General features: G+C 39.6%; 10 protein-coding genes and 1 non-coding gene across 18 annotated transcripts; 6 read left to right on the top strand and 5 right to left on the bottom strand.

The window, feature by feature from the left end:
* Positions 1-11,918: 11,918 nt before the first annotated feature.
* OR1L6 (olfactory receptor family 1 subfamily L member 6) lies at positions 11,919-12,872 on the top strand. Its single transcript, XM_016211106.2, has one exon. The coding sequence runs from the start codon at positions 11,937-11,939 to the stop codon at positions 12,870-12,872; it is 936 nt and encodes a 311-aa protein (XP_016066592.2). The 5' UTR covers positions 11,919-11,936.
* Positions 12,873-19,025: 6,153 nt separating this feature from the next.
* On the top strand, positions 19,026-19,968 carry LOC107535562 (olfactory receptor 1J4-like). The gene is given in 2 exon segments (XM_016211068.2): positions 19,026-19,925; positions 19,927-19,968. Coding segments are annotated over 2 exon segments (942 nt in total).
* A 6,409-nt stretch (positions 19,969-26,377) lies between these two features.
* Positions 26,378-32,536, top strand: LOC107535563 (olfactory receptor 1G1-like). The gene is given in 3 exon segments (XM_087822563.1): positions 26,378-27,286; positions 27,289-27,369; positions 32,129-32,536. Coding segments are annotated over 3 exon segments (1,398 nt in total).
* LOC107535564 (olfactory receptor 1G1-like) lies at positions 32,533-36,295 on the top strand. The gene is given in 3 exon segments (XM_087822564.1): positions 32,533-32,616; positions 35,304-36,215; positions 36,218-36,295. Coding segments are annotated over 3 exon segments (1,074 nt in total).
* Positions 36,296-39,902: 3,607 nt separating this feature from the next.
* Positions 39,903-47,365, bottom strand: PDCL (phosducin like). Its single transcript, XM_016210936.2, has 4 exons — positions 47,206-47,365; positions 45,492-45,668; positions 43,800-43,981; positions 39,903-42,032 (listed from the first exon to the last, which is right to left on the bottom strand). Exons 2-4 carry the CDS (start codon positions 45,661-45,663, stop codon positions 41,481-41,483), a joined length of 906 nt encoding a protein of 301 aa, XP_016066422.2. The 5' UTR covers positions 45,664-45,668; positions 47,206-47,365; the 3' UTR covers positions 39,903-41,480.
* A 5,661-nt stretch (positions 47,366-53,026) lies between these two features.
* On the bottom strand, positions 53,027-93,352 carry RC3H2 (ring finger and CCCH-type domains 2). Of its 6 annotated transcripts, none has more exons than XM_016210938.2 (21): positions 93,168-93,352; positions 86,085-86,382; positions 83,824-83,941; positions 81,003-81,236; positions 76,628-76,803; positions 74,646-74,846; positions 74,060-74,192; positions 73,836-73,954; positions 71,992-72,104; positions 69,923-70,231; positions 65,167-65,381; positions 64,056-64,486; positions 63,319-63,489; positions 61,268-61,414; positions 60,776-60,989; positions 60,151-60,235; positions 59,798-59,843; positions 59,580-59,714; positions 59,215-59,322; positions 58,971-59,119; positions 53,027-58,378 (listed from the first exon to the last, which is right to left on the bottom strand). In XM_016210938.2, exons 2-21 carry the CDS (start codon positions 86,313-86,315, stop codon positions 58,180-58,182), a joined length of 3,534 nt encoding a protein of 1,177 aa, XP_016066424.1. In that variant the 5' UTR covers positions 86,316-86,382; positions 93,168-93,352; the 3' UTR covers positions 53,027-58,179. The 6 variants fall into 6 exon arrangements, with proteins under 6 accessions (XP_016066424.1, XP_016066423.1, XP_016066425.1 ...); XM_016210937.2 differs by having other exon boundaries at positions 59,798-59,879; XM_016210940.2 differs by having other exon boundaries at positions 58,262-58,378; positions 58,990-59,119; positions 59,798-59,879.
* Positions 74,268-74,378, bottom strand: LOC148091873 (small nucleolar RNA SNORD90). Its single transcript, XR_015715458.1, has one exon. It is a non-coding gene; the product is annotated as a small nucleolar RNA SNORD90 (small nucleolar RNA).
* A 1,669-nt stretch (positions 93,353-95,021) lies between the features above and the next one.
* ZBTB6 (zinc finger and BTB domain containing 6) lies at positions 95,022-100,549 on the bottom strand. Its single transcript, XM_016210945.2, has 2 exons — positions 100,496-100,549; positions 95,022-99,383 (listed from the first exon to the last, which is right to left on the bottom strand). The coding sequence occupies exon 2, from the start codon at positions 99,372-99,374 to the stop codon at positions 98,100-98,102; it is 1,275 nt and encodes a 424-aa protein (XP_016066431.1). The 5' UTR covers positions 99,375-99,383; positions 100,496-100,549; the 3' UTR covers positions 95,022-98,099.
* Positions 100,550-101,586: 1,037 nt separating this feature from the next.
* On the bottom strand, positions 101,587-112,953 carry ZBTB26 (zinc finger and BTB domain containing 26). Of its 3 annotated transcripts, none has more exons than XM_016210942.2 (2): positions 112,891-112,953; positions 101,587-105,946 (listed from the first exon to the last, which is right to left on the bottom strand). In XM_016210942.2, the coding sequence occupies exon 2, from the start codon at positions 105,934-105,936 to the stop codon at positions 104,611-104,613; it is 1,326 nt and encodes a 441-aa protein (XP_016066428.1). In that variant the 5' UTR covers positions 105,937-105,946; positions 112,891-112,953; the 3' UTR covers positions 101,587-104,610. The 3 variants fall into 3 exon arrangements, with proteins under 3 accessions (XP_016066428.1, XP_016066430.1, XP_016066429.1); XM_016210944.2 differs by having other exon boundaries at positions 112,895-112,945; XM_016210943.2 differs by lacking the exon at positions 112,891-112,953 and adding an exon at positions 110,804-112,794.
* Positions 112,954-120,566: 7,613 nt separating this feature from the next.
* Positions 120,567-238,865, top strand: RABGAP1 (RAB GTPase activating protein 1). The gene is made up of 26 exons (XM_016210947.2): positions 120,567-120,603; positions 133,714-133,913; positions 144,979-145,213; positions 146,122-146,326; positions 148,950-149,124; positions 150,113-150,270; positions 156,302-156,412; positions 157,228-157,294; positions 157,935-158,037; positions 159,052-159,221; positions 166,757-166,931; positions 170,858-170,951; positions 175,335-175,485; positions 202,478-202,591; positions 206,532-206,606; positions 209,649-209,774; positions 210,344-210,487; positions 211,409-211,450; positions 211,703-211,831; positions 224,016-224,108; positions 224,543-224,653; positions 232,460-232,564; positions 233,419-233,502; positions 234,077-234,148; positions 235,743-235,940; positions 237,241-238,865. Exons 2-26 carry the CDS (start codon positions 133,764-133,766, stop codon positions 237,361-237,363), a joined length of 3,210 nt encoding a protein of 1,069 aa, XP_016066433.1. The 5' UTR covers positions 120,567-120,603; positions 133,714-133,763; the 3' UTR covers positions 237,364-238,865.
* Positions 184,558-185,763, top strand: GPR21 (G protein-coupled receptor 21). Its single transcript, XM_087822898.1, has one exon. The coding sequence runs from the start codon at positions 184,681-184,683 to the stop codon at positions 185,728-185,730; it is 1,050 nt and encodes a 349-aa protein (XP_087679024.1). The 5' UTR covers positions 184,558-184,680; the 3' UTR covers positions 185,731-185,763.
* Positions 238,866-250,956: the final 12,091 nt, after the last annotated feature.

Raw genomic sequence — 250,956 nt, forward strand, 5'->3', positions numbered from 1 at the left:
AGCTCCCCAGAGGCTCATAAAGGAGGCTGAGACTGGACCTCATCCCTCTGAGGGAGCTTCTGCAGTGACAGTGGCTCAGAAACTTTTCTACCAGATGTCAAGAATGAGGTCTCCTTCGTTTTCCCCCTGGGCTAATCTCAAGGGGCCACATTTTGCTTTCATTATAGAAAGGGGAAAAAGGATGCCATAACTCAGAAGTTTTGCTTATCTCATCTGAGGCTAATCCTCCATGGGTAGCATTGGAGGGAACTACTGAGTAACCAATTTTAGAGGGAGGGGATTTTTTTTATTATTAACTCTATTGGGGTGACATTAGTTAGCAAGATTATATAGGTTCAAGTGTACATTTCTATGATACATGATCTGTGTAATGCATTGTGTATTTACCACCCAAAGTCAATTCATCTTCCATCACCATATATTTGACCCCCTTTACCCTTTACTACCCCTCACTCCCCTTCCCTCTGGTAACCACTACACTGTTGTCTGAGTCTACAAGTTTTTGTTCGTTTGTCTTGTTTGTTCATTTAGTGCTTTCAGTTTTATATCCCACATATGAGTGAAATCATTCAGTTCTTAACTTTTTCTGTAACTTGTTTCATTTAGCATGATATTCTCGAGGTCCATCCATGTTGTCGCAAATGGCAGTATTTCATCTTTTCTTATGGCTGAGTAGTAGTCCAGATTTTTAAACCAGTTCTACCCAGAGCCTTCTTCCTTGTATTCTTTGGATAACATTCTCCTTAAATCATACAAATCAACTCCCCATTCCTTTTGGTCTCCTAGTTCAAAACCTTTGTGATGGTGTCTACTTTATCTAAGAAGTGATTCTCAGCCTCCTCCACATATTTAGCATATAAGAAAACCCTGATGCCCAGGACCATGCCCCAGATGAATTAAATCAGAATCTCCGAGATGTGGCCTAGGTATAAGTAGTTAGTTTTAAAGCGCTCACATGATTTCAGTGAACAACCAAGGTTGAGACCACTGATCTCTTTATAGAGTACCCCAATTGGCTTAATGGTTTCTTACAAAACTAAACAAGTTTGAGGAGTACATTCCATTTGGCATGTGTCAGTTTGAGCTGTCCACAGGATATTCTGGGGAAACTACAGATGATGTGCTTACCTAGAGCTCAGGAAACAGCTCCTATTCTGATACCCTACTGTGCCTATCACCATAGGAACACACATAGTTCTCAAGATGCATCACAGCCCAAGCAACTAACTCTGCAGAGCTCAACAGGGTAGAGCAGAGGTGGGGAACCTTTTCTCCACCAAGGGCCATTGGATATTTATAACATCATTCTCAGGCCATACAAAATTATCAACTTAAAAATTAGCTATGAAAAAAGCTCCTAGATTTATTGAATTTCAAGTTCCATCTGCGGTTGCCTTGGCAGGGCCAGACCAAATGATTTTACGGGCCGTATACGGCCTGCAGGCCAGACGTTCCCCACCCCTGGGGTAGAGTAAGGAACAGGAATGGGCAACAAGGTGGATATTAACTAGCACCGGGTATGCAGGTCATCATCGCCATCATTAACATTTATTGAGTGATAACTATGTGCCAGGCAGGGCTGGTTACATAATTTTCAGGGTCCAATGCAAAATGAAAATTGAGGCACCTTGTTCAAAAACTATTAAGAATTTTAAGACAGAGACAGCAGAGCATTACACCAAGCACAGCAACCTTCTGAGCACAGGTACCATACTCATGAAGCTAGCCTTGTTGCCAGGCAATCTACTGCAAAATCAAAATCTTAACTAAGAAGATAATGAGGTCAGGATTATTATTATCCCTAATTATAAGTTATTTATAATTATCTATAAGTAAAGAGAATGCAAATTAAAACCACAATGAGATACCAGCATATACCTCTTATAATAGCCAAAGTCTAAACCACTGATAACTCCAAATGCTGACAAGGATGTGCGGCAACAGGAACTCCCATTCACTGCTGGCGGGAGTGCAAAATGGTACAGTTTGGCAGGTGCTTACAAAACTAACCCTATTCTTACCATATGAGCCAGCAATCACACTTTTGGTATTTAGCCAAAGGAGTTGAAAATTTATGTTCACACAAAAAGCTACACACTGAGGTTTAAAGCAGCTTTATTCATAATTGCCAAAACCTGGAAGAGGCCAAGATGTCTTTTAGTAGGTGAATAGATAGATAAGCTGTAGTACATCCAGACAATGGACTATTTATTATAAAGCACTAAAAAGAAATAAGCTATCAAATCATGAAAACACATGGAGGAAACTCAAATGCATATTACTAAATGAAATAAACCAATACAAAAAGGCCACATGTTATCTGATTCCAACTATAAGACATTCTAGAAAACGCAAAACTATAGAGACAGTAAACAGATCAGTGGTTGCCAGGCATTAGAAGGAAAGGAGGAATGAATAGGTTGGATCACAGAGGATTTTTAGGGCAGTGAAACTATTTTCTACAATACTATAATGGTGTCAAAATCTACACAAGGTACAATGCCAAGAATGAACCATAATGTGAACTATGGACTTTGAGTGATGATATGTCAATGTAGATTCATCACTTCCAACAATGTATCATCATGGTGGGGATGTTGATAATGAGGGAGGCCATACGTGTATAGGGGCAGCAGGTGTATGGGAAATCTGTTCTTTCTGATCCATTTTACTATGAACCTATAAAAGGGCTCTAAAAGTATAATCTTTATTTAAAGGAAAAAATAGAAGAAAAAAACTACCTAAAAGTTGTGATTGCTGTGCCATTTCTACATGAGGACAATGCCAGTTAGTAAAGCTAAATATCCTGCCCAAATTCACCCACTTAATAATTGGTGGAACTCGCATTCACAAACAAGTAGTCAGGTATAAGAAATTGAAGAAATAAATTATTTGAGAAAGGCAAATGAACAAACAAAATAACAAAGCAAAATGAGGTTAAGTATTGCAAAATCTCACACAGCTTGTAAGAGGCAGAGCCAGCATCCGAATGAGCCAGTACCTTAATCCCTTCCCCATAACACTACATCTGCAGCTAGACAGTCATACATAGAGCCTCAGATATGTCAGAAGTCATCACCTCACCTTCCAGGTTTGTACACATAAGTACACACAGACATGCACAAGAGCACATGCATGCACAGAGAGGACACGTGCACATGAACACACACAAGTGAATGAATACAGCTCCACCCCTGCTGCTTCATGGCCCTAATTCCCTTCCCAGGTATGGAGTTGCACCTCTGGAGCCCAGGTTCCCCACAGGCTCCTGGACACAGAGCTCGGTGAGGGCATCAGTAATGTTCTCCTCTCCTAGGGATCCGCAGACCAATGCCCCCTAGAAGACCAATGCCCCCAGGGCTCCAGCTTGCTGGGAAGACAGGCCCGTGGGTCTCCCTTTCCATCATCAATTCCCATGGTAGACAGGAAAACCATCACATTTCTGAAGCTAGATGAGCACTCCTAGCAGCCTCTGTCCTCAGAGTCAGAGCCTGGTGTTAACCCCCTAGCAGGCCCCAAGTTCAGGACCGTGAATCTCCTCTGTCAGCCCACAGGTAGGCAGGATGAGGGATTTGGGGATCATAGACTGCGAGGACAATATATTCATGTGATCTTCCTCCCTTTTCCTCATCTTATATTCTTCTCTCCTCCACCTCAAAAGTCAGGAAACAAGTGAACAAGAAAGTGAGAATAATGCAGGGGTTCAAAGCGCACACACTGAAGCTGGAGTCCACCCATCCAGCTGTATGGACTTAGGCAAGTCACTTCAATTTCTATGCCTCACTTTCATTACCTATAAAGTGGGGGGCTGTAAAGGCTAAATGACCTACTGTACGTAAAGTTCTTAGAGCAGTGTCTGGCATGTGTAAGCTCTATGAGCATACACAGGGAAGGGGCTGCAAGGAAGTGGGCATCTCCAACAGGAAACTTCTGGGTGAGGCGCTGCCAGCTCAGCAGAGGAACACAAGACACTGGTTTCCAGCATAAGACCTACTGTAAGCACCTCTGGTTGAACAAATGGAGACTAAAGGTATGCTGAGGAAACAGTTATTCACAAAAAATTCCAGTGGGCATATTTTAAATGTCCACTTCCTTGGCATCTAGAACAGCTAGGAAGAAAGAGGTAAATCTCTAATCTGATATAGTTGTAAAAACTAGACAGAAAGGAGAGATTTCAGAGAGCTAAAAAGGACCCAGCCTTAAAAGGGCCCTAAGTTGGTCAGTCATACCTGTTTGAATGCAAACAATGTAATATAAATATGGAAGGAACTCACTCCATATCTCACTTCAGAAGGAAGCCACACACATAACAACAAACACAAATATAAAGATATTTTTTAACCAAAATGGGATTATTCTCTGTGCACTGTTCTGCAACTTGCTTTTACCACTTAAAAAATATCATAGACAATTGTGTTATGGGGATAACATAGCTTAGCAATGAGTAGCTTCCACTCTGCCATCAGACTGCCTGAACTAAAATCCAGGCTCTACCACTTCCACTCTGTGGGATCTGGTGAGTTACTTAAACTTTGCTAAATTCTATTTCTTTCTCTGTAAAACAGGGATAATGACAGTGTCAATCTCATTATAAAAGACATGCAAAGCACTTAGTTCACTGTGTGGCATATATTAAGTGCCAATAAATGTTGGTTAACATTAGCTATTATTTCTTTAGAGATTGCATGATGCTGAATAACAAGAATGCACTATAAATTGTTTAATAATTCACCTATTTGTGGCTATTTAGCTTGTTTCCTCTGTGGGTTGTTTTGCTTATGTGTAGTGTTTGGTATTATAAGCAATGCTATAATAAAAATGTGTACACATCTCTGTGCTACACATATATGACTATTTTTAAAGGATAGATTTCTTCTGTAAGAGGGATTACTAGTTAAATAGATACAGATTTTCAATTCTGATGGAGACTACCAAAAGGTCTATACTGATTACCCTCTCATTACCAGTGTATGTGAGGGTCTTTTTCCCTTTAAATACTGTCCCAAATTTGTATTGATAATCTGGTGGGTGAAAATTATTTTTCAGTTAATTTATGCTTTCTGATTGCCAGTGAGGTTAAACATCTCATGTTTTCTTTGGTAAATGTACTGCAGATATTTTCTTTGATTCAATAGTTTATATTTCATCTTTGCTTATCTCTTTTGGTATAATTTTCATGTATTTTAGTACACTATTTTGTTTTTATTGCCTCTATATTTTATTTCTTTCTTAGAATGGCATCATTGAGATCATTAAAATATATGTGCCTTCATTTTTTGCTAAACCTTCCTATAGTTTGGAATTTTTACTTTTAGATTGTTCATTGATATGGGTTTTATTTTTATGTGTGGGTTAGATAGAAATCTAGACTTATTTTCCAAAGATCCAGCCAACTATCATATATATCACTTATTTAATAGTCCATCCTTCCTACACTCTCATGAAATAAATCTTTATTATATATTAAGTTCTATATACTTTATAAGATCTGTATATATGTATAAATACCGATATACAGAACTTATTTGTGTTGGTCCATTCATTTCTTTTTCTCTGTGTGTGTTTTTTATTGATTTTTATCATTTATGTGCTTTGATTTTAAGTTAGAAAAGTTCTCTGTTATTCTCATTTTTTTCAAAATTATCTTGTCTTTCTTTAGCCATTTATTCCTCTAGATGAATTTCAGATTGACCTCAAGTGACATTAAAAATTCCCTTGAGGTATCGTTTTACATTGCTTAGATGTCTACATGAAGGAGAAATGACGTGCAAGATACATAATTCAAATTGGCTAGTAACTTTTAAAATATGGTATTGTTTTACCAAAGCTGGATAAATTGGCATAAACTTGTATTACCTAGGATATAGCAAGTTTTTTGTTTATTTTGGAATCAATTCTGAGTTCTTGTGACTGTAAATAAAGTTAAGGTGAATGCTAAACAGGTTGTGAAGGGTGTTTTAAAGGACTAATCTAAAATATTCTGATCTAGTAAAATAATCAACACATAAAAAATTCCCTTGGGGTGTTATTACAGATGCATTGAATTTTATAATTTAAGAAAAACTGACTTTTTTCCAGATTTACTGAAATGTAATTGACATATAACACTGTATAAGTTAAGGTATACAATAAGATAATTTGATATACTTATATATTGAAAAAGGATGTCCACAGTAGGGTTAGTTAATACCTCCACCACCTTACATAATTTCTTTTACGTGAAGAGAGTGTAGATCTTAAGTAGAAATTGTGGTTACCAGGGGCTGAGGGGGGTGAGTGGAGGAAATTGGGAAATGTTGTTTTTGCGGCACAAACTTCTAACCAGTAGATAAATTAATCCTAGGTACACAGCACTAGTGCACAGCATAGTGATTATAGACAACACTGTACTTTAAACTTCAAAGTTCCAAGACTAGATCTAATTGTTCCCACCACCAAAAAAGAGATAATTATGTGATGTGATATATGTGTTAGTTAATACCACACTGGTAATCACACAACAATATATAAGTGTATCAAATCAGCATGATGTACTCCTTTAAACTTACACAATGTTATATATCAATTATATTTCAATAAAAATAAATATCTACTTTCTTAGCAAATTTCAAGTATGTAATACACTTTTTTAAAATTTCAAATGTATAAACTTAACTTCATTGGGGATTTTACTTTTTTCCTTTTTACTGGCTTTACTGGGATGACACTAGTTAACAAAATTATACAGGTTTCAGGTGCACACTTCTACAACACATCATCTGTACACTGTGTAATACAGTATTAACTTTATTTACCATGCTCTACATTAGATCCCCAGAACTTAATCATCTTATAACTAGAAGACTGTACCTTTTGTCCAGCATCTCCTCATTTCACTCACCTCACAGTCCCAGGCAACCACCATTCCACGATCTGTTTCTGGGAGTTTGTCTTTTTTAAATTCAGCCATGAGAAAGAAGGAAATCCTGCCATTTGTAGCAACATGGATGGATTTCAAGGGCATTACAAGTCAAATGCGCCAGAAAGAAAAAGACAACCACTGTATGGTATTACTTATATGTGTAATCTATAAATTGACATTCTTAAAAGAACTAGAAAAAGAAAAGCAAGAAAAGCCCCAAGGAAGTAGAGGGAAGGAAATAATAAAGATCAGAGCAGAAATTAATGACATAGAGACTAAAAAAAACTACAAAAAAAAATCAATGAAACCAAGAGCTGGTTCTTTGAAAAGGTAAATAAGATTGATGCACCTTTAGCCAGACTCACTAAGAAACAAAGAGAGAGGACCCAAATAAGTAAAATCAGAAATGAAAGAGGCGATATAACAACTGACCCAACAAAAATACAAAGAATTGTAAGAAAATATTATGAGCAACTATATGCCAACAAATTGGACAACATGGGGGAAATGGACAAATTCCTAGAAGCATACAACCTTCCAAAGCTGAATCAAGAAGAGGCAGAAAACCTGAATACGCCAATAACAACTAATGAAATTAAAGCAGTAATCAAAAAACTCCCAGCAAACAAAAGTCCTGGACCAGATGGATTTACAGGCGAATTTTACCAAACATCCAAAGAAGAATTAACACCTATCTATTCAAACTATTCCAGAAAATTCAAGAGGAGGGAAAATTCCCAAACTCTTTTTATGAGGCCAGCATCATCCTAATCCCAAAACCAGATACAGATGCTACAAAGAAGGAAAATTACAGGCCAATATCCCTGATGAACATAGATGCTAAAATCCTCACTAAAATACTAGCAAACCAGATCCAGCAATACATTAAGAAGATCATACATCATGACCAAGTGGGATTTATTCCGGGGATGCAAGGCTGGCACACAACATTCGCAAATCAATAAATGTGATACATCACATAAACAAAATGAAGGACAAAAATCATATGATCATATCAATAGACGCAGAAAAAGCATTCAACAAAATCCAGCACCCATTTCTGATAAAAATTCTCAGCAAGGTGGGAACAGAGGGATCATACCTCGACATAATAAAGGCCATATATGACAGACCTACAGCCAACATCATACTCAATGGGGAAAAACTAAAACCATTTCCATTAAAAACAGGAACAAGACAGAGATGTCCACTTTCATCACTCTTATTCAACATAGTACTGGAAGTCCTCGCCATAGCGATCAGACAGGAAGAAAACATAAAAGGTATCCAAATTGGAAAGGAGGAAGTAAAACTGTCATTATTTGCAGATCACATGATATTGTACGTAGAAAATCCTAAAGACTCCATCAAAGTACTACTAGATTTGATAAACGAATTTGGCAAGGTAGCCGGATACAAAATCAACATCCGGAAATCAATGGCATTCTTATACACCAACAATGAACTTTCAGAGAGAGAAACTAAAAAAGCAACACCATTTACCATTGCAACTAAAAAAATAAGATACCTAGGAATAAACTTAACCAAGGATGTAAAAGACCTGTACTTGGAAAACTACGTGACACTGAAAAAAAGAAACAGGAAGATTTAAACAAGTGGAAGAATATACCATGCTCATGGATTGGAAGAATTAATATCATTAAAATGTCCATACTACCCAAAGCAATTTATAAATTCAATGCAATTCCTATTAAAATACCAACAGCATATTTCACAGACCTAGAACAAACATTTCGAAAATTTATATGGAATCAAAAAAGACCCCGAATAGCTGCAGCCATCTTGAGAAAAAAGAACAGAGTGGGAGGGATCACATTACCGGACTTCAAACTGTATTACAAACCCACTGTAATCAAAACAGCCTGGTACTGGTAAAACAACAGGCATATAGATCAATGGAACAGAACAGAGACCCCAGAAATAGACCCACGCCATTATGGTCAGTTAATATTTAACAAAGGAGGCAAGAGTATCCAATGAAGTAAAGACAGTCTCTTCAATAAGTGGTGCTGGGCCTGGCCGGGCATGGCTCAGCGGTTGAGCGTCAACCTGGGATCCAGGCGATCGGGGTTCGATTCCCGGTCAGGGCACATGCCCAGGTTGTGGGCTTGATCAATGACTCTCTCATCATTGATGTTTCTATCTCTCTCTCCCTCTCCTTCTCTCTCTCTGAAATCAATAAAGATATATTTAAAAAATAATAATAATAAGTGGTGCTGGGAAAATTGGACAGATACATGCAAAAAATTAAATTAGACCACCAACTTTCACCATACACAAAAATAAACTCAAAATGGATAAAAGACTTAAATGTAAATCATGAAACCATAAAAATCCTAGAAGAAAACATAGGCAGTAAAGTCACAGACATCCCACGTATCATTTCACTGATACATCTCCTAGGGCAAGAGAAACAAAAGAAAAAATAAACATATGGGACTACATCAAACTAAAAAGCTTCTGTACAGCAAAAGAAAACAGCCTCAAAATACAAAGGAACCCCACGGTCTGGGAAAACATATTTGCCAAGGATGTATCTGATAAGGAGCTAATTTCCAAAGTGTACAAAGAACTCATATTACTCAGCAAGAGGAAGACAAACAACTCAATTAAGAAATGGGCAAAGGACTTAAATGGACACTTCTCCAAAGAGGACATAAGGAAGGCCAAGAGACACATGAGAAAATGCTCAATGTCGCTAATCATCAGAGAGATGCAAATTAAAACCACAATGAGATATCACTTCACACCTGTCAGAATGGCTACCATCAACAAATCAACAAACAACATGTGCTGTCGAGGGTGTGGAGAAAGGGGAACCCTAGTACACTGCTGGTGGGAAATGCAGACTGGTGCAACCACTATGGAAAACAGTATGGAGGTTCCTCAAAAAATCAGAAATGGAGCTGCCTTTTGACCCAGTGATTCCACTCCTAGGAATGTATCCTAAGAATCCTGAAACATTAATCAGAAAGAATATATGTACCCCGTTGTTCATAGCAGCACAGTTTACAATAGCCAAGATCTGGAAACAGCCCAAGTGCCCATCAGTAGATGAGTGGATAAAAAAGCTGTGGGACATTTACACCATGGAATACTACACAGATGTAAAGAAGAAGAATCTCGTCCCCTTTGGGACAGTATGGATGGACTTGGAGAATATTATGCTAAGTGAAATAAGCAAGGCAGCAAAAGACAAATATCACATGATCTCGCTTATACGTGGAATCTAAAGAACTTAATAAACTGATGAACAGAATAGATTCAATGACATGGAAGCATAGATGAGACTGACGAATGTCAGAGGGATGGAGGAGGGCAGGTGGGTGGAGGGGGAGAGAGTAACTAAAGAATTTATATGCATATATGCACAACCCAAGGACACCGACAATGGTGGGGAGAGGGACTGGGGAGAGGGATGGGACGGGGTGGAACAGGTCATTGGGAGAAAAAGGGACATCTGTAATATTTCAAACAAAAATAAAATTTAAAAAAAAATTTGACATTCTGTAATACTGAATCCTTTTTAGGAATAGAATATTTCCATTTATTCAGATCATACCTTTGTATTCTGTTACAGTTTCTTCAGATAGGTCATTCACATTTTTTTTTTTACTTTCCCTTTTAGGTTTATTCCTAAGTATTTTTTTAGACTTTCTAGCCATTGTTTATTGAAACTTTTTCTCCATACATTTTCCTAATATAAAAAAAGTATTAATATTTGTATATTTATGTTGTATCTGCCCACTTTGGTGAAATCTTCATATGTTTAAAGTCTTCAGATGTGTATTAACACTTTTCTAGATATATAAGTCACTTAAAAACAATGCCAATTTTGCCTGGCTGGTGTGGCTCAGCAGTTGAGCATCGACCCATGAACCTGGAGATTACGGTTCGATTCCCGGTCAGGGAACATGTCCGAGTTGTGGGCTCGATTCCCAGTGGGGGTTGTGTTGAAGACAGCCAATTAGTGATTCTCTCATCATTGATGTTTCTATCTGTCTCTCCCTCTCCCTTCCTCTCTAAATTCAATAAAAGAAAAGCAATAAATAATTAAATGACAATTTTATCTAATGTTTATGCCTCCTATTTCTTTAATTTTGCTTTTCATTGGCTTAGACTATCATCTGAGCAATGCAGCAGTTCAATAATGGTAACAGAGACCATCTTGACTTGTCTTTTCCATGATATTTGGTGGGAATCAGACCTTTACATTCAAAGTTTTATATTCTGGTAATTTTAAATGTTTAGAATAAGGACTTCATAGTTTTTAATCAGAAAAATTAATATACTTAAGTAATTAATCTCAGTAACATGGGCTATTTTCCTGGTAACATTCTTATTTTGAATGGCATTTTTGAACCAAAAACTTATCAGTTAAGTGGCCAGATTATATTAGCCAAACAGAAATATTTAAATATATATTAAGCAGATTTTTCTCTGAAGATTTAAAAATCCTCATCTGACTTCTGTGGATACCAAGGATCACTGATTAAATCTGATGTTCACTTTTGTCTTAGCCCAACTACCATGACCTCTGGGACTATCAGTAGAAGAGGATCCAAGTGAGAGGACCTCATTATTCACTCCTAATGAGAGGACCTCATTCACCCCTTCTCTGAAAGCAGCCTGATTAAAGGTGGGGCCCAGCAGCCTCTTCCTGTGGAAGAAAAAAAAAAGTGGACAATAAGTTGGTCAGGAAACAACCTAAGAAGAATCTTTAAAAAGAGAATTGAGAAAAACTCAGACAAATTAGGCTACACAGAAGGTCCTAAGAACACACGAGAAATCTTTAGTTTCTCATGTAGGAAGCAACTTGGAATTTTCAAACTTTTCCCCTGTGAGGTTTTACTCCCTGTTTCTTTGTAGTTTGTTGAAGTAAATAATCTCTAAAATCCTAACAGTAACAGTGGGCTTTTTTTATGGGCTGAGGGTTAGGGAAGACGCTGTCAATCTAATTGTCACTCACATCTCTTCCACTGCTTCTCCAACCCTATCCAGGAAGAAGAGAGACATGGAGATAAAGAACTACAGCAGCAGCTCCTCAGGCTTTATCCTTCTGGGCCTATCTTCCAACCCTCAACTGCAGACTCCCCTCTTTGCCATCTTCTTCACCATGTACCTTGTCACTGCAGTGGGAAATGTACTCATCATCCTGATCATCTACTCTGACTACCGGCTCCATACACCTATGTACTTTTTTCTCAGCAACCTATCCTTTATGGATATCTGCTTCACAACAGTCATTGTCCCCAAGATGCTGGTGAATTTACTATCAGAGACAAAGTCTATCTCCTACGTGGGCTGCCTGGTCCAGATGTACTTTTTCATGGCATTTGGGAACACCGACAGCTACCTGCTGGCCTCTATGGCCACAGACCGGCTGGTAGCCATCTGCAACCCCTTCCACTATGATGTGGTTATGAACCCACGGTGCTGCCTCCTCATGCTACTGGGTTCTTGCACCATTTCTCACCTGCACTCCCTGCTCCGTGTACTACTCATGTCCCGCCTGTCTTTCTGTGCCTCTCATGTTATTAAGCACTTTTTTTGTGATACCCAGCCTGTGCTAAAGCTATCTTGCTCTGACACTTCCTCCAGCGAGATTGTCGCCATGACCGAGACACTGGCAGTCATCGTGACCCCCTTCCTCTGCATTCTCTTCTCCTACCTGCGAATCATCATCACTGTACTCAGAATCCCCTCTGCAGCTGGGAAGTGGAAGGCCTTCTCTACCTGTGGCTCTCACCTCACAGTAGTAATCTTGTTCTATGGGAGTGTCATCTATATCTACTTTAGGCCCCTGTCCATGTACTCAGTGATGAAGGACCGGGTAGCCACGGTTATGTACACAGTAGTGACACCCATGCTGAACCCTTTTATCTACAGCCTTAGGAACAAAGATATGAAGATCGGTTTCAGGAAATTAAGGGACAAAATTCACTCATAGAACAAGCAACACAACAGAATGTCATAACTGGGAAGTGACCTAAGAGATGATAGGTTATCCTCCTTCTTATTTTTCACATGGCACTCATAGAGGTCATGACAGGTGGTATTGAATAGCAAGCAGTAAGAGCACTGACCTGGAAGCTAGAACACTTGGTGTCTATCAATGAACTTGACCAAATATATGTTTAATCCCAGACTCGGTACTGCTAGGAATCCATATTTCAGGAAAACAGTTTCTTCCACCACATACGACAAACCCACAACCAACATCATACTCAATGGACAAAAACTACCAGCATTCCCTTTAAGATCAGGAATAAGACAAGGATGTTCACCTTCACCATTTACTTTAAAATTCTTTTTTCTTTTTGATGCTCTGATTGGGTGTTTTCTTCCACCTTGTCTTCCAAATTGCTTATTCAATCCTCTTGCTTCATCCAACCTACTGTTCATTCCTTCCTGTATTCTTTATTTTAGATAGTACATTCTTCATTTCTGACTGGTCCTTTTTAATGTTGTCTATGTCTTTTTTTATACTGTTGAGCATCCTTATAATCATTACCTTGAACTCTATATCTGATAAATTGCTTGCCTCCATTTCATTTAGCCCTTCTGGAGAAATCTCTTCTTTCATTTGGGACCTGTTTCTTTGTGTCCCCATTTTGGTCCCTTTTGTGCTTGTTTCTATGTATTAGGTAGATCCGATATGCCTCCCAGTCTTGGTAGGGTGGCCTTATGTAGTAGGTTTCCTGTGGGACCCAGTGGCACAATCTCCCTGGTCACCTGAGCTGGGTGCTCTAGGTATGTCCATTGTGTATATTATGTGGTCCCTCCTGTTGTAACTGAGTCTTTTTTTTTTTTAAAAAAAACATATCTTTATTGATTTCAGAGAGAGAAAAGGAAGGGGAGAGAGAGAGATAGAAACATCAATGATGAGAGAGTCATTGATTGGCTGCCTAGCCTGCAACCAGGGCATGTGCCCAGACTGGGAATAGAACCCCGATCTCCTGGATCCTAGGTGGATGCTCAACCACTGAACCAGGCTATAACTGAGCTCTGATTGCTATTGGCCCATTTGTGCATGAGATCAACACTGAGGCTGGCTGACTGTGAGGCTCAACTACCAACACAGCACTCAAGCTGCTGTGCAGGCTGATCACACAAAGAGGAATTCGCCACTGCATGATTTGGTGTCTGCTGAGATCTCCCTGTGGATATGCTGCTTGTGAAGCTTATTGGATCCTGCTGTGTTGTTGTCTGAAGCTGGCCACAGGGTGTATTGGTTCTGGGCCTCTTCAGAGGGGCTCCAGCGCAGGCCTGTGTCAGATACTGCCCTGGGCAACCTATTTGAGCTATCAGAGGTCCACAGCTTTTGTCTCCTTCTGCTCAGCCTGGGTGCATATGGATAGCACCACGTTGTGCACCAAGGCCAGCTTTTACCAGCACCGGTTTGGGGCAGGTCAGTAAAAGTCTCAAAGCAGCCAGAGATCTGCTTCCACCTGCAGGCTGCCTATTAGGCTTAGTCACTGAAAGAGCCTGGGCTGCACTTTTCAGCAGGGCATAACCTCTACAGGATGTAACCTCCACAGGGTGGGGCTGGAGGCATTCCAGTGGGTGGGGCTATTACTTCCCCCAAGGTTGATGCTGCTTGGAAGGGAATGCTCTGCCTGAGAAAGATGGCTTCTGCAGTATACAGGAATGACTCAGCACAGGAATCCTGACAGTTGACCCTTCAGTTCTCTCCCCAGAGCCACCAACCCCAGACTCTCCTCACATGGCTCTAATTGCTCTGCCCTCCCTCTGCCAGAGCCCAGGGTGAGTGGCTGTGAAAGAAATTTTGTGCATTGGCCTTTTAAGAGGGTGCCTACATCACTATGCCATCTCTCCATGGAGGACAGGACCCCCACTGCTTCTCACAGCTAGATTCCTGGTTCTGTTGCTCTAGGCTTGAGAGCCTGGCTTGGGGTTTAGACCCCATACTTCTTAGGGGAAAACCTCCCACAGCTGAGATATCAGGAGCTTTAGCTGCTGCCCAGCCCTCTTGTGCCTCCACACTTCTTACCCTCTTGTGCCAGCCCTCTTGTGCCTAGGGCACTGTTGGTGGGAATGCAGACTGGTGCAGCCACTATCAAAAGCAGTATGGCAATACCGCAAAAAATTAAAAATGGAACTGCCTTATGATCCAGTGATTCCACTTCTGGGAATTCATCCAAAAAACCCTGAAATACTAATTCGAAAGAGTATGTGCACCCCTATGTTCATTGCAGCGTTATTTACAATAGCCACGATTTGGAAGCAGCCCAAGTGTCCATCAGTAGATGAGTGGATCAAGACACAGTGGTACATTTACATAATGGAATATTACTTAGCCGTAAAAAGAAGATTTTACCCTTTCACACATCATGGATGGACCCAGAGAGCACTATGCTAAGTGAAATAAGCCGGTCAGAGAAAGACAAGTGTCATATGATTTCACTCACATATAGAATCTAAAGAACAAAATGAACTAACAAGTGAAATAGAGACAGACTCATAGATAGAGACAGGGAGACAGCTGTCAGAGGGTGAGTGCTATGTTAGGAGGTGGAGGGATACAGAAAAAAAGAAGAGAAAAACTTGTAGCCATGGACAACAGTGCAATGATTAAGGGGGGAGAGAAAGCAATGGAGGGAGACAGAAAAAGTTTTTGGAGAGATAAATGTGATGGATGGAGAATTGACTTGGGGTGGTGAACACACAATATAGTGGTGTGGTTAACACACAATATAGTGTACAGATAATGTGCTGCAGAATTGTGCACCTGAAACCTGTGTAGTGTCACCCCAATAAACTCAACAAAAAAAATAATCACCAAAGGATGTTCAGTATAGTGGGCAAAATTTTAATGAGGAAAAAGTTGTGTTTATATAGTATCAACAGATCTACCGAAATTAGAATTACAAGGTTAAAATAGAAACTTTACAGTACAAAACCTGGAAGATCCTACCTTAGCCAACTAAAGGGTATGGCAAAGGTAGGTTTAGAGTTACTTGTATGAAAAAGAATACATAATAAATAATAATACAAAAATCAACTGTTTCCCATATTCACAACTATAAATCTACTTTTGCCCCACACTATATATGATATTTACAACTTTTCTGTATCTTTAAAATAATTACAAAATAAAAACATAAAAAATCTTTTGTCCCAGTTGGAATAATACCCAGGATAAAGGAGTCCAGGGCATTACTGGAATCAAGGGCACTGTCCCCTAGGACTCTAGTCCCTCCAACTTTTGGACACACAGGTCCCGAAAGGGCAGTCAGAAATTAGCCAGAAGCTTAGGGACTTTGTTTCAGTCTCTCACCAGTAATTGTTACCTTTGGCCTCATTTCTCTGGAGGTGGTTAAGGAAAATGAAAGTCTATAGAAGTGCCAAGACCACAAATATTTCTTCTATGTGTATGGATATTAGGCCTCCTGAAGAAAACCTGAAGAGATGGGCAACAGTCTACAGCAGAAGGTGTCTGAACTCATCAACGACCAACACAAGTGAGAGGAAATGGAAATCTGCACTTGGCAATGGATGTACCTGTATGCTGGTGGGTTCATGTATGAGACTCTATGTCCATGACTGTGGTGTGTGTGTGTGCATGTACTGTATGCTTGTGCACGTGCTGCTTGATAGCTGCATGCTCTGTGTGTGTGTGTATGTACTACATATCAGACTCACAGCCCTGTTTTAACATACGTAGACCAACTTATCAGCCTCCTGGCATGTGGTTAGGGACTCCTGATTCATGTCTGTGATCGTGTACACTGGCATCACAGCTGAGCACTGGCAGTGACATTGCTGTCTCTGCTGCAGAACAAGAAGATGCCCGACCTCACAGGAAACCAAGGTCAGGTCACAGAGGGCTAAGACCTCTGCTCAGCAGCCTGTGCTGGTGCATGTGTGAGCTGTGTCTGTGGGTGACACACTTGTGTGTGAGAGCAGAAAGGTGTGTAGTTTGGTTTTCTCTATGTGTATGTTACCATGTGTATGTCACCATGTGCCTGGGGTGTTGGTGCTGGTTTAATGACTGTGCCTGTGACTGAATAGGCTTAACTGCCCCATGCTGACTGCCTTCCCCAGGAAGGGGATGGACAGAAGGAAGGGAAGACTGCCTCTCAGGAACAGGAGGGTGTGTGCTGCTTGTTGTACTGAATGTGTGGCTGGGTGTGATGTGTGTTGTTGGTGTGTGTTTGTGAGATTTTTGAGTTGTGCGTGATCTTGTGTGTTTTCGGTGACGTGTGTGTATAGTGTTTGAGTTATGTATCTGTGGTGAGTTGAGTGTTTACCAAGTGTGTCTTGAGTCAGGTGTGTTGATGTGCATTGTGAGTGTGTTTGTGGGTGAGTGGTGCATCCTTGTGTGTTGTGTATGTCTTACTTTGTGTGTTACTTATGACTTGTATGTATGTATGAGTGTTTATGAGTTGAAGCACATATTGACTATCCTTTCCTCAGGATGGGAACATGGTCACAGGTGACTGGAATCCTCAAATCAGCAGTGTGTGTATGTGTGTGTGGGGGGGGGGGGGAGAACTTCATCCATGACTCAAGTCTTTCCTTAAGTGCTCTCCTTCTGGGTCACCATTAGACGAGATAACCAAATTCTAAGAAACTCCCTGTTTCTTGAAATGGCTCTGCTCTTATGTCCATGTACCTGAGTGTGACTGAGTGGCTCAGAATTTTGCAACCTCTTTTCTTTTCTTTTCTTTTAAACATCTCAGGCAAAAAACAACAACTCCAGGCATCATGCTGTGTGAAGTTACTGGACAGAATCACCATCAAATAGCAGTGAGGCCTTGGAAAAGTTACTTAAAGGCTTGGCCTCAGTTTTCACCTTAATAAAATGGAATCAATTACACTTGCCTTGTGAATCTTACAGAGGTACTCATTAGACAGTTATTGTCTGAGTAGGAGTTAATATATTTGAGAATTTTTTGTCTGTTGCAAAGTATATAAACATGAAGGAATGAATTATCTATTAAGAGGACTAAGAAAATTTTGGACAACTGGGTCCTCACAGCTCTAAAATTATATATTGTGCTTGACTCCCCTAAGCAATGAAAGGGAAGTTTCCATGTGAAATGCTTAAGAGCATGGGTTCTGATCACACAGACATATTAGACTGAACTCCATGAAGTGGCTAATACTTCGTGATTTTTAATTTATGGAAAATGATAATACATATGTATCAAGTTGTATACTTTACACATCACATATATCATACAGACATACAAAAACACGTGTGTGAGCCCTTCTGTCCCCCACTGTACTGTGTGAGCCTACACAATTTGTATCATATATGTTTCTACTTCTTAAGAGCTAAAATAGGTGTAAGAACAGAAATTCTTTGTGCAGCTGTGAAGAGGTTATAAAATCTAGGAATGTAAGGCTGATGTGTGGATTTAATTAGGAAACATAGGGCAAGTCCTCACCCCAGCACCCAAATGTTCACCAAAATGCTCAGCATTATTGTGAAAGATAGTTTGTGGACTATACTATTTAGGAGGTATTCTGGCATCAAGTGGCTTTAAGTGGCCAGCCATTTCTAGTGTCCCTGAGTTTAGAGCAATGGGACCTGGTAGGTTTACAGGAGGAACATGACGATGCTCCAACAACGCCAACTCAACACTGGAGTCTCACTTTCGGGCAGAAAGAACAGAGACCAGTTTTCAGGGCTCATCTTCTATTTCTGCCACAGGGAATTATTATGGTTTGGCTTTGGCCTGGTGTAGAAATTACTCCTCCAGGCTCATCAAGATGTAAACTAGTAGAAGTGGGAACCTTGCTTTTCCTGTTCACTGCTGCATCTCAGTCCTTAGTAGAGGTCCCAACACAGACTCCATGTTCAATAAATCATGGTGAATGAAACAGCAAAGCCCCTCTTGCTTTTGTGTGAAGATGTCCTGTTGGCTGCTTTAGGGGTGTGATGATTCCTGAAGCCAGACGGGGATGGAATGAAGATGTGTAAGTCTACAGGTATGAGGAATTAATAGGAGAGTAGTTAAGTATTCATGGTTTTCCCAGATAATTACAGTGTGCGATGTGATGGTCCTGGTCATCCTTTCTAGGTTCCTGAGACCTCCAAACCTTCTTTATCCCTCGCATACAGAAGAGCAGCATGAGGCCTGAGAACCAGAGCAGCGTGTCCGAGTTCCTCCTCCTGGGGCTCCCCATCCAGCCAGGGCAGCAGGACGTGTTCTTCACCCTGTTCCTGGGCATGTACCTGACCACGGTGCTGGGAAACCTGCTCATCATCCTGCTCATCAGGCTGGACTCTCACCTGCACACGCCCATGTACTTCTTCCTCAGCCACCTGGCCTTCTCTGACATTTCTCTCTCCTCTGTCACTGTCCCTAAGATGCTCAGAAACATGCAGACTCAGCAACAATCCATCTCCTATGTGGGATGCATTACTCAGCTGTATTTTTTCATACTATTTATTGGTCTTGACAATTACCTTCTGGCAGTGATGGCATATGACAGGTATGTGGCCATCTGTCACCCTCTGCACTACACCACCATCATGAGGAAGGGGCTATGTGTGCTGATGGTGGCTGGCTCCTGGATTCTCTCCTGTGTTCATGATGTGTTGCACACCCTCCTCCTGATCCAACTGTCCTTCTGTGCTGACAATACCATCACCCACTTCTTCTGTGACCTTGCTGCGCTCTTGAAGCTGAGCTGCTCTGACATCTCCGTTAATAAGCTGCTCATCTTCACTGAGGGAGGAGTGATTTTCTTCCTGCCTTTGGGCATTGTTTTGGGCTCATATATCCGCATAGGGGCCATCATCCTGAGGGTCCCCTCCAATAAGAGACTCTTTAAAGCCTTTTCTACCTGTGGCTCCCACCTCTTTGTGGTGTCTTTATACTACGGGACAGCTGCAGGTGTTTACTTTCTCTCCTCTTCCTGGGATTCCAAGGACACAACTGCTTCGGTCATGTATGCAGTAGTCACCCCCATGCTGAACCCCTTCATCTACAGCCTGAGGAACAGAGATATGAAACAGGCCCTAGAACTGTGTGTCCATAGGGTTAAGTTCTTTAAGCGGCAACCACTAAATCCTGTTGTTGCAGTCAGGAGCACGGTGAGATAATTCTCCTAAAGTTAAAGTACGGTCGGCAACTCCATTTAACTTTCACAGAATATGCGTTCTGTTGTCATATATGAGTGTTGTTACATGTGCTCTAGGTCATGTGCACTTTATACAAAACATGAAATTTACCATTTGAGGTATACAATTGAATTGTTAATAATTTTTATTCCTAATTGATATTTTTTGCTTGTTCTCCATCTCTTAGGCAATATATGCAAAATTTTATGCAAAACATGTTGCACTATTATAATTGTGGATTTGTCTCTTTCTCTTTCGAGATATGTCATTTTTTCCTTATGTATTTTTTTATTATATGTTACAGAAGAATCACTTTTTAGCATCATGATCTGCTTCTGGTGAACTTTCTTTTTTTTTTCCCACTGATTCTTTTATGCTATCTCTACTTGGATTCATGATGATTGTGCACAACTTCCCAACTCACAACTGATGACATGCTGGCAGACTGCAATCAGCCATAATAAGAATAATTACACTAGGAAAATTGGCATGTGCTACAGAGCGAGGATGTTAGAAAAAGAGAGTTCTTAAAAATGTATGTAATGGCATAACACTGCATTTATAATTTTAAAATATTTCTAGAAATGTGTCCTACCTATTCTACTTCTGATTTTAGTATAGATATTTTATAGCTATATGTATAGGTATAGATATGCAAACAGATATAGATGGAGATATTAATACTAGTACAGTATAGGTAGTCAAGATGCAGCTTTCTTGTGGATAGTGTTTCCATGGTATTTCTTTTCCATCACTTTAAATTTTCTTTTGCCCTTATATCTTTGAGGTATCAGTTGTTAACAGTGTAATGGCGGATTTTGCTCTTTCTATGTAGAGCAACAATTACTATACTTCTGGAGAATTTTATCTATTTACATCTAGTGTAATCATAATATATTTAAATTTATATTTTCCAGTTACTATGGTATTTATTTGACACATTTGTTTCACATTTATTCTCTTTTGTCTTCCTCCCTTTTGGTTAATTAAATATTGATTCTGTTATTCCATTCCCTTTCTATTAAATTATTTATCATACATTATAATTATTCTATATCTTTTGTATGCTGTAGGTAGATATTACATCTTACTTTTGCTTTAATTTTTAATTGTAGTGTAGCATACAAAACATGAAATTTACCATTTTCGCCATTTGAGGTATACAATGTTAGTGGCATTTAGGACACTCATCAACAATATCTCATTCAAGGAACACTAAAGAAAACACTACAAAACATCAATGTTATTGAGTATTTTGCAACTATGTAAAAATAAGGAGGATATTTCTGAGTCAATATGGAGAAATATCCAGATATATTGTTAAGTGGGGAAAAATCAATGTGTCAAAATGCATTTATACCATGCTACTTCCTATGTAAAATTGAAGGGTAGCCCTGGACAGAGTGGCTCAGTGATTACAGCATAGGCCTGCCGATCAAAGGGTTGCAGGTTCGATCCCCAGCCCAGATCGAGGCTCAGTAGCCAATCAATGTTTCTCTCTCTCTCTCTCTCTCAACCTCTTTCTCTCTCCCCCCACTCTCTTCCACTCTCTCTAAAAATCACTGGGAAAAATATCCTTGGGTGAGGATTAACAACAACAAAAATGAAAGGTAAATAAAATATACATATGTCTGCCCATTTGAGCAAAAAGAAACACAGAATAAATCAGAAACTAATACAACTGTTTACATAAAGAAGATGAGACAGAAGAGAGAGGGAGATGAGTAGAATTATTTGTGTAGTTCAGATTATGCTGTCTTTTGCCACTAAAACATAAATAAAAGAGGTGATTAAATAAGTCAAAATAGAAGAAAACAAATCCAATCAACCGAACTTTTTTTCAAATTAGCACCATAATTAGACCAAAGGGGAAAATACAACAAGTAAACTAAGTAATTCTTGAACCCAGAATTATGTCTAAATCTCTCACAATTTAAAAAAACAACGGGAGCCCGGCCGGGTGTGGCTCAGCGGATGAGCTTGGACCCAGGATCCAGGCAATTGGGGTTCGATTCCTGGTCAGGGCACAGCCCGGGTGGCGGGCTGGATCCCCAGTCAGGGGCGTGCAGGAGACGGCCAATCCATGACTCTCTCATCATGGATGTTTCTATCTCTCTATCCCTCTCCTTTCCTCTCTATGAAATCAATAAAGATATTTTTTTTAAAAAAAAAAGTAAAAAAAACACACAATGGGAAACAAAGTGTTAAGCTGTAGTTAGTGTGTCATTGACAGTGGTGTGAGTTCAAGATTCTGAAACAACGCACCATGTATCCAAAGATTCAGCAAATATGTGAACACTCAGGAAAAGGGAGTGACTCCTCAATCTCGGGAAAGGAGCTATGGACATCAGAAAGAATAGGCTGGAAAGAGCTCTGTGATGTCAAACTAGAACTGGAGATATCAATTTGAACTCATGGGTTTTAAAATGTATAAACAGATTGCAATTTGTATGTTACATATCAACATCTATACTGTTCCCATCCCCTATTCTTCCTGTCCCACTCCTGATCACCTCCTGTGGGTAAACATTCCTTTAATTTCTTAGTTGCTAGTTTTTCTTTCTTGTGTTTCTTTTATACATATTTCCCAGTTGGCTTCTCTGAGATCATTTAGAATCCTTGTAACCAATAAACACACCCAAAGCTACAAAATGAATAACGGTAATTGACTATAACAGAGAATAAGAGTCCATGAGTCCATAATTATATAAATAAACAAACAAATAATGAATGGGAAATAGCAGTAAGTCCCTTCCTATAGGAGAATACACCTAATAAACATACTAGAAATAACAGAATTAGAAGAAACACCATCTGGCCATCACATTTGCAATAATTTTATATAAAAATCACCAATAGTCTGGCCAGTGTGGCTCAGTGGTTGAGTGTCGACCTGTGCACCAAGAAGTCACTGGTTTGATCTCCTGTTGGGGCACATGCCCGGGTTTCGGGCTTGATCCCTAGTAGCAGGCATGCAGGAGGCAGCTGAACAATGTTTCTATCTCTCTCTCCCTTTCTCTCTCTCTGAAAATCAATAAACATTTTTTTAAATCACCAATAAATTTTTATAGAGAAGTCCCTATGACTTCAGCAGATTTTTATAGATGAGCCATATCTCTACCCTGTCAAGTCACAGGAAACAAGTTTGTTCACTTTTTCTACATACAGGACTGTAGGAATTTGAAGACAATGATTGTGTGGCCCACCTTACATGAAATCTGTTCAATTCATTTATTACTATTTCTTTAATGGGAAATAATAGATTTTCTTATTTTTGCAATTACAGTTTACTTTCAATATTATTTTTTTATTGGTTTCAGGTTTACAGCATATTCATTAGACTGGAAATACTGAGGGGAACACTATGTAAAGTATGTGACTGTCTAACTACTATGACAGGTTTTCCCTTTTTTTTTTTCAATTTTCTGATTTTTTTTTTTACTTGAAATAATTTTTTTTCAATTACAGTCAGCATATAATATTATATTAGTTTCAGGTGCACAACCCAGTGACTCGACATTACATAATGGATTAAATGATTATCCCAATAAATCTCATACCCATCTGATACCATACACGGGTTTTCTTTATGAGGACTGGAATCTGATTTAGAGAGTGTAGACTCCATAGCAGGTTAGGATGGGGGGTAGAGATGGAGCCCTTCCACACCCGTGCCCAGGAGAGGGTACCAAGGACAGTGCTCTCAGGATTTCCAGGCCTGAAACACAGATATTCCTCACACTGCTGGGACTCAGGAATCCAGGGCCCAGAGGGGACAGCTGGGAGTTGGACATTTGCCCCATCTTGTCTCTAACTAAGAGGTCTGGGATTGGGTCCCAGGAGACACTGCCTCTGAAAAGTCCACAGCTCTTCCTGGCTCCTGTGCCTGAGCACAGGTTTCTCCAGCCAGAGCCTTCAGTCTGAGCTGCTGTTACAGGGAAGGAAGGAAACTGAGGTTCCAGCAAGTGGTCTTGCAGAGAAGTAGGAAAGGAAAACCAAAGAGAGGAGGCAGAACCAACACCTGGTGATGGTGATGGCGATGGGATCTGAGGACGGTCAGAATTTCCAGGTAAGACCTGAAAGGAGTAGACACAGGAGATACTGATCTCTATACTGCTCTTGCTCTCTCACTCTCTCTCTCTCTCTCTCTCACACACACACACACACACACACAAAAACATCTCCTTTCTGATTTCTTCCTCCTTTCCTGCCCCTTCTTCACTCTCAGTCAAATACAACCTGGCTCTCTTAACCACCATGAGGAAGGCCTTAATTAATATTCATGAACTCCCTGAGAGTCCAGCCTGAAGTCAGTGTTGATCCACCATCCCTAAGCCCCGGACAATGGCCAATACATTAAAACTGTAACAACAGTGCTCAGGACCCCTGTGCTATGCATGGATAATTCACTCTCAGCCCACCTAATCATGAGTGGCTTTCAGAATTATTCTATACCACCACCCAAGAAAAGTCATAATCTCCACAGAAATCGATAGTTCAGCAAGCCCTATTCCAAGTTTTTAACTTGAGTCTCAGAATTATTTAAGGTAGATTTATTCAAGCTCACTTTCCAACTGAGATTCTGAGAAGCTAAATGATTTGATCAAGATGACACAGCTAGGGCTCACACCTGTGTCTGCACATATCAAAGTGGATGCTTTATCTTGGTACCACTAGGTCTGTGTACCAAGGATCCACCCAAGGATCATAATGATGATACTGATGACAATGACACTTGCAACTCTATATATGAAACTTCACGATTTTCAAAGCCCAATTTCCCACAGATGGTCACCAAGAAAGAGTCCAGTTTACCCAGGGCTAAGGGATGTTCAGTTTTAAAAGCAAGAAAGTCCTGGGCAAACAGAGGACTAGTTGGTCACTCCAGAAAGTACCCTCCTTTTGTTAATGCCATCAAGGAAAACAGTAATAGCAGGAAAAGCTTTTGATATAAGCCAGTCACTGTTCTAGTCTGTGGGATACTTAATCTAACTTAATCCTTGCAACAACGTTACGAATTAGGTATTGTTGTTATCACCTTCAAGCAGATGCAGAAACTGAGGCCAGAAACACTGAGCAAACTTGTTCAATGTTACAGCACACAGGAGGACTGGTGGCCAAATGAGGATTTGTCAGACCTAGAGGGAGGGAGTTCTATCACCACATCAAAGAGCATGACATTAGCACAGGCTCATATTGCCTGTATGTTCAACCTTCCACACCACCAAATGCACAAGATAAAACCTCTCTTTTTGGGTTTATATCATAGATCCTGAAAAAAACCTTTAACTGATTCCAACATTTTGATGCTTTCATCAGTCCTGTATGGTAGCTTTATGTCCACATCTTACAAATGAAGAAAATTAGGTACAGAGGAAATAATTTACTCAAAATATAAAAAGCAATGAGGGTTTAGAGGTGGGAGGCACGTTCTCTAAGTGTCTATTGCCTCAGGAAGCCCAAGTTCCATTTTATCTACTACTACTATCAATATTAATAAGTTATCACAATTTATTGAAGGTCTGCTCTGTGCTAGTGCTTTAAATATGTCATCTCCTTGATTATCTACAATAAGTATACAAAGTACGCACATAATTTATAGACTAGGAAACTGAAGCTCAGAGAGGATACGAGAATACTTAAGTTGCTGAGGATAACACAGCCAGAAAGGGTTTCTATCTATTCTACAGGACACCAAAGCTAACACTCCAAAGGACTGATGATGATGATGATGGGAACTTTCATTTGCAAAATGCCTTTGAGTTTATAAAGTAATTTTATCAGCATTAGTTCATTTCATGGGTCTTCAAAAGAAAAAGAGAGAAGATACTCCCATCATACTCAGAATACCTGAGTCTCAGCTATGACCTATCTATGCAATTAGTTATTCCTTTCTAACCTTACATACACACACACACAAGAGAGAGAAAGAGAGAGAGAGAAAAGGAGGGAGGGAACTGTGCTTAATAATTTTCTAATAAATATATATCCTCAGATATCTCATTCAAATTTTATAAGCCTATGAAATTGACAGCTTATCTATTAGAAATGGGGGAGGGAGATAGACTGACTAGGAAGTTTCTTCCCATCTAATCTCCAGTTCAACCGCATCCAGGTCTACAGGACAACGTGCTAAACAACTAAAATATAAAGGTCACACCCAACAAGACCTCCCACTATTATTGTCCATAGGCCTCACCTCTGTACATGTTTGCATGACTGCTGCCAAGAGACACCAGCGCATCTCTGTGACGTCTGAAAAGAATGCAGAAAACAAATGAAAGGCTTTGATTTATATAACTTTTTGGAATCTACGTATATTTAAGCAAGATTTTCCTCCAAATGTTTCACTTTAAATGAGAATTAGAAACCAAACCAGTGCCTCTGACTTCCTGCTCCTGGGCTTCTCTGAACACCCAGAGCAGCAGCCCCTCCTCTTTGGGCTCTTCCTGGCCATGTACCTCGTCACCCTGGTGGGGAACCTGCTCATCATCCTGGCCATAGCTTCTGACCAGCACCTCCACACCCCCATGTACTTCTTCCTGGCCAACCTGTCCTTCATCGACACCTGCTTCTCCTGCACCATTGTCCCCAAGGTGTTGGTGAACATCCACACCCAGCACCACACCATCTCCCATTCTGGGTGCCTCCTGCAGATGTACTGCTTCATGGCACTGGCCCTGCTGGATGGCTTCCTGCTGGCTGTGATGGCATATGACCGCTACGTGGCCATCTGTCTTCCTCTACACTACATCACAATCATGTGTCCCCAGCGCTGCCTGGGGCTGGTCACTGCATCCTGGCTCTGCTCCCACCTCCTGGCCTTCTCACTCACTCTCCTGATGTCTCAGCTCTCCTTCTGTGCCTCCCACTCCATCCCACACTTCTTCTGTGATCTCCTCCCACTCCTCAAATTGGCCTGTTCAGACACCCATATCTTTCAGGTCATGATGTTCACTGAAGCAGCCCTTTCAGGGGTGATCCCTCTCACCTGTGTCCTGGTCTCTTATGCCCACATCATCCACACCATCCTCAGGGTCCCCTCTGCTGGGGGGAAGCACAAAGTCTTCTCTACCTGTGGCTCTCACCTGTCAGTGGTCACTCTCTTCTATGGGACGCTCTTTCTGGTGTATTTCCAGCCCTCATCCTCCTACTCAGCAGACACTGGAATGGTGGCATCTGTGGTATACACAATGGTGACCCCCATGCTGAACCCCTTTATCTACAGCCTGAGGAACAGGGACATGAAGGGGGCTTTGTGGAGACTCTTGGGCTGGGGAAAATACTCTACTCAGCAAAGAGTCCTTCCCCAGACTGGAAACTCAGGCCCTCAGGGAGCACACCAAAGGCGAATGCTGCTTGTTTGAGGAATTTTAGGAAAGTCTGAAGCATAAGCCAAGACAGGCCATTCATTGGGAAAAGCCACTAGAAACAGTTTGAGTGGGCATACAAACTGGGTGAGGCAGGGTCTCAGGGAATCATCAGGGCTAGGCAAACAGTGTGAGCCAGGTTGATGAAGACTCACATATGGCTCTTTGCCTGCTGGCTCTGTGTGGGGATGGCTCAGAAAAGAAACAAAGGCCTCTGCCAGCACTTTTGTCTGGGGGAAAGCTGCCCCTCCAGCTCTTGCCCTGATGCCAAACAATTCAGTTTCTTCCCACATGTCCCTGATATCGTTTGAGCTACTATCCCAGCACTGGAGCTCAGAGGGATTGAGTCCGAGTAAATAAGTCCATTAGTAGGCCCTTTAAGAGGAACTGCCTGGGAATCCAGCAGCCCTACGTCTATCCTCAGCCTCAATTCCCTCTGAGTTTTTTTGTTTTGTTTTGTTTTGTGTTTTAAATGTATCTTTATTGATTTCAGAGAGAGGAAGGGAGAGGGGGAGGGGAGTGGGAGGGGGGAGGGGGAGGGGGAGGGGGAGGGGGAGGGGGAGGGGGAGGGGGAGGGGGAGGGGGAGGGAGAGGGAGAGGGAGAGGGAGAGGGAGAGGGAGAGGGAGAGGGAGAGGGAGAGGGAGAGGGAGAGGGAGAGGGAGAGGGAGAAAAACATCAACGATGAGAGAGTCATTGATCAAGCCCGCAACCCGGGCATGTGCCCTGACTGGGAATCGAACCCCGATTGCCTGGATCCTAGGTCGAAGCTCAACTGCTGGATTTTACAGCCCAGAGTCATGAGGACTTATCTTCCCAGTCCTGGAACCCTGGGCTGGGAGGCCTAGTGTAGGGCTGGGACTCTTCATTCCTCATGGCGGACCTCTGCAGCGGAGATATCCCTCCTGACTTTTATCTCCCATACATGGGTGTGGGACAAGTCCGTTCCTCTTCTTTACCCCTCCTACCAGTCTTGATGTGGCTTCTTCTTTAAACCCTTAGCTGTAGAACTTCCATTCAGCTAGATTTCAGGCAATCCTGAATGATGGTTGTTCTGTAGTTTAGTTGTAATTTTGATGTGGTTGTGGGAGGATTCAAGTACCGCATTTACCTACTGTGCCATCTTGACCAGAAACCAGTTCTTTATCTTAACTTTGTGATTTTTTTTATGTAAAAAAGTTTTTATTTTGTTTATTATCAAATTAAGACATTTTCCTCTTTACCTCCTTTGTTGAAGTTATAATTTTAAAATCCTTCCCTTTGCAGAATTTCTGCAAATAGCCAATTTGTTATTCTTATAGAATATAATATTTTTAATGTAATCATATATTATTTTAGGAGGAAATCATATAGTTAAAGTGGTTTTCTCTAACACATCCTCACTTTCTATAAGTGATTCCTCTCTGCTTTGTGTTATACCATTATTAACAAGTATAAATGCTGACTGCCTTTGAAGAGGGACTTAAAGAAGCATTCTGGGGTGCTGATCATGCTCTTTCATGATCTGAGTGCTGGTGATATGAGTGTGCTCATTCTGGGAAAATTCATTGCACTATACATGTATGGTTTGTACACTTTCTGTATGCTTCAATAACTATTTCTTCAATGAAATTTTTGCTCAATAAATATAAAAATACAAGAAGTTTGGAAATAAAGAATTGAAAAAGTATATACCATAAAAGTATTGGCATAGCTCTATTATTATCAAACAAATAGATTTTAAAGCAAAAAGCATTATTGCTGATATAAAGGTTCATAAGAATGAAATCTTTCCTCTCCAAGTGAGGAACAAAACAAAATACCAGCTACCCCACAACTATTTAACATTGTACTTGAGCTCACCTCCAGTGCAGTAGGGTGAGAAAAATAAATAAAAGATTTAAATTCTCTAGAGGAAGAAACAAAGCTGCATTTTATTCACAGATGATATTTTCATACAACTGTGATTCAAAAGAGTCTATAGATGAACCAAATTAATAATAAGCTGTCTTCTTGTAAAAAGCAAATTAAAAATAGACACCCCCACTTCACAACATACACAATAATCAATTCCAGATCAATTATAAAAAGCAAAATTATAAGGTTTTTAGAAGATAATGCTGGAAAATATCTTCCTGAACTCAGGGAATAAAGGATTTCTTAAATCAGACACAAATAAAGCAACAAGAAAAAAGGAAAATGATGAATTCAATTAATTAAAATAAAACATTTGTAATAATTTCTTGGGTAGTATATGTGTGTTTTGTGCAGTTTTCTGCATGTGTTATTTACTTAGCAAATAGCACTGTAAAAAGGAGTGAAAAGACAAACCACAAAGACAGAGAAAATATTTGTAATATATAAATAACAAAAGACTAGTATCTAGAACATTTAAATAGTTCTATATATAAATTAGAATATGACAGATAACTAAATGGAAAAAATGAACAAACATTTAAACAAGCAGTTTCAAAATTAGGAAATAAAAAGAAGAAATATTTAAAAGGTACTTTTTTTTTCTTTAATTGATTTCAGAGAGAGGAAGGGAGAAGGGGAGAGAGAGAGAAACATCAATAAGGGAGAATCATTGATCAGCTGCCTCCTGCACGCCCCCTACTGGCAATAGAGCCCAAAATCTGGGCATGTGCCCTGACCAGCAATCAAACCGTGACTTCCTGGTTCCTAGGTCGACGCTCAACCACTGAGTCACGCCGGCGGGGCTAAAAGGTACTCTATTAATCACTGAAAATAAACTCAAACCCTCAGGAGATGCCCCCCAATACACACACACCAAAATGCCTACAATGAAAAAGGTTGACACCACGAAGTATTACCAAGGATGTGGTGAAACCAGCAACCTCACATATTGCTGGTAAACATGCAATTTGGTAGTCTCTTTGGAAGTCAGTTTGACATTATATACTAAAATTTTAGATATGGACATCCTAGAACCCAGCAACTAAGTATGTACAAAACTGAAAAGAATGCACTTGTGTACCAAGAAATATATACAAGAATGATCATCATAACATTAATCCTAATAGCCAAGCAGCCAACTATTTCCTTAACAGACTGCATGAGTAGTAATATAGGGTGCTGTCATACAACGGAGCAACTCACAGCAATGGAAGTGAACAAACTACCACTAGGTACAGCTCTCCAGATGAATCTCCCTAAAATAAAATAGTGAAAAAAAAAGAGGATACAAAATAATACATAACGTATGAGTGCATTTACGCAAAGTTCAAAAACAGTCAACGCTAACATAAAATGTCAGAAAGAAGATCGGGATTAGTTTACTTGGAGAGAAAAGTAACGATGGGCAGGATACAAAAATGGAGCTTCTGCAGGGACGCCGGGAAGTGGTACGTAGGTGATCAGTTCCTAGTAATTCCTTTGGTGGCATATTTGAGTTCCGTGCAGTTTTCTGTATTTGTTTTACTTCACTATTTCATTTTTTTAAAAAAATACAACGAAATATTACCACATCCCACCAGAATATCTATCCGCGTTTCTATCACAGAGCTCTGACAAGAGAGAGATTTTTTAAGGGTTACAGTGAACTCAGCAGGAAAACATGATCCGACTTTACACGAGGCTATTAGTAGTCTACTTCAGTTGGACTTTGTGTGACTATTCGCTCATTCCGTTGTGGAAACACTGCGCATCTGATTACGGACTGCTCCCCCAGAAACCGCCGAGGTCTCGGCGCCAACGTACATATAACCCCAAATCCCAAAGCTCTGCAGGCTGAAATTCAGCGGGTAACAAGAGCTTATCGTGAGCGGCTGTGACCTCTATGAGACAACAGTGACGAAGAGTGCCCTTCGGCTACATGCACCCTGAGAGAATAATGCTGAGCGCAACCAGCAACTTAGGGCAACTTACAAAACAGTATAATTCCATTCAGACAAAAGACACACAGTGGGCCAACCCGACGACTACCGCATACAGTGGAGACACATACGGACGTCGGCTGGCAAACAGGCCGGGAACACGGCGGGCTGAGAGGCTGAGGGGAGCCAGGCCTCTCCAGACGGGCGGGTGGCAGGCTTAACAAGCAAGGGGACTTACCGCTCGTCCTGGCGCCACACGAAGAGTAGGTCTCGCACCCGCCGCCAGAACCTTCAAGTTCACGCAGACGCTTTAACGGGGTTCAGCGGTATGTACACACGCGTCTCAAGGCTGCGTCCTTGAAAATGGCGCCCGCCGTGGGAACCGAGGGGAGAACTTCCGGTCCTTGGGAACCGAGGGGAGAACTTCCGGTCTAAGGCCAGAGGCGGGAGTGAGGGGCCTCAATTGCCCGGATGCAGCTCTCGGGTCAGCCTGAGGTCACGTCCTCCCTACCACCACCCCGGACAGCGCAGACGTGGCAAAACCACCAACAAAAATAAGAAAGTTGTACGCAGTATTCACGGTGGTGATTTCCTCTAACGGCGGAGGAAAGGAGTAGGATTGAAAAGACGTGTCCGCGGGGCTTCTGAAGGGTTGCGCCATATATTGTTGAAGCCAAGCGGTCGGAGAGCGGGTATTACTTTTCTCATTCCTCTTTAAACAGCGCATATTTACGTTATTCACTCTTTCGTACGCGAGATACATTTGCGATGAAAATAAGTAAATAAATCCAGAGATCACCCCTTGGGCCTTAGATAGAGTCTACATATCATTCGTATGGCTGTGCTCTGGGGTCATAGACATGTGAGGGCAGTGATGGTGTGGCCTCCCATCTGTTTTATCTTTATTTTTTACTTATTTTCTAGGACATACTGTATTTCGTCGTCGAGGACCGGCTCAAATCAGGAAGTGTGGACTTCGTGAGAGATGAGGCCTGTTCAGGGCCCAGGCTGAGCGGGGGGAGCCAGGCTGCACCTCACCCGAGGGAAACACCAGGAGTCCGCGCGGATCCCAGCTCTGGTGGCTCTGAGTGGAATTATCAGTGGCCCTGCTGGAACTCAGGGGGCCGCAGTCTGGAGGGGATAGCTGGGGCGTTGGACAGTTGCCCCATCTTGTCTGCAACGCGGAGGTCTGAGGATGGGTCCCGGGAGACACTGCCTGTGAAAAGTCAGCAGCTCCTCCTGGCTCCTGTACCGGAGACGCCGCTCAGCGCCCGAGTCTTCAGTCTGTGCTACTCCTACAGGCAGGGAAGGGCTCTGAGACTCCAGCCATGACTTCTCGGGGAGACAACAGGATAGCAAACTCAGTCTACTTTTTGGAAGTGTTGGAGACTGATGCTGCCCAGCGTCTCCAGGTAAGAGCTGAGGCAAAGGGATGAAGAGAGAGAGAGAGCGTGCGAGCAGAGGCTACCTAAGGCTCACATGTGCAAACACACGGGCGTGCACACAGCCCATAGAACACACACACACACACACACACAGAAAATAGAGCTTCTCCCTCTTTTCTTTACCCTTTTCTTTCCTACATCCCTAACTGCCAGTCATTTTCGGGTTCTTCTGATCACCATGTGGGGTGTCTAGTCCCGGTGTGCATCACATCCCCAACAGTTAAGACTGAAGGAATTGTGTAGAATGAATCCCAGACCATCCCTCCGCAAACCCCCTCTGTAACCAGGACATAGCACCTATGCAGTAACGAAGCATAGCTCAATCTCAGTCCACTCAGACGGGCATGGTTCCCAGAATCACTCTCAGCCACACACCAGCTCAATGCCAGTAGTTAATTCCTCTACATCCACTTAAAGTTTATTAAACTCATTCACATCCTTTCTCTCTCTTGAAATTTGAGCCAACAAATAACAGTTAAGAAAGACTTACTTATTCCTATTGTATGATTAATAATTTGGGGGCTCTTGTGAATAAGTTATTTATCCAAGTTTATACTTGGTTTCCCCATGCCAAAACAAATGCTTTGCCATTGACAGTTCTGAGTAGTCATAATCCTTCAAAGGTGATGCTGATAATGATGATGACAATGATGATGTTGATGATGATGACTTTTTAAAAATCATTTATTTTTAATCCTCACCAAAGGATATTTTTTCCACTGCTTTTCAGAGAGAGAGTAGAAGGGAGAGAGAGAGAGACATCAATGTGAGAGACACATATAGATTGGTTGCCTCTCGAATGCCCCCCCACCCGGGACAGGGATCGAGCCTGCAACCAAGGTATATGCCCCTGGCCTTAATCAAACCTGGGACCCTTCAGTCTGCGGACCAATGCTCTAACCACTAAGCCAAACCAGCCAGGGTGATGATGACAGTTAGTGTTGACATCTCGAAATTTACAAGCCCAACCTGCAGGCAGTGAACAGGACGCAACAACAAAGCATCCTCATTTTATTAAAAAACAGCAATGACAATCACAGATCATATTATTGACCATTTACTATGTGCCAGCTTTGGTCTAAATGTTATATAATCATTTTTTAATCTAATTTAATCCTCACAACCACTCTACCCAATAAACTCTATTATCCCATTTAAACAGATGTAGAAGCTGAAGCCAAAAGAAAGGTTAAGTGACTTTCTCAGGATCACATCAAGAGTGAAGTGTGGGAAAATTATGTCAGACTCCAGAGGGTATATTACATATATATATGTACATATATATATTTTAATATATCTTTATTGATTTCAGAGAGAGGAAAGGTGAGGGAGAGAGGGAGATAGAAACATCAATGATGAGAGAGTCATTGATCGAGCCCGCAACCCAGGCATGTGCCCTGACCGGGAATCGAACCCCGATCGCCTGGATCCTAGGTCGATGCTCAACCGCTGAGCCACGCCCGGCCGGGCTATATTATATTTTTAATCACGACACTAAACAAACATAATATTAGCCCGTGTTGCCACTGACGGGCCATCACATTCATTCCTCCACACCATCAAACAGGAACGTTGGGACTTCTCATCTTGATTGCACATCATGGTACACGAAAAAACTTCAACTAATTCCAGAATTTGGTCTCTTCGACAAGCCTATCAGGTAGGGTTATTATCTCTGTCTTATAGATAAGAAAAGCCCCAGTCAGAAGGAGTAAACATTTCCCAAGTTTAAAAGGCATTGAGAAGCACAACCGGAAAGCAAGTCATCCTATGCTTTTCCACTACATCGAGTGTCCCAAGTTCACATTTCATCAACTACTGCTGACAATGACAGTTATATCACTCCCCTTGATAGTAACACAAGGTGCCCTCCATATGTATTATCGCAATAATAACTTTGATGACTCTGTGAAGTAGTTACACATGGTTACAAACTGGGAAACAGAGGTTCAGAGTTAAGTAACTAACCAAGGTCAGACTGAGGATAAGGAACAGAGAAAGGATTCCCATCCCAACATCAGAATGCCAAAGCCCCGATATTAAAACAAAAGATGTTGATGGTGAGACTGAGGAGTAAAATGAAAGCAATGGGCCCTTATGATAAAGTGATTTTCAGTGTTCAACGTTCTCATAACCACACTGGCTAATTGGAATGATCTCCCAGCCCACCTAGAGATCCCTAAGTCTAACTGGCTCCTCTCTGAAGAAACTAGTCCTGTTTTCATTTCCCTAAATACACACAAACACACATACTAAGCACCCCGTTTTGCAAAGTACATCCTAGTATATGCATGATGCTAAAATGAGCTCCACACTAAGATAATGAAATTAGGACTAAAGTTCTAATGTTTTTTAAAAAGGGAATTACATTCTTCTAGGTGAATCCCACTTCAGTCTCATTCAGACAGTCATGGGGAAAACTTGCCACATTACAGGAATCTAGAATCCAAACTACATTTTCACCCTGATGCCTCATTGTCATAGTCCATAGCCCTTATATCTGTACATATATGCAAACCAGCAGTTACAGCTACCAGTGAATCTCAGTGACCTCTTCAAGGAATAGAGAAAACATCATAGTCCTTGGACTCTGCGATATTTGGAGCCCATCTTTATTTAAGCAAGATCCTTCTCTAATTTCTCTGCCTTAAAAGGAAATTAGAAACCGAACCAGTGCCTCTGACTTCTTGCTCCTGGGCTTCTCTGAACACCCAGAGCAGCAGCCGCTCCTCTTTGGGCTCTTCCTGGCCATGTACCTCGTCACCCTGGTGGGGAACCTGCTCATCATCCTGGCCATAGCTTCTGACCAGCACCTCCACACCCCCATGTACTTCTTCCTGGCCAACCTGTCCTTCATCGACACCTGCTTCTCCTGCACCATTGTCCCCAAGGTGTTGGTGAACATCCACACCCAGCACCACACCATCTCCCATGCTGGGTGCCTCCTGCAGATGTATTGCTTCATGGCACTGGCCCTGCTGGATGATTTCCTGCTGGCTGTGATGGCATATGACCGCTATGTGGCCATCTGTCTTCCTCTACACTACATCACAATCATGTGTCCCCAGCGCTGCCTGGGGCTGGTCACTGCATCCTGGCTCTGCTCCCACCTCCTGGCCTTCTCACTCACTCTCCTGATGTCTCAGCTCTCCTTCTGTGCCTCCCACTCCATCCCACACTTCTTCTGTGATCTCCTCCCACTCCTCAAATTGGCCTGTTCAGACACCCATATCTTTCAGGTCATGATGTTCACTGAAGCAGCCCTTTCAGGGGTGATCCCTCTCACCTGTGTCCTGGTCTCTTATGCCCACATCATCCACACCATCCTCAGGGTCCCCTCTGCTGGGGAGAAGAACAAAGTCTTCTCTACCTGTGGCTCTCACCTGTCAGTGGTCACTCTCTTCTATGGGACGCTCTTTCTGGTGTATTTCCAGCCCTCATCCTCCTACTCAGCAGACACTGGAATGGTGGCATCTGTGGTATACACAATGGTGACCCCCATGCTGAACCCCTTTATCTACAGCCTGAGAAACAGGGACATGAAGGGGGCTTTATGGAGACTCTTGAGTTGGGGAAGATGTTCCAGCCCATAAAAACCCTTCCCCAGAGTAGGAGCCCAGACTTTTCAACGAGCCTTCTTCCCTGAACTCGACCATTTATAAATTTGAAAGACTCTCAGTTAAGACAGGATGGATGCTTAGCCTTATGAGCAGATGCAAGAAAATGAAGATTCTGACTTTGGACCAACGGGCCAAGGACAGAGCTGCAGCCTGGAGAGAGTGAGTGACCAGCAGTCCCTACAGGGTGACTTGATGAGTGGGTATACATACCCAAGCAGATTCTACCCAGAGTTGGGAACACTAAAAACACCAGCAAACACTTAACTTCTAGGAGGAAACCCAATAGGAGCATCATGTAGGACCGTAAATTCTTCCCTGACAAGAAATAATGGCAAGACGAGGCAGGTCAGGACCTCAGTCAAGTCACTGGGCTTCAGGGGCCAATTCTGACCCTTCCTTGGAAGAAATGCACTCATTGGTCTCAACATGAAGTATATGACACCAAGTACAAAGAATCTGCGTGTGGCCTGAAAGGGGCAAGAATATTCTAGAAAAGGATCTTAGGCACAGAACGATTAAGAGATTTGTCTACTGTCCTGTACCTGGGATTAGATCTTTTTCTCCGATAGATGATTTTGTTTCTTGTTAGTTGTGACCAGTCTTTATTCTTTACTTTTTAAACTTTTATTTTTTCTCCGAGAAACCATTCATGTCATTACAGTAAATGTCTAAAATATAAAGAAAACACTTTAAATCCCTTCTTAAAAGAAACCACTGTGGATACTTTACACAAACTCTTACGGTCTTTTCTCTGTATGTTTCTCTGATATTGTGAAGATGCTGATTTTTTCACATGATCTTATAAGATGAATGTTTTCCACACTATTATTATTAAATCTCCATAAACCATTTTATAATTAATATTATAGCATAAGCAGGCATCATATTTATATATAATCTTCCATTTTGAATTATTAGATTTTTCTAATTATTCTTACTATTATAACTAATAACATAATGAAAATCATTGTAAATAAACCACCTATATAGATTTCCCCAGGTCTTTACAATAAATTTTCGGACATGAAGTTGCTGGATGGAACATTTTTCTGGCTTGTGATACATGTTGCCAAAAGACTTTACAGAACTGTTAATGATTTACAGTCCAGCTTACATTCTGAGAGTCCTCCCTTCTCTGCATCCTACCAGTACTTTCTGTTATAATTGTTGACTTAATTTCTGCAAATATAATAAGCAAAAAAGGTACCTCTTTGTTTAATTTTTTGCTTGCTAATGATTGTTTGTAAATTAATTTTGTTCACACTTCTGTTATTTCTTCATGTCATTTGACTATTTTAAAGACTTATCTAAGTTCTTTCTGTATTAAAATTTTAAAGTTTACTTTTTCTTACATATGATGCAAACTTTGCCCAATCACCTTTCATCCCTTAGTTTTATTTTTTATTTTTGACATACATAAGTTTTCAATTTACATAGATGAAACCAATTTTTAAAAATCTCCTTGTGACTCTTCTGCCAGTGTTATTATTAGAAAACCCTTCTCACCCAGCTGGGCGTGGCTCAGCAGTTGAGCATCGACCTAGGATCCAGGCGATCAGGTTCGATTCCCAGTCAGGGCACATGCCTGGGTTGCGGGCTGCAGCTGATCAATGACTCTCTCATCATTGAGGTTTCTGTCTCTCTCTCTCCCTGTCCTTTCCTCTCTCTGAAATCAATAAAGTTATATTTAAAAAAAAAAAAAGTAAACCCTTCTCTATGCAGAGTTCACATGACTTGTTTTTGCCTTTCAGTGTGATGTGTTATTTTCAATGTTTTATTGAGACATAATTCATATACCATAAAATACATCCTTTTAAAGTATACAATTCAGTGTTTTTAGTATGTAATGTGTTAAGTTTTTTTTGCTGAACCAATGTACGACATTTAGAATATCAAATACGAAAGTGATTCTTTCCCTCACACCTCTCATTTCCTACAAGAGATTCCTCCTCACTTCATGCCACATAACTATTTAAAGATGAGGTGCTGCCTACATCTGAACTCTTACACACACATACCTCGGGCAAACTGTAAACTGCCAGCTAAGGGTGATGATCTCTCTCAGGGATTGTTATGAAAATTTTCTAAGAAAGTGCTGGAACAATGACCTGGCACATAGTAAATTTTAATATATGTTAGTCACTCTCACTAGTTTAGGTAGGTGAGAGAGCCAAGAAGTCATTGGGGGTAAATGATGGGACTTTTAACATGGGGACTGGTGGGTGCCCACTGCCTCCCTCTTCTCTCCCTGGGCCAGCTTTTCTCTCAAACTTAATCGACCATAATATGAAAGTGTGTATCTGTTGTATTTATCAAAGACTTGTTTTCTTTGTTACTCATTATTTAAAATGAGTGAACTTTCTGGTTCTCTTTCTTAAAAACAAATTCTCTAAAATGACTCATATATGTTGCTAGACATCAATCATCCTCAGGCCCCAAATCCAGTCTGTGGCTCTTACTTCGCAGCAAAACTATTTGTTCCCTCTCCTCTGCTGCCACCACGTGGTCATATCGGGTTATAACCAGCAGTTTCACACGCCCTGGCAGGGCTTGGGATTTAACTTGAATTTGTGATCTGGCTCTTAGTGAGTAGAGGTACGTAGTAGTACTCCTCTGATCAGATATGTAGCATTCCTGAAAAATACATACAAGCCTTCTGCCTGGTAAATTCCAACCCACTAGGGAATATCCCCCACTTAAGCAGCAAACGTTCACTTATATCAACTTAGATCAGAAACCAGAAATGACACAGTCCCTGTCCCCAAGGACTTTATAGTCTGATATGTAAACAAACAACTACGATTCAGCTTTGGCAACCACACATGCTCAAGATGGGATTACCCAACAGGTGACAAGGTCGTTCAAGTCACCAAGATGTTCACATCTCACACTTATGGGAAACTTCACATTTTTCATAAAATCTAATACCAAATGATAGCAGGGAAGCTGCTGCCACTGCTCTGGGACCACACCTTGAGAAACAGGGTCACAGAACCACCTATGAAACAGGTATTGCTCCCATTGCAAAGGTGAGGAAGCTAATCCCCTAGTGACAGCAGGATTTGAACCCTGATCTGACTCCAAAACCTGTGCTGTTTGCACTATACCTGAGTTGGAGAGTTAACACTAGGATTTCCCCATGCCACCTGTTTATTTTAGAATTTCCATTCTTAAAAGGCAAAGGCAAGGTTCTGTGAGAGCATAATGTATTTTCATTTCCAATAAGAACAAAAGATGGCTTGTGAAAGGTTTTTTTTTTTTTAAGAGAGAGGGAGAGAAACATCAAAGTGAGAAACATCGATCAGTTGCCTCCTGCACACACCCCAACCAGGGGTCGAACCCGCAACCCAGGTTATGTGCCCTGACTGGGAATTGAACCCACAGTCTTTTGGTGTATGGGACAACTCTCTAACCAACTGACCCACCCGGCCAGGGCTGAAAGCTATTTTTAAACATTCCAGTTCACTGCCCAATAATTCCTCTTCTAGAAATCTATACTAAGAAAATGAGTCAAAATATAGAGCAAAATACAAAGATGCTAAGTGTTTTAGCAGAACACTGGGACTCTAAATATCCAATACTAAGGGACTGGTTAATAAATTATGGTATATCCAAATGATGGAATATTATGAAGCCATTAAAAATTATTTATTTAGAATTTTTATAACGCAAAGTATTTATGATATATTAAATAAAACACAGCATATAACTAAATTCAGTAAGTTCTCAATGTTATTAAAAACAATTTAAAAAGACTAAAAGGAAATACACTAGAACATTGACAACAGTTGTCTCTGATTCTAATAATGTTCTGTACTTTCCACACTTTTACAATGAGCTTTTATAATCAGAAAAACCAAGCACTTTCTTTTTGTTGATTAACTACAATATTTTCAAGACCCATGGTAAAGCTAGTCAATTCCTAAAGAGCCAGAAAAAGCAAAACTGAGACTTTTAAAGCTAATATTTAATTCCAGATTATATTTCCCTGACCCTAAAATTTACATTTTTTTAAAGCAAAAAAAAAAAAACAAGAGGAAAACACATCAATGACAATCATTATTATACATACACAGCAAGATGAGAAAGACACCTGTCAAATGATAACAGGGATTTTTTTTTTGGTTAGTGGAATTATAAGGCTTTTAAACCTCTTTTTAGCTTAATAATTTTTATAACATTTTCTACAATGAACATCTATTACTTCTGTAATAAAAAGTCTGTGCTATTTTTCTTTTTAAGAGACAACTGATGAGCATATTGCAGCACATCCACACAATGGAATATCAACAGCCATTTAAAAAATGTTGCAGAGAATATTTAATAACATGAAAAAAAGTTTGCTATATTGACTAACCATACTATAAAGAGCACGTCCAGAATGATCCCACTGTTTTAACAACAAACAAAATGTCTACAAAGAAAACACCTTGGGAGGAAAGTTTTTAAAGAAATCTACATTAAACAAAAAAATTAATTTGTTAAATAAAAGAGAGACAGAGAAAGAGATGAGGAGTATGTTATGGAAAGATCCTCCTTTCAAAAGGCTTTCCAGCTCCACCCAGCTCTCATTTGTAAGTGAAACTGGTCTTCCAGCATCAACAGGGTGGTCAGCCTGGAACCTTCCCCTTACTAGAGACTTAATGCTTGAGGGGCACATCGACCCCAGCAGCAGAGGTCGCCCCTCTTGATGGGCCAAGCACACATTGTCTGGAACCTTAAAATAAGACCCCAACAGAGGGTCTCTGCCTTCTTGGACTGTGGGTCTGATTACAATTAAATATAATTTACAATCATTTGATGAAGGAAATGTACTATTTATGTTGCCAATAACACACTAACTATAGAATTAGACTCTCAGACCTGGGGCAGGCATTTGAGATCATCTGAAGACAATTTCCAGGACACTGTCTTTAGGATGCTATGTAAATATTGACTGGAAACAGCAACGATGTCATGCTGGAGAATCTTAGGTAAACAGTTCAAAAGCCTGGCTTCCTGTTTATACAATTTTAAGTCACTTTCTTGCTAGCCACAAGATGATTTAGCATTCTGATTTAATCTAAGGATGTCTTGACTTGACACATAACAAAAGGGAACTATGAAGAATAGCTGTGAAGCCAGAAGACACAAGAAGGAATGAAAATAAACACAGAGCTGCGTCGTCTTCCAGCCCAAACAGTGAGAAATCCGTGCCGCTAGATTATCGGCTCAATCTATTTCCAGATCGCTGTCCTCACTGTGACAGGTGGCAGAGTCACGCACTGACGTCAGCACCAACACTTCCTTCTCCGGGAGCAATCCAAATTCCTGCAGAAAGGCCTCGAGGTCCACGGCAAAGAAATCTTCGCCCAGCTGGTCGGTGACGCGAACAAAGTTGCCGATGAGTTCGCCCCCCTTGTAGATGAGCAGGGCGGGAAGCGCGTTCCTGGTGAACCGGCTGCTGGCCCCGATCACCGAGCTCTTCACCCGGCAGAACTTGACGGCCGGGTACTCGGCGGCGAGGCAGACCATGCACCCGTGCATGGCGTCGGTCCCCGGGATGCCGTCCTCGTAGATGTGGACCATGATGAGGGTGCTCTTCTGCTCTCTGTCGATCGTGTCTAAAAACCCCTCCCCACTGGGGATCTCAAACACCTGCCTGAACTGGGGCCCCTTGTGCAGCTGCTGCCGCATCTCCTCCATCCTCTGCTTCCGGTACTGCTGCAGGAACTCCTGGTCGTCCTGGTCGTCGTTCATCAGGGCCAGCTCCTTCAGAGTCATCTGCAGGGGGACCGGCAGAGGGGCATCAGAAACACAAACCGAGCGCCCGTGATCATCGCGCGCATGTGCCGCGTGCTTATGACTCAGGGCTTTATGCTTATACCTCACTGAATTCTTATGCGAACCCCATCAGGAGCCTTAATTTCCTCACTTTAGAAATGAGGCTCTAAGTCTCATTTGCACAAGTCCTCACAGGTGACAAGTGTAAGGTCAGGATTCAAATTAGGTTATTTTCAAACCCAGGTTTTTCACTACCATATCAATACTGCTTCTCCATCCAGATAGGTAGCATTGAATAATAGCACTTCACCAGCTTTCTCCTTGTTGTCAGTCCTGACAATGGATGAGTTATTTTATCCACGACTTTGTTTTTGTTGAATACACAACAGGACATTAAGGAACCCTAAAGGGAACACTCATCATCCCGGCCCTGCACACATACAATACATGGTCACATGCTTAAGTGGCTTTTGCTTTCGTAATAGCAGTTGTGGGTGTCAAAATTAAGCTGTCACCTGCTTTGCCACTTAGCATTATTATATCATGAACATTTCATGTTCCTAAATATTTTTTATAAAATCACACATGGTGTGCCATATTTTGCCTTGCCACTTCCGTTTCTGGCATCCAGGCAGCTTCCAGTTCTGTTCTACTTCAGACAACCTGGCAGGGCAGGGAGAGCCTCTCTCAAGGCTGTGCCTTGTGATCATGTGACGTGTCGCTTCCTCGGCATAAGGAAGCATGGTGAGCAGTGGGCACACTGTCCTGCACCAGCTGAGGTTGCTGAAGCGCCTTCCTTCTCCTGCCCTAGTGCAGCAAGACAGCCCTTCCCCCGTTACAAAGCCCAGCTGCCTCGCCTGGCACGGATTAGCGGGTGGAGGCTGGGGGCCACACTAGATCAGAACAGATGTTATGGCACCAGAGCCAGCAGTACCACCCCACCTCAGCCTACCCATTAGGGTCTTTGAGTCTAATGCCCTGAAATCATCCTTCTGGTCAAGGTAAATAGCTCTTCACTTAATCCCCTTAACTACTTCCTGATCCCAGCTGGTACGTCCAGCCAAGAGCTGCTTCGGGCCACAGCCAAACGATCTTAGGCACCCCTAGACATTCATCTGTGGTCAGAGGGCATGGGATGAAATACAGAGTCCTGATACTGGGAAGAGACAGTCAGTGACCTCGTTCCTTATACTTCTATTGTATTGCCTCATCAGCATAAATTCTCATTAATTTATGAGAATTAATTCCAGCGAAAAGGAGCGTCATGACAAGAGCAGGAAAATCTGGCTTAGCATTCTAGTTCCCATTAGCTGTTACTACTAGTTGCACGGCCGTGAGCAAGTCCCTTCCCATCCCTAAGCCCCGCTTTCATCATCTATAAAATGGGGAGAGTACCAGCAACCTCAGAAGGGTACTTCCAGGTCAAGGTCAGAGTTGAATAAAGGACAGGAAGCACACTGACTGAGCACCTTCAGTGGAGCAGGCGCTGTAATAGGGACTGTATCCACACGGCCCTGTGAGGCAGGGACACTGACCTCACTTAACCAACGAAAAGCCAGACTCAGAATGGAAGAGGTGTCCCCACGACGACTGGCGGGTGAGCTGAGACTCAAACCCACGTGGGTCTGAGCTGACACGACTCTATCCTCTCCCCAGCACTGCACAGCTTCTCGGAGGCCAAGCCAAACACCCTACACCTCCTGAATCGTTCGCCCCAGTTGCAGCCGCCAGGGTGGCCCCTGAGAAAGCCGGGGTGCTACCAATCACCTTCCCACTGATCTTCTCCTGCAGGTCCTTCTGTTTCCGTTGCTCCTCCTCTTCGTCCAGGTGGGACCTGCAGCTCAGTGACAGCTTCTTGATGAGCTTTTCCATCTCCCGACACTGCTCCTCCCTCTGCTCTGTCTCCAACTGCTTGAAGCGGCGCCAGTCATTGATCACACCTTTTGGACCTGGGTTGGGGGTGAACATGGGGGTAACCAAGAAGGATAGGCAACGACTCCTGGACCAGCTCACATCCGTCTACAGCTCACTCCACTGACTCCACAGGGCAGCGTGGTCTACGCACAACAATGTCCACTGCAGAATGGTCTGCAGGACTTAAAGGGCCAAGCTGAGGGTCCAACGTGAGGAGATCCGTTACTTAATTGATATTAAGTAAACTGTGATTCATCTACTCAGAGGAAACTATAGGAATTCTTAGAAAAAGGTAGCTCTGTTTCCTGCCATGAAAGATGTCCAAATACATTAGGTTCCCGCCCCCCCAAAAAAGAGAGCCCAGGTCCGTGTATCTCAGTGGTTAGAGCGTTGGCCCATGCACCAAGGAGTCGCAGGTTTGATTCCAGGTCAAGGGCACCTACCCGGGTTGTAGGTCTGACCCCCACCCCAGTCGGGGCATGTGAGGGAGGCAAGCAGTTGATGTGTCTCTCTCACATCCTGTTCCCTTCTCTCTCTTGCTCTCTCCCCCTCCCTTCCACTCTCTCTGAAAAGCAATGGAAAAAATATTCTCGGATGTGGATTTTTTTAAAAAAGGCAAAATGCAGGACAATACAGAAAAAGAACTGTATGTATATGTATAAATATTTATGGATATCTATATACATGCATGTACATTTGTATGTTCAAAGAAAAAGGCTAGAAGGATGTGTAAACTGTTAATAGTGGTTGTCTCTAGGTAGCAGGATCTACAGGGAGAGAGAACTTTTTACTTTTTTTCTGCACTTCTTTATGATATGAATTTTTATAACATTATGGCAGGTTGTTCTGTTATCCAAGCTGCCCCCATATCCCCTGGTAGGGAGTGTGCAGGAGGCAGCCGATCCAAGTATAGCTCTCACACTGATGTTTCTCTCCCTCCCTCTTCCCTTGCTCTCTTTCTAAAAATAAATCAATAAAAAATATTTTAAAAACTGAGCAAAGAATATGAAAATATCTCTAAAGTTATGAAAAGAGGCTCAACATCACTCTTAAAAATAGAGAAAATAAATCTACAATGAGTTATCATTTGTCATCCACTGGGATGGCAAAGACCAAAAAGTGTGAGAACCCAGTAGGAGGGCAAGTGTGTGGAGAAACATCGTCTGCTGGTTAAACTATAAAACAGTGCCAGCTCAACTTGACAGCAATTTGGAATTATTAAAATGTAAAAATGTAAATGTGCCATTTCTAGGAATTTATACTACCAATACTCATACCTGCGATGTATGTGTTATCAAACAAATACTAATTTGAGAAGCTGGACTCAACCCCAGGCCAGTCTGTGTTCATTACCATGTTGCTATGCAGACACATCTATCTGTACTGTGCGGTGACATGGCCAGAAACAAGCACAGTGAAATGACAACACTAGGTTATCTCTGAAGGTGGGACTGGAATTAGAGGGAAGTAACCGGGAGACTTCGAACTGATAAAATGTAACCGACATTTTTAAACCTGTTTCCAGAGCTCGGGGATTTCCAGTACCTGTGTTAACTGAGATGCCTTCGCCTGCCAACTCAGCATCTACAGGCATCGAACTGCCGGCCAGGGCGCCCCCGCCTCCGTCCTTGTACTCGTGGTCGCTGTCTTCATCTTCGCTGCTGCTGTAATAGTACTGCAGCTTCTCCCCCAGCAACTTATCATCCAGGGTGGTCATGGTGCCTGGGAGAAGGCAACAAACACATCAGCCTCTTTGCTGGCTACAACTGCACAGACTTGAATCTGCAGCAGGAGCTCACTTGTGCTGAGATCCCAGTGTTTAGAGGACCCTAAAAGTGATTTTTTTTTTCATCAGCAGGATCTCAACAAATGCACACCATGGCCCTCAGTGATAGGGTTAATCGTGTGTTTTTGTAGAAGGTAAAACTGAGGCTCAGATAAGGAAAGTTTCTTTGCCAAACTTCACAGCAAATGGTGGAGCTGAAGGAAAAGAGACTGAAGGTGTCGGTCACCATCTTCTGAATAATACATTTATAAGTATATTAGTGCAGTGGCTTGGAGAAATCTACTTATTGACTGGAGGTTTTATCTACATATACATTTATGTTTTTCTATCAATTAAGACTGCTAGGTAATTGAAATATTGGGTAAGAATCCCCAGGGAAATCTCCAAAAAGAAGCATCATGAGGACGATGCTGAGTCACTAAGTCAATCACTTGCCTGTGTAGCCTTCAGCCCGGTCAGCACACAGAGGGCTTGGATGAATGGCGTCTGAGGCCTTACCAACTCTGGTTAAAAGAAGGGCCCATGACAAGATTTTCACTATCTTCCAAGAGTTTAAAGGACAACAGTTAGAGCCAATATTCTGCATCAGAGGAAGCCTGGGACATTTTGAGAGAGAGGCACAGCTGAGCGCCTCAGTCCTGCTAGTAGATCCAGCCGGGAGGGTGAAAACTGTAGCGCTCCTTCCACGAAGCTTGGCAATACTATGTTTCCCTCATTAAAAATGTATCACCGGTCCTGTTACACTCCGTTACAAAGTGACTCTCCCGCACGCAGGGAGCTCTAGAGAGCAGGGTCCTCCCACGCCCAGCAGCAGGCCTCCGCACAATTGGCTAAGCCCAAATGGAGACAGCCTAGATCAGCGGGGAAATCAGGGGATCTCGGCAGTCAGACGGGAAGAGGGGTGCACAGGAGGCAGGGTTATTTGAGAGAACCGAGCAGGTGCTAACAGGGGGAACAGAAAACAAAAACTTAAAGAGGCGAGGAGGGGCCAAGCGGAGCTGGGCAACGATAGCCCGCTGAGGGCGGGGCCCGTGGAGGGCTCGAGGAGGAGGCGGGGCATCTGAAGAGGGCGTGGCGAGGGCGGGGCCAGCAGAAGGTTAGAGGAGAGGGCGGGGCCAGCGGGAGGGTTTGCGGGGAAGGCGGGGCCCGTGGAGGGGCTCGCGGAACCTTTGTGGGAGCCCCATGGAGGTGGAGCCGGAGGAGGAGGCGGGGCATCTGAAGAGGGCGTGGCGAGGGCGGGGCCAGCAGAAGGTTAGAGGAGAGGGCGGGGCCAGCGGGAGGGTTTGCGGGGAAGGCGGGGCCCGTGGAGGGGCTCGCGGAGGGGCTCGCGGAACCTTTGTGGGAGCCCCATGGAGGTGGAGCCGGCGGAGGAGGCGGGGCGGGGAAATCGCGGAGACCACGGGGGTCGAAAGGACGCTCGGACAAAGCCGGCTCGCCCGCCACCCGCAACCCACCCGCCTCTTTCCCGCCGACCTCAGCGCAGTTCCGCGGCCTCGCTCGGTCCGGATCCCTTCGGGTGGCAGCTCCGGGCACTTCGGGAGAAAGGGAGCGCTCTGCCGGAGGAAGAGAAGCCGGCCAGCGCCTTGAACCCCGACAGCAGCCGCCCGAGTCCCGACCGCGCGGACCAATGGCACGGCCTTCCTGTGTCAGGGCAGATCCACGCAGCCCAATTAGAGGAGGCCTCGCCCAGACGGAGGAGAAGCTACGGGGCCGACTTTGGGACAAAACACCTCGGCGCTAGTAATACGCTCCCGTTTGCTTTGTTTTGTAATTATAACAAAAAGCTGCGTTATATATCCCCAGCCTTGAACAATAGAAATAATTTTAGTTAGTTACCCTTGAAGTTTCCTAAACTATTCCATATACAGATTCAATTCTCACCCGAGGTTGTGTTTTTATTGATTTGAGAGAGACAGAGAGGGAAGAGAGTAAGAGAAGGAAACATCCATCGGTTGCCTCCCGAACGCGCCCAGACCCGATGGAGCTGCAGCCCAGGCACGTGCCCTGCCCGGAATGTGTGGGAGCACGCCCCGACCGAGCCACCCGCACGGCCGTGTATATTTTTTATTGTTCTTAATCACATCACGTCTATTAAGACAGCATCAGAGACATTAAGTACTTTGCCCAAGAACACACAGCTCTTCCATTAAAGTTTCAAAAATAAATAAAGCCAGGTTGATGATAACTAGACGCAGTGCGCAATCCTGGATTGCATCCTAGGACAGGAAAAGGACTTGGATGGGACAGCTGGCAATTTGAATAAGGTCTATTTAATAATAGTCTTGTATCGATAGTTCTGATGATTGTACTACGGGTTATGTGAGATGTTAATAATCTAAGGGTTAAAAAGTGTAGGGCAACTTTACACTACTTTTGCAACTTTTTCAAAACCTAAAATTATTTCTGAGTCCTTATTGAGGTGTCCAGTACACACCACGCGGGATTTCAAAGAAAACTTTGTGTAAATGGAATCATTCAGAATATACTAAAATGATAATACTGTTTAATATAGGGCTCTTAATTTAAGAGATTCTTAATTTATGGTTCTACGACCACCTGAAATTATCGGCAGATTTGTATATATGCATATTTTTTCTGAGAAGCTGTTTATTCAAGCTATCAAGAGTCAGAACCCTCCCCTGTCACCAAATTTAAGAACAATTCACTAAAGAGATCCATGACTTTCTGTATTATTCTTTGCATGAGCAGCTGACTTAAATATGCTTGTGACCTGCTTTAAGTGACAAGCCAGTGCCCAGCAACAGTGCCTCTTCATAGGAGATTCCCCATAAATATTTCTTAAATCAGCACTAGATGAATGCATTGCTGTGTGTGTTTTTCTACTCACAGCTCCCCGAAGCAGAGGTCTTCTTCATCCATGCCGGTTTCTTGTCCTTCAAAATTCACTTTAAGGCTGCAATCCTCAGTACTGCCCAACAGTCCTAATACTTGCCCCCACTCTCCGACTCTAAGAGGAGCAATCCACACGTCTCTTCTCTCAGATCTTCAACAGTCCCTTCTCTCTCCTAGCTCAGTTTATGACCTTGATTCCTAGATCACCTGAAAAATAGAAGCAATCAAAAGGCATTTGCATTTGAGTCCATCCTCAAAATGTACCAACAGCCCCCTATCTGTACCTATTAAATGAGTCACCAGCGAAGTGGATCCTACCCCTCCAGCCTTGTAAAGGACTCAGCTCCTGCAGTAACGTTCCCATCCCCCCCACCCCGCATATTCAGGCTTTCTTTCTATAGCATACTAATATGTTTTCCTCCCCCCAAAAATCCTCTCAGATACCATTTTCACTGTTCAGGTTGTTAAAAATCAAAAAGTTTGATAACAGCTACACTGGGGAATATGCTGCTGGTAAGCGTGTAAATTGATGCAACTCTTATGGATGGCAATTGAGAAATATCTGTCAATATTGCAAAAACATGTTTAACCAGCAGTGCCACTCCGGGAAGTTCATTTTATAAATATACTTGCATGAATATATTATTTAGGTGTGTTTTTTCCTAAAGCAAGGTGAAGAACATTATGTATTAGTTTTCTGTCTTTTGCATAAAAACATTAACAAATATTTGCTTATATGTGCATAAAGAAAATCATTGAAAACACATATATAAGAAAGTAAGTTACCTTTGAAGGACAGAAGAGAGTCAGGAGTGGGAGACGTTTTATAAATAACTTCATATGTGTACTTTTTAATCATCTGAAAGTATTATCTATTCTGTTCCAAAAATATTGATCTGTAATTTTGTGTGTGGGGGGTGTTTGTAATGTCGTTGTCAAGTGTTGGTGCCAGGGCTATACTGGCCTAATAAAACTAGTTAGGAAATTCCCTCTTCCTCCATTTTCTGAGTTTCTATAAATTGGTGTTTCTTCTTCTTTAAATGTTTAATAGAATTCACCTGTGACACCATCTGGACCCAGAGTTTTCTGTGGGAAGGTTTTCATAATGAATTCACTTTCTTTAGTAGATAGAGGGCTATGGCAGCTTCTAATGGCTCCTGTCTCAATAAACAATTCATTGCCTCAGCTCCCAATTCACCCTTCTTGCTTTGCAATAATGAACAGAATTCCATTAAGCATCTGTGCTTTGCAGTGAGCACAATAAGCTTTCTCAATAGAGGGCATTGGAGGGGCAGCGATGGGTGGTATGGCTTAAGGACATTCCGTGGAGATTTTCCCCAGCCATGTGGGTCCAGTACACTTGGTCCCTTGATGACCTTGAAACCCTAGTCTGGCTCAGCAATAATTTTTCCATGACCCTCTCAACAGGGAAATCGGTGCCCTGAAGGCTTCCTCCTCCCACTGGCTTCCAAAGGCCTCCTGCCTGCATTGGCACCCAAAGGCTTCCTCTCTGCTCTGGTACCAGTTACCTTCTCAGGGGCCTGTGCAGCTCCTGTGGCCCAGAGACTTGCTGTCTGCTTGCCAGCAACCAGTTCCAGCCTGGGAAGGCCAGCAAACTTCTCTGCTGTCCAGTGGGTTGAACTCCACCTTCTCCAATGAGGTCTGAACCCCAGTCTTGGTAAGTGGGCCCATTTCCAAGTTTGTCTTTCCTTAGGTACACTCCCTAAGGCGTAGGGGACCATATGGAATTTATCTCATAGTCACTCATTTATTAGATTTAAATAAGTAATAATGATTAAGTAATTTAATGATTCTATTAAACTTTTCCTACATAATCCGCTGTGTGGTTTCTTTCCCCCCACTGGAGATAAAGTAGTGTCTAGTCCACACTGAGAGAGGGATTACATGTGGGCATTGATACCAGGAGGCAGGGGTCTTTGGGAGCTTTATCAGGCCTTGAGTATGAACTGGACCTAGTGACTTAAAAGTGATGGGATGTTGCTTCCTAGATTAGGTTATAAAAGATTTTGATTTCTTTATAACTCTTTCTCTCTCTCCAGTCCCCCATCTTGGGCTCCTCTTGCTTGCTGCTTGGTTGAGCCAAGCTACCACACCGATTGTGAGCTGCCCTTCAGAGAAGTTCGTGTGGCAGGGAACTGAGGGCAGCTTTCGGCTAACAAAAAACTGAGGCCTTGACCAGCTGGGCGTGGCCCAGCGGCTGAGCATCTACCTAGGATCCAGGAGATCGCGGTTTGATTCCCGGTCAGGGCACATGCCCGGGTTGCAGGCTCAATCCTCAGTTGGGGGTGTGCAGGAGGCAGTCTATCAGTGACTCTCTCTCATCACTGATGTTTCTCTCTCTCTCTCTCCCCCCCTATCCTTTCCTCTCTCTGAAATCGATAAAGATATATTTTTTTAAAAAACAAAAAAGCCCAAGGCCTTCATTCCAACACTTTGGGAGGGGCTGAATCCTGCCCACAGTCGGGGGAGTGAGCTTGGAAGCAGACCTTTCCCCAGGTGAGCTGTTGAGATGACTGCAGTGCCAGCCAACACCTAGAATGCAGCCTGTGAGAGACCCAAAACAGAGGACCCATCAAAGTCACGTGCAGACTCCTGACCTGCAGAAAGTGAGAGATAATTAATTGTTGTGTTAAGCCCCTGAGTTTGAGGGTAATTTGTCATGTGACAAAAGATAACGAATACAAGAGTTATTTCAATTTCCTTTTCATCTTGTATCTGTTTCGGTAAGCTGTATTTTTAAGGAATTTGTCCCTAAGTTAAGGCCTGTAGTGCACTTTATTCATTTCCTTCAGAGGCAGACAAGGTACACCAGTCCATTTGCTCAAACACACTTCAGAAATAAGAAGACTTACGTCCACACAAAAACATGTTTACAAATGCTCATAGCAGCTTTATTTGTAATAGCCAAAAAAACTGAAACAATCCACATGTTCAATGGGCAAATGTTTTTAAAAAATGTGGTACATCCATGCCAAGGAATATTGCTCAAGCAATAAAAAGGAACAAACTATTGACACGCGCAACAGTTTGGACGGATCTCAAGAGAATTATGCTGAGTGAAAAAAAGCCCATCTCAAAAGGTTACATTCTGTATAATTTCATTTATATAACATTCTCAAAATGACAGAATTGTAGATATGGAGAACAGATCAGTGGTTGCCAGGGATTAAGGATGGGAGAAGAGGGTTAGGGGAGGGAAACAGATGTGAACAGCCCAAGGGATCCTTGAGGTGATGGAACAATTCCGTTCTTTTTTTCACTTGTTATCTTGATAGTAGAGGTGGTTCCACAAATGCATGTGATAAAATTGCATAGGACTACATACACACACACGTGTGCACGTGCAAAGGCGTGCATGTGGAGTCAGTGAAATCTGAATAAAGTCTGTAGATGTGTTCCTATTGTCCATTTCTTGGTTTTGATATTATGTTATAGTTACGCAAGATGCTACTACCATTGGGGAAGTTGCCTGAAGTGTACATGGGTCCTCACTGTATTGTTTTTGCAATTTCCTGTGAATGAATAATTCCTTCAGAATATATAGTTAAAAAATACTTCAATTGATCTCATCCAGTCTCTTGGGTTAAATATCTACTGTAAACAGCACCTCCCCTCCCGCTAGTCTCCATCCAGTTATGAGGTCAACTTTTGAGTAAAGACCTGAAGAGAGTAAGCGATCTAGTCATGAAGATACCCGAAGGGGGCGGGGGAAGCCTTCTATTCCTAAAGAATGGAAGTGTGAAGGCCCTACCATGGGAGCGATGGGAGCACACCTGGCATGGTGAGCGGCATGGCGGCCAGTGTGGCTGGAGCACAGTGAGCAAAGCGTCCAAGCCAGTGTGGCTTTCGCCCTGACAGGAGCAGCATCTGGAGGGTTGGGGCACAGGAGTGACCACTGCACATTTTAAGGGAGCACTGCAGCTGCTGTGGTGAGACTAAGCTGAAGGGCAGACGCGGAGAGAACAGGAGGCTGGCACAATTCAGGTGAGAAGACTTAGGGACCAGCACAGGCAGGGGCTTCAAATATATCAGCTGAGTGAATGAGTTAAACTACTCAAGGCCCAGTGAAAATGGCCACTTCTGTTCATATTCTAGATGGCACAGAGCTGACTTCACACTTCTCCAACACATTGTTCTGTATTAGCTATTGTGTATTTGTCCTATTTTCTCCACTCAGAGAAACGCTGAGTTCAGTGCTCTGAACTGCTGGTATTATCTTTGTTCCCTTCTCCCACTGAAGGAATGAGGTGATTGACCGAATTAAGGGGAATTTCAACCTCTCTGGCCTGCTCATTTCTTTCAGGTCCTTCCCAATGATGTACAGAAGTATCTGATAGCTTAGTTCAGCCAAAAAATATACCAGGGAAATCAAGGTAACTAAGTTGTACCAAAGACTTGATATTGACACTAAACAAACAACTTTTAAGGTGGACAAATAATTTTATTTTGTGCATGCAAATACATGTCAAGTACTGCAAACTTTTTCCATCAATTTTCTCTCAAACACTGAAAATCATGATGCTCTATTCTGTGAACAGCCAAAGCTAATATCTCTTCACTTCAGTCCTACAGCAAAAACACAGAATTCACTCCTCGCTACTCACTACCGGCACAGCCCTCATTGCTCCGTCTCTGCCCTCCCCCCATATACAGGCCTCGAAAGTCCCAGCCTTCCCCCACTTAATCCTATTCCTATAGCACAAAGGGAAACATTACAATTTGGAAATTCAAATTGAAATAAATGGAATAGAATTTATTCCCATATATATTCCCCATTTCATTGTACAGAATTATTTTAAATTATAGTTTTAAATAGAAGCTGAGTATATGCCTTAAAAATGAGCATTAAATCCATCTTAGAGATGGTGCCTGCTTTTTACATGATGGGTGTACACCATCTTTAATTTCATTTACATTTCAATCGAACAATAGATTTGCAAAGAAAATGTCTAATACAGACGTAAAAATATTCACACTAGAGCTTCACAATCGGTTGTACAATTGACAAACAGGCCTCTTTTCCCAAACTTTCCAGCTAAGCAAATTTATAAAATGTAATCAATGCAACAAGAAAAACATTTCTCTTTCACTTCCAGGGAAAAGAATATGCAATAAACAGTATAAACGCAGACAGCAGTTGCTGTAAGCTAACCACGATACTCCCAAGTGGCTGTACAATGGGTATGTGCAGTACAAATAAAAGCCACATGTGTTGTATCACAACTACAGTATAATTGTTTGCCCAGCTAAGAGAATGCATGCACTTCCATGCCTTGGGTTATAAAGTGAGGCCTAATTCTTGACAGATCGATGGAATATATGCAAATGACCTTGGCTTTTGGCAGTACTAAGTGCAGCCAGTGTCTGTGATCCACTGGTTTAAGGGTATTTTAAGATTTTTATTAAAAAAGCAAAAACAAAAAAAACAATACTGCCAGTTTCATACTTGGGGGAATAACTGCTCTTGGAGTAAAAATAAGACTCCACTCAAATGTGGAGTATGCTGATCGGTGGCCTTGGCCTCTTGTACTCCCTTGCCAGCAAAGGGATACACAGAAACCGCTATTATAGAGGAGCAACTAGCAAATTTCTTCAATTTATCCAGAAAAGGGGATACTCCTCGAGCATATTCTTTTTTGTTCTGCTTGCAGAAGGGGTTCTTATGTAGGAGTTACAGTAAGTGATCCCATCAACACTCTTCATTCACTAAAACACAAGAAAAGTTCTTCCAGTAAATAGCTGCAATGTAACTTTCCCCCTTAATGATTAGTTACCAATACTGGTGACAATCTGCTCAGAAAATGACTCAGAGACTAGTGAAGAAATATTCAGATTCAGAGTTGAAATCACACGCTGAATCTGATCATGACAAATTCCACCTGTTAAAAAGACAGCCATGGCTTTAACATCTAAAATGTGTGTGTGGGGGGGGGCAAGCTAGATGGTTTTTAAAACAATGTTTTCAAATGTTTAAATGACCCCATTTTAAATTCCTACAAACTACTGTGCATCCTGTAATTTTCTCAAGGCAGCATATAAAATTGGACTGTGCTTTATATAACAAGGTGGTACAAAAGCAAGCTTACAGTTCATCATAGAAATCTATAAATGACTGTAAACTTACTTTTGCCCCATCTACTTAGCATCAACTTGAAATTTGAATGAAAGTGCCTAGATCCAGACAAATGAAAAATTTCAGCCCTGGTATAAGAGGTTTCTTTTATCATTCTCTTGTGAGAGTAAATAGCTACTAGGAAAAAATCAGTGCAACTGACCCAATGAAGTACCTTCTCTAGAAAATTACAATGCACAACTTTCATGCATGATACTGGTCTATGAGATGGTACTGAAAGTTTAAGTTATGGCAGCAAAGATGAGGAAATCTGCTTTGTTCAGGTACCAATTAGATGAAGCACATATGTAAACTCAGAATATACAAAGTGAATGAAAGCACAAAAGAGAATTACTGATGCTACATTCATAGCATCTGAATGAGGAATATGGACTTTAGAATGGGACTTAGAAGTTGAAAAACAAAAACATAAAAAGAGGAGGAAAAGACACCCAACAACAAAAACAAGCAAGCAAGCAAACAAACAAAACACCATTTCCCACTTCCCAGACCTCAGGCTACATTTTTCTAATTAGGTCACAGGCAACATAGGCAGCTTAGTTACCAACATTACAAATTTCCTTTGATTTCAAGCTATCTACATCACACATTGGTAAAAGGGTCAAATGACAGGGACTGCCTGATTTTAAAAAGTCACATCTTATGTCTGGATTTGTGTTTTTTCCTCTATGACATCAGTAGGTACCATTTTGAAGAAGGATCTGATAAACTGAACTTTCTTCTAAACTGGCAGAGAATCAATGCTTTTTACTTCGTATTAACCCACCACGAGAAACAGGAGATGGCTTACAACATAAAGAATGCAATACAGAATAACCCCAACACAGAAGCAATTCCTATGTTGTTAGTGAACATGAGAGTAAGTTTTTAAGAACACGGAGTTATTGTTTTTATGGGATCACCTGCTGCAAGACAAGCATTATTTTAATATAAATGTTCTGAGACATACCAATAAGGTTGGCAGGTATATACATACACTGATGCAAATGTAATTTCACTGGACAAGTAGGCAAACACCTAAGCAGTTTATCCCAACCCCCTCCAGCAGAGCACAACCACGTTTTAAAAATCTCAATTTTAAAATTAAAAAGATATGGTTAAATACACAAGATCAATTTATGTAGTATATATCCACCCTCAGAGCGTGCTGAAGATGTTTTGCGTAGTTCTGTTGCACAGAGGGTTCTTTCCCTGAGGGCACATAAGGAGCTCTCGAACTGTTAATAGGTCTCTATTTTGTAACAAAATAGCAATTTTTAAATCTTAAAAAAAAATACATTACCTTCAACATGGAAGATCTCACTATTTAAATATCCATGAAATAGACATTATGGTTTGCATATCCTTTTTGGAAATACAAACAGCAAATAAAGTACATTGGAAGCATTTCAAATGTAGTAAGCGCATATTTATAGAAAGGTTCTGATATAAATTATATAACAATTATGTTCCTGTAATATCCTAGGCTAATTTATAATGTCAGAAATAAGTTAATGTAACATGGTTTAAAACTCTCGTTCCTATGAATTTCAGGTTACAGAGTGAAATAAATAAAATGTCTTTGTAGGGATAGGGAGCACTGGCCATGGCAAACAAGTACAGTACTAACTGAAGGAAACTAAGTCAAGGCTACTGTGCTGTTATGTTACAAACATCTTCATACACTTGAGTATTAAATAAATGTGTAAGATCTTCCATACTGACACCAGAATATCAAAACTACCCCTTTGTTTCTCAGGTATATTTACAACTTATCAGTCACCTTATGAGCATGTTCATTAAGACAGGTATCAAACACCAGTATTTACTCATTCTGATCAAGAAATTTCAGGGAAATGTCAACCCTCCCACCCCTGGAAATGCGCACAAAACTTTTTATCAAAATTTTATCTGATACAATGCTGTGGTTTTGTAAAACAACTGAATAGCTCAGACGACCAATAACATGATCCTGTTTAAGCATTTTGCTAGCAGGAAAAGCCCTTACATACAGTACACCTGGTGAAAGATCAGCTTGGCTTAAAATATTCCAGTACAATTTTCAGAGTAAACAACTTCACAGAAGTTAATTAAAAAAAATAATAATAAAAGTCAAACTAATCTTAAAGAAACGGGAAAAAACAAACTATAGGTAAGATCACCAGGAAGGAATGCCCAGCTTTTGTTTTCAAATGTTGACTGAAATTTAGGTTTCAATAAAATACCTCCAAAAAATCGGGCATGCCTGGTTGAACATACTGCATTACTTTCAGATGCCAAGTCAAAACACTTTCAGTCACATTGTAGCAGGGCAGAAATTATTCATGTTTTAAAGTATGAATAAAGGTTAGCCAATGTTCTATTATTACATGGTTCATAATCTTATCAACCTAACAGTCAGAAAAAAGGGAAAATTAAACCCCAACATGAAGTAACAATAAACAATATTTAACCAAGATAATGCAATGAACATCCAAAATAGTTTAAATTAAAAACCCAGCAATACCATCTTGTTAGTCAGTGCAAACGCTACATACAGGGTTTTCTCAAGAAAGCTGAAAGCACCTGATTCTTTTGCCAAGTCATCAGAGTCAATAATGTACAGGCTTAAATCTGCATTTTAAAAAACTGCCATTACATTAGTGCATAATTTATCAAAATTGTAAAAACGATTCTGCATAACTTAGGAGAATTTAATATCTAGTACATCAGCTGAAAGACTTAGGCACTTGGTTATATATTTAATTACTTCAACAAGTAGCCTGTGTATAAATATTAACAAAGCAGAAACTATTCTTGAAAAATGGAAAATTAAAAAAAATTTAAATGCTACAGATAAAAGCACTGCACCACACCCCTACATATAATGCAGTAAAGAAAGCTACTATATAACCCTGCAAAATTCTATGGTAAGAACATCTAACTCCACTCTTCAAAGTAAAAAAAAGAAATAAAAAATCCATGCAAAGTCCCATGAAAAAGATAAATAAAGCAGCTGGAATGAGATGGAAATTTCTCTTAGTGAAACATAAAATAGAAATAAATAAGTTAATTAAGTCTACTTTCACTAGATGTATCATTGTAGGATCCTGCTAGTTTAATAACTGAGTTGTTAATTTTCTATAGAAGCCATTTAAAATAGGAAATGGCTCAGTTACTGCACCGGATTGCTACAAACTCATAAAAAGCTGCTTGAAGCTTAAGTTAAATGTCCAAATTCCAATCACTTCTGGAAAGTGAACGTGTTACCTTAGTAAAGTAAATTTTCTTTTTTTTTTTTTTTTTTTCATAATGCTAATGCAAGAGGGCTTGAAGTATCAAAGAGTCCACAGGAACTGGATGCCCCCAGTAATATCTTTTTTTTAAAAAAAATATACATTATATAATATATATTATATATATAAAAAGCTAGTGTAAATGCTTCCATGGTATGGTCACAAATTTGAAAGATGAATCTCCTTTCAGCTGTTAACCATCTTCCCATTTGCAACAACAGGTTTTAAAAAGTCATTTTTATCTTCAGACATAACATGAGTTTTCAGAATGAGGTTGCCAACGCTGACAGATGTGGTGATGGGGAGGCAACTTGCACTGCTAATGGACACTGGAAGTGGCTGGCTAAAGCAAGAAGTTACCGGCAGAATTGTTTTTTGCTCCTCCCTGAGAAAAAATTAATGACATTGAAAACAAATTAGCTTTAAATGAAAACTTAAAACATATGTAAAAAGTTGTACCGAACTTTAAGCGCCTCTAGCAAAGGCATGTCTTTAACACTAAAAAGAATCAGAGATCACTAAAAAAGTTCTGTTTTTCTAAAAATTAAAATACTAGGTTAATTCAGGCCAACAAACTATCAAGTTTTCAAATTAGCCCATATTTTTGGTAGTAATTATACAAAGTGGCAATAATAAAGCCAAGAAACTCATAAGACTTTTTAAAAGGGAAATCCTTCATGTAGGTTTTAATTCTCCACTCTGTACTCTGTAAGTCTGGCTACCAGGCTGAGGAATAAAACCTGACACTTGAGCACAAAAACAAATTTTTATCCCAAGAAAAAGCAAATTCAGGCTACTAACATGGACCACTTGGTTAGTTCCCATTTAGCTCTTCTCTCCTAAAAATCTAGACTGACCAAATCATTGCCCATTACATAAGGTTTTCCCCTTACAGGATAAAAGAGCCAAAAATGAATTTAACACTATCTATTTTGCTTTAAATGTTCATGGTTATGAATTTTCTATCTAACACTCACAGAATCACATGGTCTTCACCTAAACTCTGTCTCTTCTGCTCTAGTGGCTCCTTTTGGTGCTGTTGGACTGGATGCCCATTTTCCACTGCTGTTCCATTCAGCAACGGATCATTTTGAGAACTGATACCAAGCTGTATGTCCAGGATCTCCTAAGAAAATAAAATGTTAATCCTTCAGTATGAAAGTATTTTACTTTAGTCGCCAATGGAATAAAGCCTTCTAAACATCCACCTGTGGCACTTACTTCAATTTGTTCACTCTGTCCATCAGGTTCATCAGTGTCAAGTGCAGAAAGCTCTAACTCAATATCTCTATCAGGCTTAGTATCAGCTGCATCTTCTGTATAATCGCCCTGTAATTAAAAAAAAATACTGATGATATACCTGTGGAAATTGGGGCTTCCCTTTAAATTAAAGTGGGAATCCCAATGATTGATCTAAAGAATTATCTAAAGTCTGGGACCACAATTTTATTTCTACTATAAGTTTTTAAAGCAAGAATCAGAAAAAGGCACACTAAAATGCACTAAGTAATGGCATAAACCTATGCACAGCAACAGCAAATAACAAATACATTTAAGTGTGAAGCTGATAGGTTCAGTTTCTTTACCTCTCCATTTCTCAATTCAATTTCCTTGCTTAGAAGATTTAAGGTAAGGTGACGGCCTTCATCCAGGGAATTCCACTTCTGTTGCATAGCCAGAGCATTGGCTTCCCTCTGAAGAAGCAATGAGTTACTCTTGGCCTAGAAGGGGGAAAAAAGTAAAGTTGGCTTTCAACCACCATCCTATTTTTTAAAAAGTCAAAGCTGAGTGACACAGAACCTACCTGCTGAAGTTCAATGCTTAAAAGGTCTCCAGTACTGGAATGCTTTCTATGATAAGATAAATCAGTAATAATGAATCTGTCCCTTTAAAGAGAAACATGTTTATTGTAGTAAAAGTGAAGCAAGTGAAGCAGCTAAAGCAGTAATGACTACATACTGTATATGTTTTATGTAACAGATCAACCCTGAAAGTTTCGGTCATCATTCCAAACGTAAAAAAAAAATTTTCAGAAATTTGTTATATAGCTAAAACTAGCAAAGCACATTTTATGAATAGTTGGGGACAGAATCTGTCCTTTGAGGGTATATACAAGTCTGAGAATAGAAAACCCTAAAGGATTCCGAGTAGCCTTACCGTTCAGTATAGTGTGCTGACGATGCGGACTCGCTACCATAAGAGCTCCACCTTGAATCAACGGCGTTGACGTAAGGGACATAGTCTATAGAAACGTAGAAAGAAACAATGATCAGAAGAGTGAAAGTCAGTATACAGATGTGAATGGATATTTTCCAAAAAAGATCCATATTTTATCCAACTAACCATGTTCTCCTGGGTTAAACCATTTAATTCTGAGTTTACTGTGGTTGTTAAATGGAAGAAAATCCACAAAGTGAGGATTAAAAAATACAGCACTAAAGAAAATTTTACCCTTTGTGGCAGCATGGATGGACTTGGGGAACATTATGCTAAATGGAATAAACCAGTCAGAGAAAGACTCATGTGGAATTTAATGAACTGAATTACCAAGCAAAATAGAGACAGACTCATAGATAGAGGGCAGGCAGACAGCTCGGGGAGTTGAGCAAAAAAGAAAATAAAAAACAGAGAGTGAACTCATGGACACAGACAACAGTGTGGTAATTAAGGGGGGTGGGGGGGTGGAGATGGAAGAGAGCATAGAGGGGATAAATGGTGATGGAAAAATAAAATAAACACACTGCTAGAATATATCAGGTGAAGTATTAGCTTAATGGATTACCTGATACACTGATAGGCTTAGTCGCACTTCCTTGGGAAGCAGTGGCCTGGACAGGATCCGTGGTATGGTAACCTGTGCGGGAAGATCTGGAAATTGCACCCCATTTTGAGATGATAGGTCCATCACTAAAAGGAATTATCGGGTCTTCTTCTTTTGTCCTTCTCTGAGTTTCAAATAAATGTACTCTTCTCTTAACATCTCCACTGTCTAGGTCCTGCATAAACCAAAGAAAATCAGTAATAGGACTGTTGGCAATTTCACATGCTTTCAAAAGACATGTAATTAAGTTTTCTGGTAAATTTAACATTTAAAACTAGCTGTATATTTCAATGATAACCCAACATCTATTTTAGACCACCAAACCAGGCTCAAATAATTTAAACATTAAATTCAATTTAGTTCAGACTTATAGCAACAATGAAGATAAAAGTATTCACTCATTTTAAAACCTGAGTCAACATGCATAACATCCTCCCAGCCCCGGAAGTGTACCATTAACACAGCACTGGAATTAGCAATCACGTCTCTGGGCTCTGACTCAATGGCGTTCATATAGGAGCCTATGGTGCCGCAAGACCAGGGAGAATAATGGGAAAGATGATCTTCTTCAAACTTTGTTCCGCTCACACTCTCAGAGAGCTGGTTAAAAAAGAAAAAGGCATAGCCCATTAGTGAGAAACTTAAATGTATAAGCTTATAACTAATATTAAGCGACTCTTATAGAACACAGAGGACTTCATAGTGGACAATTAACCCTTCAGTGACTAGTATAAAAACTGTCATAAATAACAAACAGTATGTTTACCATTTGTATTTATATTATTTAATAGAAAATAGAATGCTTTCTCTTTTTACTTTGTCTTTTAGGTGCTCATATGGAATTCCTGACTGATACCATTAAAACCAATCAACAAATAATTTATAGCATGCCTCTAACATGGTATGAGCGGCTCCAGGAAAAAAAAAAGGAAACACATACAGAGACTCACAGATTACAGTGCATGTCCTTAAGTAGTTTATAATTTTGAGAAAAGATTAACATGTATAAATAAGGAATCAAAAGTGAAAAGAATTCAAAGTCGGCTCTGGAACTAGAAGGGGGAGTGGATAAATTTTAAAGAGACTGCAAGGATAACCGTAGAACAAGAATCTTAAAGTTGTTAAGAATCATTAAATCTAGTTTATTAATTATATAGATAAGAAAACTCAAGGTCAAAAGGTTAAATTACTTATCCCAAGTCATATTACTAACTAACAGCAGATCTGAATCTCAGGGAAATACTTATTTCCTAAAGCATAGTATAAAAAATGTAAATGCAGTTTTCTATTATTAAGCAAGTAACAAATCTATCACTCTACTGTCAAGATGTTTACTCAGTCTGAAGAAGTCTAAGTGTAATGAGGCAAATTTGGATCTAGTTTAATAATTCAATGGTTTATTGAAATATTCATGGATGGGCCCTGGCAGGGAAGCTCGGTTGGTTGGAGCATCATTCTAATATACCAAGGTTGTGGGTTCGATCACCGGTGAGGACACATACAAGAATCAACCAATGAATGTACAAATAGGTGGAACAATAAATTGATGTTTCTCTCTCTCCTTTCCTCTCTAAATCAATCAAACAATAAAAATTTTTTAAAGTTAAAAATATATTCATGGATGATAATAATATTTGATGTTTAAGATTACTTCAAAATAATCCAGTAGGATGAGGGGGGAACAAATGAAATAAGAGTGACTGAGTGAATAACTGTGGAAGCCGGGTGAGGGTAAATGGGGTTTATACTATTCTCTCTACTTTTGTTTAAAAGTTTTCATAATGAAGAGACTCAAAAAAGTTTTTTATAATTAGAAACTCGAGGGACGGGGAATAAACCAGAGGAGATTTTTAAAAAAAAGGTGTGCTTAAATGTAACAGTCCTGAAACACCAGGGTATGCCGAAATGACACTGGTGCAAACACATTTTGTGATGACAAGAACAATAATGTACAGTCATGTAAAACACCATGAATAATACAGCTGGCATGTTGCACCTTTTGTGAAGTAGGGAAGAAACATCTCAGGAAGACCGAGATTCACATCTCAGCTACTTACAGGATGAATTTATTACTTGGGCAAATTACTTAACTTCTCTGAGTAGGATTCCTAACCTGCAAAATATGGATAACACCTACCTCCCGAGGTTTTTGTGAGAATTAAATAATATTATGTAAATGCTTAGTACAGTGTCTGGCACAACTAGGTGCTCAATATATGGCAGGTATAAAAATTATTATTAATAAAAAACCATAAAAAATAATGAGAACTATACTGAAAAAATTTTGAATTCTTGGTGGAAAAAGGACTGTGAGTTAATGGTCTTCAGTGTCTCACAAAGTCTAGCCATAGTGCTTACATACTCAACAGTGTATTGAGCTAAATTCAGCTGCACACCAAACCACTGCGAAATATCCAACACAGCTAACATTGGTTTGAATGAATGCTCTGAAGTCAGTTGTTTGACCTATCCCTGCAACACCAAGTGATTAAAATCTTTCTTACATCAGTGCGAAAGTCTACACTGAACAGAGGAGAAGGTGGCGTTGGAGACTGTGTTGCCACAGGAAGAGTTGAAGAGACAAGAGGTGCTTTCTGAGTGTGGTACTGTGCCCACTGTTCTGGCTTTCTTCTTATTTGTTCCTCGCAACTGGTCTTCAAATGACCACAAGGTTCCTAAGGGGGGATAGAAGAAACAATCTTAATCATATAGGGAGCAGCAAATAAATTTAACTATGTTCTGTGGAAATAATGTAAACAATTTATTATATACTTGGGACAAAAAAATACAATAGGGAAGTCATCCTAGCCTATTCTCCACACTTAAATGAAAGTGCCAAGTACATTAAAAGTAAAATCTGAGCACTTACTTTTGGGGTTTTGGAAAGTCATTTGTATGAATGTGGGGATAACTGAAATAGATCCTGTTCCTGTATTTTGAAGATTTCTTTTTACGTTCCCCTCAGTTTCCTATCCAAACATTTATTGAGCACTAATATGTATCAGGTCCAGTTTTAAGAGCTTTTTTTTTTCTGATTTAATCCTCACAACAGCCTTATGAGGTAAGTACTACTCTTATTTCCATCAAACAGATGATAAAACTGACAGAGAAGTCAAGTAACTTCCATAAGTCACAGTTAGTAAGTGGAGGAGCCAGGATATATACCTGGGTGGTTTTACACCAGATGTTGGGTCCTCAACCATCACACTACAGCAGCATTCCTATGTTCATGATCACTCACCCTTGGTAAAGGCACAGTTGTCCTTGGTTCACTTGGTTGCTGACAAGCCACTGAATAATACCCATCTAAGGAGTTATATCTTTCTCGCAAAGACGTCTGATAGACAGACGAGTGCATCACATCCATTGGAGGTAAAGAATTACTTCTAATAATGTCATCTCGTTGGTACATAGGTGGACGCCAGATGCGCCTGCTGTCGTACACAGGAGCATACATTCCAGAAGGTACTGGAGGAACTGGTCCATATGGCTGCGGAGGAGGGGGTTGGTAAGGAGAATTCATTCGATCTCGAGGGGAAAATGTACTGTAATGATCGGCATATGGCATGGAAGCAGGTGGGAGGGAGGACTCTGGAACATTACTGGGCCTCACAAAGCGAGGAACACAGGGAGCCACACCAGCTGGTACCGTTGGAGGTGGTGGGTAGTATCCTTAAAAATTGGAAAGAGGAATATTTAATGTAATCTTAGTAAAATCCAACATTTTTAATGGTTTAAATCTAAAGCAGTCTTTAATGTGGGAAAATAAAATAAGCTTTGACCTTACTTTAGTTACCCCTGCTTTTGAAAGAAACTACATCTTTTCAAGACACCACTATATGAAAATCATTAATGTTCATTACTTTGTTACACTGCTCTCTAAAAACACATGACAGAGCTATTAACAGATGGTTAGGAAATTTCCTTCTAGGGCTTCTATTGCCACAGGTTTTGAATTAAGTAATTATAGTTACATCTTTGATTCTTAACCTTTTTGGGAGCCGAGGTTAAAACCTTTTTCAAAATCTAAATAAGCTGTGTGTTGTCTTTCCAAAATTACACCTAAGTATATAAACCAAACATTTTGCATATCATTTCAGGGGATTTACAGAACGCCCTGAAGCTCATCCATGGACCCTGTATTTGATTCATAAGAATGACAACTTTAAAACTATTTGTATGTAGAATTATATATTCTTAGGGCAGAAAGAAAACTTAGGGGTCATGAAGTTCAAAGGATTATTTTTTAAATGCAAATATTCTAGATAGAAACAAATGATTCACTTACTTATCTAAGGGTAACAACTGTTGTATTAGTTTCTTTTTCCTTAGAATTGTCTAAAATTACTTACCTGTCTGTGGGTACTGTGGGACTTCAAAGGGTATCTGAGTCCTTGGATCTTGAAAATACTGAATGCTTTCAGAATGCTGAGGATATACTGGTACTCTAGTTATAAATGGGCTGGATTTTGGAGGCACAGAATTCAGCTCTGTTCCAATATTAGAAGGCCCAGCTGAGGTAGCCACTACATTACTTACAGGAGTCTTGGGTGGAGAACCAATTTTACTGGAGAGAAAATTTAACAGAAAGCAAATGATAAATCACTGTCTGTGACTCTTTAAGTCTTCCTCAGTAGGAATTTTTCATAGGATTATATAGTGAAACAACTAATAGAAAAATACTTTAGGTATTTCCATAGTTACAAATAAGGCAATGAATGACATTGCCACCTTACATTGCTAATTCACAACATCAAAGTAACAGGTCTCTGATGAGAACAAAAAGAAATACAAACCCCAAGCACTAATGTGACCCATCAGTTCCTTTTTATTTGTTTTTTTGAACAAAAATTTTTCCTTCTGGAAATTTAAAAAATTCCTTTTCAATAAATTCATAACAGAAATAATAGGGCCTACCAGTAGTATTCTTTGGGACAAAGGAGACAGACATGAAAAGGAAGAGTTGTTCTATTAAGAGTTAGGTTAGCTGAAATATAAACACACCGAAATATAACACCATTTTGTTAACTGCTGTCTCCCCAAGACCTAGAACAGTTCCCAGCACACAGAAGGCACTAAGTAAATATTTGTTGGACAAATGAAATAGTTCTTGCCACATAGTAAATATCTGTTGGATGAACAAAACTCCAATGAAATGGTTACTCACTAAGTTAATGCAAAATACACAAACTTTTTATCTTTTCTAAAAAACAAACAAAGGATTTTCTTTGCTGAGCCATCAAGCAATCAGCTCCACAGGATCTCATCATAGCTTTTAAGAAGTCAAACTTTTAGCCCTGGCCAGGTTGCAGGTTTGATCCCTGGTCAGGGAATATGTAAGAATCAATCAATGAATACATAAATAAGTGGAATAATAAATTGATGTCTCTCTCTCTCTCTTCCTCCCTCTCTCTAAAATCAATAAATAAAAATTTAAAAAGTCAAACTTCTCCCAGAAGCTAAAAGTTCATTGCCACCAAACCAGTAGCCCGGGTTACAGGCTTGATACCCAGTCGGGGGTGTGCAGGAGGCAGCCGATCAATGACGACTCTCTTATCATTAATGTTCCAACTCTCTCTCCTTCTCCCTTCTTCTCTCTGAAATCAATATATATATATATTTTTTTTAAAAGCATAATAAAATGGCAATAACTACATATCTATCAACAATTACTTTAAATGTAAATAGATTAAATGCTCCAACCAAAAAACCCAGGGTGGCTGAATGGATAAGAAAACAAGACCCTTACATATTCTGCCTACAAGAGGCTCACTTCTGATGGAAAGACACACACAGGCTGAAAGTAAAGGGATGGAGAAAGGTATTTCATGAAAATGAAAACAAACAAACAAAAGCTGAGGTAGCAATACTTACACCAGACAAAACAGAATTTAAAACAAAGGCTATAACAAGAAACAAAGAAGGACCCAGCAATCCCACTCTGGGTATTTATCCAAAGAAACTCAAACACTAATTTTAAGAAACATATGCACCTGTATGTTTGTTGCAGCATTATTTATAACAACTAAGACATGGAAGCAACCTAAGTGTCCCTCAATAGATGAATGGGTAAGGAAGACATGGAACATATATACAATGGAATATTACTCAGTCATAAAAAAGAATGAAATCTTGCCATCTGCAACAACATGGTGGACCCAGAGGGTATTATGCTAAGTGAAATAAGTTAGACAGAAAAAGGCAAATACCATAAGATTTCCCTTATATGTGGAATCTAAAATAAAAATATTTTTAAATGAACAAAACTGAAGCAAACTCATAGATACAGAGAACATTTTGATGCTTGCCTGATGGGAGGAGAGTTGGGGTGATGGGTGAAAAGGCAAACAGGATTAAGAAGTACAAATTGGTAGTTGCAAAATAGTCATGAACATGTGAAGTACAGCATAGGAAATATAGCCAATAATATTGTAATAATGAATGGTGTGAGATGGACAGACTTATGGGGTGATCACTGTAAGTTATATAAATGTCTAATGATTATGTTGTACACCTGAAACTAATACAGTATTGTATATCAACTCTAATTGAAAAATTTTAAAAATTATGAAAAGAAGCCAAACTTAAGCAGCACTTAGACATGTGATAATTCAAAGAAATGATCTTGTTAATGATGCAGGAATTCAATATGTTGTATCTTAAGTAGATTAGAAAAGTTTTCTCAAACTAGAGAAGCCCTTTTAAAGCTGGAGTATAAACAACCAGGAGAATGGGCTGCTTTTAAGTCTTGCCCAGCACATTGGTCTAGATGTTTACGTCTGTGTATAACTGTGTATTAAAATGTAGAAAATAAAGAACTGTGGGGTAATAATATTAGGTAGAAATGTATTGGCTTAGAGTTTAAAGATATTTTAGAGCTGTATTTAGTCTTTGAAGTTAAATAAAGGCAACAAAGGAAATGATTAGGATTTCCTTATAACAATAATACTCCTTATAACAGTAACACTTATTGAGCAATTACTGAGCACATTCTAGCACTATGCTAAGTGTTTTTACATAGATTATCCGGTTCTTCCATGTCAAAATGTTATATGGGTAAGTACTTTGAGATGACAATTTCTTAGATGTATCAAGAAAAAGGCATCAAAATCCATGACAATGTTCATGGCATCATGAAATCATGCAAATCATCTCCAAAATTCAGATTTAAGGAAAAAGCCAATTTTCAGTCAGACAGCTAGATCACTATAGCTATAGATGACTTTCCGGATTCTGGGCTCTCCTTTGCTGCAGCCCCTCTCATACCTACATGCTTATGCCCCTTCCTCTATCAATAAGATCCCTCCTTCCTAACTATCCGTATTTCTAGAACTAGCTCATCGCCTTAACCTCTGAGAACCCTTTCACTGTAACTCCCTGTAAAGTTAGTTTTTCTTTTTTTTTTAATGTGTCAAAAACACTTGGAACACAACTCCATTATAGTACCTTTCAGAATATATTATATGGTATCTGTTTACATCTCTCAAATTACACCAGAAGACCTTTAGAGGCAGGGAGTATATCCAGTTCATTTTCATTACTACACCAGTTGGCCTGATGTTTGGCACATAGTAGAAGATCATAATTCTTGATTGAGTAAATAAATGATTTATTTATGTTAATTTATTTTTAAAAGTTTCCCCTGGTCCGTCATTTTAAAAATGAGATATAATTTACCCTTTTAAGGTATGCACTTCAGTGATTTTGGGATAGTCACAAGGTTATGCTATCATTACCATTATCCAATTCTGAAACATTTGCATTGCTCCTGAGAGAAACTTGTGCTCATTAGCATTCACTCCCAGTCCCCCTACACACACCCCCGTCCTAGCCCCCAGAAACCACTAAGCTACTTTCTGTCTATATAGATTTGCCTATTCTGGACATTGAAATAAATGGAAATATACACTATGTGGCCTTTTGTATCTAGCTCCAATATTGCTTCATTTATGTAAATGCTGTCTTCAAGACTATATCATCATAAGTTTCTACAAGACAGAGATATCTTATACATTTATATATCTCATGTATTTTCATGTGTGCCAAGAACAGATCTCAGAATGAGTGCACAAGTAACATTTGCTACCTAGACAATGTTCTCTGATATAGCATTTCTAAAATCTCAGCCAGGAAAGACTGTATAAACAAATTCCCCCATCACATGCTAATTGCAGAAATAAAGAATATAAATGCTTACTTACTCATCATTTTAACTATATGAAATCACCAGCAATTTACTGTGTATCTAGCATAAAGTTTTTTTTCCTAAAAGGCATATAATAGATACTGACACACTATTGGTGATAAATTCTGAACATGCTTTAACTCAGATTTTAAGATAAAAGAATAACAAAGCATGAGATTTTAGAGGTGAAAGTAAATTTTTAGATCATCTGAAAGTTTTAAAACTTTTTCTTAAAGCACCAAAACCCCTTTGCCAAATTAAATCTTATGCTGAAATCCAACAGTAATAATGGAGATAATAATACTAATAGCAGATATATTTATTAAGTGCTATGTGGCAGGTGTTATTCAAAGCACACAGAAGTATTAAGTCATTTAATCCTCAGAATAGTAGGTCTTATTATTATACTAATTTTATGGATGAGTAAACTGAGGAAAACAGATTAAGTAACTGGCCTAAGGTCAAACAGCTAGGAAACAGTGAACCAGAATCTGAACCCAGAGTCTGGCTCTGAAGATTTCCCTCTTAACTCCCACACACCATTACAGAGTATAACCAAGAATTGTTTTGGTTGAAGCAGGAACTCAAGCATCTCACCTGCTTAAGTTCCTTTATGGTACACCTCTATGGACTTAATCCTGAATTTCAAGGGAAGAAGGTGTGAAAAAACCCAATTCTGGTCCAACCTCTTCAGCTTACAGTCAAGGGAAACAAAACCAAGTTAAAGTGACTTCCCAAAGTCACAAAGCTATTGTTAAAGAACCAGGACTAGAACTCAAATTTTTTGATATTTGGTGCTTTTTCTACATGAAATATTTGGCATAAAAATTCTATTAACTGCTCTTCCTCAGGAAAAATAAAAATACTCAGGCATTTATAAAAAGTCTAAGTAACTCATATGAAGCATTTTGCCTATTACTTACTTTTCAGTCACAGCCTCTGAAGAAGGCCCAGCAGCATTCTGACCATTAGTGCCAACCTTCCCCACTTTCTTCACAGTCTCCAGAGCTCTTAATGCACTGTCAGCATTACGTGGGATTAGCTGGGAAACACTGTTTTCTGCATTGGAAATTCCGTTTGTACTTGGAACAATTTTCCCCGTTGTTTCAGTACTTCCTATGACAGAAATGACATTTCCGGCTGTGGTTGTGACAGTGTTGTTTACACCAACTTTATTTAGAAGAGGAAACGTTCTTACAGTTGCATTGATCTTTTTGTTCCTCAAACGATACCTGTTTTAAAAACAATCAATGTATCAGTGAATATTTCACTAAATCTTAAAAAAAAAAAAAGGCAATGGGAAAAGACTTAAAAAGGAGGAAACAGCTTTGAAACAGTTTCTTCAGCTAACTATCATATACAGTCTACATCAAACTCTGCTGTAATAGATGCCATATGAAAATACATAGCATTCACCTACACACATGCACACGTGAACACACACACATTTGTGTATATATAGGCACATAATATAGCAAGCAAAGTACACATAGATTCAAAGAAGCCTTCTGAGGGAGTGGAAAGAGATCCTTTTGGAAATTTTGTCCAACTGGAATATAAAGTGCACTAAGTAAAAAATAAAAGAAACCACACAAAATTTAGTTAGGAATATAGAGTAAAGAGAAAGGTATACAAGAGTTGAAAAAAATTATCTGTTGTTACCAAATTGTTACATATTATATAATTTTAAAGAAATAAAAAAACTAAAACTCATTTTTAAACAAACATTCATTTATGAAATGATATCAGAAAGGCAGGCACAGACTCGGTGTTGCAGGGTTTTAAAGCCACTATCTAGATTTTATCTACGTTTCTCATTATCTACAGTGAGTCTTATGACAAAGCTCTCCCTGTTTTGTGGGAAATAATGGGATTGGGATGGGCAAGAGTAGCTGTAAGACTAGTTCGAAGGCAACTGTGGATCAACAAAAGGGGATGATAGCTTGGACTCTAAGAATGGAAAGATGAAGAGTTGAGAAATATATAGGAAACTGAACTGATAGAACTTAGTGACTAAGACAAGCAGGTGAAAGAAAGCTGACAGAAATGATTCCTATAGCATGACATGAATTAACTGGTTGGACCAGGGTACACTGGGGGAGAGCAAAATGGAAGATAGAAGAGGAGGATGCTTGGGAGTAGAAAATGAACTCCAATTGAGTTTAAAGTGTCTAAAAACAGCCCTGTCCGGTTTGGCTCAGTGGTGAGAGCGTTGGCATACAGACTGAAGGGTCCCAGGTTTGATCCCAGTCAAGGGGACATACCTTGATCCCCGGACCCAGTCAGGGTATAAGCAGGAGGCACCCAATTTCTCTCTCTCTCACATCAATGTTTCTCTCTGCCCCCCCCTTCCCACTCTCTCTAAAAGGCAATAGAAAAATATCCTCAGGTGAGGATTAACAAAAACAAAAACTGTCTAAAAACACAAAGGAGAGGTCCCTTAAGAATTGATACACAGGCCAGTTGTTCAGAAAGGTTGAGATCAATTTTTTGGTGAAATCTCAATGATGAATGTTCTGGTTAAAAAACAAAACAAAAATTTAGACAACACATAATATGGCTTATATGCATTTACTTTTATGTTTGGGGTAAATGGACACAGAAAAAGGAATTACCCATAGAAGAGGAGAAAAACAAAAGAAGATAAAAAAGAATTTTAAAAAGACAAAAGTCATAAAAAGAAAATCTGCATTACTATTTTACCTGGGCCTTTGCTGTTATCTTCAAATGAACCTGAGCAAATAAGACTGCACACAGGGGTATTTTCATTCTACACAGGTGTGTAGCAGAAACGTGAATTTCAGCTATACACTGGTCTAAAATACGAACCCTGAATAAGGTTCTAAGTCACTTATTAGGTTAGTCTGGCTCCCAGAAGCAACAAGGTAGTTAACTGCATCTTGGAAACTCAGTGCAAACTTTAAGACTGTATCTAACACTTTCATAATGACCCAAAATAAAACCCATATGCAAGAGAATTCTCATAACTTACTTTTCAAGCTCTTCCTGAGAATGGGCAAAAGTACAATTTGTTCCTCGTGGACACCCTCCTTGCTGTCTTAGATCTCGGCACATGCTAGTCTTATATTTGCTGTTTGGCTGGGGCTACAAAAAGAATCAGTGTGTGGAAAAGTGAAGATTCCAGGTGTTACTCACTCTTGGGACTTAAAAATGTCATGATTATACCTTAAATTCTTTTTCACATTAGACATGTAACTTTGTGCTGAAACAGTTACCATTCCATTGTTTCCTGTTGTTATGTGGCATAACCCTGAGTTGGCATTTTGGACATTCCTTCTGGAGATTATCAGAAACTGGTTCAAATGTTATGTCTATGTATTTGTAAGGCAACACAAAGCCCATAAAAAAAACAAGATTTTCTCATCAACTCACTACTGTGTTAAAATTATGATACCAAAACCAAACAAAAACTTCTAAAAAGCATTTAAAGGTAACAAGCTTGTTCACTTAAGCTTTCCCAGGATATGTAGAAAATGGTTCCCCTGAAAGTGAAAAATTAAGAAATATTTGTCAACTTGAGGGTACAACTCTCTTTTAGGCTGGGAGTTAAGATCACATAATGAGGCAAAATAGAAAAACCTCATCATACCTGCTATAATTTGCATAAAAATCTAAAATGTCATTGTTATTTTGGTGACCTTAATAAAGATGAAACATTTCTCTTTCAGTTAATATTTGAATATTAGAATGTCTTCTAATGGAATAAGGGTAGAAGATTGGAAAGATCATTTTGGAGTAGATTTGAACCCCACTCTGTCACTTACTGCAACCATGACTTTAGACATGTTATTCAACCATTTTAAGCTTCAACTTGGGAACAGCAACTATCTTGCAGGTGATTGTGAGAATTAGAAATAATATATGTAAAATAATGAACATAGGGACTTGCTCATAGCAACTTAATAAATAAATGTAACCCTGGCAGGTGTGGCTTAGTGGTTAGAGAGTTGGCCCATGCACCAAAGGGTCATGGGTTCAATTTCTGGCCAAAGGCACATACCTGGGTTGCAGGTTCCACCCCTGGCTCCAGTCATGGTGCATGCAGGATGCAACCAATTGATGTCTCTCTCTTACATCAATGTCTCTCTCTTTCTCTCCCTCCCACTCTCTCTAAAAAGAAAATCAATGGAAATATCCTCAGGTGAGGATTAACAACAATAAGTAAACAAACAAATAAATAAATAATAGATAGATGTTATTGTTAGAATAAAGGAGTTATACCTTAAATAACTTCTTCTAAAGTAAACTGAAAATTTGTTTTAAAAAATACTTTTATTGATTACTTTAGAGAGAGAGGAATAGAGAGTGACAGAGAAAGGAAAACATTGATAGGCTGCTCAATCCTGGGGATTGAGCCTGCAACCCGGGGCATGTGCCTTGACCAGAAATGGAACTGGCAACCTTTCAGTACACAGGATGACTCACAACCAACTGAGCCATACTAGCCAGAGCTGCAAATATTCTAAAACTTCAAATTCCACACACTCACAAATACATTGTACGACAGCAATAAAGAGAAAAGTGACAATTTCTCCACATTAGAAAAGAATCAGACAAAATGTTTGGAAGGAATCAATAATCTGTACTTGGTCAAAGACATCTACAGTGAATGAATATTCAAGATATTCTCCAAACTGTTGCTGTGCTATGAATTACTTATCAGGTACACTACAACTTGAGTTTCTCCCAAAAGATCAGACAATAAAACTTATGAGAGAGTAGTCATATAAAGAGTCCATTAACCAAACAGCTTGTTAAGTGTTCAAGATGAACCTCTGTTAGAGATAACAGCATAAGTACAATAAATGTGTTTACCTGAGGTGTCTCATGGCCTTTTCTACTATAATTCTGTATGAAGTCCACAAGGCCATGAACAACTGTTTTAACAGCTACCATTGCATTTTCTAGCTGCTCCCAAGTTGGTGAAACAGCATCTAAAATAAGCCACCAAGGAGATGGCATGGAGAAAAGAATCTGTTAGCAGAAATTCTTTTCTGTTATTATAAAAAGTATAAGCAATTGAGTATTTCCCCACCTACCTGGATTGGGGTCTATGTTTGCAAGAAGCTCTAAATGAGGCCTCAGTCTATTTAAGTTAGCTGGGTCACCTGTTCGTTGCAAAACAATTGTCAATTCCTGGACACTCTTTGCAAATGATTCTGGAGATTGCAGCTAACAAACAGAAGACAGAATGGTTTTTATGACATATCTATATTTAAATGCTTTCATTTAGTCAACATACTAAACAGGTTTTCAAGTGTCTTCAGACTCCATAGTAGGAGTATCAATGGTGAATTAGATTTTCACCTCAGAATCTGCCCTATGAAATTCATCATTAGACACTCAGAAAAAGTATTAGCTTTCTGGAGTCAAAATGTAGATGAACGACAGACTCTAAGTCAAGCTGCTTTTATGCTAATATCCTGTATTTGCTCCCCTATTGCCTCCCTTAGTTTATTTTGAAAGTTAAAAAAAAATTCAAAGAAAAAAAAGACTTTATAAGACTCTGATATTTAAAAAATAGGAATCTCCAACTGAATCTCCTATTCTCTTTAGTCCCTTCAGAAGATTCCAGTATTCTCCAATGTAACAATGATATAAATCAGCATCTCTACTTTCACAAACCTTATCAATAATAGACTGCATGTGTGATTTATGCGCCAAGTCACCATATAGAAGTGAGGACCACTGCTCGGGTGAAATCCGGAGTCCTGCTTCCATAGCAATATGAACAATTTGGGCATCGTGTTCTCTGCGTAATGCCTCATAGCTCCGAAATTCCTCCTTTAGCTGCATCAGAGAAGAGTCTTCATCCCTTTTGGTAACCTAAACAATAGAAAGGAGAAAAACACCCAACCCATCAGAACTGGTCTGCTCTCCCTCCTCCCCTAAACAAACCTTTTTGGGGGGTACTGAGTAGGGGGAACCTACTATTTTCAGAAGAAGAAAATGACCATGCCACAAATTCTTTTTGGAACAAAACAGAACTTGCATAATCTAATACATTATCCTGCCTTCCTCCAATGAACTCCGCAGCTGGTAGGGAAGAGATGTAAAATTATAGTATAGGTGCTATTATAAGGCTCCATGGCAGTGATTTTCAGCCAGTGTGCTGCAAGAATTTTTAAAACATATAATACCTGACACTGTTTAGTCAGGGGCACTGACCTCTTTTCCCTTAGGCTGTCAAATTAAAAAAATGACAACAGCCAACACAAGAGCCGTCTGGGGTGAATGAATCAAAATTATACCTATCTTTTTGTCAGATCAGCAAAACATATAATACATTTCTTGGTGTGCTGTAGAATTTTAGTTGTTAGTTTATGTGTGCCATGAGATGTAAAGGTTGAAAATCGCTGCACTAAGGCAATATAAAAGAAAGGCAATCAAATCTGACTGGTGGGGGAGAGAAGGGGTATCAGAGAACACTTTCCCCAGTTGGAAGTTACACAAACGGAGTCTCAAAGAATAAATAGGAGTTCCCCAGGCAAAAAAGGGTGAGGAATAGAATTCTAAGAAGAGTAGCAAGTGATAAAAGAGAAACATGAAAGAGCTGAGAATACAGAATTAGAGGCTAAGATGCAGGCTGGGAAAGAATCATAGAAGGCCTTGTATACGTTGGTTAGAAAGTTGGGGATCATCCTGAGGGAAATGGGAAGTCTCCAAGAACATTTAAGCAAAGGAGTGTCATAATCCGTCTAGCCAATGAGCACCACATGATAATTAAGAAATTTTCTGCCACCACAAAAATGATCACTAAGGTATTTATGCAGCATTAATCTATACTTCATCTAATAAATAAAAAGTTCAAAAGTTACAGAGTTCACATGTGCTAAGTGAAATTATCTCCTTACCCAGTCATGCAGGTACATGGCCAAATAATTTCCACAAGAGACTACACACACTGATTCCTGAATCTCTGAAACTTGCTAATGGCCACAGTGAAATACAAAATTTAGTCTTCAGAATACCCAGGACTAGCCCAGGGTCTCAAACTGAGATTGGATAAATCATTCAAACTATTTAAAACAATGATTTCCTCATCAGTACAATGAAAATATTTCAGACCATTTCACTGGTTGTTTCTATTGCTGTTGTGGGCACATGAGAAACAGCAATATGCTCCCAAGAATATGAAAATGGGGAAATCTCCATTTTTACTCTTTTGTTATCCCTAAGACAACATATAGGCCATCTTCAGATTAAAAGCTTTAATAACACAGAGAATGAGATAAAAATAGTATTGGGCAAGTTAAAACACTTACCTACTCCTATAAAATTTTCAGTCTAGTTCCTGACTCCCTTTTAAGACGGTAAATATAAATGAACTGGGCTTCTTTAGTCCACTTTCACTATCCCAAGAGTCAAGTTTACCCAACTATTTCCTTATGTTGTGTTTTGTGTTACTGACACCTTCACATTTGTTCTTATTTTCAATAGGTAGTACCACAGATGCAATCCAACGCAGAAAGAAAAAAAACAGTTTGCCTTTAACTCCTATAAGCATTCTGCATTTGTGGAGGCCTCTAAACAAGGTGACACCCATTCTAGGAACCCTCTGCGTCACACACAGGCATGTAATGTTTAGACAGTTGCTTACTACTTACCTTAAAACAAGAAGCTCGATACAGTAGTTGCACAACATGACCAATACTTGTTTTTGATGCCTGAGGAAATCTTGGTTCTAGTCTTTGCACAACAAAAAGTACCAGAACTTTCCTTGAGAGAGCAGAACCATCTTCTAATGCCAGCAACACCAGCTTCAAGGCCTCTTCTTGCATAGCTAGAAGTAAGAAACGTGAGTTCATGATAAATGAGAACCCCGCAGATCATGCCTGTCACAGATTTCTTTGTATTAGTTTACAGTGGTTCATTTTCTAGTCTGTATTTAGTAAACACAAAAAGAAAACATCACACATACACAAATATAGTTTACTTAAAAAATACAGTCATCCACCCTTATCCAAAGAGGATATGTTCTAAGACCACCAGGGGATGCCTGAAGCTGTGAATTGTACTGAACCCTATATACAGGGGTGGGCAAAAGTAGGCTTACAGTTGTGAGTATGCGAAACAGAGGTTATTCTTTTTTTTTTTAATCCTCACCTGAGGACACACTTAGAGAGAAGAAGGGAGAGGAAGAGAATGAGCAAATGAGGGAGGGAGGGAGGGAGGGAGGGAGGGAGGGAGGGAGGGAGGGAGGGAGGGAGGGAGACCTACGTGAGAGAGAAACATCAATCGGTTGCCTTCCATACTGTGCGTACCCCAACCAGGGATTGACTAGCAACCTTTGGGTGCACAGGATGATGCTCAACCAACTCAGCCACTCTGGTTGGGTGAGAGCTTATTCTTGTATTATTTATTTATTAATTATTGTATCATTAATACAACTGTAAATCTACTTTTGCCAACCCTGTATAGTATGTTTTTTCCTGAACAGTAAGTCATCATTTAACACTGTCAATACGTTTTGCAACTTTAAGCAAAACAACCTACAATGAAACCAATTTTACCACAGACTAATTGATACAATCAAGAGCTAAGTTCCTACAGCATCTCATCAACGTTATATAATAATAAAACGATGTTGAACCAAATGTTATTCGAGAACCTGCTGTACATACATAATTATGATAAAGTTTAATTTATAAATTAGACACAGTAAGAGATTAACAGTAACTAAAAACAGAACAATTATATAATATACTGTAATAAAAGTTTTGTGAATGTGGTCTCTTTCTCAAAGTATCTTACTGTACTGTACTCATGATTTTTATGAAGATATGAGATGATACAATACCTACATGATGAAATGAAGTGAGGTGAATGACATAGGCATTGTGGCTTAACGTCAGTCTACTATAAGGGTTAACTGAACACAAGCAGTGAGACATATCTATCTAATAACCAAGACGGCTACTAAGTGACTAATGGGCGGATAAAGTATAAAGTGTGGATATGCTGGACAAAGGAATGATTCACAATGGCATGAGATTTCATCATGCTACTCAGAACAACGTGCAATTTAAAACTTTATTTCTGGAATTTTCCATTTAACATTTTTAGACCTCAGGTAACAAAAACTGCAGAAAAAGAAACCACAGATAAGGTTCCGGGACTACTGCAATCAAACAAAGGAAAACATACTTCCTATTAACCAACCAACCAGAACACAAGTCAACAGAACTTAACATATATCTTCTGTAGGTGTTCAATAATCAACTAGATAATGATAATGTTAAAGTGAAAATAAAAAGTCATTTATAAAACACACACACCTACTCTGACAATTAAATAACATGTAAAAGACACACAGCAGTCTTATGATAAATGGTAATTTTTTAATGTATGAAACTGTTACTCTGCCTGTCAGAACTATTTTGTATATAATTTTAAAGTGATATTAGCCTCTAGGTGCAATATCTAAAGAATTAACTTATGTTGTTTTCTAGCCAGGGAAACCTTTAGAGAATAAATGGAAGAAAATAAATGCCATAAAAGACATTTTTGGAATAATTGACAAAACTGGAATATAAACCATTGTAGTATTATATCTATGTTAAATTTTTTTGAAACTGATGGACTGTTATATCAGAGTATCTCTGTTTCTACGAAACACACTTAAGGATTAATGGGTAAAGGGGCATGAAATACGCAACCTACTTTCAAATGGTTCGTAAGAGAGAGAGAGCGCGAACAATATAACAAATATAGCAAATTAAAACTAGTCAGTGTGGATAAAGAGTACACAGGAATTCTCTGCATTACTGTTTTAAATTTATTGATTTTAAAGAGAGAGAGAGAAAGGGAGAGAGGGAGGGGGAGAAGGGAAGGAGAGAGAGAGAAATGTTGATTTGTTGTTCCATCTACTTATGCATTCATTGGTTGATTCTTGTTTGTGCCCTGAACAGGGATTGAACCTGCAACCTTGGCATATCAACAACATTCTAACCAGCTGAGCCAGCCAACCAGGGCTTCTGCATTATTCTTGCAACTTTTCAGTAAATTTGGAATTATTTATAAGGGTCTCAAGTACAAAACAGGGCACATTCAGTGAGGTCTAGCTTCTGTCCCTGTCTGCTTTCTCCTGGTTTCTTCCTCTTCTACATGAGTTTGTTATTTATAACCTTGTCTACCATTGTTCCTTTTGGAAAATATAAACAAATAAGGTAATGGCTGTCTCTCTCCCCCTTCCTTAGATAAAAAAGGTACTACAATAAGCATATTATTCTGCACCTTGCTTTTATTTTTTAACTTAATATATCTAGAGATCACACCCTGGCAGAATATATACACCTTCGTCATTCCTTTCGAAAGTTGCATGGGACTCCATTAGAAAGATATAGCAGGTTATTAAACCAGTCTCCTATTCATAGACATTCAGATGACTTCAGATGTTTGCTGTGTTGTTTTTTTTAATATATCTTTATTGATTTCAGAGAGAGGAAAGGAGAGGGAGAGAGAGAGATAGAAACATAAATGATGAGAGGGTCATTGATCGGCTGCCTCCTGCAAGTCCCCGACTGGGGATCGAGCCCACAACCTGGGCATGTGCCCTGACCAGGAATTGAACCCTGATCGCCTGGATCCTAGGTCGACGCTCAACCACTGAGCCATGCCTGGCCAGGCTGTTTGCTGTTTTAAATAGTGTTTTCTAACTTTATGCATCCTGTATTTTTTGCTGTATCTTTGGGATAGATTCCTGAAAATAGGGTGGTTGGGCCCAAGAAATAAATACATAGGTGATTTTGCTAGATACTGCCAAATTCCTCTAAAGTTTGTACCACTTTGCATTCCCACCAGTATTGGATGAAAGTACCTGTTTTCCACAGCCCTGACAACAGCATATATTGTCAAACTTTTGTATTCTGCCAATTTGACATGTGAGAAATGGTATTTCAGTATAATATTAATGTATATTTCTCTTAATATCAGTGAGCAATATCAGTATCTTTTTATATTTGAGGGCTATTTACATTACTTTTTCCTATGAATTGTCTGTTATACATCTTTTGTCAAGTTTTCAACTGGGTGGTTGGTATTTTTGAATTTTTAGAAGTATCTTCTGTATTAGTTGTATTAGTGCTTTATATGTGATAATACAAATATTTCCCAAAGTTTGCCATTTAATTTTAAACTTTAACTTTTTTGGTGATGTACTTTTTAAAAAATTATATAGTCAAATATCAATCTTTTCCGCTATAGCTTCTGGATTTGGAGTCAAAAACGTTTTCTACTTCTACATTATAAAGGCATTCACTCTTGTGTTTGTTTTTATTACTTGTATACTTTATTTTTTAATCATAAGTACTTCTGATTTATTTGGAATTTATGGACCTATAGACTATAAGGAATTCATCCAATTTCATCTTTTTCCATATCTATTCATTTATCCAAATGCAACTTATTAAAAAAGGTTTCCTTCTCAAAAACAAACTCTACTTGGACTGTAATTCTAAATCAGAAAGGTAAAACAATAAATTTTCAGAAGATAACACAGGAAAGTAAGCCATAACCTTAAAAGATTTTTTAAACATAAGGTAAATGGTAGTTAGCATAAAGAAATCATCCCGATGATTCTTTTTTTTTTTTTAAATAATTTCTATGTTTTCCAACTTTTAAAAACAATCAAGAGTTTTTTATTTGTTTTTCATTTTTAAAAAGGTTTACTTTTCCTTTACTTACCACTTATGTAATCTTAGGCCTCTCTCTAACTCAGGTTTCTAGTTTGTAAAATTGGATCTGTGTCACCTCTTTTGAAGGACACTGAGGGTTAAATGAAAAATTTATTCTAAAACACTACAGCACTGTCGATCATACAGATTATGATCAACAAAAACTGGCTTGTTTATCTTTAACTATGCCAAGCCTTGCATGTATAATAAAGATGGGTTGAGTCTGGGGATTCTCACCTACCTCTAGAAATTGGCATCCTCTAGCCCTGATAACCAATAAGAAAGGCAAGATAGTGATCTATCTTACCTGGCCCTAGAAACTGGCATCCTCGAGCCCTGACAGCAGCCCATAAGTTGGCAGACAATTGTTGAGGGTTCTGGTGCTGTAATATTAGTTCCGTTACAGTTCTTTCTCCAAGTGAACGGGCTGCTCGCATGGCTCTTACACGACCTTCTTCCTCTACCAGTTGACAATTTACAAGTGTCACCAGTTTCCTTTGCATTGGACGGCTCAGTGCACTCTGGTTCAAACTAGCTACACCTTTAGGAAAAAGGAAACAAAGAAAACTAAAGTTTTTTCAAATTAAAAAAGACAAGCCAATTTTTATTATCTGTATTTAGCTATTAAGCCACAATTCCTAATGAGTCTGCTATACGGTAATTTCCTTGTGTCATTCTTTTAAAATCAATTTGTCTCTATTTATTACTACTCACTAGTAATAGGAGCCTAATTTTTAGTTGCTTCAAATTTTATTTAGGTATCCTGTTCTCTGGGTTATATGTGTTCCTCAAAAGACAGTACCTTTGGTTTAGTCTGTTTATTTAGTCTCTTTACTAAAATTACTGAAGGTAAATATAAAGTTGAGTGAATGAAAAGTTAAAAGTAATGATTATTAACAACTCTAATTTTTTTTATTATATACAAGACATTAAGAATACAACTTAGTGACAAGATCTTAGATCCTAATCCCTTTTCCCGACTCAAGGATATTGCTCCAGCACTTCTTGTCTCTCGCCCATATCATCAATTTTTCCCTTCCCACTTGATTATTTCCATCAGCATTAATAAGAACAAACAAGCTGTATTTCATCCATTTAAAAAATAAATCTATTTATCCCTCTTCTCCATTTCTTTCCTTCCTTTTGTAGCAAATCCTCTACAATGCCTATATTCACTATCTCCAATTCCTTTCTTTACCTTCCAATCAAGTTTTTGCCACTATCACTTGATAAAACTGATGGACAGGACAATTTTCTCTACTTTGCTAAATCAATGGTCAATTCTCAATCCTTATCTTACTTGACCGTTCAACAGCACTCAACACAGGTATCACTAACTTCTTTAAATACTTTTCTTTACATGGCTTCCCGAACACCCGCATTCTCTTAGATTTCTTACTTTCTTCTTTTTTTTTTCAGTTTCATTTTCTGATTTTATCTTTTCTTCCAGTCTTCTTAATGTTAAAGGGCCTCAGGACCCAGGTTTCAATTTCTTCTCTATCTATACTCACTACTTAGGTGATCTCACCTAGTCTTATTGCATGAAATACCATCTATATGTCAATGACTCCCCAAAGTTACAGTTCCTATACCTCAACCCTTAACATATATCCACCAGTTACTCAATAGCATTCGAGTGAAGATTTGTCATCTCAAACTTAACATGGCCAAAACCAGACTCCGGGTCTTCCTACCTAAACCTGTTCTACCTACAGTATCCCTTATCTGAACTTATGACAGCCTCTCTTTTCTTGTACTCAGGCCCCAAACCAAGAGTCATACTTGACTCCACTCTTTCTCTCACACCCAATATCCAATAATTTAGGAAAGCCTCTTGGCTCTACCTTCAAAATATATCCACATCTCACTCACAATCTCCACTGATTATTAACTCTTGCTCTTTTATGCTAAATTCTCAATAGAGAAGCCAGAATGATCCTTTTAACATTAGTCAGATAGTGTCACTCCTCTGCTCAAAACCCTGGAGTGACTCCTGTTTTCACTCAGAGTAAAAGTGCATGTCTTTAATGTGGCCTATAAGTCTAACCATCATCTGGCCTGTTTCTTTGCATCTATGTCATTATTCTCCCCTTCACTCACAACTCTCCTGTTGTTGTTCTTTGAAGATACTACACATGCCCTGGGGGCTCTGCTATTTCATCTGCCTGGAACAGTCTTTTCCCAGGAACCTATGTAGCTAACTACCTCACCTCTTTCATTTCAAGTTCAAAGCTACGTTCTTACTGAGGCCTACACTCATCACCTTATTTCAAATTGCAATCTGCCCTTCTCCCCTCACCCTGACATTTCCAGTCCCCCTAAATGTATTATTTCCATAGCAATGATCATTTATAACATACTACATAATTTACTTTTTTATTATACTTATTATTATACTTTCTTCCTTTTTTAAACGTAAGTGCTACAAGGGTATGCATATTTGCTCATGTATCCCAAGTACCAAAATAGTGCCTGGTACTACATGCTCTTTAGATATCTGTTCAATGAATGAATGAGGCGGGTAGGGCAAGTCTCTGAAAAAAGTCACTACGTCCAAAATATCACACAGTGCAAAGCACAGAACAGGAACAAAATAAATACCTGATTGATTTATTCATTCAATATTTTATTACATCTATGATGTGCTAACCACTGGATATGCAGTAATAAAACAGATTTGCACTTCTGTCACAGCATTTAAAATAATTTACTGCATTTACATTCCTATCACCCCCACAAGACTGCAGGCTCCATGAAGACAGGGACCATAACCACTGTAAGTGCTCAATAAAATTTAATGAATGATTGAATGAACACATGAACACATAAAATTGTCTTAATAGGACTTATCAAAACTAATATTCTGCTCTAGCACTATTAGTTTAATCAATCAATACAAATATTACATAAAGCTCAATATGTTGTATGTCTAATGAATTCTTAAATTAGTAACAATACTGGTTATTTTTAGAAAATAGTATAATAAATGTTTTCAATCAAAAGGTTTTCCAAGATCTCTCCAAGAAAACTCAGTTTCCAGAACTCAAAATGTTTTAGTAGGGTATCAACATCACATGTGTCACAGTAGACGTATTATAGCAAGGCCACCTCACTTTCTGGGGACGTACCTTTACCCCCACTGAGCGGTTTTAAGTAGAGCGCCAAATCCTCAACACACTTCTTTGCAACTTCGTAGTGCTTGCTCTCCCCTACATTACTTAACTTTACTGACTGATGGTCTGGTACCTGAAAACAAACAAAAAATGGAAGAAAGACATTCATCCAGCTTACAAACTGTATATATTTGATGATAATCTTGGTGAGTATAAAATTATAACACAGAGACATACATCGAGGTAGTTTAAATAAAATTAAAGCTAAACACCTAGTAAATCTGCTTTCTGAGAATCAAGACTATCATATTAATAGCAGGGGTTGGGTGGATTAATGAATGAAAAAAAGCAGGCAATTAACAGTATTGTATCAATGTTAATTTCTTGGGGTTGAAAACTATGTCATAATTTTGAAAGATGTTAATATTAGGGGAAGCTGCAGAAAGTTATACAGCTTCTCTGGATGTTTTGCAACTTTTTCTAAAAGTATTTCAAAACAAAAAGCAGGAAAAAAGGACAAGAATTTTTTTTCCCCTTAGCACTTAGTACCTTCTTACTATATAATGTACTTACTATATTTACTGCCCCCCCTTACTAGAATATAAGTACCACAAGACACAGTGTTATCAATGAAAGGTCAAAACTGCAGCTCTGTCATTTCTACAAGTGATCTTGAGTAAATTATTTAACTGCTCCAAGTCATGGCATCCCTATCTGCAAAATGAAAATGAAAATCCCTATTTCACTGTGCCATTATAAAAATTCAATTTAATTCAACAAATATTTATATTTATGGAGTGCTTACCAGGTGCCAAGCACAGTTTTAGGCACTAGGCCTCTATCAGTGTGCTAAACAGACAAAATTTTTTGCCTTTGTGGAGCTTACATTCTAGTGAAGAAAAGGCAGCCAATAAATTTTAAAAAACATAAATAAAAAACATAGTATGATGGAAGGTGATCAGTAAAAATTATACAACAAGAATAAGGGGAATTGGGAATACTGGAGAGAGGTTGCAATTTTAAGGTGGATTGTCAGGATAGGCTTCCTTGGAAATCAGAACATTTGAAAAAAGACTTAAAAGAGAAGGGGCCAGCAGGCATGGCTCAGAGGTTGAGCATCCACATAGGATCCAGGAGATCGAAGTTTGATTCCCGGTCAGGGCACATGCCCAGGTTGAGGGCTCAATCCCTGGTGGGGGTTCGCAGGAGGAAGCCGATCAATGACTCATCACTGATGTTTCTATCTCTCTCCCCCTCTCCCTTGCTCTCTCTCTGAAATCAATAAAGATATATTAAAAAAAAAGAGAGAGAGAAGGAATGAGCATTCTAGGCAAAGATAAGAGTCATTACGAAAGCCCTCAGGTGGGAATACTTCTGTCATATTTAACAACTGACTGGGAGGCAGTGTGGCTTAAGCAGAAAGAGTGAGGACGGTAGTAGTGGATGAGCTTGAAAAGATAATATAAGTCACACTGTATAAGCCTGCAGGCTTTTTTAAGGACCAACTAAAAGAACATTTATTTAAAAGACAAACAGAATACCTGACCTATAGCAGATGCTAAATAAATGGCAGCTAGTATTATTAGAAAAAGTCTACGGTATTTTATTGGGTCTAAGATGCCATTGTTTGCAAGAGGCACCATTAAGAAAAAAATGCTGCCATTTAAATTATGACACATTATTGATTACAGATGCATCTTGATTTCAGAGTGTCTAACTGGATATGAACATTGAAAAGAAATGCTGTGCTTTAAAAGGAAAACTTCAACTATGAAGATACTACGGAATGGGGTATTTTAATTCACTGAATTTTCTAAGAAGTGATTGATCAGAAAAATCCTTACTTTCTTGCTTTAATATGTAATGCATGATGTACAGAATCTTCTTCCTCACCTGTAAAATGGGGATAATAACTACCTGAAAAGCGACAGCAAGAATTAATAATAATATATGTTGAATATTTACCATCATACCTACACAAAGTAGGCCCTCATTAAATGAAAATTACTATAAATCTAGGGTTTTTCTCTGATTCAATAAAATGATTATATACAAATACAAATTTTGGCCATAGCACTGAACATAAACATAACCATAATAAAATTATGGCTTTGCATAAGGATTTATGACATTATTTAAAGAAAAATTTTTACAGAATACGATCATAAAAATCAGGTACACTGAATATTTTTTTATGTCTCAAATATCATTAAACATACTTTGTGCCCCTTAATGAACAAAGTTCTATAATTATTAGTAAACTCTTGAACGCTTACCTGGGCTCCAACTAACTGGAGAAGTGCAAAGTTGACAGGAAGCACATCAATGTCTGTGTTGATGGCAGTCTGGTCAAAAGGACAAGCTTTTCGGTGAAGTTTATTCAAGCAGGTCTTGCAAACAGTGTGTGAACAACCTAAACTGATGGGTTTGTGCACATTCTCATCAAATTCATTATAGCAGATTGGACAGGACAGAAATTCTGTCCATTGAGCTGCCTGCACAGGCATTGTGGAAGCTGGATGCTCGGGTTAGCAGTCTAGCAGGTCATTATTTTGCTGTGTAGTGTTTTGTAAGCTGGAAATGGACAAAAGTAAGATTTAACCATGTATTCATCATTCACCTTTTAAGAGCTAACTGTAAAGTCAACCACCATAGCCTCAAAACCTAAAACATTTCTGAATAACTTTATATGTTTGGGATGTCTTTTTCTTTAAGGCTATTTGCTGAATTAAATTTCTGAAATTTTGTCCAGAAACATTATTCTAATAGTGTTCCTTTCAACTAAACATATTTATAGTGGTTGCTAATATAACAATCATCAAAGCTTTCATCTATTTTTCTTAATGACCACATCAAGTGAGCAGATTAACGTTCCACATTTCATTTTTAGGAAAACACAAATTAATTTGGATTCCTGATTTTTTTTTAAAAGTGTTTCCCATGGGTATGTACCACCCCAAAACATATTAAGATCTAGCCTAAGAGCCAGTGAACTCTGGAAACCATTGATCGGAACAGTATCATAGTGAGTCAAGTGTTAAGAAACAGCTTTGCGCCAGCTGGGCGTGGCTCAGCGGTTGAGCCTGAACCTACGATCCAAGAGATCAGTTTGATTCCTGGTCAGGGCACATACCCGGGCTTGATCCCCAGTTGGTGGAATGCAGGAGGCAGCGGATCAAAGACTCTCTCATCATTGATGTTTCTCTCTCTCTCCCTCCCTCTCTCTGAAATCAATAAAGATATATTTTAAAAAAGAAACAAAAAGAAACAGCTTTGCCACCTGAATGACCACATCAGTCAAGGATATATGTTCAACTTGACAGCTTCACAAAAGAGGAAATCTCTGGTCAGGACTTGATTAGAAAGCTAACTGAGGTACTGAAAATAAAGGTGTAAAAGACGACTGTGACGACAGAGCTGTTCATCCACAAATGAAAGATGCTAACCTCAAAATACACTTCCGAAGTGAAAAAGAAAGAAAATACTGTCTTACAAACCTTGAATGTGATTCCTACAATACTTTTGACAAATCATTTAGTGATAGATAAGCATATATTACCAAAAACTGTCAGATCCAATGAGCAAAATACAGAACAATAAAACAGCTGGGGCCAGTTGGCTCAGTTGGTTGGAGCATCATCCCATGCACCTAAGGGTCACAGGTTCGATTCCCAGTCAGGGCACATATCCAGATTGCAGGATTGATCCCCTGCTGGGACATGTACAAGAGGCAACTGATCCATGTTTCTCTGTCACATCGATTTTTTTTTCTCTCTCTCCCCCTTCTCCTCTCTCTAGAGTCAATGAAAAACAAGGCCTCAGGTGAGGATTAAAAAATAATTTAAAAAATACTTTTTAGAAGAACAAAACAATGTTAGCATCTAATAATTCTAAATTTAAAGAAATGGAAAATATAAATTTCTATTTTTGCTATTATAGTGTGAGAAAAATTATATTTGCGTATGATTAAAAGCCACATGGAAAAATAACAGCAAGATTTATTTTCCTATTCCTAAGATCAAAATGTTTGTTCCGTAATTTTTAGTAAAATATTTATTATCAAAACTATACTGTTCTCTAATTAAAATCTTTAGATACCTAGCTTGAACATTCTACAGTTCACAAATTTCGTGTATCTTCCAACACTAAACTTATATAAGTCTGACAAAGGCTCTCTGGTGAACAAGAAAACTAGGTATTTAGGGCAATTATACAGCCAGTGGTTTATTTCATAAGAATGTTTACCAATCCAAATATATTAGTTCCATAGAAATTAGATGTTAAAAAAAATGAAGTCAGATTTAGGACAGAAAGGTATATAACTGATTCTCCAATATCCTCACATGCAAATGAAGAATTTTATTAGCCTTTATTGTGCTTTTATGATCACAAAATCTAAGGTTTAAAAAATATCTTGTAAAAATAAATGACAGAGCTTGCTATGTAAAAAGCACCCTATACAAACTTTTCCTCAAACAACTCTAATGGAATGTATCTAATATACATTGCCACACCTATTAATGCCATCAATCTTAAAACCAGTTAGTTGGCTTCCAACTTTAGAGATGAGCACTAAGTAGGCGAACACATCACTCCCTGAAACTATTTAACATTTTTAATGTTCAGCTTACCAGGCTGCAGAATTATACAAGGAAAGGGCCTCTAAGGAAGAATAAATTTTATCTTAAATCTACTACTGAGGGCCCTAATTCAGTTAATAACTTGAACCAAAAAATATTTATCAAAACAAGACACTGCATCTATTTTTTTTTTTAATAACGGTGACCTATTTGGAAATGCTAATTCAGGGGGTCAGGGGATAACAGGCCACTGAGTCATAAATTAGTAGCAAATACTCTGTCCTTATAGTTTTCCAAGACTATCCCAAAATGCTTTACATTGAAGTTAGTGTGTGAAAGGGAAGCATTCATTTTTGAACTAAACATAAAAATGCTGTTTTTCATATTTATGCTTAGTAGCTTTGAAGTGTTTCAAATTATTCCAGAATACACTTGATGGTTTTATGTTATAATATCCCCTATGTGTTTCTAGGTCTACAAACACCAGATGTTATAATATTATTAAACTTGAATTTCTAGTAGAAATTTAATACCTTTAAAAAACAAATTCTGCCAAAATTTTGACAGTAACTGCCAAATTGTCCTTCTGCTATGTGTCAGATTCTAACTATCTGGCAGGAAAATTATGCACTAAATTTTCCTTATATAATATATAAGGAATGATTTGATTTTTTTAATATGTTTTTCTTCAGTGTCATTATCAATAAATTCTAGATTCCTCAATAAAGACAAAATAAAAATTTACCTAAAACACACAAGTCCATGTGGTCCATTAAAATGTTTAATTAGTAATTACAAAATAGGACTTTCATTTCTTTAAAAAAGGCACTTTGTAAACATTTACCTAGAAAATATTTTTATAATCATCAAGAAGGATGAGACTATTGTCTTTATAATTTTTAAAAGCATCTAATGAACAATGGAAAGCTGAGAATATATATTAATGTGTAAAATTTCTAGATTTATATTACTACATTCTATAGTAACTTATTTGAATCTATGGAAACCTAAATTGCTAATAACATTTACAGTTATATTGAAGTATTCATCCTAAAGATGCTCCCAAAACATCTCAAGTTGAGATAAAATGGATTAAAAAGCTCACAATTCTAGATATGCAAAGAGCCTATTTAAGAAAAACATTCTAATTAAATTATTTGTATTAACTAATTTCAGTTACTAGTTACTAAAATTGAAGAGTAAAAAGATAAGGCATACAAGTGAGAAACACTAAATTAAAGGTGGGACCTTAAACATGTTTTTACTCAAGTAATTTTTCAGACTATAAGTTCCTTGTTACAAATACTAACTCATAAATAGAAAGAGTAATAGACATCTCTCATACGATGCAAATCACAAACTGCTTTAAGAGCAAACTGCATGCCAGCTAAGTACTTTCATTTTCTCATAACAGTCTGCCATGATATTATGCAGCTAGTTTATGACTATGGCACCTGATTTTAAAATGCCAGAATAAAGTTTATGCCTCTTTCACTACTGTATAATTTAAATATATATACATACACACACAGACACATACATACATATATATATAGTATTTTATAAAGATGTAAATGTTAGGGCTCAGGTCTGTTAATTAAAACACTCATTGTTTTCATTCTAGTTCACCCACGTGAAGAATTTAAGCTACTGAAATGGCCCCGGCCGGTATTGCTCAATGGTTAGAACATTGGCCCACACACAAAAGGGTCTCGGGTTTGGTATCTAGTCAAGGGCAGGTACCTGGGTTGCAGGTTCACTCCCCGCCCAAATGGGGTGCCTGCGGGAGGAAACCAGTCTATGTCTCTCTCCCCTTTCTCCCCCCCACCCCACTCTCTCTGAAAAGCAATGGAAAAAAATATCCTCAGGTGAGGATTAACAACAAAAACTACTGAAATGGACTTTTAACAGTACTTCTTTTGAAAACCTTTAAAATAATTATTTTTGGACTTGAAAACATAGTAATTAAAGCATCCTAAATACAATTTAGATCTTAACTTATAAACAAACAAAACCAATGAAAATAATCTGAAAACTTGAAAACTAAGCATTTAAACATATCAAAAGGATTGAAGCAATAGGAACTGAATTGCAGTCTTAAAGACTGCTATGTAACTTTAGTAAAAATTAAAAAAGATTTTTGACTTAAGTTTTACTTCAACCCACTATGGGGTTGAACTCAGTTTTTTATTAAGTATGAGGTTTTTAACTTTCAATGTCTTCCAATAGAACAATAATTAAATGATTTTCTATTTTAATTAATATAACCAAATAAAGTTTTGCTTCTTTAGTGATGACTAGACTTGAAAAATACTTATTTTTGAGAGAGAACTTTTTTCTGCCTACCAAATAATGGTCACTGGATAATTTTATTCTTCATATTACCAAAACCTTTGGAGTATTCTGATTTTAAGAGGATACTCTGTCAGGAAACTGTTGATTTTTATGTATCTTCTTTTAATTCAGATAATTTATTTCTTGGAAGAGATCCTCTAGAACAACACTGTCCAACAGAAATATAATGCAAGCCACAAGTAATTTAAAATTTTCTGGTAGTCATATTAAAAAAGGGAAAAACAGGTGAAATTTATTTTAATATCTTTTCTTTAACCTAATTTATCCAAAGTATCATTTCAACAGGTAATCAATGTAAAAAAAAAATTTGAGATGTTTTAAACTCTTTTCTTTTTTGTACTAAGTTTTCAAAATCTGGTGTGCATTTTACACTTTCAGCACATCTCAATTCATATCTGCCACATTTCAAGTCCTCAATTGCTATGTGTGACTATTAGCTAGTACTGGACAATGAAACTCTCCTCAAAATTAGACAGTAGTACTCAAAAAGTCACGCCTACACTTAAGAAGGTTTTCGTAACACTAGAGAACTCTGAGGATCATAAAGATGTAACTTACAACAGTTAGGAGACTGGGTGCAAAACATTATTTTTAATTTTTGGCTAGATTTATTTTAACACATGCTTCCTTTTTCTCGTGGTAGAAAGTGAAACTTCAGTCCAGTCCAAAACAATATGCAAGCACTTATTATGACAAAACCTTGTTGTAAGTGTACTTAGCGTTCTTAGATATTACATACAAGGTAGAAGTTCTATTTTCGAGTATAAAATTCTGTGTAAAGAAAAATGTTTTCCCTCCCAAAAGAATATTTAACTTTTTCAAACTAAAAGACACAGCAAATTACAAAAGCAGAAAATGAATTAATGAAAACGTGAACAAAGGACACAAAGTCTCCTCACATGTCAGGTTAACAACATGCAATGTAATAACAGGTCAGGAGTACCTCAAAGCACCCACTAATGAACACGACAGCAATTAAATGCTCAAAGAATAGGAGCTAGTTTGAATTATACCATCTGCTTTTGGAATATATGTTTAACATTTTGTTCTTCTAGCAAATTTCCAAACTCTACAATTTTTAAAACATGAATCTCCAACAAAAATGGCAATATTGGAAAAATGGTCTCTATTTTTTCAAGAATTGAATGTGGATGTAAACAGACAAGGCATGTTATGTTAGAACAGTGGTGTAGCTCTTTAGACAGATAAAAGGTAATAATGGGTAAACGTGAGAACTCAACGATTCAAGAAGCCTTAGCTAAATTTGTATATTTAACTATAAAACGGCTCCACAGGCTAAAACATTTGTTTCTTTGCTTTGGGGAAATTATAGCAATTTAGTATAGCAACAATAGCTTTCGCAGGTTAATCAAAAGTTCCTACTGGAACGTAAAAGTTTGACTAATACAAAAATGGAAAACATTACTTAAGCACTTATTTGGGATACAAAGTCATTCTAATCACAGCGGGTGGGAGAGAATAGGGATTTAAAAGAAGGGACCTGGGTAAGTGAAGAGCAGGAAAATTAACAGGGAACGTAGGTGGTTATAAAAAAAAAAAAGAAAGAAACAGGTTAGGAATAACGAGATTAGATCTACTTTATGTCAGTGATTACGTGAGACTATCCTGGTGTCAAGGGTCTACCTGCCAGTATCTTAAAACTCTTCTGTGATTCGAAAGCTGTAAATGACAGCTACCCTCATCTTCTCCTTTCCTGAAAGCTAAGGACAGAGGGAAGTAGATCTGCAGCTGAGAAACAAAGATGCTTTCTACCATTCTTCTAAGATGGTGGAAGAGTCTCCCCTTAAGAGGCTTCCCCAAGAAGGAAAAATGAAAGAGGGGAAGAAGAAAGCCGTAGGAGAATTCCCCGGCTCCGTTTCAAGCCAGTGCTCCGTCACATCCACTCTGCAACCACCCCGTCCCGGCCGTCTCCCTCCCAGGAGGTTAAGCCCTCCCAGGGCATTGTTTGGCCAGGGTCCCTATTTACCACTCAGATCGCCTCCACCATCCCTGCATTAGGATCTTGGGAAGCCCCAGGGCAGAAAGCCGAAAAGCTAGGCGAGGACTTGGTTCCGAGAACCTCCTCCAAACCCCCTCTTACTAACTGGTGTAGAAAGGAAAGGGAAGCCTGGCCCTTGCTTGGGTGGATTCCTTAGGGGTCAGAGGCGTCCCCTCGACAGGAGTCGAAGGGAGGTGGCCATTTGCGCCAGGCCTCGGTATTGAAAAAGCCCGACCAAGGCGAGGGGCCTCCTCGGTCCCCAGACTCCCGGTCCGGGTGTCAGGTGCGGCCCTCAGTTCCCAGCCCTCCAGGCACCGGCAACGACAGCTTACAGGCCCCGGGCTGAGACAGGTCCCCCGCCCGACCGCCGGGGACCAGAGACCCGGACTGGGGCCCGAGACGCATCGTGCCCGCCCCCGCCCTACCTGTGGGGGCCCGGGCGGGGTCGCTAAGGGCCGCTCCCGGGAGCCCCGCGACGGCGCGGCTCGGCGACAGAAGCGCCTCGTCTCGCCGGGGCAGAGCTCGGCGGCGGTTTCACGGCTTCAAACTCCATCGGGAGCTACAGGGACAGCCCCGTTGGCGGCGGCGGAGGCCGCAACCGGGCCTCCTCCTCCTCCTCCCTCCACCTCCCTCTCCCTCTCTTCTCCTCCTCCTCCTCCTCCTCACCACGGAGGCGGACCTGGAGGGATCCTGACCTAACTCTCGCGAGAAGATACTCCCCACTTCACGCGAGACCACACAAGACCGGGAGTAGGGGCGGTGGAAGAGAAGCGTTGTAGCCCCTGCCACCTGGACTGCGCACTAGCTTCCCTCTGGTGGAGCCGAACCACCCTCGTCACGTGACTAGGGAGACCCGGAGTACTGTGGGAGGTGCTTTTAGGCTGCCTAGGCAAGCCGAAGGGGTTTATGGGAAACTCCCTGCACATTCATCGGCTCTGTGAGCCAGCCCCTTGGACATTGGTTTGAGCCAGTGTCTGACTGACTGCCCTCGTGAAAACCATGGTATCCATTTAACATAATCTGCTACATGGGTGTTACATTCTAATCACGCTCCCACATTCAAATGCTGACCCCATCCCTCAATGCCTCTAGGTGCCAAGCAACCTCTTTTTAAAAAGAGAGAGTATTTGTTTGGAAGGCAATAACATGCTTACCTCTTTACTAAAGAGAAAACTGAGCTCCTCAGAAGCTGGCAGGCATCAAAATTCAAGCACAAATTCTGGCCTTATTAACTACGTAAATATTTGTTGCAGGGTTTTTTCACAGTAAACTGCAAGGTAGAAATTATTCTCACTGTTTTTATATCAGAGTAGTCTGGGAATAGCGATAAGGGAATTAATATTTATAGGCTACTTACAATGTGCCAGGTCCTGTGTTAATAAAATTTTCGTTTTTACTATTTTTACTTTTATATTTCATTTACTTGTCAAAATAATCCTAAAAGGCAGATAGTATGTATTCTTTGTTCCTGATGAGAAACTGAAAACAGAGATTAAGAAAATGGCCAAGAATTGTAATTAAACTCAAGGCACTTTCCAATGTGAAACCAGATGTCCAACAAAAGCATCTATGGAAGTAAACCCACCATGAACTAGAAGACATATGGATAAGTACTTTATAAACTATAATGAGCTTAAAAATAAATATGGTTATTACTCTTTGGAAAGTGAAAAACATCAGTGTGTTTTTAAAAAAATATTCAATGGCCACATCAAAGACTTTTCTCCGGTACATTTTTGTCCTTTTCATCTTTTATGAAGTATATGCCAGTCCTAGAGAAGAGTTCCCAGCAATGGCTCATGTGGCTCAGCTGTCCACTCAACTAGATAGTGATGGGTGTGTGTGTGTGTGTGTGTGTATACACACACATATACACACACATATATACACATACACATGCATATGTACATATATATGTGTTTTCCATTTTACTGGACAGTTGTACATGATGATCTGATAAAATTTTTTCAAAGGTGGCCTGACCATTCACTATATTTAGAATTACAATCAGAATTCCCCTTCCCTGGAACTCCCTACTTAATTTTCTCCAACTCTATTTCCAAAATCTGACATACATTAATTTTACTTATTTCTTTACATTTGTCTCCCTCCACTAGACTTTCAGTTTCATGAAAGCAGGGATTTTTGTTGGTATACCTAACTTCTAGATATTGTAAGGACTCTATAATAAATATTTGTTACATGCATGATTAAATGGATAGCCAGGAGAAATAGTTTCCTTATTTAAAATTTATAGATATAGACAAAACACAAAGCTCTCCATTCCCATTTTCAGTTTATTATTTCTTATGTAAACGTATAGGATAGTTACATCCAAGGAAAAAGGGAAAGGATTTTCTCTTACACCAAAGTAACAACTACCTTTCCAAGATCTTTTATACAAAAATGCAGTAAATGAAGAGGCTAAAGGCAAACATATTGCATTTTCCCCATCATATCGAAATACAAACTAAAAGTGAATGTTTAAATGAATAAATTCAACACTTTACTTTGTCATACCTGCATCTCAAAATATTTCATTTTCCTGAAACTGTTTAAGCACATCATGCAAACATCCATTCTCCTAGAAATGTTCTGAGATCACTCTGTGCTAACTGAACAGAAATAAATAAATAAATAACAACCATTATTTTCACAAAACACCCCTCCCCCCACGCAAAAATTTCAAAGTGCTTACAAAATATTTCACAAGAATCTTACAAGGCACACATAAAACTTAAACATAGGTCAACCATAATTCTTTTTAAACATCAAAGATAGTTCCTAAAAAACAGAAACAAAAAAAGTTTACTACTATTTGTTCACCCACCACTATCTGCATCCCTCCCCGACAAAATTTCACCCTAGAAAGCAAAAAAATATTTCAGTCACAAACTATTCTGAAAGAAAAATGTTTTCATGCCAATCATAGATCAAATGGGACAGAAATTTGAGCACTGCCCTATCATGTTCTCCAGTGGAAGAAAAAACTATTAGCTTTAGAAAAATTCTGTCTTCAATGGGATGAACAAACAGCAACATTCACAGACACCAAACTCTCCTTTTTTGCTTTCCCCTCTTCCCTGTTCTTAGGAACTCTGCTAGATTTAAATATGAAATCACAGAATTTTAGACCTGGAAATGATGTCACAAATTATCAAGATCAAAGTTATTTTGCATATAAATTTAAGAGCTCAAGAAGAGGTGACCTGTCCAATGATACTAAATGGTGACCTGGTTGGGAGCATAAAGTTGGGTTTCTTATCAAATTTGAGAGCTGGATTCTTTAAAGTCTCTCCCAGAGTTAAAATTCTATAGAAAATACATTCTTCACAAGTATCACCAAAAAAGATAATTAACATTTATAACAACCAACATGTGATTCATCTCAAAATTCTTATAAATGGTACAAAGTATATTACATATTAAAATATGGAAGGGCTTCAACAGAGACTAAATAAAGCCGAGGTGGGTAAAAAAGGAATAGAATATCTTGAAAGTAAGATGCATGCAGCCAGGCTTCTTTATTACAAGTGGTTCCTGTCTTTTAGAGAATATGATTTGCTCTGCCAAATACTTCAATCTGTGTTATGGTAAAAAAACTTGTTATATGTAGACAAGGATGTTAGAGAGCAATGACTCATAACACAATCTGAAATATTACTCTCAATATGTTCATGGTTATGCTTTTGGCACATTTCTGGAAATATAGCATAAAACTCTAAAGATGGTTAAGATTTTTGTCAACACATAGTAAATGAAAATGGAATTAATGTTAATGAAAAGTTATTAATAATTAAGAGAACACTAATAGGTACCCATGTTAAAACTGTTCATCTAGTGATAGCAAGAAAATTAACATGTTGCCCACCTGGGCATGGCTCAGTGGTTGAGTGTCAATCTAGGATCCAGGAGATTAGGGTTTGATTCCCAGTCAGGGCACATGCCCGGGTTGTGGGCTGCAGCCAATCAATGACTCTCTCATCATTGATATTTCTACCTCTCTCCCTCTCCCTTCCTCTCTCTGAAATCAATAAAGATATATATATTTTAAAAAAAGAAAATTAACATGTATTGACAATCCAGAATAAAAAGGAATGAACTACTGACACACACAACATGGATGAATCAATCTCAAAGGCATAATACTAGGTGAAAGAAGCACCTCAAAAGGGCACGTTATCAGATTCCATTTATGACATTCCAGAAACATAGATATGGAGAATTGTTGGCAAGCTTTAGAGTTAGGAGGAGGAACTCACAACAAAAGGGCAGCATAAGGGAGATTTGGGGGGTGATGGAATGCTTTGTATCCTAATTACAGTGGTGGTTGTACGAATCTATACATGTGTTAAAATTCATGAAGCTGTATACCAAAAACAAATCATTTAGCAGAGGGCATCACTGTTCAAAAAAGGAAACGAGCAATGAGAAGCAGCTAGATATGGGAAGTGTTCCTCTCTCTGATGACCTCAAAGATGTCTGTTACAAATGTTTTCAGCACACCATTTCTATTACATAGACACAAAATTGACAAAGGTCAATTTACTATATGTTAACTAAAAAATAATAAATAAATTTTAAAAAGAAAAGGGTAGAACAAATATCTTTGGTAAGGTCAGGATTTCTAAAAAGGTAATTTTTTAGAGCTTCAAGCCAATGGTTTAATTTTACTGGCCACAAAATTAATAGATGCCACTGCATTAAATAAAATCAAGACATTTGAACCTAATTAATAATTTATAAAATATATATATTAACAAGTCATGGAAATAGCATTTTAAGAAATGTATAAGAAAATTCTGCTACTCCCAAGTGAATATGAATTGTGTTCCTTTACATTTTAAGACAACAGGTACCTTGGTGTTTAGTTTACAATCACAAACCAGTTGGTTAAAAAATTTACCTGTCCTATCTGTTCTTAAAGTGATGATTAATAATGGATAATAGGGTGTTTTAAAATTGATTTTCTTTTCCCATTATCCTAATTAATTAAAGTTATTACATGGTTAGATTATTTTACACTTCCATCAATTATCTAGAGTTAAAATCTGAATATGGAAACACTGTTGGAACCTCTGTCATTGGAATCAAAAATATTTAAGGGAACAGTATCTCTGTAGGTATACCACTGGGACTTATATAATACACGACATGAGAGAGCACTCCATCAGCTTTATCACGTCTCCCACACTTTGGAACTCATAGTATCTAAGTTCAGAAAGAATAATGTGTAGGCAGACCAAAAATAAGACCCAAAGATAAGGAGGAAATGCAATATCACGAGTGGTGCATTTCTATAGAAAGACTTCCTTAACAGAATAACATCTGGCTTCCACAGCAAGGTGAGATTCTAATTATAATAGATTTTGCCTTTTGAGATCATGAATGGGTATTTTTTCACCACTGCTCCGGCCATGGACAGAGGTTACATGCTTTTTGAGAGCAGATTTGTGCTTGAAATCCATGTCACAACACTGGCATTTGTATGGCCGATCCCCACTGTGTATGTTCAAGTGGTCCTGCAGCGTGCTTTTAGCAGTGAATGTCTTCAAGCACACAGTACACTGAAAGGGCCGTATGCCCATGTGCCCTCGAATGTGCCGGTTGAGATTTTTCTTCTGTGTAAATGTTTTCCCACACTGTAAGCACAAGAACAGTTTATGCATCTTTAGGTGGCGCAAATAGTTTTCAACATGAAGAAATCCTCGTGGACACCTGGGGCACTGGTGTCTAAGTGAATAAACATCCTCCAGATTCTGAATCTCATTAGCTGTACCATGACTTCCTTCAGCATTCCCACAAAATGAGCCCTGATCTTGATTCCCAGGAACTTCTGCCACTCTGCTCTCAACCGTAGAATTGATGAGTGAATGCTGTGTTTCAGAAAAATACATGCTTGCTTTTGAAGAGGTACAAGGCTGTGAAAACTGCCCATTTTCTACGCCAGCAGTACTGATAGATTCCACATGGAGGATACAAATTTCATTGTCTTTAAAGCCTATATCGACGGAAGAAAGCTCTGGTGACTTCATTTCCTGTCTCTCTGATGTCAAGCTCTCTACTGTAGACTGCAAAGCATTGCTTTCCTCTTCTTTAACGTGGAAATCTATGTTTACAGGACTATCTTCTGAAATTTCGATTATCTCACAGTCTTTATCTGTATTTTCTTCTTCATTCTTAACATCTGGGTTGGAGGACTGACACAGGTCGGTATGTTGATTGTTGTTTTTCATAGAAAGATCAATTTCCAGGTATCCTGACAAAGCTTCTGTACACTTTTCCACAATGTGAACCATCTGAAGGTAACTAGCAGCAGTCAAGTATTTCAAAAGCTCTTTCCTTTTAACTTCAAGTGCTCCAGTATAGCAAGAGAGTAACAATTTTCTGCCAACTTCTGCACTCTGCAAGATGGTGATTCTGACATGTTTTGACTGCGTAAGTAAAAACTGATCTCTCATGAAGGTGGAGCAAGCAGCTAGTATCACCTTGTGCCCCTGGAACTCGGTGTCATTAATATAAATTGACACATCACAAAATAAATTCTGCTGTCTCAAGAGATTCATTTTCTGCAAGACTACATCTCCTTGCTGTTCAAACTGGAAGTGCAGGACATCAGACTCCGCAGCCATGGTCACAATCTAAGCAGAATAAAATACAAACATTGATGTATGGATAGGGAATGCATTCCTATACTGAGATAGTAAAAACAAACAACTTTTTAAAATCCCAAACCTAAATTGGGAAAAAGAATACTAAAATTCTATTCTGGGTGCTAAGAGTGAACTACTATTCCACCATCTTAAAACCCAGAAAATTAAAGTGAATTTCTCTATGATCTGTGGCACATTTTTCATATTTTTGTTACAGCACTTATTATATTTAATTGTACTTAAGAACTCCTATGTTTTTCTCCTTGGCTAAATTTATGTGGCTTGTGGTGTTAATGCACACTACTAAAGTGGATTTAACAGTTTCCCATATTAGAAACCTTAACAGACTCTCCAAACTTTGGACTCCCCATCACTACTGTAGGTCTCTACTCTGTTCACCTGGACCATTGCCATGTCTTCCAACAGTTCTCCTTGAAACCAGTCTCCTATATTCCAAACTACCCTCCTGAATGCCACCAGAATTGACATCTTTTAAAACTTTTCTTTTTTCCCCTCTGTCTTCTGCTTTCCTCTACCTACAGGACAGCCAAACCTTCTTAGCAAATAAAAGATCCTTCGTTACTTGGCCCTAAGCACCTTCATAGCTTTCTTTCCTCTACTCTTTTCCATAGAAGCTCCTTCGAAGTTCAGATTTTCACCACTGCCCAGGGGAGAAGACTCGAATGCACCCTTGCACGTGTTACACTCGCGCTGCCAGTTACTTTTTCCAACTAGTGATTTGGCTCCTTTAAGGCCCAAATCAAGTAAGACTTCTGTGACGACGACTTCTGTCTCCCCCGTAAGTGTCAGTTGTCCAGAGCATCACGAAATCGTGCCTGGTTCATCTGAGCTCCTGCAAGCGAGCACTAGGGCCCAGCGCGGAGCGGGGGCAGCTTAGGGTACATGTGTCGGACTGAATCCAGATACCCGGTGGCCGGGAAGATCCGCCAGCTCCCCACAGGTCTTCCCGAGCCCAGCCTTCAGGGCTAAGGCCCTGTGGCCCAGCTGGCTGCAGGACCTGCTCAGCACTCCCGGGCGGCGCCCAGCTGCCCTCCTCCTCGGCTTGTCCACCTGTCCGAGTGACCCCGGCGCTCACTCACCCACTAGGAAAACCAGAACCCAGGTTTCCGCGGCGGCAGCGGCCCCGACCGGAAGGTGGGCTTAGCCTGGGAGGAAGCACATCCGGTGCCAAGGAGCTTTCTTCCGCCCGGGCGGCCTGGGAGTCCCGGAAGGACATCCTGAGATCTTCCCCCTTCCTCACGCCCCCGCCCCGCGGGTTGACGGACGCCCGCATTCCCGCAACTCCCTTCTCTCCTATCCCAGTGTCGGCTCGCGGGCCATTGCCCTCCGTGAGTTCTCCCCAACCTCCGTGTCGCAGACGGGTTGTGAAGTTGGGGTACAGCGAGGCTGTCACAGGACCCGGCGCCGGGACCACTGGGAGGCCCTCACGGATTAATATGGGCCCGGTCCTCTCCTTTATTGGGCCACCTATAATTTAAAAAGGTGGCGGAGGAAAGGAGACTGCCAGGGGGCTCAGTATACGAGATTGCCTAGCTAATGCCCCATCAGGATCAGGCCCCAACCTCCGGATCGCTCTTCCTTTAAGCTCTCGCTGCCTCATCACTGCCACCCCCACCCCGCTCACGTTTCCGCGCAAACCCAGGCCTTCCTTCCGAACTGCGGGTACTCCTGTTTCCGTCGTAGGCCCGGTCCCTCCTCCCATTTATCCTTCAAAATACCCTCATCCTTAAAGCCACCGTGAACTGCCCTTAATTAGCTGGAGCTAGTTGGGAGCCCGTCAAGTCAACCCTTTGGCTGCCTTCATTACTGCGATTATCATTCCAGTGTTGAAGTCTGTGTCCCAGCTAGGCAGAGGCATTTAGAGCAGTGCCTTGCTGATCTTTGCATTCCCCAAGTCTAGCACTGAGCAGGCATCCAAGTATTTGCCAAATGAAGGAATGTCTGAACCAGCTATTAAAAGCAGTTTCTCTACCCCCTAGACAGGCTCTCATGGAAGTAACTGACCCTAGTAGCACTTTTTTGTTAACCCATATTTACTTCTGAAACCAAGCTCAGCATATTTGATTAATAGTGTTTTAAAGAATAGGAACGAAGAAAGCATTCTTGTATTCAAATGCAAGCAACTGAAAAGAAAAGGAGGGGAGAGAAAATAAACCACTCACACCAGAGCTTTAATTGTCACACTTTTATTAAGGAAACTTCCCCATAATAAGTGAAGAGGTAGTTCATAGTATGTCTAACATACAACAGGTTTAGAACAGCTATTCACCAGCTGAAATAAAATGTTCTCGGTTGTTTGTTTAGGACAATATTTAAAAGTGGTGACACTGGTCACCCTCCACTTACAGATTTTCTAAAAAAGAAACTAAAACAAATTAAAACCACATCTGATTTACCTCAGAGCCACTTCGGTTTGGAGTTTGTCTTTAAAATTAAATAATAAATAAATAACTGTGATACAGTATTTTTATTTTTTTTAAAAAAAACAACAAACTATGGTAAAGGGAGTGTTCTCCCCTTTTTAGTTATCCTGGGGATCCATAAAATACAAATGCTGAAAAACTAAGGTTTTTAAAAATCTTCCTCTATAAAACTTATTTTATATCAATAACTTGACCACCTTGCAATACAATACAAGAAACATGTATAAACAAAGAAGGAGAAAAGTCAAATCCCACCAAAATTAAGAAAATGTCTCACAGAAACAGAACACCTCCCCAGCCAAAAGATGGAGGAGACTGTAAATCACTTCAGTGGTTTGCAGTACAAAAGGTGAGAACTATAGCTTTTACTGATATAAAACCATCAAGATGCTGGGTTTAAGTGATCAAAAAAAGCAAGGTAGTTTCCTTTATTATTCCTAGTATAAAATCAAATTGATACCTTAGCTCCCTAAGACTACATGAAACTGTAAGCTCTGTGAGAGCAGGGACCATTACAATCTTACCTTCATAGCCTCCTCATCTAGCATAGTGCCTGGCAAGAGTAGGTGCTCAAGAAATGGTTTTTGAATGACTAGATGAACCCAGAAATAGTCTCCAACCAAAGAGACCAATCTATTTTGAAAGCATGCCTTTTAGTCTTCAAACCAGTAACAAAAAAGGCACGAATATAAGCAAAGGAAGCACTCCAACATGAAATTTCTGTGATGAAATGATGTTCAAGGGAAATAGTGAATTGTTGGTTAACATGGTAGTGTCTCACTATTGCATAGAATTGGTATTCTTTGGCTGGGTCATATAAAAATCAGAATGCTAGGCAGCATCATTAGACCATATAATGTGTGACCTTAGGCATAAGATACCTATTAGTCTTATCACTCAATTTTATTCTCATTTTAAATCTTTAACAAAGGGTAGAAATCATACCTCAAATCAGATTCACATGTAAATGTATCAAATTTTAACAACTTTAAGAATCCCCTCTGACTACTCAAGTTAAACCTAATTTTTGGTTTATCTGTATATGCACTCTCACAGCTCAAAAATAAAACAGAAAATCCTGATGGAAATTAAATGAACACTGTTTCCAGACAAAATCAGTTTCACATTTAGATCCTTCTCACACTTATTCTTACTTGTCCTTTCCCTCCCTAATCAATACCCAGCATATGTCACTTTCATGAAAAGAATGTAATATTCTAACTAAAAAATACTAACAAAAGTAAATCCATCTGTGATATTTTGTTTGCAAAATCCAGGCTGTCTTAGAAAGCCAATAGGGATTCACAAAGGTGAGCTTTTGGTTAATGTATTCTTGATCATGTACTAAATATTTTTAAGCCAGGGGTAGTGAGAAGAAATGGAGACATTAGCTCATATTTAGTCACTTATCTTCTTTGGCCAACCTTGGCCAGGCCACCTCTTTGGGCTTTGGATACCCCAACTTAAAAAAAAAAAGGTGGAGTAAATGATCTCTTAAGACTCTGTAAGTACTCTAACACTTCTATTACCTATATCTAACTCATGGGTCAGAAACTAATAAGACTCAAAATTTTATTTCTGAACTATAACATGTGCTTTAGGACAAACAGTTATTCTGTTTTACCAAACTGGGAGATCAACTTCATATTAGTGATCTATCAGACATGGCAAGGTGGGACTATAGGAATGTCTGGATGCAAAAGCCTGGTTGCTCATTCCGTGACCCACTTTTTTTTATCCACTTTAGAAATTAAGGTACATGAGAATTCAGAGACTCTTAGCGTACACTGGACAAAACTCTGAAGGCCAAACATCTTTCTGATGGCTAAACACCTTTCTGATGGCTAAACACCTCTCTGATAGCTAACCTCTAAAGGAGTTCAAAGACTGACTCCCAAATAGCTTCTTTTTAGAGAGACTATTATATTTTAGCACATTTTAAGTATGCTTGGAGCCATCCTGACTTAAAAAGCATCAACAAATAAGTTACACATTAATTATAAGCATTTGGCTTCTTCAGAGGCAGACTTTCCATGTAAAACTGTTGTACACTGTCCTTCTATCCTTTGTTGATTATGCTCCTCATGGTGATACCTCACTATGTCTGCAGGTGTTGCTGAAAAGATTGTACTCTGGTCTATGTGAGCAATTCAGTGATGTGAAGTTGGGCCATGGGCCTTAATACTGTTGAAAAGAGTGCCAAACAACCCAAAATACTTCTTTATAGCCAGCTCCAAGAAAAATACAAACAGTAGAAAGTAGAGTCATTCATTCATCTGACCAGACATAGATGAATTATCAATAGGCAGCCGTAAGTTCTATCACATATTCAGGCCAACAGCAATATTACTTTATATCTCAGCCTATTTCCTGCCAAAGAAAAATATTATCCACTTCTCTTAGCATAGCAGCCATTAGTGGAGTGCAGGCGATGTTATTAACTTGTTGGCACCTTCAGAATGTGCCCAGTGAAAAGCCTAAAATAGTGTCAGTCTAAAACATAAGTCAATATTAGGTAGACAAATGGAATAGTCCTTGGGAAAGGAAGACAGACGTCACAAGATAATTCAAAACAGAAAATGGGAGAGGGCAAAAGGCAGGCAAGACCGACCACTCCAAGTGGTGAGTTGCCTGGTCTCTTAGTACTTTGCTTTACTCCTACAACCTGCACAGAGGCTTTGGAGAAGTCAAACTAGCAAAATCACTCCTAAAAAGACTCAGACTATTGCCACGTTTGCAGTCAGCTCTAGTTTTGAGCATAAAGCCCCTACTCAATTCACACAAGTACTATCATTCCTTAAGTTCAGGACAGCTTGGGCCAGTTTACCTGCATCCAGGACCTGTGTTGCATCAGGCTGTGGCTGACACCCTTTAGAGTCTGTGACTGTTGTACATGCAAAAGAATCAAAATCCACTGTGAGGTCTTGCACATTTCTCTCATTGGCATTATCAAAGCTGTTTTTGCCATGCAGCTGTTTAAGGTGTTTCCTCAAAACTGGCTTATGTGCAAAAACCATGTCACAATAGTTACACTTATGGGGCTTATCTCCACTGTGAAGGTTAAGATGATCCTGTAAGGAACACTTCTGAGAAAAGGTTTTCCCACAGATCTTACACTGGAAAGGTTTAATGCCGGCATGTACACGCATGTGTCGATGAAGGTTGCCTTTCTGAGTAAAAGTCTTGCCGCAGAGTAGACACATAAAGAGTTTGTGCATTTTTAAATGATTGGCGTAGTTCTCCAGGTGACGGAACACCCTGGTACACTTTGGGCATTGATGATGCCACTGTAGGCCTTTGTCTACACCTCGAATATTAGGCCCAAAGACATCTTTGGAGGCCAAGACGATGTTATCACTGCCTGTGTAAGAGAGGGCATAATTGTGGAGATGGTTTTGTTCTATTTCACTTACTCTGTTTTCCACAGTTGAATTTATCAGGGAGTGCTGGGGCTCTGATGAATGTAAAGCAGTGGGTTCAGAAGAAATAAACTGGTTCTGATCTTTTTTACTTCTAACCTCTGATACATCCCCAATAGATTCTACCTTAACAATCTGAATATCACTGTCCTCCATATCCATACTGTCTTCAGATGGATGAATACAAGGTGAGTCCTGCTTTGGGGAGCCTCTGGCATCTCCCTGCTGTTCTTTTGACTGGGGAGAAGCACTCTGTGGTTCACATCCCTCTTTACTATCCATTGGTTGTTTTGGCTTTATAAACTTCCACAAGGCCTGTGTGCACCGTTCTACAATGTGGCTCATCTGAAGAAAACTCGCAGCAGTCAAGTAATTTACCAGTTCCATCTCAGGGAATTCCAGCACACCACTATAACAGGATAAGAGCAATTGTCTCCCCACTTCGGAACTCTGTAATATGGAGATTTTCACCTCTCTGGAATCATTCAGTAAAAACTGGTCTCTTAAGAAGGGGGAACCTGCAGCAAACACAATTTTATGCCCCTGTACCTCAATATCATCTATGAGAACTGTAACATCACAAAATTTATTCTCTTCTCTTAATTTGTTCATTTTTTGTAACATTGAATCTCCATAATTTTCAAACTTGAAGTGAAGGAGATCTGATCTTTCAGACATTTTGGCAGACCTAAAGAACAGAAATGTAAAAAGGATGACTTTAAGAAAATTCAAACAATGAAGAAACCTGGATTTTCTTTCCAAAACAAAGTTTGTGTTGCCAAATCTCTTAGTATGTATCCAAATGAAATTTGCTTTGAAAGAGGAAACAGTATAACAGCTTTCAAAGGCTGTTAAAAATTACTCCTTGCCAACGTCAAGTGTCAATTACACCTAAGGAGTGGACTTGTATCAGTATAAATAGTTTGGCATTCATTCAACTTTTTAAGATACAAAACAGTGCTTGAGTTATTTCAAGAGCATTTTTCCCCCTTCTCAAATAATTCATTCAGGTTTCAAAAACAAATGAAAACATTCCAACAAGTAATAATGAAGTAACTTTTCTTTTGCATGACACTGTGAACCTGCTTCTTTGAAGACAAAACACTGTTTCTTTGCTTTGTATTTTAAAGAACTGCAGTGACATTGCTTGCCCCATTCCTGGGTAAACACTCCTGTTTAAAATGATGTGTATTTATTCATGCAAGAATTTCTGCGATAAAATGAAAGTTACAGACCTAAAGGGGTAATGTTTATCCTGTGCATTGGACAAATCTAATTCTCTTAAGAAACATTTCTTGATAAAAAAAATATTTGATGCAAAAAAATATGAGCCACCTGATGAGAATCTGAATAGGAATAAAGATCTTATCAAACTTTACTAGATTCTGTTCTTTCTTCTTTGCCCTTACTTATACATCATTAGTCATCAACTGAACAGCTAGAACTGATTCATAAATGTTCCTTGGCTTCCACATTCTATTCCCTCTCACCCAACTCCTACACTACCGCATGATATCTTTAAAAAACACAGATCTGATTATATCCAACCCCTGCCTAAAATTATTCTGTGACTTTCCATTGTTTCCTGGATGAAGACTAACCTCTTGAGTATAAACTGATTTAGTAAACCTAATAATAAGATAAACATTGGCATATTAAACTATGGAGAAGATGTCTTTGCCAAACCTCTCTGCATATTTGTCCCTTTATAGAGCAATTCCTTTGGAGAAAGTCCCCATATTCTGATTCCATACTCTCCAAATAATTTTCTGGTAACTTGGCTTCCCATGTGTATCCCTAAAGGGAAGGATGAATTAGCCATGCCACCATGATAATTCTAGTCCACCAGCCATTATAAAAACAATAAACTGGCATTCTCTGTCTATATACCAATCTTCTGTGAGATCAGTAGGTATATCAGGTGTGCCTTGAGAAATAGTTCTACAATCTCGTTGTTCCTTGAAGCCCCAAAGATGAGGAGCTGGAAGTTTCCTTTACTTCCTCCTATCCATCAGTTTCAATAAACTTACCAACAGGAACAGCCAAACAGGTACCCAGGAAACCGCTTGCATTGATTGGTCTGCTATAGTCCAAGAATATGAGGAACATTTTTCTGTTTAAGAAGTTCTCTCTAGTATGTGTCAGCTCATTTTATTGTTTCCCTTTGATAAACTCTTATTTCCAGGCCACATAGTTTATCACTTAATTGTTTCCTATCACTAGTTTCTCTTTCTAATTGACTGTTAATTATTTGAGGGCAAGGACCAACTAACTGTTACTTTTTACACAGATCATTCAACAAAACCCAGCAGAATAATGAACTCTTAATGTTCCCTGTGAAATTATTATTGAGCTATGGTAGAAATGCTCTTCATTATCAGGATATCGTCCTTTGAATGCCCTGGGGAAAATTTCTTTCTAGGGTTTATTTCAAAATAGTTTTGACAATATAAAACCAAATTTTAAACAAACTTTTTTTTTACTTAAAAAAAAAGATAAAATGAAAGGAAATAATTGTGTTTCTTATGAAATGGCTTAATTTTATTTAAAAATTGGAGGAATGATAGCTAATCTTTACTGAAGCCTTGCTATATACCAGGTATAGTGCTAAATTCTTTACCAAAATTGACCCACTTAATCCTCAAAATCCCTATAAAGTAAGTATTATTATCACCCCCACTTTCCATATGAGGAAACTAAACCTTGGAGAACATAAATAACTTTCTCAACTTAAGAGAGGTAGAAAGTGTTAAGTATTAGAGCTGGAACTCTTGCCCAAGCTTCATGATGCCAAAATCATGTGTCAAACTAGGTTAGCTGAAGTTTTATTGTAGGGATAATGTTAACTGTGGAACTGTTCAGGTTCCCCTCTGCATAGCCATTCAGCTGTACACTTATGATTTATATGTTTCTGTGTTTAATTCAATAAAAGGTTTATGTTTAAAAACAAAAAGTACAACCTAAAGTCAAATCTGTGTCAAGTCTAGAGGTCTTTAATAAGCCATTTATGTATTAGTCATATTCCTGATTGCATTCTACTCCCTTATCCTTGTTCTACCCTGCTTTCTCACCTATTTTAACTGTTATTTTTCCATCTTTTGTGTATTTATCTTTTTAGACTGAACTTAATGCCATTTGCAAATAAAACAGAGAATAAAAGTTACAAATATATTTGATTTACAGAACCCCCAACTGTAGTCAATATTTAAGTATAGTAGTAATTACTCATAATTTTCATAAAACCACTCACATAATTCTAGAGCTTCTAGTAACCGGAAGAAAGTAAAGAACTGATCAGGTAGAAAAGTGACTTGGTCACCACATCCTGTTCTTTCCTCAGAGCGATTTCCAAATTCTCTCTCTCTCTAGCCTCAGTATCATTGCCATAGTTCTGGACCTTAACTAGTGCTTAGGTTACTTAGATTAAATCTGAATTCTGCCTAGCTTCTCAACAAGTTTTGAATGACAGGTTTCTCAACTATCAATATAATTCTCACGATCACTTTCTCTTTGTTTATATTTACACTGCCTCCATAATTATTTCCATGTAACAAATGTGTCAACTGATCTGAAAATTTCCCTGTGTTCAAACATGTGTAACCAAAAAGGCTCAGTGAATCGTATTCTCCGCGGAACAATGTTCACTGGTGTGCTACAGGCAGTGAGAGGAGTTTCTTATCTCGAATGCCTCTAATAGCTACTGATAAGGAAAACTCTTCTGTTGGACAATAACCTCCCAAGCTGTTGGTCTGTTTCCTCATCTATCTCATAAAACTGTCTTTATCTTTCAACTTAGCACTACTTGGAAATCTTTATCTTTCACTAACACCATATGCATTTTTTTAAAGATGTAACATTCTACAGCCTTTCTCTCTAGAAACCTTAGTCCTTTTCTTCTTTGGGCAACTTTCACAACACTACGTTTTCCAAATTTTCACACTGTTGGTTTTTCCCCTTATTATTCTACATAATATATATAGAAATATATCCTTTCTGGAAAATTTTTAAACATTCTAAAGTAAAAGTGTCCTTTCCCAACAATCTTTCACTCAGTACTCAGTTTGTTGTAAGTTTGGTCCTTAATGACTCTCCCTCCCCCCACTTAAAACTTTTATTTATTGATTGATTTGAGAGAGAGAGATATCAATTTCACTTATTTATGCATTCATTAGTTGATTTCTTGTATGTGCCCTGACCTGACCAGAGATGGAATCCACAACCTTGGCACTGTAACCAACTGAGCAACCCAGACAGGGCTCCTTCCCCCATTTTATTTATTATTTATTTATTTGTTTGTTTGTTTGTTTAAACATATCTTTATTGATTTCAGAGAGAGTAAAGGAGGGGGACAGAGAGAGAGAGAAACGTCAATGATGAGAGAGTCATTGATCAGCTGCCTAGCCCACAACCTGGGCATGTGCCCTGACCGGGAATCGAACCCCGATCTCCTGGATCCTAGCTCGATGCTCAACTGCTGAGCTATGCCAAGCTGGGCTCCTTCCCCCATTTTAAAAACAACACTTCTATATGCCTACCCACATAAAATTATGTTTCTTATACACAAACTATATATATTGTTTGCAACTTTCTTTTCTCATTTATTATTTTTGAGAGCTATATATGTGGAATAATTATAGATCTCGTTCACTCTTTTTAAACTGTTGTGCAGAAGCGGGCAAGTTACCTAACTACTGGCCTCAGTTTTCCACCATTCTTTTGCTGGTCTGTTCCTTAAGGGTTCACAAAATTGTGTAACAGTAAGTATAACCTTCACAGCTTGGTCCTTGATTTTTTTCCTATTTTTTCAAGGCTTACTTCCTCAGATAGCCTGCTTGGTTTCTCAATGTTTTATTACCTTTTCTATTTAAAAAACTCCTAAATCCTCACCCTGATGGCCAACCTTCACCAAACCTAACCTCAGCTGAAACTTCCCTTAATACCTGCCTTAAGCTTGAAATGTATGATGTCTACACTATTGCACTAAAACTCAATTAGTCAAAAATAAAAATTTATGGAGAATGGCTCTAAGAAAAGTAGACACAGAGGCAAGGAGACCTGTTAGTATGCTACTATTCTAACAATACAAGACAGAAACAACAAGGGCCTGCGTAGAGACAGTAATAATACAGATGGACGGAGGAAACGGGATTGAGTTTTTCCAAATAAGGAACTGATGACCTTGGTGGCCACGGTGAAGTACAAGAAAGGGAAGGTCAAGGTGACTACAAGGTATTTGGTTAGAGTGACTGGGTATCTTTGAGAGAGCCATTCAGTAAGTTAGGGAATATTGGAGGGAATGGTCTTTAAATGTTTAGGCAGGAAGCCGGCATGACATCAGGGGGAAGGAAGATCCATTAGTTGGCTGATTCTGGGTCTGAAGTTGAAGAAGAGACCCAATTATAGATAGTAAGTGATAGATGGACGCATGACATAAATTGACCCAACTGTGAAAGAAACTGACCTAAAATGGTACAGATTCGAAGAGGATCTAAGACAGGAAAAAAACAAAAAACAAATACATAACAAACATAAATCCATTACTTACCTTCTTCTCAATCTGGATCTCCTTCCAAGCCTCTCCATTTTTTTTAACCAATGAGCCTACCTTTACTTAAAATCTTCCCACTCCTTTGACTCCCACATTTAGTCACTGCTAAATATAAAACCATGGATTCTGGAGTCATATTTCCTAGGATCAAAACCCTGATCAACCATTCACTACCTGTGTGACCTCGGGCAAGTTACTTAACCACTTCTGTGCTTCAGTTTTCCCATCTGTCAAAAAATTAAATTAATTTTAAAGTAAATTAAATTTAAGAATTCAGTTTATTTAAAAAAGAGCATAGAACAGTGCCTGGAATGTGCTCTACAAGCATTTCTTAGGTAAATAAACAAAGCCGGTCAACTTTCTCCATGAAATCCTTCATGTGTGGCCTTTTCTCATTCCCATTTAACACCAAAACAGATGAGGTCTCCATTATTTCATGTATCATCACCTCATCACTATGCTAAAATTGTTTTTTAAACGGTGACTAATGATCTCTTAAATAAAAAATGCAATCCCCTCCTCCCCCCTTCTCACTTCCCCAATGCTCTCTGTATGAACTGTCCCTGTGGCCCCTTTTCAAAATCCTCTTCTCTTGATTTCTGGGTCTTTGGTTGCAGGAATTCTGCATTCTTATACTTTATCCCCTGCCTCTGTTTCTGCTACTGCACCAACTACTACAAGCTTTTGATTCCTCTTTGTGCTTCATAAATGCAAACATTCCCCCAAATTACTCCCTTCAGTCTCAACAGTATCTTCCTGATGCCAGCTACTCCCGTGGCTTCCCCCTCTATGCGGACAGCTCAGTCCTTTACCTCAGCCACCACACTTGGGCTCCACTGCAGATCTGCACTTCCACCTCTACACTGGACGACTCCATTAGACCTTCACTTCAACATATCCAGAAAATAAATTTGTAATGCACACTACGTTTATGGCTTTATTGCTGACAATGGCATCAATGTTTTTCAAACACCAAAGGCCTAAGACCTAGGAATCAGCTTTGGTGCCTCTTCCACCCTCAATGGCCAATTTATTATGGAGTCTTCACACCATTCACTACAGCACACTTGCTTGCTTTCCGGCAACACTTTCATAATTCGGTTTCGGGACTTCATTACAGCTCACTGGGCTATCTCATTACTCCTTGAAAACAGCTCCAATAAGAATACCTAGACTTCAGCTAGAGAGCACAGAATCAGTTTATAGAAATTCCCGCTCTACAGGCCGACCTCCAGAATAACATGGCTTTCGACAGTGCAAGTTTGACCGTGTCATTCTCCTCCGTAAAAGGCCAAGGACTATCCATCTCCTCTAGGACTGAGCCTTTCACTCTCTGGACCTTGGTCTACTTTTGCAGCCTCAAGTCTCATCTATGCACAAGCCCTGCCCCCCCTTCCTCCTCTTCCCGCACAAGTTATGCTCAGTCATTCTCACATAGCATTGCAACTGTTTCTTCTGCCTGAAAAGCTCTTCTCCACCTGATCTTCTTCAAGGAGTACAATTCAGAAGTCACTTTCTTTTCTTCAGTCTTCCCAGCAACTGCCCCTTGAGCAGTTCATGCATATATGACTCACACATAATATAGCGCAGGAGCACTTATTTGTTGATATCTGGCTCCCAAACTTGACCTTAAAAACTGGAACGATATCTTATGAATCCCCAGTGCCTGGCACAGCGCCAGTCATATAAAAAGTGCTGCAGCCAGTAGCGGATCTGCAGGAAACCCCGGCACAAGGGTAACCTCGGTGATTCCCGCGGGCTGGCACCGAGGCCTTGCCAGGGCCTCAGCTCTGGCACTTCCTACAAGATGCCAGAGTCGGCGCCCAAGCTAACTGCTGGGCCCTCGGCTGGGGTCCCGGGAGGAGGTCCCTGGAGCATCCTTAAGCTCCCCAATCTTGAGGAGGGAAGGGAAAGGGGCGGGGCGCAGCGTGGGCTGGGCCAAGGGCTCCTTAAGTCCCCCCGGGCCTAGGCCAGCCCCTCGGCCCCCATCCCAGGGCAGGTCCTGGCCATCCAGGACCCCAAGGGGGCTCCATCCTGAGAGACCCCGTACCCCTGCCCGGTTCTCCGGCCGCCTCCGCACTTACAGACCCAGGGGAAGGCCGCGGTCAGTATCCGGCACCGCCAGGAGCTCCGGCCCCTCGGGGCTCCGGAAAGGGGGAGGGGCAGGGAACCCGAGCCAAAGGGGGACCCAACGGAACCGGAAGGGCAGCCCCCGCCGGACAGGGACAACTTCCAGGTCCCATGGTCCTCTCCGCCAATCGGAAAGCTCGAAGGACGACGGGGCGGGCGAGGGGCTTCCCGCGCTGCGGGCGGGGTGCAGATCGGGCGCCGGGACTCCGGTGCGAGCCTGTGCTCCCGCGACCTCGGGTGCGGAGGTACCTCAGCGTTCGGGGTCCCGCTTCTCAGCGGCTCCCCTGGACCTGGGCCGCGACCTTCTGCTGGCTGCATGGTGCATGGGCCTGAAGGGCGCCTCCGCACTGAAGCTGTGGTAAGCCGCGCCCAGGGACGTGGACTCGCCTTGCTGGGGCGCTGAAAGCAAGTTGACTGTCCTGGCTTTCGGATGCGGGTGTTTCCCGGGCGTCTCGCACCTCGTGGCTTCCGTCGCCTACTGCATGCTGACCGTTCACAGATTTCTCTCGCCAGCCCCGACGGCTCTCCTGAGCTCCAGGGCCAACTGCCTAGAAGACATTTGCAGTGGATCGTCCTAATGCCGCTGTACCTTTTAATGGCCTCAAGTTCATCTGCGGACCTGCTTTGTATACCCCGTAGTCCTTTGGTGACAGGCATCCTCCACGTCGCAGCCCTGCCGACCAGAAAACTTGAATCAGTCATTCTAGAGTCCTTTTCCTTCTCCTTGCCAGTCCACTTGGCTCACTGGGTTCTGTCTACTTGGGGAGTGGAGGGACGTGTTGTGGTAGAACACACAGAGTTACCATTTTAATAATTTGTTAGTGTAAAGTTCCGTGGCATTAAGTACATTCACAATGCTGAGTGAAAGTCACCACTGCTATATCTAACTAACTTCATTGCTTTGCATGCGGATAGGGGTTTTTTGTTTTTTTTTTCCCCAGCATTGTTGGTTGAATAGACTGTCCTTTCCCCATTGAATGGTCTTGGCACCTTTGCTGAAAAGTCAGTTGACTATATATGTGAGGGTTTATTTCTGGGCTCTCTATTCCATTGAAGTACTTGTCTGCCCTTAGGCTAGTTAATATAATGTTTTAATTGCTGTAACTCTGTAGTAACTTTTGAAGTATGAGTCTTCCAACTTTATTCTCCTTTTTCAGTGTGCATTTGAAGAAAAGGCTGTTGTAATTTTGATAGAGATTGAGTTGAATCTGTAGATCACTTTTGGTAGTATAGATAATTTTAAGCCTTCCTGTCCATGAATACATAATTACTTTCTATGTACTTAGGTCTTCATTAATTTCAGCAATATTTCCTAGTTTTTAGGGTATTTAATTCTTTTTGATGCCATTGTTAAGTGGAATTGCTTTTTTAATTTTCTTTTCATATTGTTGATTGCTGGTGTGTAGAACCAACTGTTTTTGTGTGTTGATCTTGTACCTTACAACTTTGCTGAATTAGTTTATTAGCTCTAATAACTTTCTTGTGGATTCTTTGGGATTTTCTATATTTATGATTATGCTGTCCTCGAACAGAGATAGTTTCACCTCGTCCCTTCCAATTTGGATGCCTTTTATTTCTTTTCTTTCTTTTTTTAAATAGCTCTGGGTAGAATTTCCAGTACAGTGTTGAAAAGCAGCAGAGAAAGTAGTCATCCTTGACTTCTTGATCTTAGAGGGGAAGCTAAACTATTGAGTAGTTAGCTGTGGGTTTTTCACAAATACCTTTATCATGTTGAGGCATTTTCTCTCTAGTTTGCTGAGAGATCTTATCATAAAAAGGGATTGTAATCTTTCAAATGCCTTTTCTGTGTCAATTGAGATGATCATGTGTGGGGTTTTTTCCTCTTATATTTTTTAATGTGATATATATTACATTGATTGGTTTTATGTTGAACCTCCCCTTGCGTTTTTCTTTTAAATCCCAGCTGGTCAGAGTGAATAATTCTTTTAATACCGTTGGTGGTACGGAGAATGTGCTATGTGAACTGGGAAAGAAGGTATTCTGTTGTTGTTGGGTAGATTGTTCTTTATATGTATGTTAGGTGGACTTTGTGTATTACGATGTTCAAGTCCTCTATTTCCTTACTTCTACAGATTCTATTCATTATGAAAGCGGAGTATTGAAGTTTCAAGTACTGTAGAACTCTTTATTCCTCCTTTTAATTCTATTTTTTCTTTATATATTTTGATGGTCTGTTACTAGGTGTGTAAATGTTTACAATTTTTATGTCATCTTGCTTTATTGAACCTTTGGTTAATATGTAATGTCCTTCTTTGTCTCTTAAAACCTTTAGTTTTTAAAAAATATATCTTTATTGATTTCAGAGAGAGGAAAGGAGAGGGAGAGAGAGACACATCAATGATGAGTCATTGATCGAGCCCACAACCCAGGCATGTGCCCTGACCGGGAATCGAACCCCGATTGCCTGGATCCTAGGTTGATGCTCAACCACTGAGCCATGCCCGGCCGGGCTCTTACAACCTTTAAAAATAAATTGAAAGTCTGTTTTGCCGGTTCTCAATATAACCACCCCAGCCTTCTTTTGGTTACTATTGACATGAGATATCTTCTATTTTATTCTTTCACTTTCATCCTATTAATGTCTTTGGGTCTAAAGTAAGTCTCTTCTGGACTGCATATAGTTGGATCACTTTTTTATTTTATTTTATTTTTTAATCTATTCTGCCCACCTCTGTCTTTTGATTGGAGACTTTTAGCAATTTACATTTAAAGTAATTACTGATAAGGAAGGACTTGTTTCTGCCATTTTGCTGTTTGTTTTCTATAGGACTTATGGCTTTTGTGCCTTCATTTTCTTCATTACGGCCTTTTTCTGTGTTTGATTTTTGGAGGGAAGTGTTTTGATTCACCTGCCATTCCCTTCCATGTGTTTTCTATAGATGTTTTCTTTGTGGTTGCCGTGAGAATTACACTTAACAGCCAAAAGTTATAACAATTTAATAGAATTGATACCAACTTCAATACCATACAAAAACTCCTGTGCAGCTCTGTCCTCTCTTCCTGTTATTGAAGTTATAGATTACATCTTTAAACATTGTGTCCAATAATAGGTTAATATTTTTATTCACTTGTCTTTTAAGTCATGGAGAAAATAAAAAGTGGACTTACAAACCATAATTATAATAATGCTTGCTTTTATAATTGTCCATGTATTAATCTTGAAAAGATATCTTTATTTCTTCATATGGGTTCTAGTTAATGTCAAGTGTCTTTTCAGGTCAACCTGAGGATTCCCCTAAGCGTTCTTCTTTTTTTTAAAAAATATGTCTTTATTGACATCAGAGAGAGGCATGGGGGGAGAGAGAGAAACATCAATGGTAAGAGAATCATTGATTGGCTGCCTCCGGCATGCCCCCTGCTGGGGATCTAGCCCACAACCCCGGCATGTGCCCCCTGACCAGGAATCATAGGTTGGTGAGCCACGCAGCTGGGCTCCCCTTAGCATTCTTGAAGGGCAGGTTCAGTGGTAACTGATGGTAATAAACTCCCTTGGCTTTTTTTTTTTTTTTTTGTTAATTTCTCCCTCATTTTTGAAGAACAGTTTTGCTGGATATAGAATGCTTTATCAACACTGTTTTTGTGTGTCAGCACTTTGAATGTTATCAACCCACTGCTTTCTGGCCTCCAAGGTTTAGGATGAGAAATTCGCTGATTATCTTATGGAGATCCCTTATATATGATTAGTCACTTCCCTCTTGCTGCTTTCAAGATTCTTTTCTTTGGCTTTCTACAGTTTGATAATTATTCTTCCTCTCCTTTCTCTCTTCTTCTCCTGGGACTCACACAGGGATATTTTGTTTTTCTTGGTAGTGTCCTACAGATCCCTATGCCTTTGTTCATGTTTTTTTTTTTCCCCCCCTGTTCTTTAGATGGAGTAGGAAGCACAAGGAACTCATCTCTCTACCTAGACAACAATTATCTTGGCAGAAATGGAAGTAACTATTTTGGAACTCTGGAGTCTGTTTGAAAACTTCCATCTTCCAGGGGAAAGCTTGGTTGGTAAATTGAGGTTAATTTCAGTTAGTGTCAGTGTTCAGTGTGGTAATACCTAACCATCTCTTACCCCTCCAAATTATGGCAGGTAGCCATGTTTACATTCAAGTGCTCTTGCTGGATGGGAAGTGAGAACCTTGTTCTCCAAATACTGGGGTTCTGTATTATGATTGCTGATTTCTGCTTTTTAGTTCTGAGGGTCAGGCACAGAGGCTGGCTGGCATTGTTTCAAATTAGGTGTACTAGCTTCCAGGGGATTTAAAGGAACATAACCTATCTTTCTTGTTTTGTTTTTTTCTTTTACTGCATTTGGAAACCAGCCATTTAAGGATTAGGACATTCAAAGCAACCAATTATATGGGGGAAATTAGAAAGGTTCCCTCACTAACCAGGGATAGATTCAGGCTCAAAGAAACCCAAGAAGAACTTGGGCTTTCACCTCAGTCTGATCCTGCTCCCTGGCACAGAGACACTCGTCAACAGTTTAAAAAAAAAAAAAGACATCCCAGCTGGCATGGCTCAACGGTTGAGCATCAACCTATGATCCAGGAGATCATGGTTTAGTTCCCAGTCAGGGCACATGCCTGGGTTGCAGGCTCAATCCCCAGAGGGGGGGTGTTCAGGAGGCAGCCAATCAATGACTCATCATTGACGTTTCCCTCTCTCTCTGTCTCCCTCTCCCTTCCTCTCTCTGAAATAAATAAAGATATATTTAAAAAAAGAAAAAGAAAAAAATACCCACCCCACACCACAGCAAACCCTGGGGAAGGGGGAGAATCTGATTTCCAGAGCTACCATATTATAAATTTAAAATGTTCATTTTTCAATAAGAATTGCAAGGCATACAAAGAAACTGGAAAGTGTGGCCCATTTAAAGGAACAAAGTGAATAAACAATCCATTTTGGAGAAAGCCCAGATATCGGATTTACTAGACAAAGATTTTAAAACTATCATTAAAGAGAAATTATTAAAAGGAACAAAAATAAAATTGTGTAGTTGAAAAGCATAACAAGTGGAAAATCAGTAGAGGGGTAAAAAATCAGATTTGAGTAGGCAGAATTAAGAAATAACACACTTGAGGATATTTCTTTTTTAAATAGCTCTTAAAACCTGTTCCTTTTTTTCCATTTTCTTCCACATTAGTTGAAGCCTTTCTGATCTTAGACAGCCTTCAAACTGTTTTATGTACACAGCCCCACTACATCCCTCATTTTGCCTTCTATACTCCTACCAAAATGATTTTGAAAAACCCAAATCTGATATTGATACTGTCCTTAAAAACCTCTAAGGGCACCCATGTATCTGTAGATTGAACTCCATTTTCCTTATTTTAGTATTCATGGACCTTCCCATTCTGACTCCAGCTTGCCATAGCACTTCTCAGACCAGTCCTATAGTCCACTCACACACCCTTAACCATATGTTCTAAGGTACAAAACTACATACTGTAAAAAGTTTAGCATGTTTGTAAACCAAAGTTAGTTTTCTGTGATTGGCTAAAATATTAAGCTATTTGGCACTGGTGAGCATTGAAATAGACTATACAAAATCTATTTAAAATATGGACTCCCAGAAAAAAAAAAGACTCCTGGATGAAAACTACGTATGTCATCACTAACTCAGTGGTCGACATTATATCACTATTGGTATTGTATCTAATGTAATGGAACATTAAGTATAACATATCACCTATATGTGTGCTAGCCCAGAATGTTTGACTTTAATTCATTGAGCCTTGAGGTATAACTGCAAGTCATATCTCAAGGAAATACAAAATCAAGAGGAACAAACTCAGTGACCTCTTGAGTAAGCAACTGTTTGGATCCAGAAGGTGGGAAAACTTGTGCTCAAAGTGGTCTAATTTCTTCAATAAGCCAATGTCTTTAAATTTTTTTCTTAAGTGCTAGATTAAAAAATACTTAGGGACATAACAACCAGATGCAGTGTGTGGTCCTGGATTTGATACTAACTTGGAAAAACAGCTGTTAAAAATGTATTGCAGGCGACAGAAAATTTGATTATAGTTAGGTATTAAATGAGAGGAAAATTTACTGAAATATTACTCATTTGGGAAAGCCAGCAGTAAAAATATTGTTATGGTTGATAGAAAATTTGAATATGATCTAGGAATTAGATGAGGAAATTTACTGAAATAATAACATATATGTTGTTCGTTGGATAAAGTAGATTTCTATACTCTGTGATCTCATTTTGAAAAAGTGTGACATCACACAAAGAAAGATATGTATTAAAGTATTAACATTGGGGGTGGGAATGCAATGTTTTTATTTTTTTATTTTAGCCTGTCTGTATTTTTAATTTTTCTCCAAGGCATACTATACTGATTCTGTAATAAAGTTTTGTTTTAAATTTATCTTAAGATTCACATATATATTGGGGTGTACATACATGTGAATCAAGAAATACATGAATGTATGGTCACCAAAATATTAAAAGTGGTTTAGACATGGTGTCAGGAATTCAGGGCATTACTTTCTTCCTACTACTGTATCTATTATTTGAATACTTTTAAATGGGTGTGTATTATTACATAAGTGTATAAGGAGAAAAGGAACAAAATATTTCCTGAGGGAGTTCAGCAAGTCTAATGTAATAGGCAAGTCATGAAGAGGACTCTAACAGAGCACAGCTTTTTCTCTGGTTGATTTGAGTTCAATGTCCACAAGAAGACATTGGGAATAAGTCATTCACCAGGAAAAGAGCATATGCTATTTGAATTAAAAAAGGAAAAGATTAAGGAAGAGGTTGTAGAATTATTTTATAAATTATCAAGACTTAAATAGCGCCTTTAATAATTATTTTCATTTCCAGCTACATTGTAAATTTATTCAGGACGGCTTTAAGCAAAAGGCATATTATTGGTGCTGTGTACCACTTTTGAATGATTTTAAAATCAAATCCCAGTGCATTTTCGAGTAACACTGAAACATCCTTGTTCATTTCTGTGCTACTCTGTGTCTCAAAAAATCTCAAGGCCTTGGACTGAGAAGTTTTACTTCTACACTGAATTCTGTAACTTAGTAAAACGAGAAAAATCAATCTCACGTTTGTAACAAAGCCAAATGAAATACCCGGCACCCATCACAATCTTTGACACATTTGTGCGCCCTCAATAAAGGCCAGGTGAGTTGAATAACACTGTTGTGCTGCTTTTGAAAACGCACTGAAGGTGAGAGGTGTGCAGAGGATTCCTTGGTCTATCACGGTAACCCTCTTAGGCTCAACAGGTGCTTCTCTCCATCTCCCCTCCATCCCTCCGTCCCCGTCCTGCTCTCAGTCTCCGCTGCAGTCGCGTCGCCACTACCTGTCCAAGCCCAACCACCGCCCGAGCTCAGCGTTGTCTCGCGGTGCAGACTCCGCGCAGGCGCAGACTCTTGAGGCGGGCCGCAAGCCCAGGTGGGGCTTCGAGGGGAGGAAGTACGCCCCCGCCGCCTGTTATTGGGCCAATGGGGCGGCGCGGCTCAGCCGCGGACCTATGAAGCGGGGCAGGAGGCGGGCGGGGAGCGGAAAAAGCCGCTCTCACGTGAGTAAGGGGGCGGGGAAGACGGGGGCAGGGCGGCTGGGGAGGCCCAGGCGACGGAGCCTGCGGGACGGCGAACGGCGGGCGGCGGAGGAGGAGACGGCGGGTCGGGTAGGGCCGCGTTTCCCCTCCTCCTCCCACCTTCCCTCTACCCAGCTAGGGGTATCTTCCAACGGCATCTGAGGGGAACGAAGCTGTGTTTTCACCCCGCGGGGCTGGGCCAGAGAGACTGCGCTCCGCTCCCTCGAAAAGCCCGGTTGTGAGGGGAGCTGTGATTGGGGGGAGGGGGAGTTGCGGCGGATGGGAGAGGGCGCATGCGCAGGTGGGAATGCTCCCGGAGCCCCTGCCCAAACCGGTTCCCCCTGTCTTGGGTGGGTGCCTGTGTTCAGACTCTTGCACTTGCGGCCGTCCCTCTGGGCTCCCAGCAAAGCCGGTTTGGCTTTTGACTTGAATGTTTTCGGCCAGGTCTATGTGGAAATCTGGCCGCTCGCTCCGCCTCAGTTTCTCCCATTGCCCACTGGGCCTGTATCTGATTTAGGCTGGCCTCGGGCTCGGCTAGCTTTCCTGGGCTGCGCCTAATTTGAAAGACTTCTTTTAGTGTGGATCTGACATCTCGTGTTGGCCTTACCATCTCATTTTGCACGCCTGCTGTTAAAGTGTCCTCGGCATACCATACTCGCCCCATCTTCTTTAAATATCTGCTCCCAGTACCTCCTTGCTATGTCTGGATTCTTAGCAACTTTCAGGGTTTTAGGTGTTGAGCCAGAGGATAATCAGACTTCCAAGAATTCGCTGTCCATTGCCTGGTAGTTCTTTGGTCCGCAACATTCAAACTATTAACATCTGCACCTGCTTTTACAGGCATCTCCATACTAGGAGTAGTCGGGGATTCTTTTAATTTATCTTGAAAGCAAAAGTGATTAAGATACTGTTGCCCACACAAGTACTCTGTTAGTTCAAAATCCTGTTCCAATATGAATGTGAGCTCTTTTAGCTTTTGTTATTTTTATCGATGGAAAAAACTGTCAGGGGCAGGTTTTGTAATTCATTTGATATTTTCATTCCAATAAACACCTGTATTCACATATGTGTAATTGGAGTAGTAAGTCCAGAGCGTGTGTGTGTGTTCAGCTGCTTTGTTTATTTAGGAAGTAAAAAACAATGGAGGGTGAATTGAACTGTGTCACATTAAACTGATGTTTGAACAGTAGTTGGGGGGAAAAAAAGCTTAGGTGCCAGGGAAGTGCACATTCAACTTTTTTTTTTTAAACAAAGGTCCTTTTGGCCTTAATTAAAGTATGTGGAGAGTGCTGTTTTATATATATTGAAGGCTTTTAAGTAGGGTTTACTAAAACTGCAAATGAATAGGGGAGAGAGTTCTTTGTGGTCTTTTTTTGTAGAACTCAGTTTGCATTAGTAAAGTTTAAATCCATGATTGATTTATTGGTAACATTTAAAATTCACGAGTAGCTTTAATAGAATTTATTAACTCAGATTTGTAATTGAACCGTTGCTATTTTTGGTGCACTTTTTGTTGTTTTAGTTTCATAACTCAGTTTACAGTTAACTTGTTGCCATTAAGGTATATGTTTTTCAGGATAATTAACCTATCAATTGTATATGCATTTTGGCATTTTTAGCATAGTGTTCTATGTAGTGGTACTGTAAAAGTGAAGGCACCTGCTTCCTATCTTTTCTACTGCATATTGAAAGAAGTGTGTTATGCACGTTATCTACATGAGGGGGACATGATTTTCCACAACTGTATTCAACTTTTCAGCCCTTATTCTTTAAAGAAGTCATTGTTTTTTCTTGAGTATATTTCCAGCTAGACTTTACAGCCCAGATTCTTTTAAAGAAGTCATTGTCTTTTATTGAGCATGTTTCCAGCTAAAATAAAGCCTGCTTTGAAGGTCTCATCATTTCACAGTAATTGTTTTAACAAGTGACCTTTGACTACAGGCTTCAGAAAATAATTCGTTTAAATTGGTGCTACTGTTGAGTGTGCTGAGGCTCTTATGTAGACTGCCCATAATATTATCTTTGTAGTTTTCAATGTGATCAGATATCATTAACCTTCTCAAGCACGTGGAATAAATGAGTATAAAACTTGTATTATCTTTCCTGGAGATAGAACTCAAGTATTAAAGAATTGCTAATTTAACCAATATATATAAAGTGGAGTTGGGCATGACATTTGGGTGTTTTGTATGTAACTGCCTTGTTTTATTGATTTTCCATAGTTAGATCCCAAAGAAAGAAAATCCAAGGCTAAAGATGTATGTCCATTGGTATATATGAAAAAACAGCAGTGTATCAATTTAACAGCTGTTTCTTTTTGCAATAGTTTTGTTACCTTGTTCTGCCCCTCCCACCCCTTAGTTTTCTGATGATCCTCAGAGATCGTTTTTCTTTGAAACTTGTAAGTCAAAACAATACTAGATAGACATTTAAACTTATATTGTAACCACTCTTGTTGACCCTAACAGCATGTTTCTCTTTGTGTGCAAAGACTGTCTGACCAAATATGGTAGTTTGCAAGTCATGAACACTTTAGTTTATAGAATTTAGCCTGGGAAGTTTTTTTTCCAAAGCAACGGCAATACACTGAGATAGTCAACAGTGAGAATTTCTTGAAGATTGTTCTTTCTATCATAGCAGAGTTCTATAAGGCCTAACCTTCCCCCCAATCCCCTTTTCTATGGATCATTAAATAGTAAAAATAAAACTTGTTTTTAAGTTCATGCATGACATTAAATGCTATATATTACCTTGGCTCTAAAACTGAGTCGTATCAATTGTACAGTTATGCTGCTGAATTTGGAAGTGTGCACCTCTCTAAGAGTTAATGCATGTTTATGTATCTCCAGTTAAGGTTGCATCAGCTTTTATGTTATGAATCACTACTCTCTGGGATCTGTTAATCTTTGTGGTAATAAGTTTTTCTCCATACCAAAATCTGACATTTCTTAAGGTACATTAGCAAGTTAGTTCTTGTAGTAACTTTAACAAAATGTTATTTCTTAAAGCTTAACAATAATTTGACTATTTTTAAAACTTCTTTTCCCTACTTCCCATTATTTATATATTTTGGTAATTATAACCATCAACCTGTGGTTATAATCTTATTTTCCATTTTCTGAGGGTGACCTTTGTATCAGGAAAAAATTGATATGCAGAATCTTTCATTGGGGATGTAGTGTAAATATCAAGAGTATTAAGAGACCCCATTCAAGGATAAATTGGATTAAATGTTGGGCATTTGTATAATACTATTGTAGGGAAGAGCCTGGAGTTTATCATTTTAATATTTTTACTGTAGAGGTAATAAATTGCCATATGCCCTTGAAGTATGCTGATAAATGGATTCTGGCACTGTAAGAGTAGGAACATGTCACATAAATCCCTTTGCTGTGATGCACAATTGTCTATGAATAGACCTCTGATATATCTGCAGAAAAGAAATGGTTATGTATTTATTGTACTTACCTGTTCAGTTCTCTGTTAATTGAAGAAAAATGTGATTTCTAAAATTGTTCCCTAGGAGAAAATCTTATTTTTGCTTTTGGTTGTGAGAAAAGATCTTTTCAGATAGGTTTAAAAACACCTGTGGAACTTAATTAAATATTTATTTTTAAAAATCTTACGCAGTGCTTATTGTGGTGCTGTTGATGAAGGTGCTCAGAAAATGTTTATTGATTGCCAACACTTGTCAAATGTCCCACCGTCCTTGTGTCACTGTGGACCAGGGTCGTCTTATATCAGAAAATGCATGAAATGTGTGTCTTCTCACAAACATTTGTGGTTTGCCTATACATTCCCATGAAAATCAGAGGTCATAGAAAGGAGAAACCAAATTTACAGCATTTATCGTAGGCTTTTGTTATCTATTGAACAATTTGCTTGCGTAACGTTAAATTCACATAGTTTAAGGAGAAATGAATACTATAAATGTTTCAGATCTGAGTGTAGACAGGTTGATAATTCTAAATGGAATAGATTCTTCACTGTGGATGAGAAGAAACATGACTAATTTCCTAAAAGGAAGAAAAGTTTTTGGGTGTTCCTGCATTTCTTAAAAATATTCATAATTTTATATTTATAAAACACTAAAGTGAATTATATTATGCTTTAGAAATCTGATCCAGAACAAGTAAAGACAAGGCTGTCTTTTTTTAAAAAAATCTGTACTAGCAAGGTCAGAAATATAACCTGACCTTGTGAATTAGTAGTACGTTAATATTAAGCTGACTTTTTCTGTGTTCCCAGAGATAGGTTTCTGTTGTGGAAATGGCATCCAAATAATATAAATATTTAGTTTCAGATATACTGTGTTGAAGTGAAGCATACCTAGAGTTCTGGAAAAATTAAAGTGGTGTTTCCTGAAATATCCACAGGAACATAGGGAAACCACTTATATGGGTTATATTTTTCAGGTGTTAACAGTATTGCACTTAATCAGTAGTGTTAAATGAGTTTTAGGTGCATTTCATCCCTTTCTCTTACGTCTCATATCTTTCATTAGAGGTATCAAGATATAGAGGGGAGAGTGTGAACTTTGGAATAAAAAAGATAGATATCCCAAGTCTGGCACTTACTGAGTATATAACTAACGGTAACCTACTTAATGACTCTTCACTTGTAAAAATGGAACTAATTGTTTACATCAAGGATTAGGACTGGAAAGCACCTGGCATACCCCCTCCCCCAGCCCCTTTTCCTGGATACTCTCATTCACAAAAGAATAGAAGGGGTTCAGTCCCCTCATTTTACATATGAGAAACTGAAGCTATGATATTATCCATTTCGTGCCAAAAAGGACTGAGAAGTTCAACTCCCAGTTGGTGTGTTTTTTAAAAAAATATACGAGACTGTTAACTTTGAAAAGTTTAATGAAGCTTCATTACTCATGAGAAAGTACGAAATAACTCTGAAAACATTGGCTGGCTACTTTAGGCACTTTGTACTGATTCTGTGAGTTTTATTCTAAAGAACCTATTAAGTTACAACCAGTCTTTTAATACTTTTATTGACCAATGAATGGATAAAGAAAATGTATATACATACATTGGAATGTTATTCAGTCTTAAAAAGAAAGGAAATTCTTACACATGCTGTAGCATAAATGAACTTTGAAGTGATATAAGCCAGTCACAAAAAGACAGAAATATTGGTATGATTCTGTTACTTAAATGAGGCCCCTGGAGCAGTCAAATTCTTAGAGATAGAAAGTAGAATGTTGGTTGTCTGGAGGAATGGGAGTTGTTATTTAGTGGTTGTTTCAGGTGACAAAGATGAAAATGTTATAGCGATGGATGGTGGGGATGGTTGCACAACAGTGTGAACGTAGTTAATGCCACAGAACTGTACATTTAAATATGGCTAAAAGGGTAAAGATTATGTTAAGTATATTTAACCACAATTTTAGAAGATTAAAACTTTAAAAATCTTTAAAAAATTAAAACTCAAAAACGCCTTTTTCCTATATTCCATCTGGAATTGAACTAAAAGAGTAACTTCATAGTTTAAGGAAATAAATTGTCACAGGCATTATTGGTTAAAATTTGCCTGACTTTTAGATAAACTGGTTTATCTTGCCTTTAAGTGCTGTAGGCCCAAGGTGAATAAGTTTTGTTTTCTTTTGTTTTTGCTTTTTTAAGCTAAGCTGAAATTATTCAGAAAGCTTACATTATTAATATGGTTCTCTTACCTCACTAAATTCAAAGAAACTGCATTCAGATTCAGAGTCAGACTTAAATGAAGAGACACATCTATTGTTTAGCAGTTAGTATAGTGTTAGAAAGGATTTTATTTTATGAAGAAAGGATGATTTTCTGTTTTGTTAGATTTGCCCCACCCTTCCCAGGGATAGGCTGTGAGAAATTCATCTGAAAACGAAAGCATGGAAACAAACTTCAAAGCCAGGAAAAAAAGAAAAAGGCTGAGATTAATATGGTGCGATTTTTAAAAATACTGTATCTTCTTTGCACTCTGCTTGATTAATTTTAAAGGGCTACAAACCCACAGGAATTGGCCTGCTACAGTATCTTTGAAATTTGATTACTTTGCTATTTCCTATCTTTTTCTGAGCAGAAAGTAATCTTATCAGATCTGTGTTTTAGGAGCATACAACTGGGAGCAGCATAAGAGGATGGATTGGAATGGGGGATAATGGAGCGAGGAACAGCCTAGAGGAGAGATGCATTTCAGAAATGGACAGTGGTACCTGGGTACCTGGGTTTGGACCAGGTTCCATAATTTTCTCTCTGAACTTAAGCAAGTTATTGAACCAGTCCAGTTCCCCTTTGTCTGTTGTACGAAGTTAATACCTATCTGGCAAGGTCAGTGTAAGGATTAGTATTAATGCATGTAAAGCTTCTTAGTACCATGTTGGTTGTAAAATTGGAACTCTTTAGATTTAGCAAGGTGATTTAAGATTCCCTTAAGATTCCCTAAAGCTGCACTCATTTGCTCACTCGTTGAACAGCAAAAATGATAGGCATTGGGAGAGAAGTGATAAGAGAGTATTTTGGTCCAAAGGGAATCCAAGGTATGGTTTGTGGCTCAGTGCTGTTTAACTTGTTTTGGCTGTGACAGTTGGCAACCTGCCAAAGTCAGGCGCACTCAAGGGTGGTTCTTTTTGAGTCTCTTCATTGCAGTCTTTCATATTCGCATCCCAACCACGTGCACGGTAGTGCTGTATAGCACAGTTGTCATTCGTCCTCGCATTACTTAGACCCTGCCGGTTACACCCTGGTGAAGAATTACTCACGCATTCAGATCTGAGTGCTGACAGTAGGCAGGATAGGATATGAAGAGAGTATGAATAAACTCGGAGATCCCTGTCCACAAGGAGCTCAGAGGGACTGTGTGCTCGCTGTATTCCCAGCATTTACCCTGCGGTTTATACTTAGCAGTTTCTGGAATGATTAACCAATGCAGTGCAGTAGAAGAAAGATATAAAATTTTACTGTGTGATAAATGCTGCAATTCTGTGGTAGAATTTAAAGGCAAACGAAAATCCTTAGTACCCCTAGAGGGAAATAAGGAATGTTGCAGAGGAAAATGGGGAGGTCGAATGTTTGGTTATATCACCAGATAGCTGGGGCGGGGAAGGACTAACTGAGAAAGTGAAGACACATTCCTCGCTTAGCAAACAGCACGAGCAAAGGCTTGAAACATAAACATGCGTGACCAATTTAGTGAGTTGTCTGGTATGGTTTCATAGGGCGAGTTAAGACTAGAATGATAGATTGGCTCCAGAGATTTTGAAGAACAAATGATATAAGAAGTTTGAATTTTTTTCTGTTTTGAGTCAGGAGCAATCAGAGGTTTTGAGGAAGGGGTGGGATATATGATCCAATAGGGATCTTAGAAATTAACTAACTATGGGGCCCTGATAACCAATTACTAGAGTCTACAGAAGGAGACTTACGTTGTAGTGAAGTTGAAAGAGAATGAAGTACTCACAAGTCAGTAACATGACTGATAGTGAAGAAGGAATAGATTTGGGGGATATGTTCTGAAACTAAAACCCACTTGAATTTCAGTGGAGAATGAGAAAAGGAGTCAAGGAGTTTTTGACATTTCTGTCTTGGATCAGCAGTTGTTAACCAGGATAGGAAACCTGTGAGGAAGAACTTGCCTTTGTGATGAATGGGGGTCTGCTTTGCACTTGTGGAATTGATTTTGAGATGGCCATGAAACACATGTAGCAGAGCCCTCTGTTATATCAGACATGCACTGTACTGTAGTATAAGCACTTGTTTACTTGTGTTTTTTCTCTACCCCTGTAAGCCTGTCAGAGGTAAAGAGAAGCTGTGAACATGTGAGCTAGTGAAGGTAGCAGGGGTTGGGGGGGGTGGGATGTGGAAAAAGAAGAGGAACGGGGTGGAATGTCATGAATGGGCAGAAGAAAAGGAACCTAAATGACAGCTGAGAAAAGATGGTCAGGTAGAAAATGGAGGCAAAAACAAGAGTTTTAGAATAAGAAAATGGTCAGCATTTTCATTTATTTCAGCTGGTAGAAGTAAGATGAGAATGAAAAAGAATTCTCTAGGTTTTGAAATTGTGTTGTTGACTTTTAGAAGGAGAGGTTCATGAGGGTGAGAGGTGGGGATGGGCAGGTTTTTGAGAGGACTGCTCAGTGCTAGTGGGGAATCCTTTTGAAGTGGTAGAGCTGGAGGCAGTTAATACTACTCCTTCGGAAGAGTTTCAGGAAAACCAAGGGAATAAAGATGAACCAGAGCCCTGGATTAGCACAGTTTGTCTCAAGCATGTCACATTCAGTTAAAAGTACCACTCACACCTCTTTTATCAAGTTAAGTAGGTCACTTAGTGGGAGGTGCTTTTTGCCTCTACTAATTTCACATTAGCAAATCCATGCCACTGCCAATTCACTTTATGTTACTGCTCTGATGGTAGTTACTAACTAGAAACAGTACAAATATTCAGTAGTACTTTGTAAAAAAAAAAAAAATTCACAAATTTTTAAAAAGTAAATATTGATTATCCAGGAATTGATTGCTTTCAAAGGAGTGTAAGAAGAACCTTTATCTTCTGGGTCTGGAGTGTTTTAGGGGACATTGAAAATGAAATTGAATCTTCATTTACAAGATCGAGGTGCATATTTGGTATCATTTTTGCTGAAGTGCATAGTTGGGTGTGAAATTGTCACTTACGGCACAGAGCAGTGAATTTGGGAAAAGTTTATATAAAGAGTTTTGATATCATAAGACTCATTTTCAACCAGAAAATCCCTCTAGTGATCTCTTATGTGTCAGTAAGGATAAAAGTAACAAGAGGATGAAGTAATGAAAAGTATAACGTAATTGAACTTTTAGGTTTGATGCAGGAGGCTGCATAATTAAACAAAACTCCCTATCCTTTTAAGTGAATTGATTTATTAAAGGAGATAGAGAGAAGGAAACATTTCTGAATTTGCACTCTCTAGCCCCCTTGGTAAATGGGCGTGTTATAAGGGTCTAGGCTCATCACTTGTATAAAAGAAGGAAACAAACTGTACCTACCAAGTACCAGGTGTTCGTGTGTACATTACCTTATTTAAAATGGGATAAAATGCCCAACTGGGCATGGCTCAGAGGTTAAGCATTGACCTAGGATCCAAGAGATCACGGTTCAGTTCCGGTCAGGGCACATGCCGGGGTTGTGAGCTTGATCCTCAGTAGGGGGTGTGCAGGAGGCAGCCGATCAATGACTCTCTCATCGTTGATGTTTCTATCTATCTCTTCTCCCTTCCTCTCTCTGAAATCAATAAAGATATATTTTTTTAAAAATAAAACAAAATGGGATAAAAATCCTTACTCAGTCTACTTACAGAATTGTTGGGATGATAAAATGAGATGTGTATACATCTTAGTAATCTGTGAAGTTTTATAAAGAGATACATTTTTATTCATTTTACGTATACCTTTATATTTATTTAGATATAAACAAATTAGAATATGGAATTAGGAAAGCTGTATATTTTTGCCCTAATATTTGTTTCTAAATTTAATTACCTAAAGCAGTTGATACTTGTTAATTCTTTTAAAATTGGAAGTTAGTTTTTGAAAAGCTGTAAGTATTTTGTGCTTATAATTTTCTGTGTGCATCGATAAATGATATATGTATATATTCCTTGGTAATTTTTATAGTGGCTTTATGAGCTAGATAATACATCATTTTCACTTATGGAAACTGAAGCTCAGTGTGACCAGACTCACACCATTAGTACGTAGTAGAACCGGTATTCTAACTTGAGTTTTTCTGACTTAGTTGTGTGCTTTACCATCACAGATATGTCGTCTTTTTTCTCCTTCTCAATCCTCACTTGAGGACATGCTTCTTTTGATTTGATAGACAGAAACATTGATTAGTTGCCTCCCACACGCACCCCACCAGGGATCGAACCTGCAACCCATATATGTGTCCTGACCAGGAATTGAACCCACAACCTTTTGGTACATGGGACGATGCTCCAACCAACTGAGCCACCTCGCAAGGGCACAAATATGACTTCTTATTGTCAGTCAATAAAAGATGGTCTTTTTCATTGGGTGACCCTTGCTTTTGCTTTTTCATCTCTATTTGCCATTTATCCTATTTCTTTAGCAAATATTTGAGCACCTACTATGTGCCAGACATTGTTATAGGTGTTAGGGACACAGCAATTAATGAAACACAAAAGTCCTTGCCCCCATGGAACTTAGGTTTTAGTTTGCATGATACTTAAAAACAGATGATTAAAATGTAAAGTGTGTCAAAAGGTGGTAGGTAATATGGAAAGAGGTAGGAAGAGGGATGGCAGTGTTTGGGAAGGAAGCTTGTACTTTGTCCATGAGAAATTAGACTTGAAGCCTGATGAAGAATTAGAGTAGGAGCATCTTGTGGTAACTGATACAGTAGGGATTAAAATAAAATTAGCCCTATGGTCTCAAGACAGAGATTGTGAATACTCTAGAAATTTTCCAGAAGTACACCAAGTTCTGAGGTCACCTTTTCATTATAGGGGCCAAGCAAGGGGTGCTTATCCAGAGCCCTTGGAGCTCCTGGACTCCTTCTTCGCTTCTGCCCATGGTGGACAGAGAAGGAAAGTCTTACTGTATAACTTGTCCTGTGCTGCTTAGTGTTTTGATAAGCCTCATTTCCACTTCAGTTACTTTCAGGTCCCAAAACAAACAATAAAATATCTTATAAAGTCTATTTCCTGGCCACCTCCTCAAAGAAAATAGGTTGAACTTTGAGCCTTCCATATCTTCTCAGTTCCATACTGTAAATACCCAAGTATATTATTTTTGAGTCTAGAGTATTATAAAAAGTTGTCAGTGTCTCTGAGATCATCACTTTAGAGGACTTTCCCAGGCCCTCTGCTATCATACTATTAGTAACATTTTTTACAATGGATAAAAAAGACTGATTAAGCATGAAAACTTTACCTAAAGTACAAGTTTTAAAAAAGATAAAGACCTTTACCCAATACTCAGTGTTTGGGACAGGGCCCAAATTTGTGGCATTGGAAAGGCATCATAATCTAATGGAAAGATCATAATCTCTGGAAATCAGATAACTGGGTTCAGATTTTGGCTTTGCCTCTAACCAGTTACATTACAACCATTATCTTGAGTAAGTCACACCATCTCTTTAAGCCTCAATTTCCTCACCTGTGAAATAGATATGTGATTATTAAATTAAGAGACATTCTCTGGCAAATTATAATACAGCATAGTAGGTACTATAAAATATGTAAAATGCTATGGGAACAGAAATAGGGCAAGTAATTCATTTGGCTCGGGTGAAAATGGGCAGGCTACTAGGACAGGGAGGGTTAGATCATGAATGAGGAGTTGGAGTTGGTGGAGCACAGAAGCAAGGAAAGCACTTTAGGAGGAGGATAACTTGAGTGCAGATACGTGGAGATATTAAAGTACAGATGCTTCTCAGCTTAGGATGGGTTATGTCTTGAGAAACCTATCATAATTTAAAGTACCATAATTCAAAAGTGCATTTAATACACCTAACCTATCGAACATTATAGCTTAGCCCAGCTTACCTTAAATGTGCTCAGAACACTTACATTAGCCTACAATTGGGCAAAATTATCTAACATAGAGACTGTTTTATTATAAAGTGTTGAATATCTCCTATAATTTATTGTGTGTATCACTTTTGCACCACCATAAAGTTGTACCCATCATAACTCAGGGACTGTCTGCATACATCCTTAACAAAGACACGTAGCCTCTAATATACTTCTTAACTCTTTGTGTAAGCCCCTCTCCCAAACTGTTCCCTAAATCAGTAGCTATTAATCTGTGCAGTTTGCCTCTGTTCTGGACTAAGCTATACACTCCTTTTAGGCAAGAATCTCTTTTTTACTGTATTCTGTTCTTTATACTCTGGACACTCAGTAAGTATTCATTGAATGGATGAAGCAAAACTACATTAAAAAAAAAGTTTTATTTTGGAGCATCCTGAATTCCACACGGTGCATTTAGATTTAGTCCTATGAAATGTAGAGCCGTGATTGCCTTTAAGCAAGGGAATTAATTTAAATAGAAAGTAGTAAGGAGTTCAGGATGAGAGCCTTAGTTATACCTAGTTAAATTACCTTTTCTTGGGGTTTCCATTTCCATATTTGTTTAATATTATTTATGAATTCTATGTTTTCTTTCAACTATAATATTCAGGGATTGTGTGATTCATGCTGCTAAGTGGTTATCTAGGTGTGAGCCTTCAAAGGGAAAATAGTGCTTTGCATATGGTGTATGTTTAATAAATATATGTTCAATTAAAAATCGGAGAATAAATCAGGATTTCTTAATTGGAGAGATTAAACAGACTCTTAAGAACCTTTACTTCTTAGAGGTACAAGGTGAGCATAGAGCTAGAGCTACTCTTGCTAATTGGTTAAAGCTCTCTGACTATAACAGTGTATTTGTTTTGTTGCTGTTTTGGCAACCAGATGGGAACATTGCCACAAAATATGCAGAACCAGGTTTTTAAATGGTAGATGAGTTTGAGTTTTACTCCAGGAGTCAGTAAAAATTGAATGGCTTTTCATGAGTCACACATTTTATACTTCTTGCTGGGAATTTTTGGCTTGAAACACTTTTATTGATAATGTTCTTATTGAGTTGAGTTCTAAGAAACTGTGAGAAGGGAAGATTGAGTTTTTAATGGACTTCTGATTTCTTGCTGTGTAGGGTATTTCCCAGTTGTAGAATTTATGATTGCCCTGCCTTGAGTTTATTTCTCTTGGGTATTAATGTGAAATTTTCTTTCTTAAAAACATATTAGTGTTTAAATTTAAGTATCAATAATGTTAGACAAACTTTAGTGATTGGCTTGAGTGCTTTCAATATCATTTATGTGTATAGCTTTACAAATTAAAGGATAGAAAACAGAAGTTTAATACTTTTATAATTTTAAAGACCAAAAATAGAGTTACAACATATGCCAAATAACTTACTGTAGACAGAGTTGTTCTCAAGGGAATATGTTTTATTTATTTGAAATCTGGAATATCTTGGCTCTGAATAGCATCAAATTCCCTTATTATCTGGAATAGAAAACCTAAACTCTAAGTAGTGAAAGTCTTGGGAAAATATTTTAGAAGTGTTTTTTAAAAAGTTTTTCCATATATATTTTGTAAGAATTAGAACATAAATTAATATCTAGCAGACATTCTATATGAGTATCTTTATGGTTTTTGTTTTTCAGGCATTTTAAAAATACTTAATCATTCATGAGTTGAGCTTCATTCTTGAGTCATGGATGACAAGGCTTCTGTTGGAAAAATCAGTGTCTCCTCAGACTCAGTGTCCACTCTTAATAGCGAAGATTTTGTGTTGGTTTCGAGGCAAGGAGATGAGACACCATCTACAAATAATGGAAGTGATGACGAGAAAACAGGACTCAAGGTAAAGCTCCATAACCTGCATTTCTTTTTGCTTAGCCTTGCTAAGTCCATTGTAAAACGTGGCCTTAATGGGAAGGTATATGGAGTGCAAGTGAGAACGTGGAATTAATATCCTTTTTTAATGCTAAAAAGTTTTATTACAATTGGTGATAGTGACAAATTTATATTTGATTAAGAATTTTTAATTTGATTGCTTCTAAACTTCTATTACCCCTGTCAAAATTAGTGGTCATAGTATAAACATTTGTCATTTTAGTGATCTTTTCACTTTACCATTGAATTAGAGGTGATCATTTTGATTTATGTAGTGTAAGGGCAGTGGCAGGTCAGCAGTGCTATTTATAAAAAGGACTTTTAGGATTATTGAAATGGAACTTGAAATTCCTGGCTTTTGGCCACTTCTGTTTGTTTATATTTTCTCAGCCAAACAACTATTACTTCTTTTCCCATACTCTGTTATTGTTTTGCTTTTTACGGATATAAATAAAAACAGTTTATCTGTTATATCACTTAAAATGTAAGTAGCTTTAAAGACATTTCTATTCTCTTTACAAGTCTTTATTGAGTACCAACTGTGTGCCAAGTACTCTTCTAAATACTCGGGATACAGTGGAGAATAAGACAGGTAAAGCCCTGTGTCCTCCTAGAGCTTTTATTATTAAGGGGGAAACAGACTCTAAGCAAATAAGAGAATGAATATAAATAAATTTAGGTGCTGTGAAGAAAATCAAAGTGGGATACATGGATAAAGGGTGAAGGGGCAGGTACTGTTAGAGAATGTCTTGAAATGACACGTGAGCAGAGACCTGAATGAAATGAGGAAGAAGATCATGGAGAAATCTGGGAAAAGAACTTTCCACAGGTAACAGAAAACAGAAGGACCCTGAGGAGGTTCCTCCTTATTAGGACAGAAAGAGAAGAGAGTGAGTAAAGTAAATAAAAAGTAGTAAAGGACAAGATCCAGTGATAGGTAGGGGCTGGGTTATGTAGAACTTTTTAGAACTTAGTAGGAATTTGGACTTTGTTACAGATGTGAAGGGAATTTTTGGAGAGTTTTGAATGGAGCATGATCTAGTTTACATTTTAAAAAAGCTCACTGGCCAAGACACTTCCAGCATGACAGCATTGGGAGCTCTGTGGACCTGCCTCCCAGCAAAACTGGTGACAATTAAAAAGCTGCCATTGAAAGTCTGTGGAAATGTTCTTAAGGACATAGCAAATGAAGAAACATTTATTCAAAGAAATTTACTAAAATTTGGTAAAGAATCTGTGTTATTTGAACCAAGACCAGTTTCTTCCCTCCTCTATCCCAGCTAAACAAGATGGTAACTCTATTCCAAATGGCTGCAGTCAAGAAGACAGGGTTCCCTCTCCCCCTCTAGTTCACAGTCGGAGGGCTATCTTACAGGGAAGAGCAGGACAATAGCATTCCTCACCCTGCCTCCAGCTAGTTTTTGCTGGCCAAGTGTGACTCAGTGGCCGGGGCTTCCTTTTTTCCTCCAGCCCCTACCCTCAGCACGGAGGCTATGCTTTGGACATAGTGCTGCTGAGTATACCAGGAGCCCGATTCCGCTTGCCTTGACTCTGGTGTGTAAGGTAGTGGTTCCATTACTACCAGAGGCAAGCCAAAAGGACTTGAGACTACTATGCCACCTCCCACACCCACCAAGTGCTCAGCATCACTCAGAGAGAAGCATGCCATTGTCTATACTTTCAGCCTTACAGCTATGGCTCAGAGGTTTTGCCTGTAGTGAGAAGGGGACCATAAAACAGCTCCTAATCTCTTCTGAAAGAAACTGAGAGTGTGGAGAAGTCAGGTCTAAGGGTACTCTCAAAAACAGTAGAGATTGTAGTGAAAGGTAATTGGGAGGAGATTTTTAGATTGATTAGACATATAGGTCTGACTGTAGGATTGCTGGGAAAAAACTGCCTAGAATCAGAACAAAACTCACTGACTTCTGGAGCTCTCCCTTCAAAGTAGTCTCAGTTTGTTTTATTCCCTGGAGCAGTTTGTGCCTTGTTGAAAACTATAGAGCAGTTATCCACAATTACTGGAGTTTAGCATCTAGGTGTGGTCAGAGGAGGAGACACAGCACCTGGCCAAAACTGCTCTCATCCCAGGGGGACTGTAGGCAAATCCTAATATGAGCCCCCAGAGGAGCAACATCAGAGGCTTAACACTATGGGAATTAGAGGACTAGAATTTACTAAAATAAGCCAGCCAGTCACTAAACAAATAAGCGAGCATAGAAAATACCAAGAGTGGGGAGACCAGAACTGAGAATTGGTACAATATATTACCTGAACTATCTAGTTCCCAACAACAACAACAAATGTGAGAAATGAAAAGAAACAAAATACAATCCATACATCATAAAAAAGGCAACATATACTGCTTGTGAGAAAGACATGTTGGATTTAATATGCAACTCTTCAAAGTAGCCATTATTAATATCAATGAACTAAAATAAATCATGCTTAAAGAAATAAAGGAAAGTAGATTACAGTATCAAATTAAATAGAGAATATCATTAAGGAGATAGAAATTACATAAAAAGAACCAAATGGTTCTTTCCATTCAATTCTGAATGGAAAAGCACAGAAACTGAAATGAAAAATTCACTAGAGAGGTCCAACAGATGTCAACTGGCCAAAGAGTTAACAGGAGATGATGTCATCAAAATAGCAGTGCAGGAGTTTTCTACCACTCTGCCCTCAAAGAACACTGACTTAGACAATCACAGACGAGAGTACCTTTGTGGAAGTCCAGGAGTCCAGCAGAGAAGTTCCAGCACAGTATTGGAGTAAAAAAACATCTTAGATTGGACTAATTGAAGACTATCAAAGGCATTGGTTCACTTTACCTTTGTTACCCCTATCCCAAGGCGTCACAACTCAATGTCAAGACTTACGCAGCTTGTGACTTCTCCCATGGGGAAAAGTGAGTGTGTGTTTGAGTATTTGGCTTCCCCAGCTGTGTGAGATATTCCCAGAGAAGCCCTTTATTTTTCTCATCCCATCTAGAATACTGAGTTTTGAAATGCATGACCTGGGGATTGGGAATGGAACATATCCTGGATCCCAGTAACTACTTTGGAGACTCCATCATGGAGCCCACCCATGAACCACTGGGGATGCCTTCCTGTTGATCCCCCTAACTGGCCCATGAGTACCTCCAAGCTCTGTGCCCCTCACCAAACACACGTCAACCCCAAAGCTGCCCCCTCTGCGTGCCCCCTCTGCATGCCCCTGAGGGCAAGAATGGTGAGTGAACCTTTGCAGATGGGTAGTGAGCATACCCAGGAAGTCAGTCTGGTTCTGCAGGATTGAGAGAAACTACATACTTGGGCACTCATAACTACGTTAGGGAAAGCAAATGCAATAGAGAGCAGTCTCCACTGACAAAGTGCCTAAAGTGTAAAGTAGCTTTGTGTAACTGGCAAGTCAAACGGGGCCTCTGTTGGTATTGTTGCAGTGAAGGGAAACGGGCTATAAAGTGAGAAGTAGAAAATTAAGACCAGGAAATGACTCTCCTGGATATTGTCTTTGGAACACTTTGTCCTTTGGTTCCATAAATGCAGTTTTGCTCACAAGGACCAGTTCTATCGTATAAGTTATTACCTTTATTTGATATTTTTAGAAAGGACAGATGTTATTCCAGTAATGCTTCTTTTGTACATGAATAGTAGATGTGTTCTTAGTTTTCTCTGGATCATGGAAAGTGGAAGAAATACTTTTTTAAAAAAGTTACTTGCGCCCAGCCAGCATGGCTCAGTGGTTGAGTGTCAGCCTATGAACCAGGAGGTCATGGTTTGATTCCCGGTCAGGGCACATGCCTGGGTTGCAGGCTCGATCCCCAGAAGGGGTGTACAGGAGGCAGCTGATTAATGACTCATCATTGATGTTTCTATCCCTCTTTCTCTTCCTTTCCCTTACTCTCTCTGAAATTAAAAAAAAAAAATTTTTTCAAAAAGTTACTTTTCTGAACCTCAGCTTTAGTAGATAGATCAGTTTATTTAGAAATAGCTGAAAGTGGGAGATACTAATTGGATGCCTACTGGATGCCTACTAATTGACAGGTACTGTGAAGAAATGAGATAATCCCTGTAAAAATCACAGTGCCTAAAATAAATAACTGCCCAATAATCGTATAATTGTATAATTGAGCCCCCATGACAATCCTGTGAGATAAATAAGAACATTGTCATTTTAGAGATGGGACAGTTGTGGCTCTCATAGGTTAATTTGTTTGCAACCAACAGAGTTAGTGTCAGAGCCATGTCCCAAATTTATGTCTGTCTTACTGTGGAGCTCAGATAGGGCTACTAAGGACAGGTGCATAGGCTATACTCTGTGCAACCCCAGGAGGGTGCTGTTCCCATAGTCCATGATGTGAATGGTGCCCCCTGGAGTTGTGCCACAAGCTAGCTTTAGTCGCCAGTATTTTTTCTACCACCTGCTTTGTAAACAATTATGCATAAATCATTCACCATGCAGTCTCTGTCCTTGTAAACATTTATGTCTGTGTTTACAGTAGCTGCTAAATTGGCTACTTCATACATGTGTGTTTTCCCCTCAAGACTGTTTCCTAAAGAACTCTCCCTTCCTCTTCATGTAGATAACATGAAGAGGAACACAAATCTAAATGTGACTTTATTTGTATTATTCATACATGTTTGCTCTCTTATTTTTATATTGTTCTAAATAAGCTCAAAGTCTTTGTTGGACTTCAGAGCTTACTGTTTGTGAATTGCAGCTTGCTATTTGGTCCTGTATTTTATATTGTAAATGTTAAACCTTAATGACATTCCCAGAATAATAGGAAATGATGGTATTTGTTTTTAAAACAAAACTAAAATAAATTGTTCAGATTAGATTTTATTTTCTGTAACTAAACCAAAATCTGTATCCAAATTGGATAAAATCTTCCTATTTTGGCTTCTATTTTTTGCATGTATAAAATTCAGTTCGGTAAACATGTATTGCGGGTGTATTCCTTTGGGAATATAAAGATAATTTGAGAAACAGTCTCTGCTATCTAATAATGCCCAGTCTGGTTTCAGGGACTCACTAAACACTCTCTAAAACAAGTAGTAATAAATATGTATGCTAATGTTATAGTAGCACTCCTTAAGGAGGGAGCAGGTAAAACCAGAGAAGGTAACAGAATTTAAGCTTGGTCAGTCCTACAGAAAACAGAGGGCAAGAGGGTGGCTTTCCAGGAAAGTGAAGAGTCTATACAAAGTCTAGATGCTTGAAAGTTTATGGTGTGTCCTGAGAAAGATGAGGAGTTTGATATTACTGATAAAGAGACGGAAAGGTAGATTGGGCAGAGTTGTGAAAAACTCATGGAATATAGATAGGGATTTGGGCTTTATCTTACAGGCATTGAGGAAACATGGAAAATAAGGCAATACTAGATCAGAATTTGAAATTGCAATTATAACGTGAATGGCACTATGAAAGATAGGGCACAGCAGAGAGAAAGAAGGCATGGAAACTACTACCTTTGCAGTAGGCTTGTGTACAGTGAAAGACACTGTCATGTGGTGTTGTGCAGAGAGATAGAAGGAAAAAGTGCATAGTTGAGTAAGGATCAATGGGATGTATGAGTAGTGTGGGAATGAAAGGAGTCGAAGATGATTGTGATCCTTCATTTGGCCACTGAGTGGATTGTAGTGCAATTCATTGATTTGTTTAAAAAAATGATGCAGGAGGACAATCAAATAGTGAGTTAAGTTTTGATGCAGTAAGTTTGGAGTATCTAGCTGAAGGGGTCTGTCCAGTAGACAGTTGAGGAAGGGGTTGTAGGAATAGATTAGTGATTATTTATGTATCGTGAGGAGGTGAGATGGCATAGGAGGGCCTATATAATGAGGTTATTGCCAAAAACAGAATCCTGGAAGAACACCTTTTGAGTGGCAGATAGAAAAAAGGAACAGTTGTATTCTTGAATTGCATCGTTAGTAGAAACCACATTTTTTTCTTTTTTTCTTCTATGTTGTAGAGCTGTTTTAGATTGATGGCAAAATTGAGAGGAAGGTACAGAGATTTCCCATATAATTCCTGTCCCCACATATGCATAGCCTCCCACACTATCAATATAGTCTTTATTTTTTAATTTTGAGAGTACATTTATTAAAGCTGGGGACAGTGAAACAAGGAACGGCCTAGGATAGAAGAAGCAATAGGAAGGAGACTAGGCCGGGCTGCTTTGGTTCACTGAGAAGCCAGAGAAAAGGGAGCCTTGGAGACAGGTTCAGAAGGTTAGCCCTGGATGAGCTGCTGCCATTACAGTTCTTGTGGGGCCCCTTAGAGTTTAGGAGATGCACACCTGTGGGGTAGAAGAAGGGGAAGGATGCTCCTGGGAGGGAGAGCGCACTCAATATATTTTATTTTAAGTCAGGTTTATTGAGGTAAAATTTACACACAGTAAAATGCAACCCTTTTAGGTGTATAGTTCTGTGACCTTGAATGAATGTAAACTCTCTTGTCACCACCACCATCACAGTCAAAATGCAGAATATTTTCATCACTCCAAAAAGTCCCTTTGTGCCTCTTTTTAGTCTCTCCTCTTTCCTCCTTCCCAGCCCTGGCAGCCAATGATCAAATTTCTGTCCTTGTAGTTTTGCCTTTTCTAGAATGCCATATAAATGGAATTATACAATATATAGTCTTTTGTGTATGGCTTATTTTACTTAGAATGCCTTTGAGATTCATCCTTGTTATTGTGTGTATTAGTAATTTATTACTTTTTATTGTTGAGATGTATTCCGTTGTATAGATGCCATATATCTATACAGTGGGATACATTGTGTAGGTATATGGCCATTTGTTCATCCATTCACCCAATCGATAAATGTTTACTTTGTATTCAGGTTTTTGCAATTATGATTAGTGCTGCTATAAACATTTGCACACAGGCCTTTGTATAGACACGTTTTTAGTTTTCTTCAGTCAATACCTAGGAGTGAGTCATATGGTAAATATATATTTAACTTTCTAAAGTTTTACAAAAACTGCAAAAGTGTCTGTACCATTTTGCCTTCCCACCAGCAGTACATGAGAGTTTTTCAGTTGCTCCAATCCTTGCCAGCCCGTAGTATTGTCAGGATTGTTTTGTTTTTAATTTTAGCCATTCTTATAAGTATATAGAGGCATACTATTGTAGTTTCAGTTTTTTAAATGGCCAATGATATTGAATTTCTTTCATGTGCTTATTTGCCATTCCTGTATCTTTGGTGAAATGGCCATTTTTAAAAACTGGGTTGCTTGTTTTCTTCTTGAGTTATGAGAGTTCACTATAGATTCTGGATATAAATCCTTCATAAAATATAATTTGCAAATATTTTCTCCGAGTTTTTGGCTGGTCTTTTCATTCTCTTAACAGCATCTTTTGAGCAGACATTTATAGTTTTGATAAAGTTCATTTTATCAGTTTTTTTCTTTTATGCATACTTTTTGTGTCCTAAAAAATTGTGTCCCAGTATCACAAAGATTTTCTCTTATTTTTTTCTGTAAGTTCTATAAGTTTTAGGATTTACATTTAGATGTTATCCTTTTTGTGTTAATTTTTGTATATGATATGAAGTATTGGTTGAGATTCATGTTTTTGCATGTGTATGGGTGTCAAGTTAATTGTTCTAGCACCATTTGTTTTGTTTTATTACCTTTCTTGAATTACCTTGCCAACTTTGTTGAAACCAATCGGCTGTATATGTGTGGATCTATTTCTGGATTCTATTTTGTTATTGATCTATATGTCTGCCCTTTTCATTAATACCACAGTGTCTTGATTACCTGCAATTATATTTATTTAGAGCTGATTGGGATATCTGTTTGGAATGCTGTTGACAGCTAGGAACAAAAGGCCCTACTAATTGTGGGTTTATTTTCTATTATAACAAGTCTAGAGATAAGCAGTTGCTGGGTTGTTTAAGCTGTTGTTCATCTATACAGGCATCAACAAATACAACCTGCTGCCTGGCTTAATCTAGCCTGTCTCCTATTTTGTAAATCACCTGTGGAGTTTCTTAAAAATGCATGTGCCCAAGCTCTACTTCTGAGCCTGACTTAGTTGTCAGGGTAGGATGTGAAAGGACCGAGGGAGGAGCAGGTGTTTGAATTTTAACATGGTTTCTAGTAATACTGGTAATTGTGTTATGTAGTCATGGTTAAGAACCATTAAGGTTGATGGTTAGAGTGTGGTCCCCAGACTAGCACTATAACCATCTCCTGGAAACTTCTTTAAAATGCAAATTATCAGGCCCACCCTAGGCTAAACTGATTTGGAATTCTGTCAAGGCCCAACAGTTTGTGTTTTAACAAGTTCTCCAGGTGACTCTGATGCAAGCCAACATTTGAAACCTTGAAAGGCATTGCTGACTGTTTCCCAGATAGGCCTAGGGAAGATTAATGGACTATCTTTAAAAAAAAACTAGCTTAATTGATTTAAGTATGTTTATTATAATGTTACAGATAGTAATTTTGAAGTTGAATTGAAGGTTCACAACTGATCTAATATAATTGTTGAGTACTATATTGGACCTAATAAGGCGTATGTTAGTTTGCTATTTTAAAGCAGCTTTTAAAAATCAACATTTTTTGCCCGGCCGGGCGTGGCTCAGCGGCTGAGCATCGGCCTAGGATCCAGGCGATCGGGGTTCGATTCCCGGTCAGGGCACACGCCTGGGTTGCGGGCTCGATCCCCAGCCGGGGACGTGCAGGAGGCAGCGATCAATGAATCTCATCATTGATGTTTCTCTCTCTCTCTCTCTTTTCCTCTCTCTGAAATCAAAGATATATTTAAAAAAAATCAACATTTTTGTGTGTGTATTACTTTTTCTTGGTCTTTAAGCAAGAGTTAAGGAAATAGAAGGCAGTTCTTGTGTTTATAGACTATAAACGAGGGAAGAATGCGAGGTGAACATGTATAAACACAAAAGACAAATGTGTAAACATTTTCTTTCAAGGTTAGGTATATTTTTGTGATTGGCGAAAATATTACAATGTAGGCAGTCAATCCAACAGAAAACTTGAATTTACTTATAGTATACGCCTTACGTTGAAAAGAACAAAATACTTCATAGCATGTGAAATGTCTTCTAATTTAGTTTCCTCCTTTAATGATAGCCTTCCAGTTATAATTACTAATTGCTTAAACATGTAGTCTAATATCTTTTCTCCCTCTGTTTTCAGGAAGCTCTGCACTGTCCTTTTTATATTTTTTAACTGATTTTAGAGAGGGAGGGAGAGAGAGAAACATCAACTTGTTGTTCCACTTATTTATACACTCATTGGTTGATTTTTATGTGTTCCCTGTCTAAGGATTGAACCCACAACCTTGGGATATCAGGACGATGCTCTAACCAACTGAGCTACCTGGCCAGGGCTTAACTTTTTTTTTTTTTTTTTTAATTATGTCTTTATTGATTTCAGAGAGAGGAAGGGAAAGGGAGAGAGATAGAAACAGCAATGACGAGAGAGTCATTGATGGGCTGCCTCCTTCATGCCCCCTGACTGGGGATTGGGCCACAACCCAGTCATGTGCCCTGACCGGGAATCGAATCTTGATCGCCTGGATCCTAGGTTGCTGCTCAACTGCTGAGCCACGCCCGGCCTGGCTTAACTGTCCTCCTTGGTTCTCCTTCCTCTTAGAAAACAATGTGGGTTCAATTGTTTACTTCTGGTGATGCAGTATTTCATCTCCATTAATGAAAAACTAAGAGATTAATTGAAACTAAGTTCTAGTTTGTTTTTTAGATGCTTTTGAAAACATCACTTTTAAAAAAGTGATTTGATTGCACTTGTGGAGGTATAGGATCAGGCATAAGCAAGAGTTAAAATTACTTGACTGTACCACTTGTAGTTCCATTAACAGTAACATAAAATGAAGTTCACAGAAACAGACATGTGTGTCATTAAAGCTAAGAGGCTGAACATCTGTCTGGCTCTTATTTCCAAGGCAGGAGTGCCTGACATGTTAGAATTTCTTTGGGAAAATGTCAGCAAAAAATACTTAAGACTGTTTCTCAATCATAATTTACAGCCAAAGGGACTTGAAGTTTATAAGTTATAAAAGATGTTTGAACTGGGTTGCTTGGTAGTCCAGAGGTACCTCTGTAACTGGAACTTTGCTTCTCAGCTTCTGTGTTGACTCTACTGGGAAGACTTCATTCTCTAGCAGTCTCATAGCCCCACCCCTTTTAACTTTTTGTCAGGTTTTAGCCTTCAGAAAGTCTCCAAATCAGCCCCCTTTTTCATCGTGACTTTCCTTTTCCTAAACTCTTTTACATTTCCTAGTGTTTCTTGAATAAGCATTTAGTGACCATACTGGGTTTTGTCACTTGTGGTTTTTTCTTAGCATTGGGCAGGCTCCACTTGATTTTGCTCTTGTTTGCTTCCTTGTTGAGCTACTAATAATAAACCATCATGACTCTAGAAAAATACTCTACATTGAAATGGATTGCTTCTGTTCCTCAGGAACATTTTATACATGCGCCTCCCCAGCTTTATTCAAGTGTCTCAGAACTTTTAAGAACTTGTGCATATCAGAGAAGTCTTCCTCAGAAATACAAGAGATTTACTTATAGCAGGAGTGGTAAAGTACATGTGAAATTTTATTACCTAATACGTATGTTTCTGTTGATAACTTCTGGACGCAAACACGTTTTTCCTTTTTCTCAACAATAAGCTGCTAAAGATACTCATCCTAACAGCATTATTTTTCACCAGGCAGTAGAATAACAAATATTTTAATTGTTGTTTAGGACACTGTAGAAAACGTGTAATAACATTGACAGACTATCACATATATTTCTGGGTATTAGTCTCAAAGTCACTATAAACTTTTTCATGAAAAAAATTATGAATTAAGAGGGCAGCTGCATTTTTTAATTTATTGCATATCTTGACTTATTCTGTTTTATAAAAACATTCAGAAGATATCTTTATATCAAAAGAAATGCTGATTTCTCTAGAATTCAGACCCATTTGTATCAGGCCTGGCCTCTCTCTCTCTCTCTCTCTCTCTCACTTCGCTGATTGCATCTATTTGTGACCCTTAGATTATAGGGAATGGAAGTGAGCAGCAGCTGCAAAAAGAGCTGGCAGATGTGCTGATGGATCCTCCAATGGACGACCAGCCAGGGGAAAAGGAGCTTGTGGAAAGGTCGCAACTGGAAGGCGAAGGAGATGGGCCTCTTTCTAATCCGCTCTCAGCTTCATCCACCATTAACCCTGTGCCATTAGTAGGGCTCCAAAAACCAGAGATGAGCCTGCCAGTGAAACCTGGACAAGGAGGTTAGGATTGCTGCATTGCTTGCGTAACTGAAGGTTATTGTTTTTAATATTTGAGTGTCTACCCTGTTCTAGGTTTGATTCAGAGTGAGCAAAAACCATTATCTGTGTTCTCTAGAATCCAGATTCAAGATTTAGGGGAATGTAAGAGAGGTAAATAGATGTACCATTCTGATTTCCCTTTAAATGTATGTCATTTATTCTAAAGAAAGAGAAATAGTTAAATGATATTACGGAATCTTACTTCAGAATGTTTAAAGATTCTTCCAGGAAAGGAGGAGTCTCTGTGCAGTGTTGGACAAATGGAGGAGTAACGTGTGGTGAGAGATGTGCTCCAGGCGTGTGCTACAGCTCTGGGAATAGTTGCCAAGTTGAAGAAGAGCTGAAGGAGGAAAAGGCTAAAGTTAGAAAGGCTCAGTGGTGAGAGGAGCGAGTTAAAACTGCCGATGTTTATTGGGAAAGGGTAGGCACAGGGATTAAGAGAATTTAAGTGGCTAAGATGATGAATGAGAGAAGTAATTACAACACTGCAGGTCAGAAAGAAGACAGACAGGATTTTTCAGAAGGGTGAAATACTAAAGGGTTTTTTTGTTTGTTTTGTTTTCTCCTAAGTGTAAACTACAAAGTCAAAACAAATTAGAAGAATCAAAAAGGTATATCGGATCTGAATCTCAGGTCATCTTTTAGACTTGGGATTGACACTACAGCAATACCTGAAAATTTTGGTGTTGGTGACAGTTCTAATGTGAGATTTCTGGCTTTAAGGAGCACTTCTTCTTGGGCAATGGGGTGTTATCTCATTAGTGCTTAATTTTAGAGCCTAAATATAACTTGTAGATTTTTACATGGTTTTCATGTCAACAAAATATCAAATAAAATTAAAATAGCCATCTCATTATCATTTCTTTCAGATTCTGAAGGGTCCAGTCCTTTCACTCCGGTGGCCGATGAGGACAGTGTGGTCTTCAGCAAGCTCACTTACTTAGGCTGTGCATCAGTAAATGCGCCCAGAAGTGAAGTGGAGGCCTTGAGGATGATGTCCATCTTAAGAAGCCAGTGTCAGATTTCACTGGATGTAACCCTGTCAGTGCCGAATGTTTCTGAAGGAACCGTGCGGTAAGGCCAGCTTCTTGAAGTATTTGTAACATTTGGTCAGATTTCTGACCTGTAGTTTTAGAAATAAGCAATGGTGAACAAAAGACATAATTATTTCATTCATGTAATGTTTAGTTCTGGCACTTATCATGTCTTCCAAGTATTGTGACCCTTAAGAAAAATAGTGACTCGTTTGAACAGGCTTTTTTAAATACTCCAATTGTGTGTAGCATATTAGAAATGTAAATGTTTTGGGGATAATTGAAATACGTTGACATGAGAGTCTGCCAATAATTTGTGTTTTCCTCCCCCCGTACAAATATTAGCTTGACACATTAGTTCAATATGGAGTTTAATGCTGATTTTGGAGATTACAACAACAACCTGTTGGTAAATATTAACTATTCCAGTACAGTCTCTTAATTTTTAAGATGAGGAAACTGAGACCCAGAAAAGTCTATAGAAATGGCTGTTGTTTATACTAACTAGAATCAATAACAATTAAATGTCTGTGTTAACTAGCTAAGTACAAAATTCTAAATAATCAGATGAACACAGCTAAAATAAAATAACATTTCCCCCTATTATAAAAAGTACAGTACATGATTATTTCAGAAAAATCAGAGAACATAAATAAGCAAAAATTCAGGAAAATACTCAATTCTACTTAATTAACTCTACTAATTAATAAATACAGTTAACATTTTGATTTATTAAGACCCTCTTTGTCTGTTTCTATGTGTATGTATTGATATACTTGCATATATAATTATATAACTATTAGAATCAATATTTTTAACAATAGAAATACGCATACCATCCTATAACATGCTTTCTTCACTTAGTTTTATATCGTGACTCTTTCCATATCAATAAATATTAAAATTTTTAATATATGGTGGCACATGATAGATTATTTAGAAATAACCAATTTCTTACATTAGACATTTTAGATTTTTAAAATGAGAAAAGTACTACTAATAACAGCTAATATTACGCTTTTATTATATGGGCACATATGTGTTTTATCTGTGCTTTCCCCCTATATTTTTCTTAAAATAGGTCTTTTTGAGCTAAATTTTTGTATTTTTTTTTTCAATTTCCTTAGACATAGACTTATAAATTCCTAGAAGTAGACTTATTGAGTCAAAGGTTTACCCATTTTTATTGCTTGTGATATATTGCCAAACAGCAATCTAGAAATATTGATCCAGTTTATACCTTTATCAGCTGTGTATGTGGATAATAGTAAGTTAATTATTTAATATTCCAAAAATCTGTATATGTAGTTCTTCTCTGAGTAAAGAACTATTTTACAGACTCTCAAATCATAATTTTAATTATATTTATTAATGTGAAACTTTTAGTATTTTTTAGCACTCATTTCGATATGCTTCGTAGTAGTCATTCCCCAACTGAAGTTATGCTTTGTTCTAATATATTTTAATTCTATAAAGATATGAGAAAATCAGTTCCTCTTGCCCCATGTTTTCAGAGTTTAAAAATTTTTTTAATTGATTTTAGAGCAAGGAAGGGAGGGGGAGAAAGAGAAACATTGATTTGTTGTTCCACTTATTTTTGCGTTCATTGGTTACTCCTTGTCTATGCTCTAACCAGAGGTGGAACTTGCAACCTTGCCGTATCGGGACGATATTCTAACTAGCTGAATAACCCAGCCACGGCGAGAGCTTTTATCAAAGTGCCTTTGAACCTGGATTAGGTCCCTTTCTAGGTATTTCCATTATGCACAGGGATTCCTAGGCCTTCCCCATCGATGCCCCAGCCTCGTGTTGAAATTGCAGTTTCTTTTTAGTCCTTTTATAGTGTGTCCTCAGTAGTCAGAACAGAGCCTGGAATGTTGTAGGTATCACACCAATATTTGTTGAATGAATAAATTTTTGAATGAATTACATTCCTTTGATTTTTCAGTGAGTGGCATTTTTTTATTAATTTTTTTTCTTAAGTGTTAACTTTCTGTAGCCTCTCTCCCTTTATTTGCCGTGAATCGAAAGAACATGTTTTACATTGACAAACACATCAGCTTTTTATTTTTTTAAATAATAAAGCAGATTAGGTCATTCTTTTAGTAGATAATGAGAAGCCAAGCCTTAATGGTTTCTTTTGGTAGTCTAATTTACTCCTTGTTCTAGTCTTTATTTAGTTACAGACTGTATAAGAAACGTGTTATTTATGCCTTCCTGATTGCCTCCCTACAATATGAGTATTATGTAGTTTTTAATACCATGGAATTATGTAATCAGTAACTTAAGGAGTCCACATATGATTTAATTATCAGGACTTAAAATTAATGTGGTTAGCACAGCCGGGCATGGCTCAGCGGTTGAGCATCGACCTATGATCCAGGAGATCGTGGTTCGACTCCCAGTCAGGGCACATGCTAGGGTTGTTGGCTCAGTGCAGGAGGCAGCCGATCAGTGACGACTCTTTCATCATTGATGTTTCTATTTACCTCTCTCTGAAATCAATAAAGATATATTTTTTAAAAAATTTAATATGGTTAGCATTCCACAAAAGGTTTATATGAACTTCCTGCTAGATAGATGAGTCTCAAATCATAATACAGATGTAGTGAAAATAGTACACAATCCCTCTAATCTCTTTATATCTTTTGTTTTCTGGACAGACTCTTAGATCCTCAGACAAACACCGAAATAGCAAACTACCCTATCTACAAAATCCTCTTCTGTGTCAGAGGGCATGATGGAACTCCTGAGAGCGACTGTTTTGCTTTCACTGAAAGTCATTACAATGCAGAGCTCTTCAGGATACATGTCTTCCGGTGTGAAATACAAGAAGCTGTAAGTCACTAAGAGAATAGTGTCTGCAAGTGAGATCCACCTGTACCCTCACTGTGTTGACATGGATGCAGTATGTATTCTGGTCGCATACAAGCCAGATGAGATGCTCTCCAAGTGTTTTGTTTGTTCCAGCCTGATGGACCTAAAGTGAATAAACAGAAGGTGTAGTTAACCAAGCTTTGTTGCCAAGAGTGTCAGAGGGGACCAGCTGGCTGCTTCCTTACTGGGTTAGATGGGCATTTTGGTCCCAGCAATGATTTAGAAGCACATTTACAAACTATTCTTTTAGAGCTAAACTTTTGTAATTATTTTTATTGTGATAAATGTATTCAGATAATTTCTGACAATTTAGAAAATCATTTTTCAGTTGGATTTTTAGTGTTTACAACATTTCTTTTTTAAAACCTCATCACTGACCACTTAGTAATTGCTTGCTTTTAGGCATAACAAATTAGATAATTTACCAAAAGATAGCAATAGGAAATCTAAATAACAGAAGAGTCAAACTCATAGAAACAGAGGGTAGAATAGGGGTTGCCCAGGGGCTAGGGGCAGTAGGGAGAGGTGAATAAATGAGTACAAACTTTCATCTGTAAGATGAATAAGGCTTGAGAATGCCATGTGTAACATGGTGACTATAGGTGATAACACTGTGTTGTATGATTAAAACATGTTAAGAGAGTAGAGCTTAAATTTCTCACCAAGGGGGGGAGATAGTGTGAGGTGATGGATGTGTTAATTCATCAATAGGGGGAATCCTTTCACAATGTATACATACATCAAATTAACCATGATGTACACTTTAAATATCTTAAAATTTTATGTCAGTTATACCTCAATAAAGCTGAAATTAAAGAATAATTTTAAAAAGGAAATTAATAGGAAAAAAGGAATTACTTTCCCCAAAAAAGTAGGTAATGAATTCAGCTTTAATAAAAATATTTTATTTCTGTAATAACAGCCCATTTCCTAACATGTCTGGTTGTAGGTAAGCCGGATACTCTACAGTTTTGCCACTGCCTTCCGCCGTTCTGCCAAGCAGACCCCACTTTCAGCCACTGCTGCTCCCCAGACTCCTGACAGTGACATCTTTACCTTCTCTGTGTCTTTAGAAATAAAAGAAGATGATGGTAAAGGTTATTTTAGGTAGGGCATCTTAATTTACTTATTTTTTTGAGACTGTATTATGTTATCTGTGGTTCAAGGGAAACACCAGGTCAGACTATCTTAACTTTCATACTATAAAATGATTGCTTTTATAGGTAGGAGTTTCTTTTTTTAATGTAAGTGATAAAGGAAAAGAAATAGGCAAATTTGCAGAGGTAACATTTGAAGAATTAAAAAAAATTCATGTGGGAAAATGTCACATTACTATATTCTATTAGATAATAACAGAAGCTAAGTCAGCTGGATTTGTAGCTGAATATGTTTTGCTGGAGGCTTTGTTTTGTTTTCAGTTGGTTGGTTTATTTCTTTTTATAATCTGAAGATCTTAAGGCTGTTGAATCAGGTTTTACCACTAAAGTTTATCTAAACACGTTGGAAGGAGACAAATGAGGTCTGTCTGAAGTCTAACCTTGCATATTAGGTCAGAAATAAATGGTTTGGGTTTTTAAGTAAAATGATACTTTTTTGAGTAGTGAAAAGAACCCTGGAACAGAAATAAAAACTTAGGTTTAGTTTAACTGTCGCTACTATTAACAGTGTGAGTTCTTCCAAGTTTCTTTACATTTCCTGGTGATAGTTTCCTTACTTATAAAATGAGGTGGGTGGACTAAGATCCTTTCTAACTTTAAAATATTATGGTAGCAAGATGATTGGAGTTTTTCTCCATAACCCATATCACAAAATGGGTGCTTCTTGGGATTATAATTGATAGCTGCATAGAGAAGAAGTCTGTTTTCTCTACAACTACTTCATAAAATGGATAAAGTGAAATTACATCAAAATATTTTTAATATTTTGCTTTTTAATCAAAAGGCACAGTGGCACTCTAGTTCATTTGGAAAACTATTATAGTTTCCCTTCAAAGATTTTGGAATTGTCATGCCATCTGGTGGCCAATTTAGTGTATAATGCAGCTTTAACTTTTTGATTTGTGCGCTAAAGTGTATGCGGCGTGGTGTTCTGTGCTTTCCCATTTGCTTTATTTATATCCTCAGAGCAAAACTGTGCTGTGGTGCTTCCTGCAGGATGCATTCCTGCCCTATAAACCTTGTAGTATTTTTTCCCTTTTTAAGAAACAACACATTTAACCATATTGTTTTCCTTCATTAAAGATATTTATGTAGATTCTGTTATAAATTCCAATTATGAACAGGAAAGATTTCTAAGATATCTCAGAAGAGAAGCACTAGAATAACTTCCTGTTGCAATCAGGCCATGTATTCAAGGTAGAATGATCACAATTACAAAAATCCCTATTCTATTTACCTTCATGCCAAAGAGATGCTATACAGGAAATTCTTGGATGGTCAGATTTGTTTGTCATATTTGTTAGGGCACTGATCTCTTTTTGTTGCATGGTTTTTCTGAATTTGTAGTTTATAGTAGAAAATAGTGTTGTGTAACATCATTGAAAAGTATTCTTTTCTTTGTCAGATTTGAACTTGTCAAGTGCAGTTTCATTTATCCAGTGATTTTGCTATTTGGTTTTACCATAACATAATGTAGGCAAAGTGCTGTGGCAAGGATTAATGCTCTTCTTTACATTCCTGAAAAAGTGTAATTCTTACATTATTAAAATTAGAAACATGCCTTTCACTTTAGCCCTTAGGAAGGTGGGTCATTTTCATTGATACCATTCAAAGGACTTATTTTCTATCTTATTTAATCTAACCCAGTTAGATAGGCTGTGTATTTAATATTGTCCTTTTTTTATATGCATGTAAAGAAACCCAGGGAAGTTAAGCCTGGACCTCAGTTTTTTAATTCATATAACATGTAAAATTATCTGGTTGAATTCGTTCAGTGATATAATAACAAGACCAAAAATATAATCTAGATCCTCTGAGATCAGTGAGTAAACTTCCACTGCTTATGCTCTGCACTCTGCTTCCTGTTAATGTGGTTTTTCCTTGCCCTTCAGACTCAGGACACCCAAGACAACTTCATTTCCATTGTTGATATTTTAAATGCTGCTGAGAGAATAGATTACCTTGACCCTTGAACTACATGGATTTGAACTGTGTGGGTCCACACATACACAGATATTTTTCAGTAAGCATAACAGCCCACCTGTCACCAGGTTTCACAGCATGGGTACAACTATAAATCAAAAACAGTATTTTCGATCCGTATTTGGGAATCTATGTATGCAGAGGGTCAACTTAAGTTGTAGGTGGGGAGCAGGTGTTTGGTTCCCTAACCCCCACCCACATTGGTCCAGGGTCAACTGAATATTTATGTTTCAGCATCCACTGAACATAGAGAACGAGTGTACCTATTATCAGCTGAAAATTGAGACCTATGTTTATCGTTATAGATGAAAATTCTGTCAGCCACAAATATATAACCGTTTGGTATGCAAATGGTTATACATGTTTGTCATTTCTAGACTCCTTTGCTAAGATTCGTTGATTTGTTTTTTAATCTGTTATAAAATATTCTTGAATTGGTTACTATATAAATGTAGAGGAGCTTCAAACTAATTTTATTTCTTCAGAGCCACTTTTTAGTTTGAATAAGTACTCAGAGCTCTCATGTAGCTTTTTATAGTATCTTGTAATGGTTCTGTTGCCATTCTCTTGAAATTGTTCAGTAATAAGGCACCATTTAGATTTGCTTCATATTGGCTGATTGCATAGGCAGATGTTTGCCTTTGAGAACAAAGGAACTAGAACAAGTGTGTGGGAGACTAAGGGATTATTTTGATAAAATGTCATTTTAAGAATATTTTCCAACTTTTTTCTTAAGCTGATTTAAACTGTATGGTTAGTATTATTTTTAGAGTTACAGACATGCCTTAGAGAATGCAGATTCTATTCCAGACCATTGCAATAAAGTGAATATTGCAATAAAAGTCACAAAGTTTTTTTGGTTTACCAGTGCATATAAAAATTACGTTTGTACTGTACTATAGTGAAAGTGTACAATACCATATGTCTAAAAAAAATCTGTGTACCTTAATTTAAAAATACTTTATTGCTTAAAAATGCTAACCATCATATGAGCCTTTAGGGAGTCATAGTCCTTTTGCTGGTGGAGGGTCTTGTCTTGACATTGATAGCTGCTGACTGATTGGGGTGGTGGTTGCTGAAAGGTGGGGGTGGCTGTGGCAGTTTCTTAAAATGAGACAACCATGAAGTCTGTTGCATCGATTGACTCTTCCTTTCACAATTTCTCTGTAGCATGTGATGCTAGCATTTGATAGCATTTTACCCACAGTAGAACTTCTTTTGAGATTGGGGTTAGTCCTCTCAAATCCTGCCACTGCTTTACCGTAAGTTTATGTAATATTCCAAATCCTTTGTTGTCATTTTAACAGTCTTCACAGCATCTTCACCAGGAGAAGATTCTATCTCAAGAAACCACGTTTTTGCTCGTCCATAAGAAGCAATTCTTTATTGATTAAAGTTTTATAGCAGTTCAGTCACATCTTTAGGCTCCACTTCTAATACTAATTCTCTTGCTATTTCCACCACATCTGCAGTTATCTCCTCTACTGAAGTCATCTAGGAAGACTGGAATTAACTTTTTCCAAACTCCTGTTAACTTGGTATTTGGACATTTTCCCTTGAATCATGAATGTTCTTAATGGACCTAGGATGGTGAATTCTTTCCAGAAGGTTTTCAGTTTACTTTGCCTAGATCCATCGTAACAGCTATAATCTTATGAAATGTGTTTCCTTAAATCGTAAGACTTAAAAGTTGAAATTACTCCTTCATCCATGGACTGCAGAGTGCATGTTGTGTTTGCAGGCATGAAAACAACATCAGTCGCAGTGTACATCTCCATCAGAGCTCTTGGATGACCAGTAATATTTTGAAAGAAATCGTTTTTTCTGAGCAGAAGGTCTCAACAGTGGGCTTAAAATATTCAGTAAACCATGTTGTAAACAGATTTGCTGTTATCTAGGCTTTGTTCTATTTATAGAGTACAAGCAGAGTACATTTAGCATAAATATTTTTTATTTTACTTTTTATTTTAGAAAGGGAGAGGGAGAAACATTGATGTGAGAGAGAAACATCAATCAGTTGTCTCCCATATGCACCCCCAATCCCCATATGTGCCCTTACTGGGAATCGAACCCCTGACCTTTGGGTGCATGGGATGATGCTCCAACCAGCTGTGCCAAACCGACCAGAGCTAGCCTAATTCTTAAGGGCCCCAAGGTTTTTGGAATGGAAATAAGCATTGGCTTCAACTTGAAGTCACCAGCTGCATTAGACCCTAACAAGAGAGTCAGCCTATCTTTTGAAGTTTTGAAGCCAGGCATTGATTTCACCTCTCTAGCTTTGAAAGCCCTAAATGGTACCTTCTTCCAATATAAGGCTATTTCATCTATATTGAAAATCTGTTGTTCAGTGGAGCGACCTTCCTTAATTATCTCAGCTAGATCTTGTAGATAATTTGCTGCAGCTTCTCCATCTGCACTTGCTGCTGCTTTATCTTGCACTTTTGTTATGGGGATGGATTCTTTCCTTAAACCTCATGAACCAGCCTCTGCTAGCTTCAAACTTTTCTTCTGCAGTTTTCTCACCTCTGTTAGCCTTTATGGGTTTGAATAGAGTTAAGGCCTTACTTGGGATTAGGCTTTGGCTTAAGGGAATGTTGTGGCTGGTTGATCTTTTATCCAGACCCCAAACTTCCTCCATGTCAGCAATAAGGCTGTTTCTCTTATCATTCATGTGTTGACTAGAGTAGCACTTTTAATTTCTTTCAGGAATGTTTTTGCATTCACAACTTGGCTGACTGTTGTTGAGCTTTTAGCCTGCCTTGGCTTTCAAAATGCCTTCCTCACTAAGCTTAATCATTTATAGCTTTTGATTTAAAGTGAGAGACTTGTGACTCTTCCTTTTACTTGAACACTTAGAGACCATTGTAGGGTTATTAATTGGGCTAATTTTAATATTGATGTGTCTCAGGAAATAGGGAGCTTGAGGGGAGGGAGGGGGACGGGAACAGCCAGTTGGTGAAGCAGTCAGAACACACATGCAGCATTTATCAATTAAGTTTACTACCTTACATGGGTGTCCCAAACAATTACAATAGTAACATCAAAGATTACTGATCACAGATCACCATAACAAATATAATAATAATGAAAAATTTGAAATACTGCAAGTGTTACCAAAATGCGACAGACACAAAGTAAACATATACTTTTGGGAAAATGGTGCCAATAGAATTGCTTAATGAAGGGTTGTTATAAACCTTCAAAATGCATTATCTGTGAAGCACAATAAAGAAATGTGAAATAAAATGAAGTATGCCTATATTACACAGGTTTACAATTAGCTTATCGCTGCTTAAGGAAGTAATAGGCAACAGCTTCCTGTTGGCCGTATCTTCTTATTCTCTGATTTTTTGAAGGCACCTTGGTTTTGAAATTCAAAGGATCTGTGATTAAGTATCTTTTCTTACATATTTAAATAAATCAGGCAATAATAGTTTGTCAGAAACAGTGACTAAAAAGAAAGAAAACTAACATTTTTTTGAGCAGCTGGATGCTAGATGCCTTACAAATATCTAATTTTTACAGGAACAAAAAAGAAAAACTAAAGCCACATTTTAGGGGACAGAGGATTGGTTCTTCTAGCTTTTATAAATGGTTTAGTGAATTACATACAATGATGATGATATTTTCACATCAAGAGGCAGATGCAGCCAATATGCAGCAAATCTAAATTGTGTCTTACTACTGTACAACTTCAAGAGAATGGCAACAGAACCATTAGAAGATACTGCAGAAAGCTACATGAGAGCTCTGAGTACCTACTCCTTTACATTTATACAGTAACCAATTTAAGGACATTTTATAACACAGATTTTAAAAAATCAAAGAATCTTAGTAAAGGAGTCTAGAAAAATCTGTTATTATTTGGAAACCACACACAGAAAAGAATTGAATCTGATTTCTTTTTTGTGCCTGGTTTTCATAACATAACAAAAATTGTTCTGGTATATGTCACAAGAAAGTACTTTGCAAAATTAATGAAATATGTTGTTCTACAGTGCAGTTCCTAAAGATAAGGACAGACAATGCTTTAAACTACGCCAAGGAATTGATAAGAAGATTGTCATCTATGTGCAACAAACAACTAATAAAGAACTTGCCATTGAAAGGTAAACATTTCTTATAAGTTTAGCTTAAATGTAAATTGTAATTTTTAATCAGTCTAGTGGAGTAATATACTGTATTCAAAAATGTATTTGCGTCTTGGCCAGGTTGCTCAGTTAGAGCGTTGTGCCGTACACCAAAAGGTTTCAGGTTTGATTCCAGGTCAGGGCACATACCTAGGTTTCGGATACAATCCCAGATTGAGCTACCAATCGAGGTTTCTCTCTCACCTTTTCTCCCCCTCTCTCTTGCAAATTAATAAAAATGTATCCTCAGGCGAGGATTAAAGAAAAAAAATGTATTTGCAAATATTTTATTCCCCTACAGATTCTTTTGGTTATTCAGTGGTTACTTCATTCACTTTATTGTTGTTTTTTTAATTAAAAGTATTTTTTTCTTTTAATTGATTTTTGGAAAGAGAGATGGGTGAGAAGGAAGGTGGGAGTGGGGGAGATTTGTTGTTCCACTTACTCCCTGGTTGCTTCTTGTATGTGCCCTGACCAAGGAATCAAACTTGCAACCTTGGTGTATCAGGATGACGCTCTAACCATCTGAGCTACCCAGCCAGGGCCTACTTCATTCACTTTGAATTAACTCCTGTGACTCTTTCATAAATATGCTGACTTTATGTGATAATAAAAGGAAAACACAGAATTTGCTTATCTGAATTAAAGAAGTAAGGGGATTATTTTGGCAGTACTAATTCATTGATAATTTTAGTGTGTCCTTTTTTCCATCAATAAGAATTTTTTTAAGTGACCTAATTTAAAATCTTTTTTGTGTTCTTTTTTCCAAATTTATGTCAGTTCTTTCTTTGCAGGTGTTTTGGTCTTCTCCTTAGCCCAGGAAAAGATGTTCGAAATAGTGACATGCACTTGTTAGATTTGGTAAGGATTTAAAAAACTTTTTTCAATTATACACTGTTTCCTCAGTAAACGTTGTTTCACTTTATCCCATCTGAATCTAAAATTAAAGCACATTTATGAAGATGTCCTTGTAAGCTATAAAGCAATAAAGATAAGGGGATTTATTTCTGACTGATATTTACTAGCTTCTTGACTATATTTTAATGAATAGTTCTTGTTTATCACGTAGGGTTGATGTGGAATCAAAGGAGAAGAGTTGTGAGAGAGATGTTTGCACACTATCATTAACTTTATAAAAGTAGGCAGTATTAGTATTAAATCTATTATATGAGTATTTTCAGTACTAAAATTTATGTAGTAATTATTCACTTGACAGAAGTGTTTAACATACAGGTTTAGGTAGTAAATTTCTCTAATGTTTATACAGGTTGATATGGTTTAGAAGCATTTACTGCATAAATTTTCAGGGACAGTTGTACAAATAGTTGATACATCTTTAATTTTAACTAATTATTCAAATATACTCCTACCGTTAAAAAAAAATCTGATTTTCTTTCATATTCTTATATTTCTGCAACCCCTATTTTTAAAGGTAGTGAAATGGGGGTTTGCTGTTGTTTCCTTACTTTAGCATTAATGTTTGTTTTACTCTTTTCTTTAGGAGTCTATGGGCAAAAGTTCAGATGGAAAGTCTTATGTCATCACTGGGAGCTGGAATCCAAAATCCCCACATTTTCAAGTTGTAAATGAAGAAACTCCTAAAGGTAATGAAGATTGCTGACATCATGGACAGAAATTTTAGTCCCAAGAAGATACCCAAACCTTAGGACCACTTATTTGACAAGTATCCAATGCTTACCTAATTCTAGTGAAACCAAAGAATTTTAATAGTTCTTGAGTTTATTATTAAATTTGACATGCAAACAAAGTATCAGTCCTCCCTCCCCACCTCATTTTTCCCTTCCCTGCTCCCTTTTCTACTTCTGTACTCACTTATTTACAGGTGTTTAAATTTTATTTATTTTTGTGGAGAGAGATTATATGCATATATAGTTAAAAATTCAAGGATATATTGAGAAAAATAAAAATCTACCACAGTCCCTAGGTCCACACTCGACAGGGTACCACTGTGACCAGTTTCTTGTATAGCTTTTCAGATATTCTATGCATAAATAACCTTTTCGAAGATACTTCATACTCTTCCCAATGTCTTTTTATTTTTAAATTAAATGTATTGGGGTGACATTGGTCAACAGGGTTATACAGGTTTTAAGTGTTCACCTCCACCAGATGTCATTTAATGGCTGCATAATGTCCTATCCTGAAAATGTAACATTATTTGCTTAACTAGTGCCTCTTATTGAGCATTTTTTCCCCTTCATTTTTTCCTGTTATTCATAGCATTATAGATAAATGGATAAGGGATATAAAGAGTTACCATTATTAACCAAGATTTTAAAAGTTGAGAAATCCCAGTCTTGGTGAGAGTGGCATAAAAAAACTATGTCACTATTGTAAAACAGTTTGACAGTATATTTCATAAGCTGTAACGTGTACTCCTCTCACATACTAATTCTGCTTTAAAGAATCTACCCTAAAAAAGAATTCTTAATCCAGAAAATAAATTTTCAGAACAGAGATTTATCTGATTATTTTAAATTCTTAGTTAATGAATTACCTTAAGATATCTTAAAAGTTTATAATAAAAGTAATTACTTTTATATTAATCACTTGAGCAAATATACTTTCATTTTTTTATTTGCTTCTCTCCTCTCTAGATAAAGTGTTGTTTATGACCACAGCTGTTGATTTGGTGATAACAGAAGTACAGGAGCCTGTTCGATTTCTCCTAGAGACAAAAGTTCGAGTTTGCTCACCTAATGAAAGGTTATTCTGGCCCTTCAGCAAACGAAGTACTACTGAAAATTTCTTTTTGAAACTAAAACAGGTACTGTATTTGTCTATAACTATTGGAGCAGGGAAGGGGATAAGGAAGGAGAAACCACTTCTGAGTCTGATTTATCATTAATTTAAGCTGTTAGATTGTGTGTATTTTAAATGTATTAAGAGGAAAATTTTTATTTGGCCCATTTATCAATTTTGTTGCTCTTCATTGCTTCCTAAAGAACCAAGTTTCCTCTGATCTCACTTGCCTTCTACCCGTAGAAATTCTTTTAGCTTTTCTTTTAGTGCAGATCTACTTCTGTATCTGAAAATGTCTTTATTTCACTTTCATTCCAGTAGGATATTTTTACTGAATATCAGATGCTGGGTTGAGAGTGCCCCCCCAGCTCTTTAAAGATGTCATCCCATAATCTTCCTTTTCCCATTGTTTTTGATGAGAAGTCAGCATACATTTATATTGTTCTTGTGTATGTGATGACTCATTTTTCTCTGGCTGCTCTTAAGATTATTTATTTTTGGTTTTGAAGACATTTAACTATGATGTGCCTAGGTGTGGTTTTCTTCCTGTTTGTCTTAGGATTTTCTGGACTTCTTGAATTTTTAAAGTTAAATTTTTGGCCTTTTCTTTCTTCTTTTTTTTTTTTAAACAATTTTGGGGGAAATCCGGCCTATTACTGCTTTCACCCTTTTTTCTGCCCCATCTCTCTTTTCTCTCCTTATGGGATTTCAGTTTCACATATATTAGACATTTTGGTATCCCACAGACCTCTGAGGCTCTTATTTTTTTAAATCTTTTGATTGTTTTCTTCAGATAGGATAGGATATTTTTTGTTGACCTGTCTGAAATTTCACTTGACTCTTTCTTTTGTCATCTTCAATCTGCTGTTAAACCCAGTCAGTGAATTTTTTTATTTCAGATTTTGTATTTTTTATTTCTGGAATTTCCATTTGGTTCTTTGTTTATAGGTTCTGTTTTGTTATGAGATTTCCTCTTTGTTCTTTTCAACAGATTTATTTTATATCCTTGAGCATAATTATAATATACCTACTTTAAAAATTCTTGACTGCTCATTCTAAAGTCTGGTGAGTCACATTTTCCTGTTTCTTTGTCTGTCTAATCATTTGAGATTATGTATTAGACATTTTTAATGATAGATTGTAGAGATTCTGTTATGGTCTTCTCTGAGTATTGATTTTTTTTTTAATCAATTTTTTCAAAGCCAAAACTTCATATTCTTTCTTGTTGTGGGCAGCAGATGAGATCTCTGTTCCCTTCAATTAGGTTTTCTTGACCCAAGTTGCCTGAGTTTTGTTTTGCTTTCCTTTGAATCAAAATACCTTGAAAGAAATCAAGTTTACAATGACCTAACTTGCTAAATCCAGTGGTCAATCTGAGTCTTCTTCTTATTTGACCTGTCAGCAGCATTTGATAGAGGTGAACTCTCTCCTAAAGCACAGTTCTTTCACTTAACTTTCAGGATATCTCAAATTTACCATGTCCAGAAAGCTCTCATTATCTCATCTCCAACCTCTAAAATGCTCTGTTTACATGTCTTTTACTATCTCAGTTCATGGGCTTAGTCTCCTAATAGTTGCTTAGGCCAAGAATTTTTCTTTTTCACACCTCATACCCAATCTGTCAGAAAGTTAACTTTCAAAACATACTGGATCCCACTTTCTGCTGTCCACCTCCTTCAAACCCTCGTCCCTTCAAGTCTTTGCTCAGACTTAGATATTAGCAACATATAACTACCCCTTTAACACTGCAGCCTGCCCACCCTTCCACTGGTACTTTCCACCTAGATCATGTTAACCTGGTCTAAATCGTTGTTTTCCTTTGAGTATTGCAGTAGCCTTTTCACTCATCTCCTTGCTTCTGTTTTGTTCTTTCTTTTTTCTTTAATCCTCACCCAAGGATATGTTTGTTTTAATTTATTTTAGCTTTTTAAAAAATCTTTATTGTGGAAAGTATTACAGATGTCCCCCTTTTCCCTCACTGACCCCCTCCACCTGCTTCCATCGCTCCCATGGGCTGTCACTGCACTATTGTCTGTGTTCACAATTGATTTGAGAGAGAGAGAGAAATATCAATGTGAGAGAAACATCAGTCAGGTGCCTCCTGGATATGCCCTGACTGGGAATCGAACCTGAAACTTTTTGGTGTACCAGATGATGCTCCAACCACTGAGCTCCCCGCTCAGGGCTATTTTTGTCCTTTCTTGATATATTTTCAACATAGCAGCCCAAGGTCAGATCACATCAATTTTCTCAGATCACATCAATTTTCTGCTTAAAACCTTGTAACCCTATTTTACTACTTAAAAGCCAAAGCCCTTACAGTGGCTTATAAAAATCCTACCTGATCTGCTGCCTGTTGCATGATAAACTAGTTTCTCTCTTTCTATTCTTTATTGTTTCCTGTGCTCTAACCATGCTCTTAGGGTCTTTACTATTAACTGTTTTTCTGCCTAGAATACTCTTTCCCTGGATTCCACTTGCTGTTTTCACCTCCTTCAAACCCTCATCCTCTTCAAGTCTTTGCCCAGATTTAGTTATTAGCATCACATAACTACCCCATTTAACACTGCATTTTGCCTGCCCTTCCACTGGTACTGCCGACCCCCTCCCCTGCAAATGAAACATTTAAAATTTTTTTACAAGGCTTTTACCTTCCGTGTACTACATAATATACTTTATTTTATCTGCTTTCCATATTAGAAACCTCTACTAAGACAATATTCCTAATCTGTCTTGTTCACTGATTTATCCCAAGCATCTAGAACATAGTTCTCAACAAATATTTGTTGAATTGATTTTATTTACACAAAATTTACAGAATTATAGTGTTGTATGTGGATTTAGTTGAATGTACTTTTCTATAGGAATAAATATTTTGGTTCCAGTGTACTCATGTTAGCCCTTTTGTTTATAGTTAGAAAACAGTTACAAGTACAACAGGAATAGAGATTTATTTTCAATGTTGTCTCAAGAAACAGAGTCATCCTGAATTCCATTACTGTTCTCCCACCTCTTTACTGGGGGAGGAGCAGAGGATTAGCATAGGGTTATCATCTAGAACCTGGCTTTGAAGTCAGAGTACAGATCTTACCATTGATTGCCTTCATGACTTTGAGTAGGTTCCTTCAACTCTCTGAGCCTCAGTTTACTGTAAAATGGCAGTGATAGAATCTCCCTCATGGTTTTATTGTGACATGAAGTGAGAAACTATGCAACACCGTGGGAATAGTTTCTGGCACATAGTATGTTCTTCATACATTTCAGTTATTATTACTGAGAGGGACTGTGGCATTTCAGTGGGGGCAAAGGAAGACTATAAAACACTTAAATCCTGAAATCAGAATAGCATTGATTACTTAAAGGGTCAGCCCCAGGAGAAAAGTGCTTCAGAAAGAAAGCCAATTTATAAGCATCATTTAGAAGTTTAGGGCATGAGTGAGAATAATTCTTAATAGTTTCTAGAGTGATAGATGATAAAGAGAAATTAGTTGTGTAATATTTTTAACATGAATTTGTATAAAAGAGATTTTCTTTAATTAAAAAGAATATTAAGAGTTCTGTCTCTTTAATCTTAGCATAAATAAGATTCCCTTGATCTTGCTTTTCCCTTGAGATCTTACGTTACACAGCCTTGGATTTATATTACATGGGTTTACAGGAATATTACTTTTGTGGTTCAGTCTAGAATAAGCTAATTAGTCTAGCATATGATTTGGCAAGGTAAACTAGCTCAAAAAATATGTATACCTGGGACAAAGCCTGATAGGCTATTCTGTAGACTCTCAGTGACAGTTACAAGCTAAGCATAGGATGAGTTGTATTTTCTTTGCTAAAAATAAGAAATTTATATATGGAAGCTGGGAGGAGGGCAGGGATTCCTGAGAATAATCTTTAACTCTTCTCCTTATTCATGTAAGTCCTACTGGGGGGCAGGAGGACAGGCACTTGTGTGAGGGGTAAAGAGTGGGAAAGCGGGGAGAGAGTGAGAAGAATCTGAACAACTTTTTGCTATCTTAGAGCAAGTAGAACACTGTTAATCGCATCCGTTGTAACAGTAAACAAGTTTATTTCCTCTTTTACATTCATGGCATTAGAAAGTAATAGCAACAGTATGGAGGATCCTCAGAAAATTAAAAATGGAACCTGCCTTATGACCTAGCAATTCCACTTCTGGGTATATATCCCAAGAAACCCGAAACACTAATTCGAAAGAATATATGCACCCCTATGTTTATTGAAGTGTTACTTACAATAGCCAAGATATGGAAGCAACTCAAGTGCCCATCATATACATAAGTGGATAAAAAAAGTGGTGGTGCATATATACAATGGACTATTACCATAAAAAAGAATGCCATCTTACCATTTGCCACAGATGGATGGACCTAGAAGATGTTATGTTAAGTAAAATAAGTCAGAGAAAGACAAATGCCATGGGATTTCACTTATATGTGGAATCTAAAGAACAACATAAAGGAACAAACAATTGAAACAGACTCGTAGACAAAGTGTGGACCAGTGGTTGCCAGAGGGGAGGGGTTTTGGGGAACTAGGTGAAATAGGTGAAGGAATTAAGTTAAAATTGGTAGTAAAAAAATAGTACAGCATAGGGAATATAGTCAGTAATATTTTGATAACTATGTATGGTGCCAGGTAGGTACTGGAAATATATGGAGAACTTTGTAAAGTATATGATTGTCTAACTACTATGCTGTACACATGAAACTATACAAAATAATATTGAATGTAAACTATAATTGAAACATAAAATTTAGTCCTAGCCATGTAGCTCAGTTAGTTAGAGCATTGTCCCAATACGCCAAGGTTGCGGGTTCAATCCTGGGTCAGCACATATAAATCAACCACTGCATGCATAAATAGGTGGAACAACAAATCGATCTCTCGATCTCTCTCTTCCTCTCTCTAAAATCATTAATTTTTTAAAAAGATGTTTCCATTTGAAAAATAAGTAAATAAAATTTAAAATTCTCTTAAAAAAGGAAATAGGAGCTACCATTAATTGAAGCCCTATTGTGGTTATCACTCTTCTAGCTACTTCCACTTTTTCTGTCTTAGGTAATTTTCTTAGTGTTCCAATGAAGGTAGTATTTTTCTTTTATAGATCCAAAGATGTAAAATAGTAGATTTTTTGGGATGTGGTGTGCAAAAGATAAATAAATACCTAAGCTTTCTAAGAGTCTTAGTCAGTGTTGTTTCCATAGAAACATGTTCCTTTTGTCTTTCTCTAAGAGTATTTTTAGTATTTACTTAAATCAAATTAAGCATAATTTAAATTATTAACCACTGTGCAGTTCCCATATGGGAAAACAATCATAGAAGTGTCTTTAAAAATACTTGTTTAAAAATTGAATCTTTTTTCTTTTACTAAATTTATCTGATGACTCAGTAATTCTTTTTTAGCCTGGAAGCCTTTCCAACTTTGGGGATTGTTGTATTAAGATGGTATCATATTAGAGAAGAAACATTAGGGGGAAAAAGATTGCTTTCTTAGATTTAAATTTTCAGATATCATTTACTAAAAGAGGAAGAAAATGGCTTAAAGACTAGATTTTTCAGTAGTAACATAAGGTGAATAAAAGACCAACTAAGCATTTTATCTAAGAACAAGTAATGTCTTTCCATTTATTTAAATCAACCTTTTTTATTTCAGAAAATTAAATCACAAAAATCAGAACAATAGTGTAATGAACCCCCATGTACTGTCACCCTGCTTTAACAGTAAACAACATTTTTAATAGTTGAAGCACTTCACTTACAATGGGGGTTCAGTTCTTGACTCTCTGTTATCTGACTTCAAAAGGCAGTGTTGCTCTAGTCACTTCTAAGTGAACTGCAGTGGTTATCACATTTATATAGTTTGTTTCTAAGAAAATTTTTTAAAGGTAAAGAGCTATTAATGACCTTTCAGCTGTCTCAGATAGCAATTAACTAATGTTGCAGAGTATTTATAACAATAAAAGCAAATCCTGTTTCCTATCAAAGTATAATAGATAAAAAGTTAAAAATCATTCCAAATTTAGATTGAACATGTGTCAAAGATTTTAATTCAGTTTATTAACTAATGAGGGAACCAGTAAGGGGATAAAACTGGTTCTAAGTTTTAAGGAACTTGGGTTTATATAGTCCTTCCTTTAAAAAAAGAATATTTGGAAAAGATTGCAAAGTTAGAAAGAAAGCTGGTTAATATCCTGTAGATAACCTTTGGGTTATCTTTCTGTTGGACAGAAATCACTTGCATATCTACTGGACACAAATCTGAAGGTTAATATGTAACTTCACAGAGTCTGGGTCCTTAATAGTAAGTAGCTAAGTCAAAATTGGTTGGACACGTTAAAACAAAGTCTAAACTACAGTTTATGGGTCAAATCTGGCTTGGTCCTTGTTTTTATAAAGTTTTTTCAGAACACAGCCACACTCACCTTCTTTGGCTGCTTTTGCACCGTAATAGCAGAGTTGGCTAGTTGTGGCAGAGACTACAGGCCCACGTAGCCTAAAATATTTACTATTTGGCCCTTTACACAAAAGTTAACCGACTCCTGTATTAAACATTGCTCAGGATGATATTGAAAGGGTTTGTTGCCATTATCATGGCCTTCCAGGACTGGGATAATTTTTCTTAAGAACCCAAATGATCATTGAGATGATAAAATCTGCCCTGCCTGGTATTTTCTGCACCTAATGAACTTCTTGCCTTGTCCTCCACCCCCTCCGTATTTTTACTTTACACGTATATGTCTTTCTCTTTGGTGTAGCCACCTCTCTGGTTATCTCTATCTTTTCCTACACTTCTTACTTGTCCTACTGCCCTGTATTTCACTTTTTCCCCCCTTCCAGCTCCCTAAACTGACTGTAATATGGAATGTTAATATATTTAAATATTGTACTGGTAAAGTTTTATATTCCCTGTTCTTAATTTTTAATTTAGGTTTATTTAAATTGTTACATGTTTACCTCAAAGTAAAACCAAAATACAAACCAATTTTAGTTACCAAAATTTTTGTGGATTTTATTCATCTCTTTTCTACCACTCATCTCTTCTTCCATCCCCAGTTGTAGCTTTCAATTGAAGAAAAGTTTCCTACACTGTTTTAAGCTGAAGGAGTGGCATAAAAAACATGGAAATAAGAAGACTTTCTTAGTACTAAACTTTATGGTTTAGAATATTTTAAAACATTTTTTCATGTAGAGTTTTATAAGGGAAACCTTGAAGGACACCTTAAAGTAACTTGCAAGCCACCAAAGGGTTAACTTTTTAGTAAGTTCACACTTACTAAATGTTAGTTGGGTGTTTGATGATACAGTCTTAAGACAATAAATAAAACTGCAGAACTAGAATCCTATTCAATAAACACCCTATTTTCCTAAGGGTTTTAAAATCTAAACACATGTTTTTCTATTTAGAAAAGTTTATGTTTAGTGTAGCTATTTGAAGTAATAATTTTTTCATTCTCACATCCTGTATGAAGTCAGAAGAAATGCTCAATTAAAAATAAAGGATTTTACCACTTAATAAAAGAATATTTTTTTTTTATCTTTAAGATAAAACAGAAGGAGAGAAAGAGCAACACTGACACTTTATACGAAGTTGTATGCCTGGAAAGTGAATCAGAAAGAGAAAGGAGGAAGACCCCAGCCAGTCCCTTAGTTCGCCTGCCGCAGTCTGGGTCTCAGAGCTCCATGATACCGTCTCCTCCGGAGGATGAGGAGGAGGAAGGTAAGTTGTAGGGAGAGCTTTCAGCTCTGTTTTGGGGTGGGGGACTTAATTTCCTCGTGGGCTTGCTGGTATGGCATAGCATTTGGAATTCTTTCAATAAATGCTTACAAGAGTATACTATACGCAGAAGGCACTGGGAGATCCGAAAATGATTAGGGCCATCTTTAAGATCATTGTAATCAAGCCGGACAGAATGGGACCTATGATTAGTCCTTTTTTAAAGAGTCAGTCCAGCTCTAGCTTGGTATGTTAGCACATTTTTAGAATAGATTTTACACATTACACGTGAATGCTTTCATCTCATCAGATTCATTTTACAGGAACAAGTCCACTTGCCAGAAGTGGCTTCCACATATGACCCTACTACAAAATACATATATTTAAAGATACAAATTGATATTTATACCTTTTTGGGTTTTACACTAATAAACATTAGGAATCAGCCAGTTGGGTTTTCCCTTTTTTATGGTTATATCTGTGAACTAATCTATCAGTCTGGTAGATACTACATAGAAGGAAAAGGACAGAAGGAGCGCAGGAAACGTGAAAGTTTGGGAGGCATTTTATAATTTGTAATTTTGTACCAGGGCTTTATTTTGGTGGTGGGGGGTAAAGCTGATTACAATAGAAGGTCATATGGAGCATGTGTCTATAGCATGTTCACAGGAAGTTGGAAGTGTTCTGGAAATAGAGGTGAGTCCATTTTTCACTGGGGAATGTGAAAGGTGTGGGTCGTATGAAGAGTAGTTTTTGTGCTGGGACTTGGAAAGTTCAAGGAGAGTTCAGCAGGAATATCTGGGCTGGTTTGGGCATCCCTGGCTAAGAAAGTGCATTAACAGTGGTACAGAGGTGGCAGGAATGGTTGATTGGTTAAATGGGAAAAAAATTCATGATTGTATGGACTTTTTTCAAGTTTAGAGCATGCTCTGACTTTCCACCTCCTGTTCTCTGTAATTTCCACTTTCCCTTTGACTAACCAACTTGGGATCATTTATGAGTAATATTAATGGCCACCAATTACTAGATGCTTAATATGTGGTATACAGGTACTTTGTTTATAAAATAAAATAATACTATGTTTATATAATCCTCACCAAAAAACCTGAAAAATAAGATTCATTATTCTCCTTACTTTGAACATAAGGAAATGTGACCTCAGAAAAGCATGTTTGCCTGGAGTCGGCCAGCTAGAAATAGCAGGAGGGATTAGATTCTGGTCTGTGAATTAACGGTCTGAACTCTAGTCTGTCATCATTTCTGTGCCTTTAGTTCGCATAAAGCATTTTGAAGTGTAAAGAAAGCATGTGTATTGTTTTCAGAGAAGTCACAGATACAATTTAGAGTTTTCTTGCAGAGCCAGTTCAACTCATGTTTTACAGTTGGGAAAGGTGGACTTGCTCCTGCTGTTTGAGATTGTCTACTGTATAAACTGGTGGTCTCGAGACTTGCAATTTCCCCTCTGGGTCATCACTGCTTAAGATGGCAAAGCAAGTGAAAGTTTACGGAACTCTCCTCTACTTAAGCTCAGCAATAAAAACAAAAAACACCAAAAAATTGAGAAAGACACTGTAATGAAACCAGAGAATGTTCAAGTCTCCATACTAGAGATTTTAAAGAATATATGCCAGTTACAAAGAAATTTGGGCCCAGCTAAATGGTAAATGACAGCATTAGGACTGACATCTGGTTCTAGTTTATAGCAGGCATAGATTTTTAAATATAATTGAGGGGGTTCAGAATTCTTTTACTGGCAATTAGCTAGGGAGGGACAGGACTCATGGCACCATGGCAGATCAGGGATCACTAGAGCACAGGCTCTGTGAAGGAAGAGAGTGTGTCCTCTCTAGCCCCACAGTGTTCCTCTAGTGTAGAACAGTTCCTAACCTAGTGTGTAATACCGTGCTGACCCAGCCTGACAAAGATTGTAGCCATGCCATCTTTTAATTCTCGCTAGCACAGTGTACAAACCAGGGAAACAGTCCTATTGTGATCTGTTAGCTCCCTGGAAAGAAATGGCTATAACCCTCTAGAGAGGCTCCTTATCCATAGTACATTTGGGGGGGGGGGGGGTGTGTGTTCAGAAACATCTGACACTGAGACTACCTGCTCACTCCCCACTCTTAGGTGCATGGAATTCTAAACACAGATTTCAAACTACTACCATCTAGATTTGTTGAAAGCATCCAAAACAATAAGAGAGAATTTTGTAAGATAAGTCTAATCTCTTTGAAGGCATTGTCATCCCTTGTAAATTTTAGTACATTTCTGTAGCTGCCTTCCCCCGAAGAGTTGTCTCATATTGACATTTTAGTGAGTAGAGAATTAGTTGAGGCATTAGAAACTAGGGCCAATTCTGGGAAAATAATAAAGTACAGGTTTTCTTGGTGCCCTCGAGCCTTTCCTTTTCCTTATTCATCCATCTGCAGAAGATGTCTCTCATTCACTGTGACCTCTTCCCTGTCTCACCATCAGAACTGACTATGCTGCCCAAGGCAAATGCAAGAAAGTTTAATAATAAGTATTATGGATTTCTGAGTCTTTAAAAATAAGTTTATAATGTAATTATCAGGCGTATAAAGCTTTGTTTAGGCAAATTAAACCAGAAAATCTAGAAACAACATTGGTGAGGACATATGAAAACAAGTACTGTTGTACCCAACCAGTGGAAATATAAATTGGTAAAACCATTTTGAAAGGCATTTTGTCAGTAAGCTTCAAAATCCTTAAAAGTATGCATTTTTTTAAACCCAGGAAGTCCACTTCTGGGCATATACCCAGTGAAAACAACGAGATATGTTCATCTTGATTCTATTTGTAGCAAAAAGTTGAGAACTCCCCAAGTGTCCAACAGAAGAGGATTGATTATGTACTGAGTCCTTATTTTCCCCCCAAGTTCATTACACTTTTCAGTGCCTCTCACATGCCTTTATTGGTGTCACTTTTTTCACTGTCTTCATATCTTAAAATCCTTAAATTTGTGTTTGAATTTACTTTTCCTAATTACTTGAATTAAATTTGAAATGATTCATTTTGGTCCTTTCATAGTTTTGTGTTTTTTATTATACATTAATGTATGCTGTTGTAGAAAATTTAGAAGTTCATGAAAACAAAGGAGAGAGAAAAAATATAACTCCATCATTCAGAGGCAGTAATTATTAATATCTTGGCATAGGTCATTCCAGACTATTTTCTATTTTTTGACAGATTAGAGCATAAGAATGCTTTAGCTCTTTTTTTAAAATGTTCATTTTAGACAGAAGAAGAGAGAGAGAGAAACATCAATGGGAGAGATACATCAATCGGTTCTCTACTGCACATGCCCCGAACCTGCAACTAGGCAAGTGCCCTGATCAGGAATTGAATCTTCCACCTTATGGTTCATGGGACAGTGCTATAACCAACTGAGCCACACCAGCCACGAAGCTTTAGCTCTTGATGTTTTTATTTTGTGTCATATTTTGCCATATCATTATGTAAACAAATGTCAACATGCAGTTACGTTGTAAATGTATCATAATGTATTCAGTAACTCTACTCTCCTATTGTTGGACACTTAGGTGGTTTGTAATTTTTTAACTGCTGTAAATAAGATTGCTATACCTTTTCATGCATAAAGCGGTTTGCTTTGGAAAAGGAGAGAGACCATACCATATTTTGAGTCCTATTATTTTATAATTAAATGGCTCTTTTCTGCAGTTGACATAATATGGACCTATATGGAAAGCAAAAGAGAATGGGAGTGATTACAACATTCCTTCTAGGACCATTTTTATTTTCTTTGTGTTTATACCTGTATACTAAAAGAGAAGTTACGCCTTTATGCTTCCAGTAAAATCTTTCAAATTTGACTTTTCCGTTTCCATGTCATTCTTCCAGCTAGCATAGCCACCTCTGTTATCTTTTTGTGTGTGTTTTGTTTATTAAAGATAATGATGAACCCCTCTTGAGTGGATCTGGTGATGTATCCAAAGAATGTGCAGAAAAAATTCTTGAAACATGGGGAGAACTGCTGTCAAAATGGTAAGTTAGAATAGTTCTCCTTTTCATCTGCAATTCTATTATATTCAATTTTGAAACCAATCATAGAAACCTAAGTATGAGGTTCACGTTCTAGAATCTGTTTTTAGAGGTTTTTGAGGGTAGTAGTGAAGATCTGAAATCAGCATTCAGAATATTGGAAACCTAATAAATTCTCATTGCAGCAGAAAACATTTCCTCAGACATGGAGTCCATAGTGAGAATGAGTAAGGACAGAGGTCCTTTATATTGAAGAGGTTAGAGATCACTGACTGGTTAAGATAACACAATAGTCAGTGCACAGGACCCAGGGAAGTGTTGAAGCGTAGAGGATACTCTTACAGCGCTTAGAGCCGCAGATGAGACCCCAGGTGGGATTTTTCCTGACCTGTGTTACATACCTAACGTGACAGAGCAGAATGTTATAAACATATATGTTAACTGCTCTACCAATTACTTTTCCAACTAACACTTAAAAATTTAGGAACTTCTCATCAACTTGAGAGATAGCTTGACGACAATGTTAAGAAGCACTGTTCTGTAGACCGGCGATTTTCAAGCAGTGCACTGCAAGAATTTGTAAAACATGCAGTACCTGGCTATTTACTCAGGGGCACTGACTTCTTTTCCCTCAGATTGTCAAATTAAAAAAATGACAACAGCCAACACAGCAATAGCCATCTGGTGTGAATGAATCAAAATTATACCTATTTTTGTCAGATTAGCAAAATATTTTTTAGTGTGCCACAGAATTTTAGTAATTAGTTTATGTGTGCCCTGAGATAAAAAAGGTTGAAAATCGCTGCTATGCACTGTCCAAGAAGAAGACACTACCTCAGGCATTTATTAATGAAACCAGAGACTCGGGGAAGTCAGTTAGGTGAGACGTTTATGTCATTTCCTTTTTCCTCTGTGTCGGATGCCAGAATATGCTGAACAAAAGCTGAGCTTGAAAGCGATCACTTCACTTCTGTATTTCAGACTTTCTGATTTTTAGGGCTGTACCCCAGGGGCCTATTACTTTGGGTGTGATTTTTCTCAGACATTTTGACTGTTGTAGCTTTTCACTCTACTTTTTGTTTTTGTCCTCGCTCTAGGATATTTTTTCCATTGTTTTTCAGAGAGAGTGGAAGGCACAGAGAGAGAGAGAGAGACATCGATGTGAGACAGACACATTGATTGGTTGCCTCCTGCAGGAGCCCCTTGGGGTCAGGGATCCAGCCTGCAACCGAGGTACATGTCCTTCGCCAAAATCAAACCCAGGACCCTTCAGTCTGCGGGCCAACGCTCTAACCGCTGAGCCAGACCAGCTAGCGCTTCACTCAATTCTTGGTAAAACTGTCTCCCCATTTAATTTAATTTCATTTTATAAATATGTCTTTATTTCAGAGAGAGAGAAATAGAAACATCAATGATGAGAGAGTCATTGATGGGCTGCCTCCTGCATACCCCCCACTGGGGATTGAGCCCGCAACCCAGGCATGTGCCCTGACCAGGAATTGAACCGTGATCTCCTGGATTATAGGTTGATACTCAACCGCTGAGCCATGCTGGTCGGGCCTGTCTCTTCATTTTAAAAAAACTTCATGCCCTTAAGGGACAAGACTACAGATGGGCATCATCTCCTCGCACTCTCACAGTGTCTTACACTTTGGGGAAAATACTATTACCTTGGGAAATGTCAAATGTGTACTGGAGGAAAATGCGAGCCAAAGCATGGTTTGTCTTTCCATAAGTGGTTTTAATAAATGAACTCTGCAAAAGCACCCAGGGGAATAGTTCTCATTTATTTTTGCTGTTCCTTTAGTAATCAGGAGACAAACCTGCTGATGTTCTCGTAACAATTATATTTTCAGTTCAGTGACTTTGGAGTGTTTGGACTGCTGCTGGCAGGAATCTCATCTGTATAAAATGGTTTCTGCTCAAAAATAGAAAAGTAATTGAGCCTTGAATAGTTACATAGTAACATATTTCAAAAATTAGCATTTAGACTAATTTTTTTAGATGAACATTTTTATGCAATTGCTTGGAATTTGTTTTCTTATCAAGCTTTGTATATTAATTTTCTTATTTAATGAAGTCCTTCTTCAGCTCCCTCAAATATATTAACTGAGTTTCCATCTGTCTAAACTCTTTAGGGCATTTAAAACTGTTTTTGCTGGTTTCAGTCATGTCTTCAAAAATAGTTTCTCCTCAAGTCATTTAATTTTTTAAAATCATTATTATATGTGTTCTATAGATAGGAAGCGTCACAATATTATGGAATTTTATAGCCTAGTAGACAGTGCCTCACAGACTACCTGTCCTGCTTCCAAGCCGTATCGTCTTGGGCAAGTCAGTTAACTCTTCTGAGTCTCTTTCTTCAGTTACAACATACAAGTCTATAAAACTGCCACTCAGAGTTATTGTAGGTTAAAAATAATGGATGTTGTGGTAGTAGTGATTGTAGTAAGAACTAATGAATATACCATGTGCCAGGCTCTGTGCTGTGTTATGTGCTCTATCTCAACCTTATGAACCAGTATTTATTTTTACAGATGAGGAAACTGGCTCAGAGAGTAAGTCAGCAATTGTAGTTAGTAAATGGCAAACCCAGAATTTTTAAGTCTCAAGTCCAACCCCAAAGCTGGTTTCTTTAACTCTACATTAGATTTTTTAAAAAAATATATCTTTATTGATTTCAGAGAGAGGAAAGGAGAGGGAGAGAGAGATAGAAACATCAATGATGAGAGAGTCATCGATCGGCCGCCTCCTGCATGCCCCCGACTGGGGATCGAGCCCGCAACCCGGGCATGTGCCCTGCCTGGGAATCGAACCCCAATCGCCTGGATCCTAGGTCGACGCTCAACCGCTGAGCCACACCCAGCTGGACTACATTAGATTTTAGTAGCACTGTTAGTAATCATACCTTTTAGCTCTAATTCTCCAAGTTCATTTTTAATGGAACTCTTAGTGGATGAAAGAACTAATCTCACTATAAAATAATATACTAAGTTGGATAAAGTTAATGATATCAGTGACATAAAATTATTCTGAAAATTTTACCAATATAAATTAAGCTAGGGTTAGCAAATAAACCTAAGGTTAAATTTATGTTTTTCTGTAAAGGGCCAGATGTAAATATTTTAGGCTTTGTGATTGAATAGTTTCTATCACAGCTCAACTCTGCTGGTGTAGTGGGAAAGCAGTCATAGACAATACATAAGCAAATAAAAATGGATATTCCAATAAAAGTTGATTTATAGAAACAAGTGATTGGCTGGATTTGTCCCACAAGCCATAGTGTACAATCCTTGAATTAGTAGCAGAACTACTTTTGTTCTTTCTGCTTCCAGCTCTTCAATTTCTACATAATTTTTTTTTTCTAAGCAGAGACAACACTGTATTGAATTGTCTATAGCTCTTGCATTAGGGTATTAGCATCACAAAACTAACCATTTTTAAATGTATTCTGCTAGAATTCTGAGAACATTTTGAGAAAAGTCTCAGACCTTTTTATATTTTGATAGTGGCCATTTTGTATCAGTAACTTCTGCTTAAATCTGATCGTCACAGGAGCTTCTCTGTGTCAGAAGCCTGCTTTATTGACTCAGTAATGATGGCTTTCAAATCACAAAGCAGGTACGATATGGCAGATAAAACATTTATTGGTCGTAGAGTTTGAGGATTACCTCAATCATTTAATTGACTTCCCTGAATTTCTCTCTTCATTTGTAAAACTGGAGATACTACCACCTACCTCAGATACTTGTTATGAGGATCAAATAAAATTGTATGCAAAAGCACTTTTTATATTGATACCAGCATTTCAAAATAAGTTTATCTCCTCCATTTTATAGATGAGATAGATGAAGCTTAAAGACTTTAACAACTTGTTTTGATGTTATTGTGTAGCAAAAACTGTCTTACCATAGTCATTCAAAAAGTCACTTGAAGTAAGGTTTCATAAAAATTGCTGAAAGCATTTTTATATTTACTTTAAATATTTTAACTTAATACAGATATTTACTTTAACTTAGAGCGTGTAAGTACAGGGCCAACCCCTTATCTTTGGCTGTGTGCTCACTGATGAGAATTTTGCTTTGTGTATCTTACATAAGCCACAACCATAAAGCTGTGGTTTCTAGTTTTGTTTTTCAGTTTTTTTTAAGTAGAGCAATAATTTAAAGATACTTAGGAAGTAGTCTGACTGCAGAATTCTTTCCTCCACCCAATCTTTTATAATTATCTTGGCCACATCTAATTCAATAGTTTTATGTTTTTTTCCTTTATTAGTATGCGACCTTTATTAAGTCTTTGTAACGTTTAATTTAGTTTTCATATAAAAATAACACTCTTCAAAGAATCTTTCTCTTACGTACTTCTGGATTATGGCTTTATTTTTAGGCATCTCAACTTGAGTGTGAGACCAAAGCAGTTGTCGTCCTTAGTAAGAAGTGGTGTTCCTGAAGCTCTTCGAGGAGAAGTCTGGCAGCTGCTAGCAGGTTGTCACAACAACGACCACCTGGTAGAAAAGTACCGAATTCTCATCACAAAGGTAAGGGGGTGGTAAATCAGCCGCAGCAGTAATACTTTTGGAAGTTTGTTACAAAAAGATCATTGTGGCTATTTGATTTCCAATAATTTTTAAATAATTCCTTTATCTAACATAAGAGTAGAACTTACACTTCTAGCCCAAAGTTATTTCTAGTGTTGGAATAAAGGAGGAGAGGCTCTCTTCCTTGATTTGACTTCACCTCTGGGGCAAAGGATGTCCTCTACCCACTGTGTACCCAGATCCTTTCTTACCATGATTGCTTTCCATTGCATTTTTAGTTAGGTCAGTTGTGCTATGCATTGTATACAAACGTTCTTTTGTTTATTTTAATCCTATTCACGTGTTACAGAAATGTACTATTTGTAGTTAAGGCCTACTGCTAGTTTCTGTCATTGGAAGAACAGTTCTGTTATCTTAAACCAGATTTCCTTTTAGCTTATTTCTCTGAAGTGAAGAATTCTCATTTTCTGTAGTATCCCTTTGTCAAGTTCATGTGTTCCTCAAGGTTTTGCAAGTGAAGTAACAAAAACTGTTTCTTGTACAGGCATACAAGAATTTGAAAAATAATTTTCTGCAGGGTTAGGCAATGTTTTGTGCGTTTGTAACCATGTTACTGGTTTTAGTTTTTGTTTTTTCCTCAAATTCTTGAAATGTTTATATTTAGGAAGCAGTTTCTCCAGTGCTATACAAGTCCCAAACCTGGGTTATGAATGAATTTCTCAGAACTCTCAATATTGTATGAGAATTTTTCAGTGTGACAAAAGTGGGACTTCTTTTTAAAAATGTATTAACACCTTTCCCTGGCTGGTGTAGCTCAGTTGTAGAGTGTTGGTCCTCGCACCGAAAGGGTCAAGAGTTTGATTCCTAGTCAAGGGCATGTACCTCGGTTGCAGGTTTGTGCCCTGGTTGGGGTGTGTGCGGGAGGTCACCGATTGATGTGTCTCTCTCACGTCGCTGTTTCTCTCCCCTCCCCCGCAAATCAATGGAAAAAATGTCCTTCGGTGAGAATTAAAAAAAAAAAAAAATTATTAACACCTTATAAGAGATGAATAATACCTCTATAAAATTTTTATTTAAAAAGCTTTATACGGGAAGAACAGCATTTGAACATGAAATTGGATCTTTCCACACCAGAAAATGATACTGATTTGCTCAAAATATTAATGTTCTTTCTCATCATCTTATTTCTAGATAGATGTTTTTTCTTTCAAGAATTAATATTCTGATTCCCTCCATTATGTTGACATAGTTGTTTAACCAGCATCTATTGAGTGCCTGTATTACAACCATAATGCTGGAGCTAGGAGGCCAAACACAGAGCAATTACAGACAAATGTCAGATGATAGTCTGAAAAAGCACAGTCGGAACCATTAAAAGTAGTCATAAATTCAGCCTGGGAGAATAGAAGAGTCTTTATCAGGAATGTCCCATTTAAGATGGATTCCTTCCCAGGCCCGAAAGGATGGAAGAGCATTGTGCTTGTAGTGTGAATGGTGAATAAGGGTATGTAACATGTAGAGCCAGCAAAATTACATCTAGTTGATTTTTTTTCTTTATTGGAAAGTCATATTTTGGATGTATAATTCTCAGTTGTAACTATTTTTCTAGTTTTGAAGTCCTTTGAAATGTTTGGCCAAAAATTATTTCTTAAATATTTTTGGTGTGGCTGTTCATACAAATAATTTTAAAGATATGAAATATTCTATTTTTCTGGTTCCATGAGAATGGTGAACTTAAATAGGAACTTGATAGTCATGTGACATGCAAAACATCAGTTATTCACAAAGTCTGATGTATTTGATTGTTTTATATATGCTAATGTCATATATCACATTAAATTTTTATCATCATGCACAAGGCTGGAACCTAAAAAGATCTCTAATGACATATACGTTAATTTAAATTGCTGGTAGATGATCAGAAAATACAATTTAACCACCATAATATTGGTGAAAACTTTTTTATTGTTTTACACTACAGTGTTATTTGATGCAAGTTGGTAATGCTTTAAATGCAGTCATATAGGCATGCAGCATCTACTTGTCTGAACCTGACTGCTTTTTTTGCTCATCCATTTTGGGAGTGTACCATAGTTCTTTTTTTCGTTTGTTTTCATTTTTTTAAGTTGCTGGAAGTATTCCATTGCATCAGTAAATCACACTTAAAAAAAAAAATCTATTTTGCTATTATAGATGTTTGTGGGGTCCCCCCCCTCATTTTTTACTATTATGAGGAAAGTTGCTTATGAACATTCTTGCATATAGGAGGTTCTATGTCCTGAATGTATGTCTCGTCTCAAAATTCATATGTTGAAACCTAACCTCCACGGTGATGATATTAGGAAGTAGGGCCTTTGGGAGGCGAGTAGGTCATGAGGGCAGAGCCCCCATGATAGGGATTAACGCCTTTATAAAAGAGGCTCCAAAAGACCCCTTGCCACCTTCCACCATGTGAGGACACAGCAGGAAGTTGGCAGCCTGCAACCCAGAGGGCCTTCACAGGAACGCAGCCTCCAGAACTGTGAGCAATAAATTCCTGCTGTTTATAAATCATCTAGTCTGTGGTATTTTGTTATAGCAGCACAGACCAAGACAGCAGGATTTGTACATACTGTTATATATCTATATAGACAATAATATTTACATACGTATACATATTACTAATTTTCAGAAGTTATTTATTCTGGACTTGGGTTCTTTGCCAAATACATGCTTTATGTTCTGAAATTTCGCATATAAAATTACCTTGGAGAGTTTTTTGGCCTACCTCTTCAAAGACTAAATTTAAAGGAGGAGAAAAGAGTTACTTGATTTATAGAGTGAAGGACAAAAGAAATTAACTTGCAAACAAAACTGATGAAGCCTTTGTTCATCTTACTTTAATTGTTAAGCCTGTCTTGTAAGGATATATGTATGAATTTTGCCATGGGGTTTTTGTAATCCAGGGACAAGAGACCATTCAGTAATAGACATAGGTATATATATATTTTTAAGGTATTTCTTATTGTTATAAGCAGTGGAGTTTGGAGGTACTCGTCTTCCTGTTTTTTGGTGTTTTTTTAAGTGAAAACTTTTTAGGTTTTTCATCTCAAGAGGGGAAAAATATAACAACTGCCCAGTTTAGAGCCCATAATATGTGCCTGGTGCTGTGCTGAGCACTTCATATCCATTATCTCATTAATCCTAAGAAAATTCTTGTGAGTTGTTAATTACTGTTTCTGTTTTAGAAATGAAGAAATGGATTCAGTGAAGCTTAGTAATTTGCTCATAGTCACTTGGCTAATAAATAAATGAGAGGGAATAAATTATATAGGCAGGATTTGAACTGAGGAAGGACTCCAGAGCTGATTCTTTTTCATTACCCTTCTTATCTGTCTGTCCTTGAACATAAATAATAATTTCTTTGTACACATATGTACTCATACAGAATTTCATTTAAACAAATGTGATTATATGCTTATCTGTTTGTGTTTAAGCATAGCTTATTCAGCCATTCTTCTGTTGGTAAGTATTTACGTTGTTTCTAGTTTTTAGCTTCTGAATAGTGTTTTGCTAAACATCCTTACACGTGTTCGAAATCTTTTACTTTCATGGAACAGTCTCAGAAGTATGATTGCTGGATCAAAGGGTAATGTACTTTTTAAACTGGTTATTCAAGTTTTATATTTAATTTACTTATATCCTGTTTGCTTCTCAGAAAGGCTGTAATAGTTCACAGTTCCACCAGCAACATAGGAAAGTATGTGTTGATCCATACTCCAAACAGTTATCACTGTACTTAATTTTTGCTGTCAATGGGTGTGAGTGATGCCCACGTATCTTTAGTTAGCAGCTCCCTGACTACCAGTAAATTTTAGTGATTTGCTCTTCCATGTACATGTATTACGTCCTCAAATTTTTTGTACATTTTTCTATTAAGTTTTTATAAATGTCATTTTGTGAGCACTCTCTATGTATTATGTACATTAATCCTTTGTATCTTTATTATAAATATCTTCCTAAAACTTTATTTTTTTATTGACTTTATTTATGGTTTCATGCCATAAATACAAACATTTTCCAGTTTTTATGTAGAAAATTATGCCTTGATTAAGGTCTCTCATATCTTTAGATTTTGTAAATGTAGTTTCCAAGATTTTCTTGCAAGGTTTTTATTGTGTGTGTTATATCTTTACATCTTTAGTTCATCTGGAATTTATTTTTGTATATGGCATATGATGGTGGTCCAATTTTACTTTCTCCCAGATGGATAACCAGGTGTGCCACTCCTGTTTTCCTAGAACTACCATCTTTGTTATATCTTAAATTCTCATATGTAGTGGGATTGATTTCTAGATTGTTCTGTTTATTAATCTGTTTGTGTGTTTCTATACCATTACTGTTTTGGTTAAAGTGGTTTTGAGCTATATTGCAAATATTTGGTAAAGCAAATATTTTTTCACTTTTTTATTTCATATTTTTCTTATCTATTTTTTTAAATATGTTTTTATTGATTTCAGAGAGGAAGGGAGGGAAAGAGAGAGAGAGAGAGAATATCATTGATATGCTGCCTCCTGCAGGCCCCCTATTGGGGATCGAGCCTGCAACCCGGGCATGTGCCCTGACCGGGAATCGAACCATGACCTCCTGGTTCATGGGTGAATGCTCAGCTACTAAGCCACACTGGCCGGGCTCTTTATCTCTTCTTGCATATTTAACTTTCCATATAATCCTTAGAATTATTTTCTTTAATTTTACCCCCTCAACTCCCCTATAAGGTTACATAAGGAATTCTCTACCCATATACCTCTTGATATTTTGATTAGTCCTCCTAATTTTATACTAGCATCTTTTGATTTTCAGGTATACATTAGTATCATGGCAAAAACAGTTTCACTTCTTTGTTTTCTTTGCTTTGTTAATCCTCACTGGAGTATATTTTTTTCCATTGATTTTTTTTTTTTTTTTTTTTTCTTTCCCCAGAGAGAGTGGAAGGGAAGGGGAGAGGGAGAGGGGGAGAGAGAGAGACACATCGATGTGTGAGAGAAAGATATTGATTGGTTGCCTCCTGTGCGCACCCGATCAGGGCAAGGGATTGAACCTGCAACCCAATTACATGCCCTTGACCAGGGATCGAACCCTGGACCCTCCAGTGCGCAGACCGATGCTCTAATCACTGACCCACACTGGCCAGAGCCAGTTTCACTTATTTTTCACTGTTTATGTAAGCTACTAAATTGTTTGGCTTTGCTTTTGTATTAGATAGAAGCATTAAGACAGTGTTAAAGGATGGTAGTCATAACTAGCACCTCTATCGAGTTCCTGATTTTAATTAAAATGGTTTTTATTTTTCAGTCTTTTGTATAGCATCCTGTTCAGTTTTTTTTTTTTGGTAAATAACTTTTTATTTTACTTAAGTGATTTTCTTCTATCTCTGGCTTTGAGTTTTTATTAGGAATGTCTACTGAATTTCGTCAAGTTTATTCAGCACTTAATGTGATTTGCCTTAATTTGTTGATAGAGTAGAATATTTAACAGGAAATGGTTAAATATTGGCAGTTTCATCAGTTATAGTCTCATTCTGTAAGAACTTTTAACTGGGGCTCTGAGGGTTCATTTTGAGTTAAATTGGGTACCAATGACTGTCTTAAGGAATGTTGTTGTGATGACATGAGAACTGAGCCCCAGGAGGCAGGTGACTTAATCTGCCATTATCCATTTAGTTGAGGCCCTGGGTCCTCCCAGTTTGCGGCCTGGCTTTTTTGTTAAGGACATGTTACATATTATTTTGCCTGTGTTTTTTTAAAACCCAATTAAATAATACATAGAAATAGTACATAGAAATTGGGATATTCATAAAATAAGGAAAACCATAAAGAAGAAGGAAAAAAATCACTTGTAATCCAACCATCAGTGAAAAGTGGAGTTGAATTTTAATGTGTTGCCTTCCAGTCATATATATGCATAATGGTTATTCTCTCTTTTATAAAAATCAAATACATCATGAGCCTGCATTATTTTAAAAAGGAAATGAATGTATAGATTTTTGTGAGGACATAGATTTATTGCCCCCATTTAAATAATAATTTGTCTCTTCTGAAGAAAATGTTTTTCTTCAAAACAAAACATTTAACTCTTGACTGATTTGATAAAGTGTGGCTGTCAGGTTTTTTTTCTCTCTCTCAGTTTTCTATATGAATATTTTGATCACACCTCCAAGAGTGGTTTTACTAAAATAAAAACACACTTGGAAGACCTATTATTTTACTAATGATAGTAATATAACAGCTTGTAGTTTTATTGTGTTTTTATTTCATTACCTCAAGATATCAGCCAATTATATTTTTATTGGCATAACTATCTAGTTCTAAACGTGAGTAACCTGGGATATAAAGACAATAAGTTACATGCCCAAATTCACAAGGAGTTGGAAAAGCCTGAACTCCTGAGTTTGGCAAATGCTTTCTCTATTTATTGAACTGTAACTCTCAGAAATAATTCCTTATTTTCATTTAATATTTATTAAGCACTCAAAATTGGGATTCAAAAATACAGTCTATAACAAATAGTTTGGCTGGAGGGCAAGTGTTTGAGGGGATGTGGAATAGTGGTATCAGATTGGAAAAGCAATAGAGAGCCATTGACTCTTCTTGAACGGTGGAGTACCATAATAAAGTATGTGGTACTGGATATTTAATCAGGCAGAAATAAATATGTTAGAAAAATGAATCAGACTAGAAGTCTAGATGGTATTTAATGATGGCCTATAGTAAAGTATTAAAAACTGAAGAGGAAGTGAATTTGAGAGCTGTTGTAGAAATAGATTTCTAGGAAATGGTGTCTAGGAACAGTACATTGAGGGTGAGAGTGGTCAAGATGATTTCTAAGTTTCATTCTTGAGTACCTAAAATGTTGGGAAAAAATAAGAGAGGCTTATTTGCCACTGGTCTTTTTACGTTGCCACACTTTGCCACATTTTCCAGTAAGACCTGTTAAATATGGCTATCAGACTTATTCTCAGTATGCTTCTGAGTTTCTATCCTTTGTATAATTGTAGTGCTTCAGACCTTAACATGTAATTAATTGAGTTCTGATTATGAATGGCCATTTGCCTGCAATGAGAAAGCATGCGTGTGAAACAAATAAAAAATGCGTATATCTGGAGATTCTTTAACATTGCTCTTCGTTCCTTGGGAAAGTGCTACAAGGTGTAATCCAGGTGTGCAGACCTGGAATGCTTACAAATACCAACATTTGTTTATTTTCTTTTAGTCTACTGGGTCTGTAGAACTTTGTTTAGAAGGATGAATTGAAAATCCAAAGACACCTGGAAGAAAAGACACTAAAAACACATTTTCTAATCATCTGAAAATTGTCATCACTTAGAACATTACCAGAACAGCCACAAGAAAATTCCACTTTGCATTGTTTTAATTAGGCACAAATAAGATTCTGTATTCTGTGATACAAAGGCTGATTGATACCATGCAACTTCCTGTAATTTTCAAGCCTGGTGGAAATGGTACCTTTACTTTTCCATCTTTTGTTAAATGTTTGTGTACTGAGTCTCAGCAAACTAGAAGTGAGACATGGCATCTCAAAACTATGGGATAGTGTTAAATACAGGAAGAATGTAATTCCTCTTCTGTGTGTACACTATGCAGTATTCAGAATGGGTGAGGTTCTCTTTATTTTCGTCTTGAAAAACTGATTTTTAAATTTGCTTGTTGTTTTCGTCATCTTTCTTAATATTGATTAACACCCAGTGAATCACAAGGGAATATTAATGCTGAGTATTTAACGTTTTAGCTAGAAATTCTTGTGCTGCTGAATTACGATTCCTCAGTTGCTATGCACTGTTAATTCATTTTCATTCTTTAACATTGCTCTTAGTTCCTTGGGAAAGAGCTACAAGAAAATAGGAATTTCCTCTCAGCATTACCCCTCTGGCAGTGTGTTTCAGCCTAATTCCCCGCTGGCACTCTGTTCCGGTTACTACCTCTTCTCCTTATTAGCAGTTTGCGTTCTGTTCATCTACCAAAAGGGGGGATTCCAGACAGACGAGGAAACAGCTTTGAAACACTGTACTGCAGGCATGTTCGGTTATTCCCCCATTGTGCCGTCTGGAAATCAGGGAGCGCCTCTCTGGTGATGAATCCGAATGAGCTGCTGAAGACGCCACACCAGTGTGTGTGCCTGCACAGGCATTTTCTCTCCCCTCCCCCGCTGCTTCCCTTTCCCAAGCCCCCCTCTCCCTGTTTTCCCTCCTACTCCTTTATCCCCTCCCTCTGTGTGTCGGTTCTGCAGTAAACCCGGCTGAGGCACATTCCTGCTTTGCAAGGCTTTCTGTTAAGGATGTTTTGTGGCTTTTGTTTGGATTGCAGCATGCAGAATTACAGGTAATGCTCTGAAATTGAGCTAGACAGATAAATTCTGTTGAAATGTTTCAAAGAGGCAAGATATTACACAGGAATCAAGAAAATAAGTTATTTTAGCTAATTTTATTCATGGTAATTATGGTAAAATGTTTTCAGAAATGCAATAAGCAGATTATCTTTTCTCCCCCAAAAGGCTCCAGTGAAGGGAAAATGGGGGTAGATTGATCTGACTGCCATTGATTTTGTTTTATGTTGATCATGAAAGCTTGCTGTTGCTGCGCCTCCTCTAGAGTGAGGACTGATTAGTTATGTGGGGTGCTACTGAGGGTAGTACTGGGTGGAGTGGGATGGAGTGAGAGGGATGATACCAGCCTAAACTAGCCAGATTCTTTGATTTTTGTATTGGTATGCAAAATATAAAATGCTCTCTCCTTTTCTTCTATCAGCTGTTCAGAGGAGACTCATTACAACTCCTGCTGAAGCTCCTAATTTTCTTCCCTTCTCTTCTGCCCCTACCCCATACCCTCATTGACCTGAAGACATTGTACCCAGAATTTGCCTTACTCTCCTGGCACTATGTGTACCGTAAACCTGATACTATGGCCGCATCTGGGACTGGCCAGACTGCTGCTGCTGGCTCTCCCTATTCCAAGGACTTAAAGGGTGACTGCACTGCAGGCAATGCATCAGAGCAGCAGCATCGCGAGCCTGGGGACTGAGGCTCCTTGGGCATTATTACAAACACACAGAGCTGACCGCAATGACAGCAGCTGCTCCTTTGAACTGTTGGCAGTGGCCAAGCGGCAGCATGAAGTGAGAGATCACTCGTGAGCTCAAGATGAACTCCACCTCGGATGGTAATCAGAGCAGCCACCCTTTTTGCCTCTTGGCATTTGGCTATTTGGAAACTGTTGATCTTTGCCTTTTGGAAGTGTTGATTATTGTGTTTCTAACTGTATTGATTATTTCTGGCAATATTATTGTGATTTTTGTATTTCACTGTGCACCTTTGTTGAACCACCACACTACAAGTTATTTTATCCAGACTATGGCGTATGCTGACCTCTTGGTTGGGGTCAGCTGCCTGGTTCCTTCTTTATCACTCCTCCACTACCCGCTTCCAGTAGAGGAGTCCTTGACTTGCCAGGTGTTTGGTTTTATAGTATCAGTTCTGAAGAGTGTCTCCATGACCTCTCTGGCCTGTATCAGCATCGATAGATATATTGCCATCACTAAACCTTTAATCTATAACACCCTGGTTACACCCTGGAGACTACGCCTGTGTATTTTCCTGATTTGGCTGTATTCCACCCTGGTCTTTCTGCCTTCCTTTTTCCACTGGGGGAAACCTGGATATCATGGAGATGTGTTTCAGTGGTGTGCGGAGTCCTGGCACACCGACCCCTACTTCACCCTGTTCATCGTGATGATGTTATATGCCCCAGCAGCCCTCATTGTGTGCTTCACCTATTTCAACATCTTCCGCATCTGCCAACAGCACACAAAGGAAATCAGCGAAAGGCAAGCTCGGTTCAGCAGCCAGAGCGGGGAGACTGGGGAGGTGCAGGCCTGTCCTGACAAGCGGTATGCCATGGTCCTGTTCCGGATTACTAGTGTGTTTTACATCCTCTGGTTGCCGTACATCATCTACTTCTTGTTGGAGAGCTCCACTGGCCACAGCAACCGCTTCGCATCCTTCTTGACCACCTGGCTTGCTATTAGTAACAGTTTCTGCAACTGTGTCATTTATAGTCTCTCCAACAGTGTCTTCCAAAGGGGACTAAAGCGCCTCTCAGGGGCCATGTGTACTTCTTGTGCAAGTCAGGTCATAGCTAAGGACCCTTACACAGTTAGGAGCAAAGGCCCTCTTAATGGATGCCATGTCTGAAGTGGTTCATACTGGGTCATTGTGTGTGTGTGTGTGTGTGTGTGTGTCGGGAGGGGTGTCCTTTTTCTCTCTCTGTATTCCTTGTTCACTAGAAAATCTGGGACAAAATCATTTGACTCTAAGCAATAGGAAACAAATGATCCATCCAAAAAAACCTAAGTTTGCAGAAATGATTTTTTTCACAAAGTGCTTTTAAATCAGAAGAATCAGGACTGTGAAGATAAATTGCTCTTGGTTCCACGTTTTGTAATGCATGGCGATGACGACAGTTCTCAGATTTAAGATGAATAAAGTCGAATCTCACACCTCTCCCTCCGGCTGGCATGACTGAAGCTGGCTGTGAAGCGCGTCAGCATTTTAAAAAGTCTTTGTTTTTATGTTGCTTTTCTGGGTTCTTTCCGATTGTTTGGGCTTCATATGCAATTGATTTATTTAACAGGAATATTAAAATATACTAATTCATTAACAGGATTTTAAAGTTTTGTTTATGTATGCCAAAGTGTAACACTGCAAGTTTCAGTACTGTCACTTAGAAATCCAGATGTTTGTCTTCCTCTCCTGAGAGCATTCTCAGTACAGTGAATTATGTGAACACGTAAATACTAACTTGAGAATTCTGCAGTGAGCCATGTCGCTGAATGCAGTGAAATACTAGACAGTTTGTGGAGAACTGAAACGTGGCTACTTTTCGTGCCATGCTTTGTGGAGATCTAAAGAAATGTGTGCATAGAAAGGGATTCTGTTGCAGTATTTTTGCCTGTGCCTTTGTGTATGTGTGTACGGAGAATGTTTGAATTCAGTTAGATTTCATCTTTACAGTAAAATGTACATTTAACTAGTTTGTTTTTAAAATAGAAGGGGATTAATTGAGATGTTCTCTTTGTGATTAAATGGAATCAACTAATAAAATAGCAACTAATTCTTTTTCAAAGCATTCTTTTAGTTAGTGTAAAGGAACCCACTTTTGTATAAGAGGAGAAATTCTGATTTATGTCTCTTTTATTGTTCTCTTTTGGGATACAGTTCTTTCCTTAATAGCCTTTTTTTCCCTTTTTAAACCAAAGTACTAGCAAAATCTATAGGATTTTATTCTATAGAATTATTGAGAATCCTGTGCATTTGTATGTAGTAGTGATGTTTTGTTCTTAAGTGATTATCTTTAGACAAGAGGTTTATTTTCTAAGAGGATAAAAGGATTTCCCAGCAGCTCCAGGCATGAGAGTATTTCCCCTCCGTTTTACTAGTTTTAATGTTTTGGAAGTATTCAGGGGACTTACGTGCCTTGGGCTAGCAGTTGTCATCTGAATGTGACGGTGATGTTCAGTGAGATGGGAGATGGAGGAACCCAAGGGATGTGGGTGAAAGTAGATTTTTTAATCCAAGAAAGGATATGGGTATTTATAAAGTAGGCAGATATGCTTTGGTTTTCCTTCATGATATGAGGAAACTTCCTACCCCTTTTAAAATAGAGGGCAGTTGTATGATTTTAGGTTTTAGATATCAATTTGATTTTAACTTCAAATGTGTTCTGTTAAAACTTTTTTATTTTAAGTGATTGAGTAATCTATAAAATTTAAACTTGAGATTCTGAGTACTTCCCCTAAACTTGCTTGCTCTTCATATTTAGTATTAAAAATTTTGATTCTAAGTTGTTTCAAAATTTAGAATTCATATTCAAATTACAAGTTAAGTTAGCAATGTCTTTAAATTGCCATGTCAAGTGGAAAACCTTTTCTGTTGTGTTCTGAAAAACAGTTGTACACATTTCTTCTTTAAGGAGCACAGTTCTAAAAAAACTTTTTTTTTTTTCATGTATGCTGGGGAATGTAACCTGTTCAAATTTGCACTGTTTGCTTGAGAATTTTTAGTTACGCAGATATGGGAATTTTAAAGATTTGATTTTTGTAGAAAATTGATGTTAAATCAGTAGATTTTACTTTTGGGGTGGCTGAGAGCCTTTTAATCTTTCCCTCCAATAGGGTTCCATTTTGTGAGAATGGAAAAGAGAAAATTTCTGTTTAATTTCCTGGAAATGGCTAGTCATGCTGGTCTTTTAGTGACTGGAATGACAGCTCAGAATAAGAACTTTTGTTAATAGATTTTTGCATTTTTGTTTTAATACCAAATTTAGATGTTATTAGAGAGTGGTGGTTTTTTACATTAGAAATGTTATCACTGTCTCAGTCTAAAACTAAAGTAGAAACTAAGTAGATTGAGTAATTTAAAGAAAAATAAAGCTCCCAAACCCCTCACCGACTGACACTTGCTTAAAGTCAGATTTTTTCCAGTTTACCTTTTCTTCATTGGACTGTCTGTATAAACTCTAAGGCTTCTTCTTCCAGGTGTCAGTTCTATTCCCACGTTCATTGTCTATATTGCTTTTTTATTTTTATTTTCCCATGAGTATGTGTGTATGTTGGGGAAAGGGGACATGCTTGAATACACTCATGCAGTCTTCTGTGGCTGGAGGCAGTTTTTGTGTGATACGTTTGGAGAGTTTATATTTAAGTAATCTTTTTCTCCTGCCATATTTAATGCATCAGTTGATGACGTTTGGGTTAAATACCAATCTAACTAGTTCAGAATGAGAAAAAAGTATATTTTTAGACTCAGTTACCTTGGGCTTTGGCAAGACAGCATGTTTAACTTTATATGGTATATGACTGATATCAGAGGCAGCATGAGCTTTTGGTGATTGTGTTGAAATTATTACATAGTATATTTTAAAATAAGATCATACTAATTGTTGTATTTGTAAATTAGTTGTGTGGTTTTTATAGAGTGATTTATTTCAGTGGAAGTATATTTTTTCCCTTAGAGCAGAAAAGCAATTACAAAAGAACAAGTGCTCCACTGTGATGAAAGAACTGCCTTACGCCAGAATGGATATTTGAATTTTTCGTGGGCCTATCGAATCACCCTAAGTTCCATTTTGGAAAGGGCTTTCTTTAGGGTTTACTGCTGGATAAATTCCTTTTTGAGCCTTTTACAGTGGCGTTTCCTTTTTACTTGAATCATATTCACAGTGTTTTAAGGATTGGAAAAACTTGAATTTTTGTGCTATAAATGCTTTGTCCACCTCTTTGAACTTGAAGATAAAGCAACAAGGTCGTATGCTCTCAGATAATAGAGTGGTTTTTGAGAGCTTTCTAATAAGCTTTTCAGGTTTGATTTAAAAGTCTGCACAGTGGTTTTGTAGGAAATGTTTTAATTTCACTATGTGTTTTTGTATCATAAAAGATTTATTAAATAAATTATTGGCAAACTAAAACTTATTGTTATATGAGCAGATTTTGGGAAGTTTAAGGATGGGGGAATTGTGGCACTATGAGAGTTGTTAAAATGCTTCATTAAAATCAGTCTGTGTGTTGATTTTTGCATAATTTTTCCATTTTAGGTTGAAAAACTAAATATTATATATTAACTATACATATTATTAATATATTTTGCAAACCCTGGGAATATTCTAGACCATTTTTATGGCTGTAAATAAGTCATTTGGCTTTTCTTCAGAATTTGAGACAAAAAGCATCATAATATGGCTTAAAATGAACTTTGAACTGAGAATCAGAAAATCTGGGTTACTGTTATTAATTCGTTTTTTACTCCACTTTTTTTTTTTTTTAATGTCTTTATTGATTTTAGAGAGTGGAAGGAAGGAGAGAAAGAGATAGAAACATCAATGACAGAGAGAGTCATTGATCGGCTGCCCCCTGCACGCCCCCTACTGGGGATCGAGCCCACAACCCAGGATTGTGCCCTGACCAGGAATCGAACTATGATCGATCCTAGGTTGGTGCTCAACCACTGAGCCACACTGGCCGGGCTTTCCTTCACTTTTAATATTAACAGTCGGCCAGAGACCACTGGTCTTTTGAGAAAATCTTACATAAAGTACAGAGCCCAGAACAAAAGAAATTAGGGGAAATAGAAACAGTGCAAGTCACAGAAGACAACTTCAAAAAAAAATTCAACTAACATTTTCAGAGCTTTTGCATCCATTAAAAGAGACTAGGATGGCATAAAAAACAAAGATAATGACAAAGAGCACTTGAGATTTAAAGTACAATCACGCTATTTAAAAATCACAAAAGTTGGGAGATAAAATTGAAGTGGTCCAGATAGCGAAACAAAAGACAGTAGACAGAAAGCAAGACAAATTAGAGGCTCAATCAAGGAGGCTCAATATCTAACTAGCATGATTTTTAGAAACAGAAGAGAGAAAAAGAAAGGAAATTCTCAAAGAAGAATCACAAGAACCGAAGAATATGAGTTTTCACAATGAAAAGGACCAGCTTAATGTAATAAAAAGACTTTGGTGGCAAATCATAAAATTTCAGAACACTGGTTATAAAGAAAAATCCTAAAAGTGTCTTGGTGTGGAGTCGGGATGAGGGAGAGAAACATACTTAGTCACAGGGGTCTGAAGAGCATTGGACTTTCACCTCAAAGGAGGACAGCAGTGAGGAATAACTTCAAAATTGTGCACAGTGTGTTTTCACTTAGAGTTTCAAACTTTTCATTAAAGTGTGAGAGTAAAATAAATCCATTTTGAGATACACAGGGTCTCAGAATATTTACCTGCCTTACATACTTTCTCAGAAAGTTACTGAAGTGCATGCTTCCCCAGAATGAGAGACGAAATCAAGAAGATATGGAAGCCAGGATACCAGGACTATTCCAACACAGGAGAGAGGTGAAGAGACTTCCCACAGTGACAGGGAAGGAAAGCCCGAGGAAGTCAGGTGTGCAGCAGTCCTAGAAAGCGCCTAGTCCACATGGGAGCAGACAGAGGGAGGGCACTAGGAGTTATATCTTTCGTAAAAAATAATTGGGAGGAATTTACAATCTGTCAGGTTTGTAGGGGAAGAATTGGGGCTGTAAGACCTTTTTGATTCCAAACCCACTATGTCACTATGCCTCGTAGGTATATGTTTTGATCTTTTTAGATTTTAAAACTTTGTTTTTTGCCAAGAGAAGACAGGCATAGGAATACAAAGTACTGTGTGGTATTTGTAGGTAAGGAGATGTGTGTTAGACTGATTTCCTTAGAAAGCAGTTTATGAAGTGGGCTAAGCTCTGGGTAAGTAGGATTCTGTAGTCTTATCTCCCCCTACTGCTTGAATGAGATTGACATAAATTATCCAGCTGGACAGGATTAAGGAAATCCAAAGGATCAATAGACAAAAGACCTAATAAAGTGACCTATAATTATCAAACAATATATAACATGAGAAAGCCCTTTGCAAAGTACAAAAGCACATACTTATGTTAAATTACCATGATATTTAACATGGTAGTCACTTAATGAAAGATTTACTTACTGGTTTTGTTACCAAAGATTGTATTGGTTTGAACAAAATACAGAAGTAAAGTCTTTTCAAAGTAAAACTTTAAATTCCATTTACTAGCTTTCAACAAATACTTGTTGAATAAGACAGTATTTTGGGTAGAAAGCAAAAGTTATAGTATTGAATAGTATGATTTATTTCTGAAATTTCTTCCAGAAAGGCATGGGAAATCCCCACTGCCAAAGCCGTTTATTTATAGCTAAACCAAAGAGAAGGATTTGTGGGTCTCTGTCTTCATTGACCCTTGGGGAGTAGAATCTGATTCAAAAGACTTTTTCATTTTTAAAAGTTCTCCTTCATGACACGATAGATGTAAGGATTAGAACCATTTCTACTTAGATTATGTTAACATCGTGTATTGTTAACATTATTGTACTGATGATGTGTGTTAGATCCTACTTCCGGTGGTTTATTGGGTAATCTCAGTCTATCTGAACTTCAGAAGGGTACTCATCTTTAAGTGAAGATGGCGCCAACATTGCAGGAATCAGTCCAAGATCAGGTGCTGTTACAGTTATAGTAAAGCTCTTGGCACTGTGCTTGGCCCTCGGGGAACATTCCTTCCATGTTATCTGGTGCTACTCTGTCTTCCTAGTAAGCAGGGCAGCTTGGATGAACCGGAGGTTTCAAGTTGAGGTACAACGGAGAGTAAGGTCAGAAGATAAACTGGGCCTCCCTAGTCTGGCATAAATGCTAAGGGCTTTGATTCTAATTAGGAACTGGAGATGGGCTTAAGATATTTGAGTATGTAAATGACAAATATAGAATCCCAAAGTGACGTACCTAGAAGATCACTTAAAGGTCATAATATAGGCTCCCCTTTCACGGATGGGAAAAGAGAAACCCAGAATAGTGACAAAGTTCATTAGTCAAAGAACTGGGACTAGAATCCAGGTCTTATACCTCCCTTAGACTCAGTCATGCCACCGAAATAAGTCCAAAAGATTGTTCAACGTTTGTCAAGTACTTAGAAAATGGGAGTTTCCAACAGGATTGGAAAAAAGAAAAGTGTTTAGATTTGGGTATATATTAAATAAAATAAGTAAAAATAGTCTTTCATTGGTACTTTAAATCAAATAAGTTTTGCGAAACCTTAGCTCTCTTGATCACTAGCACCCACCTCAGAAATGTTGCTAGGGGAAGTAAATATGAATGGATGGTTCTAGAATGGCTTCATTGGTGTTGGTAGTATTTGTACTGCTGGTGAGATTAGCGGGTGAAGTTTTTGCTTAAATAAAATTTAAGATAACTGCTTGTCCAGTGCCTTTTAAAGTAGCTTCTTCTCAAGAATTTTGAATAGAAAAACATAAGAATTGAACACCAGGAGGACTTTTACTACATAGATAGTAAGAGAATTTGGTTGGTATTATACTTAGGTGCTGATAGTGTTTAAGTTATTGTTAATGGAAAAAGATCTAAGTAACTACAGCTTGATACATTAATGATGAAATAAGGTCGCTTTTAAATATGTGTTTCTTGATCATTGTTTCTTAAGATTAGTTCTTTAGTAGAAAAATTAAAATCTCACACTTGATTTTTCTTATATATTGGGGCTCAAGGAAACATAACTTGAGAGCTGTGTGAAAGCTGTATAAAAATATGTAATGGAAATAAAGGTTGAAACCCGGAACATATCCCTGTAGTCTGTGGATATGTATATGAACACAGACCTCTTACAGAATTCTAAATGCAATTCAACAGTACACTGCTGAAGATGTTTGTGACCGATAACATTTAAACACAGGTTCTTATTTTTATGTTTTGTTAACTGTTATATGAACAAGGAACTCTGCATTATAAAGCCATATTTTAATATATCTAGCCATTTAGAGTTGCTATATATTTTTGCTACTTAATAAGTACACTTAAATTTGACTTAAGACTTATTTTCAGAAGAAACTAACTTTTTAAAATAAAACTGAGTATCTTAAGCATTATAAAACAAACATTTTCTTAAAAATCATAATTTGATTTATTTGGCTATATAAAAATATAACGTGAGGGATGTGGGTCTTGATTGTGTGTGTGGTATATTATGAGAGTAATTTTGAGAAGTTTTCATTTTTAGCACATAATGCTTCATAAAATCTTTAAGCAGATATGTCAAACAATACCATCTGTATTAAGCTGTACTAAGAGCATTTAATATGCAACTTTGCTCAATAATATAAAACTACAACTGAAATAAGTATTTGAAAATCATTACAGTTATCAGAAACATTTGTTTGGAATGTGACTTAGCATGTAATACTTTTGTGGCTTCTAATTTAACTGACTTATAAATTACCTCCCCTACTACCTTTTAACTCAAAATGATACTTTCTGTGTTCACTTTTGTCAGGTAGCAGTTCTTGAGTATTTCCTGCTCCTTGGCCTCTCCCTGGCGGATTTCTGTGCAGGCAAATCAGCAGTAGCAAAGCAGGAAAAGGTTGGCCGTGCAGTTAGCATTATGCCTTATCTATACATGATTTGGGACAGTTTTGCCCAACATTGAATAATTTTCCTGTGGGAAACTTGAGCCCTAAAAGGAAATGAACATAGCTAAAAGGCTGCATATCACATGGGACTTGGACTTATTTTTAGAATGGCACTATCATGCCATATTTGGATTGAAACAATGTGATAGCAGTACATTATTTTATTAAAGAGCTATTTTTTCCTGAAGTCCTCTGATTTTCTATTACATTTGTATGCTATAGATTTAACATACTAAGTATGTAACTGTTCAGCTGATATAGTGCTCAAGTATGTATTAAAATTAGAGGCACTGGTTTGGCAAACTTTTCTAGAGCCTGCTTTCAGAGTCTGTTTTCTGTAATAAAGATGCTTTGGCAGTTCGTTCATTACATAGTTGTCATGCTTGGGGTGAGTTGTTTTCTCTATTGGAAGGCAAAAAGAGAGTAAATAAGGATTAATACCAGTGGGGGTTGGTATAGTTATATGATTGTCTTGAAATGGAAGAGCTCTTTACTAAGTGAGGCAATGATAATAGAAAAACCTAAATGGATTTTTGCCTCTGAAAAATGATTTTTTTGAAAAAGAGACTCAATAAAGGTAATTTATACTGAACTCTACAGTGTTCTGTTTAACATGGCTTATAGGTTAAAAAAACACTTATTGAAGGATTTATATTTTGTGTCAGTTTTTCTGTTGCCTGATTTATCTTCTTTAGAATTTCATTTGCATAAGATAAATTATGATGTTGGTAAAATACAATGGATTTCTGAATTACATGCTATCTAGAATTGCAGATCCCCAACAGGGCACTAAGTCCCAAACATGGGAAAATCTGCCAAACACATTTTGTCCCTTGGCTTCTCTCCCAAGGTTGAAAATATGCCAACATCATAAATGTCAAGTATAATGGGATAGAGTCACCACTGATGTACAAGACCTCGTGCTACCTGCTTTCCATGGAGTATCTCATTTGCTTCTCAAACTCTGAGGAAGAAACCATAGCATTGATTTTACAGAGAAGGATATTAAAGCTCAGACTGGTTAAGAGACATGTCCAAGATCACACAAAGTGGGGGAGGCTGTATTCAGAAGCAGAACTGCCTGACCCCAGAGTCAGAATTCTGTTTGTTACATTTTGTGATCTCGGTAGAGCACCCAAATTCTGTCTTCTCCGTTCTTTGTCAAAAGTCCAACTCCAGTCTTCACATAGTTGTGGCCAGGTTCCGAAATGCCTTCAAGTTACTTCCATGTTTATGGAAATCTAGTTCCAGTTTGCTTTCTGTGTGGTGTGTTGGAGCATGTCTTAGGAATGGCAGTTTAAAGCATTAATTACTGAATAGCTACACAATGTTTTATTTATATGTGTTAAAGATCAATTGTCTCTTTTTGGTTCAGCTTTTGAAGTCTTCTATTGTGTTATTCAATGACAATTTTACTGGGATTACTGTTTTTGCCTCTAAGAGCAAATCCCCAAGATAAATATACAGAGCAGTATCTACACACAATCCAGTTTCCACTCAAGCAAAATCCCTGCTGTTGCACTGGTGTGGAAAAGCAGCACTGCAGGCTGAAAGGGCATTGGTTTGAGGAGTAATGGTGCTGGTCACACAGGCACAACTAAAAGTATGTGTGCATAGGTACATACGTTTTATGTTCTTGAAATCTGAGTTTAAGGTAAAGATGTTTTTGCATTATCAGTGTTAGGTGAACCCGTCAACCACATATTTATTTATAGAATTCTTGTAGATTAAACTATGAAATGGACTTGAGGGGCTTTTTATACAAATACACTGTACCTCATATTACTAAGGTGTGGAGGTATTTTATTAGAATACTTATAATTCAACAAAATAAAATATAAATAAGGAATGGATTTGGAAAATAGAGGTAGAACTGGAGGATAATACACAGATATATAGACCATGAGATCCTGTGTTGTTTAAAGTTAGACTGTGAATTTGGTCCCGAGCTTCCTGGAGGCCAAAAGAAAAATGGACATTTAATCATTTCCATTGGGGGGAAAAGACCCATATTTCTGTAGGAGAGACAGAATTTCTGATAGGGACGCTGAGTAATATGGTAGGTAGGCATCGTCACCTACCTCACCGTGCAATACAAGGTTTCAATAGCAGTTTTGTTTTTTGTGTGTTTCGTTTTGTTTTTCAAGATTCACTTTATTGTCTCTCTTGAGTAGCTGAGTTTTATTTTTTTATTATTATTTTTTTTAATACATCTTTTATTGATTTCAGAGAGAGGAAAGGAGAGGGAGAGACAGAGATAGAAACATCAATGATGAGAGTCACTGATCGGCTAGCCTGCAACCCGGGCATGTGCCCTGACCGGGAATCGAACGTCGATCGCCAGGATCCTAGGTCGATGCTCAACCACTGAGCCAAGCCTGGCCGGGCTTGTTTTGTTTTTTAAATAGGGTCTTAAAACATGCTGATAGCACAATTCTGTGAAGGTGGTTCTTTGAGAGGCCAAGATACTATGATCTTAAAATATATCTATCTACTGGTCAGCCCTAATCAAAGATTAAAGCCCAGGATAATTAAAAGATTACTGATTATTGTTTTGATGTGTAATAATTAAGATACATGTTAAAAGCCACCTAGCATTTATAGAAAATGCCCTTTTTAAACTAACTTACAGGAGGAGCACGTTAAGATTTTTTTCCACTCTGTTTTTATGTTTAAGAGCATCATACATTTCTCTGTCTACATGTCATGAGGACTTTAGTGATTTTTTTCCATAAAAAGTGAACAGCCTTCATCCAAGGAAGCACTTTTATATGAGTAAAAAGAAAAAGCACAGTTTTAAAGTCTGTGTCATGTTGATTTTAGTTATGAGTCTAGAAAATAAAAGCGTTTTTTAATGTATTGGGAATTATAAATGCAGCTGACTCCTGATTAAGAGAATTTCTTTCACAATATATTTATTTGAGTTAAAAATGGGGGCTAGAAAGAAATCAGTTGGGTTCCAATACCAGCTCCTCACTTTCTAGCCAAGTGATTTAACTTTTCTCTTCAGTCGTCAAATGGGAGAAATGATAGAACCCACTTCAGAGGGTTGTTACAGTAGATCTATGTGATCTATCTGTATATAAGGTGCTTAGAACAATGACTACGGGCCTGTCTTAGCTCTTGTTGTTTAATTATTTCAATTTGTCAAAATTACTTCTGACAAGCTGTAGCTGACTTTTTAAGAGCAAAATGTAACCAAAAGATTATTTTATTTCTGTGAAGCATATTGTAAAGATAGGATATGGTATAATGGCTTTGAATGGAATTTTGGTGTTTCTGTTTTATTCTGCTTTCTTAAGTATTCCACGATGGCTTTTAACAAAACATGTACAACATTCCAGATTAGCCTTAAGATCTAACTTTTTCTTTAGGCATTAAGCTACTATGGAAATAATAATCTTCCCTATGTTGGTTATTTCTCATGGCAGCCTTCCATTGCATTTTCTTTGTTTGGGTACTTTCTTTTTCTTCCTGCCATTCTTAGCTTTCTATTTTTTAACTTGAGTTTACAAAGGGTGTGTATTCAAAGGGTTTCCGCCGGTTCCCAGTACCTTGTTAATCCTGAGAAGTTACCCAGTGAGCCAATTCTCACAGTAAGGTATAAAAATAGTCATCCAGAAAAATTGCAGAATGTGGTACCACTGTTTGAACTAATGGACAACTTTCAAAATCAACACAGGGAGAAGAAAACAGCACAAACATCATCATTTCCTTAGATTTTTCTCTCCACAAATTATTTTAGAAGAGCCTTAAAATTTTAAAAAGTAACAAAGTCTCACCATTGCTCTATCATATTCATTAAAAGAGTGTAAGAATTGGGGCGAAGAAAGAAATCAGTCTCATGAACAGAGCCTACTTTTGATTTCTGTTGAGCTTATACTCAGTGTTCATTTCACCAGTTTTATTCAACAAATTCAGTCCAGTATTTTATTGATTACCTAATAAGTAAAAATGAGTGGCTTACTCTCACTAAGCCTGAATTTCCATATTATATAATAAGGAAGTAATGCACTTCTCTTTTTTTAATACAGCTTTTTAAAAAATTTAATTTATTGGTTTTGGAAAGGGGGAGAGACAAAGACATCCATTTGTTCCACTTATTTATGCACTCATTGGTTGCTTCTGTTGGATGTGTGTGTTTCTCCTGGGTAATTCTTAGGAGTGGAATTGCTCGGTCTGGGTAGATGTGTGTTTAACTTTACTGCCCTATATGTAATTCACTAAATGGTATCCTTTTACACCTTTATTAGCAACAATCGAGAGTTCCAATTGTTTCATATCCTTGCCAACATTTGGTATTGTCCTTATTTTAGACAGTCTAATATGTTTCAGTGTGTGTGTTCATAATTTCTGAACTGTATATACTATTTTATGTTGTAGCTTGAAATGTAAGGGACAGTGTATCACTAATTATAGGGTTTTATTTAAACCTTTACTACATAGGTAATACAGAAACACTGTATACAGACTTTGAGAATTGACTTTTGTAAAATGTAGCAAATGTTTTTAACATTTTTTATTACATGAAAAAAAGCATGTGTTCAAAGGAATATACATTTCAAGTTATTGCAGCTTATTACAGAATTTCTGCAGGTAAAGCGTGTATGAAATCAAGCAGCATGTCAGTGTATTTAAAATCATTACTAAAATCTCTCCAGTCATATTGCCTGTGACAAAGTACTGTGTTATATTTAAAGCAGGGATTGGCACAGTGTGGTCTGGGAGCCAAACTCAGCATGCTTCTTGTTTTTGTAAATAAAGTTTTGTTAGAATACAGGAATGTTTGTTTATTTACATATTGTCTATAGCTACTATTGCTCTACAAAGGGAAGAGCTGAGTAATTGCGACACAAAGCCAAAAATATTTGCTATCTGACTTTTAACAGAAAAAGTTTGCAAGATATTAATACTGCATAATTATATGGCATTTTAGTTTTCTTTTGGAGATTAAAGTTGCTTTTGGGGGGATTAAAGGAAGCACCCAAAACATAAAATCAGCTGATCAAAAAAACTACTACCGTAACTTCAATAATTTTCAGGGCATGTCTACTGACTGTAGTTTCGCCATTCCCTGTTCTTTTAAGTTTGTATCTCTGCACGATTGCCTTCAGCGCATTTGTAAAAGCTTGTTTGTTAAGCCATTTTACCAACTAGTCTGATTGAGAGGCAGGCTATATATATGGTTGACTTAATCAGTTTGGCCATGAATAGTGTTATCCAATATGCTCTGCGCCAGCAAGTTCTCCGTATCAGCTATGTTAACTCCTTAGAAATAAAAGGCCTATGTATTGTATAAACCTTAATTTTACAAGCACTTGGGTTTGGATGTTTTGCAGAACTCTTTGCTGTGTTCTATTAGGAAAGAATCATCCATAATGTTACTGTGATTTATTTTCAGAATCTTTTCAAATTTAATGATGTCACTATTCTAATAGGAATTTACTAAAGTCATCATTAGAATTTCTGGATCACTTTTGTACAACTTGGCCTCTGGCAAGTCAAATGGATTTATTCCTAAGTTCTTCTGCATATTTCCAAAGACCAAATATTTTAAGCAAGTGGCTCACATGGAACTCCTCGATTTATTATCATTCTTGAAGGCATCAAAAATTCAGTATGTGAATTTTCAAATTCACCTGCTTTCAAGGGCAGTTTACCCCATAATTCTTTGGTGCCTCCCACAGTCGATCAATGCATAAGAGAAGGAAGACTGATGAGAACTGACAAGTTATAGACTATTACCAGTTTTTTGTTGTTTTTCCATCCTGTGTGCATTTGAATTTCCAAATCATGTACATATCTCTAATAACGGTGCATCCTTTTCAGGTTATCTTCATCATCATTCTGATGTTACTGATTAACTAGCATAAAATATTTTTAAACTTTCCATATTCCTCTCAATTCTTAATATAATTTTCTAACTTTCCTGCTTGTCTAAAGCCACAATGTATCATTCTTAGCATGTTTCAGAACTTTCATTGTTGTTTTATAGAATTCCTTAGAGAAAATTCATCTGACATTTAAAAAATCAGAATTCTCTTTAGAAGTGGAGACACAATTCAAGTGGAGATATAACTGAAGAATAGAAATAGCAGTTTTTTCAGAATAATTTCTTGTAACTGCACTCCGTATATAGGTCAATAATATAGATGTCTTTTCATCATTTCTGGGAGGTTTCGTCAATGTGAAATTTATCTTTATCACTGTTTTAGTGCGTTAAGTCCCCCTTCTTTTCTTCAAGTTCCAAAACCTTTCAGACACTGCCCCAGCTCTGAACATTGCTGGAGACTTTGCTTCCTTTCACTTCTATCAAGTGACATCTCTATGCATGTCAGACACCATACAGCTTTATAAGGTGCGTGATATTAGCCAGAGAAAGTAAGAAACTTACCTAAAGTTGTTTAGTAAGAAACTGAGCCAGCTTTCAAACTCAAATATATCTGACTCTAAGCTATGCCTGTTTGTTAAGGCCTTGTGTGTATGGATTTTCTTTCATTGTCATCATTTAGGTATATATACCTAAAGTAGTACTGGGAACTCGGTCTAAAGCATTTGAATCATCCTGGGCCTCTTTTATTTGTATAAGTTTTTTGTTTTTTTTTGGTATGTGTTTCCATTGTAATTGGAAATAAGTTCCATATGTAATTTATGTACAATAAAGTTCAATTTTAAGTGAATGGTTCAATACATTTTAACCACAGACGTGATAGATAATATTTCCATCACTTCAAAAAGTTCCCTGCTTTCTATAACTTATGATTTTGCCTCTTCTAGAATTTCACATATGTGGAATTATAGATAATAGTCTTTTGTTTCTGAATTTTTTAACTTAGTAGAATGTTTCTGAGATCCACCCGTGCCATGTATATCAGTAGAGTTTCCTTTTTGTTGCTGAGTAGTAGTCCACTCTGGATATGCCACCTTTTTATATCCACTTGCCCATTGGGACACATTTGTATTATTTCAGGTTTTTGTTATTGTGAATAAAGCTGCTATGAACGTTTGAGTTCAAGTCTTTGTGCATGTTCATATTTTCATTTCTCTTGGATAAATACCTAGGGTTGGAATAATTGAATTGTGTGTAGGTTTAACTACGAGAAACTTTCAAATGGTTCTCTAGGTATTTGCACCATTTTGCATTTCTACCAGCAATGTACCAGAGTTCCCAGTGTTTCACACCCTTTACCAGCACTTAGTAATCCCGGATCTTTCTAATTTTAGTGTTCAGTGGGTGTTTAGTGGAATCTGATTGTGATTTTAATTTACATTTCCTTGATGACCAATGATGTTGAAATTTTTTCTTGAGCTTATTTGCCATCTGTATATCTTTCGTGGGGTATCTATTCAATCTTTTACTACCATTCCCCCCTTTTTATAAATCAGTTGTTTGTCTCCTTATTTTCTTTGGGTTATATTCTGGATACAACTTTATTATCAGATAGATTTTAAAGGTATTTTGTCCTGGTCATAGTTTACATTTTCATGTTTTTAACAGTGGCTTTTGTTTTGAATAGTAAATTTTAAAATTTTGATGAAGTCCAGTTTATCATTTTTGTTTTATGATTCATGACTCACAGGGACCCCTCTGGATATCTCTGCAGCTTCCCTGTTCAGCTTTTTCTCTTCAGTATTCTGACCTGCAAATTCTAGCTACCTTGCCTTCCCTGAATTCTGCTGTCTCTCTCCTCAACTCAAGGAGACACTCCCCACCCCGGATCTGTTTCTGTTCCCTCTCCATGTGCTGCAGCCTGGAAGCTGCCACCAGGTGATAGCTGCTGTCATCTTAAGTCTCACCTTGAATTTTGTCCTTTTGTCAGGAATCACCACAGTTCTGGGCTGCCTTGTTGTTATATATGCCAGTAAAGCTCATTGGAAGGCAGTTTGGCAGTGTCTTTGAAGGTTTTAATAGTTTACTGGTTAAGAAAGCATGGGATTTAAAGTTAGTTCAGATCCCACAACTGTAAAGTATTTGACCCTGGGAACAGTTAGCCAAAAGGCTAGAGAAATTACTGAGCAAGAGAGGAATATCACTTTCATTTTTCATCTTGAAACTGGAGTGTCAGGCTCTTGGATAGTGTTCTGAATATGATGCCTGTTCAGAGAGAATCGAGGCTATTGTCTTGGCTGCAAAGACAGTGCTTTGTTGAAACAAGCTCATGCTCCTGTGCTCCAGTTCCTTAGCATGTGAGCAAACAAAAGTTAACAAGGTGAAGACATTAGAAATAGCTAGGTGCTTGGTATGTTTTATGAAGGGCTGTTGACGTTATTGATGTTTGTTCAGTTTTAGTTAAGTCATAACAAAAACAGGAAACAGTTTTTCTCCCTTGGCAAAAGCAAGGGATATTTACCAAGCCTGTTTGAATCCCTTGGCACCCGGTGAACTAGCTTCATACTGCTCGGACTGCCGTGTACATTTTTATGCCATTTGTTCTATGACAAACCCCAATCTAGGGGCTTCTCTTTTCTATTGAGAACCTGACACATGGACTTCATGTCAAAGGATCAATTAAAGCAGCAATTTTCATACCCAGTTTTTTAACGGGAGTACTTTGCCTCCTTTTGAGATTAGGTTTCATGTTTTCCTGTGGGAATTCTGTTTTGAATAGAACGTTTTACCTGTTACAATAGAAGGGTCACCAGCTGCACTTTCTTGCAACAGGGACGGAGTATACATGAGGTGTAGAGAATGAAACAGCAGGCTGCTTTTCTTCCATCTTCTCTCCTCCCCCTCCCCAAGCTTAATAATAGCTTTTGCTTGAGTAGTTGGCCCCTAAAGATGTTGTAACTCGGGCATGTGTACGTGTATATATGTCCCTCCAGTATTTTAAAGCATGTAAATGAGAAGATCTTGTATAAATACAAACAAATAGATACATGATTGACCACTAAGCCTTTCCTTTCCTTATGTTTCCACAGGAGTCTCCCCAGGACAGTGCTATCACCCGGGATATTAACCGGACATTCCCAGCCCATGACTATTTTAAGGATACAGGAGGAGATGGACAAGATTCCTTATATAAAATATGCAAGGTATTTCATGCCCCCCCCCCCAATAGACTCAGTTTTGAATGGTCGATTTGGTTCTTTGAGATTATGCAAAAGATAACTACAAAGTGTAATATGTATTTGATATTCAAGAACGAAAAAAAGGAGAGGAAAGACTTTGTAAAATCAAAGATAACACAATTTTAGATGATGATGAACAGGAATTAATTGGAAATAAAATAGTAAGGCTCCTTTTACCCTCTTAATCAGGACTTTCAAATGACGGTCCCCTGGCTCCACACTGAGACTTCCAAAAATTGATTTTGTGAAACCAGTTGAGTCTGTAGTAGTGCAAGCTCCTTTTCAGATGCACAGTGTAAATGACAAACTTGGCACCTGGGACACATCCAACAGTAGCAAGTGCTAATGCCCATCCAGGTGGACTTTTAACCTGCAACATAATAAATGCTGGGAAATACTGGTGCCTGTCAGAAGGTCTGTATCTGGGAATTGCAAGGAAATGGTACACTGTTCAATTTCAATAACTTATTTTCTAGTAGATTTTGGTAACTTCAGAGCCAAAAGGAGGAGTGGGGACCAGAGTTCGTCATCCTTCCTCTGTTCCTCTGTCTTTCCCCTCCAAAGCTAATCAAGTACCTACTTAACATTTATATATGAGGTGCAGTCAAGGCACAAGACGTGTCCTTAAGGAACTTACATATTATGATTGAAAAGGCAAAACTAGCAACTAAGTTTTAGGACAGACTAGCAATGAAGGGTGATTCTCCAATGGTAAACTGGTGCTTTAAACCATACAGGCAGTTAAATTTAGAGAAATGTTTCTTGAGTTTAATTTTCATTTCCCCATAGGATGCACAAAGCTATGATTTTGGTTGTAATCCTCCTCTCTGATCATCCTTTCCTAGCCCTTCTCAGTTGTTCTTCCCACTTAAGCAGCCAGCCAGCTAGCTTCCCGGAAAGAAACCCTGTGCTTACCGCCTCTGACCCTGCAGCACTCTAGTTTCTTCCTCATGATGACTTTTGCACAACTCTCTCTACTCTTCTCACCCTCCTGGTCGTGCTCTCACTTCTCTCACAACTTTGCTCCCTCCCTCAGTATTTCATCTCTCTACCTGCTCCTGAAACAGAGGCCTTCCTCCTGACAGGTGCTCATTCAGTGGTTGCTGCGCTTGACACTGTCTCCCTGATGAACCCTTCCACCCCCCAGAGCTTCAGCTGTCACCACTATACAGATATTCCCAAATCTACATTAGCTCAAGGTCTAAATTTCCAGCTGCCAGTTGGTCTCCATGTGAAAGTCTATCAAGTAAATCAAACAAAAAAGATGTAAAAATGATTTCATTTATAAACACATTTTGCACTCAGCCCTCTGAATAGTATAATGACATATGTCTTTCCACCTAGATTTAATATTTATCAACATATCGCTACAGTTGCTTCATTAAAATTTTTCCTGTATTAGTTTTAAAGCAAATCTCAGACATCATGATCCTAAACTCTCCACTATCCATCTCTTAAAAAATAAGATCATTATGCATCTAGAGCACCCATCAGTATCATTCAATAGCCACTCCTTACATTTCCCTAAAAGTCTGTAGTTTGGTTGGAATCAGGATTCAGCTATATCCTTGTTATGTTTAGTTGTCCTATCAATTAAAAACAGTCTTCCTTTTCCCCCATGCCATTGTCTTGCTGAAGATACAAACACTTCTCTGCTCGTTTCCAGTTCCTTCCTTTGGCCATGTTGAGTTTGATGTGGTTGATGTATCTTGTAGCCATACTACCCCCTCTGTCCACACCCTGGTAGAAGTCTCTCATACGGTGCTGGCACTTTTACAGATGCCACCTTGCATCAGTCTCCCTGCCTTTGGATTCTAGCCTATTTATTATTTTCTCTTTGTTGACTCCAGAATTGGATCACTTCAGTGACCTCCACTGAAGCCTTTAATGCTTCCCCATAACACACAGAATGAAATAAAAAAATTCTTAGTTTATTTCCTGGTCCTAGATTTCTTAGCTTAGCACTAAAGGCATTTTATAATATATCCTGGCTTATTCTCTAAGTATTTTATGTTTCATCCACATTGAACTTCTCACTGTACTCTTGTTGATTTATTTGTCAAACTTCCCAACTGCATGGTGAAGTCCTCAAGGGCAGCAATCATTCCTTACATGTGTTAGCATGTGTGGCATTTGGCACAGTGCTTGGCATTAAATGTTGGATTAATGAAGTACCTTTTCTTCTCCATATTTTTTATAGCCTCCATCAGCCTTATATTCCAAACATTTCCCAAACGTATGATGTACTTTCATGTGTGTAGGCATTCCTTCAAGCTTCTCCATGAACCTGAAAAGTAGGCTCCCCTCCATTCCCTGTCTATAGAAATTCAGTACATTTTCAACCTAGTGCCTAATTGATTAAGCCATGTGCTAATCATGTGTCAGGTGAGGACTGGGACGTAACACAACTCTATGATAGAAATACTCTGATTAGTCTCATCTTACAAATAAAGAATATAGGTAATGGGTTTAAGATCTAGACCTAGACATTAGCTGTTGTGGGATTTCAGCCCAGCTCTAACTCCAAAGCCTGTGTTTCTTGAACAATCAGCGGTGGATTGATAACCTTCACAAACACTGAGCCATGTGTGTCTATATTACTACTAGTTGGTACAGTCTTAACAACGTTGGTATTAACACATTTGAGTTCAGTTTAACACATTTGAATGGTGCCTTATTGTATCATTAACAGCTCATTTCTAAATACTGTGCGTATCTTATCTTTGGAAAAGTATGTGTTTCTCGTTCTGTGGCCCTCTCATCACATAAGCTTTGATCAGATGGGGGAATCTAATGGAATTATATTGAATTTTACCTGAATGAAAGCCTGATTATAATATGTATATTTAAAAGCTAGAGTTTTACCAGAGTCTAATGATAAAACCTGTGTATGTGTTGACTGAATTTTCATCTAATAAGCATTGGCATAATATTTTGCTAAGTGATGTGAATTCTGAGCATACCCAATTCTGCCTTCTTGGGACACAGAGGAACCTTGGCATAAAGGGAGTTTTATTAGAAATAAATTTGTCAAACAGGAAATAGCATCTTGAATCTATAGGAATTCCCCTTTCCACCACGACTTACATGAGAACTATAAATATTAATCATAAAAACAAGACTGAAAAACAACTGAAGAACCAAAGAGCAAACCACAAGGAATGTTAGATGTCAATATTCTGTTAAAGATAATGTTCGGAGAGATGGGTAGTGATCTTCTATTGCCAAGAAAAATACAAAATAAGAATTCCAGAGAACCCACAAGCAGTTTCAGAGCAGTCCCTCTTATCAGAAAAGTTATTACTGGCACTGCAGAGAGAACTGTATTTTGGTGTCTTTGCCAGAAGACTTTTTCCCAGAACAAAGATGAATAACATTAACATGTTTAGTGAGTGCCTGCTGTGTGTGAGGTGCTGGCTAGGTAGGTCTGCTGGGGCATCACTCCAGCCCATGAGCAGCTCAGTCACGAGAGGATGGATGTTTAAAATGCAGTGAGGTAAGTGCCCTAACAACCATACATGTGTAGTAAGTGCCATAGAAGCGCAGAGAAGAGGGAATTCTGAAGGATGGAATATGTTTGGAGCCTGAAGGAAGCATTTTTCAGATGGAGGGAAAAGCATGAGTAAAGACAAGGAGTTATGACCACCTTTTTTTAGTGCCGAAGTGGTGTTTGCTTAACCTTCCCTGCTCCTTGGCAACAGAAGGTGGCATGGTGACAGTTTTATTTATTGTAAAATAAAAAATGGGCTTGGAGAGAAATGTTTGCATCACCCATTGACCATCAGAATGCCCCAGAGGAGTGTGGTTAGCACCTTCCAGGTTTCTGTGTTCAAGGTACTACAGGGCATCTGACCCACGAGTGACTACATTCGTTTACACCTCCTGTGTTGGTTGTTTTTTTCAGGCTTATTCTGTGTATGATGAAGAGATTGGCTATTGTCAGGGCCAGTCATTTCTTGCTGCTGTTCTGCTTCTCCATGTGAGTAAATGAGCCTCTGTTATGATTTAGACATGGCCTGCCTCAGTTTATCCTTGTCTTATAATTGAGCGTGGTTTTATTTTGGCTTTGACCAGACTCTAGGGCATGAGTTTTAACTCCTGTATCTGGAAACCTTTTTCATAATTTAATGTCATCGTGGAAGAGAAACGTGAGAATAAGTGAGAGTGCTGAAAACTGGTACAAGGGCAGACTTCATTTTTATTGCTAGGATGATTGTATAGACTTTGGTCTTAGTTGGACCCTTGGGGACATTTTATCTTCTCTAAAATAACCACATCATTAGTATTTGTTTGGGGATTTATGTATTGGGGTGGGAGGGAGGCTGAGAAGTTGATTTTCTTTAGTGCTATTTTTTTCATTCATTCTCCAACTTATATTTTTTCAGATCTATAGCAAAATTCAAAAAATCTCAAGGTGTAATACCCATATACTCTTCACCTAATTTACTAATTAATATTTTTCTACAGCTGATTTCTCTCTCTTCCTCTGCATTTCCTCGTACACACACACACAGACACACACACACGCTTTATTTTTTTATCAAAAAAATTTTTTTTGGTAAATCAGTAGCAAACATCAAAGTACTTCACAATGCTTGAGCATGAATCTCCTAAGGACATAACCATAGTATCACAGTCACATCCAAGAAATTCCACACTGATTTAGTATTGGCTTATACACAATTCACATTCAGTTTTCCCCAGTTGTTTACTCAGCAAAGTCCTTTATAGGTATTTTTTCTGAACCCAGATCATTGAACTGCATGTGATTGATTCCAGCATTGCATTTGGTCGTTAACTTCTCTTTATTCTCTTTATCTAAACTACCCCCTTGCCTTTTTTGTGTATTTCATACCACTGACAGTCTTGAAACATTTTAGCAAATTATCTTGTAAAACATCCCACATTCTTGATTTGTCTGATCATTTCCTGATGATTCAAGTTAGTGTTTAGCAAAAACACACAGGTGATGTTAACAGAGTTTTGAGCACCTGTACGGACTGTACTGTGCTAGAGACCAGGAGAAAATAGTGTAGACTTGGTCCCAACCCTTGTAGACACAGAGCAGGGGAAGCTGGCCACCTGTGAGCAAAACGTCACACGAGCACATCGTTAATTCAGTGGCGCTGTGAAGACATAGTAAGTAAAAAGTTTGATGCAAGATTATAACAAGGGAGCCAAGTTTAGATTCCAGGCTCCTCTGGGGAGGTAACCTTTAAGGTGAACCCTGAAAAATGAGAAGGGTTCTCATTTAACTTTTTTAATATTGTTATGAAAATAATAAAAGTATTTTGAAAAGCAAGAGAGTAGAAAATAGAACATTCCCAGAAAAGGAAATAGTACAATATACAGAAGCACTGAAATTGGGAAAACTTGGCATATGGAAGGAACTGAAAGGACAGTAGGACTGGAGCATGATGAGTGATGGGGAGAGGAGAGGGAGCTGAGGGGCAACGAGACCTGCCTAGCGGGTCCCTTGAGGCCAGGCCAAGAAGGCTGGACTTTGTTTCTCTAAGCAAGGGAAGCTTTGGAAGAGTTTTAAGCCATTTTGTGTTGCAATACAAATAAAACAAAAAACACTTTTTGTCTTGTTACTGAACCTAGCTTATTGGTATTGATTGGTTGGCATGTAAAAATATGATAAAACTGTGACATTAATAAAGTCAAGTGTGTGTGTGTGTGTGTGTGTATATATAATGTGATGATTTGATATACATATACATTGTGAAATGCTCACACAATCAAGCTAATTAACACATCCATCAACAGGTAAAGTTTTTAAATTTTGTTGTTTTAGGCAGACTTACTTTCTCAGTCGCACTAACCTATGTGGTTTGTCTTTGTTCTCAACTTCAGTCCAAGGACATTTATCCCCATTCAAATATCACAACCCCTTTAAAATGGATTTCCTGATCAAGTCCACAGTGTGTCGGTTTGAATCTCTGCTGCTTGACATTGTGTTAGGTAAATGTCAGCATGAGGGCAGATGCACTGCCTAACAGAAAGGCCACTCCGGGTCAGACCATGTCTCCCTCAGTGGGGAAGAGTGAAGTTGCCTTTCACAGAGACCTCAAAGGTCTGGTCCTTTGCCCCAAATCCTTAGCTTTCCAGTAATAATATGTTGTATTGTTCTTATTTATTACTTCACCTGATTTGCTCTTTAGCTCTGATTTATTCCAGTAATTTCTGTGCTCAGCCCACCTCCATCCTCTTGTTCCACAGAAGCCCGCCCACCTTCTTGACATTTTGAAAGCTTGCTACATTCACACAAGCCTTAAATAACATTTTCAGTGCTGCTTTTCTATTTTGAAAACTAGACATTGTGCCAGGCTCTCAGGGAAATATTTTTCTATAAAGTTAAGGAAGATATAGGTATTATAAATGGGTAACATCTGTAAATAGAAGTAGGGTTTTTGTAGTATTTTAAGTATTACTGTAAGTGTTAACTATAGTAATTTAAGCATTACTGCACGCCTTAGAATATGTAAGGTTTCTCTAGCCATCTTTTTTAACAACAGTGAGGTACCTCCCTGCAGAGCCTCTCTGTCTCCCCCAGGCTGACTCAGGCTTTCCTGTTCCTGTATTCTCACCATCTTTCTGTGGTAACTATTATAGCTATTGTGTCTGGGTGTATGAGAGGCTCCTCGAGGACAGGAACAGTGTCTGACATAGAGTAGGCATCATTAAATATTTCTTGGTTGAGCCCTGGCTGGCGTGGCTCAGTCGGTAGGAGCATCATCCCATATACCAGAGGGCCGAGGGTTCGATCCTCGGTCGGGGCACATACCCAGGTTGTGGGCCCAATCCCTGGCCGGGGTGCATGCGGGAGGCAACTGATAAACATTTCTCTTTCACATCAATGTTTCTGTCTAAAATTAATTTTTAAAAAAAATATTTGTTGAGTGAATGAATGTTAAGCACTGAATTACTGCATAGAAGGATGAATTTAGTATACTGAGAAAACTTCTGTATATGTTTTGTGATTTATTTTCCCCCTCTGCCATTTCCTTTCTGTTAACAGATGCCTGAAGAACAGGCATTCAGTGTTCTGGTCAAGATCATGTTTGATTATGGTCTCAGGGAACTTTTTAAGCAAAACTTTGAAGATTTGCATTGCAAATTTTACCAGTTGGAGCGCCTCATGCAGGTAAAAAAAGAAACCATCCTGCCTTTGCCACTTAGAGCACAGTCTGGGGAGAGGTGGGTTGATGAAATGGTGCCGAGGAGCAGTGGTGTGGCCTTAGCCATCAGGGTGAAGGACAGGCGTTTTTGTTTGTTTTTCATGACGTGATGATGATGATGATGCCAAGGTGTGAGCCTGATGGTTGTAAGCTGGGTTTTCAGTGTCATAAAACACACAGAATATCAGAAGACTGTAGGACCTTTAACACAGCACACTCAGTCAGGAAATATTCGCCAGAACACTGGCGCTGATTGGTTAGGAATCTCAGAACAAAGTGAAACAAACTTTCAAACTGCCTTTCCACTTATTTGTCACCATTTTGGGGATTCCTCTTTAGAGCTAGCTTGTGGACTGGACAAGGGAGCATAGTGCCAGTTTAATACCAGATAATGCGTGTTCTTCTGAGTACTTGGAGGTTTTTAGGAAAACACAAGTATGTGACTTCTTTGGCTTATTCCTGTTAGATTTATGAGCTCCTGAGTGGGAGCTCAATAGCTGCATATGTGCCTAAAACTAATTAGTTGCTGTTTCAGGAGTACATTCCAGACCTGTACAACCACTTCCTGGAGATAAGCCTTGAAGCGCACATGTACGCCTCCCAGTGGTTCCTCACCCTCTTCACCGCAAAGTTCCCTCTCTACATGGTCTTCCACATCATCGACCTGCTGTTGTGTGAGGTGTGCATCGGCGGCCGCAGCACTCGGGGTTACTGCACTGTCCTTCCACGACAGCTGTCAGAACAGAACTTGTTCTGCTCAGTTGTTTTTCAGTGCTGGGAAATCCAAGTTTCAGTGACTCTTCCTTAGGGCTGAAGCTAACGATCGTGTTTTGTTAAAGGCCCTCTCTGCTTAAAAAATAAATCCTATATTAGAGTTTAGTATTAATTAGTATTAGGTTTGGCTGAATTTTTTAAGAAATCCAAAACAACAGCAATTAAATAAGGCAGAGGTTTATTTTTCATGAAGAAGAAGTCGGGGATTGGCAGTAACCTGCCTTCACCAGAGTGCGACTCTCATCTGTATGGCCAATGAGAGCTGGGAGGGATAGGGGACTGGAGAGGGTGCATGTCCTCTTTTTAAAAGAGACTTCCTGGAAGTTGCACCTGCATTTCCACTTACCTCATATTGGTAAGTGGAAATGAACTTAGGTACATGACCACACCTATCTGCAAAAGAGATTTTATTTTTAAGTTTGGTAGGAATTTGCTAAAAATTGCGGGGAGGGGGTGTCTGTTGCTAAAAGAAAGTAGATATTAAATAACAGTCTTTACCACAGCATGGTTTTGGGTTTGGGGGTGTGTGTGTATGTGTTTAAGAAAAAAGTAACTAAATTCAAAAATATATATGTTTATTATAGAAACTTAGAAAATACAAGCAAAAAGATGTAAAGATACTTCTAATCTCACTGTCTAGAGCAGGGGTGGGAACATCCAGCCCGCTGGCTATAGATGGCCTGCAAAATCATTGGTCTTGCCCCTGCCAAGGCAGCCGCAGGTGGGACTCAAAATTCAGTAAATCTAGGAGCTTTTGGGGGGTATTCTGAAGATAAACAGTCCAGATGTAAACACTGAAAATGTTCTTTTTTGTTTTCTCTTTTAGGGAATAAGTGTTATTTTTAATGTCGCCCTTGGATTATTGAAGGTACACATTTACGCATAAGCTGAGTTACCTGTCATTCTCTGTTCAGCACTTTCAGTAGCTTTGTCTTAGTCTCGTTCTAAGTGGCCACTATGTTCTGATGTCGTCCTTGGCAGTGGAGATGTGCACGTGGCTGTGGCAATGCTGAGAAGTATCTTCTGGGGATTATAAAGCTGCTGGGATTATAAAATGCTGCTTGTGCATCTTCAAAGCAAAGAACCTTTCCTCTACACATCTGTATTTTCTTCTTTCCAGACGTCCAAGGATGACTTGCTGTTGACAGACTTTGAAGGTGCCTTGAAATTCTTCAGGGTCCAGCTTCCTAAGAGGTACCGCTCAGAAGAGAACGCAAAGAAGCTCATGGAATTGGCTTGCAACATGAAGGTAAAATAGTTTTGCATTAATATAGTATATTTTTCTGTTCAACTACTGTCTCAATATGAAGATAAAATAGTTTTGCATTAATTGCATTTATTTTTCTGTTGTTCAGTTAATGTCTCTATTCCTGATCAAACTATCAACATTTATAATACATTAAAGTGATAACGTTTTCTTTTGTATTGTATATTTTTTCCATATATATATTTTTTATAGACTTGCTCCTTATTTTGTATAATTCTTCCTTTATTTAACTTACATAATACAATATAGAGAAAATAAAATTCTTCTGGTTAACATAATTAAGAATAACAACTTTCCCCACATGAAAAATAAAAAATAAAACCACAGACAACCTCGAAAATGCCAGATGTGCACTATATATCAATTCATGAGTTGTAACGAATTTTTTTGGCACTTTGCTTTTCCTTCACAGTCTAGGCCTAAAATGCTCCCATAGGATCCCAAATTAGGTACTTCTGTTTCTCTCCAGCTTTATCGAGATATAAATAACATATAATGTTATGTAAGTGTAAGGTATAAGTGTGATGATCTGATACATGTATATATTTCAAAATGTTTACCACAGTAAGATTAGTGAACACACCCTTCATCTCACAAAATTACCATTTTGTTGTGTTGGTGAGAATGTTGACGCTCTACTTGTAGGAATTTTCAAGTACACAGTACAGCCTTGTTGACTGTAGCCACCATGCTCTATCTTAGGTTCCTGGAACTTGTTCATCTTAAAATGGAAAGTTTGTACCCTCTGACCAACATCTCCATTTTTCTCACCCCTCAGACTTCCAAATATTTTCATATGTGTTATATCCTGTGCATTTAATCTTACTGCCTCCCCCAGGCTTTGAACTGTACGAGAGATATTACCATTCCCAGTTTGAAGTCAAACCAAAACACAAAGGCTGTACCCCCCCCAGAGTCTTACAGCTAGTGGCAGAGCACAGGTTTTGTGATTCACTGTGCTGTCCTTTAACTTTCGGTCTTTATTGTTGTGGTCAGAAATTCCCTAATAAGAAACTAATAATACATAAAGGAAACCCACTCCATTTTTTCACTTCCAATGGCATTTATGATTTGTATAATTTTTTAAGGTAAAAAAATATAGGAGTTCCTTTGTTCATGTTACAATAAAATTTTATTTTTAAGGAAGAAGAAAAAGTAATTGAAGTTTAGTTTGGGATTTGCTGCTGGAGGCAAATGGGGGACAGAATAAGTAGTTGTATTCAGAGTCTTTAGGGTGCGTAAGAGACTGACTATTGTGTTTACTTCCTGTGACTCCAGAGGGTAGAGCTGCAGTTAGTGTGTAGGGCAGATGTGGGCGAGAAGCTTCACTGTCTACAGAATAGAGCAGGGCTGGGCATCTGGGAGACCTGAATTCAGAGCCAGTCGTTTATTTAAGGGGCAGTCTCCTCATCTGTACACTAATATCAGACTCTGGTCCTGGTTATATGTCAGACTAAACTAATGCAGGCTACCCTTTTTTAGACACTTGGAGATGTTAAATAAAATGTGACCCAAGAAATGTTTAAATACCTGGATGAACTTGAAAGAAAAAAGAGGAATGCTCAGGTACCTGAAGCAAATTAGCTCGAAGCTAGTGTATGTGAACTGGTAGAACAGCATCCCGTGGCCTGTGGAAGCGTAGGTAGGTGTTTAATGCTCAGACAGACACACGGTATGACTGGGCCTTTTGCAGGCAGCTGAAACCAAACTACTGCATGTAGTTAGGACCTCGGACTTGCTGCTGTGTTTTTGAAAGGGCAGATACAAAAACTACCAATTAGCCCAAGAAACAATAGAAGTCATAAGATTAAATGAATGGGGTATTTAAAAAGAAAAGGAAATAGACCTTCTAGATATTAAGGTAATCATTGAAGTTATTCAAAATAAAATGTGACACATTTCACAAGTATTATGGATAACCCTTAATGGCATTCTACCACGTGCCAGGTACTGAGGTTCAGTGCTTTTGTGTATGAGGATTAACTACAGCATATGTTCAGTGCCTAATTACCACAGTGCCTGGTAACTAGTACAGGTTAAGAAATGGTGGCTGCTGCTATGATTACTTCCTCTCTGGTTTTGACACAGATATAAAACACTTCTCAGTGATGCTCGCTTTGTGCAGAGAGCAGAGAACCAAGTGAGCCCCAAGGTTCTCTGAGTCCACCTCAGCCTGGTTCACACATGAGGATCTGCCTTTTACTTGTGATTTCTTCCCTCCAAAACCTGCCTCTTCCTCAGTGTACTGTCTCAGTTCATGGTTCCTGGCTGGTTGCTCAGGTACCTGGACTTCTCTTTCTCTCTCACTCCCCATCTTCTTACTCCACATCCAAGCCGTTTCATCAGAATATATCCTAAATCTGGTCACTTCCTGCTCCCTCCATCACTAACACCCTAGCCTAACCATCACCATCACTTCTCTCCTGGAATATTCCAATAGACTGCTTGGTCCTCCCGTTTCCACAGTGGTTTCCTCCCAGGCTTTTCTTGATCCCATCTGTCCCTTGCTTAAAACTCTGATTGCGTCTTAGAATAACACTCGAGTTCTAGCCTTGGCCTGTAAGGCGTGGCACCATCTGACCTCTTGGTCATCTCTCTGATTTCATCTCCTACTATTTCCCCCCCTTTCTCTTTCCACTTCAGATACCCTGGCCTCCTTGCCGTCTCAAACATGCCAACATATCACTCCTCAGGCCTTTGCCTTGGCTGGTCTCTGCCCGTAACGCTTTCCTTGGTGTCTGTCTGGCTTCGCTTGCCTCATTCAGTCCTGGGCTCAAATATCGTGCCATCAGAGAGGCCTCCTCTAATTACAGTGTCTAAAGTAGCAGGTCCCCCAACCTTATCTCCTTACTATATCTTATTTTCCACTCATCACTGCTTCATATTATTTTATGTTTATTTTATTATTAATTTCCCCTCTACACTAGAATTAAGCCTGTGACAGAGGGGACTTTATCTCTTGTTTACTTCCGAATCCCCAGCACAGGAACAGGGTCTGGCATAAAAATAGCTGTTGAATGAGTGAATAAATGAATATGCTGTTGAGTTTCTACCAAGTGGTTTACAAACAAGAGTTAACATGGATTTGGGCAAGGCTTAAAAGTAGCTTCCAGCCTAAGGTTTTACCTTTTGGGCTTCCATTAGCTTGAAACACTTTAATAATACATGGGTCCTTTATTTCCATAGTCCAGATGGGCGGTGTCTAATGTCTTCTTTTTCTTGCCTGTGCTTTCAAGGAGTAAAGGCAGACAAGGCTGCACAGCACACACACTTTGTGCTTTGATACATAAGTTCTTCTCGCCCTGGAGAACTCAGCTTGGCCAGGGTGCACCTGGATGATACCCCTACTTGCACATGGCTTCAGGGTGAGGAAGATACAGTAATTTTAAAAAATTGATTCACAGCATTGGAGATTTTTACAGATTCACCAGGACATGAGAGAATGAGATTTTTTCTGCTAAAAGGTGGGACATGGTGTGTACAGTTTAGTGATGATTAGTTGTGCTCTGGCAGCTATACTTAAAACTGGCAAATATTAAGGGAGATATTAAGGGAGATAGAGGCAACAGTTGAGCCAATTATTGGCAAAGAACCTGTCACAGTATAATTTGCCAGCTCAGAAGTAAGAAAATCCTTGGCAAGCCCTGTGTGTGTTATGTGGGCTGCATGGGGTTGGTAGTGCCTCAGTCAGCACAGGGCATGTGTGTGATCACTTGGGGGTGCGGAGACCCTCTAGACTTGGAAAAGGGGGATCCTGCTATGGAATGGTTTGGAAACTAGCTTTTGGACCTTTTGGTGTAGAATTTAGAAAGGAAACATTGACTGACTCTTTGAAATTCCACTCCATTTTTTTGTTTTTTAAAAATTGTGGCTTGGTTTTCAAAGTTGTACTTCCTGATTAAGGTGTGAATTGGGAATACTTTGCCACACATGCCAGTCCAGGAAACAAATACCTGTTTTTCTTGTTGTCGTTATTGTGTTTTAACATATATAATGTTGTAATTTCTGGTATTTGTATAGTTGCTAGAAGTATCTCATTTCTTCCTTATGGTGCCCTGTGAGGTATGTAGGGCAAATCAAGTATGGAAACTGAGGCTTATAGAAGTTAACTAACTTACCCGTCTGGTACTGGCTGGATACTGATGAGCCCTAGTGGAACTCGGGCTTTCAGACTTTATATTCACAGTGCTTTCCACTCCATTGTACTTGCCTGTTCTCATTGCACAAGTACAAGGGGAGTTGTTTGTTGTGTCCATACCTGAAACGACCATGAGATGGGGGTGTTGTTCAAAAAAGTCTGTATTCCTCCCTGTACCTATGTGTCCCTTTTCTCTAAATCTTTTTCTGTGTCTGTCTTTACTTGCCTCTCTTTACTTTTCTCTCTTTTCTACCCTTTTACTTCTCTCTTCTCCCTCCTTGTCCTTAGTTTATTATGGGACTGATATATTTATTTTTTGAGGGGTTTTTGATCCCCTGCTCTTAATCTAAAATTTAACAACATGCATCACAACTCATTTAGCTGTCCATTGACTTACCTGTTTTTCTGGGTCAGTGTCCTGAAATAGAAAAATTGTTTCCACTTCCAATATAAGGTCTATAAGGAATTTCTGTTTTAAAAATTGTTTCAGAAATTCATGAATGGTCCTAGCTCCACAACCCCTTCATACTCATAGCTCTGCTATGCATTGCTTAGTCACATTTAATGATTTGAGAAATATGTGAGAGCAACAGTTTCTTTATGTTTATACATATTTTAGAGAATAAGTCAGACATGTGAGGCTAGTTTAGAAGAAGCAGGAGCCATACTGAAAGAGAAGGCTCAGTGGGTTTCTTAACTTGACCCTTTTATTGTAGAATCCTGCCTAAGGTGAAATGTGATTTCTGAACCATTGTTTCATTTGAATTGTTATTTCAAACATAAGGTGATTGTGCTAGACTTCAAACTACCTGTAAGACTAAATATTATTACAAAAACCAAATAGCAGTATCTCCAGAATAATGTAATCCTAATCACTTGCTATTTGGAGAAACAGAAAACTCTTTGGCATTTGGGAATCTTTGCCCTTGGGGGGTATTTTTATTCAAGAGCTAAAAGCCACACTAGTTTGAATTTCATTCTCTGTTCAGATCATTTGTGTAGTTAGTGTGTGTTAGGATTTTAAGCTCTATGATTGCAGTGAGTGACTTCATCAGTCTTTTTTCTTTTTTTAAAAAATTATTTAAATCTTTATTGTTGAAAGTATTACAGATATCCCCCCTTCTTTTCCTCCCACATTGATCCCCTCTACCCTGCATCCTCACCCCGCCCCCACCCCAGGCCCTCACCACACCATTGTCTGTGTCCATGGGTTATACATATATGCATATAAGTTCTTGGATTAATCTCTCCCCATCCACTCCTCCACCCCCTCCTTCCCACTGAGATGCATCAGTCTGTTCCTTGCCTTTATGTCTCTGGATCTGTTTTGTTCCTCAGTCTATTTTGTTTATTAGATTCCACATATGAGTGAGATCATGTAAAACTGAATCAGGAAGAATCAGAAAACCTGAATAGGCCAATAACAACTGATGAAATCGAAGCAGCAATAAAAAAACTCTCAGCAGACAAAAGCCCTGGTCCTGACGGCTTCACAGGGGAGCTTTCTGATTCTTTAAGTTGTAGGGTTAGATAGTTCACTAACAATTTTTCTTGCTTTTTGAGGTAGGCCTGCAGCGCTATGAACTTCCCTCTTAGGAATGCTTTCGCTGTGTCCCATAGATTTTGAGTAATTGTGTGTTCATTTTCATTTGTTTCCAGGGAGTTTTTTACTTATTCCCTGATCTTATAGGTGACCCATTCATTGTTTAATAACACATTATTTAGCCTCCATGTGTTTGAATGTTTTTGAGTGTTTTTACTGTAGTTTATTTCTAATTTCATACCCTTGTGATCTGAGATGCTTGATGTGATTTCAGTCTTCTTGAACTTGTGGAGACTAGTTGTGTCCTAACATGTGGTCTGTCTTTGAGCATGAACCACGTGCACCTGAGAGGAATGTATATTCTGCAGCTTTGGGGTGAAATGGTATGTAAATATCAATTAAATCCATCTGATCTAGTGTGCCATTTAGTCACTGTTTCTGTGTTGACTTTTTATCCATCAGTCTTGATGTGTTCACAGAGTCTTCATAGTGTGTACACATAGTAAATCAGTCCTTGCAGTGACCACATGAGGTCATTTTTCAAATGTGTATATGACACTTAGAAAATTGAAGAAAGTTCTCAAAGCGTCAAAAGTTCCTAAGTGATGGAGTAGGGATTAGATCCTGGGAATTTCAGAGCTCTAAAGTCAATGCTGTTGTCATTGTGCTTTACTGTAAGTGAGGGATTGAATGACTAGGACAAGCTTGTGTCACAGGGGAGCAGTGGTCACTACCTTCTTATATGAGTAAGTTGGTCTCTCTTGGTCCTGATCTGTGTTTGGCTTCTCTGCTGCTAATTTGCTTCTGCATTTTAGAAAAATACTCTGATGGTAGAACCAGAATACCTAATTCTATTTAGTGATCTTTGAGGGAGTTTGAGTCTGAACTATTTGAACAAATTAAATAAAAAGGCTCAGAGATTAAATAGAATGTTGATTTGTTTCAAGTGGTTACAAGTGCCGGCCTTGGAGTCGCACGGCCCTTGGCTCTGTCCTGGCTGTGCCTCTGCCATGTGACCCAAGGCAGGTTAACACAAAAGGTTGAAGAGAGGGCAGTAAGATGATGCCTTAATGTAGCTGCTGCTCTCCTGATGGTCACTATCACCATCCCTCAAACACCAGTGACCTCTTGGCCTGCTCTTTTTTGACCTCCTCCGCCCAGGCATCTATTCTCCTTGAGTCAGCCCAAGTCAACATTTATAGCTTTTCTTATGTGCCAAGAACTGTACGCACTACTAAACATGTTACAGAGATGGGCAAGAAGCAGGAATCACCCCAGATTTGTGTTCTTGTGCTGGCATCGCCACTTAGCAGACTTGGTCCTTGACTTTACCTGTCTAGGTCTCAATCCCTCATCAGTAAAATGAGGGCGATAATCTTTGCCTTACCCATTTCAGAGAGGAGTTCGGAGGATTTCATAAATAGGTGTAGAGGTATCTGGTTATCTTGATAGTCCTATGTAAATCTCAGATTCTTTTAATTAATAACTGAAAAACCAAGTTCTTGCCCCAAGCATTCAACAAAGGGAAGATGGGCTTGAGTCAGATTTCTTTATTTAGCTATGAGGACTTTGGGGCAGGATCTCTTAATGTACAAGACCTCTTCCCACCCACTCACCCACTCACCCACTCACCCCACTCACCCACACACCCACACAACATCCTTGAACCTTGCCATGCAGAGCTACTAACATTCAGCCTCCCACCTTCACTGACTCCCTGTGCCGCCAGCCCAGTAAGTGTTCTGACCTGTGCAAACAGTTTCTTAAGCCAGACTTGGAAATCAGCTCCTACTTCCTATCAGCAGCCCACTTCCTGCTCTTCTGTGTGAAATGGGCTTTGTCTGCAGCACACGTACAGAGGCCTAGTTCTGCCTCTGTTTCAGGACAAGAATGGAGATGTTACTATTAATAACAAGTAGTAGCTACTGCTAAGTAAAAAGACCTCACTGTGTGCCAGGCACTCTTCTGAGCTCTTTAAGTATTTTATATCATGAGATCCTCATAACAGTAGTCCTTATAAGGACTGTTGTGATTTTCACAGATGAGGAACCTGAGGCCAAAATAAGGCAGCTTGACCTCAGTCACATTGCGTCGTCAGCAGAGCCAGGACTGAGCCCTGGTTTGTCCACCTGCAAACTGTACCACCTCCCTCCCACACAAGTCCTCAGCCACTCTTTCTCCATCTGTGGGCCTTGACATCCCTGCCTGTGCCAGGGGCTGGTCAGGGACCACCTTTCCCAGGGCACGTAGCACATGTTTTAAGAGAGAGCATTCATTATCCAAGGGGAGAGATTTGGGACTAAATCTGTACTTGTACCAAAGTATCAAACTGGCATGTTCCAAGTATCCACTATCTAATTCAAGTTTCTTAACTGGGGAATGTGGATGGGCCTCGGGGAGCCCATGAGTCCTCTGAAATGGTATGTAGAATGTTCTGTTGCTGTGGGTGGGGTGGGGGCAGAGTTGCCTTCTGTGCTCTTTTATGGGGACAATGCTTTTTATGGGAACGATGGCTCTCAGGACACTTTTAGAGTGGTTCTGTTCCTAAGTGTTAAGAACCTTTGTACAGATTGCATTGGGGTATGAACTTGGTTTTACCTAAATTACAAACTCAGTCTTATCTCAGGAAACTATTAGAATTTTTTCCCCCCCAAAAGTACATTTAAACAAAAAAATTTCCAATATAATCTTTTTTTAATCCTCACCTGAGGATATGTTGTTTTGTTTTTTGTGGTTTTTTTATTGATTTTTAGAGAGGGAGGAAGGGGAGTGAGAGAGAGAAACATTGATCAGTTTCCTCCCGTATTCACCCCTACTGGGGATTAAACCCACAACCTAGGTATATGCCCTGATCGGGAATCAAACCCACAACCTTTTTGGTGTAAGGGATGATGCTCTAACCAACTGAGCCACCTGGCCAGGGCTCAGATCTCTCTGAGGGCAAAAATGCCACTGTGTGTGAAGCTGTGGTTTCCACAGCCTTCTGATAGAAGTCAGCTGACAGTGGGTGTGATTCTGAGCTCGGGGGCTGATTCCATAGCTGCCCTACTTCCTGAATTCAATTAAAATGTTACTGGTGTAAGTAAGAGACAGACAACATGGCCCTTGGACTTCTTAGAGTGGGTACTAGGTCTCTGTTCATTAAGTATTTTCATGCTCACTATGGGCCAGGCATTAGGAATTTCACAGAGTTCCTGCCCTGTGGAGTTTGCATGTTGTGATTGCTGTATGTCTTTGTATCTCTAATGCCTAGCAAAGAACACTGCCCATAGTGGCGCTCTAGCTGTTAGGTAAGTAAATGCCCCTGCTGTATCCTGATTAGGTTAAAAGCAGGGCCATTGGCTTTGATTGTTCAACATCTGATCATTGAATCCCGATGTGTTCCAGGCATTGAACTAGGCACTGGAGATACGGTGGTAAGCAAAACAGAGGCGGCTTGCTCCTAGTGGGAAGATAGACAATTAAGTAAGCACATAAATATATGATTGTGGACTTGGACAGATGCCATGGAGGAGTTGCCCTGATGCTATGAGAATATATAACGAAAGACCTGGCCCAGTGGAGGGAAGGAGGTGTCAGGGAAGGATTCCTAACAAAGTGATGTTGGAGCTCTGGTCTGAAAGGTGGAGAGGGTGTGGGTTCATCCAGGCAGAGGGACCAGGCTGGCGCCGTACACTTATTTTGTTAGCCATTTCCATTCAGAAGAAAGGCCGATGTAAAGAATGGTCCATGAAATTCAGCATTTCCGGGCACTCTGTGCATGGGCAGGGGACAGTGATGAGGGAGACATTGTTCCAACCTGGAGGCATTGATAATAGGACAGGCGGGCTGAGAGGTGGTTGCTGGTCTCTCCTAGGTGTAGCCTCATGTGGAGGCTTGAATTGGTGCTTTTGCTACTGGTGTGTCTCGATTTCCCGTTCAGGTATCAGGCATCAGTCTTTTTTGTGGGTGCAGAAGTCGGGATCAGCTGTGAGCCTTATAAGCAATGTTGTTTTTATTTTATTTTTCTTGTTTGTGATGGGGTTGGGGGTAAGGCATTTAAGGGAGGGAAAGAGAGAGACCAAGAACCAGTGAGGCTGAGCAGTGGACAGGGAGCCTGGGCTGGTAAAGAAGTCAGAACTCTGGACCAACAGGCTCTGCGGAAGATGTGGAGCTTTGTCTGTGTCAGTCTCAGTCCTGTTAGAGAAGCCCAGAGTAATTATGAGAATTCTTTCTAACAGCATGTATTTTGTTTAGTTAATTATAAAAATAATTTATGCTCAATGCAGAACACTTGGAAAACATGGGAAACACATAAAGAAGTACCCATATCCTGTCACAAAAATCGAAGAGCCATAAAGATAACCAAATGTAAAGGGCCCTGCTTTTACCAGGTGCTTCTTAGCCAAGAACAGCTATGGTGGTGCTGAGGGAGAAGCGGCCCTTTAGGTCTAAGAGTGAAGCATTTATAATAAGGAATAATGAAATGTAGAAGAAATTATTTTGTAATTAGCCTTTAAAATCTGTTTATAGGGGGGAAATGTTAGTTCTTCCTTGCCCTGGCGTGAGAATGAAAAGTTGGAGAATCCTGAAGATTTATGAGAATGTTTTGTAGGATTTGGTGTCAATTCTTTTTTTCTTTTTTTTTAATGAAGCACTAAAGGGAGCCTCACATCTAGACCCCTTGTCATTTACCCAGACTGACAGCAGAGAGCACTGGGAGGAAGTGTGTGCCTCCCACAAACCTCATTTAGTTTCTGTTCCTCTACAATTGATCTGTTAGGATTGTTTATAAATTTACTGATCACACAGATGTTTTATTTAGGTGCTTTCTTCGTGAATCACATATACAGTAAACGTTTACCCCAGCATTGGCCTTAAACCACAGAAGACCTGAGTTTAAAGATGCCACTCTCCTGCTTGTAGCCTCACTCCCAAGTGTGTAATGGACATTTCTATAGACTGTGGCCAGGGCAGAGTGCTGTGTTCTTGGCTGCCTCCACTTGGGCGGCAGCCAGACTCCAGGATCAGCTCTAGTCGAAGCAGACCTATAATCATCCTGATGAGTGCAGGGTCCACAGTCAGTGGGAGAGGACCCCAGGCCAGGCAGCATGAGTGAGATGGAAAGGGCATCATAGGACAGAGAATTGGAGGTGCTGCAAACTTGGGCCTGTCCCCTCCCCTATTAGATCTCAGTTTCTTCATCTATAAAATGAGGAAGTTGGGCTAGACTAGCTCCAAGTTTCCTAATTACCTGGAACTGGCGGTAAAATTTGTAAGTCAGAGTAGTGCTGATTATTGAAGCTTTGGGAAGGGATGAGCATTATTAGCTTTGTAGTCATTCCTTAAGTGGCACATACCTGCTTTATTCCTTTTCTATTTCTTATAATTCATAATTATTAAAAATATAATTTAAAAGACCAAAGAGAAAGGGTTAGTGGTTTAGAGGAAGGAGTCAAATAGAAGACTAAGAGTTGCATCTTGAGAGGATGCCTTTGGTTATGGTCCAGATTGAAGAAAGAGAAGGGTTAACCAGCGAAAGAGGGAAACAACCTGTTGGGCAGAAGGAGAGCTAAGAGAAGGGGGGGGCGGAAGAAGAGGAGTGGATTGGTCACATTAAAACGTGAAAGTCAAGGGATTTTGAAGTCTAGTTGGAGACAGAGAACCCAAATGGAATGAAAAAGAAACCACGTGGTGACCTTCAAGAGGGTACTTTTCTATAGAGTAGTCAGAGCACTCTAAGCAGTGACTTAAGGACATTGAAGAGAGGGGCTGTGAAGCAGCGAAAGTGACAAAGACCTATGGTCTGCAGTGGTTGTTGGTAAGAAAAAGCTTGAGAGAAAGAAGACAGTAGTTTGATGGGGTGAAAGAGCAGCCAAATAGAGTGATCAGCAGAACTGTGCTTTGAACGGCAGAGAGAATTGTGCCTGTGTGGTAGCAGCACAGGAGCTAGTGGAGAGGAAAGTTGCTGAGTGGTAGGACAGAGAGGTGGCTGCAGCTGGGACCCGGGGTGGAGTCTAGCTCCTAGATCTACCGGCCCCTAACTGAGTGACCTTGGTCAGGTTATGTAACCTCCTTATACTTCAGTTAAGTTGCATATAAAATGAGGATGTAAATGATAATGCCATACTCAAAAGGGGTGATGTGAGAGCAGAGATGGGAAGCACCTGCAGCAGTGCTGGTGTGTGCTAAATAACATGGTGATGGTGATGATGATGATTGCAGTCAGTGGGACCCAGACCCTCAGATAGAGGAGCTCTCTGTAGGCCTTCCTTCTAACACTGTCCGTAAAAGCCTTTGAATCAATTATCTCCAACACAACCCTGGACACAGTAGTCACTGAGAAGGAATTCTGGGTCCTGGACTGTGCCCCATTCTGATGATTTCCTTCCAGAAATAGGCAACACCACTTCCATGGTGACAGGGGTGGCCCCGTCTTTAGTGAAGTCCCTGACGTGCCTGCCATTTCTGATATTTTTTAATGTGTGTTATGGTTTATCCTACAGATTAGTCAGAAGAAGCTGAAAAAATATGAAAAAGAATATCACACCATGAGGGAACAGCAGGCCCAACAAGAAGACCCCATCGAGCGATTTGAGGTTCGTTAGCTTGTGGCCGATGCGATGCAAGGAGCTTGCAGCCTTTCATTTCATATCCTTGTGCCTGTAACAGCCTTGCTGGATTCCTTTTAAAATTCAATTCCACTGTTTCTAGGTTTCAAGTTTCTGTTCAAGTTTGCAAATAAGAAAACAAGTTTGTTTTGCTTCAGACCAGCTGCCTAGTTTGTTACAGTTCAGTGGCCTTTGGCACAGTTAATAATAAGGCACAACTACCTGTCAGGGTCACTTGACCAGTTAAGTATTTCTCGATGGAGGCAGAAAGTAAAAGATTATGTATTGACTGGTAGCACATAGGACCAGCTACATCTCCCACAATTTCCATAGGACTCAAAGTAGTTTTGAGGGTTAGCCCTGGGAAATTGTCATTTTCCTCTGATTTTTATGTGTGTAACTGGTTTCTTTTAACCCTTCAGCGGGAGAATAGGCGTTTACAAGAAGCAAACATGAGGTTGGAACAGGAAAATGACGACTTAGCCCACGAGCTGGTGACCAGCAAGATTGCGCTGCGCAAGGACCTGGATAACGTGAGTCTGAGGACTGCAGGGAGAGATTGTGTTAAACACTTGCCTTCTCGCTTAATCATGTGAAATCCTTGAGTTATCGAGTTTGTTCTAGCTAGTTACCTCCCTCTGAGGATACATTCCTTCCCTCCCTCCTTTCGAGGCTTAGCGATTATCTTATGAAGGCCTCCTTAAGTCCTTGAACTTCTTTCCAAACATTGTTTGATTGAGAGACCTTCTGGCTCATTCTTAAGCTATCACAATCGGCAGTAGCATTTAATCACTATGATTTTCTTAAACTCCCCCTAAAACAAGAACAACATTGTTATCTTGCATATTCTGTGCCTGTTGACTAAGCACTGCCGACTGTAATAACGCCCCAGTACTCAGGAAGCTTGATCTCATCAGTCATTTCTGTTAGCAGATGTGCCATTTTTCTTTGCTTTTCCTAATCCTTACAAGTTTGGGGTAGTGGCTTTCCTGGCAGGTGTTTGTCCATTTCTATACCACAGGCTTCCCTTAGAAGCAGTGTAGTCTCTCATTCGGGGTCTAGGTCAGAGGTTGCAAACTTTTTCTGTAAAGGGATAGATAGTAAATATTTTAGATTTTGTGGGCCATATGGTCTCTGTCTTGACTATTTAGCTCTGCCGTTGTTGCAGAACTAGCCACACATAGACAGTAAGTAAACGAATGAGTGGGGCTTCTTGCTGATAAAACCTTGTTTGTAAGAATTGGCGGATTTGGAGCATGGGCCATAGATTGCCAGCATGTGACTGAGGTTTCCCTGTTAAGCTCCAAAGATTGTTTTTCTGCTCATTGGTTTCCTGAGGTTCTAGAAATAGGCTCAGGCTGTTGAAGATTTATAGGGGACTTACATGATATAGTGAACCCTGTAGAATCTGTGACCCTTATGATGTCTTTGCTCCACCAATGTGTGTGAAAATATTGTGCACTGCTGTATATCTCTGAAAGTCTGTCCTTCTACTAAGCGGTTCATATGGCAGGTGGAGAGAGAGAATGGCAGTTTCTTATTCTCTTTATAAATAGAATAGTGGAATAAAACATCTTGAACAGGCCTGGATTCTAATACCAACTACTCTACTTTCAAGCAGAGAAAAATGGGGGGCGGGACAGGGGGAATAATAGCTGTGTCCCAGGGTATAGTGAGAATTACATGATTTGGTGTATATGAACCCTCTTCTCCCCCTAAAAAGCCTGGCACAGGCAGTGTTAGCCTCCTCTGCTTGTCTTGTTGTCAGCTACAAATAACCAGGTGGAACTGGGAAGGCTCCTTTTTTCAGTTTCTGCAGGGAGGGTGTTTCAAGGTCATTAGCCCTCAGTAACCAGAACCTAGAGATCGCACTGCTTTTTGATTCCCCACAGTCTGCTCATCGGGTTCACATTTCCTCCCCACGGTGCTGATTCCCAGCATGCCCTGTGTTCTTTGCAGAAGCACTGTGTGAATCACTCCCTCATCCATCAGACATTTCTGCCAAGTGAGTGGAGGCTGGTGCACACTGAACAGGGACTGCTGAGGCAGGGCGAGAGTGTCCAGCAGATATGGTCTCAGCTGCTGCTGACCACGCAGAAGGGGGGTGAGAGGGAAATGGGTCCTGGACAGGAGCTACGTGTCCTACAATGAAATTATGTCAAAAGGCAACTTACCCTAAAATTCCAGGTGGATTTTTAGTTTGCAGCCCCCAGTCTGATGGGCTCAGAGATAATAACACTGATATTGCTAGACTTCCTGTGTTCCTGGAGCCTGACCCTGACCAATGTAAACCTTTTTTTAGGTTGTCTCATCCTGACATAGTCAGGAGTCAAAGAACTAGGTAATTCCTGATATCAGAAGTGAGAGCTAGTAAAAATAATATGAATTCCCGTTTACTGAGGATGTGTGTGACTGTCAGTGGCACGTTGATAATAAGCACTGTGCTAAACTCTAATATCCTTGTCCTTACCTTGCCTGGTAAGGCCAGGACCATGAGCCCCACTTCTGGATGAGGGTTTTTAAACAACAAGAAACCTGAGGCTCAGGGAGATGAAGTCACCCAGGAAGAAGCAGAGCCAGGAGTCTGACCCAGTCCAGGCTTTTTCTTTGATGCTATACTGTCTCCAAAATAAATGTAGAACAAGAAGCTGATTTGGGCCCTGGAAGGTAGCTCAGTTGGTTAGAGCGTCGCCCCGATACACCAAGGTTGTGGGTTTGATCCCCAGTCAGGGCACATACAAGAATCATCCAGTGAGTGCTTCACTAAGTAGAAAAACAAATTGATGTTTCTCTTTCTCCCTAAAATCAATCAGTAAAAAACCAAAAACACTATGATTTGGTGTCACTAACTATGTCAAAAACGTGAGTCCAGGAGGCCCGGTGGTACTGTCCTATTACAGCTAATGTTCTTGAGCCAGTGATGACTAGGCGCTGCTTTCAGTGCTTTGTATTTACCATCTTGTCAGATCCTCAGAACAGCCCAAGTTGTATAAGGGATACAATTACATTCCCCATTTTACTGATGAGTAAACAGGCAAAACGGGTCACACTGTTAGTGGCAGAGCCTTCAGATTGAAACCCAGAAGGCCTGACACCAGAACTCACACTCCTAACTTAGCTCAGAGGAGTAAGGCGCCTGTGCCTTTAGGGCTCAGGAACATCAAACTGAGGTTCCCCTCCAGCCACCTACAGTGCTGAGAAGACAGACCTTCTCCACACTAAACTCTGAGTCCCTTTCCAGGTTAGTTCTTCTCTCGCTCCTTTCCTGTCGTCACTGAAAACCACGAGGTTCTGAAGCGAAGGATGTGGTCCTCTCACCTTTTTTTGACTTCAGGGACTCCTTTTTTGAAAGAACTTAATTCCTTTCAACTTCTCCCTTTCTGCAACCCAGAGAAAAGCTCTGGTGTGTGACTTACAGGATTTCCAGAACCATCTTTGTATATCCCATCGATTTTACATCACTTTTGTTATTCCTCACCTGTCACTTTTCTTACTTGGCACAGCAGCTGTTAAAGAGAAATTCAGCTGAGAGAACCCTCACAAGGCACCTGGTGCAGGGCTGTCAGGAGCATGCCTGAGCGTGTCAGTTCCGGCATGGTTACTCTGCATTGAGACAGTGTCCCGTGAGAGTGAAGGGAACACCCAGGAGTCCATCTGCCCTGCGATGAACCTGGGCTCCTCTGCTTACGAGTTCTGTGACCTTGAGCAGGTTGCTAAACTCCGCCTGTTGAATTACTTTTGCTTCTTTATTAAAAAAAAAATCACTTAACCCTATGTAAATGGGTCTCCTCGATTCCATATATGCTCCATTGATCCACATGTGTAAATAACCTTATGCCAATACCACAGTCTTAATTACTGTAGCTTTACAATCGTAAAATCAGGTCATCTGAGCCCTCCAGCTTTGGTGTTCTTTTCAAAAAATAGTTTGGCTGTTCTGACTCATTTGCATTTTTATATAAATACTAGAATCAGTTTATTAACTTCTAGAAATGAAAGCCTTCTGTAAATCAACTTGAGAATTAACATCTGAACAATAATTGAACCTTCCAGTTCATGAATATATTATAATTTTCATTTATTTAGGTCTTTTTCAATTTTAGTATTGCTTTTGAGTTCTCAGTTTACAAATTTACACAGATTTTAATCTGTTGTAAAGGGTATTACTTTTTTAATTGCATTTTCCAATTGTTTATTGCTAATTTCTAGAAATAAAATTTGACCTTGTATCCTGTGACCTTGCTAAATCCACTTATGATTTTAGTAGCTTTTTGGTTTATTTCTTAGATCTACACAGCCAAATCATCTCTGAATAAGACAGTTTTATTTCCTTTCCATCTTGACTCCTTTTTCCCTTGCCTTCCTGCACTGAGACCTTCAGAACCACGTGGAAGGTGAGAGTGGGCCTCACTGCCTTGCTGCAGATGTTAGCTGCAGCTTTCTCATAGGTCAGGTTGAGGAAGCTTCCTCTTTGCTGAGAGTTTTTGTCATTTTGTCATGAATGGGTGTTGAATTTTGTCATATGCGCTTCCTATAATCTTTTGAGGTGATTATTTGCTATTTCTCTTAATTCTGTTAATCTGGTGTAAAGTTAATCAATTTTTCAATGTAAACCAACCTTCCATTCCTAGAAACTTGGAGTTGTTGTTTTTTTAATCGTTTAATTGATTTTTTTTTTTTTTTTTTTTTAAGAGAAGGGAGAAGGGGAGAGAGAAACATTAACATCAATTGGCTGCCTCCTGCATGTCCCCCCACTGAGGATCGAGCCCAAAACCCTGGCATGTGCCTTGACTGGGAATTGAACCAGTAACCTTTTGGTGCACAGGACAATGCCCAACTGAGCCACACCAGCCAGGGCTGTCTTATAGCTGTTTTTGTCTAGTTTTGATATCAGGATAATGCTGGCCTTTTAAAATGAACTAGAAAGTGTTCCCTCCTATTTTCTTAAGTATTTTATGTAGGATTGTTTCTCAATTAAATCTTTAATTCCCAAGTGAAGCCACATGGGCCTGGAATTTTCTTAGGAAATTATTTAATTATAAATTATTTTCTGCTACGAAAATTTATTCAGTTTATTTTCAGATATGGTGCTATTCAGATTTTCTAATTCTTCATGTGTCCCTTTTAATAATTTGTGTCTTTCCAGTAATTTATTCATTTCATTTTAGTTGTCAAATGTATAGGTATAGAGTGATATTTCCTCTCTTGGAAATATTGATATTTCCTTCTTCTCTTCATGTTTAAAGGACCTGTCGGGATGTCTTCTCTTTCATTCCTGATAATTTGTGTCTTTTTCCTGAATCAGCCTGACTAGGAGTTGATCAGATTTTAATCTCTTCAAAACCCAGCTTTTGGGCTCATTGATTTTTTTTCTTTACATGTTTTGTTTTATTGATTTCTGTTTTTTATTATTTCCTTTCACTTTTATTTCAGTTTAACTTGCTTTTTCTAGCTTCTTAAAGAGGAGGCTCAAACATCGATTTTGGACTGTTCTTCCTCCCTCAAATGAGCATTGCGTTCTAAATCTCCCCAAAGCACTATTTCAGCTGCACCCCACACACTCTGAAATGCTCTGTGTTTATTTTCCTTTAGTTCTTGTGGTTTCTTATTTGATCTGTGAGTTAATTAGTAGTGTGTTGTTCAATTTTCAACTATTAGGGATTTTTCCAGAAATTTTTCTGTTATTGATTTCCAGTTTAATTCAGTTGTGATCAGAGTACATTTCCTTTCTGATTTTAATCATCTTAGAGTATATTTAAGGCCTACCATATGGTCTGTTTGGGTGAATGTCACACATGCACCTGTAGAGAGAGAGAGAGAGAGAGAGAGAGAGAGAGAGAGAGAGAGAGTGTGTGTGTGTGTGTGTGTGTGTGTGTGTGGTTGGGGGTGGAATGTTCTATAAATGTCAGTTTGGTCCAATTGGTTGAATGTTGTGGGATCTTCCATAGACTCACGGGCTTTCTCTCCACTTGTTCTGTCACTTACGGAGAGAGCAGCGGGACGTCTCTAATTGCATTTGTTTAGTTCTCCTTTGTTATGTGAGTTTCTTTCCTGCAGTTTGAATTTATGTATAGATTTCTCATTTTTACACCTTCTTAATGAAGTTACTCTTTTATTTTATGAAATGTCCCTCTTTTCCCTGCTAATACTCTGTTCTGAAGTGTACCTTGTCTGTTAATATAACCACTCCAACTTCCTGGTATTGCGTGGCACATGTTTATGTATCCTTTTATTTTGAACACATATGTGCCTTTATATATTTATTATGGGTTTTCGTAGCCAGCATATAGTTGGGTCTTGCTTTTTTAATTCAGTCTGATAATCTCCCTTTAATTGGCATGTTCAGACCAGTTACATTTAATGCAATTATTTATATGGTGGATATAAGTCTCCCATCTTGCTGTTTGTTCTTTGTTGTATTTTCCTTTTTTTCTCCTTTTCTGCCTTCACAATTTCACTTTATCACTTCCTGTGCCTCATTAGCTGTTTGGGAGCTCTCTCATCTCCAGAGCTCTGCCCCACGGCATCCAGCCACCTCCCGTCTCCGAGGCTTGCTCTGTAGGGAATGCTGCACCTGCCCCTTGGTCCACAGTGTACCTCTGGGCTGAAACCCAGAGTGGCAGTAGGGCTCATCTTGTTTGTTTTCTTTCTCCCAGGAACCACACTTCCACATTTATTGTTTCCAGTGTCTGAAACAGTACTTTCATATATTCTGCTCAGTTTTTGTTTACAGTGGGAGGGTAAGTCTGGTCCCTGTCAGTCTTTCATCACCGGAAGTGGAAGTCTGGATATATGCTTAATGTCCCCAGCTGTTCTGTCTCATGTAACTAGAGTGGACTGTGCACCTTGTAGTGGCATTAGAGGCCCCTTGCTGGGTTGGCCTGTAGTCTGTGCACCTTCCCAGTGTTGGGGCTCAGCTCTTGTAGTGATGGCACAGATGCTGGCTCAGTATCAGGCGACCTGGTTTTGGGTTCTAGCTGTGCTTTACATCATGAGAGCTGGGGGGAGTCAGGGTGCACCGGCGAGACTTGAGTTAGAAAAGTTCATGACCTGCCTGTTCCATGCTTCTGAGAATCAGCCTTAGGATTAATCATTATCTACCGTGGCAGTGATGGTGAGTGAGTGAGAGAACAGAAGTATGTGCCACAGGCTCCAGAGTGCTGCTCAGGAGACATGAGCCAAGTCCAAGGGACAGACGGAGAGATAATAGGTCATTCTGTTGTTTAAAGCAAAACCGCATCTTTAACAGGACTTCCCTCTCACTAGTTATTTCCTGTTGGTTCTCATTGCTCTTTTGATCTCTCCTGGAGATTGAGCCGGAGGTGATAAGCCATCCCCCAGAAAGGACAGGCCTTACTTGTAGGAACCCATTTAATTGCAATGCATGAGAGTTTGCCATAATAAGTGGCCTCTGGAGTTTGCATATCATGCCATTCTGAGTTCTCCATGTTAGCCTCTGGAACCTGTTCCTCCCAAAGAAGACACGTGAGAGGACGTGTGGTCTAGTGGAGAGTGCAGGGGCTGTAACACTGCGTTAGCTGATGTGATTTCAGGGAAACCTCTGCCCATGGTAAAGGAGGCAGTGTATAAGGAGCCAGCAGAGACCTCCTGTGTCTAGTGCTCTGTAAGAAGGTGCTGCCCTGTTTTCCTGACCTCTCCCTCTACCAAGCTACAGCCGTTCATTCTTCATTGTCTTTTTACTGTCCCGTGTTGGGGACTCATTTCATTTTCACTTGGACCCACAGGTCTGCCCTCCAGACCTTTGCATGCTTTAGAAAGAAACTGGGGTGGAGGATCGCCATTTCAGGTAATAAAAACAGGGTGCCAGGAAAGGGGTGGCCTCTTTATCAGGTGTCAAGGAGAGCGAAATGCAGAACTTGTTTGATGAAGCAGAGGAAATACTGAGAGTTTGGAGGAAGAAAACCAGAATTTATTATTACTGTTGATGATGACAGCTACCGTTTATTGAATGTTTACTATGTATGAGCACTGTGCTGAGTCCTTTCCACAGTTTATCCCTCAGATGAAGAGCCTGGAGCTCAGACAGACTTTAGTGACTTGGCCAGTGGCACGTGGTCAGGGAACGATGGGATTAAACCCAGGCTGTCTGATGCCAAAGGCTGTCTGTGTTCCTAATCACTGCTCTGCACTACCTCTGGGCCACAGACTGGGCCAGGCACTTGGGCATGAGCCTAGTCTTAAGAGTGCCCTTGGGTATATCATTTCCCCGTCCTGATCACAGTTTCCCCTTCATCTGGAAATGGGATTGTGCTGGGTGATTCAAGCCCTTCCCTTCTGGTTCTCGGTGCTTGTTTGGGAACAGCATCTCAATGTTTCAGGCCGAGGAAAAGGCAGATGCACTGAATAAGGAGCTGCTCGTGACCAAGCAGAAGTTGATTGATGCGGAAGAAGAGAAGAGGCGGCTGGAGGAAGAGTCTGCTCGGGTGAGGGAGCTTTGCTGCCCATGTCCCTGTGTCTTGCAAGCACTTGATGGTTGGGGGTTTGGCTGGAGGCTTCCTTTTGGCACTGGAGAACCCGGACACAGCTGGCTCAAATTTCTCTCCAGAGGCCTTTTTTATTTACTGTGTAAAGCATAATGGTTCTTAATAATTAAAGTGCAGGAGGAGACAGTGGGGCAAAGCCCATCTTTCATTGGGGAGGAGACATTCCTGTGTGTGCATCTGAGTGACAGAGTAGGGTTAGCATTTCTGCAGAAGGAAAGCAGACGTCCTGACACGTCTGGCTTCTCCCGCCCTGTCCGCTGGCCTTTCCTCACAGCAAACTTCGGAAGCTTGTCCACAGCTAGCTTTGCAGTCCCTGGAGGCACAGGCCTGCAGCCACTGAAAGAGCTTTGGGTGCTGGGTGCCCTGGGCCTGCCTCCTTTCTCCTTCCCCCCAGTTTTCCATAAAGGTAACTCCCTCTGGTCTCAGCCAGGACTGCCTGAGGTGCGAGGTGACAGGGCACTTTCTACACAAGCGCGAGGTCAGTCACTGGAGCGGCAGCGGTCTGTCCATCAGCTCTTCAGTCTGCTCTGTGCTGTCTCCTCTCAGGCCACAGGTCAGGTTGCTCACAGGCAGGGAGGAACTTTGCCAGAAGCCCCAGTCCAGAGTGGGGTTGGGTGTTTTTGGAAGTTTTGACTGTTCTCTTCCTCTGCTGGCATCAAGAACAGGGGTTAGTGCTGCCAAGAGAGGAGGAAGAGGGAGTGAATTAGAGCCCTTCCAGAGTAGGTCAGGCACTCTCAGGAAAACCCTTTAGATTTCCCTTAAAACATTAACTCCTGCATTTTTAATGTATGCAGCTAAAAGAAATGTGTCGGCGGGAACTCGACAAGGCAGAATCGGAGATTAAAAAAAACAGTTCTATCATTGGTGACTACAAGCAGGTAGGTCCGCGCACCCAGCATTGGGCCGTGTTCCCTGGCAGCCCTGTTTGTCTGGATGAGATGTATCCCCTCCTTGCCCAAGAGCTTCCGGCCCTGATAAGTCACCTCGCCGGTTCTCAAGGGTAGGGTAGAGAGGGGCGCGATCTCAGGTCGTGTTGGTAGAGCACACATAGGCACTTAATAAGGGAAGCCACACTGTGTTCTTGGGAGCATTTCAGATTCGAGTTGTGGCCTTATGTTCATGTGTGGTCACGAGGTGCCAAACCATTTCTCTCTCTAGCTGTTTACGTTTTAAGAACATAACTGATCTGGTCCTGTCCCTTATTATACTGGAATCTTAAGCTGGCTCATGAGTCTGCAAGTGTTTGAAAACCAGTGGCCTTCGAGTGTGGACAGAGGAGCCTCTGTTCACCATCAGCTCTCGGCCTCCCCAGCAGTAGCAGCCTGCTGGGTGCCATCTTTATTCTGCTTAATGTCGTCCAGCTGCCACCTTAGAATTTGTCCCGAGCCCAAAGTGTGCAAGTGATGGTATTGCTCAAGAGATTGTCATTTGATATTATGTCTGCTTCTTTAGATTTGTTCTCAGTTGAGTGAAAGATTGGAGAAGCAGCAGACAGCCAATAAAGTGGAAATTGAGAAAATTCGGGTAAGTCTTCCTTTACCAAAGAAGTTTTATAGCACCTGAGCCAGTTTGTTTGTAATCAGCACAGCAGATTGCGGGGTGTGGGGGTAAGGGGGTGTTTTGATTGCAGAAGTGAGAGAAGCTGACAAATACCTGATGGGACGCCTGGCTCAGTAATTGACAGCTGATACTGTGCCTGTTTCCTCTGCAGGGAGATACAGATGAGATCCAAAGAGCTCTGGCTTTAGATCTCAAAATGCAGGGGCCCTTGTCCTTATAAATGTGTAGAACATCCTCCTCTGGATAGTTATCCGAAAACAACAAAACAAGCGCTACCAGGTTCCCAAGTGCGGTCACGTGGGCAGTGAGGGCTGCGCAGCACCAGGCCTGGAGTGTGGGCTCTGCCTGTGGTGGGGTAGAGTCCAGGACCTCCTGGTGTGACTTTTCACTCCTGCCTTCTTCGTGCTTAGAGTAGGGACACTCCCCCTCTGAGCCCACTTCTGTCATAACCGTCCAAGTGCCACCACGAGGACTTGCTTTTTTTTTTAAAGTATAATTGTTGCCAGTTTGGAAGCTTTTGTAACTTGGTGCTTTCTCTCTTTAAGCTGTCCCTGTATTAGAGCACTTACCAATTTTACTAATATGAGTCCTTACTGAAAGATGCTTTCCTGACATTGTTACGACTCAGTGGACAGGAAAGTGGCAGTTCTGTGCTCATGGCCATGCTTGCTTAGAACATTTTACCTGGAGCAAGATGCCGCCTGGCCCCCATCATAAGACGTGTTTAACCAGCAGTAGCTATTTTTTAAATATAATTTATTTTCTGATTCTAAAACTACTCTGCAGAAAATTTAGAAGAGTAAATAAGGAAAAAAAAGACCACCACTTTATAGTCTTGTTACCCACAAATAACATCACCATTGTGAATACTCTAGTGTATGTCCTTTCAGTCTTTGTTCTGTTTAACATGCACAAATTCATTCATTCTAAGGCATGCTTAGAACGAATGTCTCACTTCACATCTCTGAAGTTGGGCAGGTTTTATAACTGAGGGCTTTCTGTGGTTTAGTTGGCAGAACGTTTCCTTAGAGGAACATAACGTGATGTTTCTTACAGTCGGTGGCATCTTGTTTTGATAAACGATGGTATGTATTTTAACCATATTATGTATACATTTTTGTGTACCATTTTACCATGTTATGAAAAATTCCTCAGTAACTTCTTAGAGGCTGTGTACTCAGAGGCTGTGTATATACAGCAGTGTATTGAATTTCTCCTGGGTGTTGGGTAGCTTCTCCATCCTTTTCCCTTACCTTTCATTCTGCAGTGAAAATCCTTGTACATAAATCTTACCTGTCACTGCTGCTGCAGGTTTTCAGCCGAGGTTCCTAGATGTGGGATTACCGACTGGATCAAGACGTCAGGCTCTCTTTATTGCTTTCCCTGTCTAACACCAGGTGGCTTTTCCCACAGGCTGCCTGCCTGTTTACAGAGAGTAGGTCTCAGAAGCTGTCGTGCCCGACTGAGAAGCCGCCTCTTGTCTGCCCACGAGGGGGCTGCTCACACCTTCTAAAGGGCCAGTTTCTCTTGCCTCTTCACATCTGACATTCAATTTCAGCAAAAAGTAGACGACTGTGAGCGCTGCCGAGAGTTTTTCAACAAAGAAGGGCGTGTCAAGGGCATCAGCGCCACCAAGGAAGTTTTAGATGACGACACAGATGAGGAGAAGGAGACACTCAAGAACCAGCTGCGAGAGATGGAACTGGAGCTGGCCCAGACCAAGCTGCAGCTGGTGGAGGCCGAGTGTAAAATACAGGTAACAGCTGTGGCCCCAGGCACCCTGGGGACCCAAGAGCTGCCTCTGCTGTTGGCTCCCTATGACCTGGACCCAGCAAGAGGGGTTTCCTGGTGTGGGCTGCAAGTTCCAGGGATGACCTTTATGGGTTGGGGTTCTTTTCCCTTTTCATCTTTGACTACAGACCTCATGGGAAGAAGTGTTACTTGTCATTTACTAGTGCATGTTTATTTGGCCTGTTCTAAGCACTGGACTTTCTCATGATGAGAATTATCAAATTTGGAAGCTTTTAGGTGGAGCAGAGAATACATGCTTCGAAATCACAGCTGTACTATCAAAGTCTCTGACCTTGGGTTAGTCAGTAATCTCTTTGCGCTCCAGACTCCTCATCTCAAGTGGAGATGGTGAGTGAGGACTGACAAAGACAGTGTACAGAAAGGGTTTAGTACAGTGTCTGTGGGCTTCGTAAATGCCGGCTCTTGTGTCCCAGTTCCCATCACTTAGCTTGCTTTGTGACTTTGGATGTTTTACCTACTTTATCTGAGCCTCCATTTCCTGGTGAAGGAATTAGGGCTGATTTTGGTCACCTTTGCACTTCATGGCTGGTTCCATCAGCACCAGTGCTATGCACGAGCAACCAAGTTCAGGATGAAAGCTTAGGGCTGCTCTCCCACATCGCACACATTCACTGGGCTCCTGCTCTTTGCCAGGACCTATTCTCAATGCTGGGGCTGTAGAGCTGAGAATGGCTCATGGGACTGTCCAGGACAGTCAAGAGAAGCCTCACCAAGGCAGCAGTGTCTTGAGCTGTGGTCAAAGAATGGACAGGTTGCAGCTGCATAAGAGAAAGAAGAGCGGGGCGTTCCTGGGGGAGGGAGCGGCATATTGAGCAGCACAGAGGGAGGCACGGGCTTGCCCAGTAAGTAGGGGTGGTGGATGTGGGTGCTGAGCTGGAAGAGTCTGCAGGCCCAGTCTGACATCTCAAATGCCTTGCTCGTGTGTAGACTTTAAGGTTCTTCCTGGAAATCTGTGGTGCAGTCTTAGCTGGCATGAGCTCTGTGTGCCTGGTGTGCAGTGGGTGGACAGGAGAGAGATGCTCGTTTAGGAGGTGGCCTTAATAAACTAGGCAAGAAAGGAGGGCTTAACTAGGAAAGATCCCACAGCTTTAGGCATTCCAGGTCTTTCTATGCCAGTTTGAGATGGGGGCAATTTCCAGACACCTCTCAAAAGTAAATAGACTGAATTCCTGTCTTGGCCCAGCTCTGGGGAGGCAGCATCGTTGGAGCAGGAGCCACATCCTCATGCAGTCTTCCTCTTGCAGGACTTGGAGCACCATTTGGGCCTTGCCCTAAACGAGGTGCAGGCAGCCAAGAAGACATGGTTTAACCGAACACTGAGCTCCATAAAGACAGCAACCGGGGTTCAAGGGAAAGAGACTTGCTGAAAGCAGCTGCAGCCTCCAGACACCATCAGAAAACACGACACCTTTTGTTGCCTTCTTTGGCCAGATGTGTGATTCTGTGACATGTCCCAGGACCAGATGTACCTAAGTCAGATTCCTAGAAGCATATTGGTAGGTCATTGGACCAGAGCTCCTGAAGCAGGCAGCCTCTGGGGTAAGGCTCTCCTAACTACTGACACTAACAGGCCTGCTAGCCTGACGGCTGCTCTGGACGCTCTAGAAAATCACTCCTCGGGGCGACCTCCCAGGCTCACCCAGCCCACAGGCTGAGATGACATTATCAGAGTTGGTGGATCCTTTCAGGCTGTTGGTTTTTTTCTAAACCTTTAATTTTTTTTAATACACGTATTATATATACTGTGGCGCGGGTGGGGTGGGGCAGAGGATCAATAACTCCAATAATTCTTATCTGCTTCAGTGCCAGCAGAGGGTCCTCCAGGGGGTAACGGAGAAGCACTTTGTTTTAAATAGGAGGGTTTCATGGTTGCAGCAGAAGCCACCTAGTTTGTTAAACTCTACAGTGCACAGGTTTTTGGTTTGGCATTATTCACGTTTCGGATCAATTCTATGCAACTCTCATGGTTCCTGTTGTTTTTTAGTGTTAGTTGCCAAAATGACTTCACAGGGCTGGGGTGGGTGACCGCGAGACTGGATTAATCATAACGTGGACAAATCTTATTTTGCTCAATGTGTCATGTGTGTATATGTGTATATATATATAAAAAAAATCCTTTCCCAGTGCCCAACAAATGACAGTGTTTAAATTCCAGACGAGGACTGATCTGCACAACTTAATTATGTGGTTATGTGGGCACTTAATTTCACTCGAGGTCTGTTGGGCTCTGCTCTCCTCCCTGCCATTCTGAGAGTTGTGAGGAGCTCCCTCACTTTGAGATTCCAGGAGTTTTGCACAACAGATTGTGTGAGGACACTGAGCTGTGTGTGTCTGTGTAAATGTACATGTAGGATGCACAGGCCAAGGCCCCGTCCTGCTGGCCTGTGTCCCTCCCTGATGGGCCCTCCCTGGAGTGTGGCTGGGCACAAACCTTGCTGTTCAGATGGGCTGCAAGTTTTCACTTCGAAACTATGGAATGGAGGGTTAGCACCTTTTAGAAAGACAACACTTCTAATTTATATAGTGATGTGCTGACAGGCTGTCTTACAGATGGTTCGTTGTCTTCTCTGCGTGGTTGCAAGTAGCTTGTTACAAGAGGTGCTGGTTTGTATGTAGGCACTTGGGTTGTTTTGTATCTTTTCCTGTTGGCTGTACTGACACTTGCTGAGGTCATCCATGTTAACAGGAGGTAACAAGTGGCAACCCCTTCTCCCCACACCATCCCCCCACCACTTTGTGTCTTTCTCCTTCAGTTACCAAAACAGCTGTAAGCCCGTCTAAAACTAGGTGCGTGGATATTGTGTTAGGGTAGTTTCAGTGTGTTAACTTTATGAATTGAAATATAAACCAGTAAAATTGTATTACTATTTCTTGTTGGTTTTATTTTAACAGCATATTCATTAAATATTTTGGTACAAACAGCATTGCTTTGTAAAAACCAGTTTTATCGTATGTGTTCCTACCACCACCCACCCCCACCCCCCGCAGTCAGAGACGACCGCCCTCTGTGCTGTCAGATAAGGCGTGTGAGCCTCAGCCAGCACCTTCATTTGGACCCTTTGTAAGCAGCTAAGGTGTGCCCGGCCCGTGGGGTGAGAAGACAGTCTCTGTCCTCTGGGAGGCTGGTGCCTATGCCTTTATCGTGACCATTGACCCTCTGAGAAAAAGTACAGCGGCCATGGATGAGGTGCCATTTGTGTGTTTGAGGTTTTAGGGAAACCATAAGGGTGCTTTTAAAAGCCTTAAAAGACAAAAGCCTCTCACCAGGCTGAGATGGGAGTGGGAATTCCCGCCCAGAATGTGAATGTGCTGGAGAAATAGCTGAAGAGGAGAAAGGCAGGCAGAGTACCTGGGGTCCAGACGTGCTCTGCTGAAACCCAAGTGGTGGCATGGACAGAGCCGTCTTAAAGTTATTTCATCCCCTGCACCAGTGGGATGAGGCTCCCAGACCCTCTGCCATCCTTACCACCTCACCCCCTTCTCTGCAGCAGGAAGAAGAGCAGTGCTCCCCAACGCCATGGTCCCCCTCTCTGCTTGACCTGCCTGCCTTCCAGGACCCCAGCTACACCCAGCCTTTGGATAGAAGTGGGTTGAGATGCAGGCCATGAAGAAGGGAAGGTGGTGAGTGAGCCCCCCTGAAGCTGGGCAAGTGCTGAGCAAGGGGCCTAGGCTATGGCAGAGCCTCCAGAGCACAGTGGGGTCCCTTTGCCAGTCACAGCCTGGTGGGTGTATTTCTGGGATCTACATTCCTGGCCACCTGGGGCAGAGTCCAGAAGGACAGCCTTTTCTAGGCTTTTCCAGTCCCAAGGGTCCCGGTGTTGAGCAGAAATCCTCACCTCTGCAGCTGTGCCCTAGCCCAGATCAAGGAGTTTGTACAATAGTCTGCGCCTCGATACACAGGCCTAATGTGACCCAGACGGGGTCCTGCTCCCAGGGAGGTCCCCTAAATGCTGAGACCCAGGATAAGAGTAATTGCACCTGTATACTAAGTGCTGTAGCAGGGGCGTGGGATCCTGCAAGAACAGGGAGGGTATGTGTATTGGCAGGGGGAGCTTCCTGCGCTGACAGCGAGGGGATCTGGATGCTGAAGCAGGGAGTGTTTAGGGGAGGGAACAGCAGCTGGCACGGCAGTCTGCTGGAGGCAGCGCAGTGGGAGAGGAGACGGCCGGCGGGTTAGACCCAGGCCATCCTGGCAAGGTGTTCGAAGGAAACCACTGGAGAGTTTTAAGCCAACTTCCTTTAAAAATCTTAAGTCCCCTGTCAATCCTTCAGGAGGAAATAGTCACAAGGAATTTAGTCTGAAGAGAGGTGATAGAATAGGGAAGCTGGATTCAAGGAAAAACTTCTGGAGAGTCAAAACTTGATGAGAGAAAAGGGAGGACACACCAGGAAGATAAATGGAGCTTTCAGTGTATGGCTGTGAACTCACCTGGGAAACACACGTTGGAGGTATCCAGAATCTACCCGAACTGGATGGGCAGCACCACCGCAGCCGAGGCTGTTGTAATTTTTTGTTGTGGGGCTGTCCTGGGTATCGTCAAACATTTAGCAGCATATCTGGCCTCTGCCCACTAGATGTCAATAGCACACCCCACCACCACCATTTGTCACAGCCAGTGTGTCTCCAGATACTACTGCCAGATGCTCCGAGGGCCCCTATCTGGCACAGAAGCTGAAGCTAGGACAGTGGGGAAGACTGCCCAGGGGGTGTCCCCGTTAAGCTAGGGCAGGATTAGGATTAGGAACTGTCGCTGAGGGGGAAGAGAGGACATGGAGCAGGGAATGAGACTGTGGATATCCAGAGGACTAGCAAGCTTTACCTTGGGGTGAGGGCAGGGCAGGACCAGAAAGGGTTATTGGATTCGGTGACTGGGCAGTCACTCATGCTTAGGGTGGGGTGCAGTGAGTTGGGGGGTGGGGGGGACAGAGAAGGAATTGTAGATTTTAAGGAGCGTGGTTGTGAAGGGAGGGAACTGTGGTGGAAGAGCGTGAGGCTTCATGCTGGGAAGCTGATCGTGGTTCTAACTGACCATGGTTCTTCCTTGACTGCTCTCGGGCTGCTCAGGGTAAGTGAAAATACACAGCAGGCTGAGTGGCCGCCTGGCGAGCCCTGCTGAGACTGAGCAGATTTTAAGCCTTGTTAGGAACTCAGGGAGGAGGGCAACTCGGAATGAAAGAAACACCATCTACCTTAATGTCTCCCAGGAATGTTGCTGTCCAGTCTGCTCTGAATTCTGCCCACGTCCCAGTGGCAGGACTGTGAGTAGAGAGAGGGCTAAGGGAGAGAAAAATCCACTCCCAGCTCTAAACTGGCCCAATAGTTGTGAAAACCAGAGTCTATAGAGAGGGGAGTATGCAGGTGGCATGGGCCCTTCGAGGCCTGGGGGCGCTGCTTGGCCTCAGAGCCTATCTGGTCATCTGTGTAATAGACGTGTGGGTCCCAGTGCTTGGTCAGAGAGATGCCTGATGCTGACAAATCTACAATCCAGCGGGGGCGAGGGCGGGCAGAGACCGGGAGGAGGCGGGGGTGAGCATCAGGACCCCACGATGGCTGGAGGCACTCGCGCCCTGAACATGAGGGCTTAGCATTGAGCTCTCTACCCTTCCCCATTTTATAGGTGAAGAAATTGGGCCCCTAGAGAGGTTCCTGGCCCAGGCAACACGGCTCGGATGTAAACCCACATCCGTAGCTCCCAGTGACCAGCAGGGCCGCTGCTTTAGGATGACCATGTGGGCAGCAGGTGGGTATAAGCTCTCAGCACGTCACTCCAGATAGCCACCCCGCTGAGCCTTTCCTCATCTGTGCAGCGGGCTCTGCCCATCTCCTGGGGGTTGCCGAGCTCCTGTACAGTTTGTTAAGCTCTGCTCTTCTCGTGTGTTCTTCCCCCTCCAGTTGTCACATGCCCCTGAGTTAAGTGATGTTATTTGCAGATTTGAAAGTAAAGGTGAAAGACTTGCCTGTGATCACAAGAGGTGTGATTTCAACCTTTTCTACTGGGTCCCATCACCTCCATCTTCCCTTTCAGGGCCCAAGAGCAAAGAAGTCTGGCATGGAGATAGGAGCAGGGGTCTGGCCTGTCAGTTCTAATGTGGCTGTAAATCCAAACTGCCTTCAGCTTACCTGGTGGCAGCAGCACCGTGGTTGTGGACTCCCAGCTCCAGGTAGCTTGACTGCAGCAGCTCGGGGGGGGGAGCAGGAGGAAGAACTTCAGCTTTGCCTTCAAACTGCTGCTGCCACTTAGAAGCTACTCTCTCCGGCATGACCCTTTCTCTCTGAGCGGTAATGTCTGGGTAGTGCCAATCCTGGGGGACAGGTGTGAGGATTAAGAGTGAGGTGTGTGAAAAGCACCTAGTCAGTTCTGAGTGCACCATTAGCGGAGAGGACCATGAGCAGGAGTAGGCCTTGGCCCCCTCATCCCCTTGCCTGAAGGGAACATCCTGCCACATCGACTGAGCCTGAGTGCCAGGAAGGTGGTCCCGCATTTGACCCTTTTTATCAAAAGTTGGCACCTTCATTTAACCAGAGAAGGTCCCACTTAAGACAGAAGCTTTTATTTTTATTCATCCAAATGGGGGAAATGCAACATGTCAGGGCATTCCAGACAGACAGCAGCCAGACAAGAGGGTCAGTCTATGCAGAGTCCAACAGTCAGTGCGAAGGCACCCGAGGTGGGTGCTGGGGTGGCAGAGTCCCTGTGGGTGAAGGCCAGGCATCTCTGGGCGAGGCACTGGTGACGGTCCACACATGTAGGCTGCTGCTTTGACCGTGCCGTAGGTTTCGAGTTCAGAGTCCTACATGTAAACCACTGCCCCGAGGGGAAGGACAATCCGTGGCGCTAGCGGTTTCCAAAGTTTTTTAACATAATACACAACAAAGTTATTGCCAAAGACTTTGCACTGCAAATTATACTATTTACACTTGTGTATTCAGAAAAAACACAGTAAATAGATATTTTAAATAGATTTCTAAAAATTACCTTGGCCACCACCAGGCCAGAGTCCAAGGTCACGTGCGTACCTATGTCTTCTCCGTGCCTCAGAACCCGAACCCCCACCCCCACGCCAAGCAGGCCCACTTACTCCTTTGTGAGGCAAGCCCTTTCTCAGACGGCCCAGGGCTGGCTGCATCCTTCCCAAAGAGTTCTGTGTGGAGTGGGTGAGAAGCAATGCCCCGCTCCAGGAATACTATGCAGCTGGCTGACCAGGACGCGTGGGCCATGGGGTAACAAGCTGGACCAAGCCCCAGCCCTCCTTGCCAAGAATACCCTTGGGAGCGGGGCCATCAGCCCCGCTGTTCCTGAAAGTGCCCTCTCCCTAATCAGGACCTGTCTTCTAATGATGCAGCTGGGCCCCGACCAGCTTCATACAGAGACCAAAGGTTCAGCACAATAGACCAGCAGGTGGGTCCCTGGTGCCAGGCTTAAGTTCAAAGATACTTTGGGAGAAAAGAGTAAACACTGCTCAGGACTGACGTATATGAAGTCTGCTAAGGAAGGTGGCTCATGACTCATTAGAAGACAACAAAGGTAGGGGATTCCCACCTCTAGCAAGCACTCTGCCTCCTCAAGTCCCTGGAAAGGAAGTCTCTGGAGGTTGGAGACAGCTCACAAGACAGACTCCTGGGAGATACAGAAAGGCCCCTGATTAGAGGCCTTGAGGATGCCTGCAATTTGGCTCCCCAGTTGAGTTTCTAAAAATGAGTCTTCCTGTCCAGGAAGGTTAGTAATAAAGGATGGCTAAGCCACCTCCCACACAGCCATGGCAGGGCTCCCGCTGCAAAACAACCCCATTAGGTGGTGTGCAGAGTGAACCCCACATAGGGCTGGTGCATGCGGTGCCTTCGTGGTCAGGGAAATGGATGCATCTAATGGCACATCAGGTAAGAGATTCTGGGAACCTAAATTCCAAATCCTAGTGTGTAGGGGGCCACAGCACCAGGGAGGCAGTGAGATGATCCCAAGGAGAGTGACACAACCACGCCAAGGAAATAAGCATGCCTGGATCAATGTGTCCTGCCACTGACCCACCTGAGGGCAGAAGCCCAGTTCTCGATGGGAGCAGTGCTCAGCCTGGAAGAGGGGGAAAGAGGTTGGACATTTGCAATACCTTTCTAAACTACCAGTGGGGAAGGGAGTGTCGTCTTTGCCATCTGAAACTCCTAGCCCTGTCAGTTCGCTTCCATGAACAGAAAGAAAAAGAACCTGACTTCCCAGACAGCAGAAATATTTAGGCTGGGGTAAAAAACAAAACACTTTTGACCATCTGTTTTCCTAAGCAGGAAAATGACACTGAGGGCCTAGAGCTCCAGAGCCTCCTTGGGAGACCAGAATCACAGCCAGGCTCACCTTTGTCCTTTCTGTCCCTCCCATGAACCCAGAAACACCTCTAGAAAACAAGGAGTGCTCCTTCTCAGAACTGCGAAGTTACCCACCCACTGTAAAAGAGATAAGACCAGGCAGCAAAATCCAAGAAGCACATCCTGGGAGGCACAGATCCTCAGCAATGACAAGACAACTGCACTCAGAGCAGGTAGAATCCAGTTCCCCAAGTTTTTACCCAGGCACCCTCCCAAGCCTTCCCCCAGAGCCTAGAAGGCCACCCTCTTAACAGGGTATACCTGCCTAATGCCCCAGTGCCAAACCCCTCACCTCCAGATTCAGTCCCCAGTGTCCGCAGGCCACACAGAAGCCAGTTCACTACAGAGCTGCGCTGGGAGATGACTGCGTGGAGCTGGCGCAGCCACTTCTCTGTCCAAGGCTCCTCAGCTGCTTCCACACACAGGCCTGCTGAGGTTCTGCTAACAGTATCTGCAGGCACTCATGTTAGGTCTCCTTTCTCCAGTCCATACTGCTCCTTTTATGGCAGCTCCTGTTACTTGCCCAGAAACCTCTCTGAAGGAGAGCACTTAGGGTTTTCTCTGCTACCCCAACTACAGTGAGCACCTAGGGGTGAGCACCATCCAGTGTGCCTCGGCCTTCAGCCATCTGATGCACCTGTACACACACCTTGTCTCAGTAGTCGTAGGTTTCCTAAGGGTACAGACACTATCCCTCCCTCTCTGTGTGGTCGCAGGCCTGGTCACATGCACAGCAGATGCGAATCGGCTCCATAAAGCTTTACTGCCATGTGACTCCATCCGAAGCGAGGGATGGGCTCCCCCTGGCATTTTTTTTTTACCCACACACACCAAGGCACCAAGCCAAAATTAGATTTGAGACAGAATGTTTCATTCGCCTTGCCCTTTTAAATGGCCTTTAGGACAGCAAGAGAAAAAGCCTGTGGATGGAAGATTGTCAGACTGCCTGTTGAGAAGCGTGGCACTCACCACAATAGCCCTGCAACTCCAGGCCTCTCTTCCTCGCTCTAGCGCTGACGGTAACCACACCCTGGGCTGAAAAGTCCAGACGACACTGAAAGGTACAATGTGTAACCACAGACCTGCAGGTCCACGACCAGGAGGACATTTCAAAAGTGCCTCTGTGATCACTTTACCATCTGAGCACAACCTTCCACTGGCTCCCTGCCACCCGCAGAATGAAGTCCACGCTCCTGAGCTCAACACTTGGGCCTTCACAGGCTGCACCAAACCTGCCCGTTCGACTCAACCCATCACCTGGGCCCATCCATTCCTTCTCCCAGGCTCCCTCCCTGCTGGGCTCTTCTGACTCAGCCGGGCCCTTCTCTCCTCTGGACCCATTGCCTTGGACTTCCCCGAGCCCCCTGCTTTATTTCCCTCTTCAGCCGCCTGTTCTCCTGCCAGTGCGCACCTCTCGCCTAAAATCTAAGGTCCTCAGGGGCAGAGACTCACCTTCCCCGTCCTCAGTGCGCACTCAGACCCAAGTGTTTGGGCAGCCTTTGTGGGAAACTGGATGAGTCTCAGCAGATGGCAGGAAGTTTCCCATCAGGATTAAGCCAAAGGATGTCTCTACAGTGTAAGGCAGGGGGGTGGCAAAACATAGCCCAGTACCTGTATTGTGAGTAGGGTTTGTTGGACCACAGCCAGGCTCGTCTGTTACAACGGCCGAGCTGAGTAGCTGCAAGAGCGAATGGTCCACAAGGCCTCAGGTTTATTATCTGTCCCATTACAGAAAAAGTTTTCCAAAACCATGTCTAAAGCAGTGTTCCCATATATTTACACACTGAAACACTGAAAAAAGAAATGCTATTGTGTGGCCCATGGGAATAAACAAAAAGGCCACTTGTAGTTAGAGACACCTAGCCCTGGAGTTATGGCTACCCCCAGAAGGCTGATGGGATCCATGTCTCAATGCACCTGTGACCTTTCACAGCTCCCGCCACAGCTGTCACTCAAACCACAGCTGCTTCTGTAGCCCTATGTCCCAACAGAGCTATAGGAAGAGAGGTGCAGACGCCCACCTGTCCAGGATGAACCTGAGATGGCAGGACTAAGTAAGAAGTCATAGACCTGAGGCCTAAAGCAAACCCTCTAGTAATTGTGCGATTTCACATTTCTTTTCCTCAAAGTACTCGGTAAAACAAGTCTACACCTTCCCACTGGCTGAAGAACATGTCCTACATATGTTGAATCAAATGAGCTCCAGCCCTTATCCAGGCAAAGAAACCAAAAAATCACTTTTTAAAAAAGTAGAAGGCCCCATATGAACAAACGTTTAGTACCTGTCATTCCCTTGGACTAGCAAGCCCAGAAGAGAAGAAACTCGGGGGAAGAGTAAGATGCCGACTAACCAGCCTGCACACCTGTCTACCCATTGTCAAAAGACACAGTTCCCAGAGAGCGCCCCCCTGAGAGCTGGGCCCAGCAAACCCACTAGAGAGGGCTATGCTGCAGCTTCACCGCCCCATCGCTCCCTTCTGCTGTGGCAGCACCTTCCTTGCCCATCTTGGTCCGTCACCCATCGAACAGTGGCTCTAGAGATGTGCTTGGGCACGCGCCTGCTCCCCTGGACCAGGTTCCCTGGCCCCAGCTGGGTGCTGCCAAGTCTACCTTCACGCTTGGTCCAGGAGAGAGCCTGGCCTATGAAGAGACCATCCTGCTCTCCTACCCCGGGTGCCCCTCAGCCTGCTACCTCCCTCTCTCACCTGGGCATCCACAAAAGCCCCTGCCTTTAATTCTTCCAAATCAATCCTCCAGAACCCTCACCGTTTTTGGAAGGTGGTAATCGCTGAAGAGCATAGCACCAGGGCCTTTCACGAAGTGGCCCCACTCTGAACATCCCACCTGCTACTTAGCCCTCCTTGAAACCTCACCACCTGAGGGAGTAAACTCCTACGCAGCTCAGAGGCCTTTTTATCAGGCCTCTGACTTCCTGCGCGTCAGTCTCTCCGCAGGCCTGCCTCCTCTCCGGGACTGAGTGTGAGCCCTGCGTATCCTCCTCCCTGTACCGTGCTCTCCATCTTGGTCAGGGCTGTCGCCTTCTACTCAGTTGTCTTAAGCTGAAAATCTTGTTTTCTCTAACTGTTCTTTCTCCCCCAACACAGAACCTGGTCAGCAGTAGCAGGTGACAATGAATATTTCCCAATAAATCCACATGTCCAAGAGGTGAGACGTCGTCAGTGACACACGTCACATCAGCGCTCTGTCCAAACTGACATCCCATGGGAGAAATTCCTCTGTACCAAGCCAAACAATTAGCTTCGTGCTTAAACTGGTAGCATAGAGTGTGCTTCCCGCACCTCCCACGGCAGCCCAGTCTGCCATCACCGAGGCACGCTAGCTCAGTCAGCTTTCCCGAAGTCGCCACCTCCCCGAGGTTTTCACCTCCCAGGGGATCTCCACCATATTCATGCAGCTTCCATGGACATGAAGGACGTAGGCAAGCTGAGCAATTCCTGACACTAAATGACGGAAGGGTCCAATGAGAGCCCAGCATCAGAGCACTTGGGAAACATCCCTGTAAGGGTGAGCCTTTTGGTTAGTGCACATAAGGGAAAACCTAGCCAGCAACAAATGTCAGCCAACTGAACTGTGGATGAAGCTGAACCAAGAAAGCACCCTTCCAACTTCCAACGGCACGTCCCTTCCTCTCCTGCCAGGCCCTGGGCTCTCTCCAGTGGCAGTCACTAGTTTGCACTTTATTGTAGGGCTCACAGTACAGAAAGACGGTCCATGGAAATAGACCCAACTGTGTGGCTGGTACCAAAAAACCCAGCAAAACCACATAGGCTGCTCGGCCTTGGGGCAAGCGAACAAACAACTGAGCCTGACGTCTGGGTGTTTTTTTTTCCCCATGGGGGGTGGCGGAGGCAAGTTGCTTTTTGCTTGTTTCAAACCAAGAAAGGTAAGAATACATCCTGGGAGAGGAGACTTGCTGAGGGCTCCGAGAGTCAGGACAGGCTGCAGTCTAGACCAGTAATATGCCATAGTATTGAGCACAGAACCACCACAATGGGAGGGCCCAGCCACTTACCAGCTGGATAATTTGGGACAAGTTATTTTGTCTAAGCCTCCACTTCCTCATCTGTAAAAGGAGATTTCTAGATCCCATAACCTGGTGGAGCTCAATCTCATCCCTAAGAAAGTGCCTCTGTTAACTCTAAAAAATAGAAGAAATAACATTTCTTCTATGTCGTTAAAAACTCATTTGGAGCCACAAACAAGCTGGGTGGTTCGGGGTCTCCGGGACTCCGTTTCCTTCTGTGCAATGGGAATAACCCTGTGTACTGCTCCTTCTCCAGGTCTGACAGGCAGAGCAGGGAAGGCAGGGGTGACTACAGAGGGTTCTGCTGAGTTGTCCTGTACACTGCCAGGCTCTCAGTCTCCTTCCCACACAGGTCCCTGCTCTAGGCCTGATACGACCTGGGTTTAAGAGAAAGTTCCTTCCTCTCGTTCCCCTCTGGGATATGGCAGGTGGCTCAGAAAAAAAGGCCAGTTGCCAAGGATGCTGGTGACTCGGGGTGAGGGAGGAATATCTTCCCCTGAAGAGGATTCTGCATCTATTCCCACACCCACTGAGCCCTGACAGAGGCCCAGTTGGCAGTCACAGCAGAGGAGCTGGTGCAGGGGTTTGCAGCACAGGCAAGCAAACCAGTTCAGCACAGTGACTCACACAGTCGTTCAGAGATCTACAGCTGTCCATCCGTCCAAGCAGGGCCCCTACAGCATGGCCAACCTAGAGCAAAGCCTCCTGACCCCAGGCTGTCAGCTTCTCCAAAGCCCAAGCCAGGGGAGACCCCTGCAAGCAGAAGAGGCCGCAGCAGTCTGCCCTTCGCGCTTGCTCAGGGACCTCCCTACACTTCCACCTCAAACCTGGGCTGCTTCCAGGCATGCCCCTTTTCCTTTGCCCCAGTGAGACAAAGCCTCACCAGCTTCCCTTCAGAGTCTGACTCAAATCTTTTAGGACATCCCCATCACCAACCTCAGGCCAGACAGATTGTACTCAGAGCATTAATTAGCTACAAAAGCATCCTCAATTTATACAGCCACACCTTAGTCTTCCAGTCCTGCTAGTTTGTTAAATAATCTTTTTCAGTTGGTCTGAAAGAAAATAGCCCTATTTCTAGCCAGGATATCTCGTCTAAAAGGGGGTCAAGACAGAGCCTACATCCCAGCCCCGAGTCTAGAGCAGCTTCTAAGCCTATGAGCTCAAAAAGGCCCTGCAGGGCCCCAGCCAGCTGTTCAGGCCTTACAGCTCCACTGGGCCCTGCCCCACTGCTGCATATCACCCTTCCTGTCAGAACCTGCAATGTGGTGTGATCACCTGCTAATCATTAGCCAAACATTGTTTATGAGCCGTGACTCTTGGGTTTAAATATGTGGACTATAGTTGTAAATACATAATATTTATGTCAACGAAATTACTAAGTGCTCTTTCCAACATATAGCCTATTCTCTAAAATTTGTTAAAAATAACAGTGAACGACAACAACAAAAACCTTAATTTAATCAAAAGCAAATCTTAAAATCATTTTGAAATTAACAGGGTGTTTTCACATGACATATGGATCAGAAATTTTGTCTGTTAAATATGACTTCCATTAAATTGAGGTCTGAAAAAATCAAGGATTTACTCTACACCAACTTTAGCATCTTCCTTCACTCTGTTTCCTTTTTTCCATTCCTGCTGCTTCAAACTACTGCTGCCCACAGCCCAAAATGACCTAACCTAAAGTCTACTGTTAATTACCTGGGACATTTAGCTGACATTTGAATGCAGAGACCAGATTTCATACAAATCATATAAAAGGATCAAGACAGAAAAAATGGAAACAAAGCAGAGAGACTGGGCTCCTACGGGGTGAACTAAGAGGCTGTCCTCACAGCAGCCAGGCTAATCCTGCAGCAAAAAGGATGATTCAGGACCATACATCTCCAGCCAGGACATGCTAACCAGACTTGCTTAAACTGCCTGAGAGGTTGGAGACCATCTCCATGCTACCCACCAGCAGAGGCAGCAGTCTATAGAAATGGCAAAGTTCTGCCAAGAAAAACCAAGATCTTCCTTAGAAGGAGCAAGTAATTAAGATATGAATGACCAGTCAAGGCAGAAAAGAGGCTCGCCCTCAACCTTGACTCCAGGAGGCAATGATTCCACCAAACAGCGACAGCTGAGGAAAGGAGTAACTTCTATCCAATCATTAATTATACAAATATCTTGGGTTTAGGAAAAGCCTCTTGAACAGAATGTAAATCTATCTTATTTGCCTTTAAAGGTAACACCCAGTCCTTGTCTACAGTTTTTGTAACCTTAGAGCATCCTAGAACTCAACCCACTTAGCGCATCCACCAGCAGACGGACGCAGCTGCTCACCCTTCCTCAAAGGCTTCTGAAGTCCACAGATTCATGCCAACTGGCCAGACATGGACAGAGAGACGCATATCCTTTACTCAGGTATCTACCCATTTTTCCTTTTGCTGAAAAGCAACTTCCCAAGTGTGCCTAGGCAGATAGATAAGTGGATAGATGGATGGATAGATAGGTTTTTTCCTAAAATTAACAGAAGGAGGCCTTATGTAGTGATGAGTATAGAGTTTTTTCCTT

The sequence above is a fragment of the Miniopterus natalensis genome, chromosome 12 (genome assembly GCF_054644295.1).
Source record: "Miniopterus natalensis isolate mMinNat1 chromosome 12, mMinNat1.hap1, whole genome shotgun sequence".
Classification (NCBI taxonomy): Eukaryota; Metazoa; Chordata; class Mammalia; order Chiroptera; family Miniopteridae; genus Miniopterus; species Miniopterus natalensis.

What these genes read in the sequence shown, in the direction of transcription:
- RC3H2 (XM_087822896.1), bottom strand. Translation starts at nt 86,315, where the DNA reads ATGCCTGTGCAGGCAGCTCAATGGACAGAATTTCTGTCCTGTCCAATC. An exon ending in ACCGCTCAGTGGGGGTAAAG is followed by an intron (nt 81,237 to 83,823) that starts GTACGTCCCCAG and finishes TTTTTCCTAAAG; the next exon opens with GTGTAGCTAGTTTGAACCAG. An exon ending in GGTGAAGACCATGTGATTCT is followed by an intron (nt 58,379 to 58,970) that starts GTGAGTGTTAGA and finishes ATTTTTTCTCAG; the next exon opens with GGAGGAGCAAAAAACAATTC.
- OR1L6 (XM_016211106.2), top strand. Translation starts at nt 11,937, where the DNA reads ATGGAGATAAAGAACTACAGCAGCAGCTCCTCAGGCTTTATCCTTCTG.
- ZBTB6 (XM_016210945.2), bottom strand. Translation starts at nt 99,374, where the DNA reads ATGGCTGCGGAGTCTGATGTCCTGCACTTCCAGTTTGAACAGCAAGGA.
- ZBTB26 (XM_016210943.2), bottom strand. Translation starts at nt 110,841, where the DNA reads ATGGAGAGGCTTGGAAGGAGATCCAGATTGAGAAGAAG. An exon ending in AGATCCAGATTGAGAAGAAG is followed by an intron (nt 105,947 to 110,803) that starts GTAAGTAATGGA and finishes TCTGTTCTTTAG; the next exon opens with GTCTGCCAAAATGTCTGAAA.
- PDCL (XM_016210936.2), bottom strand. Translation starts at nt 45,663, where the DNA reads ATGACCACCCTGGATGATAAGTTGCTGGGGGAGAAGCTGCAGTACTAT. An exon ending in AGGCATCTCAGTTAACACAG is followed by an intron (nt 43,982 to 45,491) that starts GTACTGGAAATC and finishes CCCCCAACCCAG; the next exon opens with GTCCAAAAGGTGTGATCAAT. An exon ending in AGGAGAAGATCAGTGGGAAG is followed by an intron (nt 42,033 to 43,799) that starts GTGATTGGTAGC and finishes GTCCCCCTGCAG; the next exon opens with ATGACTCTGAAGGAGCTGGC.
- GPR21 (XM_087822898.1), top strand. Translation starts at nt 184,681, where the DNA reads ATGAACTCCACCTCGGATGGTAATCAGAGCAGCCACCCTTTTTGCCTC.
- RABGAP1 (XM_016210947.2), top strand. Translation starts at nt 133,764, where the DNA reads ATGGATGACAAGGCTTCTGTTGGAAAAATCAGTGTCTCCTCAGACTCA. An exon ending in AAATGAAGAAACTCCTAAAG is followed by an intron (nt 158,038 to 159,051) that starts GTAATGAAGATT and finishes TCTCCTCTCTAG; the next exon opens with ATAAAGTGTTGTTTATGACC. An exon ending in TGGAAATTGAGAAAATTCGG is followed by an intron (nt 234,149 to 235,742) that starts GTAAGTCTTCCT and finishes ATTCAATTTCAG; the next exon opens with CAAAAAGTAGACGACTGTGA.